This window comes from Balaenoptera physalus, assembly GCF_965194825.1.
Source record: "Balaenoptera physalus genome assembly, chromosome: Y".
NCBI lineage: Eukaryota > Metazoa > Chordata > Mammalia > Artiodactyla > Balaenopteridae > Balaenoptera > Balaenoptera physalus.
Genome location: NC_138904.1, coordinates 7,051,254 through 7,339,611, shown reverse-complemented (window position 1 = coordinate 7,339,611; position 288,358 = coordinate 7,051,254). Strand labels below are relative to the sequence as shown.

General features: G+C 47.7%; 2 protein-coding genes across 5 annotated transcripts; both read right to left on the bottom strand.

Moving 5' to 3' along the window:
* Positions 1-7,184: 7,184 nt before the first annotated feature.
* CLDN34 (claudin 34) lies at positions 7,185-8,496 on the bottom strand (the record flags this gene model as incomplete). Its single annotated transcript, XM_082448008.1, has 1 exon — positions 7,185-8,496. Exon 1 carries the CDS (start codon positions 7,821-7,823, stop codon positions 7,185-7,187), a length of 639 nt encoding a protein of 212 aa, XP_082304134.1. The 5' UTR covers positions 7,824-8,496.
* A 141,385-nt stretch (positions 8,497-149,881) lies between these two features.
* Positions 149,882-288,109, bottom strand: LOC309653426 (protein Shroom2-like). 4 transcript variants are annotated; one of them, XM_082448056.1, is made up of 10 exons: positions 287,706-288,106; positions 225,689-225,840; positions 210,967-211,098; positions 201,779-204,020; positions 200,335-200,432; positions 165,885-166,532; positions 160,613-161,131; positions 159,359-159,530; positions 152,976-153,248; positions 149,882-150,319 (listed from the first exon to the last, which is right to left on the bottom strand). In XM_082448056.1, exons 1-10 carry the CDS (start codon positions 287,868-287,870, stop codon positions 150,053-150,055), a joined length of 4,668 nt encoding a protein of 1,555 aa, XP_082304182.1. In that variant the 5' UTR covers positions 287,871-288,106; the 3' UTR covers positions 149,882-150,052. The 4 variants fall into 4 exon arrangements, with proteins under 4 accessions (XP_082304182.1, XP_082304183.1, XP_082304184.1 ...); XM_082448057.1 differs by having other exon boundaries at positions 152,976-153,245; XM_082448058.1 differs by lacking the exons at positions 149,882-150,319; positions 152,976-153,248 and adding an exon at positions 153,470-154,119 and having other exon boundaries at positions 287,706-288,109.
* Between the last annotated feature and the right edge of the window lie 249 nt (positions 288,110-288,358).

The following is a 288,358-nucleotide window of genomic DNA, read 5'->3' as shown; positions in this document are numbered from 1 at the left end:
TGAGGGTTTTCTCTAGTTGTAGTGAGCAGGAGCTACTCTTCATTGTGGTGCATGGGTTTCTCCTTGTGGTGGCTTCTCTTGTTGCAGAGCATGGGCTCTAGGTGTGTGGGCTTCAGTAGTTGTGGTGCATGGGCTCAGTAGTTGTGGCTCGTGGGCTTAGTTGCTCCATGGCATGTGGGCTCTACCCAGACCAGGGCTTGAACCCATGTCCCCTGCACTGGCAGGTGGATTCTTATCCACTGCTCCATCAGGGAAGTTGCCTTGGGTTTGTTTTTGTAGGTCTTTTTTTTTTTTCTCTTTTGTTTCATGCCTAGAGTAGTTCCTTTAGCATTTGTTGTAAAGCTGGTTTGGTGGTGGTGAATTGTCTTAGCCTTTGCTTGTCTGTAAAACTTTTGATTTCTCTGCCAAATCTGAATGAGATCCTTGCTGGGTAGAGTAATCTTGGTTGTAGGTTTTTCCCTTTCATCACTTTAAATATATCCTGTCACTCCCTTCTGGCCTGCAGAGTTTCTGCTGAAAAATCAGCTGATAACCTTATGGGGACTCCCTTGTATGTTATTTGTTGCTTTTCCCTGGCTGCTTTTAATATTTTTTTCTGTGTCTTTAATTTTTGTCAATTTGATTAGTATATGTTTGGCATAGTCCTCCCTCAGTTTATCTTGCCTGGGACTCTCTGCACTTCCTGAACCTGGGTAAATGTTTCCTTTCCCATTTTAGGCGACTTTTCAGCTATTATCTCTTCAAATATTTTCCAGGTCTTTTCTCTGTCTGTTCTCCTGGGACCCATATAATGTGAATGTTTGTGTGTTTAACGTTGTCCCAGAGGCCTCTTAGACTGTCCTCATTTCTTTTCATTATTTTTCTTTATTCTGTTCTGTGGCAGTGATTCCCACCTTGTGTCTTCCAGCTTACTTATCCATTCTTCTGCCTCAGTTATTAGCTATTGGTTCCTTCTAGTGTATTTTTCGTTTCAGTTATTGTATTGTTCATCTATGTTTGTTCTTTAGTTCTTCTAGGTCTTTGTTAAACATTTCTTGTATTTTCTCAATCTGTACCTCCAATATTTTTCTGAGATCTTGGATCATCTTTACTATCATTACTCTGAATTCTTTTTCAGGTAGATTGCCTATCTCCACCTCACTTAGTTGTTCTGGGGTTTTATCTTGTTCCTTCATCATGCACATATTCCTCTACCACCTCATTTTGTCTAATTTTCTGTGATTGTGCTTCCTATTTTGCAGGCTGCAGGGTTGTAGTTCCTCTTACTTTTGCTCTCTGCCCCCATCTCATTGTGACTTCTTCTTTGTCTTTGGATGTAGGATATCCTATTTGTTATGTTCAAGTTTTTTTTTTTGATGTTTGTTCAGCAGTTAGTTGTGATTTTGGTTTTTTGTAAGAAGCAGTGAGTTCATATCCTTCTACCCCACCATCTTGTCTCATTCTCACTAGTGCTGTAATTTTAAAGGACTACACATTTCACTGGTTTCTTAGCAGGTGTCAGATTGGGGCCCCAGGTTCAGCTCCAGAACCCCACGTTGCTGCCTGTAAGCCTCTGGCCTCTTGGATGGCCTCTGGGGCGAGGCACTGCTCCCCTGTCTATTTCTATCTATTGACTATTATAAATAATGCTGCTATAAACATTGGTGTAAAAATATTTGTTTGACAACATATTTTCAATTCTTCTGGGTACATACCTACAAGTGGAATTGATGGATCAGATAATTCTATGTTTAATTTTTGAGGAACCACTATATAGTTTCCACAACAACTGCACCAGTTTACATTCCCACCAGCAATGTACAAGGGTTTCAATTTCTCCACAACCTCTTAGAGAAGCTGTTTATTACTCATTTCCTTTTTCTCTTCCTTCCTTTCTTCTCTTTCTCGTTCTCTCAGAGTCATCCTCACAGTTGTGAAGTAGCATCTCATTGTCATTTTGATTTGCATTTCCCTAATGACTAGTGATGTCAAGCCTCTTTTCATTTACTTATTGGCCATTTGTATATCTTTTTTGAAGAAAAATTTATTCAAGTCTATGACAATTTCTTATTGAGGTGTTTAGGGTTTTGTTATCAAAATGTAGGATTTCCTTATATTCTGTTATTGCTTCTCTTTTGGACATATGTTCTTCAAGCATATTCTCATATTGTGAGTTATCTTTCACTCTGTTGATTACACTTTATGTCATTTGATTCACAAAAGCTTTAAATTTTTATGTAAGACATTTAATTTTCTTTTGTTGCCTGTGCTTACAGTATCATATCCAAGAAATCACTGTCACATCAAATGTCATGAAAAATTTCCCTTATGTTTTCTTCTAAGAGTTTTATCATTTTAGGCATCATATTTAGGCATCTGATACATTTTGTATTAATTTTTTTCATATTATGTAAAGAAAGATCTTTTTTTCCCCATTTGGATAACGAGTTTTCCCAGAACCATTTGTTTAAGAGTCTCATTTCCCCCGCTGAGTGGTCTTGGCAGTCAACATATGTGAGTGTTTATTTCTGGGCTCTTTATTCTATTTCATTGGTCTGTATATTTGCTTTTATGGCAGAAATAGCTTTGAAATCAAAACAAATTTCAAAATCAGTAAGTATGAGCCTTCCAACTTTGTAATTTTTTTTGACTGTTTTCACTATTCAGGATCTACTGAGACTTCATATGAATTTTAGGATGTTTTTCTACCTCTGCAAAAAAAAATTATTGTCATTTAGAAAGAGGGTGTGCTAAACCTTATGTTACTTTGAGTAATAGTATCATCTCTAAAACACTAATTTTCCTATTCATGAACACAAGACGTCTTTACATTTATTTATGTCTTCTTTATTTCTTTCAGAAATGTTTTGTAGTTTTCTATGTACTGGTCTTTTGCCTCCTTGGTTAAATTTATTCCCATTGGTCTATGCAGAACCATATTGTTTTGATAACTGTAGCTTTGTCATATATTTTGAAATCAGGAAGTTTGGTGCTTCCAGCTTCATTCTTCTTTTTCAAAATTGCTTTAGCTATTCTGTATCTGTGGTAGTTCCATATGAATTTTATTATTGCTTTTTCTAAAAAGCACTGAGATTTTGATAGTGATTGCTTTGAAACTTTGGGTAAAATAGACCTTTGAACAATATATCACCTTTCTTGTGCTGAGGTATGTTCTTCTATATCTAATTTGTTGAGAGATTTTGTCATGAGAGGTGTTGAATTTTGTCAAATACCTTTTTGCATCTATTGAGATGGTCATGTGGTTTTTGTCCTTAATTTTGTCAAAGTGTTTTATCACATAATTTTATTCACTTATACTGAACTATCCTTCATCCAAGGGATAAATCCCATTGGGTCATAAAGTATGATCCTTTTAATGTGCTCTTGAATTTGGGTTGCTAGTATTTCACTGAGAATTTTTGCATTTCTATTCATCAGAGATATTGGCCTATAATTTTCTTTTCTTGTAGTATTCTTCTCTGGGTTCAGTATCAGGGTAATTCTGGCCTTGTAAAATAAGTTTGAAAGTGATCCCTTCTTTTCTTTCTTTTTTAAATGTTTATTTATTTGGCTGCACCTCATCTTAGTTGCAGCATGTGGGATCTTCACTGTGGCATGCGGGATCTAGTTCTCTGAACAGGGATTGAACCTGGGCCTCCTGCATTGGGAGTGCAGAGTCTTAACCATTGGACCACAAGGGAAGTCCCCTTTCTTTTCTATTTTTTGGAAGAGTTTGAGAAGAATTGGTATTAACTTTTTAAATATTTGGTAGAAATAAACCAACGAACTGACGTGGTCCTGGGCTTTTCTTTGTTGCAGGGTTTTTATTACTAATTCAATCTCATTGTTATTAGTCTGCACAGATTTTCTGTTTCTTCCTGATTCAGTCTTGGTACACTGTATAGTTCTAAGAATTTATCTATTTCTTCTATGTTGTCCAGTTTGTTGGCATATAATTGTTCATAGTAGTCTGTTATGATTTCCTTCTTCTTGCAACCAGTGACTATACTAGCAATTCCTTCTGTTTTTAATTTATAAAACATGCTTTTTCATTCTAAAGTTATATATAAATTTGAGATACTATTGTATTTAGAAAATCTAAAGACTCTAGTTTTCCAAATTATCCACAGTATAATTTACATTATAATATAAACCACTAATCTGATGATAAATGAATTAACCAATGAAATAACAATAGTAATATAACAAAAAGAATGCTCATAATGATGAAAGTCATACACTAGACACATGCAGTAGAAACATGCTTTAATGGATAATACTTGACACATTTACAATACTATTAATTTTATAGAGTCACCTATTTTTAAAATTTTTTAATTAATTAATTTCTGGTTGTGTTGGGTCTTCATTGCTGTGTGCAGTCTTTCTCTAGTTGTGGCGAGTGGGGGCTACTCTTCATTGTGGTGCACGGACTTCTCATTGTGGTGGCTTCTCTTGTTGCAGAGCACGGGCTCTAGGCATGCGGGCTTCAGTAATTTTGGTGCACGGGCTCAGTAGTTGTGGCTCACGGGCTCTAGAGCACAGGCTCCGTAGTTGCGGCTCATGGGCTTTGTTGTTCCGTGGCTCATGGGATCTTCTGGGACCAGGGCTTGAACCCGTGTCCCCTGCATTGGCAGGCAGATTCTTAACCACTGCACCACCAGGGACGTCCCTCTTTCTTAAACTTTAAATGTAGAAACCATCAGTCATAACTGTTTAGTAAAATGATTTTAAGTAGGATATATCTGTGGAACTGCTAGGTGGCATTTCAGGGGGCTCTGAGGAAAGAGCAGAAAGGATGGTCTCAGAGCAGAAAGAATTCAATAAGAGGCAAAGTGATAGATAAGAAGTGATTTATTGGAATAGGACGCTAGTGAGGCTCACAGGCAGGTGGATGAAACGGTGCTGCCCACCGAGAACTTAGCGGGCTGCAGTTTTATAATCAAAGGAATGTGGGGAGGGAGAGAAGACCACCTTCCTCCTCGTTCTTGGGTAGATGTCACGCTTCCATCATCAGCTACTCCTGCAGGTTGTGCAGGGGAGTTTTCTTACCCCTACGTGGTCAAATTGGGGCTGTCATGGCGCAATGGAAAAATTATTTCAGGTCTCAGTACAATGAGGGTCTTTCACTTTGAAATGTCATCTTTCCATAAATTATCATTTTTTAAGTGTGCAGAGAGCATGTCCTAGGGGTTATTAACTGAGGTCACTGGGCAGGATGTGGGTCTCAAGCCACCATTGTTTCATTGTTTTGGGGCATGTCTCATGCTTCTGTTGCATGGCTTTGTTGCTAATAATAAGCCTGCTTGGCTTTGTGGTTAAGGAAACCTGCTTTCTTGAGTGATCATTGACTTAGAGGGTCTCCCATACTTTTTTCTTTACTTACAATCCCCTAGTGGCATTAACTGTTTAATCACCTTGTCCCTTTACTCTGTCCCTATCATCTGTACTTATTAATATTCTAGGTAGGTTTTTAACTAGTGAAGTTAATTTGTTTTAAAAATAAACTGAAAATTATGAGAAAGGGAAGTTTCCAGCATGTCCATGAAACAACAAACAAATCAATTTTGGAAGCTGTCTTTTATTTTGAAAATGAGATCCATGAATAGATTTCAAGAGAGTTGTGAACCTGGGAAAAACTGTGGTTGGGGGCCAGGGGGGCAGTATGTAGACATAGGGTAAATAAGCATTTAAATTTCAATATTTGTCTAACATTTGTTATGTGTAGTTGTTAAATGTATTCTTGACATGTCCTCTCCACTCATCAACTTTTGAATGCACTGAAAATTTCCATAGTAAAAACATGGGCAATCTTATGAGTTCATACTGAAAAGTTGAGTTGATATTCAGAAACAAAAAGACAAAAGGAAAAACAGAATAGCAAAAAACAATTTTTAAAAAGCACATTGGTCAACATTAAAGATACAACATTTAGGGCATTCGCCCTCCTTACTCTAGAAATTTAACAGTTAGAGGGGGGAAAAAAAGAGGCATTTACCTTAACTTTTTTGTATGAGCTGAATTTTAGAGTAACCCAGTAGGCATACTTGATGAGAGAAAGTTCTATACAAAATCATCCCAGCTAATAAATCTGGCAAGAATGTTCACATTAAAGTCACCACTTGTAATTCTTAGTGCAATAATTTATTTAAATAAGGACCATCAATGATGAGACTTTGGTGGAAGTCTGATGAAATTTACAAGAGGTTATGAGCTTTCCCCTCATGATCCACCCATCAACTTTGCATCACTAAAAAGGAAAAGTGCTGTATGCCATCTGGTATAGTGCACTCAATATGAAGTACAGGACACCACTTCTGAAATACTCTCCCACAAAGACCTGATCTAGAATCTAATTAAGCCTCAAGAAGTAACACATTTCATGATAGGACAATTGACCCACTTTATTTAGCAAAACTAAAAATTTTTTAAAGGGCAGAAGGGGTGTGGTGGTAGAGAAGATGCTTTAGTTTTTGACTTAAGAGTCATTGTGAGCACCTTGTGTAGAAAAAACAAATTTGAAGAATTTATTTTGAGGCATTTAAAAATTCTAAGTATTAAATGATAGCAAGGAATAACTGTTAATGTTCTTTAGGCAAGGAAATGGTTAATGGTTAGGCAAGGTAATGGTTAATGGTTAGGCAAGGAAACGTCTTTTTTGTTAGAATGAGGGGACATCATGTCACTTAACGTTTTGGAAAAAGAAAAAGATGAAAAGAAGGCAAGAAAGCTAATATGGAAGAATTTTGATAATTGAGTCTGGTAATGGATATGGGAGAATTCCTTATAGTATTTTCTCTACTTTTGCACATTTTGGAAAATTTTGTATGATAAATAGATGTAATTACCGTGCCATAGGAAATAAGTCTCTTGTTTTTAGCAGAAGTTTAAGAGGGAGATGTGAGAATCTCAGAAACTCTTATTTCCATACACTAGGTTTATAGTATTGATTATTTATTAGGCAATAATTAAAATAATTAAAAACTGGCAGGTAGGCAAGACTTTTTAAAATGAAATTTCCTTAATTGAATCAATGAACCAAATTCAGACTCAGAATATAACCAAAGTAAACAGTTTGCCACTTTCTGCCCAAAACTCATTTACCATGATCTTGAGTCCTTGGAAATATTTGATAGAGCATCCTGGTAATACTTCCTACAAACTCTTGGTAATCTTGGATTTGAAAAGTCAATGAACCAGGAATTTTACATTTCAGGACACACTTGATTATCCAGGGGGAATTTGTAAGAGAGGAAAAACAACCCACTTAACAACATCATGAAGCCGGCCAGACATGCCACTAGAGAAGCACTGCCAATTCGTTGAGTATCTGCCTTGAAGGGTATACTGAAAGACGGTGGGAAGGCAATATGCTCTTCATTCATCACAGAGTGGTAATTCCAGATGACGCCAATCAAGATACAGAGACCAGCAGCTATGTTGAGAATTCCTGAAGTGACAAATGGATTGCAGGTTGCATTCATCTGAAGAATTCCCATGTACACATTCCAAAGTGGAAAGAAAATGGAGACTTTCCCCCAGAGCCCTAGAATGCTGGCGACCAGCAGAAGGTTTTGCACAACACAGATATCCAGAGGTAGGTAATTATCATGGTAGCTGTAATGGTGACAGGTGGTGGCTCTGCTGATGTTGTTGGTGTGATGGAAAACGCAGACTCTCCACATTCCCATGCATGCTAGATCAGAGGGGAAGAGCGAGGTGTTGTCCATATACCACACTCGCCATTCCACCAGGCTCATGGCAGTGGTGCCAAGGATCCATCCGATGGGCGCAACTACAAAACCTACTACTTGGCGATTGGCTCTATTGATGAACAACGGCATGGTGGCCGTGTACCCAAGGGAACTGCAAACAAATACAGGGCATCATGAAAGTGGAAATTTAGGCCTGGAACAACACATTCACCTGTCCATCTCCATCCCACTCCCTGACCACCCCACTCCCCAACCTTTACAACGTGTTGATGAGCAGGGCTGTATTTGAAAGGCAAGTGTTATTATTTCAGACCAGAAACATTTGACCCTCACGCTATGCTGGTGGGAGCGCAGACCTGGCCAACTTTGTGAAGGGTCGTTTGACAATATTTAACGAAAGTTTCAAAATGCACAAACCTTCAAACAGGCAGTTCCACTGCTGGGCATTTGTCCAAAGTTGTAGCTAAGCTTGGCCATAAACATTCAGTCACAAAGATGGTCAGCACAGCCATGTCTGTAATATTGAAAAAAGGGAAACAACTTCAAGTCCAACAAGAGGGCTTTGTTAAATAATGTATGCTAGTTCCATACAAGGGAGCTATGTGCCAGCATTCAAAGTATAACTGGACTCATATGAGGTGTGATACTTTGTGTATGACTCTTTTTAAGGTACTTCCATATTGCAGCATGTATGAATACCAGGCAGCTTTGACTGCACAGTAGCATTTATTCACTGATGTACCACAGTTCGTTTATTCATTCATCTGTATTTGGACATTTGGATTGGTTCCAAGTTTTGGCTCTTATGAATAATGCTGTTATAAACATTTCTATAGAAAACTTGGTATGGGTATATGTTCTCATTTCTCTCATGTAGATACCCAGGACTGGGATTAGTGGGTCATACAGCAAATGTATGTTTAGCTTTTTAGAAAGTTCTAAACTGTTTCCCCATTTTACATTCCCACCAGCAATGTGTGAAGGTTACAGTTTCTATCTTCTCCAACATTTTGGTGTGTTTAGCCTTTTTGATTATGGCCGTTCTAGTTGCCATTCAATCAAAATGTGACCAGAGGAGGAAGATGGTCACAATATATCAAGTACTAACAGCATGTTACAAAATAGTATGTATACTATAATCAGGGATATGAATAAAACTGGAAGTCTATATGATGAGTTACTAAGAGATATTTTTAACTGGGTTAGAGGGGTTATGAGCTTTGAAAGCTGTTTGTATTGTGAACAATCAGATTCATATAGGAAAGAGTGCATAATCTAAGTGTAGCACTCAATTAATTATCCAGGGGCGCATACCCACACAGCCACTGCTCAGTTGAAGATATACATTATCACCATTTCCTTATCTGTCCTTATAGTTTTTCATGTCAGAATGCACCCCCCCAAACATTTGTTCGATTCTGCCTGTTTTTCAAAATTGGAATTATGCAGTAGGTGTTCTTTGTGACTGGCTTCTTTCACTCACTGTGTTTGTGACCTCACATTGTGATATCTTTTAATGAGGTCTGGTTATTCAATATTTTCAGATATTTCTGTCATGAGCAGGATTTTTAAAAATAAGAATAAAAACGACCTCATTGAAGTTGTGTAGCAATGGAGGATTAATTCTGGTACATAAATACACTATAATAACTAATGGGTATTAAAGTTATGCGTTCACCACAATATTTAGCACATATAAAAGTAGAAGGCAAATGTCCATGGAGGGTCGAATTTTAAATGCAGATAACAAAACTAAGTATGTGGGTACAAACTTATTTTTTGCCCATCATAATATGTGCTGGAAAGATACAAAATGAGATGCATCTGACTATTGGGATTACTAGTGATTTTTGTTATATTTTCAGGTGAAACTGTATTCCTTTAATTGGAGAAAAAAATGTTTGTGAGGCGCATACAGCCATATCAGCATAGAGGTGATAAAGGGTGAGGCAGGAGCAGAGACTGAAGCCAGTTCATGGAGGATATTGAGGGGTCCAGACTTTATTGTTGTGATGGTTCCAGGTGGGAGAGAGGAACAGGGTGAGGGATTTTGCCAGAGTGATAGAAGTGATACCCTCTCATGGCCAGAGTGTTCCTGGCAGATGCCATATTTATAAAGATCGTTCTTTTGGGCCAATAATCCTCAACATATTATTTTGAAGAAATAATTTAAATGGCACATTGACAGGAATCAAACACTTGGGTTGAATGAGTTTACCTGACTACTGGTTGCTGCAGCATGTGGGCTGAGGTAAGAATTTAAATGTTCAAGGTAATTGAACATATTAAACAGGGACATTCAAGTATGTTAAGGAGACGGCATGCTGCCTCAGCTTCTAGACTTAGAAGTTGGCTCACTTTGCTGCCCCAGGACAATTCAAGCCCACACACCATGCATGGTACATTCATGAGACTAATGCTTTGAATGACATGAACATTAATGAATGAGTTAAAGTCATAGGCTCCCTCTGAAGCAGTCCTTTGGTGCCAGCAGAGAATCTACCTTGTCCTCAGCTCAAATCAGCAGATTATTCAGAATAGCTTTGCATTCCAGCCCTAGTCCTCTTGCTGAAAAACCCAGGGGTATAAGAACTTACATGACATGTGTAGCCAGGTTTGGTGGTCTTCTCAGAGGGAAGAAGAGTAGGGGAAGGGTGAGGGCAGTTTGCAAGGGAGTGATTGTGGGAATGCACCTTAGAATGCAAGCTGGGCCAGAAGGAAGGGAAGACTGAAGAAGAGAAAGTGGTGATATTAGTTATGACACCTGCCCATATTAAAAGCAGTTTTGATAACTATTTCCAAATATTTAAACCCTGGGCATTTAAAAAATGCATTTTAAACTATCTTTTCTGGAAAGGGATCCATAGGCTTCATTAGAAGTTAAAGAGGCCCATGCACAGAAGAGATGGAGTAGTTCTGCTTTCCAGGGTTGCAGGCAGTATGGCCGAGAATCACCTGTAGTGGCAACAGTGGGACCACAGCCATGAGGCAGCTTCATGATCCAGGTTAGAATGAGGAGATATACACAGAGTGCATACACTGAATTAGAAAAATCCATCACTGGTGGTAACAAAGTGTATTTCAAAATCTTTGTGTAAATATGAAAAGGTGCTCCTATCTTTTTCCATGCCTGTGTGAATATGCATGGAAAATTCTATAAGTACAGCACCTGAAACCGTTGAAGACAGTCGCTGAGTGGAATCGGGGTATGGAATAGAAGGGCAGTGCCCTTTTCACAGTAGGTCATTCATCACTCTTTATTCAATATTCACATGTGGTTTCCATGAGAGAGAAAGGGAGAGAGAGAACTGTGTACTTATAAGGAAAGCTATTCAAAATACCTTGCAAAGTAGAAATTTAAGTTGCAGAAAAGTTTGTATAGAAATGTTCCTATTTCTGTGAAAATTAAGAAAAATATATATTCATGTTTATATATGTATAAATAGAATATATATCAATACTCAAAAATATTTGCATACGAAGAGAATTTCTGGGAGCATAGCATGATTAAAATTTCCTGCCTTTGGGAAGTACATGCTGGAGGTACAGCATTCCCATCACATACAACATCCCCTTTCCCACAGTTATAATCTTTTGCCCAAAACAACTATTACTTTTAAAAGTTAAGCAATCAGTTAATTGAAAATAGGGAGACAAACAGAACAGAAGAAAGTCACAATACCTCTGAGGGAGAAGGTGAGCAGTCAACTGGTAATTCCTGGCAGAGCATAAGGAAGCCATTAAATGAGAAGCAGGAAGGGTGAAGGGGATTTTGGATGGTGGTGATAGTTGCACAATAATAAAAAGATAGTTAATGTCACTGAGCCATACAGTTAAAAATGGTTACACGGTCAATTTTATGTTATATATATTTACCACAATAAGAAAAATAAAGATTAAATTATTGAGAACCTCAAAGAATTTTTGTTTATACAGTTTGCATCTTTCAATATTTACCATATTAGAGATTAAAAGTGAGAAATTTTAAATCATTAATTTATATAATAATGTAGTATATACTAACATAAGGATTTATATGAAAAGTAACTATTTTCCAAAACAAAATTTAGAGGTCATTGTTTATAGCATTCTGTGAATTGCTTTAGTGTCAGGCTGAAAATAAAGTGCAGCTGGAGTCACATCTGCACTCAGCTGTTTGACATCACAAGTCATGGAGCCTCTAGAAGGCTCCACAGTATAATTGTGAGAGAGTAAAAGTGAAGGAGGCACATAGAGTTTTAGTATTTACCATCAAAATTGTTTTGCCCTTGTGGACCCCAACCCCAACAGGAGGCACTCTGGAAAAGTTTCACTTTGAGAACCACTCTTTTATGGGCTTTATATTTATCTACGCCATCTAAGTCCCTAAACAACCCTACCAAGTCAGTATTCTTATCCTCATTTTATAGGTGACAGCACTCAGGACAGAGGTTGTGTAACTGGCCTGAAGTCACACAGGAAGTAGGTGGTGCAGACAGGCATCTAGCCTCAGATTCCATTGTCTTACCTCCACTTAGGGGTAACGTGGGAGAAAGCACAAACAGTCACCTAGAAAAGGAAGGGAACCCAGGAAGAGGAAGAAATTGGGGCAGCACTTCTCAACTCTGGCCACACCAAGTACCTTTCCAAGACTATGGATTGAGTCAGTTGCTCGGGGTAAGTTGACAAGGGCACAGATATTTAAAAAGCTTCAGGGTGGTTCCAGTGTGCAACTAGGGTGTGAGAACTACTGAATAAGGCAAAGTAAAGACATTCTGTGGACGAGATGGAGGATGGAAGAATGTGGTTTCAGGTGGCTGCCATTGGAGTGAGGGATGCTGTCAGAGAGTCTGCAATGGATGCAATGGGGAGACAGAGATCTTTGAAAATAAAAACCAGCATGCCCCCATCCATGGTGGCGTCAGCCAAACTAACAGTGGCCTAGGTCAGCCCTGCTGTGCCACTCTCTTTAGGACGTGTGTGCCCACAAGAAAGGCCTTGGGCATCTCCTTTCAGGTTAGGAAACAGAGTAGCAAGGCCAATTCCCCAGGTGATTGTCATATAATGTGAATGTGGCAAAGATACAGAAATGAAAGCTATCGCCTCAGACCGCAGATTCAGCTCCAAGTCCCCATCACATCCACAAGAGAGCAGCTAACTAACTGTCACCTACAATACTGAAAGATGACACCGTGAGCAGGCAGAGGGAAGGTTGAAGTCTTCATGCACCACACACAATCTACAGGACACAGATATTCCCCCTCATATTTTCCTTTCGCTTATTATAACTTCCTCATTATCTCCTCAGTCCAATAATACAGTGAGAACATGAAGTCTGCCCGTCCCCAGAAATGTTTAGAAGACACTTGCTCTTCTAGAACCAGGTGCTCAGAGGATGCAGAACAGACAGGGAATGCTCTGAAAGCCCAAGCCTGGCTTAGAGAAGCTGCTTAATCAGTATCTGTAGAATGAAAAGTCAAATAGGAGGAAAACAAAAGACTTTTTTACAGGTTTAGTTCTACTTATATTAACTATTGCATAAATCTTTTTTTCTTCAGTATGTGTCACAGTCTTCTGTTTTCTTTTCACTTGATCTGGCTAAAAAGATCTTACACCCAATGAAATATTACTTCATACTCAATAGGATGGCATTATAAAAAATACAGAAAATAGCAAGTGTTGGCCAGGATGTGGAGAAACTGGAACATTTGTGCTTTGCTGGTGGGACTATGAACTGGTACAGACGCTGTGGAAACCGGTACAGTGATTCCTCAAAACAAACACACACAGACTTACTGTGTGATCCAGAAATATCTCTTATGGAAATATATATCCCAAAGTGAAAGCAGAGATTCGAACAGATATTGGTACGCCCATGTTTATAACAGCATATTCACGATAGCCAAGACGTGGAAGCTATCAAATTCTCCATCCATGGATGAATGGATAGACGCAATGTGATCTATCTGTACAATAGGGTATTTTGCAGCTGTAGAATGGAGGGAAATTTTGTTACATGCTACAATATGGATGAACCTTGAAGACTACTTATGCTGAGTGAAATAAGCCAGTTACAGAGAGACAAATACTGTATGACTTCCCTAATAGGCAGTACCTAAAGTAGTCAAATTTGTAGACATAGAAAGTAAAAGGGTAGTTAGTAGGGGCTGACAGAGGGAGGAATGCGTAGTTAGGTTCAACGGGGACAAAAGTTTCAGTTTGGGAAGATGAAAAAGTTCTGAAGATTGACGGTGGTAATGGTTGCCCAATAGTGTGAACGTCCTTAATGTCACATAACAGTATGCCTAAAGATGGTAAAATTATGTATTTCTTGTGTATTTTACCACAACAATACATAAACAACAAAGAACACTGATCTTACTAACCAGTCTCCAAGGGAATGAGTGTCTGGGGAGGAGGATGGCTAGCTCAGCAGGCAAGCCCCGCTGACATCTTCTGCTCTCTGCGGCTGATCCTCACTATGAGCAGATGTGAACTCTCAGCCACACTGTGTGAGTCTGGCCTGCAAGTCCAGTGTCCTCTCCTCAGCCTTCCACTAACACCGTGTTCCACCACCCACTGTCCACACGCCCAGCATTCTCAGTTGCTAGGTCACGGCTGCCATGACAGTGTCTCTCCTGCTGATTGAGGCACATATTTTCTTCTTCTTGTCTCCTCTATCACGTATTTTTGTCCCCCCCGGAGGAGAGTATGTTTACTAATGGACCCTAAGGTCCACTTTTAAGATCTATGTGACTGTAGAATATGTACAGTAAACCATTTTTTTTGTTTTGTTTTTTGTTGTTGTTTTTTTTTAAACATCTTTATTGAAGTATAATTGCCTTACAATGGTATGTTAGCTTCTGCTTTATAACAAAGTGAATCAGTTATACATATACAATATGTTCCCATTTCTCTTCCCTCTTGCATCTCCCTCCCTCCCACCCTCCCCATCCCACACCTCTAGGTGGTCACAAAGCACCGAGCTGATTTCCCTGTGCTATGCGGCTGCTTCCCACTAGTTATCTATTTTACATTTGGTAGTGTATATATGTCCATGACACTCTCTTACCCTGTCACATCTCACCCCACCCCCTCCCCATATCCTCAAGTCCATTCTCTAGTAGGTCTGTGTCTTTATTCCCGTCTTGCCACTAGGTTCTTCATGGCCTTTTTTTTCCCCTTAGATTCCGTATATATGTGTTAGCATACTGTATTTGTTTTTCTCTTTCTGACTTACTTCACTCTGTATGACAGACTCTAACTCCATCCACATCATTACCAACACCTCCATTTCATTTCTTTTTTTTTTTCACAGTTTTTAATATAAATTTATTTATTTATTCATATTTTTATTTTTGGCTACGTTGGGTCTTCGTTGCTGCGCACCGGCTTACTCTTCGTTACGGTGCATGGGCTTCTCATTGCAGTGGCTTCTCTTGTTGTGGAGCATGGGCTCTAGGCACGTGGGCTTCAGTACCTGTGGCACGAGGGCTCAGTAGTTGTGACTCACAGGCTCTAGAGAGCAGGCTCAGTAGTTGTGGAGCACAGGCTTAGTTGCTCCGAGGCATGTGGGATCTTCCCAGACCAGGGCTCGAACTCGTGTCCCCTGCATTGGCAGGTGGATTCTTTTTTTTTTTTTTTTTTTAATTTTTTTCACACACACACACTGTATTTTATTTTTACAAGAGATAAATAGACTGACACCAAGCATTGTACATGGATGACCACAACAAAAGCAACAATGATTGCAATTACCAAACATGAAACACACTTATACTACGTCATAATATTGACATTCAGTCCAGTAATCCTCCACTGTAACAGCCCCTTTACTTTGCAGTGAAAATTGATTTGTATATTCTTTGCCTCTGAGTCCTTGTGGGATTTTTTTTTTTTTAATTCAGACAGAAAGTCACAAAAATTATACTCATCCTCATCAGTTCACTCAGTCCCATGTAATTAATTGTTTTTTTTTCATCTTGATCTTTTGTTAGCACTTTTATGAGTTCATCAGTTTTTCATCAGAGTTCTGAAAATGCTTATTCATTCAGTTCAGCAGTACAGTCAGTTACCAGAAACCTGTACTTGTCAGAGTCTTTTCCATGAATTTCTTGAAGATGAAACCCTTTTATAGGAACATATTTGCAAAATCATCAGAGTACACCCAGAACTGTCTGTAAATGACAAAAGACTTAAAAATGACCACGGTAAAAGATTTGATGAAAGTTCATAATAATGCAGTTGACAAGAAAATTAGTTATTTCTGAGATATACATTTTAAAGTAATAACTAGGATTATTACTTATAACATTATACCAGAACATATAAGATTTTTAGAAATTTCATGTAATGTCTGAAACATTTATATTAACATATTTCCATACATATTTCCATACAAATACAAATATAAGATTTTTAGAAATTTCATGTAATGTCTGAAACATTTATATTAACATATTTCCATACAAATAACCCAATGAAAGTTTAGTATTAGTTGTTTTATTTGTTTTTTTATACTGCAGGTTCTTATTAGGCATCAATTTTATACACATCAGTGTATACATGTCAATCCCAATCGCCCAATTCAGCACACCACTATCCCCACCTCACCACAGTTTTCCCCCCTTGGTGTCCATATGTCCATTCTCTACATCTGTGTCTCAACTTCTGCCCCGCAAACTGGCTCGTCTGTACCATTTTTCTAGGTTCCACATACATGCATTAATATATGATATTTGTTTTTCTCTTTCTGACTTACTTCACTCTGTATGACAGTCTCTAGATCCATCCATGTCTCAACAAATGACTCAATTTCGTTCCTTTTTATGGCTGAGTAATAGTCCATTGTATATATGTACCACAACTTCTTTATCCATTCGTCTGTTGATGGGCATTTAGGTTGCTTCCATGACCTGGCTATTGTAAATAGTGCTGCAATGAACATTCGGGTGCATGTGTATTTTGAATTACAGTTTTCTCTGGGTATATGCCCAGTAGTGGGATTGCTGGGTCATATGGTAATTCTATTTTTAGTTTTTTAAGGAACCTCCATATTGTTCTCCATAGTGGCTGTATCAATTTACATTCCCACCAACATTGCAAGAGGGTTCCCTTTTCTCCACACCCTCTCCAGCATTTGTTGTTTGTAGATTTTCTGATGATGCCCATTCTAACAGGAGTGAGGTGATACCTCATTGTAGTTCTGATTTGCATTTCTCTAATAATTAGTGATGTTGAGCATCTTTTCATGCGCTTCGTGGCCGTCTGTATGTCTTCTTTGGAGAAATGTCTATTTAGGTCTTCTGCCCATTTTTGGATTGGGGTGTTTGTTTCTTTGATATTGAGCTGAATGAGCTGTTTATATATTTTGGAGATTAATCCTTTGTCCGTTGATTCATTTGCAAATATTTTCTCCCATTCTGAGGGTTGTCTTTTCGTCTTGTTTATGGTTTCCTTTGCTGTGCAAAAGCTTTGAAGTTTCATTAGGTCCCACTTGTTTATTTTTGGTTTTATTTCCATTACTCTAGGAGGTGGATCAAAAAAGATCTTGCTGTGATTTATGTCAAAGAGTGTTCTTCCTATGTTTTCCTCTAAGAGTTTTATAGTGTCCAGTCTTATATTTAGGTCTCTAATCCATTTTGAATTTATTTTTGTGTATGGTGTTAGGGAGTATTCTAATTTCATTCTTTTACATGTAGCTGTCCAGTTTTCCCAGCACCACTTATTGAAGAGACTGTCTTTTCTCCATTGTATATCTTTGCCTCCTTTGTCATAGATTAGTTGACCATAGGTGCGTGGGTTAATCTCTGGGTTTTCTATCCTGTTCCATTGATCTATGTTTCTGTTTTTGTGCCAGTACCATATTGTCTTGATTACTGTAGCTTTGTAGTATAGTCTGAAGTCAGGGAGTCTGATTCCTCCAGCTCCATTTTTTTGCCTCAAGACTGCTTTGGCTATTCGGGGTCTTTTGTGTCTCCATACAAATTTTAAGATGATTTGTTGTAGCTCCGTAAAAAATGCCATTGGTAATTTGATAGGGATTGCATTGAATCTGTAGATTGCTTTGGGTAGTATACTCATTTTCACAATGTTGATTCTTCCAATCCAAGAACATGGTATATCTCTCCATCTGTTGGTATCATCTTTAATTTCTTTCATCAGTGTCTTATAGTTTTCTGTATACAGGTCTTTTGTCTCCCTAGGTAGGTTTATTCCTAGGTATTTTATTCTTTTTGTTGCAATGGTAAATGGGAGTGTTTCCATAATTTCTCTTTCAGATTTTTCATCATTAGTGTATAGGAATGCAAGAGATTTCTGTGCATTAATTTTGTATCCTGCAACTTTACCATATTCATTAATTAGCTCTAGCAGTTTTCTGGTGGCAGTTTTAGGGTTCTCTATGTATAGTATCATGTCATCCGCAAACAGTGACAGTTTTACTTCCTCTTTTCCAATTTGTATTCCTTTTATTTCTTTGTCTTCTCTGATTGCCGTGGCTAGGACTTCCAGAACTATGTTGAATAATAGTGGTGAGAGTGGACATCCTTGTCTCGTTCCTGATCTTAGAGGAAATGCTTTCAGTTTATCACCATTGAGAATGATGTTTGCTGTGGGTTTGTCATATATGGCCTTTATTATGTTGAGGTAGGTTCCCTCTATGCCCACTTTCTGGAGAGTTTTTATCAGAAATGGGTGTTGAATTTTGTCAAAAGCTTTTTCTGCATCTATTGAGATGATCATATGGTTTTTATTCTTCAGTTTGTTAATATGGTGTATCACATTGATTGATTTGCGTATATTGAAGAATCCTTGCATCTCTGGGATAAATCCCACTTGATCGTGGTGTATGATCCTTTTAATGTGTTGTTGGATTCTGTTTGCTAGTATTTTGTTGAGGATTTTTGCATCTATATTCATCAGTGATATTGGTCTGTAATTTTCTTTTTTTGTAGTGTCTTTGTCTGGTTTTGGTATCAGGGTGATGGTGGCCTCATAGAATGAGTTTGGGAGTGTTCCTTCCTCTGCAATTTTTTGGAAGAGTTTGAGAAGGATGGGTGTTAACTCTTCTCTAAATGTTTGATAGAATTCACCTGTGAAGCCATCTGGTCCTGGGCTTTTGTTTGTTGGAAGGTTTTTAATCACAGTTTCAATTTCAGTGCTTGTGATTGGTCTGTTCATATTTTCTATTTCTTCCTGGTTCAGTCTTGGCAGTTTGTGCATTTCTAAGAATCTGTCCATTTCTTCCAGGTTGTCCATTTTATTGGCATAGAGTTGCTTGTAGTAATCTCTCATTATCTTTTGTATTTCTGCAGTGTCAGTGGTTACTTCTCCTTTTTCATTTCTAATTCTATTGATTTGAGTCTTCTCCCTTTTCCTCTTGATGAGTCTGGCTAATGGTTTATCAATTTTGTTTATCTTCTCAAAGAACCAGCTTTTAGTTTCATTGATTTTTGCTATTGTTTCCTTCATTTCTTTTTCATTTATTTCTGACCTGATCTTTATAATTTCTTTCCTTCTGCTAGCTTTGGGGTTTTTTTGTTCTTCTTTCTCTAATTGCTTTAGGTGCAAGGTTAGGTTGTTTATTCGAGATGTTTCCTGTTTCTTGATGTAGGCTTGTATTGCTATAAACTTCCCTCTTAGCACTGCTTTTGCTGTGTCCCATAGGTTTTGGGTCGTCGTATCTCCATTGTCATTTGTTTCTAGGTATTTTTTGATTTCCCCTTTGATTTCTTCAGTGATCACTTCGTTATTAAGTAGTGTATTGTGTAGCCTCCATGTGTTTTTGTTTTTTACAGATCTTTTCCTGTAATTGATATCTAGTCTCATAGCGTTGTGGTCAGAAAAGATACTTGATACGATTTCAATTTTCTTAAATTTACCAAGGCTTGATTTGTGACCCAAGATATGATCTATCCTGGAGAATGTTCCATGAGCACTTGAGAAAAATGTGTATTCTGTTGCTTTTGGGTGGAATGTCCTATAAATATCAATTAAGTCCATCTTGTTTAATGTATCATTTAAAGCTTGTGTTTCCTTATTTATTTTCATTTTGGATGATCTGTCCATTGGTGAAAGTGGGGTGTTAAAGTCCCCTACTATGATTGTGTTGCTGTCGATTTCCCCTTTTATGGCTGTTAGTATTTGCCTTATGTATTGAGGTGCTCCTATGTTGGGTGCATAAATATTTACAATTGTTATACCTTCCTCTTGGATCTATCCCTTGATCATTATATAGTGTCCTTCTTTGTCTCTTGTAATAGTCTTTATTTTAAAGTCTATTTTGTCTGATATGAGAATTGCTACTCCAGCTTTCTTTTGATTTCCATTTGCATGGAATATCTTTTTCCATCCCCTCACTTTCAGTCTGTATGTGTCTCTAGGTCTGAAGTGGGTCTCTTGTAGACAGCATATATATGGGTCTTGTTTTTGTATCCATTCAGCCAGCCTGTGTCTTTTGGTGGGAGCATTTAATCCATTTACATTCAAGTTAATTATCAATATGTATGTTCCTATTCCCATTTTCTTAAATGTTTTGGGTTTGTTATTGTAGGTGTTTTCCTTCTCTTGTGTTTCTTGCCTAGAGAAGTTCCTTTAGCATTTGTTGTAAAGCTGGTTTGGTGGTGCTGAACTCTCTCAGGTTTTGCTTGTCTGTAAAGGTTTTAATTTCTCCATCACATCTGAATGAGATCCTTGCTGGGTAGAGTACTCTTGGTTGTAGGTTTTTCTCCTTCATGACTTTAAGTATATCCTGCCACTCCCTTCTGGCTTGCAGAGTTTCTGCTGAAAGATCAGATGTTAACCTTATGGGGATTCCCTTGTGTGTTATTTTTTGTTTTTCCCTTGCTGCCTTTAATATGTTTTCCTTATATTTAATTTTTGACAGTTTGATTAATATGTGTCTTGGCGTGTTTCTCCTTGGGTTTATCCTGTATGGGACTCTCTGTTCTTCCAGGACTTGATTAACTATTTCCTTTCCCATATTAGGGAAGTTTTCAACTATAATCTCTTCAAATATTTTCTCAGTCCCTTTCTTTTTCTCTTCTTCTTCTGGGACCCCTATAATTCGAATGTTGGTGCATTTAATGTTGTCCCAGAGGTCTCTGAGACTGTCCTCAGTTCTTTTCATTCTTTTTTCTTTATCCTGCTCTGCAGTAGTTATTTCCACCATTTTATCTTCCAGGTCACTTATCCTTTCTTCTGCCTCAGTTATTCTGCTATTGATCCCTTCTAGAGTATTTTTAATTTCATTTATTGTGTTTTTCATCATTGCTTGGTTCCTCTTTAGTTCTTCTACGTCCTTGTTAAATGTTTCTTGCATTTTGTCTATTCTATTTCCAAGATTTTGGATCATCCTTACTATCATTATTCTGAATTCTTTTTCAGGTAGACTACCTATTTCCTCTTCATTTGTTAAGTCTGGTGTGTTTTGACCCTGCTCCTTCATCTGCTGTGTGTTTTTCTGTCATCTCATTTTACTTATCTTACTGTGTTTGGGGTCTCCTTTTCACAGGTTGCAGGTTCGTAGTTCCTGTTGTTTTTGGTATCTGTCCCCAGTGGCTAAGGATGGTTCAGTGGGTTGTGTAGGCTTCCTGGTGGAGGGAACTAGTGCCTGAATTCTGGTGGATGAGGCTGGATCTTGTCTTTCTGGTGAGCACGTCCACGTCTGGTGGTGTATTTTGGGGTGTCTGTGGCCTTATTATGATTTTAGGCAGCCTCTCTGCTAATGGATGGGGCTGTGTTCCTGTCTTGCTAGTTGTTTGGCATAGGGTGTTCAGCACTGTAGCTTGCTGGTCATTGAGTGATGCTGGGTCTTGATGTTGAGATGGAGATCTCTGAGAGATTTTTGCCATTTGGTATTACGTGGAGCTGGGAGGTCTCTTGTGGACCAGTGTCCTGAAGTTGGCTCTCCCACCTCAGAGGTACGGCCCTGATGCCTGGCTGGAGCACCAAGAGCCTTTCGTCCACACGGCTCAGAGTAAAAGGGAGAAAAAATAGAAAGAAAGAAAGAAAGAAAGAGGCTATAATATAGTGAAGTAAAATAAAGCTATTATAAAGCAAAGCTATACAGACAAAATCTCACCCAGAAGCATATACATATACACTCACAAAAAAAAAGGAAAAGGGGAAAAATTAATATATCCTGCTCCCAAAGTCCACCTCCTGAATTTGGGATGATTCATTGTCTATTCAGGTATTCAACAGATGCAGGCACATCAAGTTGTTTGTGGAGTTTTAATCCGCTGCTTCTGAGGCTGCTGGGAGAGATTTCCCCTTCTCTTCTCTGTTCGCACAGCTCCTGGGGATCAGCTTTGGATTTGAACCCGCCTCTGCGTGTAGGTCGCCTGAGGGCGTCTGTTCCCCGCCCAGACAGGACGGGGTTAAAGGAGCAGCTGCTTCGGGGGCTCTGGCTCACCCAGGCCGCGGGGAGGGAGGGGTACAGAGGAGGTGGGGCGAGCCTGTGGCGTCAGAGGCCAGCGTGATGTTGCGCCAGCCTGAGGTGCGCAGTGCGTTCTCCCGGGGAAGTTGTCCCTGGATCACCGGACCCTGGCAGTGGCGGGCTGCACAGGCTCCCGGGAGGGGCGGTGTGGAGAGTGACCTGTGCTCGCACACAGGCTTTTTGGAAGCGGCAGCAGCAGCCCCAGCGTCTCACGCCCGTCTCTGGGGTCCGCGCTGATAGCCGCAGCTCGCGCCAGTCTCTGGAGTTCGTTTAGGCGGCGCTCTGAATCCCCTCTCCTTGCGCACCGTGAAACAAAGAGGCAAGAAAAAGTCTCTTGCCTCTTCGGCAGCTGCAGACTTTTTCCCGGTCTCCCTCCCAGCCAGCTGTGGTGCGCTAACCCCTTCAGGCTGTGTTCACGCCGCCAACCCCAGTCCTCTCCCTGCAATCCGACCAAAGCTGAGCCTCAGCTCCCAGCCCCGCCCACCCTGGCGGGGGAGCAGACAAGCCTCTCGGGCTGGTGAGTGCTGCTCAGCACCAAGCCTCTGTGCGGGAATGTCTCCGTTTTTTCCTCTGTGCCCCTGTTGCTGTGGGGTCCGCGCTGATAGCCGCGGCTCGTGCCCGTCTCTGAAGTTCGTTTAGGCGGTGCTCTGAATCCCATCTCCTCGTGCACCAGGAAACAGGGAAGGAAAAGTCTCTTGCCTCTTCGGCAGCTGCAGACTTTTTCCCGGACTCCCTCCCGGCTAGCTGTGGTGCACTAACCCCTTCAGGCTGTGTTCACGCTGCCAACCCCAGTCCTCTCCCTGCGATCCGACCGAAGCCTGAGCCTCAGCTCCCAGCCCCGCCCGCCCTGGCGGCTGAGCAGACAAGCCTCTCAGGCTGGTGAGTGCTGGTCAGCGCCGACCCTCCATGCGGGAATCTCTCCGCTCTGCCCTGTGCACCCCTGTGGCTGCGCTCTCCTCCGTGGCTCCGAAGCTTCCCCCCTCTGCCACCCGCAGTCTCTGCCCACGAAGGGGCTTCCTAGTGCGTGGAAATCTTTCCTCCTTCACAGCTCCCTCCCACTGGTGCAGGTCCCGTCCCTATTCTTTTGTCTCTGTTCTTTCTTTTTTCTTTTGCCCTACCCAAGTACGGGGGGAGTTTCTTGCCTTTTTGGAGGTCGGACGTTTTCTGCCAGCGTTCAGTGGGTGTTCTGTAGGAGCAGTTCCACGTGTAGATGTATTTCTACTGTATCTGTGGGAAGGAAGGTGATCTCCGCGTCTTACTCTTCCGCCATCTTCTCTCCTCTCCAGTAAACCATTTTATATCCTTATAATGGGACATTACACAGCAATTCCACATTATAAAGAATAACTAAGGAAAAATTTCCTAATATTGCTAAATAAAAAACTGATTTCAAAAATATGTAGTTAAAAATGCTGGAGAGGATGTGGAGAAAAGGGAACCCTCTTGCACTGTTGGTGGGAATGTAAATTGGTGCAGCCGCTATGGAGAACAGTACGGAGGTTCCTTAAAAAACTAAAAATAGAGTTACCATACGACCCTACAATCCCACTACTGGGCATATACCCAGAGAAAACCGTAATTCAAAAAGACACATGCACCCCGATGTTCGTAGCAGCACTATTCACATTAGCCAGGTCATGGAAGCAACCTAAATGTCCACTGACAGATGAATGGATAAAGAAGATGTGGTACATATATACAATGGAATACTATAAAAGAATGAAAAATTTTTAAATGAAATTAAAAAAATGAAATAATGCTATTTGCAGCAACACGGAAGGACCTAGAAATGATCATACTAAGTGAAGTAAGTCAGAAAGAAAAAGACAAATACCGTATGATATCACTTATATGTGGAACCTAAAATATGGCACAAATGAACCTATCTACAAAACAGAAACAGACTCATAGACATAGAAAACAGACTTGTGGTTACCAAGGGGGAGGAGAAGAGGGAGAGGGGTAGATTGGGAGTTTGGGGTGGATGCAAACTATTACATATAGGATGCACAAAAAACAAAGTCCTAATGTAGAGCACAGGGAACTATATCCTGTCTCCTGTGATAAACCATAAAGGAAAAGGATATAAAAAAAGAATGTCTCTATGTGTATAACTGAGTCACTTTGTTGTACAGCAGAGACTGGCATAGCACTGTAAATCAACTCTACTTCAATAAAAAAAAAAGAGAGAGACAAAGATATATAGTTAGGAATCCTGTTTCTTTAAAAAAAGGAAAATGGAGAGATGGAGGGGAGGGATGACATACGTGAACATGTTACCCAACATGCAACATATCTCTCAAGAGCTTTGGCATCCTGACGTGTACAGGAAAGGAAAGACTCTTCTAGGAATGAAATGGGAGAGTGAGTATACGTTAAGGGCCTAACAGAACCTCAGTTCACTTGAGGAATCCTGGTGATGCTGCTGGGGCAGCTGGCTTGCCAAAGGGACCGCTGTCAGGAGGGGGCAAGGGATGCGGGGAGAATGGGGCAGTCTCCGGAAAACTGTGGTCTGAAGCTGGCCAGGTCAGCATGGGTAGATGAGTCTTCATCAATATTAGACGGTGGCAAACATGCACCTTGAGGGACTTTCCAGGAGGTCCAGTGGTTAAAACTCTGCACTTCCACTGCAAGGGGCACAGGTTCAATCCCTGGTTGGGGAACCAAGATCTCCGCATGGGTGTAACTAAAAAAAGTACCTGGAGCACAAGTATTGATCTAATATAAATTGTTAGCTATGGATACACACACATGTGTATTGTATACATGTGTGTTTACCTATTTTCTCTCATGCCGAACGCTTATCTGGGTAAAAGTGTATACGAAAATCACATTTATAGACCAAGGTCTCATACGAAGATGACCTAGGACCCTCCCCTCTGACTCAAGGGACTGCAGGCCCTTAATATCCAAAACCCAGAGTCCCGCATTGCTGCCCGGAGTTGCCATCCTTGGAACTGTGCCTCTCAAGACACGTTGGTATTTTGATTGGCATTAAATGTTTAAACATGGGGTAGAGGCAAACCAAGCACAAATATATTTGGGAAACCCAGAGCAGAAAGTTAAATAGGATTCTTTGGTGAAGGCTTTCTGGGAGGCATCCTACTCTCTGAGGGGCCCTAAGAGAGGAATGTGCGGCAGGGCAGCCTGCACACCGGCTCGTGCATCAGCAAGGAGGCGTCGGCCCCTCACGGAACGGCCAGGCATGTCCCTGCTTGGAACCTTGAAAAACCGGCATCCCTCCCTGGCTGCTGCCCTCTCGTCTCTGAGGCCTACCTCCTTGCTTGCCTCAAGGTCGAGCGTAGTGACACTAGGCCTGCAGGTGCCCTCTCCCTGTGACCCCCACCCCACCTCTTCATCTCCAGGCCCTAGCGCACGAGAGGCTGAAGGGAGGAACCCAGAGGGTGAAGGGACCGAAGCGAAGCCGGCAAGGTGCAAGCAAACCTCTGTTCCTTTTACCCAGCAGGGAATTCTGGCTTCTGAGCACTGAGTGCTCAGCGTCTGTGGCCTGGCCTGCAGGGCCCCATGCGGCACCGGGGAGGGAGGCCAGGCTGCCAACTGCACCCTCGGTGCCCAGACGTGTTCCCCCACCCTGCCGCCTGGTTGCCTGCACTCACTCATCATGTCCACATCAACCACCCACGTGGACCAGTACCAAGGGGGCCATTACAGATAAGCACCCTCCCCCATACCAAGGGCTTAAAGCAAGAATCTTCTGGAAATCCAGGAACTCCAGGTGCCCTATCGTGGGGCAGAAAATGCCAGTGTGCCCCACATTACACCGGGCAAGCCAGCACAGGGCAGCCTTCTGTTGTGAAGAACTATCAGAACTCCACTTTAAAGCTCCCCTCCAGACACCACAAGTAAGCGCTAGAGGGTGAGGAGACACGGAAGGATATCCTCCTTTAAAATTGTGAAAAAAAAAGCTGACCAACTTTTTGTTCTGAAAAAATTTCCGACTTTCAAAAACAAACATTGTAAATAGCACCTCTCCACATAGTCTTCACCCAAGACTTCCCAAGTGGAAGCAACACCCATCACCACAGCATGACGCTTGGAATCAAGAAATTCACATTGACCATTGCTAATTATTAGAGCATTGCAAATCAAAACTGCAATGAGGTACCACCTCACACAGGTCAGAATGGCCATCATTAAAAAGTTTACAAATAACAAATGCTGGAGAGGATGTGGAGAAAAGGGAAGACTCCTACACTGTTGGTGGGAATGTAAGTTAGTGTAGCCACTATGGAGAACAGTAAGGAGTTTCCTCAAAAAAACAGAGTTACCATATGATCCAACAATCCCAGTCCTGGGCATATATCCAGACAAAACTATAATTTGAAAAAAATACATGCACCCTAATGTTCATAGCAGCACTATTTATAGTAGCCAACGCATGGAAGCAACCTAAATGTCCATCAACAGAGGAGTGGATAAAGAGGATGTGGTACATATATACGATGGAATAATACTCAGCCATAAAAAAGAATGAAATAATGCCATTTGCAGCAACGTGGACAGACCTAGAGATTATTACACTAAGTGAAGTAAGTCAGAGAAAGACAAATACCATATGATATAACTGATAAGTGGAATGTAAAATAAGTGGAATGTAAAATACAACACAGATCAACATATCTATGGAAGAAAAACAGACTCACAGACATAGAGATCAGACTTGTTGTCAAGGGTGTGGGGAGGGAAAGATTGGGAGGTTGCGATTAGCAGATGCAAACTATTATATATATGTTGGATAAACAACAAGGTCCTACTGTAGAGCACAGGGAACTCTATTCAATATCCTGTGACAAACCATAATGGAAAAGAATATGAAACCATATATATATATACATGTATAACTGAGTCACTTTGCTGTACAGAAAAAATTAACACAACATTGTAAATCAAGTATACTTCAATAAAATTAAAAAGAAATTCAGGTAGACAACATGGTGATCTACGGACCTTATTCAAACCTCACCCATCACTGGGGTGCCATCCTCTTCATGCTGCAGAATCAGCCTGGGCACGCGGGGCAGCCCTGTGGTCAGGTTCCTTCACTCTCTCCAGTTTTGAGCTGCCCCTCTGGTGGTCTTTCATCACCTCAGTGGCTTTTAAGAGGACTAGTGAGTTTTATTTTTTTAAAAGCACTTCCCCCACCTTAGGTTTGTGTGATGTATTTTCAGTGAGGACACCTCAGAAGGGAGGAGGTGCCCTCCTCGGAGTGCTTGATGTATGGCATCCACGTGCCTCAGTCCCTGCGCCGTCAACCATGTGGAGAACTGCTCTCCCCAGGGGCGTGGCCTGGTTGGATGTTGCTGTCTGGTATGCCTCATACTTGAATTTCATAAGCGGATGTAAACTAGAAACAGGCTTATCTGGAGCTCCTACAGCTGAAACTGAAGGGCCTCCTGCCAACGTGGCCCTTCCAAGATCAGGGGTGCGGGGTAGGGGAGAGCCTCCAGCCATGCACTCGCCAGGCCTTAGGCTTTGCTGAAATAAGAAAGAAGTGTTCATGGAAGCTGGTTAAGTCTCTTTCCTCTCTGCCTTCCCCTCCACCTCACTTCCTAGGTCTCAGGAAAGGGCATTTTAGGGATCTGGTGGAGAGGTGGTGGAGGGTGGTAACACAGGTCGGGTTTCTTGGAAAGCTTACCTGGCTCACTATGCCTAAATGAACACCCTATCCTGGGAAACACACACACACGGTTCACTGTGAATCAATGCACAGCCTATAACAGCACACACACACATACACGCATGGCTCACTGTGACTCAATGCACAGCCTATACCAGCATACAGACACACACCCACACACACAAACACATGGCTCACTGGGAATCAATGCACAGTGTATACCAGCACACACACACACACACACACGGCTCACTGTGACTCAATGCACAGCCTATACCACAACACACACACATACGCATGGCTCACTGTGACTCGATGCATGGCCTATACCAACACACACACACAAACACACACACATATGCACGTCTCATTGTGATTCAATACACAGCCTATACCAGCACACAGACATACATACATGGCTCACTGTGACTCAATGCACAGCCTTTACCAACACACACACACACAAACACACCTCACTGTGACTCAATGCAGAGCCTATTCCAGCACACACACACAATTCACTGTGACTCAGTGCCCAGCCTATACAGCATGCACACACAAACACACAAACCCCTCAGTGTGACTCAGTGCACAGCTGATACCAGCACACACACACACACGACACACTGTGACTCAGTGCACAGCCTATAACAACACACACACACACACACACGCACGGATCAATGTGACACAATGCACAGCCTATACCAGCACAGAAAGACACACACACACACACACACACGGCTCAAAGTGACTCAGAGCACAACCTATACCAGCACACACACAAACACACACACACGGCTCACTGTGATACAATGCAGAGTCTATAAAAGCACAAACACACACACGTGGCTCAATGTGACTCAATGCACAGCCCACACCAGCACACACACAAACACACAGACAGACACTTACAGATGGCTCCCTGGGACTCAATGCACAACTTATACCAGCAGACACACACACATACCTGGCTCACTGTGACTCAGTGCATAGCCTATATCAGCACACACACACGATTACACAAGGCTCAGTGAAAATCAATGCACAACCTATACCAGTACACACACACACATACATGGCATACTGTGACTGAATGCACAGCCTGTAGCAGCACACACACACACAGACACACACACAAACGCACGGCTCACAGTGCCTCAATGCACGCCCTATACCAGCACACACACACATGGCTCACTGTGATTCAAAGCACAGTCCATACCAGAACACACACACACAAACACACACGCCAGGCTCACTGTGACTCAATGCACAGTCTATAGCAGCACACACACAAACACACACACACAGATGACTGAATCAATGCAGAGCCTATACCAGCATACAGACACACACCCAAACACAGAACACCACACACGGCTCACTGGGACTCAAGGCACAGTGTATACAAGCACGTGCACACACACACACACACACACACACACACACAGATCACTGTGACTCAATGCATAGCCTATAACAGAACAAATACACACAACATGGCTCACTGAGACTCAATGCACAGCCTATACCAGCACACACAAACACACATGCACACACATACCTCACTGTGACTCAATGCACAGCCTATACCATCACACACATGCACACACTCACACCTCACTGTGACTCTATGCACAGCCTATACCAGCACACACACACACCTCACTCTGACTCATTTCTCAGGCTATACAGCACACACACACAAACACACACACACAACCCTCAATGTGACTCAGTTCACAGCCTATACCAGCACATACACACACGGCTCACTGGGACTCAGTGCAAAGCCCTTACTGGCACACACACAAAAATACACACAGCTAGCTCACTGTGACTCAATGCACAGCCTATACCATCACACACATGCACACACTCACACCTCACTGTGACTCTATGCACAGCCTATACCAGCACACACACACAAACACACACACACACCCCTCAATGTGACTCAGTTCACAGCCTATACCAGCACATACACACATGGCTCACTGGGACTCAGTTCACAGCCCTTACTGACACACACACAAAAATACACACAGCTAGCTCACTGTGACTCAATGCACAACCTATACCAGCACAGACACACACACACATGGCTCACTGTGACTCAATGCACAGCCTACACCAGAACACACAAACACACACACAGCTCACTGTACGTCAATGCACAGCCTATACCAACACAAACACACACACACACATGCACGCATCACTGTGATTAAATACACAGCCTATACCAGCACACAGACACACATACATGGCTCACTGTGACTCAATGCACAGCCTATACCAACACACACACACACAAACACACCTCAATGTGACTCAATGCTCAGCCTATAGAGCACACACACACGCGCACACACAAATCCCTCAGTGTGACTCAGTGCACAGCTGATACCAGCACACACACACACTTGACTCACTGTGACTCAGTGCACAGCCTATACCAGCATGCACACACACACACACACACACGGATCAATGAGATGCAATGCACAGACTATAACAGCACAGAAAGACACACACACACACACACACACACACGGCTCACTGTGATACAAGGCAGAGCCTATAAAAGCACACACACACACATGCGGCTCAATGTGACTCAATGCACAGCACATACCAGCACACACACAAACACAAAAAGCCACTCACTGTCTCAATGCACAGCCTATACCAGCACACACACAGACACAGACACACATGGCTCACTGTGACTCAATGCACAGCCTATACCAGTGCAAACACACACCTCACTGTGACTCAATGCTCAACCTATATAGCACACACACACACACACAAACAGAACACAGTGTGACTCAGTGCACTTCATATACCAGAACACACACACACACACACACACACACACACACGGCTCAATGTGACTCAATGCACTGCCTATACCAACACACACAGACACTGTGATTCAATGCACAGCCTATAACCAAACACACACGGCTCAATGTGACACAATGCACAGCCTATAGCAGCACACACACACACACACGCACATGGCTCACTGTGCTTGAATGCACAGCCTATAGAAGCACACACACACACACACGGCTCACTGTGAGTCAATGCAAAGCCTAAAACAGCACACTCACACACACACACGGCTCACTGTGACTCAATGCACAGCCTGTATCAACACGGACACACAGACAGACACACACACGGCTCACTGTGACTCAATGCACAGCCTATATCAGCACAGACACACAGACAGACACACACACGGCTCACTATGACTCAATGCACAGCATATACCAGTACACACACACACACACACAAGCATGGCTAACTGTGACTCAGTGCACGGCCTATACCAGCACACAGACACACACACACCCACGGCTCACTGTGTCTCAATGCACAGTCTATAACAGCACACACACATACACACATGGCTCATTGTGACTCAGTGCACAGCCCACACCAGCACACACACAAACATACACATGGCTCACTGTGACTCAATGCACAACCTATAGCAGCACACACAAACACAGATATGGCTCACAATGACTCAATGCACGGCCTATATCAGCATACACACAAACACAGACACACACATATAAACACAGTTCACTGGAAATGAAAGCACAACCTATACCAGCACACACACATATGAATGGCTCACTGTGACTCAGTGCACAGCCTACACCATCACACACACAGACACACACATACATACGGCTAACTGTAACTCAATGCACAACTTATAACAGCACAGAGACACACATACACCACGCACTGTGAATGCACAGCCTGTACGAACACACATACACACACATACACACACGTTTCACTAAGACTCAATGCACAGCCTATACCAGCACACACACAGAGAAACACACACACACACGGGTCGATTTGGTTCAATGCACATCCTATACCAGCACACAGACACAAACACAAGCAGCTCACCATGAGTCAATGCACAAACCATACCAGCACACACACACACACAAACAGACACACGGCTCATTGTGACTCAAGGCACTGCCTATAGCAGAACACCAACACACACACAAACACAAGCACCGCTCACTGTGACTTAATGCAAAACCTATACCAGCACACACACACTCACACACACATGGTGCACTGTGACTCAAAGCACAGTCTATAGCAGCACGCACACACACATACACATGCCTCACTGTGACTCAATGCACAGCCTATAGCAGCTCTCACACACACAACACGGCTCACTGTGACTCAATGCACAGCCTATACCAGCACGCACACACATACATGGCTCACTGTGACCCAATGTGCAGCCTATACCATCACACACACACACACACACACACACACACACACCTCACTGTGACTCTATGCACAACCTATACCAGCATACACACACATCTCACTCTGACTCATTTGTCAGGCTATACAACACACACACACACACACACACAGAAACACACACACACACCCCTCAATGTGACGCAATTCACAGCCTATATCAGCACATACACACCCGGCTCACTGGCACTCAATGCACAGCCGTTACTGGCACACAGACAAAAATACACACAGCTAGTTCACTGTGACTCAATGTACAACCTATACCAGCACACACACACACAAACATGGCTCACTGTGACTGAATGCACAGCCTGTATGAGCACACTCACACACACACACACACCTCAGTGTGAGTCAATGCTCAGCCTATATCAGCACACACACACACACACACAGCTCACTGTGACTCAATGCACAGCCAATACCAGCACACACACAAACACAAAAACCCACTCACTGTCTCAATGCACAGCCTATACCAGCACACACAGAGACACAGACACACATGGCTCACTGTGACTCAATGCACAGCCTATACCAGTGCAAACACACACCTCACTGTGACTCAATGCTCAGCCTATACAGCACACACACACACACACAAACAGAACACAATGTGACTCAGTGCACTTCATATACCAGAACACACACACACACACACACAAACACACACGGCTCAATGTGACTCAATGCACTGCCTATACCAACACAGACACTGTGATTCAATGCACAGCCTATAACCAAACACACACGGCTCAATGTGACACAATGCACAGCCTATAGCAGCACACACACACACGCACGCACATGGCTCACTGTGATTGAATGCACAGCCTATAGAAGCACACACACACACACACGGCTCACTGTGAGTCAATGCAAAGCCTAAAACAGCACACTCACACACACACACGGCTCACTGTGACTCAATGCACAGCCTATATCAGCACAGACACACCGACAGACACACACACGGCTCACTGTGACTCAATGAACAGCCTATATCTGCACACACACACGGCTCACTATGACTCAATGCACAGCATATACCAGTACACACACACACACAAGCATGGCTAACTGTGACTCAGTGCACGGCCTATAGCAGCACACAGACACACACACACCCACGGCTCACTGTGTCTCAATGCACAGTCTATAACAGCACACACACATACACACATGGCTCATTGTGACTCAGTGCACAGCCCACACCAGCACACACACAAACATACACATGGCTCACTGTGACTCAATGCACAACCTATACCAGCACACACAAACACACATATATGGCTCAATGGGACTCAATGTACTCTCTATAGCAGGACACACACACACACACATGCACATATACACGTGTTTCACTGTGCCTCAGTGCACAGGTTATACAAGCACAGTCACACACAAACACCTCACTGTTAGTCAATGCTCAGCCTATAGCAGCACACACACCCCCACACCCAGAGATCAATGTGACTCAATGTAAACCCTATAGCAGCACAGCAACACACACACACAAACACACACACACGGCTTGCTGTGACTCAATGCACAGCCTATACCAGCAACCACACACACACACGCATACACATGCCTCACTGTGACTCAATGCACAGACTAGAGCAGCTCACACACACACAACATGGTTCACTGTGACTCAATGCACAGCCTATACAAGCACACACACACACACGCATACACATGCCTCACTGTGACTCAATGCACAGTCTATTACAGCACACACACAAACACACACTTGGCTCACTGTGACCCAGTGCACAACATATACCAGCGCACACAAACACATACATGGCTCAATGGGACTCAATGCACAGCCTATAACAGCACACACAAACACAAACATGGCACAGTGGGACTCAGTGCACAGCCTATAACAGCACACACAAACACACGGCTCTTTGTGAATCAATGCACAGCCTATACCAGCACACACACACAGACACACACAGAAGCACACACACACGTCTCAGTGTAACTCAATGCACAGCCTACACCATCACACAGACACACAAAAACATGTCTCACTGTGACTCAATGTGCAGCTTATACCAGCACACACACACACGGTTCACTGTGACTCAATGCACAGCCTATAGCAGCATACACACACACACACACACACACATGTAAATGGCTCACTGTGATTGAATGCACAGCCTATAGCAGCTGACACACACACACACACGGCTCAATGAGACTGAATGCAGAGCCTATGCCAGTCCCCCCCCACACACACTGCTCACTGTGACTCAATGCACAGCCTATCACAGCACACAGAGACACACACTGACACACACGCATGGCTCACTGTGACTCAATGCACAGCCTATATCAGCACACACACACACCACTCAATGTGACACAATGCACGGCCTATATCAGCATACACACAAACACAAACACACACATATAAACACGGTTCACTGGAAATGAAAGCACAACCTATACCAGCACACACACATATGAATGGTTCACTGTGACTCAATGCACAGCCTACACCATCACTCACACAGACACACACATACATACAGCTAACTGTAACTCAATGCACAACTTATAACAGCACAGAGACACACATACACCACGCACTGTGAATGCACAGCCTGTACGAACACACATACACACACATACACACACGTTTCACTGAGACTCAATGCACAGCCTATACCAGCACACACACAGAGAAACACACACACACACGGGTCGATTTGGTTCAATGCACATCCTATACCAGCACACAGACACACACAGACACAAACACAAGCAGCTCACCGTGAGTCAATGCACAAACCACACCAGCACACACACACACACAGACACACGACTCATTGTGACTCAAGGCACCGCCTATAGCAGAACACCAACACACACACAAACACAAGCACCGCTCACTGTGACTTAATGCATAGCCTATACCAGCACACACACACTCACACACACACGGTGCACTGTGACTCAAAGCACAGTCCATACCAGCACACACACACACACACATACACATGCCTCACTGTGACTCAATGCACAGCCTATAGCAACTCTCACACACACAACACGGCTCACTGTGACTCAATGCAGAGCCTATATCAGCACACACACACACGGTTCAGTGTAACTCAATGCACAGTGTATTACAGAACACACACATACACACAAGGCTAACTGTGAGTCAATGCACAGCCCACACCAGCACACCAACACACACACACACAAACACACATGCATGGCTCACTCTGACTTAATGCACAGCCTATGCCAGCACACACACACACACACACACACAAGCACACACAGACACATGGCTCACTGTGACAAAATGCACCACCTATATTTGCACACACACACACACAAACATGGCTCAATGTGACTCAGTGCACAGCCCATACCAGCACACACACACTCACACATGGCTAACTGTGGCTCAATGCACAGCCTATAACTGCACACACAAACACGCGGCTCTTTGTGATTCAATGAACAGAGTACACCAACACACACACAGACACACACACGAACACACACACACGGCTCACTGTGACTCAATGCATAGCCTATACCAGCACACACACACACAGAGACATGTTTCACTGTGACTCAATCTACAGCCTATACCAGCCCACACACACACGGTTCACTGTGACTCAATACACAGCCTATAGCAGCATACACACACACACAAATGGTTCACTGTGATTGAATACACAGCCTATAGCAGCACACAGACACACACAGGGATCACAGAGACTGAATGCATAGCCTATATCAGCACACACACACACACACAAACACACTGCTCACAGTGACTCAATGCACAGGCTATAACAGCACACAGACACACACAGACACAGATGCACGGCTCACTGTGTCTCAATGCACAGCCTAGAGCAGCACACTCACTCACACACCTCACTGTCAGTCAATCCTCAGCCTATACCAGCACACACACACACACACACACACTCATGGCTCACTGTGAATCAATGCACAGTCTATAGCAAAACACACACACACACACACAGCTCACTGTCACTCAATGCACAACCTATACCAGCACACACACACACATACATGGCTCACTGTGATTCAATGCACAGCCTATACCAACATACACAAACACACACGCCTACACATGCCTCACTGTGACACAATGTACAGCCTATACTAGCACACACACAAACATACGCATCTCACTGTGACCCAATGGACTGCCTATACCAGCACACACACACACACATACACACACCTCACTGTGACTCAATGCCCATCGTATACCAGTGCACACACACACTTCACTGTGACTCATGCTCAGGCTATACAGCACACACACACAAACAAACACCCCTCAATGTGATTCAGTTCACAGCCTATACCAGCACACAAACACACACACACACACGGGTCAAGTTGACTCAATGCACAGCCTATACCAGGACACAAACACACACAGATACACACACATGGCTCAAATTGAGTCAATGCACAAACCATACCTGCACACACACACACACATAAAGAGACACATGGCTTATTGTGACTTAACGTGCAGCCTATAATAGCACACACACACACAAACACACAGCTCACTGTGACACAATGAACTGCCTATAACAGCACACACACACACACACACAAACACACACATGGCACAATGTGAGTCAATGCACAGCCCATACAAACACACACACATGGTTCATTGTGACTCAATGTACGGTCTATACCAGTACACACACACACACATGCATAAACATGTCTCACAGTGAGTCAATGCACAGCCCCTAGCAGCTCACACACACACAACATGACTCACAGTGACCCAATGCACAGTGTATATGAGCAGACACACATACACATACACACAGCTTAATGTGACTCAATGCCCAGCCTATAGCAGAACACACACACACACACACACGGCTCACTGTGACTCAATGCACAGCCCATAGCAGCAAACACATACACACAGACACAAGCATGGCTGACTGTGACTCAATGCACAGCCAAAGCAGCACACACACACACACACAGCTCAGTGAGGCTAATGCACACTGTATACGAAACACACAGACACATGCACAGCTCACAGTGACTCAATGCATAACCTATACCAGCACACAGACATACACAGGGCTCACTGTGAGTCAATGCACAAACCATACCAGCACACACACAAACAGATGCACGGCTCATTGTGACTCGAGGCACAGCCTATACTGCCACACACACACACACACAAACACAGCTCACTGTTACACAATGTACAGCCTATACCAGCACACACACACACATACACGGCTCACTGTGACCCAATGCACAGCCTATGCCAGCACATACAAACACACTCACACACACATACACACACATACATGGCTCACTGTGAATGTACAGCCTGTACAAGCACACACACACACACACATCCATGGGTCACTCTGACTCAATGCACAGCATGTAACAGCACACATACACACACAAACACACACACAAATGGCTCACAGTGACTCAATGCAGAGCCTGTACTAGAATACACACACACACATACACATGCATGGCTCACATTGACTCAATGGACAGCCTATACCAGCACTCACACACACACCCATGGCTCTCTGTGACCCAATGCACAGCCTATAACAACACACACACACACAGATATCACTGTGACACAATGCACAGTCTATACCAGCACACACACACACATACACGGCTCACTGTAACCCAATGCACAGCCTGTACCAGCACACACACACTCATACACGGCTCACTGTGACAAAATGCAGATCATATAACAGCACACACACACACACACACACACACATACACACAGGCACGGCTTACTGTGACTCAATACACAGCTAATACCAGCACACAGACAGACACACGGCTCACTGTGATTGCATGCACAGTCATTACCAGAACACACTCACCAACACATACACACAAGAAAGCTCACTGTAACTCAATGCACAGCCTATACCAGCATACAGAGCACACCCACACACACAAAAACACACACGAATCAGTGGGACCCAATGTATAGCATATACCAGCACACACAAACACACACACACAAACAAGGCTCACTCTGATCAATGCACAGCCTATACCAGCACACACACACATACATGGCTCACTGTGACAAAATGCAGATCATATAACAGCACACAAACACACACACACACGGCTCAGTGTGACTCAATGCAGAGCCATCACACACACAAACACACACACAAACTTTCACACGGCTCACTGGGATTCAATGAACAACCTATGCCAGCACACACACACACACACATACATGGTTCACTGTGACTCAATGCACAGCCTATAACAGCACACAAACAAACATTCACACGCATAAAAATGGCTCACTGTGACTGAACGCACAGCCTATACAAGCTGAAACACACACACATATGTCTCACTGTGCCTCAATTCACACCCCATTCAGGCACACAGACACAAACAGAGGTCAATGTGATTGTGTGCACAGCCTTTACTAGAATACACCCCCCCACACACACAAGAAAGCTCACTGTGACTCAATGCACAGCCTACACCAGCATACAGATCACACCCACACACACAAAAACACACACGTTTCAATGGGACCCAATGCACAGTGTATACCAGCACACACACACACAGAAACAAGGCTCAATGTGATCAATACACAGACTATACCAGCACAGGCACCCACACACATATAAATGGCCCACTGTTATTGAATGCAAGGCTCTAGCAACACACCCATGCATGCACACACACTCATCAGTGTAACTGTTTGAACAGCATATAGAAGCACAGAGACACAGATACACCCACACAAGACTCACAGTGACTCAAAGCACAGCCTATCTCAGAATGCACAAACACACCAACACACACACGGCCCAATGTGACACAATGCCAAGCCTATACCATCACGCGCACACATATACACATGGCACTGTGACCAAATGCAGATCATATAACAGCATACACACACACACACACACACACACGCAGAGGAACAGCTTACTGTGACTCAATGCACAGCCTATACCAGCACACAGGGGCACATACTCATAAATGGCTCACTGTTGTTGAATGCACAGCCTATAGCAGCACACACACACACACACACACACACACGGAAAAATGTGACTCAATGCACAGCCTATACATGCACACGTCCACACACAGGCAGAAAGATACATGGCTCCCTGTGACACAATGCACAGTCAATACCAGTGCACACACACACACGTCTCTCATTTTGACTCAATGCACAGCCAATACCAGCACACACAAACATAGACACACACACACATGGCTCACTGTGACTCAATGCACAGCCTATAGCAACATACAGACACACACCCACACACACACAAACACACACGCCTCACTGGACTCAATGAACAGTGTACACTAGCACACACACCCACACAAACATGGTTCATGCTTATTAAATGCACAGCCTATACCATCACACACACACACACAAACATGTAAAGGGCTCACTGTGATTGAATGCACAGCGTATAGCAGGAAACACACACACACACACGGAACAATGTGATTCAATGCACACTCCATGGCAAGACACAGACACACTCAGACACACACACACGGCTCACAGTGACTCAAAACACAGCGTATACCAGCACACACACACACAGAAACACACGCATGGCTCACTGTGACTCAATGCACTACGTATACCAGCACACACACACACATACACGGCTCACTGTGACAAAATACAGATTATATAAGAGCACACAGACACACACACACATAGAGGCATGGTATCCCGTGACTCAATGCACAGCCTATACCAGCACACACACACACAGACATAAATGGCTCAGTGTTGTTAAATGCACAGCCTGTAGCAGCACACACACACAGATACACACACACACACAACAATGTGAGTCAATGCACAGCCTATACACGCACATGTCCATACACACACAGAAAGACACACGGCTCCCTGTGACACAATGCACAATCTATACCAGTGCACACACACACAAATCTCTCACTTTGACTAAATGCACAGCCAATACCAGTACACACACACACACACACACACATGCACCTCACTGGGATTCAATTCACAGACCATACCAGCACACACACACATAGAAATGCACACACAGAGCTCACTGTGACACAATGCACAGCCTATAGCAATATACAGACACACACCCACACACACAAAACGCACACACCTCACTGGACTCAATGAACTGCATATACCAGCACACACACACACACAAACATGGTTCACGTTATTAAATGTACAGCCTATACCAGCACACACACACACAAACACGTAAAGGGCTCACTGTGATTGAATGCACAGTGTGTAGCAGGAAACACACACACACACACGGGACAATGTGACTCAATGCATACCTCATAGCAGCACACAGACACACTCAGACACACACACACGGCTCACAATGACTCAAAGCACAGCCTATTCCAGCACACACACACACATACACGGCTCGCTGTTACCCAATGCACAGCATATAACAGCACACACACACAAACACGCCCAGACACGGCTTACTGTGACTCAATGCACCGCATATACCAGCACACACACACGCAGTCACGGCTCACTGTGATTCAATGCACAGCCAACACCTGCACACAAACCACACATGCACAGAAAGACACACAGCTCCATGTGACACAATGCACAGTCTATAACACTGCACATACACACACATTTCACACTTTGCTTCAATGCACAGCCAATACCAGCACACACATACATAGACACACACACATACGGCTCACAGTGACTTAATGCACAGTCTATACAAGCACACAACACACACATGGACAGATTACTGAGACTCAATGTACAGCCTGTACCAACACACAAACACACACACACAAGCATACACATGGCTCACTGTGACTCAATGCACAGCCTATACCACCACACAGACACACACAGGGCTCACTGTGCATCAATGCACAAACCATACCAGCACACACACAGATGCGTGGCTCATTGTGACTCAAGGCACAGCCTTTACCAGCACACACACACACTCACGGATCACTGTGACTCAATACACAGCCTATACAAGCACACACACACAGCTCACTGTGACACAAGGTAGAGGCTATAACAGCACACACACACACACACACAATTCTCTGTGACTTAATGCCCAGCCTATACCAGCACACGCACACACACTCATGAATCAATGTGACTCAGTGCACAGCATGTACCATCACACACACACACATACACGGCTCACTGTGACAAAATGCAGATCATATAACAACACACACATACACACACACACACAGGCATGGCTCACTATCACTTAATGCACAGCCTATAGCAACAAACACATGCACACACACCTAAATGGCATACTGTTGTTGAATGCACAGCCTATAGCAGCACACACACACTCAGGGAACAATGTGACTCAATGCACAGCATATACATGCACATGTCCACACACACACAAAAAGACACACCGCTCCCTGTGACACAATGCACAGTCTATACCATCATACATATGCACACATCTCTCACTTTGACTCAATGCACAGCCAATACCAGCACACACACAAACACGCAGCTCACTGGGATTCAATCACAGCCCATATCATCACACACACACATAGACACACACACACACACTGCTCCCTGTGACTCAATGCACAACCTATAGCAATGTACAGACACACACCCACATACACAAAATCACAAACACCTCACTGGACTCAATGAACAGCATATACCAGCACACACAAACACACACACACACACACAGTTCACACTTATTAAATGCACAGCCTATACCAGCACACAGACACACACACGGCTCACTGTGATGGTATGCACAGCCCTTACTAGAATACACCCACACACACATACACACAAGAAAACTCACTGTGACTCAATGCACAGCCTATACCAGCATACAGACCGCACACACACACACAAAAACACAAACGGCTCAATGGGACTCAATGCACAGCGTATACCAGCACACACAAACACCCAAATAAGGCTCAATGTGATCAATGCACAGCCTATACCAGCACACACAGGCACACACACATAAATGGCCCACTGTTATTGAATGCAAGGCTCTAGCAGCACACACATGCACACACACACTCATCAATGTGACTATATGAACAGCCTATAGCAGCACAGAGACACACACAGACACACCCCACAAGACTCACAGTGACTCAAACACAGCCTATACCAGAATGCACAAACAGACAAACACACACATGGCTCACTGTGACTCAATGCACAGCCTATACCAGCAGACACACACACATACACGGCTCACTGTGAATAAATGCACATCATATAACAACACACACACACACAGACACGGCTTACTGTGACTCAATGCACAGCCTATACCAGCATACACACACACACACACACACACACACACACAGGCACAGCTCAATGTGACTCAATGCACAGCCTATAGCAGCACACACACACACACACACGGAACAATGTGACTCAAACACAGCCTATGCACACACATGTCCACAACCACACAGAAAGACATACCGCTCCCTGTGACAGAATGCACAGTCTATACCAGCATACACACGCACACATCTCTCACTTTGACTCAATGCACAGCCAATACCAGCACACACACACACACGCACACACGCACCTCACTGGGATTCAATTCACAGCCCATACCAGCACACACACACGTAGACACACACACACACTGCTCATTGTGACTCAATGCACAGCCTATAGCAACGTACAGACACACACCCACATACACAAAAACACAAACACCTCACTGGACTCAATGAACAGCTTATATCAGAACACACACACACACACAAACACAGTTCACGCTTATTAAATGCACAGCCTATACCAGCACACACACACACACACAAACACGTAAAGGGCTCACTGTTTTTAACTGCACAGCATATAGCAGGAAACAGACACACACGGAACAATGTGACTCAATGCACACTCCATAGCAGCACACAGACACACTCAGACACACACACACGGCTCACATTGACTCAAAGCACAGCCTAAACCAGCACACACACACACATACATGGCTCACTGTGACACATTGCACAGCATATAACAGCACACACACACACAGCCACACACACACAGACACGGTTTACTGTGACTCAGTGCACCACATATACCAGCACACACACAAGCAGTCACGGCTCACTGTAATTCAATGTGCAGCCTACACCAGCACACACGTCAACACACACACAGAAAGACACATGGCTCTGTGTGAAACAATGTACAGTCTATGCCAGAGCATGCACACACACACACACAGACAACTCTCACTGTGACTCAATCCACAGCCAATACCTGCACATACACCCACACACGCACCTCACTGGGACTCAATGCACAGCCCGTACCAGCACACACACACACATAGGAATACACACACATTCCTCACAGTGACTCAATGCACTGCCTATAACAGCACACACATGGCTCACTGTGACTCAATGCACATTCTATACGAAAACACACACACACACACACACACGGCTCATTGTGACACATTGCAGAGGCTATAACAGCACACACACACACACACACGATTCTATGTGACTCAATGTATAGCCTATTCCAGCACACAAAAACACAGTCACAGATCACTATGACTCAATGCACTGCCTGTACCAGAACACACACACACACACACACACACACACACAGATCATTGTGACTCAGCACAGAGCCTATACAGGCAAACACAGAAACACACACACATACACACTCACAGCCCACTCTGAGCTCACATGAGCTCACACAGCCTATAACAGCACACACACACACACGACATGACTCAATGTGACTCAATGCACAGCCTATATCAGCACACACAAAAACACATACACACACATATGAACATGATTCATTGTAACTGAATGCACAAACTTTATCAGCGCACATCCACACATACCCTGTTCACTGTGACTCAGTTCACACCATATACCTGCATACACACACTTGGATCAATTTGACTCAATGCACATCCTATACCAGGACACAAACACACACACATGGCTCAGAATGAGTTATTGCACAAACAGTACCAGCACACACACACTCACAAAGAGACGTATGGTTTATTGTGACTCAAGATACAGCCTATAATATCACACACAAACATACATGGCACACTGTGACACAATACACAACTTAAAACAGCACACACACGCACACACACACACTCAGCTCAAAGTGACTCTATGCACAGCCCATACCAGCACACACATAAACACACAAACTTACAAACCACTCACTATGACTCAATGCACAACCTATACCAACTTACACACACACATACACAGGGCTCACTGTGACTGAATGCACAGCCTATACAAGCATAAACACACACACAGATGGCTCACTGTGCCTCAATGCACACCCTATACCAGCACACAGACATGCAAAGGGATCAATGTGATTCAATGCACAGCCTTTACCAGAACACTCCCTCCCCACACACATACACACAAGAAAGCTCACTGTGACTCAATGCACAGCCTATACCAGCATACAGACACACACCCACACACACAAAAGCAAACACAGCTCATTGTGATCAATGCACAGCCTATACCAGCACACACATGCACACACACATAACTGGCCCACTGTTATTGAGTGCACAGCCTATAGCAGCAGACACACACACACATGCATCAATGTTACTCAATGAACAGCCTATATCAGCACACAGACACACACAGACACACACACATGACTCACATTCACTCAAAGCACAGCCTATATCAACACACACACACACACAAACACATGCATAGCTCACTGTGACTCAATGCACAGCCTATACCAGCACACACAAACACGACTCACTGTGACACAACGCAGAGGCTAAAACAGCACACACACACACATGATTTTATGTTACTCAATGCACAGCCTATACTAGCACACACACACTCACACAAACTTAAGGATCACTGTGACTCAATGAACAGCATATAACAGAACACAGACATACACACACACACACTCTTCTCACTGTGACTCAATGCCCACTCTATACAAGCGCAAACACACACCACACTGTGACTCAATGCTCAGCTTATACAACACACACACATGCACACACACCTCAGTGTGACTCAGTGAATGCCATATACCAGCACACACACAAAGACTGCTCCTTGTGACTCAATGCAGAGCCTGTAACAGCACAGACACAGAAACACAGCCACACACACGGATCAGTTTGACTCAATGCACAGCCTATACCAGCAAACAGTCACATTCAGACACGCACCACATGACTCACAGTGAGTCAATGCACAAACAATACCAGCACACACACACACACACAAACAGATGAAGGGCTCATTGTGACTCCAGGCATGGCTTATAACTGTACACACACACACACACACACATATGGCTCAATGTGACTCAATGAAGAGCCTATATCATCACACACACAAACACACACAGAAACTTACACACGGCTCACTGTGATCCAATGAACAACCTATAGCAGCACACACACACACACACATACATGGTTCACTGTGACTCAATGCACAGACTATACCAGCACACACACACACATACATGGCTCACTGTGACAAAAAGCAGATCATATAACAGCACACACACACACTCACACACACAGGCACGCCTTACTGTGACTCAATGCACAGCCTATACCAGCACAGACATACACATGGCTCACTGTGATTGCATGCACAGCCTATACCACCACATAAAAAACACATACACACACACACAGACACATCTCACTGGGATTCATTGCATAGCCTATACCGGCGCACACACACACACACAGTCGGATCAACTTGACTCAATGTACAGCCTATATCAGGAAACAAACACACACGGACACATGCACACATGGCTCAGTGTGAGTCAAGGCACAAACCATACTAACATACACACACACACAATCAGAAGCATGGCTTATTGTGACTCAAGGCACAGCTGATAATATCACACACACACAGCTCACTGTGACACAATGCACAGCCTATAACAGTACACACACACACACACACTCGGCTCAATGTGACTGAATGCCCAGCCCATACCAGCACACACACACACACACGCATACACACGGCCCACTGATACTAAATGCGCAGCCTTTACCAACACACACACACACGGCTCACTGTGTCTCAACTCACACCACATACCAGCACACAGGCACACACACAGCTCACTGTAAATCAATGCACAACCTATATCTGAACACAGTCACAAACAGACATACACACAAAAATGCTCACTGTGACTCAATACACAGCCTATAAGAGCACACATGGCTCACTGTGACTCAATGCACAGCCTATACCATCATACAATGACACACCCACACACACAAAAACACACACGCCTCACTGGACTCAATGAACAGCGTACACTAGCACACACCCCCACACAAACACGGTTCATGCTTATTAAATGCACAGCCTATACCATCACACACACACACACACACACACACACACACACACACACACAAACATGTAATGGGCTCACTGTGATTGAATGCACAGCGTAATAGTAGGAAAAACACACACACACACGGAACAATGTGACTCTATGCACACTCCATAGCAGCACACAGACACACTCCAACACACACACACATGGCTCACAGCAACTCAAAAAACAGCCTATACCAGCACGGACACACAGAAAAACACATGCATGGCTCACTGAGACTCAATGCACAACTTATATCAGCGCACACACACACATATACGTGGTTCACTGTGACTCAGTGCACAGTCTATCTCAGCATACAAACACACATACACAGCTCACTGTGACAAAATGCAGATCATATAACAGCACACACATACACACACATACCCACACACAGGAATGGCTTACTGTGACTCAATGCACAGCCTATACCAGGCACACACACACACATACATGGCTCACTGTGACAAAATGCAGATCATATAACTGTGACAAAATGCAGATCATAGAACAACACACACACACACACACACACACACACAGGCACAGCTTGTTGTGACTGAATGCATAGCCTATACCAGCACACACATGCACACACACATAAGTGGCTTACTGTTGTTGAATACACAGTCAATAGCAGCACACACACAAACACACACACACTGAACAGTGTGAGTCAATGCATAGCCTATACATGCACGCGTTCACACACACACAGAAAGACACAAGGCTCCCTTTGACACAATGCACAGTCTACACCAGCGCACACACACACATCTCTCACTTTGACTCAATGCACAGCCAATACCAGCACACACATACATGCACACACCTCACTGGGATTCAGTTCACAGCCAATACCAGCACTCACACATAGACACACACACACTGCTCACTGTGATTCAATGCACTGCGTATACCAGCACATAGGCACACATAAACGGCTCAATGTGACAAAATGCAGATCATATAACAGAACACACAGACACGGCTTACTGTGACTCAATGCAAGGCCTATACCAGCACACACATGCACACACACAAAAATGGATCACTGTTGTTGAATGCACAGCCTATAGGAGCACAAACACACATACACACGGAACAACGTGACACAATGCACAGTCTATACCAGCACACACACACACACAGCTCTCACTATGACTCACTGCACAGCCAATACCAGCACACACACCCACACACACGCACCTCACTGGGATTCAATTCACAGCCCATAGCAGCACACCCACACAGAGACACACACACAGGCACGACTTACTGTGATTCAATGCACAGTCTATACCAGCACACACACACACACACATAAATGGATCACTGTTGTTGAATACACAGCCTATACCATCACACACAAACACACACACAAATTTACACATGGCTCACTGTGATTCAATGAACAACAGACACAAGCACACACACACACATACACAGCTCACTGTGACTCAAAGCACAGCCTACGACCCACAAACAAACATACACATAAATACAAATGGCTCACTGTGACTGAATGCACAGTCTATACAAGCTCAAACACACAAACGGATGTCTAACTGTGCCTCAATGCACACCCTGTACCAGCACACAGACACACACGGCTCACTGTGATTGCATGCACAGCCTTTGCCAGTGCACACCCACACACACATACACACAAGAAACCTCACTGTGACTCAATGGACAGCCTATACCAGCATACAGACCACACCCACACACACAAAAACACACATGGCTCAATGGGACTCAATGCACAGTGTAAACCAGCACACACAGACACACACACAAACAAGGATCACTGTGATCAATGCACAGCCTATACTGGCACACACATGCACACACACATAAACCGCCGACTGTTATTGAATGCAAGGCTGTAGCAGCACACACACTCACACAAACACACTCATCAATGTGACTCAATGCACAGCCAATAGCAGCCCACAGGCACACATAGACACATCGACACAAGACACACAGTGACTCAAATCACAGCCTAAAGGAGAACAGACACACACACAAACACATGCGTGGCTCACTGTGACTCAATGCACAGCCTATTCAAGCACACACACACACATACACGGCTCAGTGTGAAAAAATGCAGATCATATAACAGCACACAAACACACACACACACACACAGACACTGCTTACTGTGCCTCAATGCACCACATATTCCAGCACACACGCACACAGTCATGGCTCACTGTGATTCAATGCACAGCCTACACCAGCACACATGCCCACACACACTCCGAAAGACACACGGCTTCCTGTGAAACAATGCACAGTGTATGCCAGCACACACACACACACACACACACACACACACACACTGACAACTCTCACTGTGACTCAATACACAGCCAATACCTGCACACACCCACACACATGCACCTCACTGGGTATCAATGCACAGCCCAAACCAGCACACACACACATAGACACAGTTCACTGTGACAAAATGAAGATCATATAACAGCACACACATACACACACACACACACAGAGGCACAGCTAACTGTGACTCAATGCACTGTCTATACCAGCACACAGGGGCACACACTCATAAATGGCTCACTGTTGTTGAATGCACATCCTATAGCAGCACACACACACACACACACGCACACACGGAAACATGTGACTCAATTCACAGCATATACATACACACGTCCACACACAGACAGAAAGATAAATGGCTCCCTGTGACACAATGCACAGTCTATACCAGTGCACACACACACACGTGCACCTCACTGGGATTCAATTCACAGCCCATGCCAGCACACACAAACATAGACATACACACACATTGCTCACTGTGACTCAATTCACAGCCTATAGCAACATACAGACACACACCCACACGCACGAAAACACACACACCTCACTGGACTCAATGAACAGCGTACACTAGCACACACACTCACACAAACACGGTTCATGCTCATTAAATGAACAGCCTATACCATCACACACACACACACACAGACAAATATCTAAAGGGCTCACTGTGACTGAATGCCCAGCATATAGCAGGAAACACACACACACAAATGGAACAATGGGACTCAATGCACACTCCATAACAGCACACAGACACACAGACATGCACACACATGGCTCCCAGTGACTCAAAAAACAGCCTATACGAGCACACACACACACACAAACACACGCATGGCTCACTGTGACTCAATGCACAGCGTATTCCAGCACACACACACACACAGAAGCAAGGATCACTGTGATCAATGCACAGCCTATACCGGCACACACATGCACACACACATAAACGGCTGACGTTTATTGAATGCAAGGATCTAGCAGCACACACATGCACACAAACAGACTCATCAATGTGACTCAATGCACAGCCAATAGCAGCCCACAGACACACATAGACACTACGACACAAGACACACAGTGACTCAAAGCACAGCCTAAAGGAGAACACATACACACACAAACACATGTAGGGCTCACTGTGACTCACTGCACAGCCTATTCGACCACACACACACACACATACATGGCTCACTTTGACAAAATGCAGATCATGTAACAGCACACACACACACAGACACAAACAGGCACAGCTTACTGTGACTCAATGCAAAGCCTATACCAGACTCACATGCACTCACACATAAATGGCTCACTGTTGTTGAATACACAGTTTATAGCAGCACACACACACACACACACTGAACAGTGTGAGTGAATGCACAGCCTATACATGCACATGTCCACACACACACAGAAAGACACAAGGCTCCCATTGACACAATGCACAGTCTATACCACCACACACACACACACATCTCTCATTTTGACTCAATGCACAGCCAATTCCAGCACACACATACATGCATGCACCTCACTGGGATTCAATTCACAGCCCATACCAGCACACCCACACATAGACACACACAAGGGCACGACTTAGTGTGATTCAATGCACAACCTATACCAGCACACACATGAACACAGACATAAATGGATCACTGTTGTTGAATACACAGCCTATACCGTCACACACACAAACACACACACAAACTTACACACGGCTCACTGGGATTCAATGAACAACCTACACCAGCACACACACACACACACACATACACGGCTCACTGTGACTCAAAGCACAGCCTATAACAGCCCACAAAACAAACATTCACATGAATACAAATGGCTCACTGTGACTGAATGCACAGCCTACACAAGCTCAAACACACAAACGGATGTCTAACTGTGCCTCAATGCACACCCTATACCAGCACACAGACACACACATGGCTCACTGTGGTTGCATGCACAGCCTTTGCCAGAGCACACCCCCACACACATACACACAAGAAACCTCACTGTGACTCAATGCACAGCCCATACCAGCATACAGACAACACCCCCACACACAAAAACACACATGGCTCAATGGGACTCAATGCACAGCGTATACCAGCACACACAAACACACACAAACAAGGATCACTGGGATTAATGCACAGCCTATACCGGCACACACACACACACACACACACACACATAAATGACCGACTGTTATTGAATGCAAGGCTCTAGCAGCACACACACGCACACAAACACACACATCAATGTCACTCAATGCATAGCCAATAGCAGCCCACAGACACATAGACACATCGACACAAGACACACAGTGACTCAAAGCACAGCCTATATGAGAACACACACACAACACAAACACATGCGTGGCTCACTGTGACTCAATGCACAGCCTATTCGAGCACACACACACACATACAAGGCTCAGTGTGAAAAAATGCAGATCATATAACAGCACACAAACACACACTCACACACAGACACTGCTTACTGTGACTCAATGCACCACATATTCCAGCACACACAGACACAGTCATGGCTCACTGTGATTCAATGCACAGCCTACACCAGCACACATCCCCGCACACACTCAGAAAGAAACACAGCTTCCTGTGAAACAATGCACAGTCTATGCCAGTGTGCACACACACACACTGACAGCTCTCACTGTGACTCAATGCACAGCCTATACCAGCATACAGACCGCACACACACACACAAAAACACAAACGGCTCAATGGGACTCAATGCACAGCGTATACCAGCACACACAAACACCCAAATAAGGCTCAATGTGATCAATGCACAGCCTATACCAGCACACACAGGCACACACACATAAATGGCCCACTGTTATTGAATGCAAGGCTCTAGCAGCACACACATGCACACACACACTCATCAATGTGACTATATGAACAGCCTATAGCAGCACAGAGACACACACAGACACACCCCACAAGACTCACAGTGACTCAAACACAGCCTATACCAGAATGCACAAACAGACAAACACACACATGGCTCACTGTGACTCAATGCACAGCCTATACCAGCAGACACACACACATACACGGCTCACTGTGAATAAATGCACATCATATAACAACACACACACACACAGACACGGCTTACTGTGACTCAATGCACAGCCTATACCAGCATACACACACACACACACACACACACACACAGGCACAGCTCAATGTGACTCAATGCACAGCCTATAGCAGCACACACACACACACACACGGAACAATGTGACTCAAACACAGCCTATGCACACACATGTCCACAACCACACAGAAAGACATACCGCTCCCTGTGACAGAATGCACAGTCTATACCAGCATACACACGCACACATCTCTCACTTTGACTCAATGCACAGCCAATACCAGCACACACACACACACGCACACACGCACCTCACTGGGATTCAATTCACAGCCCATACCAGCACACACACACGTAGACACACACACACACTGCTCATTGTGACTCAATGCACAGCCTATAGCAACGTACAGACACACACCCACATACACAAAAACACAAACACCTCACTGGACTCAATGAACAGCTTATATCAGAACACACACACACACACAAACACAGTTCACGCTTATTAAATGCACAGCCTATACCAGCACACACACACACACACAAACACGTAAAGGGCTCACTGTTTTTAACTGCACAGCATATAGCAGGAAACAGACACACACGGAACAATGTGACTCAATGCACACTCCATAGCAGCACACAGACACACTCAGACACACACACACGGCTCACATTGACTCAAAGCACAGCCTAAACCAGCACACACACACACATACATGGCTCACTGTGACACATTGCACAGCATATAACAGCACACACACACACAGCCACACACACACAGACACGGTTTACTGCGACTCAGTGCACCACATATACCAGCACACACACAAGCAGTCACGGCTCACTGTAATTCAATGTGCAGCCTACACCAGCACACACGTCAACACACACACAGAAAGACACATGGCTCTGTGTGAAACAATGTACAGTCTATGCCAGAGCATGCACACACACACACACAGACAACTCTCACTGTGACTCAATCCACAGCCAATACCTGCACATACACCCACACACGCACCTCACTGGGACTCAATGCACAGCCCATACCAGCACACACACACACATAGGAATACACACACATTCCTCACAGTGACTCAATGCACTGCCTATAACAGCACACACATGGCTCACTGTGACTCAATGCACATTCTATACGAAAACACACACACACACACACACACGGCTCATTGTGACACATTGCAGAGGCTATAACAGCACACACACACACACACACGATTCTATGTGACTCAATGTATAGCCTATTCCAGCACACAAAAACACAGTCACAGATCACTATGACTCAATGCACTGCCTGCACCAGCACACACACACACACACACACACACACACACAGATCATTGTGACTCAGCACAGAGCCTATACAGGCAAACACAGAAACACACACACATACACACTCACAGCCCACTCTGAGCTCACATGAGCTCACACAGCCTATAACAGCACACACACACACACGACATGACTCAATGTGACTCAATGCACAGCCTATATCAGCACACACAAAAACACATACACACACATATGAACATGATTCATTGTAACTGAATGCACAAACTTTATCAGCGCACATCCACACATACCCTGTTCACTGTGACTCTGTTCACACCGTATACCTGCATACACACACTTGGATCAATTTGACTCAATGCACATCCTATACCAGGACACAAACACACACACATGGCTCAGAATGAGTTATTGCACAAACAGTACCAGCACACACACACTCACAAAGAGACGTATGGTTTATTGTGACTCAAGATACAGCCTATAATATCACACACAAACATACATGGCACACTGTGACACAATACACAACTTAAAACAGCACACACACGCACACACACACACTCAGCTCAAAGTGACTCTATGCACAGCCCATACCAGCACACACATAAACACACAAACTTACAAACCACTCACTATGACTCAATGCACAACCTATACCAACTTACACACACACATACACAGGGCTCACTGTGACTGAATGCACAGCCTATACAAGCATAAACACACACACAGATGGCTCACTGTGCCTCAATGCACACCCTATACCAGCACACAGACATGCAAAGGGATCAATGTGATTCAATGCACAGCCTTTACCAGAACACTCCCTCCCCACACACATACACACAAGAAAGCTCACTGTGACTCAATGCACAGCCTATACCAGCATACAGACACACACCCACACACACAAAAGCAAACACAGCTCATTGTGATCAATGCACAGCCTATACCAGCACACACATGCACACACACATAACTGGCCCACTGTTATTGAGTGCACAGCCTATAGCAGCAGACACACACACACATGCATCAATGTTACTCAATGAACAGCCTATATCAGCACACAGACACACACAGACACACACACATGACTCACATTCACTCAAAGCACAGCCTATATCAACACACACACACACACAAACACATGCATAGCTCACTGTGACTCAATGCACAGCCTATACCAGCACACACAAACACGACTCACTGTGACACAACGCAGAGGCTAAAACCGCACACACACACACATGATTTTATGTTACTCAATGCACAGCCTATACTAGCACACACACACTCACACAAACTTAAGGATCACTGTGACTCAATGAACAGCATATAACAGAACACAGACATACACACACACACACTCTTCTCACTGTGACTCAATGCCCACTCTATACAAGCGCAAACACACACCACACTGTGACTCAATGCTCAGCTTATACAACACACACACATGCACACACACCTCAGTGTGACTCAGTGAATGCCATATACCAGCACACACACAAAGACTGCTCCTTGTGACTCAATGCAGAGCCTGTAACAGCACAGACACAGAAACACAGCCACACACACGGATCAGTTTGACTCAATGCACAGCCTATACCAGCAAACAGTCACATTCAGACACGCACCACATGACTCACAGTGAGTCAATGCACAAACAATACCAGCACACACACACACACACAAACAGATGAAGGGCTCATTGTGACTCCAGGCATGGCTTATAACAGTACACACACACACACACACATATGGCTCAATGTGACTCAATGAAGAGCCTATATCATCACACACACAAACACACACAGAAACTTACACACGGCTCACTGTGATCCAATGAACAACCTATAGCAGCACACACACACACACACACATACATGGTTCACTGTGACTCAATGCACAGACTATACCAGCACACACACACACATACATGGCTCACTGTGACAAAAAGCAGATCATATAACAGCACACACACACACTCACACACACAGGCACGCCTTACTGTGACTCAATGCACAGCCTATACCAGCACAGACATACACATGGCTCACTGTGATTGCATGCACAGCCTTTACCAGAACACACTCACCCACACATACACCCAAGAAAGCTCACTGTGACTCAATGCACAGCCTATACCACCACATAAAAAACACATACACACACACACAGACACATCTCACTGGGATTCATTGCATAGCCTATACCGGCGCACACACACACACACAGTCGGATCAACTTGACTCAATGTACAGCCTATATCAGGAAACAAACACACACGGACACATGCACACATGGCTCAGTGTGAGTCAAGGCACAAACCATACTAACATACACACACACACAATCAGAAGCATGGCTTATTGTGACTCAAGGCACAGCTGATAATATCACACACACACAGCTCACTGTGACACAATGCACAGCCTATAACAGTACACACACACACACACACTCGGCTCAATGTGACTGAATGCCCAGCCCATACCAGCACACACACACACACACGCATACACACGGCCCACTGATACTAAATGCGCAGCCTTTACCAACACACACACACACGGCTCACTGTGTCTCAACTCACACCACATACCAGCACACAGGCACACACACAGCTCACTGTAAATCAATGCACAACCTATATCTGAACACAGTCACAAACAGACATACACACAAAAATGCTCACTGTGACTCAATACACAGCCTATAAGAGCACACATGGCTCACTGTGACTCAATGCACAGCCTATACCATCATACAATGACACACCCACACACACAAAAACACACACGCCTCACTGGACTCAATGAACAGCGTACACTAGCACACACCCCCACACAAACACGGTTCATGCTTATTAAATGCACAGCCTATACCATCACACACACACACACACACACACACACAAACATGTAATGGGCTCACTGTGATTGAATGCACAGCGTAATAGTAGGAAAAACACACACACACACGGAACAATGTGACTCTATGCACACTCCATAGCAGCACACAGACACACTCCAACACACACACACATGGCTCACAGCAACTCAAAAAACAGCCTATACCAGCACGGACACACAGAAAAACACATGCATGGCTCACTGAGACTCAATGCACAACTTATATCAGCTCACACACACACATATACGTGGTTCACTGTGACTCAGTGCACAGTCTATCTCAGCATACAAACACACATACACAGCTCACTGTGACAAAATGCAGATCATATAACAGCACACACATACACACACATACCCACACACAGGAATGGCTTACTGTGACTCAATGCACAGCCTATACCAGGCACACACACACACATACATGGCTCACTGTGACAAAATGCAGATCATATAACTGTGACAAAATGCAGATCATAGAACAACACACACACACACACACACACACAGGCACAGCTTGTTGTGACTGAATGCATAGCCTATACCAGCACACACATGCACACACACATAAGTGGCTTACTGTTGTTGAATACACAGTCAATAGCAGCACACACACAAACACACACACACACACACTGAACAGTGTGAGTCAATGCATAGCCTATACATGCACGCGTTCACACACACACAGAAAGACACAAGGCTCCCTTTGACACAATGCACAGTCTACACCAGCGCACACACACACATCTCTCACTTTGACTCAATGCACAGCCAATACCAGCACACACATACATGCACACACCTCACTGGGATTCAGTTCACAGCCAATACCAGCACTCACACATAGACACACACACACTGCTCACTGTGATTCAATGCACTGCGTATACCAGCACATAGGCACACATAAACGGCTCAATGTGACAAAATGCAGATCATATAACAGAACACACACACACACAGACACGGCTTACTGTGACTCAATGCAAGGCCTATACCAGCACACACATGCACACACACAAAAATGGATCACTGTTGTTGAATGCACAGCCTATAGGAGCACAAACACACATACACACGGAACAACGTGACACAATGCACAGTCTATACCAGCACACACACACACACAGCTCTCACTATGACTCACTGCACAGCCAATACCAGCACACACACCCACACACACGCACCTCACTGGGATTCAATTCACAGACCATAGCAGCACACCCACACAGAGACACACACACAGGCACGACTTACTGTGATTCAATGCACAGTCTATACCATCACACACACACACACACATAAATGGATCACTGTTGTTGAATACACAGCCTATACCATCACACACAAACACACACACAAATTTACACATGGCTCACTGTGATTCAATGAACAACAGACACAAGCACACACACACACACACACATACACAGCTCACTGTGACTCAAAGCACAGCCTACGACCCACAAACAAACATACACATAAATACAAATGGCTCACTGTGACTGAATGCACAGTCTATACAAGCTCAAACACACAAACGGATGTCTAACTGTGCCTCAATGCACACCCTGTACCAGCACACAGACACACACGGCTCACTGTGATTGCATGCACAGCCTTTGCCAGTGCACACCCACACACACATACACACAAGAAACCTCACTGTGACTCAATGGACAGCCTATACCAGCATACAGACCACACCCACACACACAAAAACACACATGGCTCAATGGGACTCAATGCACAGTGTAAACCAGCACACACAGACACACACACAAACAAGGATCACTGTGATCAATGCACAGCCTATACTGGCACACACACGCACACACACATAAACCGCCGACTGTTATTGAATGCAAGGCTGTAGCAGCACACACACTCACACAAACACACTCATCAATGTGACTCAATGCACAGCCAATAGCAGCCCACAGGCACACATAGACACATCGACACAAGACACACAGTGACTCAAATCACAGCCTAAAGGAGAACAGACACACACACAAACACATGCGTGGCTCACTGTGACTCAATGCACAGCCTATTCAAGCACACACACACACATACACGGCTCAGTGTGAAAAAATGCAGATCATATAACAGCACACAAACACACACACACACACACAGACACTGCTTACTGTGCCTCAATGCACCACATATTCCAGCACACACGCACACAGTCATGGCTCACTGTGATTCAATGCACAGCCTACACCAGCACACATGCCCACACACACTCCGAAAGACACACGGCTTCCTGTGAAACAATGCACAGTGTATGCCAGCACACACACACACACACACACACACACACACACACACACACTGACAACTCTCACTGTGACTCAATACACAGCCAATACCTGCACACACCCACACACATGCACCTCACTGGGTATCAATGCACAGCCCAAACCAGCACACACACACATAGACACAGTTCACTGTGACAAAATGAAGATCATATAACAGCACACACATACACACACACACACACAGAGGCACAGCTAACTGTGACTCAATGCACTGTCTATACCAGCACACAGGGGCACACACTCATAAATGGCTCACTGTTGTTGAATGCACATCCTATAGCAGCACACACACACACACACACGCACACACGGAAACATGTGACTCAATTCACAGCATATACATACACACGTCCACACACAGACAGAAAGATAAATGGCTCCCTGTGACACAATGCACAGTCTATACCAGTGCACACACACACACGTGCACCTCACTGGGATTCAATTCACAGCCCATGCCAGCACACACAAACATAGACATACACACACATTGCTCACTGTGACTCAATTCACAGCCTATAGCAACATACAGACACACACCCACACGCACGAAAACACACACACCTCACTGGACTCAATGAACAGCGTACACTAGCACACACACTCACACAAACACGGTTCATGCTCATTAAATGAACAGCCTATACCATCACACACACACACACACAGACAAATATCTAAAGGGCTCACTGTGACTGAATGCCCAGCATATAGCAGGAAACACACACACACAAACGGAACAATGGGACTCAATGCACACTCCATAACAGCACACAGACACACAGACATGCACACACATGGCTCCCAGTGACTCAAAAAACAGCCTATACGAGCACACACACACACACAAACACACGCATGGCTCACTGTGACTCAATGCACAGCGTATTCCAGCACACACACACACACAGAAGCAAGGATCACTGTGATCAATGCACAGCCTATACCGGCACACACATGCACACACACATAAACGGCTGACGTTTATTGAATGCAAGGATCTAGCAGCACACACATGCACACAAACAGACTCATCAATGTGACTCAATGCACAGCCAATAGCAGCCCACAGACACACATAGACACTACGACACAAGACACACAGTGACTCAAAGCACAGCCTAAAGGAGAACACATACACACACAAACACATGTAGGGCTCACTGTGACTCACTGCACAGCCTATTCGACCACACACACACACACATACATGGCTCACTTTGACAAAATGCAGATCATGTAACAGCACACACACACACAGACACAAACAGGCACAGCTTACTGTGACTCAATGCAAAGCCTATACCAGACTCACATGCACTCACACATAAATGGCTCACTGTTGTTGAATACACAGTTTATAGCAGCACACACACACACACACACTGAACAGTGTGAGTGAATGCACAGCCTATACATGCACATGTCCACACACACACAGAAAGACACAAGGCTCCCACTGACACAATGCACAGTCTATACCACCACACACACACACACATCTCTCATTTTGACTCAATGCACAGCCAATTCCAGCACACACATACATGCATGCACCTCACTGGGATTCAATTCACAGCCCATACCAGCACACCCACACATAGACACACACAAGGGCACGACTTAGTGTGATTCAATGCACAACCTATACCAGCACACACATGAACACAGACATAAATGGATCACTGTTGTTGAATACACAGCCTATACCGTCACACACACAAACACACACACAAACTTACACACGGCTCACTGGGATTCAATGAACAACCTACACCAGCACACACACACACACACACATACACGGCTCACTGTGACTCAAAGCACAGCCTATAACAGCCCACAAAACAAACATTCACATGAATACAAATGGCTCACTGTGACTGAATGCACAGCCTACACAAGCTCAAACACACAAACGGATGTCTAACTGTGCCTCAATGCACACCCTATACCAGCACACAGACACACACATGGCTCACTGTGGTTGCATGCACAGCCTTTGCCAGAGCACACCCACACACACATACACACAAGAAACCTCACTGTGACTCAATGCACAGCCCATACCAGCATACAGACAACACCCCCACACACAAAAACACACATGGCTCAATGGGACTCAATGCACAGCGTATACCAGCACACACAAACACACACAAACAAGGATCACTGGGATTAATGCACAGCCTATACCGGCACACACACACACACACACACACACACATAAATGACCGACTGTTATTGAATGCAAGGCTCTAGCAGCACACACACGCACACAAACACACACATCAATGTCACTCAATGCATAGCCAATAGCAGCCCACAGACACATAGACACATCGACACAAGACACACAGTGACTCAAAGCACAGCCTATATGAGAACACACACACAACACAAACACATGCGTGGCTCACTGTGACTCAATGCACAGCCTATTCGAGCACACACACACACACATACAAGGCTCAGTGTGAAAAAATGCAGATCATATAACAGCACACAAACACACACTCACACACAGACACTGCTTACTGTGACTCAATGCACCACATATTCCAGCACACACAGACACAGTCATGGCTCACTGTGATTCAATGCACAGCCTACACCAGCACACATCCCCGCACACACTCAGAAAGAAACACAGCTTCCTGTGAAACAATGCACAGTCTATGCCAGTGTGCACACACACACACTGACAGCTCTCACTGTGACTCAATGCACAGCCTATACCAGCATACAGACCGCACACACACACACAAAAACACAAACGGCTCAATGGGACTCAATGCACAGCGTATACCAGCACACACAAACACCCAAATAAGGCTCAATGTGATCAATGCACAGCCTATACCAGCACACACAGGCACACACACATAAATGGCCCACTGTTATTGAATGCAAGGCTCTAGCAGCACACACATGCACACACACACTCATCAATGTGACTATATGAACAGCCTATAGCAGCACAGAGACACACACAGACACACCCCACAAGACTCACAGTGACTCAAACACAGCCTATACCAGAATGCACAAACAGACAAACACACACATGGCTCACTGTGACTCAATGCACAGCCTATACCAGCAGACACACACACATACACGGCTCACTGTGAATAAATGCACATCATATAACAACACACACACACACAGACACGGCTTACTGTGACTCAATGCACAGCCTATACCAGCATACACACACACACACACACACACAGGCACAGCTCAATGTGACTCAATGCACAGCCTATAGCAGCACACACACACACACACACGGAACAATGTGACTCAAACACAGCCTATGCACACACATGTCCACAACCACACAGAAAGACATACCGCTCCCTGTGACAGAATGCACAGTCTATACCAGCATACACACGCACACATCTCTCACTTTGACTCAATGCACAGCCAATACCAGCACACACACACACACGCACACACGCACCTCACTGGGATTCAATTCACAGCCCATACCAGCACACACACACGTAGACACACACACACACTGCTCATTGTGACTCAATGCACAGCCTATAGCAACGTACAGACACACACCCACATACACAAAAACACAAACACCTCACTGGACTCAATGAACAGCTTATATCAGAACACACACACACACACAAACACAGTTCACGCTTATTAAATGCACAGCCTATACCAGCACACACACACACACACAAACACGTAAAGGGCTCACTGTTTTTAACTGCACAGCATATAGCAGGAAACAGACACACACGGAACAATGTGACTCAATGCACACTCCATAGCAGCACACAGACACACTCAGACACACACACACGGCTCACATTGACTCAAAGCACAGCCTAAACCAGCACACACACACACATACATGGCTCACTGTGACACATTGCACAGCATATAACAGCACACACACACACAGCCACACACACACAGACACGGTTTACTGCGACTCAGTGCACCACATATACCAGCACACACACAAGCAGTCACGGCTCACTGTAATTCAATGTGCAGCCTACACCAGCACACACGTCAACACACACACAGAAAGACACATGGCTCTGTGTGAAACAATGTACAGTCTATGCCAGAGCATGCACACACACACACACAGACAACTCTCACTGTGACTCAATCCACAGCCAATACCTGCACATACACCCACACACGCACCTCACTGGGACTCAATGCACAGCCCGTACCAGCACACACACACACATAGGAATACACACACATTCCTCACAGTGACTCAATGCACTGCCTATAACAGCACACACATGGCTCACTGTGACTCAATGCACATTCTATACGAAAACACACACACACACACACACGGCTCATTGTGACACATTGCAGAGGCTATAACAGCACACACACACACACACACGATTCTATGTGACTCAATGTATAGCCTATTCCAGCACACAAAAACACAGTCACAGATCACTATGACTCAATGCACTGCCTGTACCAGCACACACACACACACACACACACACACACACAGATCATTGTGACTCAGCACAGAGCCTATACAGGCAAACACAGAAACACACACACATACACACTCACAGCCCACTCTGAGCTCACATGAGCTCACACAGCCTATAACAGCACACACACACACACGACATGACTCAATGTGACTCAATGCACAGCCTATATCAGCACACACAAAAACACATACACACACATATGAACATGATTCATTGTAACTGAATGCACAAACTTTATCAGCGCACATCCACACATACCCTGTTCACTGTGACTCAGTTCACACCATATACCTGCATACACACACTTGGATCAATTTGACTCAATGCACATCCTATACCAGGACACAAACACACACACATGGCTCAGAATGAGTTATTGCACAAACAGTACCAGCACACACACACTCACAAAGAGACGTATGGTTTATTGTGACTCAAGATACAGCCTATAATATCACACACAAACATACATGGCACACTGTGACACAATACACAACTTAAAACAGCACACACACGCACACACACACACTCAGCTCAAAGTGACTCTATGCACAGCCCATACCAGCACACACATAAACACACAAACTTACAAACCACTCACTATGACTCAATGCACAACCTATACCAACTTACACACACACATACACAGGGCTCACTGTGACTGAATGCACAGCCTATACAAGCATAAACACACACACAGATGGCTCACTGTGCCTCAATGCACACCCTATACCAGCACACAGACATGCAAAGGGATCAATGTGATTCAATGCACAGCCTTTACCAGAACACTCCCTCCCCACACACATACACACAAGAAAGCTCACTGTGACTCAATGCACAGCCTATACCAGCATACAGACACACACCCACACACACAAAAGCAAACACAGCTCATTGTGATCAATGCACAGCCTATACCAGCACACACATGCACACACACATAACTGGCCCACTGTTATTGAGTGCACAGCCTATAGCAGCAGACACACACACACATGCATCAATGTTACTCAATGAACAGCCTATATCAGCACACAGACACACACAGACACACACACATGACTCACATTCACTCAAAGCACAGCCTATATCAACACACACACACACACAAACACATGCATAGCTCACTGTGACTCAATGCACAGCCTATACCAGCACACACAAACACGACTCACTGTGACACAACGCAGAGGCTAAAACAGCACACACACACACATGATTTTATGTTACTCAATGCACAGCCTATACTAGCACACACACACTCACACAAACTTAAGGATCACTGTGACTCAATGAACAGCATATAACAGAACACAGACATACACACACACACACTCTTCTCACTGTGACTCAATGCCCACTCTATACAAGCGCAAACACACACCACACTGTGACTCAATGCTCAGCTTATACAACACACACACATGCACACACACCTCAGTGTGACTCAGTGAATGCCATATACCAGCACACACACAAAGACTGCTCCTTGTGACTCAATGCAGAGCCTGTAACAGCACAGACACAGAAACACAGCCACACACACGGATCAGTTTGACTCAATGCACAGCCTATACCAGCAAACAGTCACATTCAGACACGCACCACATGACTCACAGTGAGTCAATGCACAAACAATACCAGCACACACACACACACACAAACAGATGAAGGGCTCATTGTGACTCCAGGCATGGCTTATAACTGTACACACACACACACACACACATATGGCTCAATGTGACTCAATGAAGAGCCTATATCATCACACACACAAACACACACAGAAACTTACACACGGCTCACTGTGATCCAATGAACAACCTATAGCAGCACACACACACACACACACATACATGGTTCACTGTGACTCAATGCACAGACTATACCAGCACACACACACACATACATGGCTCACTGTGACAAAAAGCAGATCATATAACAGCACACACACACACTCACACACACAGGCACGCCTTACTGTGACTCAATGCACAGCCTATACCAGCACAGACATACACATGGCTCACTGTGATTGCATGCACAGCCTTTACCAGAACACACTCACCCACACATACACCCAAGAAAGCTCACTGTGACTCAATGCACAGCCTATACCACCACATAAAAAACACATACACACACACACAGACACATCTCACTGGGATTCATTGCATAGCCTATACCGGCGCACACACACACACACAGTCGGATCAACTTGACTCAATGTACAGCCTATATCAGGAAACAAACACACACGGACACATGCACACATGGCTCAGTGTGAGTCAAGGCACAAACCATACTAACATACACACACACACAATCAGAAGCATGGCTTATTGTGACTCAAGGCACAGCTGATAATATCACACACACACAGCTCACTGTGACACAATGCACAGCCTATAACAGTACACACACACACACACACTCGGCTCAATGTGACTGAATGCCCAGCCCATACCAGCACACACACACACACACGCATACACACGGCCCACTGATACTAAATGCGCAGCCTTTACCAACACACACACACACGGCTCACTGTGTCTCAACTCACACCACATACCAGCACACAGGCACACACACAGCTCACTGTAAATCAATGCACAACCTATATCTGAACACAGTCACAAACAGACATACACACAAAAATGCTCACTGTGACTCAATACACAGCCTATAAGAGCACACATGGCTCACTGTGACTCAATGCACAGCCTATACCATCATACAATGACACACCCACACACACAAAAACACACACGCCTCACTGGACTCAATGAACAGCGTACACTAGCACACACCCCCACACAAACACGGTTCATGCTTATTAAATGCACAGCCTATACCATCACACACACACACACACACACACACACACACAAACATGTAATGGGCTCACTGTGATTGAATGCACAGCGTAATAGTAGGAAAAACACACACACACACGGAACAATGTGACTCTATGCACACTCCATAGCAGCACACAGACACACTCCAACACACACACACATGGCTCACAGCAACTCAAAAAACAGCCTATACCAGCACGGACACACAGAAAAACACATGCATGGCTCACTGAGACTCAATGCACAACTTATATCAGCGCACACACACACATATACGTGGTTCACTGTGACTCAGTGCACAGTCTATCTCAGCATACAAACACACATACACAGCTCACTGTGACAAAATGCAGATCATATAACAGCACACACATACACACACATACCCACACACAGGAATGGCTTACTGTGACTCAATGCACAGCCTATACCAGGCACACACACACACATACATGGCTCACTGTGACAAAATGCAGATCATATAACTGTGACAAAATGCAGATCATAGAACAACACACACACACACACACACACAGGCACAGCTTGTTGTGACTGAATGCATAGCCTATACCAGCACACACATGCACACACACATAAGTGGCTTACTGTTGTTGAATACACAGTCAATAGCAGCACACACACAAACACACACACACTGAACAGTGTGAGTCAATGCATAGCCTATACATGCACGCGTTCACACACACACAGAAAGACACAAGGCTCCCTTTGACACAATGCACAGTCTACACCAGCGCACACACACACATCTCTCACTTTGACTCAATGCACAGCCAATACCAGCACACACATACATGCACACACCTCACTGGGATTCAGTTCACAGCCAATACCAGCACTCACACATAGACACACACACACTGCTCACTGTGATTCAATGCACTGCGTATACCAGCACATAGGCACACATAAACGGCTCAATGTGACAAAATGCAGATCATATAACAGAACACACAGACACGGCTTACTGTGACTCAATGCAAAGCCTATACCAGCACACACATGCACACACACAAAAATGGATCACTGTTGTTGAATGCACAGCCTATAGGAGCACAAACACACATACACACGGAACAACGTGACACAATGCACAGTCTATACCAGCACACACACACACACAGCTCTCACTATGACTCACTGCACAGCCAATACCAGCACACACACCCACACACACGCACCTCACTGGGATTCAATTCACAGCCCATAGCAGCACACCCACACAGAGACACACACACAGGCACGACTTACTGTGATTCAATGCACAGTCTATACCAGCACACACACACACACACATAAATGGATCACTGTTGTTGAATACACAGCCTATACCATCACACACAAACACACACACAAATTTACACATGGCTCACTGTGATTCAATGAACAACAGACACAAGCACACACACACACACACACATACACAGCTCACTGTGACTCAAAGCACAGCCTACGACCCACAAACAAACATACACATAAATACAAATGGCTCACTGTGACTGAATGCACAGTCTATACAAGCTCAAACACACAAACGGATGTCTAACTGTGCCTCAATGCACACCCTGTACCAGCACACAGACACACACGGCTCACTGTGATTGCATGCACAGCCTTTGCCAGTGCACACCCACACACACATACACACAAGAAACCTCACTGTGACTCAATGGACAGCCTATACCAGCATACAGACCACACCCACACACACAAAAACACACATGGCTCAATGGGACTCAATGCACAGTGTAAACCAGCACACACAGACACACACACAAACAAGGATCACTGTGATCAATGCACAGCCTATACTGGCACACACACGCACACACACATAAACCGCCGACTGTTATTGAATGCAAGGCTGTAGCAGCACACACACTCACACAAACACACTCATCAATGTGACTCAATGCACAGCCAATAGCAGCCCACAGGCACACATAGACACATCGACACAAGACACACAGTGACTCAAATCACAGCCTAAAGGAGAACAGACACACACACAAACACATGCGTGGCTCACTGTGACTCAATGCACAGCCTATTCAAGCACACACACACACATACACGGCTCAGTGTGAAAAAATGCAGATCATATAACAGCACACAAACACACACACACACACACAGACACTGCTTACTGTGCCTCAATGCACCACATATTCCAGCACACACACACACAGTCATGGCTCACTGTGATTCAATGCACAGCCTACACCAGCACACATGCCCACACACACTCCGAAAGACACACGGCTTCCTGTGAAACAATGCACAGTGTATGCCAGCACACACACACACACACACACACACACACACTGACAACTCTCACTGTGACTCAATACACAGCCAATACCTGCACACACCCACACACATGCACCTCACTGGGTATCAATGCACAGCCCAAACCAGCACACACACACATAGACACAGTTCACTGTGACAAAATGAAGATCATATAACAGCACACACATACACACACACACACACAGAGGCACAGCTAACTGTGACTCAATGCACTGTCTATACCAGCACACAGGGGCACACACTCATAAATGGCTCACTGTTGTTGAATGCACATCCTATAGCAGCACAAACACACACACACACACGCACACACGGAAACATGTGACTCAATTCACAGCATATACATACACACGTCCACACACAGACAGAAAGATAAATGGCTCCCTGTGACACAATGCACAGTCTATACCAGTGCACACACACACACGTGCACCTCACTGGGATTCAATTCACAGCCCATGCCAGCACACACAAACATAGACATACACACACATTGCTCACTGTGACTCAATTCACAGCCTATAGCAACATACAGACACACACCCACATGCACGAAAACACACACACCTCACTGGACTCAATGAACAGCGTACACTAGCACACACACTCACACAAACACGGTTCATGCTCATTAAATGAACAGCCTATACCATCACACACACACACACACAGACAAATATCTAAAGGGCTCACTGTGACTGAATGCCCAGCATATAGCAGGAAACACACACACACAAACGGAACAATGGGACTCAATGCACACTCCATAACAGCACACAGACACACAGACATGCACACACATGGCTCCCAGTGACTCAAAAAACAGCCTATACGAGCACACACACACACACAAACACACGCATGGCTCACTGTGACTCAATGCACAGCGTATTCCAGCACACACACACACACAGAAGCAAGGATCACTGTGATCAATGCACAGCCTATACCGGCACACACATGCACACACACATAAACGGCTGACGTTTATTGAATGCAAGGATCTAGCAGCACACACATGCACACAAACAGACTCATCAATGTGACTCAATGCACAGCCAATAGCAGCCCACAGACACACATAGACACTACGACACAAGACACACAGTGACTCAAAGCACAGCCTAAAGGAGAACACATACACACACAAACACATGTAGGGCTCACTGTGACTCACTGCACAGCCTATTCGACCACACACACACACACATACATGGCTCACTTTGACAAAATGCAGATCATGTAACAGCACACACACACACAGACACAAACAGGCACAGCTTACTGTGACTCAATGCAAAGCCTATACCAGACTCACATGCACTCACACATAAATGGCTCACTGTTGTTGAATACACAGTTTATAGCAGCACACACACACACACACACTGAACAGTGTGAGTGAATGCACAGCCTATACATGCACATGTCCACACACACACAGAAAGACACAAGGCTCCCATTGACACAATGCACAGTCTATACCACCACACACACACACACATCTCTCATTTTGACTCAATGCACAGCCAATTCCAGCACACACATACATGCATGCACCTCACTGGGATTCAATTCACAGCCCATACCAGCACACCCACACATAGACACACACAAGGGCACGACTTAGTGTGATTCAATGCACAACCTATACCAGCACACACATGAACACAGACATAAATGGATCACTGTTGTTGAATACACAGCCTATACCGTCACACACACAAACACACACACAAACTTACACACGGCTCACTGGGATTCAATGAACAACCTACACCAGCACACACACACACACACACATACACGGCTCACTGTGACTCAAAGCACAGCCTATAACAGCCCACAAAACAAACATTCACATGAATACAAATGGCTCACTGTGACTGAATGCACAGCCTACACAAGCTCAAACACACAAACGGATGTCTAACTGTGCCTCAATGCACACCCTATACCAGCACACAGACACACACATGGCTCACTGTGGTTGCATGCACAGCCTTTGCCAGAGCACACCCACACACACATACACACAAGAAACCTCACTGTGACTCAATGCACAGCCCATACCAGCATACAGACAACACCCCCACACACAAAAACACACATGGCTCAATGGGACTCAATGCACAGCGTATACCAGCACACACAAACACACACAAACAAGGATCACTGGGATTAATGCACAGCCTATACCGGCACACACACACACACACACACACACACACACATAAATGACCGACTGTTATTGAATGCAAGGCTCTAGCAGCACACACACGCACACAAACACACACATCAATGTCACTCAATGCATAGCCAATAGCAGCCCACAGACACATAGACACATCGACACAAGACACACAGTGACTCAAAGCACAGCCTATATGAGAACACACACACAACACAAACACATGCGTGGCTCACTGTGACTCAATGCACAGCCTATTCGAGCACACACACACACACATACAAGGCTCAGTGTGAAAAAATGCAGATCATATAACAGCACACAAACACACACTCACACACAGACACTGCTTACTGTGACTCAATGCACCACATATTCCAGCACACACAGACACAGTCATGGCTCACTGTGATTCAATGCACAGCCTACACCAGCACACATCCCTGCACACACTCAGAAAGAAACACAGCTTCCTGTGAAACAATGCACAGTCTATGCCAGTGTGCACACACACACACTGACAGCTCTCACTGTGACTCAATGCACAGCCTATACCAGCATACAGACCGCACACACACACACACAAACACAAACGGCTCAATGGGACTCAATGCACAGCGTATACCAGCACACACAAACACCCAAATAAGGCTCAATGTGATCAATGCACAGCCTATACCAGCACACACAGGCACACACACATAAATGGCCCACTGTTATTGAATGCAAGGCTCTAGCAGCACACACATGCACACACACACTCATCAATGTGACTATATGAACAGCCTATAGCAGCACAGAGACACACACAGACACACCCCACAAGACTCACAGTGACTCAAACACAGCCTATACCAGAATGCACAAACAGACAAACACACACATGGCTCACTGTGACTCAATGCACAGCCTATACCAGCAGACACACACACATACACGGCTCACTGTGAATAAATGCACATCATATAACAACACACACACACACAGACACGGCTTACTGTGACTCAATGCACAGCCTATACCAGCATACACACACACACACACACACACAGGCACAGCTCAATGTGACTCAATGCACAGCCTATAGCAGCACACACACACACACACACGGAACAATGTGACTCAAACACAGCCTATGCACACACATGTCCACAACCACACAGAAAGACATACCGCTCCCTGTGACAGAATGCACAGTCTATACCAGCATACACACGCACACATCTCTCACTTTGACTCAATGCACAGCCAATACCAGCACACACACACACACGCACACACGCACCTCACTGGGATTCAATTCACAGCCCATACCAGCACACACACACGTAGACACACACACACACTGCTCATTGTGACTCAATGCACAGCCTATAGCAACGTACAGACACACACCCACATACACAAAAACACAAACACCTCACTGGACTCAATGAACAGCTTATATCAGAACACACACACACACACAAACACAGTTCACGCTTATTAAATGCACAGCCTATACCAGCACACACACACACACACAAACACGTAAAGGGCTCACTGTTTTTAACTGCACAGCATATAGCAGGAAACAGACACACACGGAACAATGTGACTCAATGCACACTCCATAGCAGCACACAGACACACTCAGACACACACACACGGCTCACATTGACTCAAAGCACAGCCTAAACCAGCACACACACACACATACATGGCTCACTGTGACACATTGCACAGCATATAACAGCACACACACACACAGCCACACACACACAGACACGGTTTACTGCGACTCAGTGCACCACATATACCAGCACACACACAAGCAGTCACGGCTCACTGTAATTCAATGTGCAGCCTACACCAGCACACACGTCAACACACACACAGAAAGACACATGGCTCTGTGTGAAACAATGTACAGTCTATGCCAGAGCATGCACACACACACACACACAGACAACTCTCACTGTGACTCAATCCACAGCCAATACCTGCACATACACCCACACACGCACCTCACTGGGACTCAATGCACAGCCCGTACCAGCACACACACACACATAGGAATACACACACATTCCTCACAGTGACTCAATGCACTGCCTATAACAGCACACACATGGCTCACTGTGACTCAATGCACATTCTATACGAAAACACACACACACACACACACACACACACGGCTCATTGTGACACATTGCAGAGGCTATAACAGCACACACACACACACACACGATTCTATGTGACTCAATGTATAGCCTATTCCAGCACACAAAAACACAGTCACAGATCACTATGACTCAATGCACTGCCTGTACCAGCACACACACACACACACACACACACACACACACACACACAGATCATTGTGACTCAGCACAGAGCCTATACAGGCAAACACAGAAACACACACACATACACACTCACAGCCCACTCTGAGCTCACATGAGCTCACACAGCCTATAACAGCACACACACACACACGACATGACTCAATGTGACTCAATGCACAGCCTATATCAGCACACACAAAAACACATACACACACATATGAACATGATTCATTGTAACTGAATGCACAAACTTTATCAGCGCACATCCACACATACCCTGTTCACTGTGACTCAGTTCACACCATATACCTGCATACACACACTTGGATCAATTTGACTCAATGCACATCCTATACCAGGACACAAACACACACACATGGCTCAGAATGAGTTATTGCACAAACAGTACCAGCACACACACACTCACAAAGAGACGTATGGTTTATTGTGACTCAAGATACAGCCTATAATATCACACACAAACATACATGGCACACTGTGACACAATACACAACTTAAAACAGCACACACACGCACACACACACACTCAGCTCAAAGTGACTCTATGCACAGCCCATACCAGCACACACATAAACACACAAACTTACAAACCACTCACTATGACTCAATGCACAACCTATACCAACTTACACACACACATACACAGGGCTCACTGTGACTGAATGCACAGCCTATACAAGCATAAACACACACACAGATGGCTCACTGTGCCTCAATGCACACCCTATACCAGCACACAGACATGCAAAGGGATCAATGTGATTCAATGCACAGCCTTTACCAGAACACTCCCTCCCCACACACATACACACAAGAAAGCTCACTGTGACTCAATGCACAGCCTATACCAGCATACAGACACACACCCACACACACAAAAGCAAACACAGCTCATTGTGATCAATGCACAGCCTATACCAGCACACACATGCACACACACATAACTGGCCCACTGTTATTGAGTGCACAGCCTATAGCAGCAGACACACACACACATGCATCAATGTTACTCAATGAACAGCCTATATCAGCACACAGACACACACAGACACACACACATGACTCACATTCACTCAAAGCACAGCCTATATCAACACACACACACACACAAACACATGCATAGCTCACTGTGACTCAGTGCACAGCCTATACCAGCACACACAAACACGACTCACTGTGACACAACGCAGAGGCTAAAACAGCACACACACACACATGATTTTATGTTACTCAATGCACAGCCTATACTAGCACACACACACTCACACAAACTTAAGGATCACTGTGACTCAATGAACAGCATATAACAGAACACAGACATACACACACACACACTCTTCTCACTGTGACTCAATGCCCACTCTATACAAGCGCAAACACACACCACACTGTGACTCAATGCTCAGCTTATACAACACACACACATGCACACACACCTCAGTGTGACTCAGTGAATGCCATATACCAGCACACACACAAAGACTGCTCCTTGTGACTCAATGCAGAGCCTGTAACAGCACAGACACAGAAACACAGCCACACACACGGATCAGTTTGACTCAATGCACAGCCTATACCAGCAAACAGTCACATTCAGACACGCACCACATGACTCACAGTGAGTCAATGCACAAACAATACCAGCACACACACACACACACAAACAGATGAAGGGCTCATTGTGACTCCAGGCATGGCTTATAACAGTACACACACACACACACACATATGGCTCAATGTGACTCAATGAAGAGCCTATATCATCACACACACAAACACACACAGAAACTTACACACGGCTCACTGTGATCCAATGAACAACCTATAGCAGCACACACACACACACACACACATACATGGTTCACTGTGACTCAATGCACAGACTATACCAGCACACACACACACATACATGGCTCACTGTGACAAAAAGCAGATCATATAACAGCACACACACACACTCACACACACAGGCACGCCTTACTGTGACTCAATGCACAGCCTATACCAGCACAGACATACACATGGCTCACTGTGATTGCATGCACAGCCTTTACCAGAACACACTCACCCACACATACACCCAAGAAAGCTCACTGTGACTCAATGCACAGCCTATACCACCACATAAAAAACACATACACACACACACAGACACATCTCACTGGGATTCATTGCATAGCCTATACCGGCGCACACACACACACACAGTCGGATCAACTTGACTCAATGTACAGCCTATATCAGGAAACAAACACACACGGACACATGCACACATGGCTCAGTGTGAGTCAAGGCACAAACCATACTAACATACACACACACACAATCAGAAGCATGGCTTATTGTGACTCAAGGCACAGCTGATAATATCACACACACACAGCTCACTGTGACACAATGCACAGCCTATAACAGTACACACACACACACACACTCGGCTCAATGTGACTGAATGCCCAGCCCATACCAGCACACACACACACACACGCATACACACGGCCCACTGATACTAAATGCGCAGCCTTTACCAACACACACACACACGGCTCACTGTGTCTCAACTCACACCACATACCAGCACACAGGCACACACACAGCTCACTGTAAATCAATGCACAACCTATATCTGAACACAGTCACAAACAGACATACACACAAAAATGCTCACTGTGACTCAATACACAGCCTATAAGAGCACACATGGCTCACTGTGACTCAATGCACAGCCTATACCATCATACAATGACACACCCACACACACAAAAACACACACGCCTCACTGGACTCAATGAACAGCGTACACTAGCACACACCCCCACACAAACACGGTTCATGCTTATTAAATGCACAGCCTATACCATCACACACACACACACACACACACACACACACACAAACATGTAATGGGCTCACTGTGATTGAATGCACAGCGTAATAGTAGGAAAAACACACACACACACGGAACAATGTGACTCTATGCACACTCCATAGCAGCACACAGACACACTCCAACACACACACACATGGCTCACAGCAACTCAAAAAACAGCCTATACCAGCACGGACACACAGAAAAACACATGCATGGCTCACTGAGACTCAATGCACAACTTATATCAGCGCACACACACACATATACGTGGTTCACTGTGACTCAGTGCACAGTCTATCTCAGCATACAAACACACATACACAGCTCACTGTGACAAAATGCAGATCATATAACAGCACACACATACACACACATACCCACACACAGGAATGGCTTACTGTGACTCAATGCACAGCCTATACCAGGCACACACACACACATACATGGCTCACTGTGACAAAATGCAGATCATATAACTGTGACAAAATGCAGATCATAGAACAACACACACACACACACACACACAGGCACAGCTTGTTGTGACTGAATGCATAGCCTATACCAGCACACACATGCACACACACATAAGTGGCTTACTGTTGTTGAATACACAGTCAATAGCAGCACACACACAAACACACACACACTGAACAGTGTGAGTCAATGCATAGCCTATACATGCACGCGTTCACACACACACAGAAAGACACAAGGCTCCCTTTGACACAATGCACAGTCTACACCAGCGCACACACACACATCTCTCACTTTGACTCAATGCACAGCCAATACCAGCACACACATACATGCACACACCTCACTGGGATTCAGTTCACAGCCAATACCAGCACTCACACATAGACACACACACACTGCTCACTGTGATTCAATGCACTGCGTATACCAGCACATAGGCACACATAAACGGCTCAATGTGACAAAATGCAGATCATATAACAGAACACACAGACACGGCTTACTGTGACTCAATGCAAGGCCTATACCAGCACACACATGCACACACACAAAAATGGATCACTGTTGTTGAATGCACAGCCTATAGGAGCACAAACACACATACACACGGAACAACGTGACACAATGCACAGTCTATACCAGCACACACACACACACAGCTCTCACTATGACTCACTGCACAGCCAATACCAGCACACACACCCACACACACGCACCTCACTGGGATTCAATTCACAGCCCATAGCAGCACACCCACACAGAGACACACACACAGGCACGACTTACTGTGATTCAATGCACAGTCTATACCAGCACACACACACACACACATAAATGGATCACTGTTGTTGAATACACAGCCTATACCATCACACACAAACACACACACAAATTTACACATGGCTCACTGTGATTCAATGAACAACAGACACAAGCACACACACACACACACACATACACAGCTCACTGTGACTCAAAGCACAGCCTACGACCCACAAACAAACATACACATAAATACAAATGGCTCACTGTGACTGAATGCACAGTCTATACAAGCTCAAACACACAAACGGATGTCTAACTGTGCCTCAATGCACACCCTGTACCAGCACACAGACACACACGGCTCACTGTGATTGCATGCACAGCCTTTGCCAGTGCACACCCACACACACATACACACAAGAAACCTCACTGTGACTCAATGGGCAGCCTATACCAGCATACAGACCACACCCACACACACAAAAACACACATGGCTCAATGGGACTCAATGCACAGTGTAAACCAGCACACACAGACACACACACAAACAAGGATCACTGTGATCAATGCACAGCCTATACTGGCACACACACGCACACACACATAAACCGCCGACTGTTATTGAATGCAAGGCTGTAGCAGCACACACACTCACACAAACACACTCATCAATGTGACTCAATGCACAGCCAATAGCAGCCCACAGGCACACATAGACACATCGACACAAGACACACAGTGACTCAAATCACAGCCTAAAGGAGAACAGACACACACACAAACACATGCGTGGCTCACTGTGACTCAATGCACAGCCTATTCAAGCACACACACACACATACACGGCTCAGTGTGAAAAAATGCAGATCATATAACAGCACACAAACACACACACACACACACAGACACTGCTTACTGTGCCTCAATGCACCACATATTCCAGCACACACGCACACAGTCATGGCTCACTGTGATTCAATGCACAGCCTACACCAGCACACATGCCCACACACACTCCGAAAGACACACGGCTTCCTGTGAAACAATGCACAGTGTATGCCAGCACACACACACACACACACACACACACACACTGACAACTCTCACTGTGACTCAATACACAGCCAATACCTGCACACACCCACACACATGCACCTCACTGGGTATCAATGCACAGCCCAAACCAGCACACACACACATAGACACAGTTCACTGTGACAAAATGAAGATCATATAACAGCACACACATACACACACACACACACAGAGGCACAGCTAACTGTGACTCAATGCACTGTCTATACCAGCACACAGGGGCACACACTCATAAATGGCTCACTGTTGTTGAATGCACATCCTATAGCAGCACACACACACACACGCACACACGGAAACATGTGACTCAATTCACAGCATATACATACACACGTCCACACACAGACAGAAAGATAAATGGCTCCCTGTGACACAATGCACAGTCTATACCAGTGCACACACACACACGTGCACCTCACTGGGATTCAATTCACAGCCCATGCCAGCACACACAAACATAGACATACACACACATTGCTCACTGTGACTCAATTCACAGCCTATAGCAACATACAGACACACACCCACACGCACGAAAACACACACACCTCACTGGACTCAATGAACAGCGTACACTAGCACACACACTCACACAAACACGGTTCATGCTCATTAAATGAACAGCCTATACCATCACACACACACACACACAGACAAATATCTAAAGGGCTCACTGTGACTGAATGCCCAGCATATAGCAGGAAACACACACACACAAACGGAACAATGGGACTCAATGCACACTCCATAACAGCACACAGACACACAGACATGCACACACATGGCTCCCAGTGACTCAAAAAACAGCCTATACGAGCACACACACACACACAAACACACGCATGGCTCACTGTGACTCAATGCACAGCGTATTCCAGCACACACACACACACAGAAGCAAGGATCACTGTGATCAATGCACAGCCTATACCGGCACACACATGCACACACACATAAACGGCTGACGTTTATTGAATGCAAGGATCTAGCAGCACACACATGCACACAAACAGACTCATCAATGTGACTCAATGCACAGCCAATAGCAGCCCACAGACACACATAGACACTACGACACAAGACACACAGTGACTCAAAGCACAGCCTAAAGGAGAACACATACACACACAAACACATGTAGGGCTCACTGTGACTCACTGCACAGCCTATTCGACCACACACACACACACATACATGGCTCACTTTGACAAAATGCAGATCATGTAACAGCACACACACACACAGACACAAACAGGCACAGCTTACTGTGACTCAATGCAAAGCCTATACCAGACTCACATGCACTCACACATAAATGGCTCACTGTTGTTGAATACACAGTTTATAGCAGCACACACACACACACACACTGAACAGTGTGAGTGAATGCACAGCCTATACATGCACATGTCCACACACACACAGAAAGACACAAGGCTCCCATTGACACAATGCACAGTCTATACCACCACACACACACACACATCTCTCATTTTGACTCAATGCACAGCCAATTCCAGCACACACATACATGCATGCACCTCACTGGGATTCAATTCACAGCCCATACCAGCACACCCACACATAGACACACACAAGGGCACGACTTAGTGTGATTCAATGCACAACCTATACCAGCACACACATGAACACAGACATAAATGGATCACTGTTGTTGAATACACAGCCTATACCGTCACACACACAAACACACACACAAACTTACACACGGCTCACTGGGATTCAATGAACAACCTACACCAGCACACACACACACACACACATACACGGCTCACTGTGACTCAAAGCACAGCCTATAACAGCCCACAAAACAAACATTCACATGAATACAAATGGCTCACTGTGACTGAATGCACAGCCTACACAAGCTCAAACACACAAACGGATGTCTAACTGTGCCTCAATGCACACCCTATACCAGCACACAGACACACACATGGCTCACTGTGGTTGCATGCACAGCCTTTGCCAGAGCACACCCACACACACATACACACAAGAAACCTCACTGTGACTCAATGCACAGCCCATACCAGCATACAGACAACACCCCCACACACAAAAACACACATGGCTCAATGGGACTCAATGCACAGCGTATACCAGCACACACAAACACACACAAACAAGGATCACTGGGATTAATGCACAGCCTATACCGGCACACACACACACACACACACACACACACATAAATGACCGACTGTTATTGAATGCAAGGCTCTAGCAGCACACACACGCACACAAACACACACATCAATGTCACTCAATGCATAGCCAATAGCAGCCCACAGACACATAGACACATCGACACAAGACACACAGTGACTCAAAGCACAGCCTATATGAGAACACACACACAACACAAACACATGCGTGGCTCACTGTGACTCAATGCACAGCCTATTCGAGCACACACACACACACATACAAGGCTCAGTGTGAAAAAATGCAGATCATATAACAGCACACAAACACACACTCACACACAGACACTGCTTACTGTGACTCAATGCACCACATATTCCAGCACACACAGACACAGTCATGGCTCACTGTGATTCAATGCACAGCCTACACCAGCACACATCCCCGCACACACTCAGAAAGAAACACAGCTTCCTGTGAAACAATGCACAGTCTATGCCAGTGTGCACACACACACACTGACAGCTCTCACTGTGACTCAATGCACAGCCTATACCAGCATACAGACCGCACACACACACACAAAAACACAAACGGCTCAATGGGACTCAATGCACAGCGTATACCAGCACACACAAACACCCAAATAAGGCTCAATGTGATCAATGCACAGCCTATACCAGCACACACAGGCACACACACATAAATGGCCCACTGTTATTGAATGCAAGGCTCTAGCAGCACACACATGCACACACACACTCATCAATGTGACTATATGAACAGCCTATAGCAGCACAGAGACACACACAGACACACCCCACAAGACTCACAGTGACTCAAACACAGCCTATACCAGAATGCACAAACAGACAAACACACACATGGCTCACTGTGACTCAATGCACAGCCTATACCAGCAGACACACACACATACACGGCTCACTGTGAATAAATGCACATCATATAACAACACACACACACACAGACACGGCTTACTGTGACTCAATGCACAGCCTATACCAGCATACACACACACACACACACACACAGGCACAGCTCAATGTGACTCAATGCACAGCCTATAGCAGCACACACACACACACACACGGAACAATGTGACTCAAACACAGCCTATGCACACACATGTCCACAACCACACAGAAAGACATACCGCTCCCTGTGACAGAATGCACAGTCTATACCAGCATACACACGCACACATCTCTCACTTTGACTCAATGCACAGCCAATACCAGCACACACACACACACGCACACACGCACCTCACTGGGATTCAATTCACAGCCCATACCAGCACACACACACGTAGACACACACACACACTGCTCATTGTGACTCAATGCACAGCCTATAGCAACGTACAGACACACACCCACATACACAAAAACACAAACACCTCACTGGACTCAATGAACAGCTTATATCAGAACACACACACACACACAAACACAGTTCACGCTTATTAAATGCACAGCCTATACCAGCACACACACACACACACAAACACGTAAAGGGCTCACTGTTTTTAACTGCACAGCATATAGCAGGAAACAGACACACACGGAACAATGTGACTCAATGCACACTCCATAGCAGCACACAGACACACTCAGACACACACACACGGCTCACATTGACTCAAAGCACAGCCTAAACCAGCACACACACACACATACATGGCTCACTGTGACACATTGCACAGCATATAACAGCACACACACACACAGCCACACACACACAGACACGGTTTACTGCGACTCAGTGCACCACATATACCAGCACACACACAAGCAGTCACGGCTCACTGTAATTCAATGTGCAGCCTACACCAGCACACACGTCAACACACACACAGAAAGACACATGGCTCTGTGTGAAACAATGTACAGTCTATGCCAGAGCATGCACACACACACACACAGACAACTCTCACTGTGACTCAATCCACAGCCAATACCTGCACATACACCCACACACGCACCTCACTGGGACTCAATGCACAGCCCGTACCAGCACACACACACACATAGGAATACACACACATTCCTCACAGTGACTCAATGCACTGCCTATAACAGCACACACATGGCTCACTGTGACTCAATGCACATTCTATACGAAAACACACACACACACACACACGGCTCATTGTGACACATTGCAGAGGCTATAACAGCACACACACACACACACACGATTCTATGTGACTCAATGTATAGCCTATTCCAGCACACAAAAACACAGTCACAGATCACTATGACTCAATGCACTGCCTGTACCAGCACACACACACACACACACACACACACACACAGATCATTGTGACTCAGCACAGAGCCTATACAGGCAAACACAGAAACACACACACATACACACTCACAGCCCACTCTGAGCTCACATGAGCTCACACAGCCTATAACAGCACACACACACACACGACATGACTCAATGTGACTCAATGCACAGCCTATATCAGCACACACAAAAACACATACACACACATATGAACATGATTCATTGTAACTGAATGCACAAACTTTATCAGCGCACATCCACACATACCCTGTTCACTGTGACTCAGTTCACACCATATACCTGCATACACACACTTGGATCAATTTGACTCAATGCACATCCTATACCAGGACACAAACACACACACATGGCTCAGAATGAGTTATTGCACAAACAGTACCAGCACACACACACTCACAAAGAGACGTATGGTTTATTGTGACTCAAGATACAGCCTATAATATCACACACAAACATACATGGCACACTGTGACACAATACACAACTTAAAACAGCACACACACGCACACACACACACTCAGCTCAAAGTGACTCTATGCACAGCCCATACCAGCACACACATAAACACACAAACTTACAAACCACTCACTATGACTCAATGCACAACCTATACCAACTTACACACACACATACACAGGGCTCACTGTGACTGAATGCACAGCCTATACAAGCATAAACACACACACAGATGGCTCACTGTGCCTCAATGCACACCCTATACCAGCACACAGACATGCAAAGGGATCAATGTGATTCAATGCACAGCCTTTACCAGAACACTCCCTCCCCACACACATACACACAAGAAAGCTCACTGTGACTCAATGCACAGCCTATACCAGCATACAGACACACACCCACACACACAAAAGCAAACACAGCTCATTGTGATCAATGCACAGCCTATACCAGCACACACATGCACACACACATAACTGGCCCACTGTTATTGAGTGCACAGCCTATAGCAGCAGACACACACACACATGCATCAATGTTACTCAATGAACAGCCTATATCAGCACACAGACACACACAGACACACACACATGACTCACATTCACTCAAAGCACAGCCTATATCAACACACACACACACACAAACACATGCATAGCTCACTGTGACTCAATGCACAGCCTATACCAGCACACACAAACACGACTCACTGTGACACAACGCAGAGGCTAAAACAGCACACACACACACATGATTTTATGTTACTCAATGCACAGCCTATACTAGCACACACACACTCACACAAACTTAAGGATCACTGTGACTCAATGAACAGCATATAACAGAACACAGACATACACACACACACACTCTTCTCACTGTGACTCAATGCCCACTCTATACAAGCGCAAACACACACCACACTGTGACTCAATGCTCAGCTTATACAACACACACACATGCACACACACCTCAGTGTGACTCAGTGAATGCCATATACCAGCACACACACAAAGACTGCTCCTTGTGACTCAATGCAGAGCCTGTAACAGCACAGACACAGAAACACAGCCACACACACGGATCAGTTTGACTCAATGCACAGCCTATACCAGCAAACAGTCACATTCAGACACGCACCACATGACTCACAGTGAGTCAATGCACAAACAATACCAGCACACACACACACACACAAACAGATGAAGGGCTCATTGTGACTCCAGGCATGGCTTATAACTGTACACACACACACACACACACATATGGCTCAATGTGACTCAATGAAGAGCCTATATCATCACACACACAAACACACACAGAAACTTACACACGGCTCACTGTGATCCAATGAACAACCTATAGCAGCACACACACACACACACACATACATGGTTCACTGTGACTCAATGCACAGACTATACCAGCACACACACACACATACATGGCTCACTGTGACAAAAAGCAGATCATATAACAGCACACACACACACTCACACACACAGGCACGCCTTACTGTGACTCAATGCACAGCCTATACCAGCACAGACATACACATGGCTCACTGTGATTGCATGCACAGCCTTTACCAGAACACACTCACCCACACATACACCCAAGAAAGCTCACTGTGACTCAATGCACAGCCTATACCACCACATAAAAAACACATACACACACACACAGACACATCTCACTGGGATTCATTGCATAGCCTATACTGGCGCACACACACACACACAGTCGGATCAACTTGACTCAATGTACAGCCTATATCAGGAAACAAACACACACGGACACATGCACACATGGCTCAGTGTGAGTCAAGGCACAAACCATACTAACATACACACACACACAATCAGAAGCATGGCTTATTGTGACTCAAGGCACAGCTGATAATATCACACACACACAGCTCACTGTGACACAATGCACAGCCTATAACAGTACACACACACACACACACTCGGCTCAATGTGACTGAATGCCCAGCCCATACCAGCACACACACACACACACGCATACACACGGCCCACTGATACTAAATGCGCAGCCTTTACCAACACACACACACACGGCTCACTGTGTCTCAACTCACACCACATACCAGCACACAGGCACACACACAGCTCACTGTAAATCAATGCACAACCTATATCTGAACACAGTCACAAACAGACATACACACAAAAATGCTCACTGTGACTCAATACACAGCCTATAAGAGCACACATGGCTCACTGTGACTCAATGCACAGCCTATACCATCATACAATGACACACCCACACACACAAAAACACACACGCCTCACTGGACTCAATGAACAGCGTACACTAGCACACACCCCCACACAAACACGGTTCATGCTTATTAAATGCACAGCCTATACCATCACACACACACACACACACACACACACACACAAACATGTAATGGGCTCACTGTGATTGAATGCACAGCGTAATAGTAGGAAAAACACACACACACACGGAACAATGTGACTCTATGCACACTCCATAGCAGCACACAGACACACTCCAACACACACACACATGGCTCACAGCAACTCAAAAAACAGCCTATACCAGCACGGACACACAGAAAAACACATGCATGGCTCACTGAGACTCAATGCACAACTTATATCAGCGCACACACACACATATACGTGGTTCACTGTGACTCAGTGCACAGTCTATCTCAGCATACAAACACACATACACAGCTCACTGTGACAAAATGCAGATCATATAACAGCACACACATACACACACATACCCACACACAGGAATGGCTTACTGTGACTCAATGCACAGCCTATACCAGGCACACACACACACATACATGGCTCACTGTGACAAAATGCAGATCATATAACTGTGACAAAATGCAGATCATAGAACAACACACACACACACACACACACACACACAGGCACAGCTTGTTGTGACTGAATGCATAGCCTATACCAGCACACACATGCACACACACATAAGTGGCTTACTGTTGTTGAATACACAGTCAATAGCAGCACACACACAAACACACACACACTGAACAGTGTGAGTCAATGCATAGCCTATACATGCACGCGTTCACACACACACAGAAAGACACAAGGCTCCCTTTGACACAATGCACAGTCTACACCAGCGCACACACACACATCTCTCACTTTGACTCAATGCACAGCCAATACCAGCACACACATACATGCACACACCTCACTGGGATTCAGTTCACAGCCAATACCAGCACTCACACATAGACACACACACACTGCTCACTGTGATTCAATGCACTGCGTATACCAGCACATAGGCACACATAAACGGCTCAATGTGACAAAATGCAGATCATATAACAGAACACACACACACACAGACACGGCTTACTGTGACTCAATGCAAGGCCTATACCAGCACACACATGCACACACACAAAAATGGATCACTGTTGTTGAATGCACAGCCTATAGGAGCACAAACACACATACACACGGAACAACGTGACACAATGCACAGTCTATACCAGCACACACACACACACAGCTCTCACTATGACTCACTGCACAGCCAATACCAGCACACACACCCACACACACGCACCTCACTGGGATTCAATTCACAGCCCATAGCAGCACACCCACACAGAGACACACACACAGGCACGACTTACTGTGATTCAATGCACAGTCTATACCAGCACACACACACACACACATAAATGGATCACTGTTGTTGAATACACAGCCTATACCATCACACACAAACACACACACAAATTTACACATGGCTCACTGTGATTCAATGAACAACAGACACAAGCACACACACACACACACACATACACAGCTCACTGTGACTCAAAGCACAGCCTACGACCCACAAACAAACATACACATAAATACAAATGGCTCACTGTGACTGAATGCACAGTCTATACAAGCTCAAACACACAAACGGATGTCTAACTGTGCCTCAATGCACACCCTGTACCAGCACACAGACACACACGGCTCACTGTGATTGCATGCACAGCCTTTGCCAGTGCACACCCACACACACATACACACAAGAAACCTCACTGTGACTCAATGGACAGCCTATACCAGCATACAGACCACACCCACACACACAAAAACACACATGGCTCAATGGGACTCAATGCACAGTGTAAACCAGCACACACAGACACACACACAAACAAGGATCACTGTGATCAATGCACAGCCTATACTGGCACACACACGCACACACACATAAACCGCCGACTGTTATTGAATGCAAGGCTGTAGCAGCACACACACTCACACAAACACACTCATCATTGTGACTCAATGCACAGCCAATAGCAGCCCACAGGCACACATAGACACATCGACACAAGACACACAGTGACTCAAATCACAGCCTAAAGGAGAACAGACACACACACAAACACATGCGTGGCTCACTGTGACTCAATGCACAGCCTATTCAAGCACACACACACACATACACGGCTCAGTGTGAAAAAATGCAGATCATATAACAGCACACAAACACACACACACACACACAGACACTGCTTACTGTGCCTCAATGCACCACATATTCCAGCACACACGCACACAGTCATGGCTCACTGTGATTCAATGCACAGCCTACACCAGCACACATGCCCACACACACTCCGAAAGACACACGGCTTCCTGTGAAACAATGCACAGTGTATGCCAGCACACACACACACACACACACACACACACACACACTGACAACTCTCACTGTGACTCAATACACAGCCAATACCTGCACACACCCACACACATGCACCTCACTGGGTATCAATGCACAGCCCAAACCAGCACACACACACATAGACACAGTTCACTGTGACAAAATGAAGATCATATAACAGCACACACATACACACACACACACACAGAGGCACAGCTAACTGTGACTCAATGCACTGTCTATACCAGCACACAGGGGCACACACTCATAAATGGCTCACTGTTGTTGAATGCACATCCTATAGCAGCACACACACACACACACACGCACACACGGAAACATGTGACTCAATTCACAGCATATACATACACACGTCCACACACAGACAGAAAGATAAATGGCTCCCTGTGACACAATGCACAGTCTATACCAGTGCACACACACACACGTGCACCTCACTGGGATTCAATTCACAGCCCATGCCAGCACACACACACATAGACATACACACACATTGCTCACTGTGACTCAATTCACAGCCTATAGCAACATACAGACACACACCCACACGCACGAAAACACACACACCTCACTGGACTCAATGAACAGCGTACACTAGCACACACACTCACACAAACACGGTTCATGCTCATTAAATGAACAGCCTATACCATCACACACACACACACACAGACAAATATCTAAAGGGCTCACTGTGACTGAATGCCCAGCATATAGCAGGAAACACACACACACAAACGGAACAATGGGACTCAATGCACACTCCATAACAGCACACAGACACACAGACATGCACACACATGGCTCCCAGTGACTCAAAAAACAGCCTATACGAGCACACACACACACACAAACACACGCATGGCTCACTGTGACTCAATGCACAGCGTATTCCAGCACACACACACACACAGAAGCAAGGATCACTGTGATCAATGCACAGCCTATACCGGCACACACATGCACACACACATAAACGGCTGACGTTTATTGAATGCAAGGATCTAGCAGCACACACATGCACACAAACAGACTCATCAATGTGACTCAATGCACAGCCAATAGCAGCCCACAGACACACATAGACACTACGACACAAGACACACAGTGACTCAAAGCACAGCCTAAAGGAGAACACATACACACACAAACACATGTAGGGCTCACTGTGACTCACTGCACAGCCTATTCGACCACACACACACACACATACATGGCTCACTTTGACAAAATGCAGATCATGTAACAGCACACACACACACAGACACAAACAGGCACAGCTTACTGTGACTCAATGCAAAGCCTATACCAGACTCACATGCACTCACACATAAATGGCTCACTGTTGTTGAATACACAGTTTATAGCAGCACACACACACACACACACTGAACAGTGTGAGTGAATGCACAGCCTATACATGCACATGTCCACACACACACAGAAAGACACAAGGCTCCCATTGACACAATGCACAGTCTATACCACCACACACACACACACATCTCTCATTTTGACTCAATGCACAGCCAATTCCAGCACACACATACATGCATGCACCTCACTGGGATTCAATTCACAGCCCATACCAGCACACCCACACATAGACACACACAAGGGCACGACTTAGTGTGATTCAATGCACAACCTATACCAGCACACACATGAACACAGACATAAATGGATCACTGTTGTTGAATACACAGCCTATACTGTCACACACACAAACACACACACAAACTTACACACGGCTCACTGGGATTCAATGAACAACCTACACCAGCACACACACACACACACACATACACGGCTCACTGTGACTCAAAGCACAGCCTATAACAGCCCACAAAACAAACATTCACATGAATACAAATGGCTCACTGTGACTGAATGCACAGCCTACACAAGCTCAAACACACAAACGGATGTCTAACTGTGCCTCAATGCACACCCTATACCAGCACACAGACACACACATGGCTCACTGTGGTTGCATGCACAGCCTTTGCCAGAGCACACCCACACACACATACACACAAGAAACCTCACTGTGACTCAATGCACAGCCCATACCAGCATACAGACAACACCCCCACACACAAAAACACACATGGCTCAATGGGACTCAATGCACAGCGTATACCAGCACACACAAACACACACAAACAAGGATCACTGGGATTAATGCACAGCCTATACCGGCACACACACACACACACACACACACACACACATAAATGACCGACTGTTATTGAATGCAAGGCTCTAGCAGCACACACACGCACACAAACACACACATCAATGTCACTCAATGCATAGCCAATAGCAGCCCACAGACACATAGACACATCGACACAAGACACACAGTGACTCAAAGCACAGCCTATATGAGAACACACACACAACACAAACACATGCGTGGCTCACTGTGACTCAATGCACAGCCTATTCGAGCACACACACACACACATACAAGGCTCAGTGTGAAAAAATGCAGATCATATAACAGCACACAAACACACACTCACACACAGACACTGCTTACTGTGACTCAATGCACCACATATTCCAGCACACACAGACACAGTCATGGCTCACTGTGATTCAATGCACAGCCTACACCAGCACACATCCCCGCACACACTCAGAAAGAAACACAGCTTCCTGTGAAACAATGCACAGTCTATGCCAGTGTGCACACACACACACTGACAGCTCTCACTGTGACTCAATGCACAGCCTATACCAGCATACAGACCGCACACACACACACAAAAACACAAACGGCTCAATGGGACTCAATGCACAGCGTATACCAGCACACACAAACACCCAAATAAGGCTCAATGTGATCAATGCACAGCCTATACCAGCACACACAGGCACACACACATAAATGGCCCACTGTTATTGAATGCAAGGCTCTAGCAGCACACACATGCACACACACACTCATCAATGTGACTATATGAACAGCCTATAGCAGCACAGAGACACACACAGACACACCCCACAAGACTCACAGTGACTCAAACACAGCCTATACCAGAATGCACAAACAGACAAACACACACATGGCTCACTGTGACTCAATGCACAGCCTATACCAGCAGACACACACACATACACGGCTCACTGTGAATAAATGCACATCATATAACAACACACACACACACAGACACGGCTTACTGTGACTCAATGCACAGCCTATACCAGCATACACACACACACACACACACACAGGCACAGCTCAATGTGACTCAATGCACAGCCTATAGCAGCACACACACACACACACACGGAACAATGTGACTCAAACACAGCCTATGCACACACATGTCCACAACCACACAGAAAGACATACCGCTCCCTGTGACAGAATGCACAGTCTATACCAGCATACACACGCACACATCTCTCACTTTGACTCAATGCACAGCCAATACCAGCACACACACACACACGCACACACGCACCTCACTGGGATTCAATTCACAGCCCATACCAGCACACACACACGTAGACACACACACACACTGCTCATTGTGACTCAATGCACAGCCTATAGCAACGTACAGACACACACCCACATACACAAAAACACAAACACCTCACTGGACTCAATGAACAGCTTATATCAGAACACACACACACACACAAACACAGTTCACGCTTATTAAATGCACAGCCTATACCAGCACACACACACACACACAAACACGTAAAGGGCTCACTGTTTTTAACTGCACAGCATATAGCAGGAAACAGACACACACGGAACAATGTGACTCAATGCACACTCCATAGCAGCACACAGACACACTCAGACACACACACACGGCTCACATTGACTCAAAGCACAGCCTAAACCAGCACACACACACACATACATGGCTCACTGTGACACATTGCACAGCATATAACAGCACACACACACACAGCCACACACACACAGACACGGTTTACTGCGACTCAGTGCACCACATATACCAGCACACACACAAGCAGTCACGGCTCACTGTAATTCAATGTGCAGCCTACACCAGCACACACGTCAACACACACACAGAAAGACACATGGCTCTGTGTGAAACAATGTACAGTCTATGCCAGAGCATGCACACACACACACACAGACAACTCTCACTGTGACTCAATCCACAGCCAATACCTGCACATACACCCACACACGCACCTCACTGGGACTCAATGCACAGCCCGTACCAGCACACACACACACATAGGAATACACACACATTCCTCACAGTGACTCAATGCACTGCCTATAACAGCACACACATGGCTCACTGTGACTCAATGCACATTCTATACGAAAACACACACACACACACACACACACACACGGCTCATTGTGACACATTGCAGAGGCTATAACAGCACACACACACACACACACGATTCTATGTGACTCAATGTATAGCCTATTCCAGCACACAAAAACACAGTCACAGATCACTATGACTCAATGCACTGCCTGTACCAGCACACACACACACACACACACACACACACACACACAGATCATTGTGACTCAGCACAGAGCCTATACAGGCAAACACAGAAACACACACACATACACACTCACAGCCCACTCTGAGCTCACATGAGCTCACACAGCCTATAACAGCACACACACACACACGACATGACTCAATGTGACTCAATGCACAGCCTATATCAGCACACACAAAAACACATACACACACATATGAACATGATTCATTGTAACTGAATGCACAAACTTTATCAGCGCACATCCACACATACCCTGTTCACTGTGACTCAGTTCACACCATATACCTGCATACACACACTTGGATCAATTTGACTCAATGCACATCCTATACCAGGACACAAACACACACACATGGCTCAGAATGAGTTATTGCACAAACAGTACCAGCACACACACACTCACAAAGAGACGTATGGTTTATTGTGACTCAAGATACAGCCTATAATATCACACACAAACATACATGGCACACTGTGACACAATACACAACTTAAAACAGCACACACACGCACACACACACACTCAGCTCAAAGTGACTCTATGCACAGCCCATACCAGCACACACATAAACACACAAACTTACAAACCACTCACTATGACTCAATGCACAACCTATACCAACTTACACACACACATACACAGGGCTCACTGTGACTGAATGCACAGCCTATACAAGCATAAACACACACACAGATGGCTCACTGTGCCTCAATGCACACCCTATACCAGCACACAGACATGCAAAGGGATCAATGTGATTCAATGCACAGCCTTTACCAGAACACTCCCTCCCCACACACATACACACAAGAAAGCTCACTGTGACTCAATGCACAGCCTATACCAGCATACAGACACACACCCACACACACAAAAGCAAACACAGCTCATTGTGATCAATGCACAGCCTATACCAGCACACACATGCACACACACATAACTGGCCCACTGTTATTGAGTGCACAGCCTATAGCAGCAGACACACACACACATGCATCAATGTTACTCAATGAACAGCCTATATCAGCACACAGACACACACAGACACACACACATGACTCACATTCACTCAAAGCACAGCCTATATCAACACACACACACACACACAAACACATGCATAGCTCACTGTGACTCAATGCACAGCCTATACCAGCACACACAAACACGACTCACTGTGACACAACGCAGAGGCTAAAACAGCACACACACACACATGATTTTATGTTACTCAATGCACAGCCTATACTAGCACACACACACTCACACAAACTTAAGGATCACTGTGACTCAATGAACAGCATATAACAGAACACAGACATACACACACACACACTCTTCTCACTGTGACTCAATGCCCACTCTATACAAGCGCAAACACACACCACACTGTGACTCAATGCTCAGCTTATACAACACACACACATGCACACACACCTCAGTGTGACTCAGTGAATGCCATATACCAGCACACACACAAAGACTGCTCCTTGTGACTCAATGCAGAGCCTGTAACAGCACAGACACAGAAACACAGCCACACACACGGATCAGTTTGACTCAATGCACAGCCTATACCAGCAAACAGTCACATTCAGACACGCACCACATGACTCACAGTGAGTCAATGCACAAACAATACCAGCACACACACACACACACAAACAGATGAAGGGCTCATTGTGACTCCAGGCATGGCTTATAACAGTACACACACACACACACACACATATGGCTCAATGTGACTCAATGAAGAGCCTATATCATCACACACACAAACACACACAGAAACTTACACACGGCTCACTGTGATCCAATGAACAACCTATAGCAGCACACACACACACACACACACATACATGGTTCACTGTGACTCAATGCACAGACTATACCAGCACACACACACACATACATGGCTCACTGTGACAAAAAGCAGATCATATAACAGCACACACACACACTCACACACACAGGCACGCCTTACTGTGACTCAATGCACAGCCTATACCAGCACAGACATACACATGGCTCACTGTGATTGCATGCACAGCCTTTACCAGAACACACTCACCCACACATACACCCAAGAAAGCTCACTGTGACTCAATGCACAGCCTATACCACCACATAAAAAACACATACACACACACACAGACACATCTCACTGGGATTCATTGCATAGCCTATACCGGCGCACACACACACACACAGTCGGATCAACTTGACTCAATGTACAGCCTATATCAGGAAACAAACACACACGGACACATGCACACATGGCTCAGTGTGAGTCAAGGCACAAACCATACTAACATACACACACACACAATCAGAAGCATGGCTTATTGTGACTCAAGGCACAGCTGATAATATCACACACACACAGCTCACTGTGACACAATGCACAGCCTATAACAGTACACACACACACACACACTCGGCTCAATGTGACTGAATGCCCAGCCCATACCAGCACACACACACACACACGCATACACACGGCCCACTGATACTAAATGCGCAGCCTTTACCAACACACACACACACGGCTCACTGTGTCTCAACTCACACCACATACCAGCACACAGGCACACACACAGCTCACTGTAAATCAATGCACAACCTATATCTGAACACAGTCACAAACAGACATACACACAAAAATGCTCACTGTGACTCAATACACAGCCTATAAGAGCACACATGGCTCACTGTGACTCAATGCACAGCCTATACCATCATACAATGACACACCCACACACACAAAAACACACACGCCTCACTGGACTCAATGAACAGCGTACACTAGCACACACCCCCACACAAACACGGTTCATGCTTATTAAATGCACAGCCTATACCATCACACACACACACACACACACACACACACACACACAAACATGTAATGGGCTCACTGTGATTGAATGCACAGCGTAATAGTAGGAAAAACACACACACACACGGAACAATGTGACTCTATGCACACTCCATAGCAGCACACAGACACACTCCAACACACACACACATGGCTCACAGCAACTCAAAAAACAGCCTATACCAGCACGGACACACAGAAAAACACATGCATGGCTCACTGAGACTCAATGCACAACTTATATCAGCGCACACACACACATATACGTGGTTCACTGTGACTCAGTGCACAGTCTATCTCAGCATACAAACACACATACACAGCTCACTGTGACAAAATGCAGATCATATAACAGCACACACATACACACACATACCCACACACAGGAATGGCTTACTGTGACTCAATGCACAGCCTATACCAGGCACACACACACACATACATGGCTCACTGTGACAAAATGCAGATCATATAACTGTGACAAAATGCAGATCATAGAACAACACACACACACACACACACACAGGCACAGCTTGTTGTGACTGAATGCATAGCCTATACCAGCACACACATGCACACACACATAAGTGGCTTACTGTTGTTGAATACACAGTCAATAGCAGCACACACACAAACACACACACACTGAACAGTGTGAGTCAATGCATAGCCTATACATGCACGCGTTCACACACACACAGAAAGACACAAGGCTCCCTTTGACACAATGCACAGTCTACACCAGCGCACACACACACATCTCTCACTTTGACTCAATGCACAGCCAATACCAGCACACACATACATGCACACACCTCACTGGGATTCAGTTCACAGCCAATACCAGCACTCACACATAGACACACACACACTGCTCACTGTGATTCAATGCACTGCGTATACCAGCACATAGGCACACATAAACGGCTCAATGTGACAAAATGCAGATCATATAACAGAACACACAGACACGGCTTACTGTGACTCAATGCAAGGCCTATACCAGCACACACATGCACACACACAAAAATGGATCACTGTTGTTGAATGCACAGCCTATAGGAGCACAAACACACATACACACGGAACAACGTGACACAATGCACAGTCTATACCAGCACACACACACACACAGCTCTCACTATGACTCACTGCACAGCCAATACCAGCACACACACCCACACACACGCACCTCACTGGGATTCAATTCACAGCCCATAGCAGCACACCCACACAGAGACACACACACAGGCACGACTTACTGTGATTCAATGCACAGTCTATACCAGCACACACACACACACACATAAATGGATCACTGTTGTTGAATACACAGCCTATACCATCACACACAAACACACACACAAATTTACACATGGCTCACTGTGATTCAATGAACAACAGACACAAGCACACACACACACACACACATACACAGCTCACTGTGACTCAAAGCACAGCCTACGACCCACAAACAAACATACACATAAATACAAATGGCTCACTGTGACTGAATGCACAGTCTATACAAGCTCAAACACACAAACGGATGTCTAACTGTGCCTCAATGCACACCCTGTACCAGCACACAGACACACACGGCTCACTGTGATTGCATGCACAGCCTTTGCCAGTGCACACCCACACACACATACACACAAGAAACCTCACTGTGACTCAATGGGCAGCCTATACCAGCATACAGACCACACCCACACACACAAAAACACACATGGCTCAATGGGACTCAATGCACAGTGTAAACCAGCACACACAGACACACACACAAACAAGGATCACTGTGATCAATGCACAGCCTATACTGGCACACACACGCACACACACATAAACCGCCGACTGTTATTGAATGCAAGGCTGTAGCAGCACACACACTCACACAAACACACTCATCAATGTGACTCAATGCACAGCCAATAGCAGCCCACAGGCACACATAGACACATCGACACAAGACACACAGTGACTCAAATCACAGCCTAAAGGAGAACAGACACACACACAAACACATGCGTGGCTCACTGTGACTCAATGCACAGCCTATTCAAGCACACACACACACATACACGGCTCAGTGTGAAAAAATGCAGATCATATAACAGCACACAAACACACACACACACACACAGACACTGCTTACTGTGCCTCAATGCACCACATATTCCAGCACACACGCACACAGTCATGGCTCACTGTGATTCAATGCACAGCCTACACCAGCACACATGCCCACACACACTCCGAAAGACACACGGCTTCCTGTGAAACAATGCACAGTGTATGCCAGCACACACACACACACACACACACACACACACACACTGACAACTCTCACTGTGACTCAATACACAGCCAATACCTGCACACACCCACACACATGCACCTCACTGGGTATCAATGCACAGCCCAAACCAGCACACACACACATAGACACAGTTCACTGTGACAAAATGAAGATCATATAACAGCACACACATACACACACACACACACAGAGGCACAGCTAACTGTGACTCAATGCACTGTCTATACCAGCACACAGGGGCACACACTCATAAATGGCTCACTGTTGTTGAATGCACATCCTATAGCAGCACACACACACACACACACGCACACACGGAAACATGTGACTCAATTCACAGCATATACATACACACGTCCACACACAGACAGAAAGATAAATGGCTCCCTGTGACACAATGCACAGTCTATACCAGTGCACACACACACACGTGCACCTCACTGGGATTCAATTCACAGCCCATGCCAGCACACACAAACATAGACATACACACACATTGCTCACTGTGACTCAATTCACAGCCTATAGCAACATACAGACACACACCCACACGCACGAAAACACACACACCTCACTGGACTCAATGAACAGCGTACACTAGCACACACACTCACACAAACACGGTTCATGCTCATTAAATGAACAGCCTATACCATCACACACACACACACACAGACAAATATCTAAAGGGCTCACTGTGACTGAATGCCCAGCATATAGCAGGAAACACACACACACAAACGGAACAATGGGACTCAATGCACACTCCATAACAGCACACAGACACACAGACATGCACACACATGGCTCCCAGTGACTCAAAAAACAGCCTATACGAGCACACACACACACACAAACACACGCATGGCTCACTGTGACTCAATGCACAGCGTATTCCAGCACACACACACACACAGAAGCAAGGATCACTGTGATCAATGCACAGCCTATACCGGCACACACATGCACACACACATAAACGGCTGACGTTTATTGAATGCAAGGATCTAGCAGCACACACATGCACACAAACAGACTCATCAATGTGACTCAATGCACAGCCAATAGCAGCCCACAGACACACATAGACACTACGACACAAGACACACAGTGACTCAAAGCACAGCCTAAAGGAGAACACATACACACACAAACACATGTAGGGCTCACTGTGACTCACTGCACAGCCTATTCGACCACACACACACACACATACATGGCTCACTTTGACAAAATGCAGATCATGTAACAGCACACACACACACAGACACAAACAGGCACAGCTTACTGTGACTCAATGCAAAGCCTATACCAGACTCACATGCACTCACACATAAATGGCTCACTGTTGTTGAATACACAGTTTATAGCAGCACACACACACACACACACTGAACAGTGTGAGTGAATGCACAGCCTATACATGCACATGTCCACACACACACAGAAAGACACAAGGCTCCCATTGACACAATGCACAGTCTATACCACCACACACACACACACATCTCTCATTTTGACTCAATGCACAGCCAATTCCAGCACACACATACATGCATGCACCTCACTGGGATTCAATTCACAGCCCATACCAGCACACCCACACATAGACACACACAAGGGCACGACTTAGTGTGATTCAATGCACAACCTATACCAGCACACACATGAACACAGACATAAATGGATCACTGTTGTTGAATACACAGCCTATACTGTCACACACACAAACACACACACAAACTTACACACGGCTCACTGGGATTCAATGAACAACCTACACCAGCACACACACACACACACACATACACGGCTCACTGTGACTCAAAGCACAGCCTATAACAGCCCACAAAACAAACATTCACATGAATACAAATGGCTCACTGTGACTGAATGCACAGCCTACACAAGCTCAAACACACAAACGGATGTCTAACTGTGCCTCAATGCACACCCTATACCAGCACACAGACACACACATGGCTCACTGTGGTTGCATGCACAGCCTTTGCCAGAGCACACCCACACACACATACACACAAGAAACCTCACTGTGACTCAATGCACAGCCCATACCAGCATACAGACAACACCCCCACACACAAAAACACACATGGCTCAATGGGACTCAATGCACAGCGTATACCAGCACACACAAACACACACAAACAAGGATCACTGGGATTAATGCACAGCCTATACCGGCACACACACACACACACACACACACACACACATAAATGACCGACTGTTATTGAATGCAAGGCTCTAGCAGCACACACACGCACACAAACACACACATCAATGTCACTCAATGCATAGCCAATAGCAGCCCACAGACACATAGACACATCGACACAAGACACACAGTGACTCAAAGCACAGCCTATATGAGAACACACACACAACACAAACACATGCGTGGCTCACTGTGACTCAATGCACAGCCTATTCGAGCACACACACACACACATACAAGGCTCAGTGTGAAAAAATGCAGATCATATAACAGCACACAAACACACACTCACACACAGACACTGCTTACTGTGACTCAATGCACCACATATTCCAGCACACACAGACACAGTCATGGCTCACTGTGATTCAATGCACAGCCTACACCAGCACACATCCCTGCACACACTCAGAAAGAAACACAGCTTCCTGTGAAACAATGCACAGTCTATGCCAGTGTGCACACACACACACTGACAGCTCTCACTGTGACTCAATGCACAGCCTATACCAGCATACAGACCGCACACACACACACACAAACACAAACGGCTCAATGGGACTCAATGCACAGCGTATACCAGCACACACAAACACCCAAATAAGGCTCAATGTGATCAATGCACAGCCTATACCAGCACACACAGGCACACACACATAAATGGCCCACTGTTATTGAATGCAAGGCTCTAGCAGCACACACATGCACACACACACTCATCAATGTGACTATATGAACAGCCTATAGCAGCACAGAGACACACACAGACACACCCCACAAGACTCACAGTGACTCAAACACAGCCTATACCAGAATGCACAAACAGACAAACACACACATGGCTCACTGTGACTCAATGCACAGCCTATACCAGCAGACACACACACATACACGGCTCACTGTGAATAAATGCACATCATATAACAACACACACACACACAGACACGGCTTACTGTGACTCAATGCACAGCCTATACCAGCATACACACACACACACACACACACACAGGCACAGCTCAATGTGACTCAATGCACAGCCTATAGCAGCACACACACACACACACACGGAACAATGTGACTCAAACACAGCCTATGCACACACATGTCCACAACCACACAGAAAGACATACCGCTCCCTGTGACAGAATGCACAGTCTATACCAGCATACACACGCACACATCTCTCACTTTGACTCAATGCACAGCCAATACCAGCACACACACACACACGCACACACGCACCTCACTGGGATTCAATTCACAGCCCATACCAGCACACACACACGTAGACACACACACACACTGCTCATTGTGACTCAATGCACAGCCTATAGCAACGTACAGACACACACCCACATACACAAAAACACAAACACCTCACTGGACTCAATGAACAGCTTATATCAGAACACACACACACACACAAACACAGTTCACGCTTATTAAATGCACAGCCTATACCAGCACACACACACACACACAAACACGTAAAGGGCTCACTGTTTTTAACTGCACAGCATATAGCAGGAAACAGACACACACGGAACAATGTGACTCAATGCACACTCCATAGCAGCACACAGACACACTCAGACACACACACACGGCTCACATTGACTCAAAGCACAGCCTAAACCAGCACACACACACACATACATGGCTCACTGTGACACATTGCACAGCATATAACAGCACACACACACACAGCCACACACACACAGACACGGTTTACTGCGACTCAGTGCACCACATATACCAGCACACACACAAGCAGTCACGGCTCACTGTAATTCAATGTGCAGCCTACACCAGCACACACGTCAACACACACACAGAAAGACACATGGCTCTGTGTGAAACAATGTACAGTCTATGCCAGAGCATGCACACACACACACACAGACAACTCTCACTGTGACTCAATCCACAGCCAATACCTGCACATACACCCACACACGCACCTCACTGGGACTCAATGCACAGCCCGTACCAGCACACACACACACATAGGAATACACACACATTCCTCACAGTGACTCAATGCACTGCCTATAACAGCACACACATGGCTCACTGTGACTCAATGCACATTCTATACGAAAACACACACACACACACACACACACACGGCTCATTGTGACACATTGCAGAGGCTATAACAGCACACACACACACACACACGATTCTATGTGACTCAATGTATAGCCTATTCCAGCACACAAAAACACAGTCACAGATCACTATGACTCAATGCACTGCCTGTACCAGCACACACACACACACACACACACACACACACACACACAGATCATTGTGACTCAGCACAGAGCCTATACAGGCAAACACAGAAACACACACACATACACACTCACAGCCCACTCTGAGCTCACATGAGCTCACACAGCCTATAACAGCACACACACACACACGACATGACTCAATGTGACTCAATGCACAGCCTATATCAGCACACACAAAAACACATACACACACATATGAACATGATTCATTGTAACTGAATGCACAAACTTTATCAGCGCACATCCACACATACCCTGTTCACTGTGACTCAGTTCACACCATATACCTGCATACACACACTTGGATCAATTTGACTCAATGCACATCCTATACCAGGACACAAACACACACACATGGCTCAGAATGAGTTATTGCACAAACAGTACCAGCACACACACACTCACAAAGAGACGTATGGTTTATTGTGACTCAAGATACAGCCTATAATATCACACACAAACATACATGGCACACTGTGACACAATACACAACTTAAAACAGCACACACACGCACACACACACACTCAGCTCAAAGTGACTCTATGCACAGCCCATACCAGCACACACATAAACACACAAACTTACAAACCACTCACTATGACTCAATGCACAACCTATACCAACTTACACACACACATACACAGGGCTCACTGTGACTGAATGCACAGCCTATACAAGCATAAACACACACACAGATGGCTCACTGTGCCTCAATGCACACCCTATACCAGCACACAGACATGCAAAGGGATCAATGTGATTCAATGCACAGCCTTTACCAGAACACTCCCTCCCCACACACATACACACAAGAAAGCTCACTGTGACTCAATGCACAGCCTATACCAGCATACAGACACACACCCACACACACAAAAGCAAACACAGCTCATTGTGATCAATGCACAGCCTATACCAGCACACACATGCACACACACATAACTGGCCCACTGTTATTGAGTGCACAGCCTATAGCAGCAGACACACACACACATGCATCAATGTTACTCAATGAACAGCCTATATCAGCACACAGACACACACAGACACACACACATGACTCACATTCACTCAAAGCACAGCCTATATCAACACACACACACACACAAACACATGCATAGCTCACTGTGACTCAATGCACAGCCTATACCAGCACACACAAACACGACTCACTGTGACACAACGCAGAGGCTAAAACAGCACACACACACACATGATTTTATGTTACTCAATGCACAGCCTATACTAGCACACACACACTCACACAAACTTAAGGATCACTGTGACTCAATGAACAGCATATAACAGAACACAGACATACACACACACACACTCTTCTCACTGTGACTCAATGCCCACTCTATACAAGCGCAAACACACACCACACTGTGACTCAATGCTCAGCTTATACAACACACACACATGCACACACACCTCAGTGTGACTCAGTGAATGCCATATACCAGCACACACACAAAGACTGCTCCTTGTGACTCAATGCAGAGCCTGTAACAGCACAGACACAGAAACACAGCCACACACACGGATCAGTTTGACTCAATGCACAGCCTATACCAGCAAACAGTCACATTCAGACACGCACCACATGACTCACAGTGAGTCAATGCACAAACAATACCAGCACACACACACACACACAAACAGATGAAGGGCTCATTGTGACTCCAGGCATGGCTTATAACAGTACACACACACACACACACATATGGCTCAATGTGACTCAATGAAGAGCCTATATCATCACACACACAAACACACACAGAAACTTACACACGGCTCACTGTGATCCAATGAACAACCTATAGCAGCACACACACACACACACACACATACATGGTTCACTGTGACTCAATGCACAGACTATACCAGCACACACACACACATACATGGCTCACTGTGACAAAAAGCAGATCATATAACAGCACACACACACACTCACACACACAGGCACGCCTTACTGTGACTCAATGCACAGCCTATACCAGCACAGACATACACATGGCTCACTGTGATTGCATGCACAGCCTTTACCAGAACACACTCACCCACACATACACCCAAGAAAGCTCACTGTGACTCAATGCACAGCCTATACCACCACATAAAAAACACATACACACACACACAGACACATCTCACTGGGATTCATTGCATAGCCTATACCGGCGCACACACACACACACAGTCGGATCAACTTGACTCAATGTACAGCCTATATCAGGAAACAAACACACACGGACACATGCACACATGGCTCAGTGTGAGTCAAGGCACAAACCATACTAACATACACACACACACAATCAGAAGCATGGCTTATTGTGACTCAAGGCACAGCTGATAATATCACACACACACAGCTCACTGTGACACAATGCACAGCCTATAACAGTACACACACACACACACACTCGGCTCAATGTGACTGAATGCCCAGCCCATACCAGCACACACACACACACACGCATACACACGGCCCACTGATACTAAATGCGCAGCCTTTACCAACACACACACACACGGCTCACTGTGTCTCAACTCACACCACATACCAGCACACAGGCACACACACAGCTCACTGTAAATCAATGCACAACCTATATCTGAACACAGTCACAAACAGACATACACACAAAAATGCTCACTGTGACTCAATACACAGCCTATAAGAGCACACATGGCTCACTGTGACTCAATGCACAGCCTATACCATCATACAATGACACACCCACACACACAAAAACACACACGCCTCACTGGACTCAATGAACAGCGTACACTAGCACACACCCCCACACAAACACGGTTCATGCTTATTAAATGCACAGCCTATACCATCACACACACACACACACACACACACACACACACAAACATGTAATGGGCTCACTGTGATTGAATGCACAGCGTAATAGTAGGAAAAACACACACACACACGGAACAATGTGACTCTATGCACACTCCATAGCAGCACACAGACACACTCCAACACACACACACATGGCTCACAGCAACTCAAAAAACAGCCTATACCAGCACGGACACACAGAAAAACACATGCATGGCTCACTGAGACTCAATGCACAACTTATATCAGCGCACACACACACATATACGTGGTTCACTGTGACTCAGTGCACAGTCTATCTCAGCATACAAACACACATACACAGCTCACTGTGACAAAATGCAGATCATATAACAGCACACACATACACACACATACCCACACACAGGAATGGCTTACTGTGACTCAATGCACAGCCTATACCAGGCACACACACACACATACATGGCTCACTGTGACAAAATGCAGATCATATAACTGTGACAAAATGCAGATCATAGAACAACACACACACACACACACACACAGGCACAGCTTGTTGTGACTGAATGCATAGCCTATACCAGCACACACATGCACACACACATAAGTGGCTTACTGTTGTTGAATACACAGTCAATAGCAGCACACACACAAACACACACACACTGAACAGTGTGAGTCAATGCATAGCCTATACATGCACGCGTTCACACACACACAGAAAGACACAAGGCTCCCTTTGACACAATGCACAGTCTACACCAGCGCACACACACACATCTCTCACTTTGACTCAATGCACAGCCAATACCAGCACACACATACATGCACACACCTCACTGGGATTCAGTTCACAGCCAATACCAGCACTCACACATAGACACACACACACTGCTCACTGTGATTCAATGCACTGCGTATACCAGCACATAGGCACACATAAACGGCTCAATGTGACAAAATGCAGATCATATAACAGAACACACAGACACGGCTTACTGTGACTCAATGCAAGGCCTATACCAGCACACACATGCACACACACAAAAATGGATCACTGTTGTTGAATGCACAGCCTATAGGAGCACAAACACACATACACACGGAACAACGTGACACAATGCACAGTCTATACCAGCACACACACACACACAGCTCTCACTATGACTCACTGCACAGCCAATACCAGCACACACACCCACACACACGCACCTCACTGGGATTCAATTCACAGCCCATAGCAGCACACCCACACAGAGACACACACACAGGCACGACTTACTGTGATTCAATGCACAGTCTATACCAGCACACACACACACACACATAAATGGATCACTGTTGTTGAATACACAGCCTATACCATCACACACAAACACACACACAAATTTACACATGGCTCACTGTGATTCAATGAACAACAGACACAAGCACACACACACACACACACATACACAGCTCACTGTGACTCAAAGCACAGCCTACGACCCACAAACAAACATACACATAAATACAAATGGCTCACTGTGACTGAATGCACAGTCTATACAAGCTCAAACACACAAACGGATGTCTAACTGTGCCTCAATGCACACCCTGTACCAGCACACAGACACACACGGCTCACTGTGATTGCATGCACAGCCTTTGCCAGTGCACACCCACACACACATACACACAAGAAACCTCACTGTGACTCAATGGGCAGCCTATACCAGCATACAGACCACACCCACACACACAAAAACACACATGGCTCAATGGGACTCAATGCACAGTGTAAACCAGCACACACAGACACACACACAAACAAGGATCACTGTGATCAATGCACAGCCTATACTGGCACACACACGCACACACACATAAACCGCCGACTGTTATTGAATGCAAGGCTGTAGCAGCACACACACTCACACAAACACACTCATCAATGTGACTCAATGCACAGCCAATAGCAGCCCACAGGCACACATAGACACATCGACACAAGACACACAGTGACTCAAATCACAGCCTAAAGGAGAACAGACACACACACAAACACATGCGTGGCTCACTGTGACTCAATGCACAGCCTATTCAAGCACACACACACACATACACGGCTCAGTGTGAAAAAATGCAGATCATATAACAGCACACAAACACACACACACACACACAGACACTGCTTACTGTGCCTCAATGCACCACATATTCCAGCACACACGCACACAGTCATGGCTCACTGTGATTCAATGCACAGCCTACACCAGCACACATGCCCACACACACTCCGAAAGACACACGGCTTCCTGTGAAACAATGCACAGTGTATGCCAGCACACACACACACACACACACACACACACACACACTGACAACTCTCACTGTGACTCAATACACAGCCAATACCTGCACACACCCACACACATGCACCTCACTGGGTATCAATGCACAGCCCAAACCAGCACACACACACATAGACACAGTTCACTGTGACAAAATGAAGATCATATAACAGCACACACATACACACACACACACACAGAGGCACAGCTAACTGTGACTCAATGCACTGTCTATACCAGCACACAGGGGCACACACTCATAAATGGCTCACTGTTGTTGAATGCACATCCTATAGCAGCACACACACACACACACACGCACACACGGAAACATGTGACTCAATTCACAGCATATACATACACACGTCCACACACAGACAGAAAGATAAATGGCTCCCTGTGACACAATGCACAGTCTATACCAGTGCACACACACACACGTGCACCTCACTGGGATTCAATTCACAGCCCATGCCAGCACACACAAACATAGACATACACACACATTGCTCACTGTGACTCAATTCACAGCCTATAGCAACATACAGACACACACCCACACGCACGAAAACACACACACCTCACTGGACTCAATGAACAGCGTACACTAGCACACACACTCACACAAACACGGTTCATGCTCATTAAATGAACAGCCTATACCATCACACACACACACACACAGACAAATATCTAAAGGGCTCACTGTGACTGAATGCCCAGCATATAGCAGGAAACACACACACACAAACGGAACAATGGGACTCAATGCACACTCCATAACAGCACACAGACACACAGACATGCACACACATGGCTCCCAGTGACTCAAAAAACAGCCTATACGAGCACACACACACACACAAACACACGCATGGCTCACTGTGACTCAATGCACAGCGTATTCCAGCACACACACACACACAGAAGCAAGGATCACTGTGATCAATGCACAGCCTATACCGGCACACACATGCACACACACATAAACGGCTGACGTTTATTGAATGCAAGGATCTAGCAGCACACACATGCACACAAACAGACTCATCAATGTGACTCAATGCACAGCCAATAGCAGCCCACAGACACACATAGACACTACGACACAAGACACACAGTGACTCAAAGCACAGCCTAAAGGAGAACACATACACACACAAACACATGTAGGGCTCACTGTGACTCACTGCACAGCCTATTCGACCACACACACACACACATACATGGCTCACTTTGACAAAATGCAGATCATGTAACAGCACACACACACACAGACACAAACAGGCACAGCTTACTGTGACTCAATGCAAAGCCTATACCAGACTCACATGCACTCACACATAAATGGCTCACTGTTGTTGAATACACAGTTTATAGCAGCACACACACACACACACACTGAACAGTGTGAGTGAATGCACAGCCTATACATGCACATGTCCACACACACACAGAAAGACACAAGGCTCCCATTGACACAATGCACAGTCTATACCACCACACACACACACACATCTCTCATTTTGACTCAATGCACAGCCAATTCCAGCACACACATACATGCATGCACCTCACTGGGATTCAATTCACAGCCCATACCAGCACACCCACACATAGACACACACAAGGGCACGACTTAGTGTGATTCAATGCACAACCTATACCAGCACACACATGAACACAGACATAAATGGATCACTGTTGTTGAATACACAGCCTATACCGTCACACACACAAACACACACACAAACTTACACACGGCTCACTGGGATTCAATGAACAACCTACACCAGCACACACACACACACACACATACACGGCTCACTGTGACTCAAAGCACAGCCTATAACAGCCCACAAAACAAACATTCACATGAATACAAATGGCTCACTGTGACTGAATGCACAGCCTACACAAGCTCAAACACACAAACGGATGTCTAACTGTGCCTCAATGCACACCCTATACCAGCACACAGACACACACATGGCTCACTGTGGTTGCATGCACAGCCTTTGCCAGAGCACACCCACACACACATACACACAAGAAACCTCACTGTGACTCAATGCACAGCCCATACCAGCATACAGACAACACCCCCACACACAAAAACACACATGGCTCAATGGGACTCAATGCACAGCGTATACCAGCACACACAAACACACACAAACAAGGATCACTGGGATTAATGCACAGCCTATACCGGCACACACACACACACACACACACACACACATAAATGACCAACTGTTATTGAATGCAAGGCTCTAGCAGCACACACACGCACACAAACACACACATCAATGTCACTCAATGCATAGCCAATAGCAGCCCACAGACACATAGACACATCGACACAAGACACACAGTGACTCAAAGCACAGCCTATATGAGAACACACACACAACACAAACACATGCGTGGCTCACTGTGACTCAATGCACAGCCTATTCGAGCACACACACACACACATACAAGGCTCAGTGTGAAAAAATGCAGATCATATAACAGCACACAAACACACACTCACACACAGACACTGCTTACTGTGACTCAATGCACCACATATTCCAGCACACACAGACACAGTCATGGCTCACTGTGATTCAATGCACAGCCTACACCAGCACACATCCCCGCACACACTCAGAAAGAAACACAGCTTCCTGTGAAACAATGCACAGTCTATGCCAGTGTGCACACACACACACTGACAGCTCTCACTGTGACTCAATGCACAGCCTATACCAGCATACAGACCGCACACACACACACACAAACACAAACGGCTCAATGGGACTCAATGCACAGCGTATACCAGCACACACAAACACCCAAATAAGGCTCAATGTGATCAATGCACAGCCTATACCAGCACACACAGGCACACACACATAAATGGCCCACTGTTATTGAATGCAAGGCTCTAGCAGCACACACATGCACACACACACTCATCAATGTGACTATATGAACAGCCTATAGCAGCACAGAGACACACACAGACACACCCCACAAGACTCACAGTGACTCAAACACAGCCTATACCAGAATGCACAAACAGACAAACACACACATGGCTCACTGTGACTCAATGCACAGCCTATACCAGCAGACACACACACATACACGGCTCACTGTGAATAAATGCACATCATATAACAACACACACACACACAGACACGGCTTACTGTGACTCAATGCACAGCCTATACCAGCATACACACACACACACACACACACAGGCACAGCTCAATGTGACTCAATGCACAGCCTATAGCAGCACACACACACACACACACGGAACAATGTGACTCAAACACAGCCTATGCACACACATGTCCACAACCACACAGAAAGACATACCGCTCCCTGTGACAGAATGCACAGTCTATACCAGCATACACACGCACACATCTCTCACTTTGACTCAATGCACAGCCAATACCAGCACACACACACACACGCACACACGCACCTCACTGGGATTCAATTCACAGCCCATACCAGCACACACACACGTAGACACACACACACACTGCTCATTGTGACTCAATGCACAGCCTATAGCAACGTACAGACACACACCCACATACACAAAAACACAAACACCTCACTGGACTCAATGAACAGCTTATATCAGAACACACACACACACACAAACACAGTTCACGCTTATTAAATGCACAGCCTATACCAGCACACACACACACACACAAACACGTAAAGGGCTCACTGTTTTTAACTGCACAGCATATAGCAGGAAACAGACACACACGGAACAATGTGACTCAATGCACACTCCATAGCAGCACACAGACACACTCAGACACACACACACGGCTCACATTGACTCAAAGCACAGCCTAAACCAGCACACACACACACATACATGGCTCACTGTGACACATTGCACAGCATATAACAGCACACACACACACAGCCACACACACAGAGACACGGTTTACTGCGACTCAGTGCACCACATATACCAGCACACACACAAGCAGTCACGGCTCACTGTAATTCAATGTGCAGCCTACACCAGCACACACGTCAACACACACACAGAAAGACACATGGCTCTGTGTGAAACAATGTACAGTCTATGCCAGAGCATGCACACACACACACACAGACAACTCTCACTGTGACTCAATCCACAGCCAATACCTGCACATACACCCACACACGCACCTCACTGGGACTCAATGCACAGCCCGTACCAGCACACACACACACATAGGAATACACACACATTCCTCACAGTGACTCAATGCACTGCCTATAACAGCACACACATGGCTCACTGTGACTCAATGCACATTCTATACGAAAACACACACACACACACACACGGCTCATTGTGACACATTGCAGAGGCTATAACAGCACACACACACACACACACGATTCTATGTGACTCAATGTATAGCCTTTTCCAGCACACAAAAACACAGTCACAGATCACTATGACTCAATGCACTGCCTGTACCAGCACACACACACACACACACACACACACACAGATCATTGTGACTCAGCACAGAGCCTATACAGGCAAACACAGAAACACACACACATACACACTCACAGCCCACTCTGAGCTCACATGAGCTCACACAGCCTATAACAGCACACACACACACACGACATGACTCAATGTGACTCAATGCACAGCCTATATCAGCACACACAAAAACACATACACACACATATGAACATGATTCATTGTAACTGAATGCACAAACTTTATCAGCGCACATCCACACATACCCTGTTCACTGTGACTCAGTTCACACCATATACCTGCATACACACACTTGGATCAATTTGACTCAATGCACATCCTATACCAGGACACAAACACACACACATGGCTCAGAATGAGTTATTGCACAAACAGTACCAGCACACACACACTCACAAAGAGACGTATGGTTTATTGTGACTCAAGATACAGCCTATAATATCACACACAAACATACATGGCACACTGTGACACAATACACAACTTAAAACAGCACACACACGCACACACACACACTCAGCTCAAAGTGACTCTATGCACAGCCCATACCAGCACACACATAAACACACAAACTTACAAACCACTCACTATGACTCAATGCACAACCTATACCAACTTACACACACACATACACAGGGCTCACTGTGACTGAATGCACAGCCTATACAAGCATAAACACACACACAGATGGCTCACTGTGCCTCAATGCACACCCTATACCAGCACACAGACATGCAAAGGGATCAATGTGATTCAATGCACAGCCTTTACCAGAACACTCCCTCCCCACACACATACACACAAGAAAGCTCACTGTGACTCAATGCACAGCCTATACCAGCATACAGACACACACCCACACACACAAAAGCAAACACAGCTCATTGTGATCAATGCACAGCCTATACCAGCACACACATGCACACACACATAACTGGCCCACTGTTATTGAGTGCACAGCCTATAGCAGCAGACACACACACACATGCATCAATGTTACTCAATGAACAGCCTATATCAGCACACAGACACACACAGACACACACACATGACTCACATTCACTCAAAGCACAGCCTATATCAACACACACACACACACAAACACATGCATAGCTCACTGTGACTCAATGCACAGCCTATACCAGCACACACAAACACGACTCACTGTGACACAACGCAGAGGCTAAAACAGCACACACACACACATGATTTTATGTTACTCAATGCACAGCCTATACTAGCACACACACACTCACACAAACTTAAGGATCACTGTGACTCAATGAACAGCATATAACAGAACACAGACATACACACACACACACTCTTCTCACTGTGACTCAATGCCCACTCTATACAAGCGCAAACACACACCACACTGTGACTCAATGCTCAGCTTATACAACACACACACATGCACACACACCTCAGTGTGACTCAGTGAATGCCATATACCAGCACACACACAAAGACTGCTCCTTGTGACTCAATGCAGAGCCTGTAACAGCACAGACACAGAAACACAGCCACACACACGGATCAGTTTGACTCAATGCACAGCCTATACCAGCAAACAGTCACATTCAGACACGCACCACATGACTCACAGTGAGTCAATGCACAAACAATACCAGCACACACACACACACACAAACAGATGAAGGGCTCATTGTGACTCCAGGCATGGCTTATAACAGTACACACACACACACACACACATATGGCTCAATGTGACTCAATGAAGAGCCTATATCATCACACACACAAACACACACAGAAACTTACACACGGCTCACTGTGATCCAATGAACAACCTATAGCAGCACACACACACACACACACATACATGGTTCACTGTGACTCAATGCACAGACTATACCAGCACACACACACACATACATGGCTCACTGTGACAAAAAGCAGATCATATAACAGCACACACACACACTCACACACACAGGCACGCCTTACTGTGACTCAATGCACAGCCTATACCAGCACAGACATACACATGGCTCACTGTGATTGCATGCACAGCCTTTACCAGAACACACTCACCCACACATACACCCAAGAAAGCTCACTGTGACTCAATGCACAGCCTATACCACCACATAAAAAACACATACACACACACACAGACACATCTCACTGGGATTCATTGCATAGCCTATACCGGCGCACACACACACACACAGTCGGATCAACTTGACTCAATGTACAGCCTATATCAGGAAACAAACACACACGGACACATGCACACATGGCTCAGTGTGAGTCAAGGCACAAACCATACTAACATACACACACACACAATCAGAAGCATGGCTTATTGTGACTCAAGGCACAGCTGATAATATCACACACACACAGCTCACTGTGACACAATGCACAGCCTATAACAGTACACACACACACACACACTCGGCTCAATGTGACTGAATGCCCAGCCCATACCAGCACACACACACACACACGCATACACACGGCCCACTGATACTAAATGCGCAGCCTTTACCAACACACACACACACGGCTCACTGTGTCTCAACTCACACCACATACCAGCACACAGGCACACACACAGCTCACTGTAAATCAATGCACAACCTATATCTGAACACAGTCACAAACAGACATACACACAAAAATGCTCACTGTGACTCAATACACAGCCTATAAGAGCACACATGGCTCACTGTGACTCAATGCACAGCCTATACCATCATACAATGACACACCCACACACACAAAAACACACACGCCTCACTGGACTCAATGAACAGCGTACACTAGCACACACCCCCACACAAACACGGTTCATGCTTATTAAATGCACAGCCTATACCATCACACACACACACACACACACACACACACACACACAAACATGTAATGGGCTCACTGTGATTGAATGCACAGCGTAATAGTAGGAAAAACACACACACACACGGAACAATGTGACTCTATGCACACTCCATAGCAGCACACAGACACACTCCAACACACACACACATGGCTCACAGCAACTCAAAAAACAGCCTATACCAGCACGGACACACAGAAAAACACATGCATGGCTCACTGAGACTCAATGCACAACTTATATCAGCGCACACACACACATATACGTGGTTCACTGTGACTCAGTGCACAGTCTATCTCAGCATACAAACACACATACACAGCTCACTGTGACAAAATGCAGATCATATAACAGCACACACATACACACACATACCCACACACAGGAATGGCTTACTGTGACTCAATGCACAGCCTATACCAGGCACACACACACACATACATGGCTCACTGTGACAAAATGCAGATCATATAACTGTGACAAAATGCAGATCATAGAACAACACACACACACACACACACACAGGCACAGCTTGTTGTGACTGAATGCATAGCCTATACCAGCACACACATGCACACACACATAAGTGGCTTACTGTTGTTGAATACACAGTCAATAGCAGCACACACACAAACACACACACACTGAACAGTGTGAGTCAATGCATAGCCTATACATGCACGCGTTCACACACACACAGAAAGACACAAGGCTCCCTTTGACACAATGCACAGTCTACACCAGCGCACACACACACATCTCTCACTTTGACTCAATGCACAGCCAATACCAGCACACACATACATGCACACACCTCACTGGGATTCAGTTCACAGCCAATACCAGCACTCACACATAGACACACACACACTGCTCACTGTGATTCAATGCACTGCGTATACCAGCACATAGGCACACATAAACGGCTCAATGTGACAAAATGCAGATCATATAACAGAACACACACACACACAGACACGGCTTACTGTGACTCAATGCAAGGCCTATACCAGCACACACATGCACACACACAAAAATGGATCACTGTTGTTGAATGCACAGCCTATAGGAGCACAAACACACATACACACGGAACAACGTGACACAATGCACAGTCTATACCAGCACACACACACACACAGCTCTCACTATGACTCACTGCACAGCCAATACCAGCACACACACCCACACACACGCACCTCACTGGGATTCAATTCACAGCCCATAGCAGCACACCCACACAGAGACACACACACAGGCACGACTTACTGTGATTCAATGCACAGTCTATACCAGCACACACACACACACACATAAATGGATCACTGTTGTTGAATACACAGCCTATACCATCACACACAAACACACACACAAATTTACACATGGCTCACTGTGATTCAATGAACAACAGACACAAGCACACACACACACACACACATACACAGCTCACTGTGACTCAAAGCACAGCCTACGACCCACAAACAAACATACACATAAATACAAATGGCTCACTGTGACTGAATGCACAGTCTATACAAGCTCAAACACACAAACGGATGTCTAACTGTGCCTCAATGCACACCCTGTACCAGCACACAGACACACACGGCTCACTGTGATTGCATGCACAGCCTTTGCCAGTGCACACCCACACACACATACACACAAGAAACCTCACTGTGACTCAATGGACAGCCTATACCAGCATACAGACCACACCCACACACACAAAAACACACATGGCTCAATGGGACTCAATGCACAGTGTAAACCAGCACACACAGACACACACACAAACAAGGATCACTGTGATCAATGCACAGCCTATACTGGCACACACACGCACACACACATAAACCGCCGACTGTTATTGAATGCAAGGCTGTAGCAGCACACACACTCACACAAACACACTCATCAATGTGACTCAATGCACAGCCAATAGCAGCCCACAGGCACACATAGACACATCGACACAAGACACACAGTGACTCAAATCACAGCCTAAAGGAGAACAGACACACACACAAACACATGCGTGGCTCACTGTGACTCAATGCACAGCCTATTCAAGCACACACACACACATACACGGCTCAGTGTGAAAAAATGCAGATCATATAACAGCACACAAACACACACACACACACACAGACACTGCTTACTGTGACTCAATGCACCACATATTCCAGCACACACACAGTCAGGGCTCACTGTGATTAAATGCACAGCCTACACCAGCACACATGCCCACAAACACTCAGAAAGACACACGGCTTCCTGTGAAACAATGCACAGTCTATGCCAGTGCACACACACACACAGAGACACACACACACTGACAACTCTCACTGTGACTCAATGCATAGCCAATACCTGCACACACACCCATGCACGCACCTCACTGGATATCAATGCACAGCCCATACCAGCACACACACACATAGACACGCACACACACGCCTCTCTGTGACTCAATGCACAGCCTATAACAGCACACACACACACAAAAACACACACGTCTCAATGTGACACAATGCAGAGTCTATACCATCACACACACACACACACAAACTTACACACGGCTTCCTGTGATTCAGTGAAAAATCTATACCAGCACACAAACAAAAACACATATACATGGTTCACTGTGACTCAATGCACACACTATACCAGCACACACACACACATACATGGCTCACTGTGACAAAAAGCAGATCATATAACAGCACACACACATACACACACACACACACACACAGGCATGCCTTACTGTGACTCAATGCACAGCCTATACCAGCACAGACATAAACATGGCTCACTGTGATTGCATGCACAGCCATTACCAGAACACACTCACAGACACATCTCACTGGGTTCATTGCAAAGCCTATACCGGTGCACACACACACACACACAGTCGGATCAATTTGACTCAATGTACAGCCTATATCAGGACACAAACACACACAGACACATGCACACATGGCTCAGTGTGAGTCAATGCACCAACCATACTAACATACACACACACACAATCAGACGCATGGCTTATTGTGACTCAAGGCACAGCCTATAATATCACACACACACACGGCTCACTGTGACACAATGAACAGCCTATAACAGCACACACACACACACACACACTCGGCTCAAAGTGACTCAATGCCCAGCCCATACCAGCACACACACACACACACACACACGCATACACATGGCCCACTGATACTCAATGTGCAGCCTTTACCAACACACACACACACGGCTCACTGTGCCTCAACTCAGACCACATACCAGCACACAGGCACACACACAGCTCACTGTAAATCAATGCACAACCTATATCTGAACACACTCACAAACAGACATACACACAAAAATGCTCACTGTGACTCAATACACAGCCTATAAGAGCACACATGGCTCACTGTGACTCAATGCACAGCCTATACCAGCATACAGAGAGAAACACACACACACAAAACACACTTGGCTCACTGGGATTCAATGCACAGCATACACAAGCACGCACACACACACAAATACGGCTCACTGTGATCAATGCACAGCCTATACAAGCAAACACACACACACACACAAATGGCTCAATGTGATTGAATGCACAGCCTATAGCAGCACACACACACACATGCACACACACAGCTCACTGTAACTCAATACCCAGCCTATACCAGCGCAAACACACACATCACAGTGACTCAATGCTTAGCCTATACAGCATACACACACACACACACACCACAATGTGACTCACTTCACAGCATATACCAGCACACACACACACTCCTTGTGACTCAATGAACAACTGATATCAGCACACACACACACACACACACAAACCTCTCACTGTGACACAATGCACAGCCCATACCAGCACACACACACACACACACGAACCTCACTGGTACTCCATGCACAGCTCATACCAGTACAAACACACACATAAATGGCTCATGTGATTGAATGCACAGTGTATAGCAGCACACACAGACACAGATACCGCTTACTCTGACTCAATTCACAGCCTCTAACAGCACACAATACACACAGACGGCTCAATGTGACTCAATGCACAGCCCATACATCCCAAACACAAAAACAGACACACACATATAAACATCGTTCCTTATCATTCAAAGCACAACCTATACTAGCATACACACACATAGACGGCTCACTGTGAATCAGTGCACAGCCTACACCAGCACACACACACACACACACAAACACACACACACGGATCAACTTGACTCAATGCACATCCTATACCAGGACACAGACACACACATAGACACAGACACACGGCTCCCAGTGAGTCAATGCACAAACCAAAGCAGCACATAAACACACACATCAGACGCATGGCGTATTGTGACTCAAGGCACAGCCTGTACCAGGACACACGCACACACACACATGGATCACTGTGACAATGCACAGCCTATCACAGCACACACACAAACACACACACACACGGCTCAATGTGACAATGCAAAGCCTATACCATCACACACACAAACCCAGACACGTCTCATTGTGACTCAGTGTGCAGCCTATAGCAGCACACACACACAAGGCTAACTGTGACTCAATGCACAGCCTTTTACAGCACACACACACACACGGCTCACTGTGACACAACGCACAGCCTATAACAGCACACAGACACACACGACTGAATGTGACTCAATGCACAGCCCATTGCAGTATACACAAAAACACACACACAAACTTACACATGGCTCACTGAGACTCAATGCACAGCCTATCCCAGCACACAGACACACATACATGGCTCACTGTGACAAAATGCAGATCAAATAAGAGGACACACACACACACACACACACACACACAGGCATGGCTCCCTGTGACTCAATGCACGGCCTGTAACAACACAGACATAGAAAGACACCCACACACACGGATCAATTTGACTCAATGCACAGCCTATACCACCACACAGTCACACTCACACACACACACACAAAACTCACAATGAGTCAATGCACAAACCATACCAGCACACACACACACACACACACACAAACGGACTCATGGCTCATTTTGACTCCAAGCACAGCCTATAACAGCACACACACACAAAAACACACACGTTTCAATGGGACTCAATGCCCAGCATATACCAGCACACACACACACACAAACAAGACTCAATGTGATCAATGCACAGCCTATACCAGCACATGCACACACACACACAATACTGGCCCACTGTTATTGAATGCTAGGTTCTAGCAGCCCACACACACACACACACACACACACACACACACTCATCAATGTGACTCACTGAACAGCCTAGAGCAGCACAGAGACACACACAGACATACCCACATAAGACTCACAGTGACTCAAACACAGCCTATACCAGATAGCACACATTCACAAACACAGGCATCTCTCACTGTGACTCAATGCACAGCCTATACCTGCACACACACACACATAACAGACCACTATGACAAAATGCAGATCATATAACAGCACACACACACAAACACACACAGAGGCACGGCTTACTGTGACTCAATGCACAGCCTATACCAGCACACACACACACACACACACACACACACACAAATACGTAAAGGGCGCACTGTGAATGAATGCACAGCGTATAGCAGGAAACCCACACACACACTCGGAACAATGTGACTCAATGCACACTCCATAGCAGCACACAGACACACTCATACACACACACACGGCTCACATTGACTCAAAGCACAGCTTATACCAGCATGCACACACACATACACGGCTCACTATGACAATATGCAGATCATATAACAGCACCCACACACAAACACACACACAGCCATGGCTTACTGTGACTCAGTGTACAGCCTATACCAGCACACACACGCACACACACATAAAAGGCTCACTGCAGTTGAATGCACAGCCTATAGCAGCACACACACACACACAGAACAACGTGACTCAATGCACAGTCTATACAAGAACACACACATACACACACACGATGCAATGTGACACAATGCACACCCTTTTCAAGCACACACATGAAAACACACACACATACCTCATTGTGACTCAATGCACAGCCTATACCCACACACAGACACACAATCACACTCGTTTCATTGTGACTCATTGCACAGTCTACAAAAGCACAAACACGCACCACACTGTGACTCAATGCTCTGCTTATACAACACACACACACACACCTCAAATTGACTCAGTGCCCGCCATATACCAGCACATACACACAAACACAGCTCCCTGTGACTCAATGCACAGCCTGTTACAGCAGAGACACAGAAACACACCCACACACATGGATCAATTTGACTCGATGCACAGCCTATACCAGCACACAGTCACACTCACACACACACACACCTCACTGTGAGTCAATGCACAAACCATACCAGCACACACACACACAAACACAAAAGGACTCATGGCTGGTTGTGACTCCAAGCACAGCCTATAACAACACACACACATACACACACAAGGATCAACTCGACTGAATGCAGAGCTTATACCAGCACACTCACAAACACATACACAAATTTATACATGGCTCACTGTGATTCAATGAACAACCTATACCAGCACACAAACACACACAAACATGGTTCACTGTGACTCAATGCGCAGCCTATAACTGTACAAAAACATTCACATGCATACAAACGGTTCACTGTGACTCAGTGCACAGCTTATGCAAGTCCAAACAGACACACGGATGTCTCACTTTGCCGCAATGCACAACCTATACCAGCACACAGACACACACACAACTCACTGTGCTTGCATACACCACCTTTACCAAAACACACCCACACACACAACATACAGAAATCTGACTGTGACTAGATGCACAGCCTATACCAGCATAGGGACCACAAACACACACCCCAAAACACACATAGCTCAATGGAACTCAATGCAGTATGTATACCAGCACACACACACACACAAAAAGGCCCACTCTGCTCAATGCACATCCTATACCACAAACACATGCACACACACACTCTCATCAATGGGACGCAAAGAAGAGCCTATACCAGTGCACAGACACACACACACACACACACTCTTCTCACTGTGTTTCAATACACAGTCTATACAAGAGCAAACACACATCACAGTTGTCTCAATGCTCAGCTAATACCACACACACACAAGCTCACACTCCTCAGTGTGATTCAGAGCCCACCACATACTAGCACACACACACAAACACATCTCCCTGTGACTCAATGTGCAGCCTGTAACAACAGACACAGAAACACACCCACACACACGGATCAATTTGACTCAATGCACAGCCTATACCAGCACATAGTCACACTCAGAAACACACACACACGACTCACAGTGAGTCAACGCACAAACCATACCAGCACACACACACACACAAACAGACGCACGGCTCATTGTGACTCCAGGCACAGCCTAAAACAACACACACACACACAAGCACATGGCTCAATGTGACACAATGCAGAGCCTATACCATCACAGACACAAACACACACACAAACTTACACACGGCTTCCTGTGATTCAGTGAACAATCTATACCAGCACACAGACAAAAACACACATACATGGTTCACTGTGACTCAATGCACAGACTATACCAGCACACACACACACATACATGGCTCACTGTGACAAAAAGCAGATCATATAACAGCACACACACACACACACACACACACAGAGGCATGCCTTACTGTGACTCAATGCACAGCCTATACCAGTACAGACATACACATGGCTCAAGGTGATTGCATGCATAGCCATTACCAGAACACACTCACCCACACATACACCCAAGAAAGCTCACTGTGACTCAATGCACAGCCTTTACCAGCACATAAAAAACACATACACACACACACAGACACATCTCACTGGGATTCAGTACATAGCCTATACTGGCACACACACACACACACACACACAGTTGGATCAATTTGACGCAATGTACAGCCTATATCAGAACACAAACACACACAGATACATGCACACACGGCTCAGCGTGAGTCAATGCACAAACCATACTAACATACACACACACACAATCAGACGCATGGCTTATTGTGACTCAAGGCACAGCCTATACCAGCATACACACACACACACGGCTTACTGTGACACAATGCACAACCTATAACAGCACACACAAACACACACACTCGGCTCAATGTGACTCAATGTCCAGCTCATACCAGCACACACACACACACACGCATACACACGCCCCACTGATACTTAATGCGCACCCTTTACCAACACACACGGCTCACTGTGCCTCAACTCAGACCACATACCAGCACACAGGCACACACACAGCTCACTGTAAATCAATGCACAACCTATATCTGAACACACTCACAAAAAGACATACACACAAAAATGCTCACTGTGACTCAATACACAGCCTATAAGAGCACACATGGCTCACTGTGACTCAATGCACAACCTATACCAGCATACAGAGACAAACCCAAACACACAAAACGCACTTGGCTCACTGGGATTCAATGCCCAGCGTATACAAGCATGCACACACACACACACACAAATGGCTCAATGTGATTGAATGCACAGCCTATAGCAGCGCAAACACACACATCACAGTGACTCAATGCTTAGCCTATACAGCATACACACACACAGACAAACCACAATGTGACTCAGTTCACAGCATATACCAGCACACACACACACTCCTTGTGACTCAATGCACAACTGATATCAGCACACACACACACACACACACACACACACAAACCTCTCATTGTGACACAATGCATAGCCCATACCAGCACACACACACACACACACGAACCTCACTGGTTCTCCATGCACAGCTCATACCAGCACAAACACACACGGCTCACTGTGACTTAATTCACAGTCTCTAACAACACACACACACACACACAAACCTCTCACTGTGACTCAATGCCCAGCCCATACCTGCACACACACACAAACACACAAACAGACCACACAGTGACTCAATGCACAGCCCATACAAACACACACAAACACATACACACAAGGTTCACTGTGACTTAATGCACAGCCTCTAAAGGCACACGCACACACACACACAGCTCACTGTGACTCAATGCACACCCTATATGAGCACACAGACACACACACACGGCTCACTGTGATTCAATTCACAGCCTTTAACAGAACACACCCACACACACATACACACAAGAGAGCTCACAGTGACTCAATGCACAGACTATAGCAGCATACAGATACACACCACAAACACAAAAACACACACAGCTCAATGGAACTCAATGCACAGCGTATACCAGCACACACACACAGACAAACACGGCTCACTGTGATCAATGCACAGGCTATGCCAACACACACACACACACAAATGGCTCACTGTGATTGAATGCACAGCCTATAGCAGCACACACACACACACACGAATCAATGTGACACAATGCACAGCCTACAGCAGCAGACAGACACACATGGACACATACACACATGGCTTACAGTGGATCAGAGCACATCCTATATGAGCACACACAGGCACACACAAACACACGCATGGAGCACTGTGACCCGATGCACAGCCTATAACAGCACACATACAAACACACACACAAACTTACACACAGCACACTGTGACACAATGCACAACCTATGCCAGCACACACGCTCACATACGTGGCTCACTGTGATTCAGTGAAAAGCCTATACAGCACACACACACACACACACACACACCTATTCACCTGGCTCACTGTGACTCAGTGCACAACCTATACTAGCACACTCACACACAAACACCTCATTGTGAATCAATGCTCAGCCTATACCAGCAAACATACCCCCACACCCAAGGATCAATATGACTCAATGCACAGCCTGTACCAGGACACCAAGACACACACATACAAACACATACGCATGGCTCACTGTGACTCAATGCACAGCCTATACCAGCAAATACACACACACACACACAAACACACACCTCACTGTGACTCAATACCCTGCCTATAACAGCACACACACACAAACATGGTTCAATGTGACTCATTGTACAGCCCATACTAGCACACACACACACACTCACACACACACACACTTGCACACATGGCTAAATGGAATGCAATGCAATGCCTATAACAGCACACACACACACACGCACACACGGCTCTCTGTGAATCAATGCACAGCCTATACCAGCAAACACACAGACACACACACACCTCTCTGTGACTCAATGCACAAACTATAGCAGCACACACACAAACAGCCACATGTCTCACTGTTACTCAATGCACAGCCTATACCAGCACACACACACACACAGCTCACTGTGACTCAGTGCACAGCCTATACCAGCATACACACAGACACACACATAAATTGCTCACTGTGATTGAATGCACAGCCTATAGCAGCACACAGACACACACACACAGCTCACTGTGACTGAATGCATAGCCTATACCACCATATAAACACACACACACGGCTCACTGTTACTGAATACACAGCCTATACCAGTACACACATACACTCACACATACACACATGCACGGCTCACTGTGACTGAATGCACAACCTATACCACCATACACACACACACACGCATAAATGGCTCATGTGATTGAATGCACAGTGTATAGCAGCACACACAGACACAGATACCGCTTACTGTGACTCAATTCACAGCCTCTAACAGCACACAACACACACACACACACACACACACACACGGCTCAATGTGACTCAATGCACAGCCCATACATCCCAAACACAAAAACAGACACACACATATAAACATCGTTCCTTGTAATTCAAAGCACAACCTATACCAGCATACACACACATACACGGCTCACTGTGACTCAATGCACAGCCTACACCAGCACACAGAAACACACACACAAACACACACACACAGATCAACCTGACTCAATGCACATCCTATACCAGGACACAGACACACACATAGACACAGACACACGGCTCTCAGTGAGTCAATGCACAGACCACACCAGCACACACACACACACATCAGACGCATGGCATATTGTGACTCAAGGCACAGCCTGTACCAGGACACACGCACACACACATATGGCTCACTGTGACAATGCACAGCCTATCACAGCACACACACACATACACACACACTGCTCAATGTAACTCCATGCATAGCCTATACGATCACACACACAAACCCAGACACCTCTCATTGTGACTCATTGTGCAGCCTATAGCAGCACACACAGACAAGGCTAACTGTGACTCAATGCACAGCCTTTTACAGCATACACACACACACGGCTAACTGTGACACAATGCACAGCCTATAACAGCACACACACACACACATGACTCAATGTGACTCAAAGCACAGTCCATCCCAGCATACATAAAAACACACACACAAACTTACAAATGGCTCACTGTGACTCAATGCACAGCCTATCCCAGCACACAGACACACACACATGGCTCACTGTGACAAAATGCAGATCAAATAAGAGCACACACACACACACACACACACACACAGAGGCATGGTTCCGTGTGACTCAATGCACTGTCTGTAACAACACAGACATAGAAAGACACCCACACACACGGATCAATTTGACTCAATGCACAGCCTATACCACCACACAGTCACACTCACACACACACACATAAAACTCACAGTGAGTCAATGCACAGACCATACCAGCACACACAAACACACACACAAATGGACTCACGGCTCATTGGGACTCCAAGCACAGCCTATAACAGCACACACACACAAAAATACACACGTTTCAATGGGACTCAATGCCCAGCATATACCAGCACACACACACACACACAAACAAGGCTCAATGTGATCAGTGCACAGCCTATACCAGCATATGCACACACACACACAATACTGGCCCACTGTTATTGAATGCAAGGCTCTAGCAGCCCACACACACACAAACACACACTCATCAATGTGACTCAATGAACAGCCTATAGCAGCACAGAGACACACACAGACATACCCACATAAGACTCACAGTGACTCAAACACAGCCTATACCAGATAGCACACATTCACAAACACATGCATCTCTCACTGTGACTCAATGCACAGCCTATAGCTGCACACACACACACACATACACGGATCACTCTGACAAAATGCAGAGCATATAACAGCACACACACACAAACACACACACAGGTACGGCTTACTGTGACTCAATGTACAGCCTATACCAGCACACACACACACACACAAATACGTAAAGGGCGCACTGTGAATGAATGCACAGCGTATAGCAGGAAACCCACACATACACACGGAACAATGTGACTCAATGCACACTCCGTAGCAGCACACAGACACACTCATACACAAACACACATGGCTCACAGTGACTCAAAGCACAGCTTATACCAGCATGCACACACACATACATGGCTCACTGTGACAAAAAGCAGATCATATAACAGCACACACACACACACACACACACACAGGCATGCCTTACTGTGACTCAATGCACAGCCTATACCAGCACAGACATACACATGTCTCACTGTGATTGCATGCACAGCCATTACCAGAACACACTCACCCACACATACACCCAAGTAGGCTCACTGTGACTCAATGCACAGCCTTTACCAGCACATAGAAAACACATACACACACACACACAGACACATCTCACTGGGATTCAGTGCATAGCTTATACCAGCACACACACACACACACACAGTCGGATCAATTTGACTCAATGTACAGCCTATATCAGGACACAAACACACACAGACACATTCACACACGGCTCAGTGTGAGTCAATGCACAAACCATATTAACATACACACACACACAATCAGATGCATGGCTTATTGTGACTCAAGGCAGAGCCTATAATATCACACACACACACACACACACACACGGCTCACCGTGACACAATGCACAGCCTATAACAGCACACACACACACACTCGGCTCAATGTGACTCAGTGCCCAGCCCATACCAGCACACACACACACACATGCGTACACATGGTCCACTGATACTCAATGCACAGTCTTTACCAACACACACACACACGGCTCACTGTGCCTCAACTCACACCACATACCAGCACACAGGCACACACACACATCACTGTAAATAAATGCACAACCTATATCTGAACACACTCACAAACAGACATATACACAAAAATGCTCACTGTGACTCAATACACAGCCTATAAGAGCACACATGGCTCACTGTGACTCAATGCACAGCCTATACCAGCATACAGAGACAAACCCACACACACAACACGCACTTGGCTCACTGGGATTCAATGCACAGCATATACAACCACACACACACACACACACAAATATGGCTCACTGTGATCAATGCACAGCCTATACAAGCAAACACAGACACACACAAATGGCTCAATGTGATTGAATGCACAGCCTATAGCAGCACACACACACACACACACACACACACACACGCACACACACGGCTCACTGTAACTCAATGCCCAGCCTATACCAGCACAAACACACACATCACAGTGATTCAATGCTTAGCCTATACAGCATACACACACACACACACACACCACAATGTGACTCAGTTCACAGCATAGAGCAGCACACATACACACTCCTTGTGACTCAATGCACAACTGATATCAGAACACACACACACACACACACAAACCTCTCCCTTTGACCAAATGCACAGCTCATACAAGCACACACACACGGCTCACTGTGACTAAATTCACAGTCTCTAACAACACACACACACAAACACACCTCTCACTGTGACTCAATGCCCAGCCCATACCTGCACACACACACACACACACATACACACACAACCAGACCACACAGTGACTCAATGCACAGCCCAAACAAGCACACACAAACACACACACATGGTTCACTGTGACTTCATGCACAGCCTCTAAAGGCACATGCACACACACACACGGCTCGCTGTGACTCAATGCACACCCTATACGAGCACACAGACACACACACACGGCTCACTGTGATTCAATTCACAGCCTTTAACAGAACACACCCACACACACATACACACAAGAGAGCTCACAGTGACTCAATGCACAGACTATAGCAGCATACAGATACACACCACAAACACAAACACACACACAGCTCAATGGAACTCAATGCACAGCGTATACCAGCACACACACACAGACAAACACGGCTCACTGTGATCAATGCACAGCCTATACCAACACACAAACACACACATAAATGATTCACTGTGACTGAATGCATAGCCTGGAGCAGCACACACACACACACACGAATCAATGTGACACAATGCACAGCCTACAGCAGCACACAGACACACACGGACACACACACACACGGCTCAGAGTGGATCAAAGCACATCCTATACCAGCACACACAGTTACACACAAACACACGCATGGAGCACTGTGACCCAATGCACAGCCTATAACAGCACACACACAAACACACACACAAACTTACACACAGCACACTGCGACACAATGCACAACCTATGCCAGCACACATGCTCACATACGTGGCTCACTGTGATTCAGTGAAAAGCCTATACAGCACACACACACACACATCTCTTCACCTGGCTCACTGTGACTCAGTGCACAACCTATACTAGCACACTCACACACAAACACCTCACTGTGAATCAATGCTCAGCCTATACCAGCAAACACACCCCCACACCCAAGGATCAATATGACTCAATGCACCACCTGTACCAGGACACCAACACACACACATACAAACACACACTCATCACTCACTGTGACTCAATGCACAGCCTATACCAGCACACACACACACACACAAACACACACCTCACTGTGACTCAATACCCTGCCTATAACAGTACACACACACACACAAACATGGATCAATGTGACTCATTGCACAGCCCGTACTAGCACACACACACACTCACACACACACTCACACACATGGCTAAATGTAATGCAATGCACTGCCTATAACAGCACACACACACATGCACACATGGCTCTCTGTGAATCAATGCACAGCGTATACCAGCACACACTCACACACAACTCACTGTGACTCAGTGCACAGCCTATACCAGCATACACACAGACACACACATAAATTGCTCACTGTGATTGAATGCACAGCCTATAGCAGCACACAGACACACACACACAGGTCACTGTGACTGAATGCATAACCTATACCACCATATACACACACACACACGGCTCACTGTTACTGAATACACAGCCTATACCAGTACACACATACACTCACACATACACACATGCACAGCTCACTGTGACTGAATGCACAACCTATACCACCATACACACACACACACACATAAATGGCTCATGTGATTGAATGCACAGTGTATAGCAGCACACACAGACACAGATACCGCTTACTGTGACTCAATTCACAGCCTCTAACAGCACACAACACACACACACACGGCTCAATGTGATTCAATGCACATCCTATACCAGGACACAGACACACACATAGACACAGACACACGGCTCTCAGTGAGTCAATGCACAAACCAAAGCAGCACACACATACATACATCAGATGCATGGCATATTGTGACTCAAGGCACAGCCTGTACCAGGACACATGCATACACACACATGGCTCACTGTGACAATGCACAGCCTATCACAGCACACACACACACACAAAACACACATGGCTCAATGTGACTCAATGCACAGCCTATACGATCACACACACAAGCCCAGACACCTCTCATTGTGACTCAGTGTGCAGCCTATAACAGCACACACAGACAAGGCTAACTGTGACTCAATGCACAGCCTTTTACAGCACACACACACACATGGCTCACTGTGACAGAATGCACAGCCTATAACTGCACACACACACACACACACACACGACTGAATGTGACTCAATGCACAGCCCATCCCAGCATACACAAAAACACACACACAAACTTACACATGGCTCACTGTGACTCAATGCACAGCCTATCCCAGCACACAGACACACATACACAGCTCACTGTGGCAACATGCAGATCAAATAAGAGCACACACACACACTCAAACAGGCATGGCTCCATGTGACTCAATGCACAGCCTGTAACAACACAGACATAGAAACACACCCACACACACGGATCAATTTGACTCAATGCACAGCCTATACCACCACACAGTCACACTCACACACACAAAACTCACAGTGAGTCAATGCACAAACCATACCAGCACACACACACACACACACACACACACACACACAAACGGACTCATGGCTCATTGTGACTCCAAGCACAGCCTATAACAGTACACACACACAAAAACACACACGTTTCAATGGGACTCAATGCCCAGCATATAACAGCACACACACACACACAAACAAGGCTCAATGTGATCAGTGCACAGCCTATACCAGCACATGCACACACACACACAATACTGGCCCACTGTTATTGAATGCAAGGCTTTAGCAGCCCACACATGCACACACACACACTCATCAATGTGACTCAATGAACAGCCTATAGCAGCACAGACACACACACAGACATACCCACATAAGACTCACAGTGACTCAAACACAGCCTATACCAGATAGCACACATTCACAAACACAGGCATCTCTCACTGTGACTCAATGCACAGCCTATAGCTGCACACACACACACATACACGGATAACTATGACAAAATGCAGAGCATATAACAGCACACACACACAAACACACACACAGGCATGGCTTACTGTGACTCAATGCACAGCCTATACCAGCACACACACACACACACACAAATACGTAAATGGCTCACTGTGAATGAATGCACAGCATAGAGCAGGAACCCCCCCCCCCACACGGAACAATGTGACTCAATGCACACTCCATAGCAGCACACAGACACACTCATACACACACACATGGCTCACAGTGACTCAAAGCACAGCTTATACCAGCATGCACACACACATACACGGCTCACTATGACAATATGCAGATCATATAACAGCACACACACACAAACACACACACAGGCATGGCTTCCTGTGACTCAATGTACAGCCTATACCAGCACACACATGCACACACACATAAAAGGTTTACTGTTGTTGAATGCACAGTCTATAGCAGCACACACACACACAGAACAATGTGACTCAATGCACAGTCTATACAAGAACACACACATACACACACATGATGCAATGTGACACAATGCACACCCTTTTCAAGCACACACATGCAAACACACACACATACCTCATTGTGACTCAATGCACAGCCTATACCCACACACAGACACACACACACACTCGTTTCACTGTGACTCATTGCACAGTCTATAAAAGCACAAACACGCACCACACTGAACTCAATCCTCTGCTTATACAACACACACACACACACCTCAAACTGACTCAGTGCCCACCATATACCAGCACAAACACAGCTCCCTGTGACTCAATCCACAGCCTGTTACAGCAGAGACACAGAAACACACCCACACACATGGATTATTTTGACTCGATGCACAGCCTATACCAGCACACAGTCACACTCACACACACACACACACACACCTCACTGTGAGTCAATGCACAAACCATACCAGCACACACACACACAAATGGACTCACGGCTGGTTGTGACTCCAAGCACAGCCTATAACAACACACACACACACACATACACACACACGGCTCAACTTGACTGAATGCAGAGCCTATACCATCACACTCACAAACACATACACAAATTTATACACGGCTCACTGTGATTCAATGAACAACCTATACCAGCACACAAACACACACACATACATGATTCACTGTGACTCAATGCACAGCCTATAACTGTACAGAAACATTCACACGCATACAAACGGCTCACTGTGACTCAATGCACAGCTTATGCAAGTTCAGACACACGGATGTCTCACTGTGCCACAATGCACACCCTATACCAGCACACACACACACAACTCACTGTGCTTGCATACACTGCCTTTACCAAAACAAACCCACACACACAACACACAGAAATCTGACTGTGACTAAATGCACAGCCTATACCAGCATAGGGACCACACCCCCACACACAAAAACACACAGAGCTCAATGGAACTCAATGCAGCATGTATACCAGCACACACACACACACAAACAAGGCCCACTCTGCTCAATGTACAGCCTATACCACAAACACATGCACACATACATAAATGGCCCACAGTTATTAAATTCAAGGCTCTATACCACAAACACATGCACACACACACTCATCAATGTGACGCAAAGAAGAGCCTATACCAGTGCACAGACACACACACACACACACTCGTCTCACTGTGTGTCAACACACAGTCTATACAAGAGCAAACACACACCACACTTGACTCAATGCTCAGCTAATACCACACACACACAAGTTCACACACCTCAGTGTGATTCAGAGCCCACCACATACCAGCACACACACACACACAAACAGACGCACGGCTCATTGTGACTCCAGGCACAGCCTAAAAGAGCACACACACACACACACACGGCTCAATGTGACACAATGCACAGCCTATACCATCACACACACCAACACACACACAAACTTACACACAGCTCCCTGTGATTCAGTGAACAATCTATACCAGCACACAGACAAAAACACACATACATGGTTCACTGTGACTCAATGCACAGACTATACCAGCACACACACACATATACATGGCTAACTGTGACAAAAAGCAGATCATATGACAGCACACACACACACACACAAACAGATGCATGGCTCATTGTGACTCCAGGCACAGCCTAAAACAGCACACACACACACACGGCTCAATGTGACACAATGCAGAGCCTATACCATCACACACACAAACACACACACAAACTTACACACGGCTCCCTGTGATTCAGTGAACAATCTATACCAGCACACAGACAAAAACACACATACATGATTCACTATGACTCAATGCACAGACTATACCAGCACACACACACACATACATGGCTCACTGTGACAAAAAGCAGATAACATAACAGCACACACACACACACTCACAGGCATGCCTTACCGTGACTCAATGCACAGCCTATACCAGCACAGACATACACATGGCTCACTGTGATTGCATGCACAGCCATTACCAGAACACACTCACCCACACATACACCCAAGAAAGCTCACTGTGACTCAATGCACAGCCTTTACCAGCACATAAAAAACACATACACATACACACAGACACATCTCACTGGGAATCATTGCATAGCCTATACCGGCACAAACACACACACACACACACACAGTCGGATCAATTTGACTCAATGTACAGCCTATATCAGGACACAAACACACACAGACACATGCACACACGGCTCAGTGTGAGTCAATGCACCAACCATACTAACATACACACACACACAATCAGACGCATGGCTTATTGTGACTCAAGGCACAGCTAATAATATCACACACACACACGGCTCACTGTGACACAATGAACAGCCTATAACAGCACACACACACACACACACAAACACACTCGGCTCAATGTGACTCAGTGCCCAACCCATACCAGCACACACACACACACACGCGTACACACGGCCCACTGATACTCAATGCGCAGCCTTTACCAACACACACACACACGGCTCACTGTGCCTCAACTCACACCACATACCAACACACAGGCACACACACAGCTCACTGTAAATCAATGCACAACCTATATCTGAACACACTCACAAACAGACATACACACAAAAATGCTCACTGTGACTCAATACACAGCCTATAAGAGCACACATGGCTCACTGTGACTCAATGCACAGCCTATATACCAGCATACAGAGACAAACCAACACACAAAAAACACACTTGGCTCACTGGGATTCAATGCACAGTGTATACAAGCACACACACACACAAATATGGCTCACTGTGATCAATGCACAACCTACACAAGCAAACACACACACACAAACACAAATTGCTCAATGTGATTGAATGCACAGCCTATAGCAGCACACACACACACACACACGCATGCACACACACGGCTCACTGTAACTCAATGCCCAGCATATACCAGCGCAAACACACACATCACAGTGACTCAATGCTTAGCCTATACAGCATACACACACCGCCCCCCACAATGTGACTCAGTTCATAGCATATACCAGCACACACACTCACTCCTTGTGACTCAATGCACAGCTGATATCAGCACACACACACACACACACACACAAACCTCTCACTGTGACCCAATGCGCAGCCCATACCAGCACACACACACACACAGGAACCTCACTGGTACTCAATGCACAGCTCATACCAGCACACACACACACGGCTCACTGTGACTTAATTCACAGTCTCTAACAACACATACACAAACCTCTCACTGTGACTCAATTCCCAGCCCATACCTGCACACACACACACACAGCACACAACCAGACCACACAGTGACTCAATGCACAGCCCATACAAGCACACACAAAAACACACACACATGGTTCACTGTGACTTCATGCACAGCCTCTAAAGGCACACGCACGCACACACCCGGCACACTGTGACTCAATGCACACCCTATACGAGCACACAGACACACACACACGGCTCACTGTGATTCAATTCACAGCGTTTAACAGAACACACCCCCACACACATACACACAAGAGAACTCGCAGTGACTCAATGCACAGACTATAGTAGCATACAGATACACACCACAAACACAAAAACACACACAGCTCAATGGAACTCAATGCACAGCGTACACTAGCACACACACACAAACACGGCTCACTGTGATCAATGCACAGCCTATACCAACACACACACACACATAAATGGCTCACTGTGATTGAATGCACAGCCTATAGCAGCACACACACACACACACACGAATCAATGTGACACAATGCACAGCCTATAGCAGCACACAGACACACACGGACACACACACACACGGCTCAGAGTGGATCAAAGCACATCCTATACCAGCACACACAGTTACACACAAACACACGCATGGAGCACTGTGACCCAATGCACAGCCTATAACAGCACACATACAAACACACACACAAACTTACACACAGCACACTGCGACACAACGCACAACCTATGCCAGCACACACGCTCACATACGGGGCTCACTGTGATTCAGTGAAAAGCCTATACAGCACACACACACACACACACACACACACACACCTCTTCACCTGTCTCATTGTGACTCAGTGCACAACCTATACTAGCACACTCACACACAAACACCTCACTGTGAATCAATGCTCAGCCTATACCAGCAAACACACCCCCAAACCCAAGGATCAATATGACTCAATGCACAGCCTGTACCAGGACACCAACACACACACATACAAACACACACGCACGGCTCACTGTGACTCAATGCACAGCCTATACCAGCACACACACACACACACACAAACACACACCTCACTGTGACTCAATACCATGCCTATAACAGCACACACACACACACAAACATGGCTCAATGTGACTCATTGCACAGCCCATACTAGCACACACACACACACACACACACTTGCACACATGGCTAAATGGAACGCAATGCACTGCCTATAAAAGCACACACACACACGCACACACGGCTCTCTGTCAATCAATGCACAGCCTATACCAGCAAACACACAGACACACACACACCTCTCTGTGACTCAATGCACAAACTATAGCAGCACACACACAAACAGCCACATGTCTCACTGTTACTCAATGCACAGCCTATACCAGCACACACACACACACAGCTCACTGTGACTCAGTGCACAGCCTATACCAGCATACACACAGACACACACATAAATTGCTCACTGTGATTGAATGCACAGCCTATAGCATCACACAGACACACACACACAGCTCACTGTGACTGAATGCATAGCCTATACCAGCATATACACACACACACACGGCTCAGTGTTACTGAATACACAGCCAATACCATTACACGCACACACTCACACATACACACATTCACAGCTCACTGTGACTGAATGCACAACCTATACCACCATACACACACACACACGCATAAATGGCTCATGTGATTGAATGCACAGTGTATAGCAGCACACACAGACACAGATACTACTTACTGTGACTCAATTCACAGCCTCTAAGAGCACAGAACACACACAGACACACACACACACACGGCTCAATGTGACTCAATGCACAGCCCATACATCCCAAACACAAAAACAGACACACACATATAAACATCGTTCCTTGTAATTCAAAGCACAACCTATACCAGCAAACACACACATACGTGGCTCACTGTGACTCAATGCACAGCCTACACCAGCACACACACACACAAACACACACACATGGATCAACTTGACTCAATGCACATCCTATACCAGGACACAGACACACACATAGACACAGACACACGGCTCTCAGTGAGTCAATGCACAAACCAAAGCAGCACACACACACACACATCAGACGCATGGCATATTGTGACTCAAGGCACAGCCTGTACCAGGACACACGCACACACACATATGGCTCACTGTGACAATGCACAGCCTATCACAGCACACACACACACAAACACACATGGCTCAATGTGACTCAATGCACAGCCTATACGATCACACACACAAACCCAGACACCTCTCATTGTGACTCAGTGTGCAGCCTATAGCAGCACACACAGACAAGGCTAACTGTGACTCAATGCACAGCCTTTTACAGCACACACACACACACGGCTCACTGTGACAGAATGCACAGCCTATAACTGCACACACACACACACACACACACACACACACACACGACTGAATGTGACTCAATGCACAGCCCATCCCAGCATACACAAAAACACACACACAAACTTACACATGGCTCACTGTGACTCAATGCACAGCCTATCCCAGCACACAGACACACATACACGGCTCACTGTGACTCAGTGCACAGCCTGTACCAACATACATACACACAGATACCTCACTGTGACTCAATGCTCAGCCTATATCATCAAACACACTCACACACACAGCTCACTGTGACTCAATGTGAAGCCTATAGAAGCACACACACACACACACGGCTGACTCTGACCCAATGTGCAGCCTGTATCACCAAACACACACACACACACACAAACATGTCTCAATGTGACTCAGTGTACAGCCTGTACCAACACACACACACACAGATGAACAGCTCACTGAGGCTCAATGCACAGCCTATACCAGAGCACACATACACACACGGCTTACTCTGACTCAATGCATAGTCTATACCAGCAAACACACGGACACACACACACACACACAGCTACCTGTGATTCAATGCAAAGCCTATACCAGCATGCGCACACACACACACACACCTCAGTGTGACTCAATAGTCAGCCTACACCAGCACACACACACACACACACACACCTCTCACTGTTACTCAATGCAGAGCCTATACTAGCACATACACCACACTCACGCACAGCTCAGTGGGACTGAATGTATCCTCCACACCAGCACATACTCACACACACACACACCTCATTGTGATTCAATGCTCACACTATACCAGCACACACACACGGCTCACTGTGACTCAGTCCACAGCCTATGCCAGCACACACACACACACACACACACACACACATACAGCTAACTGTGACTCAATGCACAGCCCATACCAGCACGCACACACACACACACACACACACACACACACACGGCTCCCTGTGACTCAATGCACCTTCCATACCTCAAACACAAACACACACACACAGATGGCTCAATGACTCAGTCCATAGCCTATATCAACACACACACACACACACCTGTGACTCAATACTCAGCCTGTAGCAGCACATATACTCACACACGCACAGTTGACTGTGACTCAATGCACAGTCTATACCTGTACACACAAACGCGGTTCACTGTCACTCAATGCACATCTTATACCAGCACACTCGCATGAACTCAAACACATATGGCTCTCTCTGACTCAATGCACAGGCTCTAACAGCAGACACACACACACACACACACACAAACAGCTCACTGTGAGTCAATGCACAGTCTATTCCATCACACACACACACACACACACAGACAGATCAGTGACTCAGTGCACAGTCTATACCAGCACACACACACACACACACGCATGGCTCACTGTGACTCAATGAACAGCCTATACCAGCACACACACACACCTCACTGTGACTCCATGCTCAGCCTATAGTAGCACACACAAACAAACACAGCTCACTGTGACTCAGTGCACAGCCTATACCAGCACATACACACACAGACACACCTGACTGTGACTCAGTGCACAGTCTATATGCAGCACATACACACACACACATGCAACTCAGTGTGACTCAATGCTCAGGCTATACCTGCACACCCCCACACAGCTCACTATGACTCAATGCACATCTTATGCCAGCACACACACATGGCTCACTGTTACTCAATGCACAGTCTATACTAGCACACACACATGCACACACACACACCACTGTGACTCAATGCACAGTCTATACCTGCGTGCACACACACACACACACACACACACACACACGGCTGACTGTGACTCAATGCAGTCTATACCAGCACACAGAACCACAAAACACAACTGACTGTGAATCAATGCACAGTCTATAAGCAGCACATACACACAAGCACCACACTGTGACTCAATGCTCAGACTATAGCAGCACACACAAACACGGCTCACTGTGCCTCAATGCACAGCTTATGGCAGCACACACACACGGCTCACTGTGACTCAATGCAGGGTCTATACCAGCACACACACACACATGCATGGCTGACTGTGACTCCATGCACCATCCATACCTGCGCACACACACACACACACACACACACACACACACGGCTCAATGTGACTCAGTCCACAGCCTATACCAGCACTCACACACACACATACACCTCACTGTAACTCAATGCACAGTCTATACCATCGTGCACACACACACACACGGCTCACTGTGACTCAACGCACAGTCTATACCAGCACACAGACACACACAAACACACCTGACTGTGACTTAATTCAAGGTCTATACCAGCACACACACACTCACACGCATGGCTGTGACTCAATGCACAGTCTATACCAGCACAAACACTCACGGGTCACTGTGACTCAATGCACAGCCTATACCAGCTCACACACATGCACACACACAGACATGAATCACTGTGACTCAATGCACAGACTCTAACGGCACACACTCACACACACACACCTCACTGTGGCTCAATGCTCAGCCTATACAAGCACACACATACACAGATACTTCACTGTGACTCAATGCTCAGCCTATATCAGCACACACACTCACACACACAGCTCACTGTGACTCAATGTGCAGCCTATAGAAGCACACACACACACACACACACACGGCTGACTCTGACCCAATGTGCAGCCTGTATCACCACAGACACACACACACACACACAAACATGTCTCAATGTGACTCAGTGTACAGCCTGTACCAACACACACACACACAGATGAACAGCTCACTGAGACTCAATGCACACCCTATACCAGAACACACATACACACACAGCTTACTCTGACTCAATGCACAGTCTATACCAGCAAACACACGGACACACACACACACAGCTACCTGTGATTCAATGCAAAGCCTATACCAGCATGTGCACACACACACACCTCAGTGTGACTCAATGGTCAGCCTACACCAGCACACACAGACAAACACACCCCTCACTGTTACTCAATGCACAGCCTATGCTAGCACATAAACACACACACGCACAGCTCAGTGGGACTGAATGCATTCTCCACACCAGCACATACTCACACACACACACACACCTCATTGTGATTCAATGCTCACACTATACCAGCACACACACACGGCTCCCTGTGACTAAGTACAAAGTCTATACCAACACACACACACACACACACACAAACTCATTGTGACGCAATGCAAAGCTTATACCAGCACATGCACACACACACACACACCTCACTCTGACTCAAAGTCAGCCTATACCAGTGCACACACACACACGGCTGACTGTGACTCAATGTACAGTCCATACCAGCATGCACACACACGCACACAAACACACCTGCGACTCAATGCACAGTCTATACCAGCACACACACACACACACGGCTCACTGTGACTCCATGCACTTTCCATACCAGCACATACACACACACAGACACACACACACACACACACACGTCTCACTGTGGCTCAAAGCCCAGCCTATACCTGCACACACACACACACACCTGTGACTCAATTCACAGCCTATACCAGCACACACACAGACCTCACTGTGACTCAATGCTCAGCCTATACCAGCACACACACACACACACACACACACACTCACAGCTCACGGTGACTCAATGCAGAGCGTATACCACAAGACATACACACACACACATACGCAGACACACACCTCACTGTGACTCAATGCTCAGCCTATACCAGCACACACACAGACACGCACAGATACAGGACTCACTGTGACTCAATGCACAGCCTATACCAGAACACACACACACACAAACACGCAGTCACACATGGCTCACTGTGACTCAATGAATCACCTATACCAGCACACACACACGTGGCCTATTGTGACTCAATGCACAGCCTATACCAGCACACACATACACACACCTCACTGTGACTCAATGCACTGTCCTTACCTGTGTGTGCACACACACACACACACTTCTCAGTGTGACTCAGTGCACAGCTTTTACCAGCACACACACACACACACGAACAACTCAGTGTTATTCAATGCACATTCTATACAAGCACACATACACACACACAGTTCCCTGTAAGTCAGTGCAAAGTCTGTACCAGCACACACACACACATTGCTCACTCTGACTCAATGCAAAGCCTTGACCAGCATGCACACACACACACACACCTCACTGTGAGTCAATACACAGCTTATACCAGCACACACACACGGCTCAGTATGACTCAATTCCCAGCCTATACCTGCACACACACACACACACACTTCACTGTGACTCAGTGCACAGCCTGTACCAACACACATACACACAGATACCTCACTGTGACTCAATGCTCAGCCTATATCAGGAAACACTTACACACACAGCTCACTGTGACTCAACGTGCAGCCTATAGAAGCACACACACACACACACGGCTGACTCTGACCCAATGTGCAGCCTGTATCACCACAGACACACACACACACACACACAAACATGTCTCAATGTGACTCAGTGTACAGCCTGTACCAACACACACACACACAGATGAACAGCTCACTGAGACTCAATGCACAGCCTTTGCCAGAGCAGACATACACACATGGCTTACTCTGACTCAATGCACAGTCTATACCAGCACACACACGGACACACCCACCCACAGCTACCTGTGATTCAATGCAAAGCCTATACCAGCATGCACACACACACACACACCTCAGTGTGACTCAATGGTAAGCCTACACCAGCACACACAGACACACACACCCCTCACTGTTACTCAATGCACAGCCTATACTAGCACATACACACACACACGCACGGCTCAGTGGGACTGAATGCATTCTCCACACCAGCACATACTCACACACACGCACACCTCATTGTGATTCAATGCTCACACTATACCAGCACACACACACGGCTCCCTGTGACTAAGTACAAAGTATATACCAACACACACACACACACACACAGCTCATTGTGATGCAATGCAAAGCTTATACCAGCACATGCACACACACACACACACCTCACTCTGACTCAAAGTCAGCCTATACCAGTGCACACACACACACGGCTGACTGTGACTCAATGTACAGTCCATACCAGCACACACACACACGCACACAAACACACCTGTGACTCAATGCACAGTCTATACCAGCACACACACACACACACACGGCTCACTGTGACTCCATGCACTTTCCATACCAGCACACACACACACACACACGTCTCACTGTGGCTCAATGCCCCGCCTATACCTGCACACACACACACACATCTGTGACTCAATTCACAGCCTATACCAGCACACACACAGACCTCACTGTGACTCAATGCTCAGCCTATACCAGCGCGCACACACACACACACACACACACACACACTCACAGCTCACGGTGACTCAATGCAGAGCGTATACCACAAGACATACACACACACACATACGCAGACACACACCTCACTGTGACTCAATGTTCAGCCTATACCAGTGCACACAAACACACAGCTCACTCTGACTCAATGCATAGCCTATACCAGCACAGATACACAGTGCTACTGTGACTCAATGCACAGCCTACACCAGGACAAACACACACACACGGCTCAATGTGACTCAGTGCACAGTCTATACCAGCACAAACACACACACATGGCTCACTGTGACTCAATGCACAGCCTAAATTAGCACCCGTGCACACACACACACACTCACACTGCTCACTGTGATTCAATGCACCATCCATACCTGCACACACAAACACACACAGACAGCTCACTGTGATTCAATGCAAAGCCTATACCAGCACAGACACACACACTCACACACACACGACTGTGACTCAATGCAGTCTATACAGCACACATACACACACACCTGACTGTGACTCAATACACAGTCTATACCAGCACATACACACACACACATACACGGCTCAGTGTAACTCAATGCACCGTCCATACCAGCACATACACACACACACACACGTCACTGTGACTCAATGTGCAGCCTGCACCAGCACACACACACACACCTGTGACTCAATGCACAGCCTGTACCAGCACACACACACCCACACATACCTGTGACTCAATGCACAGCCTATACCAGCACACACACACACACACACAGCTCACTGTAACTCAACACACAGCCTATACCAGCACACACAGACACACACACCCCTCACTGTGACTCAATACACAGCATATACCAGCGTGCAGACACACACACACACGGCACTGTGACTCAATGCACTATCTATACTAGCACACACACACACACACATCAGTGTGACTCAATGCACAGCCTGTACCAGCACACATACACACACGCACACATACACGGCTCACTGTTACTCAATGCACCGTCCATACCTGCACACACACACACACACACACACAAACACACACAGATGGCTCACTGTGATTCAGTGCAAAGCCTATAACAGCACACACACACACACACACACACACAGCTGTGACTCAATGTAGTCTATACCAGCACACACACACAGACTGTGACTTAATACAGTCTATACCAGAACATACACACAGACACACGGCTCAGTGTAACTCAATGCACCATCCATACCAGCACACACACACACACACACACACACACACCTCAGTGTGACTCAATGTTCAGACTATACCAGCACACAGACACACGGCTCACTGTGACTCATTGCACAACTTATGCCATCACACACACATGGCTCATTGTGACTTAATGAAGAGTCTATAGCAGCACACACACACACACACCTGTGACTCAATGCACAGCCTATACCACCACACACACACACACACCTGTGACTCAATGCGCAGCCTATACCACCACACACACACACACACACCTCACTGTGACTCAATGGTCAGCATATAGCAGCACACACAGACACACACACCCCTCACTGTGACTCAATGCACAGCCTATACCAGCATACAGACACACACGGCACTGTGACTCAATGCACTATCTATAACAGCACACCCGCACACACACCTCAGTGTGACTCAATGCACAACCTGTACCAGCACACACACCTTAATATAACTCAGTGCACAGCCTATAGCAGCACACACACACACACACACACACACACACACACACACACGGCTCACTGTGGCTCAATGCACAGCCTATACCAGCACACTCACACACACGCACAGATACAGGGCTCACTGTGACTCAATGCACAGCCTATATCAGAACACACACAAACACAAACACGCACTCACACATGGCTCACTGTGACTCAGTGAATCGGCTATAACAGCACCCACACACACACACGGCTCATTGTGACTCAATGCACCGTCCATACCTGTGCACACACACACGGCTCAGTGTGGCTCAGTGCACAGCCTATACCAGCGTGCAGAGACACACACATAGCTGTGACTCAATGCACAGTCTGTACCAGCACATAGACACATACACACACACACGCACGGCTCAGTGTGACTCAATGCACCGTCCATACCAGCACATACAGACACACACACGCACCTCACTGTGACTTAATGCACAGCCTATGCCAGCACACACACACACGGCTCACTGTGAATGCACGGTCCATACCTACACACACACACACACACACACACAGACCTCTCCGGGGTTCTGTTCTTTTAATGGGAAATGCAGAAAACACACACTCAGGATGCCTGGGCTTTCAGGGTATGGCCACAGGGCAGTACAGCCGACAGGTTTAACGATGGAGTCAACGTCTTCTGCGTCCCCATGCCTGAGACTGGCTCAGTGTGCGCAGTGCAGCTGGCCCTGAAGAAGCAAAACGTTGAGCATCTCCTTCCATGGATCGTGGAGTGTGGCACAAGGTTCACTGGCTCCCAGAAGCACCATCCCAGCAGCAGCCTAAGGTGCGTTTCCATTGTCCCCTGTGTGATGAATTCCTCGACCATTTCACAACTCACATAAGACAAGCAGAGTATCCTGGTAGAAGCCAAACATAAAATGTATGTGGCATTTGTGCACTAAATTTTAAAAATCTGTGATTTGGGTCAATTTTTTTCTTGTTCTAAATAAAAAGTCACTCTCCTAATTTTGTGTAATGCTTATGAAGAAAAATCCCCCCCCCAAAAAAAAGAAAAAAAAAAAGAAAAAAGAAAAATCTCTCCCTCTTGGGGCTTCCCTGGTGGTGCAGTGGTTGAGAATTCGCCTGCCAATGCAGGGGACACAGGTTCGAGCCCTGGTCCAGGAAGATCCCACATGCCGCGGAGCAAGTAAGACCGTGCGCCACAATACTGACCCTACGCTCTAGAGTCTGAGCCACGACTACTGAAGCCCGCCCACCTAGAGCCTGTGCTCCGCAATGAGAAGCCCACGCACCGCAAAGAAGAGTAGTCCCCACTCGCCACAACTAGAGAAAGCCTGTGCGCAGCAACAAAGATCCAACACAGCCAAAAATAAATGAATGAATGAATTAAAATTAAAAAAAAGAATCCACCTGCCAAAGCAGGGGACACGGGTTCAAGCCCTGGTCTGGGAAGATCCCACATGCCACGGTGCAACTAAGCCCGTGCACCACAACTACTGAGTCTGCATTCTAGAGCCCGCGACCCACAACTACTGAGCCCGCATGCCACAAGTACTGAAACCCACGTGCCTAGAGCCTGCAACAAAAGTAGCCACTGCAATGAGAAGCCCACACACTGCAACGAAGAGTAGCCCCCACTCACCACAACTAGAGAAAGCCCACGCACAGCAACGAAGACCCAATGCAGCCAAAAATAAATAAATTTGTTAAAAAAAAAAAAAAAAGAATCCCTTCTCTCAATTGGTTAATCTTCCGGTCCCACCAACCTGCTGCACAACAGAAACGTTTCTAATCCGCCAATCAGGAGCAACTACCGTGTGCTGGGTGGTTCCGACAGATGTGTTTGGATGCAGGGAAGGCATTTCCTCCAGATCCAGAATACAGTGATGGCAGCAGAAGTGTGGACGCTTCCATTGGCACCCCTCTGACCCAGGCACGGGTTCTGAGCACATTAACACATCAGTTCAATTGCTCTTACAACAGCTCTTCTCCAACTACAAAGAAGGAAGCTGAGGCTGGAGAGGCTGGCACTTGCTCACAGCCATACGCCTGAAGTGACAGAGCTGGCTTTGCTCCAGGAACTTGGCTTCGGGTTCTGGATGATTTAGTACTATTCCGTATTGGACCCTGGTGTGGGAGGTGTGGTCCATCAATGGCCCCAATTCTTCACACATCGCTGCAGCCACACTCTGCCACGTGACTTATGGTTCCTTCCACTAACGGGGTAGAGCACATGCCACACCCTCTGACTGTGGGTTTGGCTGTGGGACTTGCGGTGGAAGGTTAGCAGCTTCACTCTGACCAGAGACAGGGAAAGCACGGCTGGGGCTGGGCTTGTCCTCTTACGCATCTGCCACTGACCTGCCCAGGCCAAACTCCTGGTCCCGGGAGGAAGATGACTGACAGGCACGTGGAGCAGAGCCTGATCTACAAACTCATGAGCTAACGGAATACGTCTCACTGGACCCTGCTGAGATTTTATAGTGGCTGTTATGCAGCATTGCTGTGGCAGGTGCTGACTTATATGGCCTGTGTCTGTGATATTTTCCTGACTGCAAATTGATTGGCCTTTACTAGACTGGCAGAAATAGTCACATACATACATACATAGAATTAATCCCACAATTTATCAATGGTTGAAGAATCTGATATATGGTAAGGCTATTCCAATTCTTAAAAAAAAAAAAAGATGTAAATCAAAGACATGCTCGGTTCACTGAAAGACACTATTTATTTTGTGAATGTCAAGCAGAATGATCTGTTGAGACATAAGTGAAAGTATTGAGCGTGAAATCTGTACGCATTTTCCAGAGTGGACTGCAGGAGAGAAGCCACAGGCAACGCCCCTGACTGAAATGTTGCTATACAGAGCATTCCACAGCTGAGTTATGACCGAGGGTGAGCTATCAGCCACCACCGAAGAATGCCAAGGGCAAAACATTAGCACCGGATTGGTTTTATATGCAATAACATAACTATATACGAAGTTATGTACATTGACTTACTGCAATCTTTGGGTCCCCACTAACCAGACATTTAAGAGGCAAACGGGAATGTTGTGATTCCATGTGCTTCGTTAAAAGGACAGTAGAGCACTATATATTGCTATGTAGAAGAGAAAGTTCTCAAAAGACACCAAAAAGCTGGATACAGACACAAATTCTATTTTCACATTTTACAGACATATCATCAAAATGATCACAATACTTTATTTGAAGGGAAAGAATCACAGGTAAAAGCTTTGTGAAAATTAAGAACACACTGAAATCACCGTGGTTGTCTCCCCGAGGGAGGAAGCAGGGGCGGCGGGCGGGGGGTGGTCCATGGGCAGCCAGCTGTACCTTTCCTGACGTGATCCGTTTTCACAGCAAGTGACCCACACCACGTGGCAAGGACACTTCGTTGGCAGAAGAGGGAGTTTTCAAGTCAGGAATAGCTTAATTGAATAAGAGTAAAAACTGTTGAAAAGGCATTTCTCCTTTGCGTGGGTGGGCTGCCAAAGGAGTGTTTATTGCCAGCATCACTGACGCCTGCCAGGTCGGCGCCCTCTACGGGTGCGCGGAGATCACTGCAGCAGCCCGGGAGTCCAGTCTCCCCTCTGGCTGGCGGAGCGTGGACCCGTTAGCGTCCTTTAAGACATTTGTGTGCGTCTGTGTTTGGTAAGGTGGCGGCCACTGCTGACAAAGGGACATCTCCCCGCCCCCACCCCCCCGCTGGAAAACTTCTTCTATAGCAGTAAGAGGAAATGAGGAGTAAAATGATCTCACAGATCAGACCAAAGTCCGCATATCACCTCAACGTGAAGTTATCCTAGGGCTTCTCCCGCCATTAACCACACATTTCATCAGATGAGCATTGTGACGAAACACACCACTCCACAGTGATCAGATTAAAAATAAGTATGTGAGAACCATGCCATTGGTGGCTGAACATCGACTCATGTGCTTACTTGCCATGCATATATCCTCTTCAGTGAAGTGTCTATTTATTTAAGACTTTTGCCCCCGTTTTAACTGGACTGTTTGTTTTCTTACTGTTAAGTTTGAGAGTTTTTATACATTCTGGATACAAACGGTTTGTCACATAGATGATTTGCAAGTATTTTCTCCTAGCCTGTGATCTGTCCACTGGAAAATGACAGCTTGACAGTGTTTTCTTTAGTGAATAGACTCTTTACAATCTCACAATTTCAACCAATAAAAAAGGGTACAGGAGCTGTATACTCTGTGGCAGAAAAAGATCGGGTCTAGGAGTTCTGTGGTCCACTGGGACCGCTGAGAAACCAGAGCAACGGTTCTTAAACGGCACGTGGCCCTTACGGCATGGTAACAAATTGAGAGAGGCAAAAAGAGAGAAGTTGCCAATTATAATTAAGGATCATACACACGCAAAATAAATGTTCTGGGGAAAAAGTAAGTTAAGAAATATCTCATCGGCCTTAAGAAAAAAACGCTTAGCAAGCACGTTACTACCGGACACAGTTTTAGCCAAGTAATTTCTCTTTGCAGGAAAATATCATTTGAACCGTGATGTCAGCCGAGAAGTCCTAAAACCATCTGTCCGCTTTGTGTATGTTTTAAAGTGCGAACGCTATTTAAGTGGCAATTTCAGAATGAGTGAACCCAACATGTAAGCTCTTCTTTTCACAGTTGGTTTTTAACCACATGGAAAACCATTCACCTTTGTAGAGTGTTATTAAAGTATCATCATCATCATGATTTTTGCTGGGTTGGAGATCATCCTTAAGTGACAGACACGATGAATGGTCAACACTTCTGGACCAACAGGGGAAGCCGGCAGCCGCCACCTCCAGTGACCCACCGGAGAGGTCGTGTGCCAGGCTTTGCCCGACACGTGCGCTCATTCCCTCCCGAGCGGAGGAAGGGGTGCAGCGTGGGAAGACGGAAGGGCAGACCCGAGCCGGCAAGGACCACGTGCGCGCCCCTCGGGACCAGAGCCCAGTCTGTACTCGGGAACTCACTGGAACCGGGCGCCATGTGGGGTTGCTTCCAGGCAAGGGCTGACGGGAAGCCACTCTGCTCAGCATTCAAGAGGGAAACTAAGACATTAAATAAGTCATCCCAAACCCACCCATGGAGATTATTGCTTTTCTAACGGCCATTCAGTTCTGGGAGGGATTCTCTCTCCAGGACGTAAATACAGGCTGGGGTTTTCATTTGCCTCCTCGGGACCGGAGCTGAAGGGCTGGCTGCTGTCCCCCGCCAGGGAGGCATCGGGGGGGCACGCCCCTCACTTGCCTCTCTCGGGCGGAAGGCTGTCCAGCAAGCACTTGAGCTGCTCCTCGCCCAGGTGGATCTTGTCCTCCAGCTCGCGCTGCTCGATGATGAGGGCTGACTTCATCCTCACGAAGTGCGCGTAGTCTGCCAGGCTGTCCCGGCTGAGGTAGCTGGCCAGGATGTCGGACACGATGCCCTCCCGGCGGTCCAGGTTCTCCTTCAACTCCTTGGCGTCCTCATGCTGCTGGATTAGGACCCGCTGCTTCTCGAGCAGGGATTGCTGGAGAGACAAGAGACACGAGCCTGGTGGGGACCAGGCTATGGGGGGTGGGGTGTCCGGCCGACGCCTCCAAAACGCCCGGCAGCTCCGGGGACTGGTCCAGTGGAGACCCTGACGCCACCTGAGTTAGGGAGCCGAGATCTGGAGGGACCCGCACAGAAGCACCTGGGGCGTGGGCAGGAGGCACCTCGCAGAGCGGAGGCCCCAGCGCCAGCTCCCCCGTTAGCGCTCCTGGGCCGCTGCCACCTCCACTTCCTCCTGTCACCGTGAAAGGCCGTGAGGAGCACGGGAGCCATCCAGGCACGAAAAGCTCCAGAACTGTGAGACGCTCAGAAAGAGCAAAGGGCTTAGGCAGCCGGTGTGTGTCCGAGGCCTTTCCGTGACAGTACTGCGGCCCAGGGGACACAAGGAGCAGATTCTACGGAGATTCCAGGGCAGGACTGCTAAACCCTCCCGGCAGAAGTCGCAGCAGCCCGGGAGCAAAGCCGTAGCAGAGGCCGTGTGCGGGGGCGGGGCGGGAGGAGAGACGGCGCCTGTTGGGGAGGTGCCCTCGCTCCTTCCGAGGGTCCTGCTCTGGGTCACACAGACACCCCCATTTCCAGAACGCAGCACTCACAATCGCTGTCTGCCCACAGGGCGCGCACCCACTTCCCCTGCCCTCTCCAACTTGAATGAAAACTGAGAGAGGGAGAGGTGAATGCGGTCAATGTCTTTAAGTGTCGGCTGGCAGATGCCACGGATGCCCTGTCCTCGGTGCGAGTTTCTGACACCGGCAGGGCCCCCTTATTCCGCCACTTGGCAACTTGGACATTTACCCATGGCCGCGCGTGAGCGTCCAGGATGCGGGAGTGCTCTGCAGAACGCTGGTCCGCAGAAAGAGCTCAGAAAAGATGAGTTGTTATTAAACGGCGGCTGAAAGCAGAAACTGCTCCTGGGGGGAGGCTTCCGGGAAGTGCCCCCGACTGCACAACCTTTTGGGGTCACCTATTCCGGGGGACACCTTGACCTTCAGGTGCTTGTGAAACAAAGACAGAATGTATTTTCGTGGAAAGAGGCAAGGTAAAGCCAGTTAATTCCAACCAAGAGGGAAACAGACCTCAACTGATTCTAGAACCATGGTTCGGGCTACTAAGATCAGTTGGGCTCCCTGGCAACTAGAAACTGCTGATGGGAGGGAGGGATTCACGTGTCTGTGTCTGCCTACGTGCTCATTTTCTACCTGGAAAGAAAGCGGAAGCCTCCTACAGCCTGAGGCCACATCTTTTCACTCGTTAGCATGCCTGTCTCTGCAAACTGCAGCTTTCCCAAGCCCTGGCTGCCTGACACGGAGATTTTCATCCAGCACCGGCCACACTGGAGGCTAGCCCACTGTGCTGCACCTGGACGTGGCGACTGAACACTCCTTTTGGGTCCAGGAAGGTGAAGCTGCATCAACCACACACAGCCAAGGGGGAAAGAGCCTGTCTGCTCCTCCTCTGTAACACGGACCCCCTAGGGATGCAGTAAGAGCTATGCAGCCAGGTCCCCAGGAGGACCACGGGCATGGTCCCCAGTGTATGATTGCTTCTACTTCCTCCAATTCTACATAAGCCTTTGTCAGTTCCAAGCAAAGGGAGATAAAGATGAGTTGAGCTGCAAAGACAATACTATTATTTTTCCTTTATATCGATACTTGAGAGTTTAATATTTCAATTACATGCAAGTAAGTCTCTCCCATTCATGTTATTTTCCTAAGTCCTTTCAGATAAATTTGGCAAAGATGGCAAGAACAGCAAAATGGAATGCAAACGTAGCCCTAGGGGATCGAGGTCCAAAGCCCCAGTTACTTTTTCAACCCTTATGCTTTTTCAACCCTTATGCAATACGTTCTTCCATGATAGTCACTAATGACTTGGCTAAGCACAAAAGATCATGGTCTCAAAGCCACGCGCTTTGCAGGATCTTCCCGTGTAACCTGAAACCACTCTCACCTGGAGTCCAGGGGGAGGGGTGCCTTTTCTGCTCCCCTTGTAGAGAAGTTAAGGTGCCTTATTAATGATGAAGATGATCATTTTGAAGACCTATTACGTGCAAAGAAGCAAACTAGATGTACTACTGCTACGTGACCTATGAAGTAGTAAAGCCAGTAAGGTAGATGGTGTCTTGCATGCACAAAGAGCGGAAATGCAGACCCACTAAGAAATGTCCCGAGTTGCACTGCTGTGAAGGGAGCAGGAAAGCAGAGCAGCTCTTAGACTCGTTCTAGACACTGCCGGCCCTCTTGTGAAGTCACAGCAACAAAGTCATCATCAAACGCCACTGTCACTGAGTGCCGATGATTCGTCAGGCAGTGGGTGAGCTCCACTTACCCACTTACCGGCGGTGGGGAGAGGTTACAAACAGAGACTACGTTCTAGGAAGAGACCAACACTAGCAGCGATCGTGGGACTATAGGAGAAGATGTCCAATCTCCCGGACGCTCGCTGCGGCCCCCCCACCCCCACCCCGCTACAAGGAGGGAGCGAGCGAGCGAGCCCTGGGCATTTGACAGCATCTTGTGCTACGAGGCAGACAGGCGGCCACAGTGGCCGAACGAGGCTTCCAGGCGGTTTGCTCCACACCCCACGGGAAAGCCACACCCCGCCCCGCCTTCCAGGTCAGCCTTGGCCATAGTTACCCGATCGCCGGGAGGAGTGCCGTCGTCCAGATTGTTGAGGGCGTTTTCCACGCGGGCCAGGCGGCCGGACAGCGACAGCAGGAGGTTCACCACCTTGTCCAGGTCCCCGATGAACATGCGGAACTTGTCGAACTCGTTGGGCTTGCAGACGGCCTTGGCCAGGGCCTCCACCTCGTCCCCCAGCGCGCTGTTGGCCTGCATGTCCTCCCGCAGGCTCTGCCGCGCCTGCCGCAGCACCTGCAGCTTGCGACCGATGCTCTTGATGAGCTCCTGCTGTGGGCACAGGGCAGGGGATGCGGTCAGGGCCGCCTGGCGGCACCCCCTCACACATCCCGGATCTGCGGGCGACTCAGCTCAGCCGGACGGCAGCTTGTTTTGCAACAGTAAATAACGGGGGACTGCCCTGGTGGCGCAGTGGTTGGGAATCCGCCTACCAATGCAGGGGACACGGGTTCGAGCCCTGGTCCGGGAAGAGCCCGCATGTTGCGGAGCAACTAAGCCCGTGCGCCACAACTACTGAGCCCACGTGCCACAACTACTGAAGCCCGCGCGCCTAGAGCCCGTGCTCAACAAGAGAAGCCACCGCAATGAGAAGCCCACGCACCGCGACGAAGAGCAGCCCCCACTCGCCGCAACTAGAGAAAGCCCGCGCGCAGCAACAAAGACCCAACGCAGCCAAAAATAAATATAACTAACTAACTGGGGATGTTTAAGACTAGGGGAAGGATAAGGCCTCCCCGTTAAATCATTGCCGTTTGATTTAGAAATGAAAACACAACAAACCTAGTCTCATCCTGTGACTGTCGTATCAGACTATGCAGGAGTGGGACCCTTGGGGCTACTCACGGTAAACCTTGTTTCAGCCTGTATCTTTGCAAGGATTCTTCTGGCCTCTGTGCTTCCTTGGTTTTTTTTTTGGGTTTTTTTTTCTGGCCGCGCTGTGCAGCTTGTGGGATCTTAGTTCCCCGACCAGGGATCGAACCCAGGCCCTCAGCAGTGAGAGTGCACAGTCCTCACCACTGGACCGCCGGGGAATTCCCTGTGCTTCCTTCTTTGGAAGTTCCCAGTTTGAAGACTTACACGCACAGAAGTTATTGAGTCTGGTACTGAACGTCTGGTACTGAACTCCATGATTAAAAAGTGTCTTCCATGTAGAATTAGCAATAAAAATTAAGACAAATGAAGGATGTCAACGAACGTAGGAAAGCCTTTCAGAATAGTAAAGTACTGATCTCCATTTGACCAAAATGTAAATAAATGACTTCTTTAAACGTGGTGAAATATACATGCTGCAACACTTACCGTCCCGCCTCTTTTCTCCTGTGCTGTTGTGGCATTAAGCACACGCACGGCGCTGTGCAGCTAGCACAACCACCCATCTCCACATCCTCTCCATCCTCTGAGACGGAAACTCTGACCATTCAATACGAGCTCCCCGTTCGCCCCTCCTGCCAGCTCTTTAAATGATGGATTTTTAGAGAGCAAAAATGACATGTACAAGACCTTTTAATCGGTCACCATCCTGAAGTGAAGCGGCACCATATGGTCCGAGTTGAGGGGCAGACAAAGCAGATTATCTGTCTCCTTGGTCATCACATTTGAGAAAAATTAAAACGACAGCTCAAAAGGAGTCCAGCAGGTAAGCCTTCCCCAGAAAAACCCTTTTCCCATGACTACGGATGTCCTGCTGCTGTTAAACCCACCCATGGCGGATGCAACAGGTGGCCTGCCCTGACACAGTGAACGGTGAAGGGCCAACGGTGAGGAGCAAAGTCACCCGTTGTCCTTTTCGGAACCCTGCTGCCACCCGCCCTGCACGACTCCGCCAACCTTGTGTCGACGGACACGGCAGGTTACGTGGGGTTTAAGAGGCCAACGCATCCCTGTGCTGGCCCGAGGCTGGAGTGATGAAAACGGAAGCAGTGCTCCGCTGCCCGCACCAAAATGAGGATTAAACAATTAGTTGGAATGTTAAGTCTGATTAGGATTTTGAAGCTCGGTCTGTTGCTCAATAGTCAGCAACACTATTTTGTGTACAACGGACCCGTGAAAATGGTCCGTGCCGTCCACCCCTCACTCCTGGGGCAGTTTCCAAACTCTGACCCCAGACGGAGTCCGCCGGGCTCAGCAGAGAGAAGCCTCAGTCTCGTGAAACCCTCCAGGATGGTGTCCAGAGCTGAGCAGGGAGCAGTTGCCCCGACCTCCAGGGCTGACGTGAAGATGGGTGAAATCCCCGGATGCTCAGCCCGCTGCTTGGCATGCGGTCAGCGCCTGTCCACAGCCGCTACCAGCAAGACTGCAAGTGTGCACGAGAAGCTGCTCCGAGTTCACCACTGCTGTTGGCTAGACACTGCCCCAACCCAGGGACTATTTGGGCAGGAGAAAAAAAAAAAATCAAACCACCTCGGGAGACCCACCGAAGCACTGAAGGCACCCTACACTTCGTATGCCTCATACGGGTTATCTGTGTCTCAGCACGATGCTTCGAAAGAGGGTCTCCATCCGGCGTTTATGTACCAAAACAAGGCCACAAATTAGAAAGGCATGAGCTGTAGTCAGGGCACTGCCTCTGCTTGGTTCAACCTGCCTTGGGCTTATCACTATGTCTGGAGATCCGGCAGATTACAATGGTAAGCAGTTTTAAAGGACCGCCACCCTCCTGATTAATCATGGTTTTTCTCCTAAGAAAGACCACATGGAATTTATAAATTGCTTTTGGCTTTTCCAGCTCAGGATGTCAAGACATTTTCTTCCCTTGGTAATTGAAAACCCTGTCTAGATTTCTTTGATGTTTTCTCTCAGACTGTGAGTCTGTGTGTGTGTTCACACTTCTGTCTCTGTGTGTCTATTTACCTACCCATCTGAGAGATGGTTTAAGTCAAGTTCGAATCCCACATCCCACAGCTGAGAAGGTGGCCCTGTTTTATTTGTATTTATTTATTTTTTTGGCCGCACACACGGCACATGGGATCCTAGTTCCCCAAACCCCCTGCAGTGGAAGCACAGAGTCCCAACCGCTGGACCTCCAGGGAAGTCCCAAGGTGGCCGTATTTTAGATATTCATTACTTGAGGGAAAAGCACACAATACACTGCGGGAATGGAGGACTTTCCCAGTTCTTGCCTGGCGCCACTCCTAACGTGAATGAACGATTCAAGTGATTTTGACGACTGTGGATGGATGAGGAGCCCTAGCCAGTGCTACTGGTAACTTTCCAGTTTCATCCTTCTTCAGCAGTTACCGTAATGAAGATTTCATGCTGATGCATGAAGAGGTGCCTTCAACACCTACAGTATCAGCTGGGCTAACCTGACACTGGGCACTCCGGAAGGAGTCCAAATTCCTTTCTATGTCTTGCATAGATGTTTATTAGAAACACTTTCCCGTCTTCCTTAAAGGGCCATTATATGAAGTAGAGACATAGGCTTTGAGAGAGTTGGAATGAGGCCTGGCCCAGGGTAGCACACAAATCAGTGGCTATCGGCAGTACTGAGGGCACCGGCGGCAAGCCTGTCTGCCTGTGGACGGCACGTGGAGTTCCGGGAGGCCTCGGGTTAGAGTCTGTCACGGCTGAAGCTGGCCCCCAGTCTCAGCAGGTGCACTGCTGCCTCTCCCCTCTGTTGGGATGGGCCCCCGTTTCAGCCCCAGACGCCCTGCTTTTGTCCCGTACCATGGGGGAAACAAGGTCTTTTCTCTCTGGGCCTCGCACCCACCTCTTGGTTCCAGGGAAAAGCCCTAACCCTCAGAGGTTCCAGACTCAACCCATCAGCTGTCTTTGGTTCTCCTGAAGCATCTCCATCACTCGACCAGGGCCGTTTCTGAGCAGAGTCTGCCTGAGCTGCCCCAGGGATCACCACGTACGTAGCCCTCCTAGGTTAATAATTCCACTGGCCCCGGGACTCCCTTACCACCTCCCTGCGCAGGGGCTTCTGTTCTCTTGCCTCTGTCCTGCCTTCTCCTAAAATAGAGGATCACCTGCTGTGGCACTTGGGCTCTGTGACCACCAGTGACTCTGATCACGACAGCCGAGGTCCCCCTGGGAATGTCTGGTGCATGGGGCTTCAGGGGTCTTGCTGTCTTCCTATCATCAAGTGAGCCATCAAGTCCTCCCAAGCGCACCTGCACGGCCCTCCCTTCTCCTCGTCCCCTGCACACTTTGTAAGCGCGTGACACCGGAGATATGAGGGCACTGGAAAGGGAGCAGAGGCAGCGCAGCCGGTAGGCCAAATCAAGCAGAAAAGCAGGACTACTGGGTCAGTAACACCACAGAGAACTGCCATTTAAAGCACTTCCTGCTTGGGGTGAAATTGCCTGACATGCGCTTATTGAACTAAAAACGTCAGTTGGCTTACGAATTTAATCCTGGTGGGGTGGTGGGCAGGGGGCAAGCTCACAGTGACTCATCTCAATCCCAAAGCCACCATCTACGGGGAGGCAGTGCCCGGCATCTCGTGCCCCCAAAGAAATCGGAAGAGGCACCAGGCAGATGAAGGGAGCGGTACCAAGGCTGCTGCTGCTTCCCAAATTCAGTACATCACGAGAAACAAAGGCATACTGTAAAGAACATAAGTTCTTTGCATCTAGGGTGGGAACGGAATTAAAACTGTCCAAACTGGATATTTTTTCTAGGTTTATGAGAATAACACTTTCTTTTTTAATTCATTATTTTTAAGAACGTGGAAAACACAACCAGAAGAAAGCAAATGGTACCCTGTGCCAGACACAGGGCCTCTAAAATCCCAGGACCAAAACTCTTTTATTTTTCATTTCCTTTTTGAATTAAAAAAAGGCTATCACTTCCTAAATTGAAAGTCATTTTCTTTTACACAAGGGTCAGGGTATTTCTTCTGGAATGGGTTTGTCTATCATATTTGAGACCAATCAATGGCATTTTTTAACAACTAACAATACGAGGAGGTATTAAACATTATCCTTTGCAAGGGTCTTGTCAAAAAAAATAATAAATCAGTATTTTTTATGAAAGCCCCTTCCAAGATGCTAAGTGTATGGAAAAATTTACCAAATGCTGGTTCCCTCCTTTTCTTCTCCTGGTGCTGACTATGCATGCTCAAAGCCCCTGGAATAAACAGCACATGCTATCCTCTGAAACTAACTGCCTTGGGCAATTCCTTTCTCCCTTTATGCTAAGTCCTTCCTATAAAAAACAGGTAATCACACCTAGATGTCACAAGTCTGGCCCGCTGACATGCCATGAAGATTTGAAGCTCCTACAGGAGTGAAGACATTGGCGCTGATAGCAATAATTTTGTCCCTACCATGACCTCATGGTTACACGCTATTTCACCTCTGACCTCCTCTCTAATCCTCCCCCTTCCTTGTCCACACAGCTCCAGCCATTGGCCTCTGCTGCTTCCCCAACGTGTCACAAAACTCCCACCCCAGGGCCTTTGCACTTGCTGCCCAAACCCCACTCCCCCCGCCCCTCCCCAGATCAACCAGACATTCCCTCACATCACTCCAGGCCTCTGTTCATCGTCAGCTCACCAGAGCCTTCTCTACAATCCTACTCCTTTACCTCTCTCTATTCCTTCACGCTGTTTTAGTTTTCTGACCACCCGACCTATTACATTAAGGGCTGGCAAACTTTTTCTATGAACGGCCAAACAGTAAATATTTTAGACTTAAGGGGCCACACAGCCACTGTTGCAACTACTCAACACTGCTGGTGTAGCGTGAAAGCTACCAGAGACCATACGTAAATGAATGAATGTGGCCGTGTTGCAATAAAACTTTATTTACAAAAGCAGGTGGGGGGCAGGGTTTGGCCCACGGGGCCCTGTTTGTTTTTTTATATTTGTTTTTTATGTTGGCTGTCCATCTCTTCTGTGAGCACACAAGTGCCTTCAGGGAAATAAGGACTCTAGTCTGTTTTGTCTACTGCTGTACCCCCAAGTGCCTGGGTGAGTTTTTGGAGTTGAACAAATGATGCTTTTTGGTTAACAACGCACTTCACAATACACTGTTGAATTTAACATCATCGGATTACAGATATTTGAAACTGATAGTCAAAGAGGACATGTCCCTTGCGGAAAGTCATACAGTTAAGTCCTCTGGATTTAACTGCGGTAGAAGAGACATATCAGTTGACCTTAAAATGAGAGAGACTGGTGGCCACCTAGCTAATTTGACACTGGATCTCATTACAAAGACATGGCAAAGAGACCCTGGCAGAGAGGCCCAAGTTTAGAACAGAAGACTCCCCCACAAAGGGCTTAATACACAGGCCCAAATGTCAGCGTCCCACATCGAAGCCCAACACAAATGGCCCTCGGCGCGGGGCCCAGGGTCGGGGTGGAGCCGCGCGCCGCCCCCCTGCCTGCCCGCCAGCCAGCGCGTGCTCATTTGGAATTCCAGCTTCCCTACCTTCTTCACCGACAGGTCGTGGTCCGGGTCACTCCCTGCATCCTCTTCGGGCTCCTGCTGCCCCCGCAGGTCCTTCATCTTAATCAGCAGCTCCGCCTTGGGGGCCGACGTGCTGTAGTAGGTGGAGGTGGTGGCCAGGGACACGGCCGCCGGCACACTCGGCTCCTCCTTCCTGGGTAACAAAACGCCAGAACACCCGTTAGCTCTGATCGTACACACAGACGTGCCCGTGAGTCCCACCGCCTGGGCCGGGACCGGCAAACGGTGGTGCTAACGAAAAGGCACCAGCTAGAGGGATGAGACGGCAAAAGTGGGGAAAGAGTAGGTTGTGAGGTCAGAACTAAAACACCCTGCCAAATGGTACTCAAAGCCCCTCCCCGGAGGTAGGAGAGTGCAGATGGTATCCGCCGGGAGCCTGAGGTCTGTGGGGAGATGTCTGCCGCTACCTGTAGGCGTGGCCACAGGCCCCAAGTTCACCGGGCACCTTTCTACCAGCAGCCACATTTGCTGCCTCTTGCCTGACTTCCTGTCTGCCCAGCACTGGTACTCCCGCCTACTGTCAATCAACGATGCTTACAGAGACCATGTACAGCAACAGGAGAGATGTAAGCAGATTCACCTTTGTGGGCAGGTGACAAAAGAACAGGGGCTGGAAAGCGCTCTTTACAAAACCTACTACAGCCAATTCACTCCCTCAGTTAAATAAGTCACAACAGAAAGCCTCTTTCATAAACACATATCCTAAGTAGTCTCAACTTTCACTCCTCTTGTGACAAGTTTCTCAACTTCAGTACTAGTGACATTTGGGGCCGGGCCATTCTTGATGGGGGCCGTCCCGTGCACTGTAGAACAGCGAGCAGCGTCCCTGGTCTCCACCCACTAGATGCCGGGGGCACCTCTCCCAGTGGTGACAACCGAAAGTGTATGCCGACATTGCCAACCGTCCCGTGGCGGGAGACAACAGCCTCCGGCTGAGAACCACTGCCTTAGGAGAAAAAGCCCCGTGGGCATCACCGGCAACGTGTATTTTCACATCTTTGCCAGGACCTGACGTCATCACCCCCAGAATGGGCTTTTAACTTCGGGAGGGTGACAAAAAAGCCCCAAAGCGCTAAGCACTTATGGAAATCTGTCCCCAAAGAGCAGTCATGAAAACAGACAAACAGATACACTCCCTCACCCTTGTAAGCCTAAGAGGCACTGGGCAGAACCACACACAGCCAGGGGGCAGAACCCAGGGCAGCGTCTACTCACTTCTCCTCCATGGTTCTGGGAGAGGGGATTTTGGGGAGCAGCTTCCTCCGCTGCTGAGCTTCTTCCAAGAGGTGCTCGTCTTTGGGGAAGATGCCCTCCATAAGGTCCATGGTGGTTCTGATCTTCACACTGGGGTCCAGGATATCCGCCAGGGACTTATCCTTGCCCGCGATCTCGCGGGCCAGCTCCTCCGACTTGAGGTCTTCGGCAGTCCTCTCTTTGGCCTTCACGTAACTGAGCGTGGGCGGGGAGGCCCGGCTGTCCTTGGCCGTGGGCCCTGGGGCGCCAGGGGGCTGAGGCTCGGCGCCCTGGCGGCTGTACAGGCAGAAGCGGGAGTAGGACTGCTCGGACCTGCTAAGCGTCTTGATTTGGTCCCGCTCGAGCCCGCTGGGCAGCACAGGTGGCTCCGGGACGCAGGCCAGGCCCTGGCGGCTCTCCTTCTCGGGCTGGCTCTCCGAGTGCACGATCTTGATGGGCACCATCTTCACCGTGGTGTTGTTGTCTATCACCCGCTCGATTCTGCAAAGAGAAGGGCCGTCTGCTAAAGACACACTGTACGCCCAGGCACAGACCAGAATTAGAAATTGGATGAGAAATCGGCTGGTTTCCGCATCCCCTTACAGCTGGGGAAGCCTGACTCAAAGGCCTGCAGCGGCCCCAGGGGAGAAGCCTTCATGGTCACACGTCCCAGGATGGGGAGACCAGGTTGAGGAGTGCCTGCCACCCCTAACTTGATCTCCTAAGCCTCCTGGGCGTCTAGGTGTCTTTCCATTTTCCAGCAGTCACCTGCACGCCTGAAGGCACATCCGTGGGCTTACTGACAGATAGAAGGGCAGTGCTATGTTCATTTGTTTCTAGGTCAATGGCAGAGCAAACGGTAACAAGCCTGCTCAGTGAGATTTTCTTTTGTAAGGGAGCCCTGCAACAGACAGGCGTATTTCACAGAAGCAGCATCAGTGCCTCAGCCAGCGTCTCTCAAAGCTGGGCGCCTGCGTGGCCCTCGGGGTGGCCGGAGGACTCCTTTGGAAAGCAGCTGTGTTCTGAGCGCATGCTGAGCGCCGCCCGGTCCCGGTCCCGGTCGGAAGCGTCCTTGGACCCCGTGCGCCCTGGGTCTCACCCCACCTGCCTGCCACTGCCCCACACTTCTAGCTGCCCTCCACACGGCATTTCACACCAGAGAGGTAAGAATCCAGCAGCAAACACGGGACACGCTGCTCCTGTGTTACCTTAAATGACTCATGCAGGCGTCCTTTTTAAAAAAAAAAAAAAAAAAGTTTGTCGGTGAAAGGAGCGGGAGAGGCACCTGGAGCGCCCCCAGGGAAGCGAAAACGGAAAGGAACGGCCTGGTCGAGGCAACGGGGCTTCGCCAGGGACCACCCGAGAGCCGGCTGGCGCCGGGGGGTCCCTCGGACCAGGGCCACTGGGGCACAAATCCATTTCAAACACCCTTAAAGGACAAACTGGAGAAAGAGAGCCATCTGCTGGGAGCCGGGAGGGAAGGCAAAAAACAAGCCAAAATCATACAACCAAAACCCCGACTTGTTCCCAACTCAGCCTAAAACCACTTCTATGATCCGAACGGACGTAATTTTATGGTGCACAAGGGGCATAACGCAACACATTACGGTTCTTTCCTTGTTCCCAAGGGCGGGGCATGCAGGCTACAATGAAATACTCTTATTTTCTTCTCTCCTCCAGCAGAAACCATTGAGAGCAGAGGTGTTTATTAATCCAGGTGGTCATATATAGTCCGTCATGCCTTCTTAGTGAATAAATTTCAAAAGGCTGTCACTCTGTGGATAATACTGCTCAGACATGCTAAACTTCAGAAGGAAAATTCTGGCATCTTATCGAAGCAAGAACACACAAACAAGAACCCCTCTCTTCATTCCATTCCTTGCATTCCATGCTTAGAAACCCTCAATACCTGTTAGGGACTAAAAGTCAGCGTGTATTTGCATCTCCCCCCCCCCCCCCCGATTCGTGGGGAAACTTGATTTCCAGCGAAGGGAGACATGAGGTAAAAACAAAAACAAATCCTCCGCAGGTTGTCCTATACTTTCCAACAAAGCATCTCTTCCTGGTCATTTCTAAGCACAACTGATCTCTCCTCTTGAAACCTCGGCAGACTTTCACATTTAGGAAGTCTGATGAACTTCTACCTCAAAATGAAGACAAAACACAGTGGACAAGACCTTACCGCAGCCAGACCGCACCCGTTCCTCATGAGAAGCAGGACCAGGAGGGACGGAGGATGCGGGGTGTGCCGGGCCTGGCCCCCTCTCCGTGGGGCGGCTCCTCCCCGAGTGCGGGCTCCGTGCAGCTGGGCCGCCCGCTGCCCACAGGGGCCCAGCCTCCAACAGCAAACACTCCAACCCGCTCTGCTCACACACCCAGGCCCGAGGGAGCCCTCAGCCCACATGCCGCCCTGGGTCTGATAAACCACAACACCCACAAGGAGATTCTCAAACCACGAGATGCCCGAGGTGATCGCGAGACTGTCCGAACGACCCCGAAGCAGCCCCCCAGCTCCATGCTCACACACACTCCCAAACCCAGAAACCGGCTCCAGGAGATCTCCTGGGAACACTTCTGGGAGCAATCAAATCTCTAACTTTCACTGGCCCGTGCTGCTGGGCATTGTCTCCATTTTGTTGTAAACCAACAAAACCCTCAAAATTTTCAAAGATTTTAAAAGTAAGCTTCCTGGCTTTAGGACAGGAGTTGATGCATTTTTATTCGGAGTGAATGAGTACTCTGAAATTCCCCACAGGGTGGGAAGGCTGCACTTCCTTCCTCTCTGCATCCCTGCCGCGGCCTGGCACACGGGAGGGCTCTGGACCCGCCTGCTGAATTCGGGAAGGTGTGTCTCAGGGACACAGGAGCTGCTCTGCACCCTGGCTGGTTCCCCAGCAGAGGTAACTGGAAGGGGGGAGAGAGGAACGCAGAGGGAGATGAGGTGGGCGGGTAGTGCTCAAGAAATCAGTCAGCAGACGTGCGGACAAGAAGAGAGTCTCTGAGCTGTGCCCGAACACCAGGCAGCTTGGGAGGCCCCGGCCGGTGTGCTGCACTCGCTGCCCGTTGGTGGCTGGCGGTGGGTATGGAGGCGGCCAGCACTCGTGTGGAGCGCCGGCGGGATTCTACTCTCTCAGGCCCACGCTAACCGGGAACACCCGCTCTGGGGCTGGGGACATCGAACTCAGTACATCATGAGCCACCTCCTTGGTAGGAACTTCGTGGGTGACATGCTACCATCTGCTGCACTGTGCTCCCTGAGAGGACACACACCGAGTTAGCTCTGCACACTGACCGGAATCGGGCGCTCTATGGGGGCTTGCACAGCAAGGGACGAGACAACCTTTGTTGTCTCAATTGACACATTGGATGGGAACAGAGCAGATGCCTGAAGACACCCGCACTCAGTATCGTCAACAAGTACTGCCACTGCTTCTTGAAACCCCTCTCACAGAAAAGACAGGGTGAGAAAACCCACACTCGCTTGGGGCAAGAAAAAATGAAAACCGCTACCCACCTCCTAAAGTCTACAGACGTCATGCGCACTGCACAAGCACGTGGCCCTGTTTCTCCGCAAAGCCGTGGAGCCCACTGTGCCCAAACCAGCTCCCGAGAACCGAGGGGCCCGGTCGCCTTACCTACAACGGTACCAACACGCTCCACCAACCACACACACCACTTCATCGCTTCTCCTCCCTTTCAGAGCCGAACAACGTTGCCAACAGAAAGGATCTCTAAGTGACACCTGCATTCTGAACGACGCAGAGCAGTGCCGGCCTGCAGGTGCAGCTGCATTTGCCATGCCACGCATGGAGACCCAGGACGCTATCAGTACTATTTCCTCTCTGCCAAGTTATCTTAAGGGTAAAAAAAATAAATAAAAAAAAAAAAAGTTCAAGACTTTACAGCGGGGAGATCCAACAGAACTTTCCATGATGATGAAAACAGCCATAATCTGGGCTGTCCAGGGTGGCAGCCACTAGCCCCAGAGGGTGCAGCTGAGCAACGGGTTTTATTTCATGCTCATTAACTTACATCGCTATGGCCACGTGGGACTGGTAGCTACTGTATCAGACGGTACTGACGTGCAGGGCCAGCGAATTCTTTGCTAGGGGGCCGTGCTGGGCACTGCAGGGTACTGAGCGGCACCCCTGGCCTCCACCCACTAGATGCCAGGAGCCGAGGAGCGAGCCCCACGCCCAGCAGCTGAGACGCCCAGAACGTCTGCAGACACTGCCCAGTGTCCCCCTGGGGGCCGAAATGCCCCCCCCCTCCGCCACCCCGCCGACCCCGGCTGAGAACCAATGCTCTAGAGAAGGAGAAGAAAATCCCCCCCCTTCTATTTCTCAGTTCTTGACTGGTCTCTGCCTGACAGCATTCACCAATGCCTCAATGCGCACAACAGACAATTCCATGCCGATAATTCTGAGAACAGCACCACGGAACGTGATCAAGTTTTCCTCTGCTTTAATAATAGATATATTACCACCTCAGCCTTTTCATATAAAAAGAACTAGAGGGCTTCCCTGGTGGCGCAGTGGTTGAGAATCTGCCTGCCAATGCAGGGGACACGGGTTCGAGCCCTGGTCTGGGAAGATCCCACATGCCGCGGAGTAACTGGGCCCGTGAGCCACAACTACTGAGCCTGCGCGTCTGGAGCCTGTGCTCCGCAACAAGAGAGGCCGCGACAGTGAGAGGCCCGTGCACCGCGATGAAGAGTGGCCCCCACTTGCCACAACTGGAGAAAGCCCTTGCACAGAAACGAAGACCCAACACAGCCAAAAATAAAAATAAATAAATAAAGAACTAGAAAAAATGGAATGTGGAAACACTGGACATTATGAAAAACACCAATTTTGCTTGAAGGTCTCATGCTTAGGTTAAACTTGATTCTGATTACAAACAGAACTCAGCTGGGAAAACCAGCCCCGGTGTGCAGAAGCCTGTAGGTAATGCAGGTATCAACCTGCTGGGCTTGGAAGAACAGGACAGGGGACGGTCTACTCCCTCCTTTACCACCCCCCCACCCCCTGTGGGGCAGGAAAGCCCCCAGCAAGTTAAAAATCCAGCTGACCACTGGAGTGGTGGGTTCTCCCCCATGTCAGTCCCCAGGACCAACTTAAAATCCAGGATGGGGGGCGGGAGCAAGGCGGCAGTGGTTCACCACCCAGGAAAGGAGCACTGAAAGCCTCCCACGGTGGAAGGGAGCCGGGAAAGGGGAAGAAGGCCTCAGGCCGCCGCCGTCCAGAGACAGTACCTGGTGGAATTATCATCCTGGATGAGCAGCGGGGGTTTGTCCGTCAGCTTCTGGGGCGCGAACTGAGGCGACGGGGAGCGCGAGGTCTCCATGGCGGAGGTCTGCAGGGGCCGGAACTTGCAAGGGAGCGGCGCCTCCCGCCGGGGCCAGGCTGCGCGCTCGTCTACATGCTGCCCGGCCGGCTCCCCCGCGGCCCGTGGGCCATCTGCCGCGGGCCAGGCGGCGCTCAGCTTCTCCGCCGACGCGCCGGGGCTGCTGCGGGCGAGGGCCGGGCGGTCCGAGCACACCTCCGGGGCCAGGGGGCGGGGCCTGCCGGGCGCGCCCAGGTGAGCAGCCGCAGGTGCGCCCCCCAAGGGCCTGGGCTCACGCCTGGGCGGCGGCGGCCTCTGCGGGGCAGGCCTCCGGGAGAGCGGGGCGGCGCTCAGGGGCCAGGGGTCTTGCCCCCGGGCGTGCGGGGCGGCAGGCCGGTCCGCGGGCGCGCGCTCCTCCGGGTATCTGTAATCGCAAGGAAGGGTCCCCGCCCGGCCACGGCCCTCCGCGGGCACCTCGGGAGCTTCCTGGGCGCCAGGTGGTTCAGAGACCTGGGATGGCTGCTGGGGGTCCCGCGGCGCTCCTGGACTGTCTTCTGCACACTGGGCATCTGCCTGTCTAGGGGAGGAAGGAAGAAAAATGAGCCAACGGTTCCAATTCACATCTTCTCCCCAAACAGGACTACACCCACGTCTCCATAACCTCCTTCAGTCATGTTAAGGAATTAAATCCACATGTGTTTGCCTGCGCCTGTCCGCGCCGCAATTCCTAACACAAGGCATCAACGCCACACACACACTGGACATTAGCCGGTACACTGGCATGTCATACCACAGGACAGGAGGTACACACATTACAGACACACACATACATATACACAGAGACTGCAATTTGGGGGCAAAGTATAATTCACACAAACGTTTAAAAAAACAATGTGTGTAGAAATCCTCCAACTGTGATATTCAGAAGTATTTCCTTCATGTTGCAACAATATTTTCATGTGGCTTATTTCGGGAAATTGCCATATACAAAGGAACAGAACTTTCTAAGACGGGCAGCAAATAAATTGACAAAAACTTTAAAATCAGTAGTCTATTATTAAATATAAGAAAAACAAAGACTGTTTCTTTTGGAAGCTGCAGTGAGACACTGATCTTTCCATACTCATCCATTTCCACATCCGTATCCATTTCTATCTTTCCCTGAAATGTACTTATATGCGCGCATGCCCGTGCGCGCGCGCAAACACACACACACACACCCCTGAAAAACACATGCAGGCATGCTTCACATGCACGTATAGCTAGCTGTGCCGAAGCTGGAGCTCGTGGGCGTTATAGTAACCATCAAACTCTCAACAAATCAGCCGGCCGTGCCTTTGCTGCTTTCGCTGACACACTTCCTTCCGACCTGACTGAATAATAAAATGAGCCTCTGATTGACCCTTCCATTCATAGGCAGAGCTGTTCTCCGTTAAGACACACTCAGAGCTGTTAAAGGAGACCCTAAGGAGGGCAGCAATCAGAGACCCGGCAGATAGAGCACAAGTGCCAGTAAGAGATGTAACCTACTGCCTAACAAATGGGATAGAAGACCTCCTCCCCACACACCCCGGCAACCCCTTGGGGCCCTGGAGGTGTGTCCTCCCGGGACATGATACCAGGCCTGGGCATTACAGATGTCCCAACCCCATCCAGGCAGCTGCACTCAGACTCAACTGCTCGTTGCACGTCTCTCTTGCTATGTCCTCAGGAGAAAGGTCCCTTCCAGGTTCAATGGCTGGTCGAGAGTAGACCATGGACCACCCCCAACTCCCCTCCCTTCCCCCATCAGCCAGCTGGGGCCACACTCCCCACTGGCACTACCTCAAGCCCAGAGACAGCAGCTGGAAGGGCTCAGCATCTGGAAGAGGACAGAAGAGAGCCAGACATGCTGGGACCCCAAAAGGGGGCAGGTTTGTTCTCTGCTTCCAAATTAAGACAATATTAACCCAGCTCGGGGAAGTTAGGTGTTGTTTATTTTTATTTTTTTAATCTGTATTAGGCACACATTGATAAAAGAAATGCTAACTTATTGAGGTCTGGGGAAGTCATTCCGGCTTATACATGAGTTAACTTGAATTCTATGCTAACTTAAACAGCCTGTTTGTGGCCTAGCAAACATACACTGTACATTTGCATTAGTTATTAAAGAAAAGGGCTCACTGACCACAAGTAAAGAATGTCCATGTTAAAAATAAAGATTAAATGCCTCCGTTCCTGGAACGCCAATGCTGGCGCTCCTTCAGTGCTAAGACTCCCTTCCCAGGTGCCAAGGCCACGCTGACTCGCTGGGTACGTGCTGGTCTGTTTTGAAACTCTGAAGCAATGTATTCCTGACTTGTTTAACGTTCTTTGTTTTGACAAGACATAAAGCTGTGCCGAACACCATGCTTCTTGGCAGCAGTTCCTCAGAGTAATCTGGGAAGCAGGCTTCTCTGGGCTGTAGTCCTCAGTTTGGCTCAGATAAACCTCTTTTCTATTCCTGTTATAGATTGTTGATTGATTATTTTCGTGGACAACATTAAACTAGAAGTTATCAAAATAACCCAAACAATGCAATGGAAGGTTTAGAGAACAATACACAGCAGCTGTCAGGTTACAACAGACAGAATGGCATTTAGATGTCATCAAGTGGACAACAGCGGGAGAAGTATGACTCACAGCTCAGAGGCCCTGTCGCCCACGACTTCACCTGGCCTGCCGTGGAAACGCAAACCTCGCGCCTCCCTTCCATTGAAGCCACACTGCCTCTAAAGACAGTAAAACCTAATTCATGACAATTCATGAACGCCTCCCCAGTCTTTCACTTCAAAGAGTTGAGGAACACTTGAACGTTTTTTTCTTACTATAAAACTCTTGAACTCTAGCATCCACAGACGCACACAAAAGCACCTGGTACCTATTATTTAATAAATAGCCACCACCTCATTAAAACGGAGAATTGAATCAGCTACAATTTATTGCTAAAATCTAAGCGACTTTGGCCATCTGGGTTCATATTTAATATGTTAATTTAAAAAGAGCTCTAGGGACTTCCCTGGTGGCGCAGTGGTTAAGAATCCGCCTGCCAGATGACATGATACTATACATAGAGAATCCTAAAGATGCTACCAGAAAACTCCTAGAGCTAATCAATGAATTTGGTAAAGTAGCAGGATACAAAATTAATGCACAGAAATCTCTTGCATTTCTATACACTAATGACGAAAAATCTGAAAGTGAAATTAAGAAAACACTCCCGTTTACCATTGCAACAAAAAGAATAAAATATCTAGGAATAAACCTACCTAAGGAGACAAAAGACCTGTATGCAGAAAATTATAAGACACTGATGAAAGAAATTAAAGATGATACAAAGAGATGGAGAGATATACCATGTTCCTGGATTGGAAGAATCAACATTGTGAAAATGACTCTATTACCCAAAGCAATCTACAGATTCAATGCAATCCCTATCAAACTACCACTGGCATTTTTCACAGAACTAGAACAAAAAATTTCACAATTTGTATGGAGACACAAAAGACCCCGAATAGCCAAAGCAATCTTGAGAACAAAAAATGGAGCTGGGGGAATCAGGCTCCCTGACTTCAGACTATATTACAAAGCTTCAGTAATCAAGACAGTTTGGTACTGGCACAAAAACAGAAATATAGATCAATGGAACAGGATAGAAAGCCCAGAGATAAACCCACACACATATGGTCACCTTATCTTTGATAAAGGAGGCAAGCATATACAGTGGAGAAAAGACAGCCTCTTCAATAAGTGGTGCTGGGAAAATTGGACAGGTACATGTAAAAGTATGAAATTAGAACACTCCCTGACACCATGCACAAAAATAAACTCAAAATGGATTAAAGACCTAAGTGTAAGGGCAGACACTATCAAACTCTTAGAGGAAAACATAGGCAGAACACTCTATGACATACATCACAGCAAGATTCTTTTTGACCCAGCTCCCAGAGAAATGGAAATAAGAACACAAATAAACAAATGGGACCTAATGAAACTTAAAAGCTTTTGCACAGCAAAGGAAACCATGAACAAGACCAAAAGACAACCATCAGAATGGGAGAAAATATTTGCAAATGAAGCAACTGACAAAGGATTAATCTCCAAGATTTACAAGCAGCCCATGCAGCTCAATAACAAAAAAACGAACAACCCAATCCAAAAATGGGCAGAAGACCTAAATAGACATTTCTCCAAAGAAGATATACAGATGGCCTACAGACACATGAAAGAATGCTCAACATCATTAATCATTAGAGAAATGCAAATCAAAACTACAATGAGATATCATCTCACGCCGGTCAGAATGGCCATCATCAAAAATTCTAGAAACAAAAAATGCTGGAGAGGGTGTGGAGGAAAGGGAACCCTCTTGCACTGTTGGTGGGAATGTAAATTGATACGGCCACTATGGAGAACAGTATGGAGGGTCCTTAAAAAACTACAAATAGAACTACCATACGACCCAGCAATCCCACTACTGGGCATATACCCTGAGAAAACCATAGGTCAAAAAGAGTCATGTACCAAAATGTTCATTGCAGCTCTATTTACAATAGCCAGGACATGGAAGCAACCTAAATGTCCATTGACAGATGAATGGATAAAGAAGATGTGGCACATATATACAATGGAATATTAGCCATAAAAAGAAATGAAATGGAGGTATTTGTAATGAGGTGGATGGAGTTAGAGTCTGTCATACAGAGTGAAGTAAGTCAGAAAGAGAAAAACAAATACAGTATGCTAACACATATATACGGAATCTAAGGAAAAAAAAAAAAAAAAGGCCATGAAGAAACTAGTGGCAAGATGGGAATAAAGACACAGACCTACTAGAGAATGAACTTGAGGATATGGGGAGGGGGTGGGGTGAGATGTGACAGGGTAAGAGAGTGTCATGGACATATATACACTACCAAATGTAAAATAGATAGCTAGTGGGAAGCAGCCGCATAGCACAGGGAGATCAGCTCGGTGCTTTGTGACCACCTAGAGGGGTGGGATGGGGAGGGTGGGAGATGCAAGAGGGAAGAGAAATGGGAACATATTGTATATGTATAACTGATTCACTTTGTTATAAAGCAGAAGCTAACACACCATTGTAAGGCAATTATACTTCAATAAAGATGTTTAAAAAAAAAAAAAAAAAAGAATCCGCCTGCCAATGCAGGGGACACGGGTTGGAGCTCTGGTCTGGGAAGATCCCACATGCCCCGGAGCAGCTAAGCCCCTGTGCCACAACTACTGAAGCCCACGTGGCTAGAGCCCGTGCTCCACAACAAGAGAAGCCACGGCAATGAGAAGCCCGCGCACCGCAACGAAGAGTAGCCCCCCCCCACCTCGCCACAACTAGAGACAGGCTGCGTGCAGCAACAAAGACACGATGCAGCCAAAAGTAAATTAAAAAAATAAAAATAAAAGGAGACCTATTTGCAAAGTGCCTCAGACAGGACACGCTAAGATCTACCCAGAGAAGGTAGAGGTCACACGTGTAGGTCGACAGTGACTCAGAGCAAAAGACCTTCTGTCATCAGCAGGTGCCCCGGGCTCCTTCCTCTTACTAGCGCGGCAGCCTTCGCAGGACCCGAGGGCACTCTCTAAGTGAGTGCTGCCTGGTCACTTCTCATTCGAGAAGCACAGTTAGTTAGTCCCCTGAGGTCCACCCCACATTTAACTTCAGAGCTACATCAGCATGGCAATTTCTGGGCCAAGTTTGTCCTCCACCCCTGATCTTTTCTTGACTTCCTCCCGAACTTGCAAAGTGAAAGCCATAAAAGCACTAACTGGTTCTTACTGTCCCAGCTGGTAAGAATTCAGGAAATCCAGCTCACAAAGAAAAAAGGACTAAAGATGGGAACTTGGGGTTCTACTGGGGTCATATTCCAATCTGTGTTTCTAATAGGTTCCAAGTGACTAGTTTGTACTTAATATGGATAATGTGTGTTTACGTATCACGTGTTTACGTATCATGTGTGTCGCATGTGTGTCTGTGTGGTACCTGTGTATCTGTGTCTATGTATGTATATCCCCTTCTATTGTATTTTCACGGATAGTCAATGGTGATAGCAAGATCCAGAGGTAAACAGCCAGAAAGTACAATGAGTTAAGGACTTCGCGCGGGCGAGTAAGCAGCTAATATCTCCCTGCACACAGTCCTGGGTGGACCCAGGAACAGGGAGTCAGCTGCGCAAAGAACTGCAAAGGCAGGCGCGACGTACGGGTTGGGTTGCTCGTTCTCCTGTGGAACACGCTCAGGACCTGTTACCAAGGAGAGAGCAACTCCCAGGGCAGGGAGGACAAGCCGGCAGGTTCTCAGCAGCGGAGGATGCCAGGGACCCGCAGCCCCCTCCGGGGCTGGAGCCCAGCAGGCCGACCGGACGCTGCGAAGGACACAGGGAGGTGAAAGGTCTGCGACAGGACCGCAGAGGGAAACAGAGCTAATCGGAAGGGGGAAAAGCGGAGGAAAGGCCATGTTCAGCACTGCCCGGGAGTGCAAACACCCTGCGAGAGGGCACAAACCACTGTTGACAGCCCCAAAAAATCTAATCAAAAAAAAAATTATACGTTATGTGTCAAATGATCTTGAAATCCCGTCAACACTGCTCTGATTCACATCTCCATTTCTGATCGTGGTGTGGAGACAGCCAGCCCTGTGTCTAAGCACAGGCTGCATCCCTGAGAGGTGGCGGCTCTATTCCCAGATGCCATCTGTTCCTGACGAGCCCGTGACGTCACTGGGCCCCTCGTGTCCTCGGGTCCCGGTGTCCTGCTCCCTGCCGCCCCGTCTTCTGCACAGCTGCCTTGCTGTCACACAGGCCCGCGGCTCCGCCAGCCCTGCGGTCTCCCGGCCTCCGGGCAGCCCCTAGCACAGGGCTGGGCACTCTCTCTGATGACTGTACCGTTCACCAGTCTCCACTCTCAGCCTGGGGCTGTGAGCACCTCGACGGAGACAGGGAGCCACGTTTTCTTCTTCAGGGCCTCGCGGGCCATCGTTAGCGACGTGCACTAGGTCACACCACGACCTGGACGTCTGTTACACGCACAAATGCATTCGTAGCTTCCGGTCCCCGGGCAGAAAGGTAAGGAGGGAAGCTGCATTTTTTCGGAGATGCAGGCAGTAGGGTTCACATGAGCTTGCATATGAACATTCCCAACATAAGCAAATGTTTTTGGATCTCTCTGGGATCACTAATTTAGCACACCTCTGTAAACAGGGTGAGCAATTATCTTCACCAAAGAAGAGAGGAAAATTCCAACTCTTTGGACAACTTAGCTCACACAGGCTGCTCCCTTCCCAAGTGCTTCTGGAATCAATGATCAGAAGAAGACACACGGCCAAGTGTGACTTGTGCCCACAGCTGTGGCTGGAGGCTGTTACCCCCAACGTGCTCTGGGGCCCGAGGCGGCTGGAGAGAACTAGGCCACGCCCGACTGGGGCTCCCTCGGGCACCCACTTGCAGGCGCAGAATCACTTACTAGCTATGTGCCGTCGGGCAAGTGTCTGTGCCCCACGGAGGTTCATTCCCTCACCTCCCCGGGCGAACCACAGGCCACGTGGGGTCGCTGGGGGCGGGGGCAGAGGCAGACAAAGCCCCCGGCGTGGAAGGATCGGAGTGGGACTTCCTACCAGCCGGATGCTGCACCTGGCGCCCACCAGGAAGGGGCCGGCGTGCGGCCGCGCAGACCCCAAAGCAGATCCCCGCGATACCGACACCCTGTGTACCTTCTCCCCACATCACGGCACAGCACGGGCCCCCGAGCGGGGAAGGGCATCCCAGCGGCAGCCCCCCACCCACCCCGGGGCATCTGTGGGTACGAAGGGCACCACCAGAACTCCGTGCAGTGGAACCGCCTCATTGCAACAACAGAGAGAGGGGGAGACAGAGCGAGCTTCCAGCGGATACCACCACTTAGGCCGTACACACAGCCGGCACACCGCCGAGGTCAGCCAGGGACTGGGCAGCCGGGTGCTCCGAGAAGCGTACTTGAGAACGTCCTGCAGAGCCAGGGTCCGGGGCCTGCGCTGTCCGCGGAGTGAAACTGCCTGACAGCTGGTGAGACCCGAGGGGCTGCCTTCCAACAGAGACACGCTTCCACCAACGACTTCACTCACAGTCCGAGGTTCCTAGAAACCGCGCGTCTGTTGGTTGCGGGTGTGAATCACGGTGATTTTGTGAAGTGTCGAACTGTTTGTTAACGATCAGGGACACTGGCGTGTTGGGATGTGTCGGACATCGCCACTCAGGTTTGTCTGAAGCCGGAGGACCACCAGGCCTTAGCACAGGGCCAGGGGGCTGGGGGGACACGGGACACCCAAACCATTGCATGTGCAGGTCTCCTGAAGGAGCCGCTGGTGTCGCCAGGGATCTTCCTGTCCCCCAAGGAATCCCCAGCAGCCACCCATCGCCCTGGGGAACTGCAGGCTCTTCTGTCTACACAGCACCCCATACAAGCCAAATGAGGTGGGCAAAGGAGATGGGGGCAAGACGTGGGAACCCAAGAGAGGCCATCAACCAGCTGACCAACCAATCCATCCATCAATGGACAGAAACACATGAGAGTCACTTCAAACAGCATGGATGCCCTGGAACGACGGCATTACCACTCTCTCCCGGGAAACACCAGTTTTCCTTGGGATTTCCCACATGGGGAGCCCCCAAAGGGCACGGGCTGTCCGACTGTCCTTCTCTCTCAGTTTCCAGGCACACAAACAACACTGACCAAATGAACGCACAGATATGCTAGTGAGGATGGAGGAGAGGGCCGTGCCCACTAGTTCACCTCCCAGTGTGTATCCTGTAGGACCACCTTCCGGGAGGACAGTAGCCTGAATCATCCTTCACGTACTCATTTTTTTTTCTTTTTTTTTGGCTGCACCGCGCAGCTTGCAGGATCTTAGTTCCCCGACCAGGGACTGAACGCCGGCCCTCGGCAGTGAGAGCACGGAGTCCTAACCACTGGACCCCCGGGGAATTCCCCAGTCATTTCTTTACTGCAACCTCTCCGGGGACGCTTCCTCTGCACCAGCCCCCAAACAGGCTCTCCCGTCCGTGATTCTAATGCCATGCGGGGAAAGCAATTACTTTACAAAATCAGATGAAATGTTATTCCTTCCGTGTCTTAACAGATGGATTAAAAAGGTTTGCTGCTTCCTTTGGGTTTTATTTTTGCTTGCAGGAACTTGGATGGTAAGAGGAATGAACTCGAATTAGAGAGACTGATGTCATTTGTGGTTAAGTGGGGAAGAACAGATGAAAAGACGCCACTCACAGATGATCCAAAACCAAATATGTAAAGGCACTGATTTCCTGAGGGGCTGGTGTCCAGTAACAGAGAACACCTGGATTCAGAGATTATCATCTGGGACAGCCCCTCAAGTATCCAACGCTACGTTTTCAGAACATGTTTCAAGAATCCATTCCAAGCCTTTCTTACTTCTGTCGCTAGAGACCTTCATTCTTGGTCCCAAGATGTGACCCTTGGAAGTTTTGTTTTTGTTTTGACAGAAATCAGGCAAATCCCCTCTGCCTATCAAAGCTCCAGACCAGTTTCTGTTGCAAAATTATTTTTCAGAAGAACAGAATCATAGCACCATAGACTAACGGAATAAAAATGCTATTTTCATGTGCTTTTTAAGCCAAGTTTTCTTCTGGCTTTCTCTTACTTGCTTTGCTAAAAACATACATTACACACAGTCTTTTGGGCAAGCCTGACACCGATCTGAAATTTTCTTACAACTGGCCAAACTGACTGGATTAAGATTTCTGGAGAGGCGGGGCTGGCCATCAACAACGCTGGGCCACCTGTCATAGGTGACAATTTGCGTGTGTGCTGTAAGTTGACTAGGCGATCAGGCAGGACATGATCTGCCTTGTGAAGCTGGAGGACAGAAGAGGGTCCTCAGGGATCCACAGTGACCTCACATTCCCAGTGCGGATCTGCTACCTCTTCAGATGGGCGCTCAGATCCCTCGGCTCAGCTGCACACAAAGGCAGCCAAGCCGGTCCCACACACTCAGCACGGGTCAACCAGCAGCTGACCAGAAGACACCTGAAGCACGGAACAAAACGCAAACCACAGGCAGAAGAGACACTCAAAAGAAGCTCCATCTGCCTTTGACCCTACAGCCCCTGCTGCGTCCCTAGGAAACTACTGTATCCTGTTTGATAGTAGACCAGGCTGTCTAGAGAGCTAAGTGGATACATTAAAAAGTATCCCAAACCCACAGAAAAGAACAGAGGCAACTGTAACAAACATCAGAGGCTTTACTACCCTCCCAGGAATAAAGTTACCCTTTCCCTACTTGTTTCCAAAGTTTCCAAAAAGAAAAAAAATAGAATGCTGCAGATACACAACCCCTTGCCCTTCCCTCCCACCCAGAACCACCCCTGCCCTTACTGCGGAGAGCCAGGCAACATTTTTACTTTTATTTTTTGGTTTTAAAGCAAGCTATCTATCTATCTATCTATCTGTCTATCTGTCTGTCTGTCTGTCTGTCTATTCATGGCTGCATTGGGTCTTCGTTGCCGCATGTGGGCTTTCTTGAGTTGCAGTGAGCGGCGGCTACTCTTCGTTGCGGTGCACGGACTTCTCATTGCAGTGGCTTCTCTTGTGGCGTAGCACGGGCTCTAGGCACACGGGCTTCAGTAGTTGTGGCACGTGGGCTCAACAGTTGTGGCTCTTGGGCTCTAGAGCACAGGCTCAGTAGTTGTGGCCCACGGGCTTCATGTCTCCGCGGCATGTGGGATCTTCCCGGACCAGGGATCGAACCCATGTCCCCTGCATTGGCAGGCAGATTCTAAACCACTGTGCCACCAGGGAAGTCCTAAAGCTTTTTAAGTACGAAAATTTCCACTGAATATGTGAGAGAGGATATGCAGTCAATTCCCAAGTATCCGACAATTGTTTTATATTCATAGCCAATCTTATTTCTTCAAACACCACCCCCCCTCCAATTCTTGTCGAGACTATTCTGAAGAATGTAGACACACGAATCTAAGCTCTCCTCAAACTTACTCCATCAGAAAGCCAGGCCTGGGCAGATGGAGGTAGGGACCGGGGAGGAAATGCTTGCCTGCAAATCTGTGTCTGAGAGAACACCTCCCGGGCAATCTGGATGTCACAACCAGTGTTAGGAAGCTCTACTTTATGGGACCTCCCTTCCCAAATTCCTTCTCTCTCACTTTTCTATCCACTTTGGGTATTAAAAGCTACTCCTGAAGTTTTCATCCTTGGCGTGGCATGTCTCTCCCCAACTAGATCATCATCATCTGAAAAAAAAAAACAAAAACGATGAGATACCCCTTGGTACCAAGCCTGCAGGGACCAACCCACAGTTGTCCACCAGGACAGGCTTCCCGAACCCTGGCCCAGGGGATTGGGCGCTTGGGCTGTAGTTTGCTGAGCCCTGGTCTAGAAATCAAGGAAGACAGTAATTTTTGCAAAATGCAAACTTATGTAAGTGCTCATTTTGATAAGCACTCTGCAGGCTATGACAAGAATGCTAGGGAAGGGATTTCATTTACATGGGGGAGGATCTGGGGAGTTTTTTTAAAACAACGATTTTAATTACTTTTCTGTGCCCCCCCCCCTTTTTGAGCTGCTAGTAGGAGCAATGGTCCCTCGTGACCGTCCACCTGTGAACCAAGGGCACCTCCACAAACTGTCATTCAAAGTCGTGACAGTCCACAAAAAAGGGTGGGGGGAGGATTCTGTGGTGGTCCAGGGGTTAGGAATCTGCACGTTCACTGCCACGGCCCCAGGTTCAATTCCTAGTCGGGGAACTAAGATCCTGCAAGCTGCACAGAGCAGCCAAAAAAAACCCAAAAAAACAAAGTCATAAGAGTTAGAAGAAAAATCAGGTCTGGTCAGGTCTGGACAGTCACCGTGATAAATATTATTTTATTATGGCAGACATTTACCTTAGTAACAGTTTTAGGAACATCTAAGTTGTGTCATTTTTATTTAGCTTGTGTCATTTTTATTAAGTGTGATCTACAGTTGACGAAAACGTAAAAGCTAGAAATGTTAGGGCATAGGTAAACAAGCAACGTATGAATTTGGGTTCACCTTAATTCTTGTCCCTTACAGGTACACGCTCTTCTGAGCCACTTCACTGTTTTAAAAATGCACGTTTGAATTCCTAGACAGGTAGCTATGGATGTAGGCGGTTTTCACATTCCATAACATTTCCACTTCCATTTTTCTCCACAGCCCATCCCAATTTTATCAAGGTATCAATTACATACCATAAAATTCACTGATTCAAGGTGCACCGTTGGACGAGTTTGGGTAAATGTTCAGGGCTGTGCGTTCACCACCACAACCAAGCCTAAATACAATTCCACTGCCTAAGAAAGTTTCCTTTCGCTCTATGGCGGTCATTGCCTGAAATCCTTGTAAATTACTCAGCACTCTTGTCTGCAAAGATGGCCGACTGTCTGCAGCAGATGTGAAGGATTCAAACTGCAAGTGAAACCCTATTGCAGTTATAATGGGGAAACGCCCCATTTCAACACATTAGAGGGTGAATCCATGTACAACATGCACAAGTTACATTTTCTGAAAGCAAAGCCATCTCACGGGAACTTTTCCGGAACGTTCAAGTGTCCTGTGTGATAGATGACCGGTGACGGGCATGTCCCATCCTCCTCTCTCCTCTACTTCTTCAATTTTACAGACACGCACACATCTTAATTATAGTTAGCATGGAAGGCAGATATGCTTAATTCTCTCCCCCTAAAATTTCCCGCCCTCCCACCCAAATCAAGGCCAGCCTGCATGCTTTGATCTTCCAGGTTCCCTCCCGTCCACCCCAAACCACCTGCCACTCCCCAGTCACCCCCGTTCCTGCACATACACTTAGGACAAAGGCCCTTCCCTGCCCCACACAGTCGGGGCTCCCTTTTCTCCGCTTTGATTCACAGAGGCTGCCCCATGGACACCGTTCCTATTCTTTAAGGTCCAAATGAAGGGCAACCTTTTTTCGATCGAGCGTTTCCCCGGCCTATTGCCAAAGATAAGCCTTTCTTCTCGTGAACCCCCATAAGGATTTAATCTCTATGGGTTTGTCCCTAAACTGGACTTGACGTATCTGTATTATTTTAATTTAATATCACTTCTCTTGGCTAGACTGACAGCACCCCCTTCTGTCTCGTCTACCCTGTGTGTCCCGGGTCCTAACAGTGCCTGGCACAAAGCAGGTTTCAGCAAGGGCCCAGTGAGGTAACAGGAAGGGGGGGGGAGAAGAAGGGGGAGGAAAGCAGGGAGGGGGGAGGGAGAGAGAGAGGGAGGAGGGAGGAAGGGGGAGGGAGGGAGGAGGGAGGAAGGGGGTAGGGGGGGGAGGGAGGGAAGGAGGGAGGGAAGGTACAGGACTGGAAAGCAAAGCAGGCCGACTGATTCTCTTGGGCCTTCTGACTACCCTACATCACAGCCATTTACACTTATGTTATGGACTGAATGTTTGTGTCCCCTGAAAATTCATGTTAAATCTTAACCCCCAACATGATGGTATTACATGGCTGGGAAATGATTAGGTTGTAAGGGTGGAGCCCTCATGAGTGGCATTAGTGCCCGTATAAGAAGAGACACAAGAGACCTTGCTCCCCACCACGCCCCTGCTCTCCACCATGTGAGGACACAGCAAGACGACGGCTGTCTGCCCACCAGGAAAGGGGTCTCACCAGGAACTGAATTGGCCAGCACCTTGATCTTGGACTGTGAGAGATAAATGACCACTGCTGAAGTCACCTGGTCTGTGGTAATTTGTAATATATTATTTTCCATTACAGTAGAGGGTAAGCTCCTTCAAGGGAGGTTCTCTGTCTACCTGATACGACTCTGCAGGCTCCAGGGCACCTAACCACACGAATACGATCGTTAACCTGTAAGATAATGTACGATGTCACCCAAAGACCTGTCCACTGAGAATACAGTGCTTCTTCTGATCTGGAAACCAACCCACACCCTTAGGAGTCCAGCGTGTTGGAGCTGACAGGCCTGGGAGAGGACTCACGTTGCCCCCTCATCTTCCCTGAGAGGCGGGCAGCCCCGGCTCCATCTCCGCTTGTGACCATCACGCTGCCCCAGCTGCTACAGAAACGGGTCCAACGGGCAGATTCAATTATGGTGACTTGCTCATTAAGGGCAATTTGAACTAACTCGATTTTTCCATAAAACAATGACCATTACAAAAATATTAACTGATTATTGAGAAGCCCTTGGCTCTTTTGAATCTGTTTATAGTTCTACGACATCTATTTATCTTATTTCAACATACTTACACCCTCAATGATCAATTTTGAGGTGGCTTACCAGACAAAAACACAACAGGAGCATTAAAATGAACATAGAAACATCCCAACAAGAAATAATATCTTTTAAAAAAGTGGAAAGGCATAAGGGTAGAAAAGCACCACAAAGAGGCATGTCATTAGGGTATATGTGCCTCAAATGTGACCCTGAGGTTCCTGTCAACGAGAGCAAAAAGGGAGGGAGGGTGAGTGGGGGTTATTGGGAAAGAGGGCATGTCTCTATTCTCTGGGGGAGACAAATCTAGTACCAACCTCCACCTAGAGAGCTCCACACACCCGAGAAAGCACAGCATGCCCGCCTCACTGATGCCACGAGCCTAAGTGACCCGCCCGACCCCCTGAGCGAGAATTGCAATGCCCATCTTTCGACTCCTGCTTCCACGCTGCACCACCACATTAGACGCTCATCAAACCCGCAGGTTCTGCTCCCAAGCAGTTTTATCTTCTCTGCAAAGCACTGCAGAGTATTTCAGATGGCGGTCTACGCCTCACAGGGAATTCAGCCCACAGAGCCCCGGGTGGACACCCTTTCTGCAAACACTGAGCGGAGTGCACAGCCACCAGGAGCCAGCAGCCACCAGAATACAAACAGACTGCACAAAGCCGCCTGGCAAGGGTGATGATGTGACAGCTAAAAACACTCGTATGGTTTAAAAAAAATCTAACCACACCAGTCAGAATGGCCATCACGGCTCCCTGACTTCAGCCTATACTACAAAGCTACAGTAATCAAGACAGTATGGTACTGGCACAAAAAACAGAAACACAGATCAATGGAACAGGATAGAAAGCCCAGAGATAAACACACGCACCTATGGTCACCTAATCTATGACACAGGAGGCAAGAATATACAATGGAGAAAAGACAGCCTCTTCAGTAAGTGGTGCTGGGAAACTGGACAGCTACATGTAAAAGAATGAAATTAGAACACTCCCTAACACCATACACAAAAATAAACTCAAAATGGATTAAAGACTTAAATGTAAGGCCAGAGACTATAAAACTCTTAGAGGAAAACATAGGAAGAATACTCTTTGACAGAAATCACAGCAAGATCTTTTTTGACCCACCTCCTAGAGTAATGAAAATAAAAACAAAAGTAAACAAGTGGGACCTAATGAAACGTTAAAGCTTTTGCACAGCAAAGGAAACCAGAAACAAAACGAAAAGACAACCCACGGAATGGGTTTGCAAACAAAGTGACCAACAACCCACAGAAAATATCTGCAACCCACATAAAATCTTTGCAAACGAAGTGACCAACAAGGGAGGTATCACTACAATGAGGTATCACCTCACACCGGTCAGAATGGCCATCATCAAAAAATCTACAAACAATAAATGCTGGAGAGGTGTGGAGAAAAGGGAACCCTCTTGCACTGTTGGTGGGAATGCAAATTGATACAGCCGCTATGGAGAACAGTATGGAGGTTCCTTAAAAAACTAAAAACAGAGCTACCATACGATCCAGCAATCCCACTCCTGGGCATATATCTAGAGAAAACCATAATTCGAAAAGATACACGCACCCCAATGTTCACTGCCGCACTCTTTACAATAGCCAGGTCATGGAAGCAACCTAAATGCCCACTGACAGATGAATGGATAAAGAAGATGTGGTACATGTATACAATGGAATATTATTCAGCCATAAAAAGGAATGAAATTGGGTCATTTGTAGAGATGTGGATGGACCTAGAGACTGTCATACAGAGTGAAGTAAGTCAGAAAGAGAAAAACAAATATCATATATTAACGCATATATTTGGAACCTATAAAAATGGTATAGATGAACCCATTTGCAAAGCAGAAATCGGGACACAGAAGCAGAGAACAAATGTATGGACACCAAGGTGGGGAAGGGGAGGTGGGATCAATTGGGAGATTGGGATTGACATATATACAGTACTATGTATAAAATAGATAACTAATGAGAACCTGCTGTATAGCACAGGGAACTCTACTCAGTGCTCTGTGGTGACCTAAATGGGAAGGAAATACAAAAAAGAGGGGATATATGTACACATATAGCTGATTTACTTTGCTGTACAGCAGAAACTAACACAACATTGTAAAGCAACTATGCCCCAATTAAGGCGGAAAAAACCCCCAAACACTTGTACGGTTTGAAAAAAAAAAAAAATTAACCACATCAGTCAGAATGGCCGTCATCAAAAAGTCTACAAATAATAAATGCTGCAGAGGGTGTGGAGAAAAGGGAATCCTCCTACACTGTTGGTGGGAATGTAAGTTGGTGCAGCCACTACGGAGAACAGTGTGGAGGTTCCTTAAAAAATTAAAAATACAGCTACTGGGAATTCCCTGGTGGTCCAGTGGTTAGGATTCTGCGCTTCCACTGCAGGTGGCCCAGGTTCAATCCCTGGTCGGGGAACTAAGATCCTGCAAGCCATGCAGCATGGCCGAAACAAACAAACAAAAAACGAGCTACCATATGATCCAGCAATCCCACTCCTGGGCATATGTCCAGAAAAGAGGAAAACTCTAATTCGAAAAGACACATGCACCCCAGCGTTCACAGCAGCATTATTTACAATAGCCAAGGCATGGAAGCAACCTAAATGTCCATCGACAAATAAATGGATAAAGAAGATGTGGGGTATACATAAACACTGGAATATTATTCAGCCATAAATAAGAATGAAATATTGCCATTTGCAGCAACATGGATGGACCTAGAGATTATCATACTGAGTAAGTCAGACAGAGAAAGACAAATACCATATGATATCTCTTATATGTGGAATCTAAAAAATGATACAAATGAACTTACTTACAAAACAGAAACAGACTCACAGCCATAGAAAACAAACTGATGGTTGCCAAAGGGGAAAGGAGGGGAGGAATAAATTAGGAGTTTGGGATTAACATAAACACACTACTATAAATAAAACAGACAAACAACAAGGACCTACTGTATGTATAGCACAGGGAACTATATTCAATATCTTGTAATAACCTATAATGGAAAAGAATCTGAAAAAGAATACATATACATGTATAACTGAATCACTTTGCTGTACACCTAAAACAATGTAAATCAACTATACTTCAATAAAAAAAAAAAAAATTCTAACCGTAACCAACCATAAGTGTTTGAAAAGCACACAACACACCTCGGGCATCTATTTGCAACGTAAAGAACAATGATCAAGGAAGGCCCCACTGTCAGCAGGAAGACACAGAAGATGTGAACAGTAATGCACACAAGAAAAAATACAAACGGCTAGATAACAACACACAAAGAAGTTCAAGTTTACTGGTCACCGAGGAAATGCTGGTTAAAAATGAAATAGTTTTGCCTACCAAGTCACAGAATTTTAAAAATTTCTAACATGGACAAGTTCGGGAGAAGCAGGGCTGGCCTAGGCTGTTGGTGGTGGGCTATGAGAGGGACCCACCTTACGGAGGGCAACTTGGGGGTATTTTCCAAAAGACTGCCTGGCAATTCCATGTCTAGAATGTTCTCCTAAGGAAATGAGCGTGTAAGGGCACAAATATTTCACCACATATGTTCGCTGTGGTATCACTTCCCACTGTGAAAGACTAGGAACATCCCTACAAGCCCACGGTGTTCCTACTGGGCCGCCGTATCTTAGAAGGCCAGGCACCACATACGTACAAGGGGAGAACAAGCTGTTCATATACAGTACGTATCATGTGATCACATGAGTATCAATGAACATTTGTGCTGAAAAAGGACACAAAGTGGATACAGTGGTCTCTCTGGATGGTGAGGTTGAGGGCAATTTTTAATGTCTTCATTCTGCTTTCCGGAATTTCCATATGTTTTTAATAAAACTGTTCTACTTAGTAAAACAGATTTTTTAAAGAAGGAAATGTTATTAAAGACTATATACCACAGCCTAGAAGGCTGTAACCACAGATAAGTATAAATCCTAGCTCTCAAAAACATACATCAAGCTTATGAAATAAGGAGCCACTTTTTAATTCTGGGAAACTCTGTGGCAAAAGAGATTAAAACATACTTAGAATAGCATAGGATCTCCGTAAATTAAGAGAAAACCATCTGCTTTAAGCGTGTCCTTTTAGCACAATGCATGTGACCCAAAATTTCGAAAATACCATCTCAGAATATTGTATGATTGTTACTCAGCTGAACCATATTTAGAAATGATTATTTAGTCAATAGGCTTCAGATATTTATTGTACATGAAAATTTACTTTATTCCTATATAAAATGTCTGTAATACATATTTATGCGCGCATGTGTATATATACACATACTTGCATGTTCATGTGTATACATATACATGCAGGGGTATATACATATATCTGCAGGTGTTTGTGTATGTATACATGTTTAATACCTTCCTAGAATTTCTAGTTATTCTATTTTTAATGGCCTCCAAATATGTGTAAGCGCCCACTGGCTGGACTTCTTAACAAAGTCATTAAATAACACATGGTATGTAAGCCGTACCTGGGAGAACTTCGTCTGTTAGCAGCTGACTTCACCACAGAACACCTAAGTGGGTGTACTGTCAATGACACTGCCATTGCATCAGGAAACCCCTGCAGGCAGAAAAATCAAGTCTGCTGCAGAGCTCATTCTATTTATTTACATATGGATCTCAAAGATACTACACACGTGTGTGTATCTCATATATGTCTTCACTCACATGAATGTTGGTAGCAAATGAATACAACAATACAACCCACTGGCCTGGATGTGTCATTTAAGGGGAATCTGAGTCCCTGGCTTCTCTCCCCGAGAATCAAAAATGATGATGGCTGAAAGGGTCCTTAGAAATCATTTCATCCAAACTCCCTATTTCGTGGATGAAGAAACAGAAGGTCACGTCCACGCAGGCTTGGAACCTGGGTCCGCAGTTTCTCAGCCTGGTTAAGAGGTCTTTGTATTACACCACCGCCCCGGAAACCCACACTGGAACCCCTTCTCACTGCACTGTTGGTACACTGGCCCTGGGACGTGACAGCTAATAACAGAAGAGGTTTGGCATCTTATACAGGTCTATATGCAGGCTGTGCCGATCTGTAGAACCTTCCAACATCCGAGGTGGTAGGACTTAGCAGGAACCCACCAGATTAAAGACCAGCCATACTGCATGCAAGGGCTCTCCATTAAGAAGCTGTGTGGGGCTTCCCTGGTGGCGCAGTGGTTGAGAGTCTGCCTGCCAATGCAGGGGACACGGGTTCGAGCCCTGGTCTGGGAAGATCCCACATGCCGCGGAGCAACTAGGCCCGTGAGCCACAGCTGCTGAGCCTGCGCGTCTGGAGCCCGTGCTCCGCAACAAGAGAGGCCGCGGCAGTGAAAGGCCCGCGCACCGCAATGAAGAGTGGCCCCCACTTGCCACAACTGGAGAGAGCCCTTGCACAGAAACGAAGACCCAACACAGCTACAAATAAATAAATAAATAAATAAAACCTTGTGATATAGAATAACCTGTTTAAAAAAAAAAAAAAAAAAAAAGAAGCTGCGTGAATCCAGTTACTTAAGCCCCAGTTTGCTTATCGTAAAATGAACATGGTACCCATGTTGTGAGGTCCAAGTTATACAGGCAAGAAGCCCTTCTGAACCTTAAGTAATGAACACAAAGGATTCTGCAAGTCTTTTTTCAAAGGTGAAAAACTAAATAACTTTAGGATCTCTTCAGACATCCAGGGATGTCTACAAGCCTCAGAGAAATGACTCATCTAACCTCTTGGAGGGAAAGACAGCTAGAAAACACGAGTGTCCGCTGACCGGGGAGAGATGGGCCGATCCGGTGGACACAAAACACCACCTCTTGTTTCTACTGCTTCCCCACCCAGACCTTCCTAAATTTTAATGCACACAAGAGGCAAAGAATTCAAGGTAGTGAGAGTAAAGCAAATGCATTCGAAAGGCCACATGAAGTATCAGCTTCCGTAACCTCCAAAACCCACAAATGCATTGGAAAGGCCACGTGAAGCATCAGCTTCCGTAACCTCCAAAACCCACAGGCGGCTGGGGGAGCAACCAGTTCATGCCAAACACGCAGCCCTCAGCATACATGTACAGGGTTGTCTGTCACCCCAGCTGGGCAGGAGAAGCCTTACCTGGCCTGCATGGTCAACACCAATATGTATGGTGATTTCTAATACTCCTTTTATAAATGGCTTTTCTGTGTTTTGTTCGTTCATGCATTCGTGAATGAAAATACCCCTGCAAATATTTTTCCCTAAGGGGTATATGTTTGTGGCTATGTGTGTGAGAGAGACAGAGAGAGAAAGTGTGAAATGTTTTTTCCACTATGCTTGACAAAAAGCTGCATAAAGATGTCCCGTTTCCTACCAGCCATCAAATACTTTTCTGCAACATAATCATCAAAAGTATTTATAACAGACGCCCTCTAAGATTCTGCTTTGCAAGGAAAAGAAATATGTCAACCATTCGTCAAACCTGTACCTAATCTTCAGTTATTTTACGACGTGTTAAAATATCATTTTCCATTCCTTCACTGTGTAAGTCTTCAGACAATGTATATACGACAGCAGGTTCTTTCATTATAAATGCTGTCAGGTAGATTTCTGAAAACCTTTCTTCAAATCCCTTTGCCTCTTTACGTTTCACCTAAGCATGACCACTAAGTCATTTCAAGACGACTCCTACCCATGTGAGTCTGTCAATGCGGACCCAAACTGTGTGTGTGCGTCTGTGTACCACAGACATGCAGCAGTTTCCCTGTGAAAACGGCACACTCCCGCCACACACACAAAAGCCTGCTTTAGTGAAGCAAAACAATTTCAATCGTTTAGAAATATGGCCAAAATTAATAACTTATTTTATTTATCACAATATAAAAGGCAAAAAAAAAAAAAAAGACCAAAAACCCCACAGCACATATACAGTAAAACCCGTAAGAAATGCATGCCTTTAAATCCTCACGACTGCAGAGCAAGAATTGCAAAATGCTCAGAACCACCCCGATGCCATTTTCCCCATTTACACTTTTTCATTGCCCTCAGCAGGCTAGGAGTGAATTTACCCACCAAGCATTGTGTTCATGACCCAACACGCACACCTGATTTCCCTGCTTTTTTCATTCGGATGTGGCTCACTCACCATTTCCTTTCCACATCCACATTCAAAGCCTCCGTCGTGAGAACGCTCGTTGCTTACTGCTTCAGAAAAAGAAAAGGCAAAGCAAGGAAGGGCCTTCGTGAAATGCTAGCGCCCTCCCGCCAGTCTCCTCGGGGGCCCCTTCGGCAGGGAAGGCAGGTCTGCAGACCTCACGTGGAGCGCCTCCCGCATACCAAGGGCTCCCAGTCACATCAGCTCACCGCCCAGGGCACAGTCCCGAGAGGCACTGCCTTCTAGCTCCAGCGCGCTTTCAGCCAACGGCACAAACCCAGGCGACCAAAACCGCGCGTGTGTACAAGCACACACACACACACGGCACGGGCTCGCGTGCCCACACACACACGCGCACACGGGCAGAGCTCAGCTGGACTCTGCACGCCGATCTGCATTATCGCTCACTTTCAGGCAGAACAACACACGAGGGGCGCGTCTGCAGACCTCCCCCGATGGCCTCACACCGCCCTGTGAGCTGACAACCTGCTCTTCAAGACAGCACGACAAAAGGGGCACGAGTCGCTGCAATGCCCGGCACACGGCCACGGCGGCAGGAAAGCACCCCTGTCCTGCAGGAGATGCCCCGAGAGGGGACCCAGGCTCTCTTACCGGCTCTCCGCCCGCCGTGAGCACAGCGCCCCACAGACCCGCTCTGCGGCAGCCCCGGCGTCTGCCTGCCTGTCTGTGCCCGCTGCCTCGTGACGGTCAAGTTCACGCAGCCTCCCCCCGCCCACCCACTCTAACCCCGGGACTCAAGGCTCCCTTGTGACCTCACTGACGACTCCTGACCTCAGGGGGAAATGTTCCCTAGGCTCCTGTGCCTAAACCCCCAAAGCCTTGCCCTTTCAAACCCCTAAAGGCGCGGGTGTCTTCCTCTTTATAATTTAAAAGAAGGAAATACAGAAAAGCCTACTGCATAAATTATACGCAGCTTTGCCTGTTTAACTGTGCTAGACCATCGTATAACGTGTGCAATCCAAGGTTCAATCCCACAACCATAAAGTCAGATGAAACAATGAAGTTTAAAACAGAACAGAACAAAAACAAACATTCAATAGCCTATTTTACGTCTTTCTGTATTTTGGGGTTTATTACACACTCAGGAGGAATGTAATCCAAACAACTAACAAAGTGTTTCCGGAGGTTTTACTGCGTACAAGGCATTCGCTGCAGACCACAAAGGGGTCACAGGCTGACCCTGACTTAGCCAATCCGTCACTTCACAATGATCTGCATTGAAAGTCCCCGCTCCCCACCTCCCCTCCTAAGGCAGCTCCCACCCCCTGACGCAGGCAGTGCCCCTCTCACCAGGGTCTCTAACAGCCACACGGAGAGCCCCGACCCTCCCCAGTCCTGCACTTACCCTCCAGGACGAATCTTCTCTTTTTACCACCTGCTTCAATCAACGTCTTCAAAATTCACTGCTGTTACTTCCGACTCTTGCTCATTTAAACAAGTAACACGTGCTACTTTGCAGTATCTCCCACGTTACCGCTATTTCACCAAGAGTGACTTTTTCATTTTTTCACACCTGCTTGATTTTAAGCACCGCGCTGCTGCGTTAGTGTGACACCCATTTAGCATTTAAATAAGTCTGCAAGGAACGCTGGTGTGGCTATCCCCTCATCCAGGGAAGGGAAGTTATTGGGAAGTTATTAGCAAGCTTAGGTGGCCTGATGCAACCACACGGAGAAGGAGAGTAAGAATTTGAACCTGTGTCTGCTCCCCCCCCAAATGCCCCATTCTTTGCACTAGTTTTCATCTCCACGTATTATTTTACCAAGTACAGGATCCCATCACTACGAGAGGGTGCCATCCACCCCAGGCCAGCTCCATACCTGTCTATACCTCAGAGCACAGTGTGAGGCCATCCACGTGACAGGCATCCAGTAAGAGCCTGGTGGCTGATTAGGGATTTCACCCACTTACTGCCCAAAAGGTATGTTCCTGATGTTTACAAACTGAGTAACTCAAAACACCTTGTAAGAATACAGCTTCAACACTTTATTTTAGAATGGCTTTAGACTTACAGAAAAATTGCACCGAGAGTGTCCCCGTGTACCCTACACCCCAGTTTCCCCTACTGTCTACACATTACATGAGTACCTTTGCCGTAACTAGTGACCCCAATCTTGGTACATTAATATTAACTAGAGTCTACACTTTATTCAGGCTTTCTTCACTCTCACCTAATAGTCTTTTTCTGTCCCAGGATCCCAGCCAGGACACCACATTGCATTTAGTTGTCACATGTCCTTAGGCTCCTCCCACCTAAGCGACAGCTTCCCAGACTGTCCTTGTTTTCCATGCCCTCGACGGTTCTGAGGAGTACCGTGCAGGCATTTTGCAGAATGTCTCTCAACTGGGATGTGTCTGACGTTTTTGTCGTGATTACCCTGGAGTTACGGATGTGGAGGGGAGACCACAAGAGGTGAATGCCCTGCTTACCATACAATACCAAGGATCATGCTATCAACACAACAGTCTGCCGATCAGCCGGTAGGGTCAGGTACAGCGTGCACCAGCTTCTCCTCGGTCACATGACTTGCACCCCACCTTTTCACCCTGCCCTCTGTGGAAGGAGCTTACCATATGGAGCCCATATTACAGGAGTGAAGGGCTCTGCTCCACCCCCTTGAGGGCAGAGGACCTACAGAGATCTGGAATTTTTCTGCACAGATTTGTCTCTTCTCCCCCACTTATTAATATACCCACTCATTTACGTGTTATCAGTATGGATTCAGGGATACTTTATATATGCTGGGTTATAATCCTGCACGACTTTATTTCATTGCAGCTCTGGTGATACGTAACTCTAAGTGGACCCCTGTGTCCCCCTGGCATAGCCTCATTGTTGCAGGGTTTTTGGTTTTTTGTGTTTGCTTGAATACTTCCTTACTTTCAGGGCACAAGACACTCCATACTCGTTTTGCACACACCCTGCCCCAGCCCTAGCGTCAGCCGTTCCTCCAAGGAGCCCTGTGTCCTTCTCATGGAGAAGCGTATTAGAAATCAGGATCTGGGTGCTGCTTTTGTTCTAGGAATCCATTTTTAAAGGAGACCCTCTATGAAAAATTACATTGTAAAGGGGAAGCACTTTTATAATATTAAGGTTTATCACTTGGTTTTCACATATCCATGTTTCCTAGAACAAGGCGTAATTATCAGGGCGTATAAGATGCTCAAAGCCTACGCTGTGTTAATGCCATTAAGACTCCACGTCGTAAATACCTGTAAAAAGTTGAATACAAATGTGCCTTTACTTGATACAGTACATTCATGTCCTTGAGAAAGTACACAAAAAAGAAGGGAACAGAACATGATAAGCACCCTGGCACACTGAAATGCCAAAAGAACTCCTCCTCATAGCCGCTGGGGCAAGCCTGGTGAAGCCTCAACCCTTCCCCAAGTCACTTCACCTGCACTGAGCTCTTATAGTCCAAGGACGCCAACACTCCAAGTCAGAGTATCACCAAGGAGCCCGTGCTTACAGCATCCTTCGCTCCCCCACATGCTCGTGCTGTGAACGGGCCACAGCGAAGTTAACCAAGCCAGAGAGACCAGTAAAATGAAGATGGCGACAGAAATGGACATCATGTTGCAGAGAATCACGCACGAAGCCTCTCTGGAAACATCCAGATGGTTGACCACGCAGGCCTCACCTCCCCGTCCAGGAAGCACACTCACTGAAGACCAATCTCTTACGTCCCTTGGCGAAATCCCAGGGCTGGCAAACCTTCTCTGTCTGGTTTTATGGGAGTACGGCCACACCCATCTCTTTATGGACTGTCCCCCGCTGCCCCCGGGCTACAAGGGCAGAGATGTCAGCACAGCAGGAACACTGAGTTCCTTAAAGCCAAAAGTACTTACCATCCGATCCTTTGCGAAGTCTGAGCTAGAGCCGCAACTCTCAGGCTTGAGTAACGCGCGGCCTCGTTTTAAATTTTAAAAACTTTTCTTCTTGGGGATTCTCAGCACCGACCAGATTTTAAAAATTGAGATGAGGTTCGCATACCCTAAAGTTCACCCTTTGGAAGCGTATGATTTAGCAGCTTTCAGTAAATTCACAGAGTTGTGCGTCCGTCACCACTATCTAATTCCAAAGCGTTTCCCTCACCCGCAAAGAACTTCACACCCGCTGGCAGTGACTGCCATTCGCGCGGGCCTTCATTCCTGTCAGCCACCCGTCCCCCTTCTGTCTCTACGGATCTACCTGTTCTGGGCAGCATACACGCACAGAATCACGCAACGCGTGGCTTTTTATTATATTGTTAAATGTGTCGAAATATATTTTCCTTATTTTTATAGCTCAGACTATAAAACACACAACAGATTTGCAAGTGACGTGGGAAAAGAACTATGAAGCCAACGTGACTTTAATGGCTTTGCTGGGAATGAACCCTTCCTCTCGTGGCTCCGGACACCCCATTTCTCGTGGGTTCAGCTACCCTGGGTCCCCAGATGCCACGAAAGGACTCATCACTCGTCTCCGGACAGACAGGACCCCGAGCTCTGATGGCACGGCACCCTGATGACTTGTCCCTCGTCTCGGCGGGAGAGCTGGGTTCACGTGTGAGCCCGGACTCATTCTCTCCTCCCTGCACGGGACAGCAACCTCATTACCTCTGACAGTGGGGCTCCCCCCACACACAAGGCACGACCGTGCACACCGTCCAGAATATCCTGGTGAGAATGTTAAGATTCACACGGAAATAAAGACACAAAAGATTCAACTCGAAAGGAGAACAGGCACGTGTTCCAGGAACCCATGTGCTCCAAGTGCTACCTCTGAGAAAACCTCAAATCCGTGCACTTTGCCGGCTAGCGCCCTCTCACTGCCCGTGCCGCTGTCTTCCTCCTTCACCTCCCATCCTGACTCCAGCTGCTGGTGGAGGTGGCGCGATGTCCGCAGTGCCAGGGGCAAGCAGGTGGCTGCCTGGGGGGCCGAGGGGATCCACCCACTCCTCGGTTTCGCGCACGTTCCATGTCCACTCGGAAATATTTTAATGCATCTTACGCTGCTTAAGAGGCAAATCGCAGAACCATTCTTTTTTATTTTCAATGTGTGGACCTTCAGAAAGTTTATGAGAAAACTGATTTCTGGGACTAGCTGCAGGCGTCTCACCACCACTTAACACACCGAGTACGAGGAAATCAACTCTGACAGCCAAGGGTCCAACTCACCTCTGACTGATGGCAGCCGCGTATAAGATGCGCTCTAACTCTAGAGAGGGTGTGACTTCAAACTGAACCTTAAAAATAAACCCACTTCACTGGGACTTCCCTGGTGGCACAGTGGTTGAGAATCTGCCTGCCAATGCAGGGGACACGGGTTCGAGCCCTGGTCCGGGAAGATCCCACATGCCGCGGAGCAACTAAGCCCGTGCGCCACAACTACGGAGCCTGCGCTCTAGAGCCCGCGAGCCACAACTACTGAGCCTGCATGCCACAACTACTGAAGCCCACATACCTAGAGCCCGTGCTCCACAACAAAGAGTAGCCCCCACTCTCTACAACTAGAGAAAGCCTGCACGCAGCAACGAAGACCCACGCAGCCAAAAATAAAATTATAAAATTTTTAAAAAAGGAAAATGCAAAGTGGAAAGGGGGGTAGGGGGGGAAGAAAAAAAATAAACCCACTTTAGGAGTGACCACTCAAGGGGTACAAGGTCTCCTTTTGGGGTGATGAAAATCTTCTGGAACTAGACGGTGGTGATGGATGCCTAATGCTCTGAATGTACTAAGTGTTACTAAATCATATACACTCAAATGGTTAACTTTACATTATGTGGATCCCACCACAATTATAAAATAAATAAAATCTTTTCAGCCCCATTTCAAAAAAAGCGTAAGTTACTTATTTTTTATTTTATATTTTTAAACTTTTATTTTATGTTGGAGTCTAGTTGATTAACAATGTTGCATTAGTTTCAGGTGTACAGCCAAGTGATTGAGTTATACACAGACACATATCTACTCCTTTTCCAAATTGTTTTCCCATTTAGGTTGTTACATAATATTGAGCAGAGTTCCCTGTTTTACACAGTAGGCCCTTGCTGGTTATCCATTTTAAATACAGCAGCATAAATTCCTTCGAGTAACTTAAAAATTAAAGCAAGTCATTTACAGGAACCTCGCAAACAGCAGCCAACGTGACCCAACATACAGACACCTACAAAGCCTGTGAGTCCCAAGGTACGGGAGGTGAAACTGGACAGATGTCCGGTCCTCGAAGCCATCTCATCAGGGAGCCTGACCTCGGTGGGCCCGAGACTCATTGCCCACAGGTCTTCTCCAGACAATGATTTCAGAGTTCTAATATAAAATGCCAACACAGACAGGAAGGAACACAGGAGAAACCTGCTGCAGTTAAGCTGCCTCGTCCTTGCCCAAGAGAGAAAAGCCTGCGTCTGGTGCCTGGTCTCCAAAGTTCCCGAACATTGCTCAAGAAGGCCTGGGGAGAGGCAGGTGTGAGAAGGATACGTGGACTCAACCACGACCCTCCCAGTCATCAGGGATGCCCTCGATCATCTCTGTGAAGCAAGTTTTCATCCTAACGTGGCTTTGCCACGTCCACTTCTGCAACGAAGCTCGATCTCGTTACCAGCCTGCAAGAATGCTACGGTGCCTCTCACAGGCCGTACCTTCCGCAGGGGAGGAACCACAAGTCGGTGTTCACAGTTCACGGATGAGACGTGCTCATGTTCCCAACACGGATTCACCACACAGCCTGGATTAAGACGTGTGACTGGGGCTTCCCTGGTGGCACAGTGGTTGAGAATCTGCCTGCCAATGCAGGGGACACGGGTTCGAGCCCTGGTCTGGGAAGATCCCACATGCCACGGAGCAACTGGGCCCGTGAGCCACAATTACTGAGCCTGCGCGTCTGGAGCCTGTGCTCCACAACAAGAGAGGCCGCGATAGTGAGAGGCCCGCACACCGCGATGAAGAGTGGTCCCCACTTGCCGCACTAGAGAAAGCCCTCGCACAGAAACGAAGACCCAACACAGCCATAAATAAATAAATAAATAAAATAATTAAAAAAAAAAAAAAGACGTGTGACTTCACCCATTAACGGTATGGAAAGTCGACTACATGAGGATTAAGTAGGGTGCCACACTCGGTCCCATTAGAAGAAACAGGAATCAGAGACCTGGTCCTTGACAATTCGGTTCTTTTGCTCAGGCTTAGTTGCCCCGCGGCACGTGGGATCTTAGTTCCCCGACCAGGGATCAAACCTGCGTCCCCTGCGTTGGGAGGTGGATTCTTAACCGCTGGACCACCAGGGAAGTCCCGACAATTCGGTTCTTGAGCCAAGAGGAAAGCACTTTAATGAGACAATGAACCAGAAGAGTCTAGAAGAACTGAAAGGCAGCAAAGATCGTCTCAAAAGCAGTCAGAGGAGACGTTGCCGACACCTCTGCCACCGTGAAGAGCATTAACTACGTAAGGCGTGTTTAAACCCACATGGCCGCCTCCCAGGCCATCCCAGCCCTGACATGGTACGCTGACTTAAAACACAGTGTCGAGCAAGGAAGCACGGGTGGAAGGATCAAAAGCAGATGATGAGTGTCGGTGTGTTCTTGTGGGTTTCTGGAGAAAGGCAAAAACACCAAAGCGTACCTGTACGTGCAAGTTCGACCAAGGGCAACTAACAAGGTTTTGAGCTTTTATTTTTTTTTTTGGCTGCATTGGGTCTTCGTTGCTACGCACGGGCTTTCTCTAGTTTTGGTGAGCAGGGTCTACTCTACGTTGCGGTGCGCGGGCTTCTCAATGCAGTGGCTTCTCTTGTTGCGGAGCATAACTCTAGGTGCGCGGGCTTCAGCAGTTGCGGCATGCAGGCTCAGTAGTTGTGACTCGAGGGCTCTAGAGCAAGGGCTCGGTAGTTGCGGCGTGTGGGCTCTAGAGCGCAGGGCTTCAGTAGTTGTGGCGCACGGGCTCAGTAGTTGTGGCGCACGGGCTCAGTAGTTGTGGCTCGCGAGCTTAGTAGCTCTGCGGCATGTGGGATCTTCCCAGACCAGGGATCAAACTCGTGTCCCCTGCCTTGGCAGGTAGATTCTTAACCACTGCACCACCAGGGAAGTCCCAAGGGTTTGAGCTTTGAAGACAGGAGTCAACTGAGAAGAGAGGAGACCAGAGGATAGAAGAGCAGAGGGTCCTGTCAAACAGCTGTGGAAGTCTCTCCATCCAAGAAGAGGGGCCGTGGACTCTTGGCTTTTCCCTCCCCCACCCCCGCCCCCAACAAAGGACTCGCGTGCAGCCACCGGGGCAACCAGCCACCGGGGCAACCAGCCACCGGGGCAACCAGCCGACGTGTGTCAGAACCCTCTCAGAGGGCAGAAGCTGCCTTCACAAGTGGGGTCTGGGGAGGACCGCTTCCCCGCCGCGTCCAGAACTCGGATGCCTGGGTCCCGTCTCCACTGCTGTCCCTCAGCGCCGCAGGGGTTAACATTTCGGCACGGTCTCTGCCCACACCCCACTGCTCCGTGGACCTGGCTCCCTGGCCTCACTTTCTGCTCCGGGGCCCCAAGCCCTGGAACCCTCAAACCACTGCCTAACAACGCGTCCTTCAGAATAACGTCAAGTCACGAGACCAAACCAGCACGTAAACAAATCTGTGCCTTGTCCTGACTCTGCTTTTCCTGAAGCCACACGGGTATAAACACAAGGGGAAACTGTAGTTACAAACCGAGACGTAAAAACATACCACTGGAGCCCGGGCCCAGGGTCTTCCGACAGCCGCTGCTCTTCATCTCTGGGAGGACGGAGGTTTGTGTCTGAGCAAGGGCCCTGGGCAAGGGAGACAGTGCACTGCCCGAAAGGAAGCTGTGCCGATGCCAGGCTCCACCCCAGAAAACTTCCGAGCTTGAGTTTCACCTTGTGATCATGCCAGCGTGGGCTTCCTAATTACCCAGCACAGCAGTTCGGAATGGAAAGCTTCAACTGCCCCTTAGCTAACTGAAGGCCCAGGAGAAGTAAACGTCTTCCCCAAAGCAACAAATGAGGGGTGCAGCTCGGACGGGCAACGCTCTCTCTCACTCTGAAACCTACTCGCAAGCAGCCTGTGGAGTAAACGGAAATCAGTCTTGGCGTCAAGCTCTGTACCGCAAATCACCTCTCGGGGCAAACGTACAGGAAGGTGACCCTCAGGTGGGCTTAGCTGGTTGATGAATTTCACATGAAATTAAAGACCTTGGTTTCATACAGATTCCACCTTCCGGCTCTTAGTGGGATTTAGGATTTATTCTTATTCTGCCCCCGCCCCTCCTCTCCCATCTGTCCCAACAAAATACAAGCGTGCAGGTCAGAGCCAGCCCGCTGGCAGCAGCTCCTATGGGGGCAGAAATGGCCGGGAGGAGGCCGGGGAACGGGACCCTGCCAGCGGCCACAGCTGCCCGGGCTCTTCTCCTACAAGACCTGTCTGCAGAACCCCCAGACGCAGTCCTCTAGAAGACTCTCACGTGTGAGGAGCACGAACCCAATGTGGTAAAACTTAGCTTTCTTTCAAGACTTAAAACATGACACTGGCCAGCAAGTCCGCGTACCAAATTTGAGATGTGGATGACTTCCCTCTGACGGGCAAGGAAAGCCCGCTTCACGTACTGTCATGTACACTAAAATCATCAATGCAATTTCAGCAAGCAGGTCGTGCCAACATGGAAGCACTATTCCCCACGATCCAGAAGGAGCACAGAGCCCCACCTCCACTCTGCCCAGGGTCTGCCAGGGGTGCTACCGGCCGTCCAGGCAGGGAGAGAGCAGCCAGCGAGGGGGCAGCTCCATGAGAAGCGGCAGAGGGGGCACCGGAACCCCTGGTCCCCACACGCCGTTTACAGTGCGCTGGGCATCCGCTCAGAAGGTCACTCTTAGAAAGGGAATTAGCCACCAGAAGGTATGTGCAACTCCACGCCGGCAACAGCCCTCCAGAGAGGCTTCCCTGTTTCCCCTCTTCACCAGCTGCTCGTTAGGATGGCAGCTCCTTTATTGTAAATGCTAGGACATCAGGTGTGACCTTGTCTGTACAACGATGAAACAACACTTCCTGAGAGAGCGGACGCAGCAGACGGAACTGGTTAAAGGCATTAGAGAGAAGCAGAGACATTCCTCCTAGTATTATGAGCTAACTCTGCTCCCCCCTTCATACCTTGAAGTCCTAACCCCCCAGGACTTCAGAAGGTGATGGAATGAAGCTCCTTCAAGAGGTGATTAAGGCAAAATGAGGGCATGGGGGTGGACCCTAATCCAATCTGGCTGGTGTCCTTCTAAGAAGAGATCAGGACAGAGACACACACGGAGGGAAGCCCAGGCGAGGACACAGGGAGAAGGCGGCCGCCTGCAGGACACCGAGAGAGGCCCTGGGAGAAACCAACCCTGCCAACACCTGGAGCTTAGACTCGGGCCTCCAGAGCTGTGAGAAAATAAATGTCTGTTGCTGATGCCGCCCAGACCCTGGCAGTTTGTTAGGGCAGCCCAAGCAAACTGCTACACCGAGCTTCCAAGGTCCCCGCGACACTGGGGCAGGGAGCAGGCTGCCGTTAGTCAGGACACCTGAGCTTGGAGATCTGGTGCAAAACCTCCAAAAACAGTGGGCGCTGGCTCTGGAAACATGATGGGTGAGAAGGCCGCTCACATGAGAACACAGTTGGAGGCAAGCAAACACTGCGAGATCTTCTCCCGAGGGCCTGGGTCCTGCTCAAACACCACCTGTCCTGCCCATAACCCCCAGGCAGAAGTCGCCTCACCCTCGTCCCTCCGAGATTGGGAACCATCCCGTAACTTTCCACAGAGGTGATAATTACGCGTCACCGCTTCAGTGCCGAGTGTTGGTGTCTCTCCTTCCCTCCTCCACTGGGAGGCCCTTTGGGGCAGAACCTTTGTCCTACTTTATCTAGAACACAGAATCCTGAACCTCACAAAAATGTTCTCAATTCAATTGTTCTCTTGATGCTCTTCTGGCATCCCAACAAACACAACAAAAGCCAGTGTTCATTATCACGTTCCAGTTAACAGATCAGCAAATTCGATTTCTTTACACAGATATGTTACATTAATTTATGTAAAACACTGGGCATCTTTAAATCTTTGCATTATAGATTTGGTTTTGGTGAGCAAAGGACAGTCCCTTGTCTGCATTTTCATTTCTTTTGTTCTCCAATTTAATGTTTCAAGGGCACTCTTTCTCGCTGATACTTCAGAAGATAAACATTTTCTCAAAAAAACGCCTCTTCGACATCCCTAATCTAGGATTTCACTGAGTCTCACCACTCTTTAAAAGCACACATAATGACTCTGAAAATTGCTGGGTTTGTAGCTCAAAACCAGAAAGCTTCTGGAACTCGTTCCTTCAGAGTGGTTACGCAGCCTGCCAGAAGACACAGCTGTGAAGTGGGCAGCATGTGGTCCCTCCCGTTCCTCTTGACCCTTTCGCTGCTGACAATACCGTTACAACACACACACACACACACACACACACACACACCCGTATGTACGTTACAAGCCATTTGTTATGACTCTCCACAGCAGGAGAGCTGAACTCCAGCCAGCACATGCATGTCTCTCTGCAGGGTAAATGCCCGAGGCCTCCGTGCAGGAGCGAAGCCCGAGCCCGAGCCCAAACCTCGCCGCACTGCGCCGCACTGCACGGCACTGCAGCACGGCACTGCATGGCACTGCACGGCACTGCAGGGCACTGCAGCACGGCACTGCATGGCACTGCAGCACGGCACGCACTCTCATGACTGCAGCAGGGCCCGGAAGTGGCTTTGATAAAGATGACAGCTGGCACTTGGCACGTGACCTGCTCGCAATCCAAAGCCATAAAGCTCTAACTGTGCCGCTCAGACACAGCTCAACTCTGTATGTGTATCATTCACGGACCTTCCTCTCTCAGCCAGGGGTTTCTGGTCTTGGCCGTGCAGGCTGGTAAGCAACTGCCACCACATCCTACATACGCACACACAGACCAGCATGCCTGTGCTCCCTCAGAGCCACCGACACTCTTGTTCAGGGCTAGCAGCACTCAGCTTGCAGCCAAATGAAATAAAACCCCCTTATGTAAGGCTCTCAAAAGCAAGCATTTAAATTGGTCATCTCTGGGACAGAATCTTCAATTTTGAGGTTGGTGTTTAATTTGAGCAGCACGCCAACTCCCAGAGATCCTCAAGGAACAGAAAAACATGCACTCAGCGACCCTACTGTGTACAAATTTGCTTCCATTCTTCCATCAGCCCTTTTATAATAAGGTCACACCCCAGTTCCTGCAGTGACCTACACTTCCCCCTCCTGCCCTCCTCACGGATGAGGGTCCAGAGGACAGTATGTATTTCACCTAAATTCCACCCTCACTGCAGTGACACTGGACACACTTGAGAATCAGGGCACATGACAGTGTAATACTGCTGCCATTCCGTTCTTTCAGATGCTCTGATCCCCTCTTGGGGAGCCAACCGACTTGATTTCTATTTTAAAGCTCAAAATTAAGTGATTAAATAAGGCCAATTGAGAAAGGCTTGCCCTAGTCCTTTGACTAACAATCCTTCCAGACAATGTGGATTTCCAGACCCAGCAACCCAGCTGCACCCTTGACGTTAAAGCATCCCTTCAGTTGGCCGTTCTGGATAAAGCACGTCATTCAAGCCCACTACCCTGGGTTTCTCGTTCTGTGAACATAAAGAACTTTACTGTACGGAAAACACAGCAGCTGTTTTAAGAACCAAAAATGCCACGATGGCGTTCAGAGGGCCCCCGCCCTGGGGATGCTTCTCCCGCCGGCAGTGGTGTAGGGCTGAGGGCTTGGTCCTGGGTACGCTGGAAATTGAACCCGCTTAGTGGTCACTTCAGGTCTGGCGGAAACCAGACACCCAAGCACTTTTAACCTAGCACTCACCCACCATAATGCAGCCCACCCCAAGACGCCTTCTTAGTAACCCCAAGTCCAGGAGTCTCCTACCTTGGGGTGGGGCATCCCTCCTCGGCCTGGACTGAGGAAGAGAGTTCTCTGCGCTCACCGGGGTCCTCTGTTTGCCGTCGCGCTTCCACAGACGCTTCCTGCCAAGGGTGGCACAACGAGACACCCGGTCATCAAGCTGCCGCCTCCGAGACCTCTGTGATCACGAACCCTTCATTGTGGGTTCGCCCTGTGAGCCCGCACCACGAAGGCAGTGACACCGCCTGCCGTCAGCCAGCCACGGGACTCACGAGCCCGGCTCTCCAGAGCGTCTCATCGAAATGACTCAACAAGACCGTGCGTCCCCTTTGGCTCTGGGCAGGAAGCAGAACTCCTACGTGAGGGTCATAAACCTGTGTGACACACTGGCCCCAAAACCCTAATCAAATCAAACCCAGCTGGTCACGGCTCCCTGCAGCGAATCCTCAAGCCCCGGGACCTGGAGTCTGGGAGCCTCGTTTCTTGACCGAGCAAGCATGGAATTCTCAGAGGTCACACTGCACGGGGCATGGGCACACAGTCGCGGTGTTTGCAGGCCTTTCTGCACCAGGGGGCCACACAGAAACCTGCACCTCTCTTCACATGCGGACGTTCATTATTGTGTAACAAACCGATGACTGGTTCTTCTTAAAAGAACCTCCATCTGATGCTGCAGGAAATCTTTTCTTTGAAACGTACAAATGCAGATGGAAGGGGGAGAAAAAGCAGAGAGAGTGGGAGAGGAAGACTGACTATGGACTTTGAAGTATGGATACATATATGTAGCTTTTTAGAAAGCTTCCCATCACTTTTCACCATCAAAACTCCTACTTTAAAAAAAAGTGAAATAGTCTAACGCTCTGCATTTTCAATTACATTTGCCCCAGAACAATCTTTAAAAATATTTGACCAAAAAAAAGGACTAAGAAGAATACTAATAGCATCAAGTGACATCAATGTTTGAAAACTATCTATCATGTGTTGTCTTAAGCCTTGCTATAAAGCACCCCTTGTAATTTCAGAGGAGAGCTTGCCATTTTCTATCATTTCCCCCAATTTCTTCCCTTTGTATTAAGGGCAAGCTAATCAAAGGGAAAGACCGCTTCAGCGAGAGCTGACGATGAGGCTGGGAACTCGAGATGTGCGTGAAAACAGGGCACTCGCAACCGTCATGAGTGTATCGACTGTGTCCCCAGGTGCCGACACTAGAAAAGCTGGTGCACGTAAACGCTCAGAAAGCTGGACACAAGTCACAGGAGCTGATACTAGAGAAGCTGGTGCACGTAAACGCTCAGACAGCTGGACACAAGTCACAGGAGCTGATACTAGAAAAGCTGGTGCACGGAAACGTTCAGACAGCTGGACACAAGTCACAACGGCAATGCGCCATGATATTCCGGGGCTGTCCTATACGTGCCTTAAGATGGGACTGGGATGGCTCCGTCCTGGCTCCCCGCAGGACACTTACCTGCTTGTAGAGGTCGGTCGAGGGCGACGACCGGGACCTTCCGTGGATGTACCGCGGCCTCTCGTGTTGGTCCAGACCCACATCCAGGATGTCGTCTGCCGAGTGGTACCTCCCAGAACTCCTGGCTTCCGGGGCTTTCCTCTGTTCCCTCCACGAGGCTTGATACTCCGCAAAGGTTCCCAGCCTCTGAGGCGGGTCTGATCTCCCCACCTTTCCCTCCTTTCCGGGGCCCGCTGTCCAAGGCCTCTCTGGCTTCTCCTTGGGGAACCCACAGGGTGCGGGCCTCAGCCCCGGCCGCTGGCCTACGGGCTTGCTGGTTTCCTCAAAAAACTTCCACCTGTCGGCAAAGGTGCGCGCGGCCTCGTCGGGAGGTGCGGGGCGCTGGCGCGGGCGGTCATCCCCCGCGAGCCCCACCGCGTTCATCTTCTCGGGCTCGGAGTAGGACTTCAGTTTCTGCTCGGCCGTGAAGCGCCTCCGGCCTGCGATGCGCGGGGCGTGCAGCGCGCCGCCGGCGCTCGAGGGCAGCCTGGCCGGGGCCGCCTCCCAGACGCGAGGGAGGGTGTCGGGGTCCAACGGGCAGGGCTCCAGGTCGCGGCGCCTAAACGACGTGGCCCTCAGGACGCGGGCCTGCGCCTCCTTCAGGTGGTCCTTGTAGGTGCTGGAGAAGGCGGCTTCCGGGGCGCCCCCTGCCGGCTGCACCCCCCAGCCGTGCGCCTCTGCCTCGGCCTCCTCCTCCTCCGCAGCGCCGGCCAGGGTTGCCGTGCTCCGGCTCTTCTGCAGCCTGGCCCGCCGCAGCTGGATCTCGTTCCTCAGGGTGGTGGCGAAGCGGTCGCTCCTCCGCAAGGGTTTGCCCGCCGGGGCCTCGGGCGGCGGCCTCTCCGGGGCGCCCTCGTGGCCGGCCTCGGGCCGGCGCGCCCCTTCCTGGGTCAGCGAGTGCAGCATGGGCGTCTGCAGGGGGCAGATCTCGCCGCCCCCGTGGGCCCACGCGAAGCCGCCCGCGCCCCTCTTCACACTGGCTGTTTCCACGAGGCCGGCCCCGGGCGGTTCCTCGGCGCCCTCGCAGTGGCCCCCGGCCTCCCTGTCCGCCGGCGCCACCCTCCCCCTTGGCCGGGCGCCCGGGGGCCCCTCGAGCCGGGGCGGGTGGCAGCGGGGCTGCGCGGCCGGGGCGCCCCCCTGCGGGCCGCGTCTGGAGGTCACGCAGTAGTAGCGGCTCTGGGCGCCGCAGTCCCCCTTCCGGTCGCCAGCGCTGGGCCGCCCCGCCGGAGCGGGGCTGTCACCCGGGAAGCGCTCGGCAGGCGGCTGCTCCCTGAGCCACGTGGCGGCACCGGGCCCCTCGAGAAAGAAGGGGCTCTCGTCGCTGGAATGGCGCGGGTGCTGGCACGCGGGCGGAGGCTGCGGGCAGCGCACGTCCGTGCTGGACAGGGAGGCCTGGAGCCGGCCGGGGGCCCCCGGGAGGGCCCTGGCCCCGCCGTCGCAGGGCGGCCCCCCGCAGTCCAGCGGCACAGCCGGCGCACAGCCCGAGCTCCCGGCCCTCCTCCCGTCGCCCAGGCGCGCTGGTCTCTGCGGCTGATCGGCCACTTCCGGTCTCCAGTCACTGTGGGACTGAGCGCGGGTCAGGCCCGGAGGGCACTGCGTGGTGGCCGCCTCGGAGAACGGAGGGCCCTGGGTCTTCTCGTGGCTCTTGGTGGCAGCAAAGCTGTCGCTGCGGAGAGGAGGAGGGGGCGGAGGAGGGGACGAAGAGGCCTTTTTCTTATCGGGAACATACCAGACTGGCCCAAAACTGGACCTCCCGGAAGCAGCTAGCTTGGGCTCAGGACTGTCCTCGGGCCTGGGGCTCCTGCTGCTGTCACAGGGGACCCTGGGGGGGACGCACCCGAGCCTCTCGTCCACACACTGAGGGTCGCCGGCAGCCAGGCCCTGCCGGTCGCTGCCTCCGGCCGAGGCCTCCCAAAGGCCCACTTTGTAGAGAATGTTCTCGGCAGAGGACGCATCCGCCTTGGGCAGGGTGTGGTCGGGCGTGCTGGAGCTGGTGGAGAAGGAGCCGTAAGCGGAGTCGCGCGTGTTCGGGCCGCCTAGGTGGTCGATGCTGCTGTTGGACCTGGCGGCCGAGAGGCGCCCGGAGGGGGAGGACCGGGCAGGCTGGCCCAGGCTGTCCACGCTCCCCAGGGAGCTGAAGTGCTCAGAGGTGCGCTGCAGATTTGTCTGCTCCCACACGCCGCTCGACAGGTCCTGGGAGGAGGAGCTAGGAAACGAGAACCACAGGCAACAGGGTGCTTTAGAGTCAAGTTGCAGCAAAGGGCAAGACGAGACAATGCAGGTAGGAGCGGCTGGCCCTGGGCAGAGAGCAGCCACTCTTCCTGGAGCGAGATCCCTGGGTGCGGCGCATCTAAGTTCTCCCGTTTCAAAGAGCAGCTTTCCGAGGGCAGGCTGAAAGGACCGAGTCCTACCCACAGGATGCCTGCCCCCAAACAGAAAACCTTCCACGCTGCAGTACATCTCTCAGCTCTACACCCACAGGCTGGACCACGTCCAGAGCAGGCAGCAGCAGGCAAAGCCCCTGTGAACACCTTTATCCTCAACCACTGGTTAAGTATCGCAGATAGCAAACCGCAGCCCATGAGCTGAGAATGGCTTTTAGACTTTTTTAATGGGGGCGGGGCGGGGCACGGAATCAAAAGAGTACTTCCTGATGCGTGAAAAGGATATGAAATTCAGATTTCAGTGCTCATAACTAGAGTTTGACGGGAACTCGGTAACGGCTGTGTGCTTTGCTCCCAAGGGCAGAGCTGAGCAGCTGCCACGGACACTGGCCCCCCAGCCTGAGATATCAATCCTATCTGGCCCCTTGCAAGATGATTTTGTGGACCCCTGGTTGAGTGCAGGAAATGATTCATACTATGGACTGCTAACACAAAGAAAGCCATCAAAAGACAATGATCTTCAACTTAGAAAGGCAAGTTCAGAGATAACATGACTTTTCCAAACCCAGATATTAAATCACAGGCATACCTCATTTTGAAATGAGGTATGCCTGTGATTTAATGAAAGCTCAGATGATGATTAGCATTTTTTAGCAATAAAGTATCTTAAGACTAAGGTATGTACTTTTTTTTAGACATAGTGCTACTGCACACTTAAAGCTCTCAATAATGAAACTATTTATCCAGGCATGTTAAGTGCTCTCATTAAAGCTCAACAAAGCTGGAACATTCACGCTTCAGGAAAAAAACTGGCTGCTTGAGGTTCGAGGAGAACCAGGATGAGAAAGAGAAACTGTGACCCGGGCAAGGACACAAAAGTGTGAGCTAGCTAAGGCATATGAGGGAGGCAATGACCATTCCACGCCACGTCTTCAGAGGACAGACCAGGTACCCTTCGCAGAAACGGGGCATGCTCTTCTCTGTCCTCCCATCAGTATTCCTGAGTGGGTTTTCCCAGGAGATCCCAAGTCCAAGCAGATACAAACAAAGCTAAGCACTTCTTCCACAGGGCGTATGTGTTTCTTTAATCAAGAAACTGCCAAATGCACTTAATGAAATATAAGGCCCACTTTTTACTTAAGTTTTACCACACGGATGGAGAATCTGGTTTTTCAAAAATACCCTGGACTTCAACTATTGTAATCTCTTACGGCTTGAAACAGGTAATACTGTATTTAAGACCTATTTCCTTCACAGCAGACCAGTATTTACTAACAGCCAAAACCTGATTTTGAAATGGTTATGTTAGCTCCAAACACACACACATACAGACGCACACAGTCATGCATACCACAAATAGGTGCACACGCAGAGATACACACACATACCCAGATACACACACAGAGGTACACACACACACTCACACATGCACCTGTGTACCCACCCCACAGCCACACTACTGCTGTTACCATCCTCCTTCTAACAGACCAGTGAGGACACTGGCCACTAACCTCAGGCGACTGGTCAGCTCCATGTGACCAGGAGGAGCAACTCCAAGCCAAATACCCCCATGGTGTGGTCCCATGTTTGCCTTGCATTAGCCCTTCTGACCCCAAAATGTGGGCTCCAGAGAAGCCAGGTTGAGCAGCGCCCCCCCTTCCACCAGCTCACCATTCTAACGTCCTCTGTCTCACAGTCACCAAGAAACCACTGGGCCTGGCACACGGGCTGTGAAGCCCCCTGGTTTCCCCTGTACCTCCACACAGCAACCTGGGGGCTGGGGAGAGAGTGCTGGTGTTTAACAGAATTTCCTGGGGAGCTTTGGCCAAAAAGCCTGCCCGGCAATAAGTAATGTGGTGGCTGTGGACACACGGGTGACGTGGACAGCCATCCCACTCGGCTGGCCCAAAGGGGTTCAGCCAGAAAGGGAAGGCTCCAGGCTCCTGATTCATCAGCTGGAGAACATAAGTGAGGAAGCACACTTGCTTGTCCTTTCTCGTGGTGTTTTATTTTTTGCTTTCAAGCATTATACACCTGCCTACTCAGTGAAAAAATTTATAGTCCTACCAGTAATGGTGTGTCCACGGCCTTTTCTCATCAGAAAAAGAACATCATTCTGAGGTCAAGAAAGACGCTATTTAAAACACAACAATCCAAAATCTATGGGACACAGCAAAAGCAGTTCTAAGAGGGATGTTTAGAGCAATACAAGCTTACCTCAGGAAACAAACAAACAAACAACTCAAACAACCTAACCTTATATCTAAAGGAACTAGAAAAAGAACAAACAAAGCCCAAAGTTAGTAGCAGAAAAGAAATCATGAAGATTGGAGCAGAAATAAATGAAATACAGACTAAAAAACCATTAACAAAGATCAATAAAACTAAAAGCTGATTCTTCGAAAAGGTAAACAAAATTGATAAATCTTTAGCCAGACGCATCAAGAAAAAAAGAGGGCCCCAAATCAATAAAATCAGAAATGAAAAAAGTTATAACTGATACCACAAAAACACAACCTAGAAGAAATGGACAAATTTCTAGGAAAGTACAATCTCCCAAGAACGAACCAGAAAGTAGAAAATACGAACAAACCAATTACCAGTAATGAAACTCAATCTAAAATAAATAAATAAATAACTCTCAACAAACAAAAGTCCAGGACCAGATGGCTTCATCTGGTGAACTAATGCCTTTCCTTCTCAAACTATTCTAAAAATTGCGAAGGAAGGAATGCTCTGAACTCATTCTACAGGGCCAGCATCACCTTGATACAAAAACCAGACAGAGATATCACAGAAAAATAAAATTACAGGTTAGTACCACTGATGCACATAGATGAAAAGTCCTCAACAAAATATTAGCAAACTGAATCCAAAAAATATATTAAAAGGATCATACACCATGATCAAGTGGAATTTATCCCAGGGATGCAAGGATGGTTCCATATCTACAAATCAACCAATGTGATACACCACATTAACAAATTGAAGGATGAAAACCATAAGATCATCTCAAGAGATGCAGAAAAAGGTTTTGACAAAACTCAGCATCCATTATGATAACAACTCTCAACAAAGTGGGTATAGAGGGGACGCACCTCAACATAATAAAGTCCATCTATGCCAAACCCACAGCTAACATCATACGCAACAGTGAAAAGCTGAAAGCATTTCCTCTAAGATCAGGAACAAGACAAGCATGTCCACTCTCACCACTCTTATTCAACATACTTTTTGCAAGTCTTAGCCACAGCAATCAAAGAAAAAGCAATAAAAGGAATCCAAACTGGAAAGGAAGAAGTCAAACTGTCACTGCTTGCAGATGACGTGATACTATACAGTAAGTCCCCTACATGCGAACCTTCAAGTTGAGAACTTTCAGATGGGAACATGCATGTGCCTGTCCAATCACATAAGTTAGTTCACGTGTCTGGTACGTTGTCACGTGCGTGCATCCTCTACAAGTGGCTGTGCTTCTGTGTACTGTACAGTACTGTACAGAGTACAGTAGTACAGTATCTTTATCTCAAGCTAGATCTGCAAGAGGATGATTTCATTGAACTCCTTGCTGTGTAACACGAGGAGCTTACTAATGAAGACCTGATAGAACTGGAGGCCCAGAGAAAGGACAAAGAGGAACAAGAGGAAGAAGAAGTAGCTGAAGAACCAAGGAGATTCACGATGCAGGAAATGGCAAGGGGATTTTCTTTATTTGAGGAGGCACTGTTAGTTTTTGAGGCACAGGAACCGGACACAGAACGGTACACAAAGGCTGCAGCAGCTGTTCAGAATGCAATCCAGTGCTACCGTGTCATCTATGACGAGAAAAAAAGTGTTACTACCCAGACATCACTGGATTGTTTTTTCAAGAGGGTAGATAGAATTGAATCCAGCAAGGAACCAGAACCTGTGCCATCAACGTCAGGCATGAGTGAAATTGCAGCTTGCCCTCCGTCTCCTACTGCTGACAATCCTTCAGCTCTACCATCTCCCACCTCCTCACCTTCCTGCAGTCAGTAACTCTTCTGGCCTGTTCACTTGATGCCAGCCCCTGTATGCCAGCTACTGTACTGGACTACTGTACTTTTCAAGGTACTGTATTATGAGATTAAAAATGTTTTATTTTTTGTGTTTGTTTTTTATGCATTATTTGTGTGAAAAGTATTATAAAACTCTTACTGTACAGTACTATATAGCCGACTGTGTTAGTTGGGTACCTAGGCTAACTTTGTTGGACTTAACGAACAAACTGGACTTACAAACATGCTCTCAGAACAGAACTCGTTCGGATGTAGGGGACTTCCTGTACATAGAAAATCCTAAGACGCCACCAAAAAACTATTAGAGCTCATCAAAGAATTTGGTCAAGTTGTAGGATACAAAATCAATACAAAAAAACGTGTTGCATACTAACAATGAACTATCTGACAGAGAAACTAAGGAAACAATCCCATTTACCATTGCATCAAAAAGAACTAAATACCTAGGAATAAATCTAACCAAGGAGGTAAAAGACCTATACTCAGAAAACTGTAAGACACAGATGAAGGAAACTGAAGATGACATACACAGATGGAAATATATACCATGTTCATGGACTGGAATAATACTGTTAAAATGACCATACTACCCAAGGCAATCTACAGATTCAATGCAATCCCTATCAAAATACCAAGGGCATTTTTCACAGAACAAGAATAAATAATTTTAATATTTGCATGGAAACATGAAAGACCCTGAATAGCCAAAACAATCTTGAGAAAGAAGAACAGAGCTGGACGTATCACAATCCCTGACTTCAGACTACACCACGAAGCTACAGTCATCAAACAATATGGTACTGGCACAACAACAGACACATACAACAATGAAACAGAATAGAGAGCCCAGAAGTAAACCCACACACTTGCAGTCAATTAATCCACGACAAAGGAGGCAAGAATATACAGTGGAGAAAAGACAGCCTCTTCAATAAGTGGTGCTGGGAAAACCAGACAGCTACACGTAAAAGAATGAAATTAGAACACTCCCTAACACCATACACAAAAATAAACTCAAAATGGATTAAAGACCTAAATTTAAGACCAGAAACCATAAAACTCCTAGAGGAAAACATAGGCAGAACACTCTTTGATATAAACTGTAGCAATATTTTTTTGGCTCTGTCTCCTAAGACAAAGGAAAGAAAAGCAAAAATACACAAATGGGACCTAATTAAAAGTAAAGGCTTTTTAAATTAATTAATTAATTAATTAATTATGGCTGCGTTGGTTCTTCGTTGCTGCGCACAGGCTTTCTCTAGTTGCGGTGAGCGGGGGCTACTCTTCGTTGCAGTACACGGGCTTCTTATTGTGGTGGCTTCTCCTGTTGTGGAGCACGGGCTCTAGGCACGTGGGCTTCAGCAGTTGTGGCTCGCGGGCTCTAGAGCACAGGCTCAGTAGTTGTGGCACACAGGCTTAGTTGCTCCACAGCATGTGGGATCTTCCCAGACCAGGGCTTGAACCCGTGTCCCCTGCATTGGCAGGCGGATTCTTAACCACTGTGCCACTAGGGAAGTCCCGAAAATTAAAGGCCTTTTTTTCCAGAGGAAAGGAAACCATCGACAAAATGGAAAGACAACCTACTGAATGGCAGAAAATATTTGCAAATGATATGACCAATAAGAGGTTAATATGCAAACTATATAAACAGCCCATCCAACTCAGTATCTAAAAAAACAAACCTGATTTTAAAATGTGCAGAAGACCTGAACAGACGTTTTTCCAAAGGAGACATATAGATGGCACACGGAAAGTGCTCAACATCGCTAATCAAAGAAATGCAAATCAAAACCACAATGAGGTATCACCTCACACCTGCCAGAATGGCCATCATCAAAAAGACAACAAATAACAACTGCTGGTGAGGACGTGGAGAAAAGGGAACACTTGTTCACTATTGGTGGGAATGTAAACTGGTGCAGCCACTGTGGAAAACAGTATGGAGGTTCCTCAAAAACTAAAAATAGGACTACCATATGATCTAGCAATTCCACTCCTGGGTATATACCCAAAGAAAATGAGAACACTGATTTGAAAAGATACATGCACCCAAATGTTCATAGCAGCATAATTTACAAGGAGTCAAGATATGGAAGCAACCTAAATGTCCATCAACAGATCAACAGATGAACAGATTAAGAAGATTGGTATATATTATATATATATATATATACACACACACACACTCACAATGGAATACTGCTCAGCCATAAAAAAGAATGAAATTTTGCCATTTGCATCAACATGGATGGGCCTAGAGGGGTATTATGCTTAATGAACTAAGTCAGACAGAGAAAGACAAATACTGTATGATATCAGTTATATGTGGAATCTAAAAAAATAAACAAATGAATATAACAGAACAGAAGCAGACTCATAGACATAGAGAACAAATTAGTGGTCCCCAGTGTGGAGAGGGAAGGGCGAAGGGGCAAGATAGGGGTAGGGGAGGAAGAGGTATAAACTATAAAATAAATAATCTACAAGGATATATTGTACAGCACAGAGAACGGAGCCAATACTTTATGATACCTTTAAATGGAGTATAAGCTATAGAAATTTTGCATCACTATGTTGTACACCGGAAATGAACAATATCGTAAATTAACTGTACCTCAACAAAAATTAAAATAAAGTGAGAAATGCACAATTAGGACAAGGCAGGGAAGTCATGAGCGTGGTAGAAAGTGAAACCAGCTTCCCATCCCAGCGGGAAAGGCGTGCCTACCTGGCGTGGTGCTGGCCTGGCCACGAGGGGCAGGAGCTGGTAGAGGGGAATGGAGATGCCGATGTCTCGGGGTGGCTGTCGGAGAACTTGGTGACGTGCCAGGAGTGCGGCCTCCAGCTCAGCTCATTCCTCCTGAAAAAGGATGCAGATGACTCAGGGACTTCACACCAAGGACAACTTCAGGCCAAGAAAGGAGCGAGAGGCAGAGATGATTCCTGTGTGATTCACTGCATGGCTGTCCAGTGCTTCCCATTGCATCTGGGCACCAGCGCTCTTTGTACAGGTTCGTTACCGGAGAACATCCCCGGGTGAGAATCACAGGCTCCAGAATGTGAACCAGCCCTTAGGCTTCCAAATTTATTCTAAGTAAGTACGTGAATCTTGCCCACGACCCCCGCTGCCCCATCCCCAAGACACAGCAGGATCTTCTGTCTGCCCGGTGTCAGTGCAACTTTGCAAAGGCCCTTAGCCTGTTTGAGGAGAAGGCACTGGGCTGCAGAAAAGCTTGAGCTGGGTCCCGCAGAGTTTTGACTGCATTTATTTATTCACTCACTTAACTAAGTGAACACAGCTATCCTGTAGTTAACGGGCACTGGTGGACACGTATTCCTCTGAGCCTCCCAGAGCGTCCGAAGTCATCTAAGGGCTCCTGTCATGGGAATCACCACGCCCTAAGACCAGCAGGCTCCAGTCCATTCCTGCCAGGGCTTCTGAACGTGGCAGGAGCCTTCCCTGCCCCCCTCCACCGTCCCCACCATCCGTGGGTGGCTTATTAGGTTTCTGACCACACCTGCCCAGGTGTGAAAAAGCATGTCCAGTTGGAAATCCCTGAAGCCGCCGTAGGAACATCACAGGGCCTCCAGGGGAAAGCTGCTGCATGAGCAGACCGCCCATGCTCGCCCCTCCTCCTCCTGCAATTTAAGACGGATCTAGCCTCACCAGGGACACTTTGCAGCCCAATCGAGATCGGAGAAAGGGTTCAGTTGAGCCTCTAAGTACCCGATGGGGATCAAACATTCTTCCAACAGGCAAAAACATTATAGAATATTATGCAACAACGAATATTAAAGAAAACCCAGAAAGCATTTATAACATAAACCTTCTGATGACTCAGAAACAAGGAAAAATACACGGGTGGCAAAATGTGGAATGTGTTGACCTTTTGATAGTTTCCCACGAGCTAAAGCATAAAACAGACGAATTCATCACACCACACAAGTAAAGGGATTGTAAAACCAAAACTGTACCTCATAAAGTTTCTCAAAATCCTCGTAAGGAAGGTTCTGGCCACATGAATTTCATTTTCAGATGGCTTTTTCTGTGCTATAATATCTGTAACGTCTTTCATCTTCCTTTACAGGTAATTAATGAAGGAAACAAACTAGACAAACTGCAGGCAAAGGAAAAAGAGGCTTGGAAAAGAAAACGCCTTACACTTTGTGGTAACATATTTCAACTCTGTAATTGGAATGAGTGGGGAACCAGCTGGTTTACTGGGGCAGTCGTCCTCTTTGAGAAGAGTAAATGTTTCTCCTCTTATTTTAAAGGATAATACAGGCAGACCTTGGAGATATTTCGGGTTGGGTTCCAGACCACCACAATAAAGTGAATACTGTAATAAAGCTAGTCACGTGAACTTTTTGGTTTCCCAGTGCATATAAAAGTTATGTTTACTCTATACTATAGTCTACCAAGTGTGCAATAGCATTATGCCTAAAAAAACACAATGTACATACCTTAATTTTAAAATACTTTATTGCTGAGAAACACTATTATCTGAGCCCTAGTAATAATATTAGTAACATCAAAGATCACTGATCACAGATCACAATAACAAATATGATAGTGGAAAAGTCTGAAATAGTGTGAGGATTACCAAAATGCGACACAAAGTGAGCCAGTGCCGTTGGAAAAATGGTGCCAACAAACTTGCTTGACACAGGGTTGCTACAACCTTCTATTTGTAAAAAACAAAAAAAAAAAACAACAAAAAAAAACGCAGTATCTGTGAAGCACAATTAAGTGAGGCACAACACAGCAAGGTATGTCTGTACACAGATATATGCCTCCACTTTGAGAAGACATAGTCAACAGTTAGGGTACTAACTGGAGCTTTAAAAACAAAAAAACAAAGAGAAAACACAGTGAAAAGGGTGGTACCTAGAAGCTCTAAGTGAGGAATCATGGCTCCTGGGGAGAGTGAAATTTTCCTACGTATGTGGCTCTTGTCAGGTCCTCGGACTTTCCTAGAGCACAGTGAACATATCTGGGGATCGAGGAAGGTTCAGGCGGTTTCTGTTTGTCAGCCCCTCTGATGGCTAAAACTGGATTCTGCTGATGAGAGGAGGAGGACATGTGGCTGAGGGCTGGTCCCTCCATCACAAGCCCGTGACCACGCTGGGCAGGAAAGCTCTGGGGACCGGACGCTCTGGCGCCACCTAGCGTTCCCAGATGGAACAGAAATGGCAGGGGCCGATTTAAGGCGCTCGTTTCAACAGACGATGGTGTTTCTTCCCACACAAGATAAACGCACTCCAGGTGGCTTTAAACCACCCGGGTCCCTGGAAGTCTGGGGCCGTGAGGGGTGCACAGGCCACAGGCTGTGCCGGGCAAGATGCCCCGATGTGAGGGCCTCGGAGAACTCGGACCACGTGGTACCTGGCGGTACCTGGTTAGGGGTTAAGCGCCCTGCCCCCTCAGGGGGCCACGCGTGTCGGAAGGAAACGCACACACAGCACGTATACAGCGAACCACACCCGAACCTTCCTCTCCTGGCGGGCGGGACGTCTGCTACGTCTGCTACAGCTGGACCAGTCCCCCCGCCAGACATCAAACAGGAACAGAAGGGCGAGGTGTGAAAGGAACGCCCCCTCCGCAGGCCACGCAGTCAGACGCAAGCCAGCTCGGCTGGGGAGACCAGCAAGGACGCCCCTTCCGGGAGGAAGAAGGACGGCACGGCTCAGCCCAGAGACGTCCAAGGCCACGCCTCTGTGCAAGGCAGTGTGGTCAGCGATGCCAGGGAGGAAACAGCCTGACCTGGCCGGGGTGCAGGTGCTGACCCCTCCTGTGCGTGGAGCTGCACAATCCTGCCAGCTCCGGAAACGCGACGGGGCTGATCCAGGTCACGCCCACGGGAGCCTAACAGTCGCTACCACGGGCACCCCAGTGTACAGGGAAGAAATCCTTTCCATCCAAATGGCTACTGCTGCTCGGAAATCTTACAGAACAGGCATACTGTAGAAAACATGGAGCATTTAAAAATTACAATGCGAAGAAGACAATAAAGGAGGACAACCTGTAACCTGAAGATGAACGTGGGTAACATCTCTGCATTTCTTTCCCCGCTTCAGACGGCTGAGAGCATCGTGCAGGCTTGGCGGGGCCCTTTCTCTCTGCAGCCCGCCTGGCTGGGTGAGCGTTCCTCCAGGCCACGGTCACTCTTCCAAAATGTCATTTGTAATATGGCATAATACTCCTTCCACATAAATACTGAAAAGCAATGCTGCTATTAACACCGGGTTTTCTGGCTTCCAAATCAAATTATTCGTCCTAATGAGGGTTCTCTGAAACCTTTCCCACAAGTTGCACACCAAAATTAATCTAAATTTACTTCAATTTTTAAAAATAATTTTATATGCTAGGTAGTCTTTTTTTTTTTTTTTGAAAGGAAGGGGTTTAGATCACAAATATAAAAAAATGCTGGATACCAATGAAAATTAAGGATGGATCTAGATACAGAAAATTCATTTTTAAAAAGGCATTATTAAAATCAGGGCTTCAATGAAATGTTTCTCATTCAGAGAAAGAGAATTCCCTCAAAAAAAAAAAAAAAAACAAACCACGTGAACGCCGGGTTATTTTCCTAACCTTTCCAAGTGCAGCCAACAGGCGCTGCCTCAGAAAATAAACGCAGTCCGCATGTGGTCCCCACGAGCGCGGGGGGCCTGACAGTACCAGGCCTGCAGGCTGGGAGGCCAACGGGAAGGGCCTGGCGGGACACTGTGGCGGGGGCACCACAGGGTGTGTTGGCTGCAGGCGACACTGGCAATGGGAAGAGTCCTCGGGGAAAATAAAACCAACAGAGATGCTTGGGGCATCTTAGAAGCAAGCGTCACGGTCGGGGGGGGGGGGGGGGGGCGGCAGTGGGGAGGGGCCTTCCAGATAAAGGGCAGGCTGGAAAGTTCCTCAAATGCTCCCCAGTGAGTCCTGCGGGTGAGGGGGGTGAGTTCCGGGCAAGGAGCCCCCAGAGCTTAGGGAGGGAGGCTGTGCAGAGGCCCCGAGGGACAGGCCCACAGCGGGGACAGGCCCTCCTGATACTGAGGGTGTGCCTGGGCTGGAGGAGGGCGACAACTGCAAACACCCTTTTTATTCTTTGAAAGTCAAACAAACACATAAAAAGCACAGCCCTACAGACACAAAATGTAGCCTGCCCTGAGCTGCTGCTTCCTTCCTGTTCCGGTCAAGCCTCTAGAGGATAGATGCTGACCGGCCTCTCCCTCTCCCGAGCTGCCTCTACCTCCTACCACACCAGTCTCCCTGCAACTCAGCTCTGGCAGCTCCTGCCCTCACCCCACCACCCTCAGCTGCTCCCAGCTGCCACGGAGTGAAGCCCACGCCCCCCCACCGCGGTACTGTGATCTGCTCCCCGGGCCGGGCGGCACTGGCATCGCAGGGGCACAGGCTGGGGCGGGACGCCTGTTTGCACAAGCCCTCAAGGTCATTCAGAGGCGAGCTCAGGTCTGAGACTCGCTGCTCTAGCCCCGAGCTACCCTTCCTCCCTTCCCCCATCCGCTCTGCCAGCCTCTTTAGGAGGTCCCGGCACCCCTGACTTAGGTCCACGTCTGTGTCTCAAACCTGGCTCAGCCTTCAAAGGACAGCCTGACTGCTGAGCTCTGCTCCAGCCCTCCTTCCTTCCGCCAGAGCCACCACTTATTAGAGCTTTTCCTGTCCGTGCCCATCAGCCCCCTCAGCTGCCAGCTCCCCGAGGGCAGGACCTATGGGTATGACTTCAGCCGCCTGGCTGGAGCGCTTCCAACACACATTACGAATAAAAACAGCGGTCAGACCACTCTGTGAATAGCGGAGTTCTTTTCTCCGGCACTGATCTGACAACACGATGCTGTGGGTGGTGACATCACCCTTGATAAAATGGGATAAGAGTCCAGGAGTTCCTGCCTTTATTCACGAGGAGAAAGAGGTAAAGATGAAAATTCCCAAATGACCTAAACAGCTGAAACTGATACAAGACATCAAAGCTGCATTTTAAACCAATGCCAGGGCCGAGTAGCAGCATTCACACGGGATAAAAGCATCAGGGTTCCGCCCCACGAGGCCGGGGCACCCCTTATCTGTCTCCCAGCAAGGGCAAGTGCACGCCTGTCTCGGCCTCTGGCGTTCCCCGGGTGCATTAGCAGGAAAGACCGCGTAGAAATGTCACACAATGAACGCAGGCAGAATTGGAGCAGACCCAAATGGCTTGGCTATTTTCCCGTTAACTTTTGCAAAGGGGGGTGAGGGGACTATCTCACCCAGCACTACCAGTACTAAAAACGCTTTGTCCAAACCACCCGAGGTCACGGTGCATGCCCCCAGTTTTCAGAAAGGCACCGATGCAGCCTCTTGGCTACATGTAAACAGAATGGATTTTTTGGTAAAGACACCCCAGACACTCAAATGTGCAACCATTAACATAACTAAGTACGAGTAGCCCTAAGGATTAGCAACAGAGCTGGTGAGTCTTATACGTAAGAGTATAGAAACAAAATTACGTGAAACATTCTCTGCATGCCTTAATATATTAGAAACCATCAGCGTTTCCAAACTAAATTATATCAACATCACTTGCATGCCTTCTAATGAAAAACAAAATCATAACTGTTTACCACTCTCTACTTGGCTTAGAATATGAAACATCTCACCTAGAGATTCAACTGATTAAGTTGGTTAAGCCATACACTAAATCTACATCTGAATAGAAGCAACTTTTCCCCAAATAAAACAATTCTGCTCTATGTGGCTTTTTTTCCCTCCTGATTTTATTTCATAAAAACAAGAATGGCAAAGAGCCCAAACGAGTCGGCGTCTGTCCAGGATAAACCTCTGGGTCTACTGTTTTAAGCAGAAAGTAAGCACAGTAGCAAACAGCCACAATCCCGCAAATGCTCAAAGCAGACACTTTTCCCCTGAAATTTGAACGATCAATCTCAGACCACCCTCCAAAAGCAGCACCCACCAGCATCCCCAGTAAGACAGACACCCTCTGTGGGAACACACAGTTTCTGCCCCAGGAAGAGCTCTTGGGGGGGGGCGGGGGGAGAGGGGGGAGAAAGGAGAGGAAGTGGGGAGGAGGGACAAGCAGGAGGGACACAACCTGCTGACGTCCTACCCATCCCTCTCCTCTAGCTGCTTCAGGAACACCTGCGCTCATCCACGTTGGGGCCACGCACAGAGCCGCCTGCCCTAGGACAGCTCCAAGGAGCCAGCAGCAGAGGGGAGCCCCGCACGACACTGGCTTGGGGCAGAACTCACTGCACCTCAGTGACGTCCAGAAGCCCACGCACGTGGCAAGAAACCTGCTCCTAGCAGGCATGCGTGCCGTCACTAGACCAGACACCTCCTTTCTTCAGATGTGTCGCCACGCCACCCCATGTGGCCACCCCTTACGGCCTCCTGCAGCGAACCTCCATCCTCGGGTGTTAATCTCCTCCTGAAGGCAAGCTTAGCGGACGTAAGCAGAGTCACGGAAGGGCTTAAGGCCTCCGGCAAAGAGGCAGGAAACATGCGTCAACCCTACGCATAATGTGGCTCTGGCATAAAAACTGCTCGCAGCAGTGGACGGCTCAGGAGTGATGCGAACGATGAAGTGGCAGGCCGAGTTCACTGTAAACGAGACTAATATTACCATATACGTTTGGAAGAAACACCAAAAGAGTCATTACAAGCTATACAATATAATTCATGGCCTGACAGTTAAGAGAAATTTTCCCTACGGTGCTTGAAATTCCATGTATGTTTCAGGAGCTGAACGTATGGTAACTTCCCTGTGAACGGAGGACAGTGGATGGTATCCCGGTGCTGTGCACACGGAGCTTTTAGTGAGCACTTTACAGCATCGGACAGCAACGGCCTTAACCCAGCACCGGGCGAGAAGCGTCCCCTACTTCGGCACGTCTCCCACAGCGAGGGGCTTACCGACGCCTGCGTTAATCAGGAAAAGGCCTCGAGTGACCCAGTTTCGGGTCTTAACCTTTTCCAAGCACATTTGCTTAAGCCAGCGGCATGAGCACTGCGGCCGCCCAGCAAAATAGCCCGTGGCCCTCAGGGAAATACCAGCGCCCAGAGCCATCCCACACCTGCCCATCAGGATCTCCAGGGAGGGGCCCGACCCCGGGGAAGAAAGTGCAGGCGACAAGTACACAGAGAGACAGACACAGAAGAAGAGGCTACCACATCCTCCCACACTTTCCTGCGAGCAGCACGTCCTCGGCCAAGCAGAGAGGGAAGGACAAGGTGCCGGGGAGGCACGGCCGGGCTGCGTCTGCTGGCCCCCACCCCGTTCCTCTGACTCCTGGGCAGATGCCAGGATACCACCTGGACATCTTAAAGGAGAACATGTGTGCACCAGTGCGGCTTCCTGTTACCCTTCTTTGTTTCCAGCCGACACAGCTCTGGGAGGAAGGCAGCGCTGGCTCTCACCTGTCTGGGAAAGAAACGTGGCTGGGGAGAGACAGTGATCTGGGTCCTCGTCTCCTAAGGCACCGCGCTCTCCCAGTCCCGGCTTCTAAACGGTGACAAGAGACGCGGTGCCCGTGCCCCGTGAAACCAGACGCCCCCGCCTTGTGAAGCCAGCCCGCCGCCACCCTCGCCTGGCCGCTGGGTGCCCTGCTCGCCGCACAGGCTGAAGCAAGACAAGCACACCCAGCAGCTGTCACCGGCGGGAGGGAGTCAGGATGCGACCCACGATGCCCACTTTGTTCATAAAACCACGGGTATGTGTTTTACACCGAGGCGCGTACACGCCTCTTCCCAGAACCTCCGAGAAAAACCAAGCCTGCACTGGCCACTCTGGCCCTCAGGACCCTAAGCTGTTTTCAATCTTCGTCAGAAAAGCCACCCCTTCTTAAGGTGCCTGGGCTGGGCAGGTAGTTGAGGGTTCAGGCAGCTCATTTATCATTTGGTGATCCTCAGGTAGGGCAACATTTGATATTGATGTGTTGGTGGCTCAGTCTGTGAATTAACTACAGAGTGCCTTCATAAACTAAACACCTTTTTTTTAAGAGTACATGATCCAGGGCTTCCCTGGTGGCGCAGTGGTTAAGAATCCGCCTGCCAATGCAGGGGACACGGGTTCGAGACCTCGTCCGGGAAGATCCCACATGCCGCGGAGCAACTAAGCCAGTGCGCCACAACTACTGAGCCTGCGCTCTAGAGCCCGCGAGCCACAACTATCGGGCCCGTGCGCCTAGAGCCCGTGCTCCGCAACAAGAGAAGCCACCGCAATGAGAAGCCCGCGCACCGCAACAAAGAGTAGCCCCAGCTCGCCGTAACCAGAGAAAACCCGCGCGCAGCAACAAAGACCCAACGCAGCCAAAAATAAATAAATAAATAAACTTACATATATATTAAAAAAAAAGAGGACATGATCCATTTTGGAGTTCTACATACAACACTAGTTAGAAAATGCTAACTAATCTCTGAGATACAAGTCAGATTAGTGGTTGCCTAGGGATAAAGAAAGATGAGAATGGTGAGATTTAGATTTAGATAGAGAAGAAAACATGTCACCGATTTAAGAGAAATCATGTTAAAAGCACTCACTGGTGCCGTTGTAATAAGGAAAATGGTAAGTTAGTATGGAGTTTAAATTTATTTATTTACTTTATTTTTTTGCTGTGTTGGGTCTTCGTTTCTGTGCTAGGGATTTCTCCAGTTGCGGCGAGCGGGGGCCACTCTTCATCGCGGTGCGCGGCCCTCTCACTGTCGCGGTCTCTCCCGTTGCGGAGCACAGGCTCCAGACGCGCAGGCTCAGTAGTTGTGGTGCACGGGCTTAGTTGCTCCGCGGCATGTGGGATCTTCCCAGACCAGGGCTTGAACCCGTGTCCCCTGCACTGGCAGGCAGACTCTCAACCACTGTGCCACCAGGGAAGCCCCAGTATGGAGTTTTAAAAGTCCTTATTATGTGCGTCTTCAGTACTTAAAACAGTAATTCACCATGTGCCAGATGACAGCAACAGATCCTAGTATTAACTAATTAACCGTTTTGTAGAATTTTATTCATATTTCTAGGCAAAACCACCGTTTCAGACTTTTCTAATAGGCAAAAATAATACCCACACACAGTATTAAAATTTAATCCAAAATTATCTTTAAAATATTGAAAAACGCCTACGTTTGTTTTTAAAAGTGTGCTTGAAAAAAAAAACATTTGGACAAACTGCTTGGTTTGGTTTTATATTGGGTTATATGTGTTACTTAGAATACTTGTCTCCCCACAAGTCTGTTGGATACGCAGTCAGCTCCACAGTGAGCGGGCCGGGCCCCCAGGCCTTCTCTCTCCTTCTACCCCCAGTTCTCACGGTGTGTACTCCGAACAGAACTCACATCATCCGGTTTTTAGATCCTTAACTATGTTCCTCGAATTCAAAAAAAAAGCTTCTGAACACACGGAATGATGCCCAACCTCGGTCATAATGACAGAAATGCCCATTTAAACAATAAAAGCATCTGTCACCTATCACATCCACAAAGCCAACAAAAACAAGCTTCACAATGCACGTACTTTCTGCCTCAAAACCTCCCACGCTAGGAATGGATCAGGACGACCTATACGCACGTGTATGTGGACTCGGGTACAAAAGCGTCACACTGCAGCACTGTCTGCCGTACGCCGGAAGCACCGTAAATGTCCACACACAGAGGATCTGCTAGACACACAGCAGAGCATCCAGACCATGGAGCCGCACGGGGTCAGGAGAAACCTTGAGTCAGAGCACTCAACCTGGACCGACCCCCATTTTCATGTGTAACACACGACTAGGTACCTGTTTCTAAAAGGGAACCTTAAGAGGTTAGTACTGACACAGCCGCTCTCCGGAGGGGCAAAATGGGAGGATGAGGGGTTGGGAGAAAGGCTGCTGTATCCCACCCAATTCCCGTTCCAAAGTGAATGTTCTCCCACGGCCACGTGTTACTCCAAGTACTCATAAACGCGGAATAAAAAGTCACTCTTGGAGTAATTGTAGCCGGCGTTCCAACACGCGCCCCTTTGGGTGATCCTGTCTGTTTTGATCACAGAGCAATAAACAGAGCCTTCTGGGGGCGCCGCCCAGAACAGAGCACAGCTGCCTGCCTCCTGGGGACCAAACCTCCTGCTGAGTCCTGTGAACACATCACACGGAACCCCAAAGGCCTCTCCTCTTTAAAAGTGCAACGAGCTCGACATTTTTATTATCAGAGAAGTAATACACTTAGACTGTGCACTTAATGGATAAGATGGTAAGTTTTCTGTTACGTGTCTTTTACCACAATGAAAAATCAAAACTTTATTTCATGGGGCCTGTACAGTTCTATAACTGCTTGTATGTGTTCCACTCAACTGGGCTTTGAGGGGCATCTTTCCATGTCAGGAAATACCGACACCATTTTTTTTTTTAATAAATTTATTTTATGTATTTATTTTTGGCTGTGTTGGGTCTTCGTCACTGCGCGCGGCCTTTCTCAGTCCCCTCTGCGGTGCGCGGGCCTCTCATTGCGGTGGTCTCACGGGCTCCAGGCGTGCAGGCTTCAGTAGTTGTGGCGCACGGGCTTAGCTGCTCCGCAGCATGTGGGATCTTCCCGGACCAGGGCTCGAACCCGTGTCCCTTGCATTGGCAGGAGGATTCTTAACCACTGTGCCACCAGGGAAGCCCACTGACACCATTTTTTTATTTTGTAATAGCACTTGTATTCTTTTTAAAAACTTTTATTGACGTATAGATTTATAATGTGTTAATTTCTGCCGTACAGCAGAGACTCAGTTATACACATATATATATATTTTTTTCATATTCTATTCCATTACGGTCTGTCACAGGATGTTGACTAGAGTTCCCTGTGCTCTACAGTAGGACCTTGCTGTTTACCCATTCTATATATACTAGTTTGCATCTGCTAATCCCAACTCCCAATCCATCCCTCCCCCACCCCCCACCCCGCTTTGGCAACCACCAGTCTGTGCTCTGTGTCTGTGAGTCTGTTTCTGTTTCGTAAATAAGTTCATTTGGCTGACACCATTTATAATGGCAGCACTCTGCAGTATGCATGGTCCCTAATTCACTTCAGTCATTTCCTTTTGCTGAATATCTAGGATCCAAGAAATAAATTCTGAGTCCAAAATAGGCCTTTTGACACATGTTGCCAAACCGCTCACCAGAAAGTCTCATCAGCATTACATCAAATAAGCACTTGTTTCCCCACATCTCAGCACCAATGGGCATTGCTATTCCATCAGATCTCGGCCAGCTGGAGAATCAAAACCTAGTTTGTAAGTAAACTTGTCGATCCCTAGTTAAATATCTTTTTTTTTTTTCCCACACACACACACTGTATTTTATTTTTACAAGAGATAAATAGACTGACACCGAGCATTGTAAATGGATGACCACAACAAAAGCAACAATGATTGCAATTACCGAACACGAAACGCACTCATCCTATGTCATAATATTGACATTCAGTCCAGTAATCCTCCACTGTAACAGCTCCTTTACTTTGCAGTGAAGATTGATTTCTATATTCTTTGCCTCTGAGTCCTTGTGGGATTTTTTTTTTTAATTCAAACAGAAAGTCACAAAAATTATAATCATCCTCATCAGTTCACTCAGTCCCATGTAATTAATTTTTTTTTCATCTTGATCTTTTGTTAGCACTTTTATGAGTTCAGGAGTTTTTCATTAGAGTTCTGAAAATGCTTATTCATTCAGTTCAGCAGTACAGTTACCAGAAACCTGTACTTGTCAGAGTCTTTTCTATGAATTCCTTGAAAAACGTCTTTTTAAACACTTGTTTCCTATGTGCATTTCTCATATTAGGAACTGCCTATGAGCGTCTTTCATCCAACTTTCTACTGGGGTGCAAATTCCCTTCTTTATAGCTGTTGTTACTAAACCAACTTTATTACACACCTGCTTTTTTTTTTGCACCCTAGAATAAGATCTGACATTGACCAACATTTCATTTTTACCTTGTGAGATGCAACCGGTGAAAATATTCATGCATCCTGAATTCTGTCCCCCAGGATGTGTCACTGGCTCGGTTTTATTTGCTGCTGCCTCCCCTGGGCTGGCCAATGTCACACTGACAGGTTTTACTGAATGAGCACCTCAGGGTCAGCAGCCCCATCAGGCCCTCCAATGACGCCCATCCCGGTGCAGCTCAAATCAATTCGATTCAATAAGTCCAAGCCCTTCATCTGCCCTTGTGCATCGGGCACTGCGTGCGGTAAGCAGCCGCAAACTGGCGAGACAGTTTGCTCACAGCGTCAACTAAGCCAGTGCTCTCCCCGTGGGGGAGACGGACAGTAAGGCAACGAGCCGGCTGTGTGTTCTGGGGGCTCGGGCAGCCCCGCAACGGAGACATTTCAGGTGGTGGTTTATAACCACTGTCTCCCCTGTGTGGGTCAAGCGTCCCTCACCATCACCAGCGCTCCACTAAGTCTAATGGAATCCTGCGAGAACTTCACACGTCCTGCCTTAGGAGGCTTAATAAGGTGACCTCAAAGAAATTATACGCCATGATGGCACCCATCATGTCCCTTGCTCCCCCACAAGGCTCCAAAATGGCCATGCTGAGACTTCAGTTCTCTGATTTACAAGGAGGACAGCCTATTCCACTGAGAAATGAGGCTGCTGCATTAATGTGGCAAAGAATGAAATGTTTTCCTTCTTCGTTTCTGACTCCTCCTCGGATGCTATTTTGGTCCCCCAAAAATAAATACATAAAAAGTCCACAGGGATATGTCTTCAAGTCTGTACTAAAAACTGAAGGCCTTGAGTCAATTTACTTTTTAAAATTTACAGCCAGGCTTCCCTGGTGGCGCAGTGGTTAAGAATCCGCCTGCCAATGCAGGGGACACGGGTTCAAGCCCTGGTCCGGGAAGATCCCACATGCCGCGGAGCAACTAAGCCCGTGCGCCACAACTACTGAGCCTGTGCTCTAGAGCCTGCGAGCCACAACTACTGAAGCCTGTGTGCCACAACTACCGAAGCCCGCGCGCCTAGAGTCCGTGCTCCGCAGCAAGAGAAGCCACCACAGTGAGAAGCCCACGCACCGCAACGAAGAGGAGCCCCCGCTCGCCGCAACTAGAGAAAAGCCCGCGCGCAGCAACGAAGATCCAATGCAGCCAAAAATAAACAATAAATAAATAAATAAATTTTTAAAAAATAAAATAAAATTTACAGCCTACCTTGGAAAGACTGCACTAATTCTGCTAAAAGGGGCACGTCAACCCTTTACTATGAATTAGCCAACTGTAAAACACAAGGTCGAGAATTATTTCTATATGAAACCAATCACCGGAGTTCCCTGGCGGTCCAGTGGTTAAGACTCAGCACTTCCACTTCAGGGGGCACAGGTTCGATTCCTGGTCCCTGGTTGGGGAACTAAGATCCCACAAGCTGTGCGGCGTGGACAAAAAATAAAAATAAAAAGTTACAAAACACCTCCATGCTGCCCAGTAGTGCCGTTCTAGTCCCTGTGTGTAAAAGCATCACATGCCCAACTTCACTTTCTGACCCCTTCAAATCATCCCAACTCCTATCCACAATCTCCTTTCTTGGAATATGCACTTGGTCCCCTCAGACCTCAGCACAGCACTGGAAACACCTGCTAGCTGACCTGTTAAGTCTATGTGCATCACATTATTTTAGCATAAAACCCCAAAACCTGGTAGCCTGCCACCTTGTGTACAACACAGGCAATGACATTTCATCATTTGGAGCATAAACAGTTTCCTCACTGCCAGAAAATCACCTACATATGCCAAGAATAAGATTTAAGTATTCAAAATCACTTAAATCAAAAGTAACAGTCAACAGTAATAAAAGAAGAAATCTTTTAAGAACCTACTGTACAGCACAGGGAACTCTACTCAGTACTTTGTAGGGACTTCCCTGGTGGTCCAGTGGGCAAGACTGCACACTCCCAATGCGGGGGGCCTGGGTTCGATCTCTGGTTGGGGAACTAGATCCTGAACGCACGCCGCAACTAAAAGTCCACATGCCGCAACTAAAGATGCCACGTGCTGCAATGAAGACCCTGAGTGCCACAACTAAGACCCAGCGCAGCCAAAATAAATAACTATTGGAAAAAAAAAAAAAAAAAAAAAAACCTTTGTAATGACCTACATGGTAATAGAATCTAAAAAAGAGTGGACATCTGTATATGTATAGCTGATTCATTTTGCTGTACAGCAGAAACTAACACAACATTGTAAATCAACTATACTCCAATAAAAATTAATTTTAAAAAAAGAAGGCATCTTTAAAATTTTTGATGTTGGATTCATCCTTGGCCAAGAGATAGATTCCTAAGTGTACATGCATGTACATGTACACACACACGCGCGCACGCGCGCGACTTAAGTCCAAATCAGGATTGCCACAGTGACACGGCGCAGCCAACAGACTCCAGGTTTCACGTCCCGCTCATCTCTGTTTGTAAACAAGGCATGAGGCCCAGGTCTTACCTTTTTACCACCAGCTTCAGGGTCTTATGCGAGCCCTTCACCAGGCAAATCGCTTCCTGTCTAAACCCCGACAGACCGATGTCATTGATGCCAATGATCTCATCTCCGGCCAGCAACTTGTCCACTGCCGCGGCTTTGCTTCCTTCTTCGATCTGCAACACAGAAGTGTGTCCCGTGAGCCTCTTGAACAAGCAAACAAGCCCCCAGGACTCGGCCAGGAATACAACATGCCCGTGACACATGCCACCCACAGGTTTTCTCAGACTGGCTTCAGGACAACCCAGGGGTGAAGGGACCCACCTGGGCCCTGATTCCCAGCGGGAGACCAGGGATGCATCCCTCCCCTGGTCTGCCTCCGCAAGGTCTACCGTTCACGGAGGGGCGGGAAAGCGCATGAGCTCTCAGAAACACACCAGAAATAGCAGAGCCAGAACTACCGATTCACTTTCTGGATCTCCTTCCTCCAAAAAATAATGATGGATCTTTTTTTTAATTATTTACTAGTTATTTCTCATAGATTAATCCTGCACCTAGTTATTTCCGTAACAGCTGTATTTAGATATAATTCAGGCATCACACAATTCACCCGTATAAACATAAACGAATGGCTTGTTAGTATATTCACAGAGTTGTCCAACCATCACCACCACCCATTTTAGAACAGTGTCCTAACCCCAGAAGAACCCTCGTTCGTGCCTGTCAGTGGTCACTTCCCGATCCTTCCACCCCCTGGCGACCATGCATCTGCTCTCTGCGTCTAGGGTTTGCCTACTCTGGATATTTCATATAAACAAAATGATACGATAGGTGGCCTTTTGTGTCTGGCTTCTTTCACTCAGCTTTTCAAGGTGCATCCATGTCGTAGCCTGTGTCAGAGCTTCATTCGTTTTTACGGCCGAAGGATACTCCATTGTATGGACCGACCACATTTTATTTATCCGTTCATCGGTGATGGGTATTGAAGTTGTTTTTTACTTTTTGGCTATTAATGCTGCTGTGAGCACTGGTGTACAAGTTTGTGCATGCACATGCATCTTCATTTCCTTTGGGTGTACACGTAGGAGTAGAATGGCAGGGTCGTACGACAGCTACGGCGAACATTGTGAGGACCTGCCAGACTGCCTTCTAAAGCAGCTGCACCATTTTACATCGGAGGGCTCCAATTTCTCCACATCCTTGCTGACACTGAGTATCTGATTCCTTTCATTACAGCCCTAGATTATTACACCATGCTGGGTATGTAAAATACTCCTTACTCAGTGTTAAACACGTATGTATGAATGTGTGTTGACTGACTCCTTAAAAGCACTTTACGATTTTTATCCTGAGAAATCTTAATCTTTAAATACTCACCCTCGTCTTCCCTATACAGTAATAATCCAACTCAGCATCAAGTCACCCATCAATTAACCAACCTGTTTGCGGTACTAGTGCTTGGCAGACTGTGGCCCATGAGTGAAATCCAGCCAGCTGCCTTTTGTTTGTTTGTTTTTGTAAATAAAATTTTACTGGAATACAACCAGAGCTATTTGTTTATATACACTGCTACAGGAGAGAATAGCATAGTCTGACCCACAAAGCCAAAAATATTTACTGCTTGGCTTGTTATTAAAAACAAGTTGCCAACCCCTGTTTCACACCAAAAAGCCATTATTTTTACAAACTGCTAGGAAAACTAGTGAAAAAGATGAATGCTTATGGGCACAGAGGTGTACAGGTTTGGAAGTTCGCTGCTCTGACTGTTTGCCAGGGCTAACCTAAAAATCCGTTCCAAACCTCACAAAGCACTAAAGCCGTAAACGTTTCTCCTCTGGTCGTTACAAAGCTGGAAACGAAGCAACTTACAGGCTCAGCTCTCAAACCATGTGGTACTTTCCTCAAGTCTCCGCCCGAACCCAAGGACAGCTGAACTTTTCCTAGGTTAATAAAGCAATTATTCACTGCAAGTCAACAGCATAAACAAAATGAGCACTCCTAACTAAAACGTGAAGCAAATCATTCGGTTCACAACCAGTTTCCAAGTCTAGACAATTTTTATCCCAACATAGTAACAGATCGTAAATAAGTTTCCACCGCACCAAGATTACACACTCAGCCGCACATAGCCGAGGTGAAGGTTACGTGGCAGAGAGTTTACATTTTGGCACGCCCCGGGTGGGAGGCCAAGGGGCCGTCCAGGCGGAGGGTCGGTGGGCAGGGCAGCTGGCTGGGGTGAGGCGAGGGTACCCGGGGAAAGGTGGCCTGCTCATGGGCTGACCAGCCGCGGAAGGAATTTAAAAACGGGAGGAATGGGGATGCAGGCCTCCTACACAGAAAACAGACCCACCAACAGCTGAGGACAGAACCCTGGGGCCCCAACACAGAGAAATCTGGAAGAAGATGGGTGGGGGAAGGAGCAGGAGGTGGAGGAGAAAGGGGGGGTGAGCGTCACAAAAGCCGAGACCAGCAGACACGCGCAGGGCTGGTCAGGGCGAGAGTAGCGTGAGTACGTGCGTCCCTCTCCCTACCATGATTCCTCTCTGAATTTCAGTTCCACAAGAAAAATCTTCGGGCAAGACAACTATGACCAAGGAACTTGCAGGGCCTTAGGACAGGGTTTGAAGGCAGGCCGTCCTGGAGGCGACCTGTGTCACTCAGCCACGACCTGGTGGGTTTTTCGGTCTCGTTCCCACAAACCCTTGGATGCACAAGTTCTGCGAGACTGGCTCCAAGCGCTGTCCTCGAAGTCTGATGACATCATGTTGCTTCCCCTCATCTGCAAAGACTTCCCAAGCCCCTCCTCCACCAGTGAAGACCGCCGTCCACCTGCCCCGTCCTAACCACACTCTATCTACATTCCCAGCAAAAACGGCTCTGGGTTTGGGAGACAAAGAAGCTGGGGAATTCTCCCCCGCCTTGGCTTCCTCACCAAGACAAACTATCTGTTTGACGTTTATTGTGCTCATGGAGAAAACAGTTGTAAAAGAAGATGCTTTGAAAACCTCCAGTCTGTACTCTTGACCCCATCAAACTTCTCCCATTAGGAAGAATTAATTAGGCTTGAACTTGGTAAAGAGCAAACCTGAAGTTGGCTCTAGTCTCACAGGATACTTACTGACTCTGCCTGCCAGCACTGTACAGTGTATCACACATTACAGACGCTCAGGATCGTTTTGCCACCGTCCCCTGCCTTATAGTCAAGAGAGCGCTTGGCATTGCCACTAACAGAGGGAACTGCCTGACATCCGCAGCACTCGGGAGCCACAAACAGGGCAGTCCTGTCCGAGAGCCACCAGGCAAAGTTCTCAGTGTCGCTTGCTGGAGCTCAGAAAAAAGTCCCTTTACAAAAAGACAGGCACACAAGAACAAATGACTCCACACCCAAGATGCCTGTCCGTGCGCCACTGGCAGAAGGAAAGCCCCAAGTTCACATGCCAGGACAAATATTCTGGTCTGAGCATTCACTGGCATTGGAAAACTCCTGTTTAGGGCCTCAGTTAAGACTTAAGTGTCCCCAAATGTGCGCATTTCCTTGCTGTTCTTATGGAAACATTTTTTCTGGAAACAGCAGCGGGGGAAAAAAACCGTCAATGGAAGTCTCGTTGGAACAAAGTTTTTGTATTTCATCCAACGGATGTTACAGATGATCAAGGATGACACCCACGGAGGCCGGAGAACCTTGATTCTCCTGGGAGCCGGGACTCCCGTGGGAAGGAACCACGTCAGGGCAGCAGGGGCGCGAGGGGCCAGGCTCGCTTGGCCTCGGGGCTGGAGATGAAAGACGTCACGAAGAGAGAGGCCCAGAAGAGCAACTTGAAAGGGGTGGCATAGATGGGGGCGGACATTCCACAGGGGGGTCTGGATGTGAAGATGGGGCAGAGGCAGGAAGCCGGGCCGGTCTGAGGAATGTCAGCCTGGCCGAGCGCAGAGCTCTGGCTGGGGAGCGTTTGAAGATAAGGGCAGAAAGAGGAAGATGAGGAACTTGACCTTGAGTCAGAATCTGGCATGATATCCTGGAGGCAGTGGGGGCCCCAGAAGGCCAGCACGGAAGCAGGGGAGCGACCTTCTTATTCCAGCAAATGCGTCTGGCAGCTTCATCCTGGAGGTTGACACGAAAAGAATTTCTTCTGCCCGAGAACAGAAGGCAGCAGGCTCTGTCTTTGTACTGGACAGAAACAAGGGCTCAAACCAACACAGGGCAGACAACACTAATGTAAGCAAGCGCTCTAGACGCTGGGAAGGAAGGTCTAAGGACAGAATCGATGCTGGACATCAAGGGCCACAGGAAAGGGGTCGGCCGGTGGAGCTCAGATGTTGAGCTGGACTGATGTGGAAAATCGAGACACCCAGAGACCAAAACGAAAGGAGGAAGAACGTGTTAAGTCCAGTATCATATTTCAAAGGCCACGAATCACACCCATGATTTATCAGTTATGACTACCTCAAAGAAAGCTTTGCTGTCTGGAGAAAAAGCCATGAGAAAGCACTGCCTTTTGTGAGCCAGGACAATCACTGATGTCACCTCCTTAGTCTGCTTAATTTAACTCATTCTCCTTGAGCTCCCTTGTTTCAGAAAAGAGAGCTGACTCACTCAGGAAAAGTATCAAATTGTGAAATAATCGGAGGGTGCATCTCTGGTAACGGAGAAGCCCATCAAAAACCAAAAACCTCCCAAGTGTTAAGACTTGAACATACCATCAGTCACTGGTCCCTGTCTCCCTTCTTGTACATCCCAAGGAGTGTTTTTATCAACTATTTGGGGAATGCAAGCTTCGCAGTAGCTCTGGAAACATGCTTAAGAAGGAAATCCCACCTCACCCCATTTCTGGAGTATAAACGCTTTTTGAAGAGGTGAAACTGTTCGTTGGTTATTTTTTGGTACAACCAGGGAAGGGTGGGATAATGAATTTGAGGACGCTCTGGCTATCCCGAGTGTCAGCTTAACATTCCATGGGGGGCAGTTTTTTTTAACCTGACAACACAAAACATACTCAATGGCAATTTGGGGACGCAGTCACGCACCTAATAGGTCTTGAAGAGGATACCCGGAGAAAAACGTGGTCCAAAAGGATATGTGCACCCCAATGTTCACTGCAGCACTGTTTACAATAGCCAAGACATGGAAGCAACCTAAATGTCCATCGACAGAGGAATGGATAAAGAAGATGTGGTGTGTGTGTGTGTATATATATATATATATATATATGTATGTATATACACACACACAAACACACACAAACACACACACACACAATGGAATATTACTCAGCCATTAAAAAGAATGAAATAATGCCATTTGCAGCAACACGGATGGACCTAGAGATTGTCATACTGAGTGACGGAAGTCAGACAGAGAAATATCGTATAATATCGCTTATATGCGGAATCTAAAAAAAAAATGCTACAAAAGGCAGAAACAGACTCATAGACTTAGAGAACGAACTTATGGTTACCAAGGGGGGGTGGGGGGAGGGATGGTTAGGGAATTTGGGACTGACACGTACACGTTGCTATATTTAAAATGGATAACCAACAAGCACCTACTGTGTAGCACAGGGAACTCTGCTCAATATCCTGTAACAACCGAATGGAGAAAAGAATTTGAAAAAGAAGAGATACATGTATATGTATAACTGAATCACTCTGTTGTACATCTGAAACTAATGCAACACTGTTAATCAACTATACTCCAATATAAAATAAGAAGTTAAAAAAATAAAAAATAAAAATAAAATTACCTGTACTCCCATGTTTTTTAGTAGAATTACTTCCTAAAGAAAACCACTTCTTGGGCGTTTCCCTGGTGGCGCAGTGGCTGAGAATCTGCCTGCCAATGCAGGGGACACGGGTTCGAGCCCTGGTCTGGGAGGATCCCACCTGCCGCGGAGCAGCTGGGCCCGTGAGCCACAATTACTGAGCCTGCATGTCTGGAGCCTGTGCTCCGCAACAAGAGAGGCTGCTACAGTGAGAGGCCCGCGCACCGCGACGAAGAGTGGCCCCCGCTTGCCGCAACTAGAGAAAGCCCTCGCACAGAAACGAAGATCCAACACAGCCAAAAATAAATAAATAAATTAATTAATTAATTTAAAAAAAAAAAAGGGTTTTATTTGAATCAAACTGAGGACTATAGCCCGGAAGACAGCCTCTCAGATAACTCTGGGGAACTGCTCCAGAGAAGGAAGATTTTCAGCAGTTTTATATCTTGTCAGAACAAAGAACATCAAACAAGTCAGGGATACATTCCTTCAAAGTTTCAAAAAAACAGGTCAGCACGTACACAGTGAGTCAGTACGGCCTTGACATCTGGGAAGGGAGTCCTATCATCGAAGGAGTACCAGCATTGCATCCCAGGAAGGGAGGAACTTAGTCTTTATTTTAATTTTATTTTCTTATTTTTTATGTTTTTAATTGAAATATAGTTGATTTACAATGTTGTGTTAGTTTCATGTGTACAGCAAAGTGATTCAGTTTTATATATATACATACACATACATATTCTTTTTCCAGATTCTTTTCCCTTATAGGTTATTACAAAACATTGAGTATAGCTCCCTGTGCTATACAGTAGGTCCTTGCTACTGTATAAAATAGGTTATCTATTTTATACGTAGCAGTGTGTGTATGTTAGTCCCAAGCTCCTAATTTATCCCTCCCCCTCCTTCCCCACTGGTAACCGCAAGTTTGTTTTCTTTTTTTTTTTTTTTTAAACATCTTTATTGAAGTATAATTGCCTTACAATGGTGTGTTAGCTTCTGCTTTATAACAAAGTGAATCAGTTATACATATACAATATGTTCCCATTTCTCTTCCCTCTTGCATCCCCCTCCCTCCCACCCTCCCCATCCCACCCCTCTAGGTGGTCACAAAGCACCGAGCTGATCTCCCTGTGCTATGCGGCTGCTTCCCACTAGTTATCTGTTTTACATTTGGTAGTGTATATATGTCCATGACACTCTCTAACCCTGTCACATCTCACCCCACCCCCTCCCCATATCCTCAAGTCCATTCTCTAGTAGGTCTGTGTCTTTATTCCCGTCTTGCCACTAGGTTCTTCATGGCCTTTTTTTTTTGGCCCTTTCTATCCCCGGTCATGACACTTCAGTTTCCCTAATAATGTGCCATGAACGTGCCATGAAAAAACATGGAAATTTGAGCATGTGATGCTTATGATATTAAACGGTGAAATGGGACCTGTGATGTTACAGCCTATCAACATTTGAAGGTATTCATACTTGATATCCTCTTAAGGAAAAGTTGCTTCCACATTTTAAGCTAGAAAGTCACTGGAACACCTGTTTAGAAAAGAATCAAAACTACGTGGTTTCTTAGTTCTTCAGTACATACATTAAGAAGGATGTACAAATTGAACTGTGTGTGTACCAATCCTCAAAACAACCAATAAAATATCAATTAGGAAAGAAAATTGCTTTCCTCATGGTTGACAAAAAAACGTTATCAAAAAGCAAGAAAAATAACTACCCCCACATGCAAAAAAATCCTAAGAAACCAAAACCCACCTCATACATTTGGATTCAGATGAGCAAGTCAGTATTCAGTCCCACGCATAAGAACATGAGGGTCTGCTCTGACGCTTCTAACACACTCCTGCCACTCATGGCTAAAGCAAAGGCTGGATCACATGCCACCCCAAGAGAAAGAAGGGCAGGTGTGGCCCCGACAAGGCGACAGAGCCAGGCTGATGGATTGAGCAGGTCAATGAGATGTGTGAAGATCCAGAGGCAGTGGAGGCTGCAGTTAGCAACCACAAGTCCAAACAGACACAGAAAAGACGCTGACTGCTCAGGGAGAGGTTGTAAGAAACAGAGAGGGAAGGGAATTTGCATCAGGGGCTCAGCAGTGGCAGCTCAGACCCCAGGCTGGCTGCAACAGAGAACCCCCGGAGGAGCGTTCTTTCGGAGCCAAGGGGCCGCGGCCACCCCCGGGGAGGATAAAGCCCAAGGTATGTGCCTCTTCTCCAGGTGGGGCAAAGGTCTAGGGGCCTCAGGACCCTGCAGAGTCCATATCCTGACCACAGCACAGCACAGCCCTCCAGAGAGCACAGGCCAACCCGTGCAAGGGACAGTTTCTGGAGAGCAGCATTCAGGGGGCATCGTCTGAACACCCCTGCCTGGGAAGTTACAACCCAGAAGGAGCAAGGTGTGCAAACGACCCATTCCAACACCAGGCCACTTTGCCTCTTAACTGCACACCACCCGTCTCCGGCCGAGCGGTGATACTGGGGCAGGACCTGTGGAGAGCTCTCCTTCGCGGGCTGGCACCTCTGGAAGTGTCCTCAGTAGAGGGCGCTGGGGGGACTGCTGTCCCCTCTGCCTGCTCCTGCGGACAAGGCAGTGGCTGCATCCACCGCGGCTCCACGGCCAAGTTCCACGAGCGCTCCAGTGGGCAGCTTGCCGGCCAGTTTCAGAAGCGTGCCCTCGGATGGCTTCCCAGGGGTTCCACTGGCATGCCAGCCAGCTCCCTGGCCACCTGCCAGGTCCGCACCCGGGCAGCTTCCTGTCTGTCAGCTAGCCCGAGGGGCTCAGTGACTTCCTCTGCTGTCACACCACTCCATGCAGATCTGAGTCTCAGCCTGGGGGGAGGGAGGGGAGCAAGAGGGGGGTAGTCCCACCCCTCCTTCCTCAGGTAATCGGCCTCAACCCTAGAGGCAGTGGCTGCTCGTGCAGCTGCTACTCCTGCATTCTTTAAAGCTCTCTTTACCCCGGGGGAGTTCCCAGTTCATCATGACTCAGTAAGTTGACAATAAGTAATAATCTGCTAATAGTTAGTAATTCTTTACACCAGGGGCTGGCAAACTTTTCCTTCAAGGGCCATGTGGTAAATATTTTAGGCTTCGCGGGGTCTTCCGGTCCGTATGGTAACTACTCAACCTTGCCGGACAGACAGACAAGACATAAGGGGTGTTTTGGTATGTGGCCAGTTTGCGGAATCCTGTTTCCTATTAAGCAGGCCCTGTTCCAATTACTATGTGCTTTCTGCCTCCCAATTGGACCCTGACAGATATAAATTCCATGTGACAAGCACAGCAAGGGAGGCACTCGTGGGCCCCGGTGGCACAGAGGAGGCAAGAGTCAAATCACAGGGTACGGGGAGGGGTGACTATCAGGGAAGTTTTCACAGAGACGAGGGGTGATGGATCCAGGACTTAAGACTCACCTCTACCACTTCACTACACAACTTGGAGAAAGTCACTTAATTTTTCTTTGTCTCAATTTTGTCGCCCAAAACAATGGTGGTAACAGTCGGCTGTCTTACAACCCGGGACCAACAGGAGAATAAAAGTGAGACAATTATGAAAATATTTTGTAAATTCATAAGTATTATACAAGTATGTTTACAAATCATTTTACTTGTAATTTGTTGGTGTTCCAATCAGGACTACAGCACAGGCTAGGTTCCTGGACTCTCAAGTTCAGTGACAAGTGATCCCCATTCTTGATCATTGACACAGGGAAACCAGACATTGAAATGGTAAAGGGAGACTGCTTCATTTACAGTACTCCAAGCTATTTAGGTACAGTGGTTCCTAAGTCCTTTCAAATAACATTGTTTGGGGGAAAAGTAAATGCCGAAGCTCAGTTATCCTAGATGTTCGTACTGTTTATTCTCAACCTAATTTAAAGTTTCTTTTTCCCTTGATTAGCTACTATAGCCTTACAGAAAACTTCTAAAATACAGCAAGTTGCCATTTACACATGGGGTGTTTTACAAAAGTTTCACCTAAGTGGATTATGTTCATGGAAACCCAGACCGCATTTCTCACATTTAAAAAAAACAAAACAAAAACAAAAAACGATGATTTAAGTCGTAGTTAAGTTGTCAGGCTAAGACACAAATAACTCTTTAAAAGATGTCATGGTTTATATACCGTGGCTTTGCAATCAAGCAAAGGGAAAAAAAGGACACATGCCCATATTTCCAGACGGCCCTTTGGAATGTATGCTGCATGCACAGGTCAGGTGTTTATAACAGGCACAGCTCTGGGTCCTCCTGGTTAAAACAGGAACTACGTGTTCTAGAATCTCTGTCCCTGTATGGTTGGTTAGACTGGGTCCAAAGGAGAATCCGTCCAAGGACAGAAGGCGGAAGTGACGCAGAAGAGCCCGGCGGCCTCCAGCTTCTCTTACACCCCACGGCTCTGCATCCCCTGTCTTCCTACAAGGAGACGCCTGGCGCAGGCCCACGTACAGGTGGCTGCGTGGAGGCGCCCTCCCGGCCAGCTCCCCAGGCCGGCTGGCCGTGGCTTCTCAGAGGCACTCCTTCCGTGCAGGATCCCCCAGATCTCCCTTACGGACCCGCTGCCACATGTACATGAGCTCTGATTCCTGTCCTCCCGTAACACCCACCGCGCCTCTGCTCCCCCGAGCGAGCGTGCCTCAGAGAAGAGGCAGGGTGGGTCCCACGAGCTGCAAAGGCGTGCAGTGCAACCACAAAGACACAAGGACACCCGAAGGGAAAGCAGCTGGGAGAGGACCGGAGCGCCTGTAACCCTTGTGTTTCAAAAGGGTGGTTTACAAACCCCACAGAAAATTTACCACCAACCGTTTTGAAATGTACAGTTCAGCAGCGTTCTCTATCATTACACTGTGTGTAACCGATCCCTAGAACTTCATCTTGCACAACTCCATATCCATCAGGCATCTCCCCGGCCCCTGGCAACAACCATTCTGCTTTCTGTTTCCATGAACTTGACTCCTGCGGATACCCTGTGTAAGTGGAAGCATACCGGACTGTCCTTCTGTGTCTGGTTACAGCGCTCGAGGTTCGTTCACGTGAGCACACTTCTCCAACGCTAATGTTCCATCGTATGTATATGCCACATTTTCTTTATCCTTTCACCTGTCGACGCACACTTGGGCTGCTTCTAACCCCTGCAACTCTTGTGTACGGGGCGGATGCACAGATCAATACAACCACTTGCAGAAACAGAGAGAATAACCTTCAAGTCAACCCTGTGTATGTACGTTCACCAAGAGGGCCGTACAAGAATGATCATACTGGCACCAACCACACCAGCTAAAACACAGAAACCACCCAAATGTCCAGCAGACGAAACACGGGCTAGCCCAACGATGGGGTGCCACACCGCCTTTCCCCGCCACGGCGCTAGACATCCAGCGCTGGGTAGTTCTGTGCGCTGGGTGGCGGCCGTCGGACACTTAGGAGCGGCATTCCCGGTCCCCAGCCACTAGGTGTCAGCAGCGTCCCCGACCCCAAGTCAGAACAACCCAAGCGTCTCCGGATACTACTCAGCAGGCCCCGGTGGAGCGCTGGGGACAAAAGCCATCACCCCCAGTTGAGAACCACTGTTCTAGGGAAAGGACGAAGTACCTGCAACAGTCATCATAACTCTTGGGGAACACAGGAAACAGGACAGCTCTAACGCCCCCTTCCAACCTGCCACGAAGCCTCTTCCACCAGCAACGCGAGAGGCCGGCCAGTCAGGCCAGGTAGAGCCACCGGGTTCAATCAAATCCCACCATTACCAGGCAGAACAGGCCTTCTTCTGGACACCACGAGCTCTGCCCAAACATCACGGGCCTGCAACTAAGAAGCCTTTGTCCTTTCTCCCCGAAGAAATGGTCCTTCTTGCCTCCGGGCTTTGTTGGCTGGGTCCCCTCTAGTCACACCGCCACCCCTGACAGGCACACACTCACTCCGCCTGGCTCACCCCACTCATCCTCTTGGGTCCCACACCAGGACCCCCCAACACCGCTTCCACCGTGGGACTCAATGGTCACCTCCTGGCCTCCTGAATACCCTGGGTGCATCACCACTCAGGGCTCCAAACCCTCTGGTTTTGGGTTTTTATATATTCCTTTCTTCCTTCCTTTCTTTCTTTTCTTCCTTCCTTTCTTTCTTTCTTTCTGGCCGCACCACGTGGCACACGGGATCTTAGTTCCCTGACCAAGGATGGAACCCATGCCCCCTGCAACGGAAGCTCAAAGTTCTAACCACTGGACCACCGGGGAAGTCCCCCAAACCCTCTGTTTTCAGTTCCCTGCTTCTGCTGCCAGCCCCACAGCAAGACGAGCATCTCCTGGAGGATAAAACCCCAATCGTATCTTTATTTCTTCCCCTCCGATAGCAGTGTCTTCACGACACAACAGGCAACGTCTCCGGGAAGGGTGAACAGAGAGGGGAAAAAAGTCAGCCTGGATAGTGAAGTTCTCGTCTAGAGCTAGCTTTCACCTTATACCGCGGGAGGAACACGACACAGACGTGCCCTTTGCAGTTGGTCTTGCAAGTATCAAGCACCGACTGGGCAGAAGCAAGCAGGCTCCGCAGCAGTCTGGGAACAGAGACCTGCCCCGATTCTAACCTTTTCTCATACATCTTTTGCAAATGAGTAGTGGGAACATTTAAGCACCGGCTCAACAGGGATGACTGGAATGACTTAATTCTGCAGTTTTCAAAGAAGAAAAGCAATCTGCAGGAGCTGATAGGCAATCAAGAAACAGGAAGAGGAACTGCTGGACACGAGAACAAAGTGTCCCCGCTTGTCAGACACATGGCTGTTTATTTGTAATGGACGTTCCCAGCCTTCTGCTGTTTCAAAGAAAAGGCGCCTGTTCTTTTAGATAAGGCTGCCGCTGGGCAACGCAGGAGAGGGGCTGCTCCAGGGGGACCCACCCAAGGCCACCTCACCTCCCCTTTAGGTGAGTCAGAGCTCCCCGCAAGGCTTCGTCTCTCTATCGGGTAAAAGAGAGAAGATCTCACCCATCACGAGGGCTGTCTCTTTGAAAAACTCTTCTCAGGGACGCTGTCACAGACAGAATGCTTGTGTCCCCGCGCAAATTCACATGTTGAAACCCAACCCCCAATGTGACGGTATAAGGAGGTGGGGTCTCGCGGAGGTGACTGGGTTATGAAGGTGGAACCTTCAGGAATGAGATCAGTGCTGTTACACGAGAGGCCCCCCCCGACAGCTGCCTCACCCCTTCTACCGTGTAAAGATATAAGAAAATGCCACCTATGAACCAGGAAGCAGGTCCTCGCCAGACACTGAATCTGCCAGCACCTGGATGGATCTTGGACTTCCAGCCTCCAGACTATGAAAAATCAATGTTTCTTGTCTATAGGTTTCTTTTTTTTTTTTTTTTTTTACGGCAGCTCAAATGGACAAAGGTACGTGTCAAAGGCCAAGCCCGCGGAGCCTAATTAAGCCCGGCAATCTCGGGGCTGCACACACGAGCACCCGAGGGTAGGGAAGGGGACCGGGGTACAAAGACAGCCCTCGAAAGGGGCCCCGGGGCAGTGGCAGGGCGCCCCCCCCCCCGAAGGCTCAGCAGCTACCACCCGGTCCTGACTGCTGGGGGCCCCAGGGAAATTAACAGCCAGTGTGGGCGGATCTTCCAGTTTTTTGGTTGGTTTGTTTTTTTTTAAAGAAGCTGGAGATCTGGATTTTTACGGGTACTATCCCTATGTCCTCAAATTGTTGGCACTCTTTTGCTTTTAAAACTTGGCGAGACCACCAAGGTGGTCTCCACTACGCCCACCGCCAGGTCCTCTTCCTGCCTCCCCACAGCCGGCCGGTGTTTCAGGGCTTCGCTGCCGGCCGGATCCTCCAGGATCCCGGACCCCATCTTTCGGAGGTGCCGCCCTCCACCGTTACTAGGATCCGACCGTCCGCGGCGGCCGGCAGCACTGTGGAGCCAGTGCACGCAGACACGGGAGGGGCCACGTACGTCCCCCGTCACATGGAGGGTAGCCGTGACGGTCCTGACAGGAGACGGAGCGGATGTCAGCTGCAGGCTTCTGAGGAAAGCCTTTGTCTCTGCCATCAAAGGAGCAGAAACATCTGGTACCACCCTTTCCCTCTGCTTCTGGCCGTGAACAAAGACACCGACTGTGGATGCGGCAGCTGCCACGCAGCTGCGAGGCAGAGACCCGAAGGGTCCCAGGGCCCTAGGTGTGCACCGGGCTGGGCGGTGAGGCGGCAGCACACACACACCCCACCCCACCCTCCCCTGGGGCTCCTGGAAGGGCCTGGGGCGAGGTCCTTAGAGAACCAGACGGGTTCATCCAGAAGACGTCCATACTTTAGAATGAGTCCTAATTCTTTATAAATACAAATCGTTTTTTCCTTTTAATGTTTACAATGTTAAGAAAAATCAACACCAAACAAAACAGTTTGAAACACTAAAACCTTGTTAGCTTTTCTAACTAAAAAACCTTTGAGGGACTTCCCTGACGGTCCAGGGGTTACGACTCTGCACTTCCACGGCCAAGGGCGCAGGTTCAATCCCTGGTCGAGGAACTAAGATTCCGCAGGCCACGCACGGTGGCCAAAAAGAAAAAAAACAAAAACAAAAAACTGCTGAGGGGCAACATTTATTATCACGTCTGGGAAACAGGCTACGAAAACCTATAACATCTTGCCGTACTCATGTTTTTATTTAAGACACACTGCATACGCCCTAGAAATCTACCAGCTCCAAGTCACCACATTTCTCCTCATCTAACACCTGTACTCCTGGCTGCCAGAGGAGTATCATGCATTTAAAAAACATATCATGGGGCTTCCCTGGTGGCGCAGTGGTTGAGAGTCTGCCTGCCAATGCAGGGGACACGGGTTCGAGCCCTGGTCTGGGAAGATCCCACATGCTGCGGAGCAACTGGGCCCGTGAGCCACAATTACTGAGCCTTGCACGTCTGGAGCCTGTGCTCCGCAAGAAGAGAGGTCGCGATAGTGAGAGGCCCGCGCACTGTGATGAAGAGTGGCCCCCGCTCGCCGCCACTAGAGAAAGCCCTCGCACAGAAACGAAAGACCCAACACAGCCATAAATTAATTAATTAATTAATTAATTAATTAATTAATTAATTAAAAAATCCCAGAGAAGGAAGAAGAAGAAAAAAAAAAAACATATCATGGAGGAGGAGAGTGAGGGTTGGACACATAAAATCTAGAGAGTTTAAACCAGTGGGACTACATGAACGCAGGGTTTTCACTTAACACGTTCCTCATCTCCGCAGTAATGTTATTTCCCCCCCAGTGAACTGAAGTTGAGAATCAAACCAAAACTGCCAAAATATTATGTTTCTAACTTGTAACCTTCCTCTGTCACCTAAAAATAGGAAAAAAAAAAAAAAAAGCACTTAAGATCTAAGCTACTCCATGCGCCCCCTATATCCATAGCAGCACTGTTCACAATAGCCAAGACATGGAAACCTAAATGTGCATCGACGGATGAATGGATAAAGATGTGGTACATCTATACAATGGAATACTACTCAGCCACAGAAAAGAACAAAACAGTACCATCTGCAGCAACATGGATGGACCTAGAGATTACCACATTGAGTGAAGTAAGTCAGACAAACATCACAGGATATCACTTGCATGTGGAATCTAAAATATGACACAAATGAACCTATCTATGAAACACAAACAGACTCACAGGCATAGAGAACAGACTTGTGGTTGCCAAGGGGGAGGAGGGGTGGGGGAGGGATGGATTGGGAGCTTGGGGTTAGCAGATGCAAACTAGTATACATAGAATGGGTAAACAACAAGGTCCTACCATAGAGCACAGGGCACTACAGTCAATATCCTATGATAAACCATAATGGGAAAAAATATGAAAAGGAATGTAAATATGTATAACGGAATCACTGTGGTGTACAGCAGAAATTAATACAACACTGTAAATCAACTATACTTCAATAAAAAGAAAAAAAAGGTATAAGTTACTCCAATCCTGATGCGTCTGCACCGAAAAAACCAGAAACCTTTTGCTGACTTTTCAGCAGCCAGCTCTCACAGGCGAAATCCTCATTCCTTAACGTTACGTTTATGTCTCCCAAGTTCATTCACAGCTTTGGGGAAAAAATGGACACATTCTTAAGTTTAAAAAACAAAGACTCGTATTAAAATGACTTAACTCTTCTGACACAGTAGTGCCTCATCGTCTGCCGAGGCAGAGCACATCAAGAGCTTCTGGGCGGTGCTTCGCGGGAAGGGAGGTGTGCAACCTTTTATCAGGATGTCAGAATTTGCTTAGTAGCCCACTTCTCCTTCTTCCCCAGGTTGAAGATTGTATTATTCACCAGTCAAGGGAAAACAGTTAACCATGTGCCAGTTTACGACAGGCAGAAGTGTGCAGAGGCAGGCATGGACCACGAGAGCCCGACACACCCTGAGACTGTGTGCACGGAGAAGGGATGGAGCCATTATTTCTTCCCCGGTTGGGGCACTTTAACACTCAGCATGGCAAAGCTGCAGCACCAAGGCCATTTTTTTTTTTCCTTATTGGAGTATAGCTGCTTTACACTGCTGTGCAAGGGCAGTTTTTTTCTTTTCCAAATGACCTAATTTTTATTTATTTATTTATTTATTTATTTTTGGCTGTGTTGGGTCTTCGTTTCTGTGCGAGGGCTTTCTCCAGATGCGGCAAGCGGGGGCCACTCTTCATCACGATGCGCGGGCCTCTCACTGTCTGTGCAAGGGCATTTTTGAAGCTGGCCACAGCCTGCCTTTGTTCCATCTCCTGTGCTTTATTCCGTCTTACAGGAGACAAATTAATGCAAAATATACATTCATCTGCTAGGAGTGATATGGGACTATTTGGGACTTTTATCACTGTGTTCCAAAAAGGGGGGAGGCAGCTATCTCCCATGACAGGCTATTAAAAAATACTCTGTCCAAAATACCAAATGATATCACTTGTACGTGGAATCTAAAATATGACACAAATGAACTTATCCACGAAACAGAAACAGGATCACAGACACAGAGAGCAGAACTGTGGTTGCCAAGGTGGGGCGGGGGTGGGGGGAGGGATGGATTGGGAGTTTGGGGTTAACAGATGCAAACCACTATATATAAAATGGATAAACAACAAGGACCTACTGTAGAGCACAAGAAACTCTACTCAATATTCTGTAATAACTGTATGGAAAAAGAATCTGAAAAAGAATGAATATATGTATATGTATGACTGTACCTCTTTGCTGTACACCTGAACTAACGCAACATTGTAAACCACCTATATTCCAATAAAATTTTTTTAAAAAAGATTACATTTCTTACGTTCTTATGTTCTATAGTATTCTAAAATACCATTTTCCCCCAAGGCACTAATGATTATTGCATGATTTTTTCTATAACCTAGAAAATTAGTATCTCATTTTAAAAATATAACTTTATCTATGAGGAGTATCCTTATAAAATTCTCTAAGTTGTAATGTGTTTTAGAGAATTTTCCATTTCCTGACTAAAGTTACTAGCAAATGTTATGTATCTACAACTAATTTTAGCCTCAATTATTAGCATAATTAAATTTTTCTGCAACTGCAATTCTACAGTCATTTTTATTGTGGGTCTAATTCAACACTCCTGAAAAACTGCAATTCATGCAGATCTGTGCCCTAATAAGGTATGATGCGTGTCCCAAGGGAGACTGGTTGTAACAGAAAGAAAGCCTTCGGCAGACCCAGTTCAAATAGAAATTCAAGATGGTAGCATTAAGAATTAAGCCTCAGGGACTTCCCTGGTGGTGCAGTCATTAAGAATCTGCCTGCCAATGCAGGGACAAAGGTTCAAGCCCTGATCCGGGAAGATCCCACATGCCGCGGAGCAACAAAGCCCGCGAGCCACAACTACTGAGCCTGCGCTCTAGAGCCCACGAGCCACAACTACTGAAGCCCGCGGGCCTAGAGCCCGTGCTCCACAACAAGAAGCCACGGCAATGAAAAGCCCGCGCACCGCAACGAAGAGTAGCCCCCGCTCGCTGCAACTAGAGAAAGCCCGTGCACAGCAATGAAGATCCAACACAGCCAAAAATAAAATAAATTAAAAAGAATTTAGCCTCAGATGCTACCAAAAAAAAAAAAAAAAAACACCCAAAAGAAACAAACAAAAAAACCCCAGCAAGGAGCTAGACAAGTCTCAGCAGGAAAACTCGTACAGACGGTTTGGGCATCAGGAGGCGATGTGTTTGCTGCTCTCCACCACAGCAGACAGGGGCCTGGAAGGTCCTCAAGAGCAGAGCGTGGAAAATCAATCTAGCTAACTGAATATTCCAAGTAATCAAAGCGTTAGCTGAATATGTTGCTGGGAGCTGTTGTCAGGGGGTTTTTTTGTTTTTGTTTTGTTTTGTTTTTTACAGACTACCACTCAGCCTTTTCATGGGCACTAACCTCCCCCAAAGGATGTGGATGGCTCAGCCAGCTGGTGGTCACGCCCTGCCCTGCATTCCTGTACCTCTCCACCAGCTTCACGAGACACTGCCTTTCACGGGCAGCCCCTTCCTGCTGGACCCTAACTTGAAAGGAACGGAATGAGGCAGAGACAGGCCTCCTGTCCGACACAGTGAACTCCTATTAATACACGACTAGAAACTGATGGGACAAAACAGACACGCGTCACCTAGGGAACATCCCTGGCTCTAAGTCAAATTCCAGGCTAAATGGTCAATGACTGATTAACAGAGTTTTACCACAGAATAAGGTTCTGAACTTTTTATCCTTATAAAAGCAGTACAGAGGAGGCAACCCAAAGCAGAAGCTGAAAGAGTACAGTGTCACCAGAAAGGGGAAGCAGCAGTGTTTTGGCAGAGTAGAAGAAAAACAATTCTGTACCTTTCCACATTTCTATTCATGCGCCTGGGATAACAGCAGTGTCTGCCCACACAAACTGCAGAGGGAAATACTGGACGAGCCGGCGAGAAACTCAAACATCTGAGTGGCAGCGCTGCACTGCGTTCTCTGAACTCCAGCCTCCCGGATGGCCAGTTAGCTCGAGGTGGGGCACGTATGACCAAGTAATCACCGGGTTCTGGATCATTTAAGGCTCTGACCGAGAGATAAGCAAAGTGGAATTTATTACAGAGAGATGGGGAAACAGGCAAACCACAGGACTGGGAACTGCCCAAGCAGGTTCCAGAGAGCAGAGAGGACGAGGAAAGTCAGCAATGGCCCCAGGGCAGAAACTGGCCGGTTGAGATGCCAAGGACCTGGAGATGCCTTCGTGAAGTGCTCCAACCCCTCCTTCTTTCCTTACTTCCTCGTGTAAGGACAAAAGTCCTAGGAGTCTGAGACAAGAGACTGGCCCAAGGTCGTTCAGTGAGTGAACAGTGTGCAATATGACTCAGCAATAAAATCAACTACTGATATACATACACGTGGACACATCTGCAGAGAATTATGCTACGTGAAAACAGCCAATCCCCAAAGGTGACATACTGTCTGATTCTATTTACGTCTTATTCTTGAAATGAAACAGTTACAAAAACAGCAGCCAGGGGTTAAGGTGGGGTTGAGGGCGGGAGGGGAGCGGGTATGGCTATACAGGGGCCACAGGCGGGATCGAATGGGTTGTATCTTGACCGTATCCACGTCAACGTGCTGGTTGTGATACTGTTACTAGAGCTTTGCAAGGTGTTACCATTGGGAGACACCAGGTAAAGGGTATGTGGCATCTCTCTATATTCTTACAACTGCAAGTCAATCTACAGTTCTCTCAAAATACAAGCTTAATTAAAAAGACTGGCCAAGAGAGGATCACACGGCCACCCAGGTTGTTCCGGGGGCAGAAGCGAAGGGATGTGGCTGGCTGACCCTTGGAAGGCCGTGGGGACAGGCAGGGCTCCCCACCCAAGCCAAGACTTAACAACGGGGAAGCGATTTTCATAAAGAAATCGGGGTGCTCCAAGGAAGGGCCAGGGGAGCGAGGAAGCCAAGCACCAACCAACGTCCACTACTCGTTTCTGAGGCCGTGAACTCTCACCCAGCAGCCGGTCAGCAAGCCACTCGCTCACTTCACCATCTGAAGCCACTTCAAAAAGTCTTAGGAAAACGACTACCCAAGTTCTACTGATGCAGCCTGTTTGCTGCCACTAACACTCAGCAGACTATCAACAGCCCAGCCCATGGAAAACAATCGACAGTTACAGTGATCCAAAGGAGCAGGGAGGGGGAATTTAAGCAGGCGGAACGCGGTGCCCTTCCCTCCACCACCATTCTAGGCAGACACAGAACTTGGCTTTACATCCACACCATTCAAGGCACCCCGCTTTTGTAAAAAGCGAGTACGTCTTCCATCTCGATTGACGGCTAGACAGTAACAAAAATAATGCTGCACTGATGTGAATTTATCTAATTCACTTGAACAAAACCCTGGGAATTAGATGTGATGTCCCTCCGCACTTAACGGAATTACAGGATGTCTGTATGGCATGAGATTTTTTTTTTAATTTATTTTTTATTTTATTTATTTATGGCTGTGTTGGGTCTTCGTTTCTGTGCGAGGGCTTTCTCTAGTTGCGGCGAGCGGGGGGCCACTCTTCATCGTGGTGCGCGGGCCTCTCACTGTCGCGGCCTCTCTTGTCGCGGAGCACAGGCTCCAGACGCGCAGGCTCAGTAGTTGTGGCTCACGGGCCCAGTTGCTCCGCGGCATGTGGGATCTTCCCGGACCAGGGCTCGAACCCATGTCCCCTGCATTGGCAGGCAGATTCTCAACCACTGCGCCACCAGGGAAGCCCCTGGCATGAGATTTTTAACCATATTCTCACTTGAGTACAAAATTTAATGGACAATTTTTAAATGAACAATCCCTTGGGGTCAGTAAAAGTAAAGTCTGTCCTGCCTTACTGTGGCTAGACTCCTAAGATAAACTTACTGACTGTCAACTCTGAAACACTAGCCTACTGCTGAGTTCAGGACACAAATTACAAAGTGAGGTGATGAGCTTTGTGATGAGATATCCACCTCATAACCAAGTCCTCTTCCTGGAAGTCTCCCCAAACCTCCCAGCACAGAACCCGGCTTACGGGAAGGGCTCCACTATTTTCTGAACAAATACACCAAACCGTGTATGACTGTATGTACCCTGTCATCTGACTCCCAGTATGCTTAGAACCAATGAGCACGTCGTGTGCGAAGCATTTTGACAAACATCTTGAAAATCCTTTTAAATTCAAGAACCATAACAAACGTATTTCAACAGTCAGGGTGGGAGACAAAGGCAGGATCCCCCAAAGCTACCTTGAATTGAGCTCACAAAATGTGGATTGGTACGTCTATAACCCTCACGACACACACTCCAAGGCCTGGGTGGTATTAACCCCCTTAGAACGTAAGCCTTTCAAATCCGTAATATACTCCTCCTTCCACCCCTTACCTGCATTGTGCGTGAGGAGAAATGCAGCTACAGATGCCAGAGATTAAAGAGAAAAACTGTTTTGGGACTTCCCTGGTGGTCCAGTGCGTAAGACTCCACGCTCCCAATGCAGGGGGCCTGGGTTCGATCCCTGGTCGGGGAGCTAGATCCTGCACGCGTGCCGCAACTAAGAAGTCCGCATGCTGCACCTAAGAAGTCCACGTGCCACAACTAAGGCCTGGTGCAGCCAAATAAATAAATATTTAAAAAAGAGAGAAAACCTATTTTTAAAATGACAAAGTGACTGGGACAGGAGTAAGCTGAACGGAAGAAATCTTTAGAAAGGACGAGGCAACACCGGAAACGCGGAAAAGTCGACGGTGTTATGGCAGTCGACCCACGAGAGTCGGCACAAGCAGGTCCCCCAGTCGCTAGTGAGGATGTGAACAGCGATTAAAATAAACCCCAGAGAGCGCTCGCGTCAGGACTGGCCACGCCTTGCCCTGGGGACTTCTTAGGGACAACACATCTTATACAACTGGACATTTGAGCAGTCTTCCTCCCGGTACAACTTTTACCTAATGATTCTTCGAGCCCCCCTCCTCTCCCTTTCACCGGGCCTCTACTTATGCAGACGCCCCCAGGACACTGTGTCTCCTGTGTTCCTCTGTGCTGAAAACCTCAGCAGTATGCTGGTATGTTCCGGCCACGTCCGGGCTCACACAGCTATTGTGACGCCCTCCCCTGCAAAATCCTACCATCCTTTGGTACACACTGCATTTCAGCACGCCATGGTCACTCGCTGCAGAAGACGGCTTATGAAACAGCATTCTCGCCCAGCAGACCACGATGCACCCCAAAAGCCCCCAACACGACCATTACTCCTCGAGCACCATCTCGTAGTCACACCAAAGCCCCGACCGACGACGGACCCAGAGACGGATGTACAATTTCAAGGTCCCATCCCTTGCCCTTGGGTTTGAATGCTATCACTCTGGGATGCCAGCCTTATTCTACGAGATTTGTCTGGCTTCGTGGATACTCAGCTGAAGCCGAGACAAGCACAGAACCATAAACACGGTGAACAGTCTTAAGAAACCCAAATGAGGAAAACCCACAGGTCCAAAGCCATCTTCTGGCAGCTGGAGGACCCTTATTAACCGTGGGAAGTCGACCTGTCCTGGAGTGCAGACTCCACCTCTAAGAGCCCACCACCTCCAAGCCTCTACAACCTTCAGGTGTGCCGGACAGGAAATGAAACCCAGAGAAGCAGCTCACATGATCCCCAAGGCTCTACTGAATAGTTACCCACTGGCTGTAGGAAAACAATGAATTTTCTGGAAGGCAGACACCAACCGCAGAGCAGCCAGACACAGGCTCTGAGGCAACACAGACGCCAAATCTGTGTTCAAGATGGCTCGTCTCTGGGGAAGGATGAAAAGGGATTCCAACTAGCTCAAAACCACTAAGAATTTTCAGAAGTGCCCTTAGAAAAAGAAACACTGAGGTTCAGCAAAGACAACGGGCTACGACTGCCACCAGCAATAACAGGAGTGAATGTCACATGTGTAAGATTGAGTGAAAAAACGCTAGACATAAATAGATTATTCCATTTATAGAAAAGTCAAATAGGGGCTAACCTGAGGTGTGAAAGTTCAAGAGAGCAGTGTCTTGGCGGGGAGACTCAAGGGCACCTCTGGGAGACCAGAACATTCCCAGAACATAAATAGGAACGTTCTATTTCTTGATCTGGGTAGTGGGTTACACAGCTGGGTTCATCCCATGAAAATTCATCCATCTGTTTATCATTGTGGGGTCACTTTTCTGAATGCAAGTTAACATTACCAAAAATACATACATATTAAAAAAAATAGGGCTTCCCTGGCAGTCCAGTGGTTAAGATTCTGTGCTTCCACTGCAGGGGGCTCGGGTTCGATCCCTGGTCAGGGAAGTTCCGCATGCCGCGAGGTGCGGCCAAAAAAAAAAAAAAAAAATATATATATATATATATATATATATATATAAAGGTTGCCTACTATTTCCAGGAAATAAAAAAGCAGCAAAACTCAGAAAACACATAGCAGCACAGCCCCCAAAGCATCTGTTCTAGAACAGAATCAGCCCCTCGCTGGGGTGTCCCTCGGTACTGCCCACAGCAGGGTTATGCCACTCTTACATCAGTACCGCCATGACACTGGCGACTGGCATCTGCACTTCGACAACCATATCCAATGACAGGCCAGCTCACTGCCCGGTAAGAGGTCTAGGGCCCCTGGGGTCAAGGTCATGCTGGTTGATAAAGCGCATCTCAGCAAAGGCAGCAGGAAGCCAAGATGCCACCCCAAAGTGTTTTAGCAGTTGGGGGACCCAGGGCACGATGCCCAGGGAAGCTGTTGGGTGAAGCCCACAAGTGAGAACCTCCAGAGCGGGCTGTAGGGACACAGGGACAGAACAGCAAGTAAGCAGACAAGCAGCCCTACTTCACTGCCTTCAGACGCCTGGAGAAACAGAGCTCAGCACGGCAGAGCTCTCCATTTAAACACGGCAATATCCAGCTCAAGGAATCATGGAGGCAAGGCAGAAGTCAACTTGCATTATTTCCCCAAGAGTAACTTGAAAACGTAGCCTTTAAGAAATGGATATCCATATCATCCTCTATTTTAAGATACACGTCACTAAATAAAATGTCTTAGAAAAGTCCTATAAGCCACAGAAGAGCTGGAAGGATTCAACAACAAGCCTGACTGCGACAGGGTTTGCAGACCTCCTGGATCAGCCCACTGGACCACGAGCCCCTGCCAGGCGGCACCCCAGCCATCTGATGGGCGGGACAATGTCAGAGAAGGGCACACTGGAAGCACTGGAGACAAATTCCAGCTTTCTTTACTTCCCTCCCAAGACAGACCCCACCCCACCTCCAGGAAAGGCGGGAGGGAGGGGAAACGTGAGAGAGGGACAGACCGGGCCTCCTGCCCTCCCCGACGTGGCGCTGGTGTGGAACGCAAGACGGCATCTCTGAGGAAACCAAAGGACCAGACCGAATCCTGCCTGGCTCCCCAGCCTTGCACATGTGCGAGAGCAAGTAGGGGGAGATCCCCTTGAAAGCTCTGAACGAAACAAAGGCCTGTGTGCCATCAGATTACGTGCTGCCTGCAGACTCAGGGACGGGAGGCAGGGGGGGCCTCCACTCCCCCTTAAGAGCCCACCGTGCTTACAGGTTAGGACTAAAAGTCATCCAGCCCCTCCACGCCCGGCAGCTGAATTCTCTCCCGAGGACCCCAGGACAGGCGTATGGCTGCCGTGGTTCAACGGAAAAGTATGAGTGTATTTCAGAAATCGCTCAGCATCCCACATGGACCTTCAGGAGTTCCTTTAAATAAAAGATATATCAATCATTAAGTAGAACACTAACTCAGTTAAGGGGAAAAGGTCCAAACTCCTTAAATTTATGTTGCTTTAACAAGAACTGATAGAATCTCAGGAAGTCATAAATAAGAGAAATTTATAACACAGAATGCTTATTAAAGACGTTACCGGGACTTCCCTGGCGGTCCAGCGGACCCTGCACTTCTAATGCAGGGGGACACAGGTTCGATCCCTGGTTGGGGAACTAAGATCCCGCGCAGTACAGCAAAAAAAAAAAAAAGAAGTTGCCAAGTTACGATACCACGCAGAAACACACACACCGCACAACATCGCGGTATCAGATTCAATTCTGTGGCCCGTTACTGAAAAGTCTCTGGTCGTTTTTGCATGTAACTCATGGTGAGGAGTGTCCAGCAATGCCTCAAAGACAGGCTGGGACGTCGCGGCCTAAACTGTCAGCGCCCTTGCTGAGCTATGTGACCTCAGGCAAGGCGGGGGAGTACTAACCGCGGGGCAAGGGACCATGCAGGGGGCACCCTGAGTCTGACACACAGCGGACCACGGAAAGAAAAAGCTACTGTCACACCGCCATCTCTCCCAGCTTCGTCTCTCCTGTCCGCTCCTCCTTCCCTGCCTAGGAATTCTCGGCGGCCCCAGCTGCAAACTCTACAGGGTTTCCATCATTTATTATATAAGCCAAAGGGAGAAGGCAGCAAACACATCAAACGCGTGCACGGTACTTTATACTGTAGTATCTTCTCCATTACAAAAGTCCTTGCGTACGTATGTTACCACATTCACTTTTAAAGAGAGAACGTCTTTCAGTCTGCAAGTAACCCTAGTCGGGAAAGCCCAGTTTTGCAAAGCAGGTTGTGTGCAACACTCATTTTCCTTCTTAAAAATAAGTACTCACTACAGAAAAGTTTTAAATTACTTGAAAGCATTAAAGAAATGGGGGTGGGGGGGACCTCATCGACATTCAACACCCAAAACACAAACATGTAACATCTTTCTGTACTCTCAATTTTTTTTCCTCTTTCTACGTTGCATACTCAATTTTACATTAAGTTATAAGCATCTGCCCTCCTATAAACTCCTCATAAACAGCAGCTTGAATTGCTGCAGAATATTCCATGGGCTGAATACCTGCCTAGAATTCTGAATCTGTTTTCACTTAGCAACCGTCAGAACAGCACATTTTAACCCAGAGGTTCAAATTTTTGTTTTCTAACATACAGTCACAAGAATTTAAGATAGGAATCAACTATACAGGGGAGTTCAATTTACAGTTTCTCCTGTATGAAAGACTGCCTTTAAGTACATCTACAGACATTCTTTTAATTTTAAAAAAAAAGATACTAGTATAGCAGAAGGGCTGGGAATGGCACACTGAAGCAAGTGTGCAAGGCCTTGTGAAGAACCCCATTTTCCTCCCAAATGGACATCACACCCCTTAATAATCCCCTAAAAAACCTTCCACTGTTCTGCTGGTGATAAAATGAAGGTGCCCAATGACCTCCAACATGGTAGGAAATAACCTTCCCAGTTTAGAGAAGACCTAAGTCAAGGTTGAAGTTAGAGCTCGTGGCATTGGGACTAAACTCAGGAATCGGAAGTGGCAGACACATGCTTCTCTCCATCCGTCCAGAGCGGCAGCCTTCACAGACAAGGCAAGTTGGCTCTGTTCGCCTCGTTAGCTCTCCTTTCAACTATTTCTAGAAAGTAGCCTCTAATATTAAAAAATACAGATTCCCACTAGCATGTAACGCACAACCTGCCGGTGCAGTACTGAAAAAAAGGAATGAACTATTGGTATATTCGTCCACACAGGTGATCTCAAAACAATTACTGAGTGAGAGCAGCCCGAAAGGAATGAGTACTGACCACAGAGTCCGTTTATATAAAATTCCAGAAAACGTACACTGACCCACAGTGGGTCAGAAAGCAGGCTGGTGTCAGGGCTGGGGGACGAGGCTGGAAGGAGAGATCGCAAGGGTGCAGCATGAGGACACTTTCAGGGTGACGGCCGTTGTTCACCCTTCGATGCTGCTGACGGTTTCGCATGTACAGTGTATACATATACATAGTGTGTGTGTGTGTATACAAGTACACATATATAAAATGTCAAAACCAAAAAAAAAAAAAAAAAGTTAAAACTTCATTGAATCATTCAACTGAATTCTATTCCTAAAAGCCTTTTATTTTTATTTTTGGCCGCACTGTGTAGCTTGCGGGACCCTCAGTTCCCCACCCAGGGACTGCACCCGGGCCATGGCAGTGACAGCCCGGAATCCTAACCACTAGGCCATCAGGGAACTCCCCTTCAAGCCTTTTTAAAAGAACTCCTCTGGAAGCGCGTTTGCAAGGCCTCGAGGTGGGGTTGTAATGAGCAGTTAGGAAGCACAGAAGGCACTAGGAGCTCCAGCTGTGGTTTTCAAAGACTCACCCTCAGTCACTTGTTTTCTGGAGGGTCAGGGGGTGGGGAAGCTCTTGAGCCTTAGAAGAACACACAAGGTTTCCTTCCTGGCCAGATTCCAGGCCGCAGCAAGGAAACGCGGGTGAGGAGAGCACGACACCCATCCCTTGAATACACGGCACCCAAACCACAGGAGGTGACCAGCAGAAACCCTCCCCTTCCCCAGAGCCCCCTCCTGGCTATGGAAACCCAATACCCATCGGCTCACCGGGCAGGCTGCCGGCCTCAAGCACACCAAGGGAAATGACAAAAATCATGAATATTCGGTGTGACCTGGTACTGCTCAACGTCGTCTATCTCAACACCGAGAGCCACCTGCTGAAACTTCAGTCTAGATAATGATGCTGCCAATTCCATGCATCCAGCCCTCTGTTCGGTTTCCCGTTTCCTTCCACGGAAGACTCGTGTTGCATCTCAGCAGATAACTGCTCTCCCATGCAGGTCACAGAGCTGAGGCCGCTTCTGGAGAAAGTGCCGGCCCTCTCCCTCTCTGACCTTCATACGCAGATGTTTTCCAAACTAAACTGAGGCAGGGCAGGGAGGTCGTCTTAATATTCTCTAAGGTTTTGTTTCCTTTTGGCTTAACTCTGGAGGGCTTAAGTTTGCACCGGACTTGCTGTGAAAGTTTTGAAAAGAAACAAAGGATGTTCTGTGATGAGTTGCTTGCTCTTCTAGAAACTTGGAAACAGGCAAATGACTCTAGCCCCTTCCTCAGTGGTCAAGACCAGATCCGTGCTGCGGGATTCAGACAGCCCCAGGCTCCCTTGAGCCACGCAGACCATAATAAAACACACTAATAGCGGTTTCCAGCGAGGCCAACGCCAGCCAACCCCCATACTTCAACCCCGACCCACCTCAGCACCCCTGCTCCGCGAGCCAAGCGTCCGGGACCACCCAGTTCCCGCGCTTCTGCTGATAAACTGCGCCCCTCCATCGCCCAGTGGCCTGATCCACAACACGGAGACCAGTGTCACCCACTGTCCCGGGCTGGGCACTGACTGCGGAGCCAGGCCCGCGAGGGACGCGCCGACCCCGTGAAGGAGGCCTGGACACAGGACAAGGTGTCTGTGACCACCTGACGCTCGCTCCACTCCATGAGAGGGCAGAGCAATGCAAGACAAGGCATTCAGTCTCGGGGTGCAGCCCGCCGCCCCCAGACATCCTGATACTCTACAGACGTACCCATCCCACACTTGCAGGAGGCAAGACCAGGCATGAGCACGCTACAGACTTTATCTTAAGAAAAGCGACGTGGAAGAGATGCCTCCCGAAGCTTCTCTCCATTTAGCTGTCAGTTTGATGCAGCTGGGCATTTTTCTCCACGTTACAGGAATTCAGAGTTACTTCCTGAGGTCAGACAGAGACGACATGAAACACATTTTTCAAATATTTGGTTTATTAGATTTTCCTAACGAGCTTATGACATATTTTAGGAACCGTACTTACAAGTGATGGAATTGATTGATAGTCCAAGGACTTAAGTGACCTGTCTCCCCCTGGCCACAGAGCTTGATCACCTCCCCCGGGTGCCCACCGGAGGTGGGGATGCACCCACACGGACAGTTAGACAGGGCACGCACGGGAAACCGCGAACATATCCACCGGCTGATGAACAAATGAACAAATGCAGTCTGTCCACACGACGGACTAGTATTCAGCAAGAAACAGGAATGAATTAGTGACACAGGCTACAGCACGGATTAGCCCGAACAACGTGATGCTGAGGGAACAAAGCCATGCACAAAAGGCCACAGAGCACATGATTCCATTTACATGAATGTCCAGAACAGGCAAATCCAGAAAGACAGAGAGGAGATTCGTGGTTGCCTGGGGCCGGGGTGGGACCAGGGAGTACAAAGGATCTTTTTCACGTGATGGAAATGCTCTGAAACACTGGGTTCTGGGAATGGATGCCCAACTCTGACTTTACTAAAAGTCACTGGACTGGACACTTAAAACGGGCGAATTGTATAGTATGAAAATGACATACCTACATAAAGCTGCAGAAAAAGAAAGGAGGGGGGAGGAGGATGGAAGGGCGAGGAAGACAGGGAGGGAGACAAAACAGGCAGGCAAACAAAGGAGGAGACGAACTGGCACAGGCCAGTGCAGAGGGAAGACAGACATTCCAGACACACAAATGAGGGTCACAGACGTTCCTCGTAATTTGAGGCTCCGAGCTGCTGAGCACTGCCCAAGTGTCAGGCAACACATCAGGCCCTGCAGGTCCTGGAAACAAGGCCACAGGGAGGGTTTTCCACCCATTTTACAGATGAGGAAACTGAGGCCAGTGATGAGATATTCTACCTGAGCTCACCAGTCAAGGGAAAAAACAAAGAGTGGGATGAAGGAACTGGGACCCAGGAGGAGGAGAGGGGTGGAACGGGGGAGACAGACAGACTGATTCCCAGAAGTTATCTGCCACCTATACATCCACACGTGCAGTACATGTACACAACCCACCCCTCCTTCCTACAGAGCTCTGGTCCTCCAAGCAACCACAAAGGGTAAGTCAGATGTTTTACCCGAGGTCACCTGTCAGGAAGAAAAAGAGGAGCCACGCTTTAAGTTTCCCGACTCCCAGTTCTGAAATGCAGGTATTAGGTCACCACAGGTACAGTAACTATTGGTACTGCGTTGTCTCCATCAGCGAGCTGCTTTCAGGGTTAGCAGGGTAAAACCTGCTTTCCGTAAGCACGAAAGGCTCTCTGCGAGACCAGGCGTCGGCATCCGTCGGGATGAACGGGGACGACCTCGAGTGGCCAAGGAGGACACGCCAGCCCGCGCCTTCCAAGGGAACCAGCCTCCCGGTGCTCGGCGCTGCAGGGGCTGCTGAGGTTTCAGGGCCAATCCAGGGCGAAGCCGACATTCCCCGTGAGCTGGAGGCCAGCGGGCAGGCAGAGAGAGTGTGCTCGCCGACACCTCCGCCCTCCCGCACCGGCCAGGCCCCGGGGACGGCTCTGCACAGGAACCCGGAGAGCGGCTCGGCGGCCACCGGCAGCGTGCTCCCGCGTGTGCCCCGGCGGGGTACGTGTGGGGCCGTTTCTGCTCAGCTCCGATGTGACGGTCGTCCCCACCACACAGCCCCTCTGTCCTGGGGCTCCCTTCCCCTCCCGGACGACGCTCGCCCTGACTCCTTCCCAAGAGGCTCCAAGGCCTCTTTTAGGGGAAGCCGCCCACACGGCTTGGGAACCTGCAGGGTGAATGAGAAGGCGGGCGGGTAGGAAGCGTCCCGCCAGCGCAGAGACGAGGTTCCCTGGGGACGCCTTCTCACGCCGGCGCTGGACCGCTGTTATCCCGTCATTTCTACTTTCTTCACTCCGTTGGTGTTCACACCTGTTCCTCTCCATCCAGCTGCCCCCTTCTTCCCTCACCTGCTCCCTTCCCCTCTCCGCTGTCCCGGGGGATCGTCTCTCATCCGGCGCCTTTGAGCAGCAACTTGCCCACCAAATCGGACCTCTAGCCCCTGACCTCCTCCCGGCCAGCTCCGAGAGTGGGCATTTCCAGCTCTCCCTTGCTTGTCAAAGGGGAAGACAAACTGATCTTACAGCTGCACAGTCCACTGCACATGAGGCAAAGCATCGAACGATATCTAAGTCCATTACCCCCCCGCCCCACGCCCGCCCGGGGCAGCGGGAGGGTAGAGACCACGACAAACTGCGGGCAGTGGAGCGGGGGCGGGAGGACCCGGCAGGCACGCAGAGCCCAACTGGGCCGACCACACAGGAAGGGAAGGTTCCCGAGGGGCTGAACATTCAGATAGGTAAGAGACAAACACCCGCTAGTGGGGACAGGAGAGGACAAAGCCACAGAGGAGTTGGAGGAAGAAGTGCCCAAGAAAGGGCACAGTCGTCCTGTTTTCAGACAAGAGCTAATTTCACCAAGCAACACTCAAACAAAACACGACATATGACTAAAAGGACAGGAACAAACTTTGTATCTCAGCTAGAAATACAAATTCCTTACAGCAGGTTTGGTTTTGTTTTTTTAACATCTTCATTGGAGTATAGTTGCTTTACAATGGTGTGTTAGTTTCTGCTGTATAACAAAGTGAATCAGCTATACATATACATATATCCCCATAGCCCCTCCCTCTTGCGTCTCCCTCCCACCCTCCCTATCCCACCCTCCCTATCCCACCCCTCTAGGTGGTCACAAAGCACCGAGCTGACCTCCCTGTGCTATGCGGCTGCTTCCCACTAGCTATCTATTTTACATTTGGTAGTGTATATATGTCCATGACACTCTCTCACTTTGTCCCAGCTTACCCTTCCCCCTCCCCGTGTCCTCAAGTCCATTCTCTACATCTGCGTCTTTATTCCTGTCCTGCCCCTAGGTTCTTCAGAACCCTTTTTGTTTGTTTGTTTAGATTCCATATATATGTGTTAGCATACGGTATTTGTTCTTCTCTCTCTGACTTACTTCACTCCTTACAGCAGGCTTTAACCAAATAGAAGAGTATTTTCTGCAGTGACTCCTGTTCAATCCCAACAGCAATGATCAACAGTGTTCTGGAGACCACGTGGTGTCCTCAGGGAATCCTCAGCCCTGCCCTACTGGAGAACACCCACGTTACCATACTGACGCACATACTCCGGTCAGAGACGGTGCAGGTGCAAAGCACACAGGATCCAGAATGCGAGAGCCCTGATTTGCATCCACTAAGTACTGGCTCACAGTCTTGGATTAACTAAGGTGTGCACACTCCAGTTTCCTCATTTATCAGTAGGAATAACAGTACATAGCTAAGCGCTGTCGCTGTCGAGGAATCAAATGGATAATTTATGTCCTACACGTAGCAAAGAATTTGCTACGTAATAAATGCTCACTGAGTGATATTATTTCCAAAGACGTTGTACAGGACCAACTGGACCCAGAAGAGAAGCTGCTCAGCGATCCAGGGAGAAGAAGGACAAATGAGGGGCGGGGAATTTTTATTTTTAATCGAAATTTCATTCCATAAGAAGTAACATAATTTTGTGCTCCACAGCACTAAAAAGAAATGAGCTATCAAGCCATGAAAACACATGGAGGAACCTTAATGCATACTACTACATAACAGAAGCCAATCTGAAAATGCTACATTCTGTAGGATCCCAACTATACGACATTCTGGAAAAGGCTCAACGATGCGGACAGTCTAAAGATCAGTCTAAAGATGCATCAGGAGATGAATGGGTGGACCAAAGAGGACTTTAGGGCAGTGAAAGTATTCTGTATATTATAATGATGGATATATGTCATTATGTATTTGTCCAAACCTGAGACTGTCCCACACCAAGAGGGAACCCCAATGTAAACTACGGACTTGCTGACGATGGTGTGTCAACATAGGTTCAGCCCTGGTAACAGATGCGTAGGACGCTGATAACGGCGGAGGCTGTGTGTGTTGGGGGGGTGGGTACACTGGAAATCTTTGTATTGCATTGTCAATTTAAAACTGCTCTAAAAAATAAAGTCTTAAAAAAAACCCAGATGTCACCTTATAATGTCACACTGCCAGTTCACAAATTCATAACTGGAAAAAATGCCATGTAATAAAGACACTCAAAGGAGGTAAGTCTAGGGACTTCCCTGGTGGCCCAGTGGTTAAGACTCCACGTTCCCAATGACAATGACAGGGGCCCCTGTTCGACCCCTGGTCAGGGAACTAGATCCCACATGCATGCCGCGACTAAGGAGCCCACGAGCCGCAACTAAAACCCGGCGCAACCAAATTAATTAATTATTTATTTAATTAATTTTTTTTAAAAAGAAGGAGGGAAGCCTGCACAAGTCTCTGAAACCCCAGGCTGGAATAATTATTGCTTTTTAAAATCCATATCCACTACCATTGTTTTTATGCCTCTTTAGAAGCAACTATATAGGGTCTTCCCTGGTGGCGCAGTGGTTAGGAATCCACCCGCCAATGCAGGAGACAGGGGTTCGAGACCTGGTCCGGGAAGATCCCACACGCCGCAGAGCAACTAAGCCCATGCGCCAAAACTACTGAGCCTGCACGCCACAAGTACTGAAGTCTGCACGCCTAGAGTCCGTGCTCTGCAACAAGAGAAGCCACTGCAAAGAGAAGCCTGCGCACCGCAACAAAGAGTAGCCCCCGCTCGCCGCAACTAGAGAAAGCCCACGCGCAGCAACGAAGACCCAACGCAGCCAAAAATAAATAAATAAATAAATTTATTTTTTTAAAGTAACTATATAATTTTGTGTCATTCATGTTAATTTTTTTTTTTTTTTTTTAAGAAACAGCCCCAAACAAACCTCCTTTTAGCATTATCCTGCCAAAAACCAGCTGTGTGACCTTGGGGAGTGTCCTTTACTTCCCTGGACTTCGGTGTTTTCTCCATCACACGAGGGTGTGTAACTCCCAGTCCCTTCTTGCCCTAAGACATCATCAGGGTCTGCAGATAACACGTGAGGAAACGGAGGGGGGTTTAACTAAGAAATGGTGCCTACCGGGCAGGGAAAAAGAGTGGGTGTAAAAAGAGCTGACAAAGCGGCAAGGTTTGTACAAACAAAAGCAAGGCAGAGAAAGGGGACTGGGGAGGGCACTGAGGGGCAGTATCAGGTGACTTTTCGGAGCTCATCAACTACCCTTGCTTGATCTGCAGTATGTTCCCAGAACTCCTAACACCTGACCACAGCAGTAAATGCTGAGCTATGCAATCCTGCCTAAAGAGCTCCAGATGCATCCGCAACGTCCACGCAATTTAGCAAGCGTCTACGGAGTATCCGCTGTGTACTCACTACTCCGGAGAACGCACAGGAAGGGCCCCGCGGGGGCCCACACCTAGCGGCTAACGCCAGAGATTCCTTTTTGTCTGTCAACATTCCCTCCTCTTGAGGAAACCATCTGTCCCCCACAGGTGTCCCCACCACCGTCCTGTTTGCCCTGCCCCATTCCCAACGACGAAGGCACACCGCTGAACCCACGCAAGGGACCAGTCGCTGGGGCTGGCGTTGTGGTTCTCAACCCAGCGCTGCTGACACGCCGGGATGGACCGCTCTCTATGGTGGGGCGCCCTGCGCACTGCAGCACGGAGAGCACCATCCCTGGCCTCTCTCCACCAGAGGCCAGGAGCCACCTTCTCCCTCAGTTGACAAAAGTGCCTCCAGACATCACCAGATGTGTGTGGGACAAAGTCACCCCCGGCTGCGGTCTAGGTGAGCACCTCTGTGAGGCCTGACAGGGAGGAACGGACTCCCTTTGAGAAGACAGGCCTGTAGAGCGCATGCCCAGGGCCACGTGCGGCCACCTTTCCCATCCCGTGGGGAAGTCTGCCCGAGAAGCCAGCCAGCGGGAGGGACACCATCAGACCTAAGGGGGTGGTGGAGGGAGACACGGGCCTCCAGCGTTGGCACAAGCCACTCTCCCATCAGGCCTGATGCATCTTGGAGAGGCCCCAGCTGGGTGAGTGCGCGTATTCCCTTTTCTACTCAGGGTATTAAAGTACGCTTTGGCTCCCTGCAACCGAAATGGTCCAGCTCTCTCAAGGGCTCTGTTCCCATCATCAGCCACATGTATGAATGTGCTCGCGGGTCACCATTCGGTGGTCAATGTCTTAGTAACTAAGTGCTTAGAGTTATGAGGTCCCTGCGGGTAAGGGCAGGCTAAAAATGTAGAGAGATTCACGACAAGGTTACAAGCAAAAATAATCTGCAGCTCAAACGTCACACCCAGGATTCTGCACTTTTTTCATAATCATGACCTAGGAGAGGGGAATTTCAGAAATACTGGAAAAACTCAGAATGGAATCCTCACTCTTGGAGAGGAGACACTAGTCACAGGACTCGTGTGACTGGTCTTAACAGGAAAGCCAGAGGGAAACCTTGGCAAGCTCTCACTTCCCCAAACAGGCAATGGGAAACGGCTGGTAAGAGAATGCCCACTCCCCACTGAGGGCCATCTGCTCCCGCAGAGAGCCACCCTGCTGGCCCACGCACACACTTAAGGGTGCTTGGTGAGCTCTGCACGAGGCTGCACTTTTCAGGTGTGTCAACTCCTAGCAGACAGAGTCGAAGGATTGCCTGCACCTGGTAGAAGCTGAAGGAAAACACTCCCAGTGGTCCTGGCGACTCCTTCCTCTCCCCTTCAAGTGCACAGCTGGTCACAGCAAAACCCTCGCGTCCGGCCACCTGCTGCTGCGGAAACTAGGAGGAATAAGTCCTTGCCCTCCCTTTGAGCCATTTATTAGGTGGGTTTCTCCTATGACCTAGACACCAACAAGAGTCAGCAAATGCGTGACACCTTAACCTTGGCCGGGGGAGCACGTGGTGAGTCAGCCAGCCGGGTGGGGGGGGGACATCAGGACGACGCCGGCTGGGAGCCAGTGACAGGGCCCCAGGGCACTGTGCACGCTTCGATGCTGGACCAGCAGGGGCGCCCGGTGATTCACGGCCCCGCCGCACACTCACCGGTCACAGCCACACATCTGCTCCACACTCGGGCTCGGCTGCTTTTCCAGCTTGTGGCGACTTCCCGAACGGGCTCTGCCCGCTCCCTACCCCGTCGGCCTGCTTCTGAACAAACGGCTTCCTAACTACCAAGCCTGCCGACGTCACCAGCTGGCCCGGCGACCTGCACGTACACTCTAGCCACAGGAAACCAGCGCAGAGCCCCACAAGACTCATCAGAGAGAGCAGCCCCGGCCCGCGTGCGCCTGGCCCAGGATGTGAGTTTTCCTTTCCATCTCCTGCCAACCTGATCACACGCTCACTGACAAAGTGCAAAAAGCGAGCCCCCTACCTCTTCCAAGTCCAAACCCTCAGAAGCACCTGAACATGCCACCGGCAATCTGAAATAATCTCACCATCTTCTGAAGCTAGTAGCTCTCCATCCTCAAGAGCACTGGCTGGAAATGCTCTCCAGCCTGTGCTCTTGAATCTGACGCCTGAATCACACTGTGTGAGATCCCAGTCCTGGGTTTTCTCACCCTGAAAACACTCAGCATCACTAACCTTGGTACCTACCCCAACTAGGATGTCACAATAAGCATTCAGGTAACTGTGCCCCGACAAACAGGTATATGCGCTTTTCCCAGTCGGAATCAATACTTTCTACCTGACTTAGACGCTAACTTCAGAAAATACCCTCATCTGTGATTCATTTTCAGCCAAAAGCAATTTCTCAACCCTGAAGTTCTCTGTTCCAGTTTTCATATTAAAAAAAAAAAATCTCTGTACTAGGATGCACTCCCAGCCTGTGAGCCCTAGAACCCTCGGTGGGCCCTTGTCACCCTAAGGACTGAAAGGGAAGAAAGTGTGTAACCACCTACTGTTTGCACAGACGGTGGCCCTGTTACCACCTCTCCCAGCATGGTGACTGGGCATCCCCGGGATGGCACAGACGGCGGCCCTGTTACCACCTCTCCCAGCATGGTGACTGGGCATCCCCGGGATTCCATGGCCACAGGACAGCTCTGTTCACTGCCACCTCGGACCAGGCGTCCGCTTGGCCGAACACACCCATCACAGCTACTGCAAGGACGCTGAAAAGCGGGGAATCCGACTGGTGTTGCTGTAACATTTCTAACACGCCCCGGCCCACTGCTCAAACCACCCCGTGCACCCCAAGTTTAGATAGAGGCAGAAGAGAACTGTGTCCAGAGATATTTTTTAAATTATTTTTAAAATTTATTTTATTTTTGGCTGCGTTGGGTCTTCGTTGCTGCGCGCAGGCTTTCTCTAGTTGCGGCGAGCGGGGACTACTCTTGGTTGTGGTGCGCAGGCTTCTCATCGCAGTGGCTTCTCTTGTTGTGGAGCTCGGGCTCTAGGCGCGCGGGCTTCAGTAGTTGTGGCTCCCGGGCTCTAGAGTGCAGGCTCAGTAGTTGTGGCGCATGGGCTTAGTGGCTCCGTGGCATGTGGGATCTTCCCGGACCAGGACTCGAACCTGTGTCCCCTGCCTTGGCAGGCGGATTCTTAACCACTGCGCCACCAGGGAAGCCCATGTGTGCAGAGATTTTAAGTGCCTGTCTAAGCTCAATTCACAAGCGTTGTTTCCTAACTCATGCATAATTCTAAGGTCTTTACGCTACCCCTGCTGAGTCTCCTATTTGCCTGTTCAAATGGAAATAACCATTGCTTTACCATCTGTACACAGACTTGTGTATATGTATACACAGGCCACGATGTTGTTAAAAAACTGCAAGTGCTACAGTAGGGCATAAAGTAGAAAGTAACCCCCCACAAGGGCCGCATAAGTGTTTGTTAAAAGCTAACCATCTGGGCTTCCCTGGTGGTGCAGTGGTTGAGAATCCGCCTGCCAATGCAGGGGACACGGGTCCAGGGAGATCCCACATGCCGCGGAGCAACTAAGCCCATGCGCCACAACTAGTGAGCCTGCACTCTAGAGCCCACGACCCACAACTACTGAGCCCACGTGCCGCAACTACTGAAGCCCGCGCACCTGGAGCCCATGCTCCGCAACAAGAGAAGCCACCGCAAGGTGAAGCCCGCGCACCCCAAGAAAGAGTGGCCCCCGCTCGCTGCAGCTAGAGAAAGCCCGCACGCAGCAACGAAGACCCAACGCAGCCAAAAATAAATAAAATAAATAAATTTAAAAAAAAAGAATATCAAATAAATGGAACCACACAGTATGTAACCTTTAAAAAGATTAAAAAATGAAAACAGCTAACCATCTATTAACACCAACCGCTGGTCCCACGTTTACATACCTCACATTTCATTTAATCCTGTCAGCCCTGGAAGGAGATGTCATAAAGGTGATGGACTTGGGGTGCAGGGGCTTTCCAAGTGGCCCCAAGTCCTGCGCCCACGCCCAGAGCCCCGGGGCAACAGGCTGCCCTCGGCTCGCAGCTCCCCCGTCCACCAACTTGGCTACCCTGAACTGATATATCCCCGAGCCTCAATTTCCAGCAGCTGGAAAACGTAAAAGCATGATCTCCTCAGCTGTAACGTGTTACAAAATAACAAGCGCTTCCACAGAGCAGACATGAGCAGTAAACGAGAGAAAGGATATACAGCTGAGGTTCCCAAACCTGGGCTACGAACAGGAGCCCCCCCAAGGGGCCTTTACCGCCCCTGCGAAGCCCCCCCGCCGAGTTTCTAGTGCAGTTTTTGATGCAGCAGGTCGGGGGCAGGGCCTGATACTCTGCATTTCCGACAAGCTCCCTGAGGAGACCGCTGCTGACTCAGAGGCCCCACCTAGAGAAGGCCCGCTTCAAGCGTCTACCCCGGCACCTGGCGGGCCTGCAACTGGCAGCCAGGACCCCATGAGCACAGCTCACGACCCCAGCTCTCCTGCTGTGTTAACACCCCTCGGCTCCAGCCGCAGCCTGCCCCCCCCTCCGCCCCTGCTTCCCGTGACCCCCTCGGCCACCAGAACGCAGCCAGAGCTTGACCCTGCTTCCCTGCCCTGGCTGAAAGCACGCCTCCTCGGGCTCAGAAAACACACCTGTAAGGGTACCCGGGGGACCTCTGGCCAGATGGACTGAATTTTCTTTTTGAGTGTTGCAGGGAGCTCTTGGTGCCTGTCTGTAAACCTACCAACACGAGTAAAAACTAAAATGTAAGACCGTGATTCGCCACCTGGTTGCACATTCAAATCTCCTGGCCAGCTTCAGAGTCACTGACACTGGGCCACCCCCGAGACCCCGACTTAACAGTCCTAGGGTGTGGCCAGGCATCGATAGCTTTCAAAGCCCCTCCCTCCCCCAGGTGATTCCAATGTGCAGCCAGGGTTTCAATCCACTGCCCCCCAACCCAGAAGAACTGTGAAGTCGTGCCCTTTCCCGTACATACCCAAAACCTACAGTGACACTTCCAGGAGTCAGGGTCACTCGGGTTTTAAAGCTGACCGGAGCCTTTAAGGCCGGGCATCCTTTGCCACGGTCCCTCTTACAAATGCATTTGCGCCTTTGGACGAGATTTCCCAATGCTTGCTCATCTTGTGAAAAGTGAGAATCTATGCAGTGATTTTGTTATTGTTGTTGTCACTGTGTTTAAATGAAAGTAGTTATTCTTAGAAATCGAGATCTGAAACAAGTAAAATGAGAGCTATCAAAGAAAAGTCATTTGGTGTAAACCTTAGATGTTATGGTTACCTTATATCAAGCTATTCTGTCTGGGTCACCCGAGCCCAGCGGTGACACACACAGCTAGGTTATCCACAAAGAGCTCAGTCTGGATGATCACAAACCTGCTTTCAAAACCCAGTATGCAAAAAGAAAGTAAAAGGAAGAAAGGTGCCCTTGACTTTGACAAAGGCCGTTGCATAACACATTCACTGAGCAGCTAAAACGTGTCAGGCGCTGGGCAGTGAAGTGGGGATGCAGATCCCAGGGGAATGCTGGGCCCACGCTGCCAGGCCCTGGAGTTGCTACCTGGGGAAGCTCATGCTAAGGGGGCCACGCAGCTGCAGGAGGCCACAGGTCGAGGTGGAGTCGCCCGGAGAGCTTCAAACTCACCCACAGGTTCTTCTTCCCGAAGGCAATCAGCTCCTCCCTTTGCTCTCACGCAATACAGCCGGTCCCATGAACGTAGCCTGAGCACCCAGTGTCAAGGGCCGTGCAGACTGTCCTTAACACCCAAGTTCCTGAACAATGAGCTAGCCAGGGTGCATTTTCATCAGTGTGGATAGAAACACAGGAAGAGAAGTAACCACGCGTGTAAGTTTCCCTAAAATGCCAGCCCATTCATTTTCTCACTGCCAAGTGGATGATGGGAATAGAACCCCAGAGTCTCACCATTTAGTGAGAACCCAAAAAGCCTTAAAAGCTAAAATGTCATGCTAGCAGGAGGGTATCTGTGCAAATACTGTTTTCTTGAAGCAAAAACTAATTACACAATGAATGTGGTCTCTACTCAGAAGACAGAATCATGGGTAATTACCCCAGGCAATGAAGCAGGCTTAAAATACATTCCTTGCAATTCCTTTCATTTTGTTCAAGAGCAGTCGGGTTTTTTTCTTTAATACTGAGCTGCACAGATAAATTTTTGAAACTTGAAGTTTCTAGATCGAGCCCTTTACAGCTACTCCAAGCACATATTATTCCATAACCTTTGTATTTTGATATTGAAGGGTTATTTTTCCAAAGCTCCTGATGTAAGAATAGTGATCTTTCATTCAGGAGAAATCTTTCCTGCTTTTTTTTTTTTTTTTTAAATAAATGTATTTGTTTTCATTTTTGGCTGCGTTGGGTCTTCATTGCTGCGTGCGGGCTTTCTCTAGTTGCGGCGAGCGGAGGCTACTCTTCATTGCAGTGTGCGTACTTCTCATTGGGTGGCCTCTCCCGTTGCATAGCACGGGCTCCAGGCGCGCAGGCTTCAGCAGTTGCGGCACGTGGGCTCAGCAGTTGTGGCTCACAGGCTCCAGAGCGCACGCAGGGTCAGCAGCTGTGGGGCACGGGCCCGGCTGCTCTGCGGCATGTGGGATCCTCCCAGACCAGGGCTCGAACCTGTGTCCCCTGCATTGGCAGGTGGATTCTTAACCACTGCGCCACCAGGGAAGTCCAAAATCTTTCCTGCTTTTACTCCACCACCTCTGAAAATGAGCTACTCCATTGCAAGAAATGAAACTGCTCCACTCCTTTCAGCAGACCATCGCGAGCAGTGGAGATGCTGCCAGTCCCAGTGGGTGGCGGTCCCTTGCATCCCACCTGGGATTTCTGGGAGTGTTTGGCTTCGAGAGGCTCTCCCTACCCTGCCCAGGTTCTGAACCCTAATGCTGCGTCTGAATGGGGGAAAACAGCTACATTAACTGGCCTGGCCCAATCAAGACCCTGCACGGTTCAAAAGGGCAGAATTCTTGTGTGCTGGGATCACAGAAGCACAGCGGGGCTATTGATCGGCTCGCAGGCATTCCAATCCCCAGAATGCTTCTCCCACTTTCCATCATTGTTCCCTGGACTCGGAGGCTCTAAATTCTGGAACTAAGAAAGGTTCCATACAATTACTTCTGTCCAAACGCATCATTCCTGGGAGGCGGGGAGAATCAATGGAAGACTTCTAGGTTTTATGTATCTGAACTTAACGTGTTTCCCTTTTCTCACTAGAAATCAATGATTTTTTTAAACGCTTGAACAGTTAAACTAGAACGATTTGAGGGAAAACCCAGAACGTACTAACCTCGTTCGCCTAAAACCTAAATGTTGTTTCTGTATTTAAATCTGAAACATGACTTCCTGATTACCACCAAAAACAAAACATAGCCAAAAACCAAAAATGACTTTCTCAGATCCTCCCTCTTTCTGAGAAAAGTAATACCTGATTATGTTTTCACAGCATATAATTTTACATGAATTGAAGGCACAACTATAAAAATACAATCTAGTGACAATTTAAATACACTCTACAAGGGACTCCCCTGGTGGCACAGTGGTTAAGACTCCACGCTCCCAATGCAGGGGGCCCGGGTTCGACCCCTGGTCAGGAAACTAGATCCCACATGCATGCCGCAACTAAGAGTTCGCATGCCACAACTAAGGAGCCAGTGAGCCACAACTAAGGAGCCCGCCTGACGCAACTAAGACCCAGAGCAACCAAATAAATAAATATAAAAATTTTTTTAAAAATACAATCTACAATTAAGAATTACAAGAAAAAAAAAAAGAATTACAAGAAAAGTAAGAGAACAAAGCATGGAAAAGATTTATTCAATTACATAGCCATTGATTTTTATTCTAGAGTGCAATCAATTTGGCAGAAGTCACATAACCAGAATGATTATTGATCTGTGCAAAATTAGGTGGTTCATTTGACGAGTTACAGTTTTGTGGGGATTCATATTATTTATATTGGGCTACGGCTTGGGGCTAAATTACAAGGGAAGTCTAGCTTTCAATGCTTCTACTGGAACTGGGTCCCCAAAGTGCAGGCTGTCAGCCCAGGGCTGTTTGATAGTTACTGAACTTTTAAATTACTGTTTTTTCTATTATGCACAGAGGTCGTTTCTACACGTGGTCTGTAATCCCTTCAACAGTGAACACACGTCCACGTAGAGACGCTCTTCCTAACTCTTTTTAACGAAAGGGACATCTGAACCTTCAGCTATCTCCTCACTTCTAGAGCTCCTGAAATCATCATTATGACATTTAATCCTCACCAGGATATCGCTGGCTGCATGCTATTTAAAACAAGAAAAGCAAAACTACTCTCATCTTCCCTTCCAGAGAAGCCCCGCCAAGACCTAGCCTTTGTTTTGTTTGTGACATCCTTATTTTGACTGATGTTTCATAAAAAGGCGGGGAAAAAAAAAAAGACAAAAATTGAGTCAAAGTGACTCAAATGGTTGAACTAGACACCTACTTTCCAATAATTATTACACTCAAAGGGAGTCTTTTTTCCAACTGATTCCTTTCCTGTCGAAGCAGCTAGGACCAAGCATGGAAAACACAGCAGCAAAGCAAGTCAAGTGTCTGTCGGGAACCCTCCGGAAGGGACAGAGGCCCAGGGGAGGCGCCCCTAGCACACCTGCTCCACGTGGCCCTGGGCGAGTGTGTTGAGACCACACCTGCCCATCACCCCAACTCCACCTGGGCAAAGGGGAGGGGCCAGGGCTGCCCTGGAACACACCTGCTCCCTCCCCGGGGCTTTCTAGAGGTGCCACCTGCACGTAGGAGCTGGGACTCCCATCGCCGTGCAGCCCCGGGCCTCCACCAAATGGGATGGGAGAGGTGACCAGCACCTGCAGCCACCCAGCACATTCAGGGCCATCTCCAGCACCCTCCAGCCAAGTGCTAGGTGGACCCTGCTGTGCCCCGGGGTACCACTCAGATCCCTTGCCTTCCCTCTATCAGCACCAGGAGCCCGCAGCGTTCCGACTCCTGCCCACACCCCCGCACCCATCTGCCCTCTGCTGCAGAGATCCCCGCCATCACCTCCTGCTTAAAAACCTTCCCTGGGGGGCTTCCCTGGTGGCGCAGCGGTTGAGAGTCTGCCTGCCGACGCGGGGGACACGGGTTCGAGCCCTGGTCCGGGAAGATCCCACATGCCGTGGAGCAACTGGGCCCGTGAGCCACAACTACTGAGCCTGCGCGTCTGGAGCCTGTGCTCCGCAACAAGAGAGGCCGCGATAGTGAGAGGTTCGCGCACCACGATGAAGAGTGGCCCCCACTCGCCACAACTGGAGAAAGCCCTCGCACAGAAACGAAGACCCAGCACAGCCAAAAATAAATAAATAAACAATGATTTGAAAACAAAAAACAAAAAACCCTTCCCTGGCTCTCAGCGCCCACCTCACCCACTGCGGCCCCCTCCCCTGCCACTAACCTGCAGGAACAGCGTGGGCCCCTCCCCCAGCCCAGGGGCTGACTCCCTCCGCAGGCGGTCTGCCTGTGGGTCCACCCAGCACCAGCAGAGGAATCCCTGTGACGTGCATGGTGAGGGGTGTGGAGGGTCTGCCCACAGGACAAGCCCTAGGAGGGGCCTCCCATCAGCCTCCTCTCCACCAGGTCTGGGCAACTCAAGCATAAGGCTGAACACCTTGACCCATTTCCTTATGGTAAGTAACAACTTTATTGGGCTATAAGTCACATACCATAAAATTCACCCCTTCAAAGAGTACATCCATATACAAAATAGATAACTAACAAGGACCTACGGTACAGCACAGGGAACTCTACTCAATACTCTGTCATGGCCTCTATGGGAAAAGAATCTAAAAGAGAGTGGATATAGGTATACGTATAAGTGATTCACTGTGCTGTACACCTGAAACTAACACAACACTGTAAACCAACTCTATTCCAATAAAAATTAATTTAATAAAAGAGAAAATCCAATGGGGTTTAGTATGCTCAGGGCGGTGCAGCCATCACCACTCTCTAATTCCAGCATATTTTCATCACCCCATTTCTCCCCCTGACGACTGCCCGTCAGTTCTGTCTCTGTGCATCTGCCTGCGCTGGACATTTATATCAAAGGAAACATACAGTGTGCTCTTGACCTGTTTTCATATTAAATACCAAACACACGCATTAAGAAATGTGGTGTTGGGGCTTCCCTGGTGGCGCAGTGGTTGAGAATCTGCCTGCCAATGCAGGGACACGGGTTCGAGCCCTGGTCTGGGAAGATCCCACATGCCGCGGAGCAACTACGCCCGTGAGCCACAACTGCTGAGCCTGCGCGTCTGGAGCCTGTGCTCCGCAAAAAGAGAGGCCGCGATAGTGAGAGGGCCGCACACCGCGATGAGGAGTGGCCCCCGCTTGCCACAACTAGAGAAAGCCCTCGCACAGAAACGAAGACCCAACACAGCCAAAAATAAATAAATTAATTAAAAATAAAATAAAATAAAATAACAAATGTTCAAGTACAATTGGTGTCTAAAAAAAAAAAAAAAAAAGAATTCCCCCACCCTTGGTATCAATCAAATTCCTTTCTAAAAAAAAAAAAAAAGAAATGTGGTGTCCAATAGCTATTAACAGAAGGGCTGAATTTCAGTTCCAGAAGCTCCCGGCTTTGGGACACACATGAGGGGTTGGGAGAAAGAAATTCACCTTCTGGGACCAGGGACTCCAGGCACAGTTCATAATAAGGTGACACAAGGCCACCCCCGCCCCAATCTTCCACATCACCCTCTTCTCACTACCTCCCCACCCCAAGCAAGTCCCAGCTGAGGTTTCAAAAGTTCCCTGACACCTCCCCCATCTCCTCTACTGGTCCAAACTAATCCTGCTTTAGAAATTGGTTCTTATTCCATGGGCATAAGACCATCTTGGGGCCATTGTTAAAATTCCGATTCCTGGGCACCACCAACCCTGATTCAGTAGGATAGCACTTGTTAATTCCAATATAAATGGCAGGTGAGTCACACCTTTCTAGAGCACCAGTTCTCAAATTGGAGCCAGCGTCAGAATCCCCAGGAGGATTCCCGACCGAGCCCCAGTTTGGGGTTCAGTAGGTCTGCAGCGGGGCCAGGACCCTGCGTTTCTAACAAGGCCCCAGGTGAGACTGATGCGGCTGGTCTGGGGGCCGCACTGTGAAAACCACCGCTTGCCGGGGTGCAATCCCCCTGCCTTTCCACGTTGTCTATGGCTGTTTTCATGCCACAACAGCAGAAAGGAGTAGTTCAGTCCACAAAGCCAAAAACACTGACCCTGGCCGTTTGCAGAAGAAAGTCTGCTGACCTCTAGTTTACAGAGGATCATCCAAATATTAGAAACATCATGAGTATGTCTATGGCCAAGGTGAGACTTCTGGTACTTCATATGGATTTCAGAGAAGTGGGGGAGATGGCATGTAATTTTATAAAATCCTCAGGATTTTTACACTTTAAACAATGACCTTAAGAAAGACTTTTGGGGACTTCCCTGGTGGTCCAGTGGTTAAGAGTCCATGCTCCCAATGCAGGGGGCCCGGGTTCAATCCTTGGTTGGGGAACTAAGATCCCACATGCACGCCACAACTACAAAAAAAAAAAAATCCCGCGTGCCGCAACTGAGACCCAGCGCAGCCAAATAAGTAAATATTAAAAAAAAAGAAAGAAAGAAAGATTTTTTTTAAGTCACATAGAAAAAAGAGCTTTAGTGCACTTCTGTACTCAAAGGCCCCGGCTAGAGCCCTGGTCCTGACCACCTAATAAGATCTGCAAGCAGGCCGCTCGGGGCTTGGTTTCCCACCTATAAACATAAACAACCCTGGTCAAGCCTCCCAGCAGGCTCATTACAGAACAAGGGTGAAAAGAAAGACTCAACAGAAAACTTGATAAACTGTACAACGTGATATGAAGATAATGTCAAGGCACCCCCAACCCTCGAAAGGTTAAGTCCATTCAGGGATTCCCCTGTAGTCTGGGTTCATCAAAGAACCAGAAGGGTTCGAGATGCGGAGCCTCGTTTTCATTTGAAGCTGTGTTACGGGAAAGAGAGCAGAAAGGAAAAGAGAGAAGCTCATTTCCCAAGGTGGAGGCGGGGCGATGCCTGGCTGAGTTGTTACTGCCCTTGGCCACAGAGTGTGACCCTCCTCAGAGTCTGCACCCCAGAACCCACCCCTGCAGACAGGAAATGGCATCCTCCACAGAAGAACGGGGGTCAGCAGGGTGCCAGGAGCAAAGGACGGTGTCCTCCTTCCATCTTCCACGCACTCAACAGACAGGCTGCAGCTTCCCTCCTCCTGAGGATAGCCCTGATGGGCGGCCAGGGCAGTGGGTGCAGTCCCCCCTTTTGGCAAATCGCTACCCTCATCTGCGATACAGGAGAAATACGGGTGTCCGCTTTCTAGGGCTGTTTGGAGATGCTCTACGCTCATGCGCAAAAGCAAGAAGCAGCAGCCAAAAGCAAGGCTTCAGAAAGTTAGTTGCCATCCTACGGACAAAGATGATGTGGGGAACCAACAACACACACTGTGGGGTGTTCCAGGGGCCGAGGCGAGAGGCTGACGGCGTGTGTCAGAGCAGGGGTCCACATCCCCTCTGTGGTCGTTAAGTCCCATGAGTTTTGAAAAGTGTTCTTTTTAAGATTTTAAGGTTTCCAAATGGTCAGTTTCAATTGTGCTTAAACAGCCTCGAAGCCAGAAAGACCAATTCTATTCTTTTGGTTCATGAGAGGTATGACCCCCCCACCCTCGCCGACCGTGCTCAGGGAATCACAGGTACCACGCCTGGGCGTGCGGATGGCAAGCGCAAAGTGCAAGGAAAATACCCAAGAGAAGTGAAACATACATCCACACACAGACAACTCTGTGAATGTGCGACTCTCCACAGGAGCATTATTCATAAAAGCAAAAAGGTGGAAACAACCAGATGTCGATCAACTGACAAATGATAAACAAAATGTGCTCTACCCATAAAGTGCAATATCATTCAGCCATAAAAAGGAATGAAGTCCTGACACACGCTAACGTGGATGAGCCTCGAAAACGTGATGCGGAGTGAAAGAAGCCAACACAAAAGGCCACGCATTGTGTGGTTCTGTTTAGATGAAACGCCCAGAAGAGGCAAAGCCACGGAGACAGACAGGAGACCGGTGGTTGCCAGGGGCTGGGGGCAGAGGACCGGGGAGGGACTGCTGATGGGCACAGGGTTTCTTTCGTGGGTGATGAAAATTTCTGGAATTAGAGCGATGGCTGCACAGCTAAGTGAGTATACTAAACCCCACCAAACTGTACACTTTTTTAAAAGGATGAATCTTATGCTACGTGAGTTGTATCTCAATTAAAAAAAAATTTTTTTAACTCAAGGGGAAAACCATGCTGGCAGGCCTGCCCTGCACACTCTCCAGCCACCCCAGGGAATGGAACGGGCCTCCTCTACACTGTGCATGCATCCTTAGTCCAAGAGGCTGCAGAGCTGGGAGACATGTGCAAAGATCCGGAGGTCAGAAGGCTCTCGGGGCTGCAAGGATGGCAAGGAAGCCAGGCCGTGGTCTCTATGTGGATCCACAGGACGAGCGTCCCGTGGCGCCAGGCCTGGGCTGGCTCTGGCCGACAGCGCGGGGCCACAGGTGCTCGGGAGGGGCCTGCCCCCCAGGCTGGTCACAGGTCAGGTTCTCTGCGTCCTCCACACTCCCTGGGCCACCCCCTCCTCAACCTGCCCATGACACTGAAGTCTGGTTAACAAGGGACCTCGGAGGCAGTAAAGACAGCAGAAATGCAGCCCGGGACAGCAGGCGAGGGAGACTCAGGACAGCCCATGGACCCTCTCCCCTTCTCCCCCCTGTGGGGGATTCTGGCAGGGCTTCCTTCACACGTGTGCGCATGCCTGCCTTTCCAGGACAAAGCAGGACCAGGCGACAGCAATGTGCAAAACAAGTCGCTGTGGTGAGGCCGGGGGCACCTCCTTTAGAGGGCAGACTCATGCAGTCCCGCACTCTGCTTTTCCTTCCGCTGCCCGTTACGCACCGCAAGTCATCCGCTGTTGCTGGGAGGCCTGGGAAGCGTCATTCTGTAATGGCTTCACAACACACGTGGCCTCGTTCTTTAGAAACACCTAAGGTTCCTTCCTCAGTCAAGGCAGGAGGGAGGACTGCAGAAGACAAGGCTGGAAATGGGCAGGAGCTGAAAGGTAAAGAAACTTCTGGACCAGCTAAGGTGCAACATGAGGAGTTACCTTTCCAGCAAGAGCCTGAGAAGCCCAGCCGGGCTCTGGCACGTGCACTGCTGGAGGTCCAGAGGAGGCTGGCACACGGAGAGTCCAGAGGCGGTGACAGTACAAGACCAGTCCCGTGACGGCCCCGAGAGGCGATAACGGAGGCCGGGACACCAGGGGTGAAAGAGAAGGTACAAATACGAGACACTGAGGCTCCAGGGACTGGGTGATCGGTTGGCCACGGAAGGTCAAGGAGAGACAGGCATCAAGGATGTCTCCTGCATGTGGGGATAAACCTGTCGGCAGGCCCGGAAGTGCAGGAGAATTAAGGTAAAGGAAGGTGCAAGATCTGCATCTGCAACACGCTGAGTTGGAGCGGCCTGGGCGGTACCCAGGGGGCTCTCCCAGAATCTGGGCCTGCAGTGGAGACCTGAGAGCTGTCTGCCTGCCTCAAGGAAGCGCACCAGACCACCTAGACAAGAGAGGAGAGAGAAAGGAGGGGCCTCCAGCAGAAACCAACACTGCCGCGGATGGCCAAGGGGAAGAGCCACTTTCACAGGGGTCAAAAGAAAGAGAACGCGTTTCTGCGTGGATGAGACACCTCTTTCAGATCGGCAATAACACCACAGGTAACCTGAGAATTACACTCTGTAAACGCAAACCTAGCCCCTGCCAGGGACAGAAGGCGCGTCCTCAATCAGCAGCAGACAATGTAAATTTACCTTTGGGGGTAAAACTGCACAACTACATGCAGTGGTGTGAGGTTCTAATAATTTTTCTCCAGAATGCCAGCCCCTGAAAATGGGGAGGAAGAGGGGAAAAAGTAGCCCCACCCCAGCTCGTAACGCATAGAGGCATCCACTCTGGACAACTTCATCCACTCTGTGGTGAAATCAACACAAAATAAATACGACTCAAGCAGCAGCAGGCCTGTCTTTTCAAGTCCAGATGTTTCCTTTCCAAACTTTCATTCAAGATTCAGGGCATCTAAACACTAATGAAAATTGAAAGAAAAGCTGCACCTACCAAAAAAAGCACACAGTTGTTTTAAAGACCAACATATTTTGATCAATACAAAGTACTCAGTTTTCCAGAAGTTAAGATTTTCTTCTTTATATGCTTGTCTACAAAAAGCTAAATGATAAAACTCAATATATACCATAGTAACGAAACATATCATTTTTAAAATTCCAAGTGGCATACACAAAACTAAGCTTCCTTTAAGCTAGCATGTGATTCCAAAGATTGTCGACAACGTAATTCTTAAGAGAATTACGTTCAAGCAACTCATAATTAGATCTGCACGGTACCAATCAAAGAATTCCACAGACGGGGAAAAAGAATTCAACATACCTCTACTACCAAAAATAAGATTATTAAATGTTTTGGGTTGCTGATTATCTTTTCCCTTAGTCTCAATGTTTTCAAGATGGTTTGAATCTTTCTGCAACAAGAAAAAAACAGTATTGCTATGCTTACAAATTGACAAGCACATGTACAATTAGCACAGATAAGTATCACTGTGTTTACAAATTTACAAACATGGCACAATTCACATAGACAGAAGCAGAATTTCAGCAGCAGCAGTATTTCATCAGCTTCAGCATTTCCAAGCCACAAGCAAAGAATCCCTTCACCTCCTTTGAAAGTCACGGAGGGCCACCGGTCCTGGGGCTCCAGGTCCCTGGGGTTCCCCCCACCCACCTTCCCAGGCTTTCCGTAAGCATTTCAACACCTGGAACAGAAGAGGCTCTCCTTCCCCACCCCTCTCAGCAACCCCTGCCCTGTAACCCTCAGATCCCCACACCAATGCCACCTTCCTCCAGGGACCAGCTTTACTTTGCACTTGCCTTTATCTCCCTTTCCTTGATGGTCTACCTCGTGTTTCTCTGTTTTCTATTCCCTAGGGAAAAGAAGAGCCTGCCATACAAGATCATAATCGATGAATCTGATAGAGGCATGCCGGTTAATGAGGATTTACTGTAACCCGCCCAGGCAATACCCTCTGCACTTGAACCAAAGTGGTAAGTAAAGCACAATTCAACCAGGAGAAAGGTGCACGCCCTGACATCGTACCGGCAGCAGCCGGCAGCCACCCTCCTCTCCTCTGGTCAGCCCTCCCGGAGGGCTAAGCAGCTGGACTGGGGAGCCTCCCTGCCTCCGCCCCACCTCTCCATAGCTCCCAGGCAACCGTCTGCAGGGAGGGGAAGGCAAAGAAACACAGGGTGAAAATTAAATTACCAACTGAGAGAAAAGCTACGGTGGAAAGAAGCTGAACTTCTGAGCATGCAGGTCTCATTTTCTGTAATAAGTGTGCAAGGAATAAGCTAGATGCTAATTAATTGGACACCCACAGTGATTCCTTCTACAAAGTAAATAATCATTCCCTCTGTATGGGTGTAAATTAAACATTATATATTCAGTCTCTTAAAGCTAGCGGTATTCATTAAAAGGAAAACTTTTGAAAACAAACTTATGGTTACCAAGGGGGTAACGGGGGGGAAGGGATAAATTGGGAGACTGGGATTGACGTATACACATCACCACACGTAAAATAGGTAACTAATAAGGATCTACTGTACAGCACAGGGAACTCTTCTCAATACTCTGTAATGACCTATATGGGAAAAGAATCTAAAAAAGAGTAGATATATGTGTATTATAACTGACTCACTTTGCTATACACCTGAAACTATACTATAAACTATTCACAACATTGTAAATCGACTATACTCCAATAAAAATTTAAAACAAACAAACAAAACAGAAAAGAAAATTCCTGATTTCTCTCCAGATTTCGTTTGTTAGAATGCTCTAACTCTTGTAGTAAGTAATCAAAGAAACGTGTAATGGCCCAAATACAACAGAAGCCTCTTTCTTGCTCATATACTGGTACTACTGGGAGGGTAAGCAGGCTATGGTCAGCCAGCTTCCTCCTCAGGCATTCAGGGACCCGTGCTGATGAGGCTCTGCCCTAGGACCATCTTCACTCCAGACAACCAGAAGAGGCAAGCAGGACAGGCGGTAAACGGCCTGCATCACTTCTACTTGCTTCTGATTGGGCAGAACTATGGCCTCACAGCTGCAAGGGAAGCTGGGAAGTGTAGTCCAGCAGCACGTCCAGAAGGAAAAGGAGAGGCAGGCTCCAGTGAGCAGAGAGCAAGCATCTCTACCAAGCCTGCGGGTCTGACTCCACGCCCTCAAAGAGTTTCTACTGCCAGAAAGCAAAGCAGTGAAGAAATGGAGTTTGTTGTCATGGGACACTTAACCTTCATCTTTCCTACTATTTTCACTTCCCAAACCACTTTTCAAAATCTTACTCTTCTGAACATCACATTGATCTGAAACAGCTACCTTTCATTAATATTACAAAAAGGAAAAGTCAGTATTATTCAAAAACACTTTAGGGACTTCCCTGGTGGTCCGGTGGGTAAGACTCCGCGCTCCCAATGCGGGGGCCCGGGTTCGATCCCTGGTTGGGGAACTAGATCCCACATGCACGCCGCAACTAAAAGTCCGCATGCCGCAACTGGGAGTACGCATGCCGCAACTAAAGAGCCTGCATGCTGCAACTAAAGATCCCGCATGCCACAACTAAGACCCGGTGCAGCCTAAATAAATAAATAAATAAATATATTTTTTAAAAACCAGTTTTTGGTGGAAAGGAGGAAATAATCACTTCCAGTGGGCTGTAAATAGCACAACTAATGTACTGGTGCTGAGCATAAGATGTGTATTTGAATTAAATGCTTTTCTACAAATCCAATGCTAAACAGTCAGAATAAGTACCAAAATCTCTAGGAGACACATTAAAATGTTGCCATACAAAATTCCAGCTTAAAGTCTTTCAATGATAAATTGGCAATTTCAAACACTAACATTACTTTTTTAAGAAATTTGTTCACATTACTTTTTATAGTTTTCCAAATTCTTAGTGAAGCAGGATGAAGTAGGGTAAAGGGGGGAAGGGGGAGGAGAGATGGAATTTAAATCTACTAGAGCTAGGGCTTCCCTGGTGGCGCAGTGGTTGAGAATCCGTCTGCTAATTCAGGGGACACGGCTTCGAGTCCTGGTCCGGGAAGATCCCACATGCCGCAGAGCAACAAAGCCCGTGCGCCACAACTACTGAGCCCACGAGCCACAACTACTGAAGCCCGCGTGCCTAGAGCCTGTGCTCTGCAACAAGAGAAGCCCCCATGATGAGAAGCCCGCGCACCGCAACAAAGAGTAGCCCCCGCTCTCCGCAACTAGAGAAAGCCGGCGCACAGCAACAAAGATCCAATGCAGCCAAAAATAAATAAATAAAATTTTAAAAATGTAAAAAAAAAAAAAAAAAAATCTACTAGAGCTAGCTTTCCATACTGACTCATTTCACCCCTGTGTCAATATACTGAAGTGGGAATGATTCTAGTTTGACAGTCTGAAGGATTAAGGGTGAGAAAAGGTTAAGGACAGAATGCACGATTCAGCTACATATGCAAGACGTTCTCTCCAGACTGGAACCACTGTGGTCAGAGCAGGAGGCAGAGATGACCACTGTCACGTCGCCGAGCAAAGCAGGGCTCCTCTAAACTGGCAAACCTCGCACCAACGTTCAAATCTGCCCTACACCAGAAACTTATGTTCAGTAGAGGAAAACATTACTATCTGAAGGGATGTGACCAGCCCAAAAGAAACAAGCGAAGCTATGGCCTTAAAGGAGTCCCCAGGGAAGCAGCCTGGCTAGATCACTCACCCACGTGCACCAGCCTCCAAAAAGCATTGTGGTCACCCACTCTTACATACCTGCAGACGGCAAGGACGAACTGAGCCTCCAACAGAAGCCAAACAAACACACAAAAAGCAGTGGAGCTCAGAAACGGAATCTACACAGCAAGAAGACATTTTTTAAAACCAGTTTAATATTCTCAAAGATATGAAAGAAGAACCATGAAACAGATCAGTATGGTATCAAAAAGGAACATTCGAGAACAACACTAACAAAACAAACAAACAAACAACTTTGGAAATTAAAAAAACCCAAAAGCACACATTTAAAACTCAATGGAAGGATTGGAAGATAAGGCTGTACAAAATCTCCCTAGAAGAACAAAAATAGAGAGAAAAGAAAAATAAGACAGAAAAAATAATAGTCCAAAGGACTAAGAAACAGAAAGTTTTGGGACCTCCCTGGTGGTGCAGTGGTCAAGAATCCGTCTGCCAATGCAGGGGACACGGGTTCGAGCCCTGGTCCGGGAAGATTCCACATCCCGCGGAGCGACTAAGTCCGTGCGCCACAACTACTGAGCCTGCGCTCTAGACCCCGCGAGCCACAACTACTGAGCCCACGTGCCACAGCTACTGAAGGCCACATGCCTAGGCCCCATGCTCCACAACAAGAGAAGCCACTGCAATGAGAAGCCCGCGCACCGCAACAAAGAGTAGCCCCTGCTCGCCGCAACTAGAGAAAAGCCCGCATGCAGCAACGAAGACCCAACGCAGCCAAAAATAAAAATAAATTAATTAAATTAAAAAAAAAAAAGAAACAGAAAGCTCTGTTGTCTCCCCAGCAATACTGTACACCGGCGGAGATCAGAACACCACCTGCAAAGAAAGTGCCGAGGGAAAACCGTCTCCAACTCAGACTTCCACACCCAACAATCCATTTACTGTCAAGGTAAAATAATGACATTCTCAGACAGAGAAGGTCTCAAAAGACGACCCCCTGTGTGTCTGAATATAGTAAAAGATTTTTTGCACCTGGGGAAGATGCAGCGGATGAATCAACGATATGCACATAGAAAATTAGGCAAAGAAACAAAGCCTATTCTTACCCTTGGTGATTATGAAAACTTGTGCAGGAGAAATAATCATAGTTTGTACCACCAGGCTCAGCAGTGTTGGCAATGGCATTCAAAATAACATACACACCGAAAACTGCTAACCAAGTGGTTCTCAAAGGGGGCAATTTATTTTTTTATTTTTTTGCAAATGCTATAACATTTTATTCTGTCAATTATGAGATGAAAAACAAATTTTAAAAATAAATTTTGTCTTTAAATAACTTTTTCTACATATTTGCAGGAGGCTTTACCATTTATTTTTATTTTTTTATATTCATGTTAATTTTTTTTTCTAACATCCTCATTGGAGTACAATTGCTCCACAATGGTGTGTCAGCCCCTGCTGTACAACAAAGCGAATCAGCCACCGGCATACACACATCCCCACATCTCCTCCCTCTTGCGTCTCCCTCCCACCCTCCCTATCCCACCCCTCCAGGTGGTCACAAAGCACCGAGCTGATCTCCCCGCGCCACGCGGCCGCCCCCCACCAGCCATCTTCCCCATCCATTCATCTGTCGATGGACACCCAGGATGCCCCCAGGTCCTGGTCACCGCAAAGAGCGCCGCAATGAACACCGTGGCACATGACTCTCCCCCGAACCATGGTCGTCTCAGCGCACAGGGGTATTTTTTGTTTTAATTTTATTTTTTTTATTGAAGTAGAGTTGATTTACAACGTGTGCCAATCTCTGCTGTACAGCAAACTGACCCAGTTCTACGCATAGAGACGTTCTTTTTTTTAATATTCTTTTCCATTATTGCTTACCACAAGATACTGAATACAGTTCCCTGTGCTCTACAGCAGGACCTTGTTGTGTGTCCATCCTACATATAATAGTTTTCATCTGCTCACCCCAAACTCCCAGTTCAAAGGGGGCGACCTTTGTCCCCCAGTGGACATCTGGCAACGTCTGGAGACGTTTCTGACCATCTCAGCTACAGGAGATGGAGGAGTCTGTACTGGCTTCTAGCGGGTGGAGGTCAGGGATTATGCTCGCCATCCCACAGGGCACAGGACGGCCCCCCGCGGCAAAGAACTATTCGGCCCCAAACGTCAGCGGTGCTAAGGTTGAAAAAACCCTCTTCTAACCAAAATTATTATGTAGTTACATTGGGAGTATGGGGGCTCAAGGTATGTGTCTGGGTAGTTGGTGTGGAAAAAAAGACTACATCCCAAGCTTCCACAGTGGGAAGTCCACAGTCATCCCGAAACGGAACAATGAAAGTAGCAGCCACATAGAATACAGGCAAATGCCCAAAGAAATCAGCTAAAAAGTTTCAATAGCTTCTCTAGGGACGAGGAAATGACATGGGGAGCTGCTGGTATGATAACAAGCCCTGCAGAACTATTTGCTTATTTCAACAGCGCAAGAGCCACTTTGATAAAAATAAAAACAAAACTCAAAAAGATACACTAACATTTTGTGTCTTTCCTCCCTTGAATAAGTACAAGGTTGCCTTTAGAGCCCACACAATCTACCCTGCCTGGGTTCTTGTTGGCCTTCACAATTTGCCTTTGATCTGAAAGTCTTGGTCACCTTTGGCCAAAAGGAAGACAATCGCAACCCTTCCCAGGCCGTGTAGAGCACTGTTCTTCCAGATCCATCCAACAGAGGCTGCAGACATTGCCTCCAACTTCATACCCAGGAGATTTTAGAAAAACAGCCCAGGTTAAAAAAAAAAAAAAAAAAAAGTTACTTCTGCTTTGCAATTCAGAACATCCTGGCTTTTCAGAACAACCTTATTTGTTCGAACCTAAAATAAAGTTAGTCCAATTATTTTTTAACCATAGCCTACCGTCGTCCTTCTACTAAGATAAGTTCCCCCGAAGACAGGCCTTAACATTCACACTGGTGAAGGAAGCAGGCTCCACCTACCACAGGGCCATGCAAATATCCACTCCAGCAAGGTAACAGGAGAACAGTTCTTCCAGAATACACCCTCCCTCTGTTGAACACTGGCAAGGTTTTAAAAAGACCAAAAGAGCAATATGCAACCCTGAGGGCTTTCAAAACCCTTCGTGTGGGTGGAAATTGCAGCTTGGAAGAGTGCGGCTTGCATAATTTCTCATCAAAGGATGGCCCCCATGCCTGACTGCAGTGCATGAAAAGTAAAAGAGGTAAGACTGAATAAAAAGTCTGTTCAGCCTTTAAGTCCCTAAATTATCTCATTGACTGTTTACACTGCGCCCAGTGTACAAGAAGAAAAGCTCCCCAGAGCCCCGAAGAAATCCTCAAATCCAGGTTTATCTGCATGCTGACACAAAACAACTTTGGCAAGAGGACAGCTCCAAAATGCCTTCCAAATAGAAAAGCCAGCCCTTTCCAAGCTGGGAGCCCAGTTTCTTTGGCCGAGAAATAGAAAGGTGAATTAAGAAATCCCAGCTCGTTAGGACAAGGTGAAAACGACTATTTTTATGAGCCTTTCATTCTCATTCTCTTCTACATTTAGCTCTCGGGCAAACTTGTTTTCTTCTTTTCAAAAGATGAATGTTAGGACATGTTATGAAGCACTCATAACTGAACCCAGGAAAGGCAAAATCCACCACGATGCAGAAGTGTGATGCACAGCTTAAGTTTATAGCTTTTCACACTGTGGAAGCCTCTGGATTTATAGATGTGAGTCCTGCTGAATTAATTTCTAGGAGAGGAAAGAACCCCCCACCCAGTGCACCTCAAAGCTCCAGCACCAGAGCTCGGGATGGGACTTGGGTCTCTCTACCAGACTTCCCACCCCTGCACCCAAAACACCTCCGCAGGACCAGGGCTAAGAACTAACAGGACCCAGCTAGGCACAGGCTGGGACAAGGGAATAAAGATATATCTGAATGCCAGCTGGCAAGGCAGGTCTTGCCTTTCCACCAACTGGAAAGGTGTTTCAGCACAGGAAAGAAAACTCACCCTTCTTTTTTTTTTTTTTTAAACCGTACTATTAATTTTTAAATACAAATGAGTCTCTGGCATTACACTCCTCCCAACAATCATTCAACTGCAGCTGGCCTCAAAGACGCTGGGATCTCACAGTGCCCAGGAGTTGCCTCGGCCATAACAGTACCCACAGCACCTGGGTCTGCCGAGGAGGGGTGCCCAGCCCTCACCCACCCACCATTTATTTCTCGCCCTGGGAAGTGGCAGTGGTCCCTAGATGGGTGCTGACGTGGGATTGTGCTTCAACACCGACATCGAGCAAAACCCGGAGAGGCTGAGATCCGTCGGTTCCCGATCCACAGCTGAATTCAACAGACCCCCCCCCCTTTTTCACAGCCTTCAGTGGTAACTGATAAAGAACTTGGCTCTTGGGGGCAAATATAAGGACGTGCAGACAACAACTTGTCCTGACCAGGGTTGCCAGGTCACCAACGACCGTGACTCAGCACAGCCCATGAAACGGAGCCCCTTTCAGACCACCGCAGAAGGTACCTCCCACCCCCAACCAACAGCTAGTCTCTGCCCCAAGCCTCCGCCATCAGGAGCTCTAACGGCTGACACAGGACATTTGCCACCTGGGTGTGTGGGCCAACCCCCCAAAAATGTGCCCTTGCTTCCCCTCCACCCCGCCTTCAGCATGCAAACCAAGAAGGACATTTAAGGGCACGGTCTGGCATACAGTGAAACGCCGAACGGTCCGAAGGCTCCTGAGAGGGTGCGTCAGGCTGGGCACCCCAAGCCCCGGCTCTCCCGCACCACCCCCCAGGACGGCCCTGGTCCCCAAAGGCAACCTGAAAATCAACAGGTTCCCAAAGGAGCCACCCGTGGGACCAGGCCAGGCCCAAATTACTGTCTTCTTTGGAGCTCCTGGCTAAGGCTCTGGCATTCTTGGCGGGAAGGGGTGAGGAGGACGTAAGAAATGGTGAAAAGGAGGGGCAGGGGCTTCATTCCTTCCCCGGTTAACAAACATTCCTGAGGCCGAAGGGGGCTCTGCTGACACCCAGCTGGCCCACTTAAGGCTTCCTAACGAATCCCCAAGGGCCCTTCTGGAATTCTAGGCCCTCCAGTGACACGTTAGAAATCAGGCCCTACCCACCCCCATGGAACTTTTACACTTGCTGAGCTGATGGGGAAAGAAAGTGCCACGCAGACAGCAGGGCCACGTACAACATCGCACCTACTTACACAGCTCCTGAGAGGTCCCGCATCGAAGCACAGTCTCGGAAACACTAACAAGTCAAAGTCTTTGGAGTTTCCTAAGGCAGGGACATTATTTCTGCTCCCTCTCCGACAGCAGTGTGAAAAACTGGGGTTTTGTGTATCTTCCAGCCCTGGTAATACGTCAAGCTACAAGTCAGTGTCAATGTAACGAATGGTTACAAATCTGGTTGCCACCTTGCTGGGGGACTTTATGTGTGCACTTTGAATTCCAAGAATGCCACTCCCGGGAAGTCAGTATCCCTTTAACTTCAAACCCGACCCAGAGAAAAGGCAGCCCTCACCGAGCAGCCCCGCCGAATGCCCATGAAACACAGCACTCGGGAGTTCCTGCTTCCATTTCCTTTTTCCAGATACAAAAATGCAGATGAAGCAAGTATTTGTTTGAGTTTTACTGTGTAAATAAAGCCTATTATCAGGGCCAGCGCTTAGGAAGAAAACAGCCTTCCCCGCCAAAGCTAGCCATGCCAGGGGCCTCCGAGTATCTTCAAAAAGAAGAATTAAGCACAAGCGTTCAAAGCTAAAATCCTTTCAAAGCAAAAGTGATATACAGTTACTCTAGCGAGGGTGATTTGTGCCCAGGAGACATCTGGCAATGTCTGCAGACTTTTCTGGTTGTTACACCTGGGGGGTGGTGCCAGTGGGCAAAGTCCAGGGCTGCTGCTAGACACCCTACAATGCATAGGACAGCGCCACCGCCCCCAGCAAAGAAACATCCAGCCCAGAACATCGGTAGTGCCAAGGTTGAAAAAGCCTCACAGGATGTGACAAAGTTACTGACTGTGGCATCGCAAGTGATGCCAGACAAGAGCGGATGGCACCAAGTGGAGAGAAAGCAGAGACATGCAGGGTCAGGATGTGGTCCTGAGGACCCTTCTCAGGGCTCGCCAGCTTTGTGACCTCGGGCACACCACTGAGCCCTCCTTGGCCTTAGCTGTTTCACCTACAAAATGGGCTAATGAAACGCCATCAAGGGGCTTCCCTGGTGGCGCAGTGCTTAAGAATCCGCCTGCCAAGGCAGGGCTCACGGGTTCGAGCCCTGGTCCAGGAAGATCCCGCATGCCGCGGGGCAACCGGGCCTGTGCACCGCAACTACTGAGCCTGCGCTCTAGAGCCCGCGAGCCACAACTGCTGAGCCCGCGAGCCACAACTACTGAGCCCACGCGCCACAACTGCTGAACCCACGAGCCACAACTGCTGAGCCCACGAGCCACAACTGCTGAGCCCACGAGCCACAACTGCTGAGCCCACGAGCCACAACTGCTGAGCCCACGAGCCACAACTACTGAAGCCCAGGCGCCTAGAGCCCGTGCTCCGCAACAAGAGAAGCCACTGCGATGAGAGGCCCGCGCACCGCAATGAAGAGTAACCCCCGCGCGCCGCAACTAGAGAAAGCCCGTGGGCAGCAACGAACACCCAACGCAGCCATCAATCAATCAATCAATCACTCAATCAATTAAAATAAAATAAAAAACTCCATCAGGAGATCAGGGAGTGAACCAGCCTTGTTCTTGGCACCACTTCCAGTTCTAAGACGTACACTCCTATGAGGCTTTCAACTGAGACACTCAACATCATAAACAGAGTGTGTCCTCTTACACTGGATCAAGCTTCTTCCAAATCAGATTCTGTTAGAAATGAGCTGTATAATATCCCAGGGCTCTAATATGTAACTATTTAATTACAAGGTTTCTTAAATGCAAAAAAAAAACTATTAGAAGGCCTATTATTTAATGAGCCCTAGACAGTTTTCAGTAGCTACTGGGAAAAGAAGATTCAAAGCTTGGATTAATCTAAATTCTGGAGGTGGGACAAATTTCCCCAGTCTCCATCACAACAGTCTATTTCCATTTTTTAAGTGATTATAATGGACACGCTTTCCTTTATCCTTCTGTAATAATGTGACAGTAAATTACCAGCTGTTGGATTGTAAGCAAGCATCAGTGATGACTTAATCCAGGAGAAAAGACAAGTAGGTGAAATACTGCCACCACCATGCAATACAATGTGTGGTTAAGGAATATATACATGCATGTGTGAGCACACGTGTGTGCATGTGTACACAAGTGTGCGTGGAAATTTGTCACAGATGTCCCAAACTGTCCTGAATCCTCTCCATCCTAAGCAAAGAAACCACAAATCTCCAGTCACAGTAAAGCACCTATAAAAACCAAGCAGCAGTTTAAGGGAGGGACATATTAGCATCTCAGATGAGACTCATAAGCAGTTTTATTTCTGCAAAATCCTGAAGCACGATCTGGAAAGGCAGGGCGTGTACACCGCTACCAGCCTAGCCCCCTCCCCCCCACCCACACACCTTAGCAACTACCGTGACAGCCAACCCAGGGGCCATATCAATCAGGAGCAGACTGCCTGCCTCCTGTGCCCTGAATAGGCCCTGGTGTGTGTCCATGGGTTTTACTGCCCACCTCCTTCAGTTTCTACAACAGGGTCCTCTTGCACAGGGAGAAGAGAAACCACTATGAATGCACGGGGTTTTTTAGAACTTGAGGTACAGAGAAAGGAGGAGGTCCCCTTCTCCAGCTTCCGGTAAAACAACTGAATTTTAGAGTTTAAGTCCAGCTTTCTTACACTGCATAAGCCCAAAAAGCAACATGTCATCTTAAATAATGTTTTACGGCTTACTCCACCTGCTGTAAAGACACGTCCGAGGAAGACAGGTTGAATCGCGCGCGCGCGCGTATTCTTTTTTAAAAGAATCCCTATAAATGATAAAAGTCTGAGTAATTTACCTGATACCTTTTTAACTTTTACCATCAGAAATGCCCGGTAAAACTTTTATTATTGAAAAGGCACAGGCTACTATGCCTTAATGCATGTATATGCAGGAAATGCCTGTCCTGCACAACGTGTACACTCTATGCCTGCTCCGCCACATACATTTTTCCAAAGAATCCAATTCATTAATGGGTTGCACATGGGTGAAACTTATAACAACAATGACAGCCTCTTTCCCCGGTTCCACATAAATTCAGTGCACGTCTCCCCTCAAAGTTTCTAGTTTTATAAATATAAAAATGAGCGAAAATAAAGATCAGAGAAGTTTAGTGTCTCATTTACTATCCAGACAACAAAGCCACACCGCCTCCCAAATTCAATCCGGTGGGGTGGGTTAGGAGTCACTTTAGTTCTTCCTGCTGTGGTGAAGCAGCAAAGCAGAGAAAACCAGTAAGTCACCTTCAAACGCTACTAGGAGCCAAGAATTTTTGCATTTTAAAGGGAACTTTGTCCCCAGGAATGGCGCGGCCCAGACCTTCCCAGAGAAACTGACCAATAGACACTTTTAACCAGAAGAAAACAGGACGACTGGTTTGCTGTTTGTGTGCTTTTACAGCTTTATACAGGTTCGGCTGGTAAGTTTCAAGATGGGTTTTCTGTTTTGAGACAAGAGAATTCAAAGTTCTAAAGTAACCCCTACACACACACACACACACACACACACACACACACACACACACACATTAGAAACTTATTTTGGGGGCTCAAATCCCACTTTTATAAAGGACGCTGAAAAGTTTCAATTTGTTTTTGCAGGTATCCAGAGCGTCGTGGGTCTAGGGCTGGAAGCGAAAGTCAATAAATATTGATGGGCTTTTGGGAATCGAGAAGCTAGGCTGGCGGCAGCTGCTAGTCTGGGCTTCCTAGCGATAACGGGTGCAGGTCCAAGGGGTGCAGAAACAAGGACCCAGACAGGCAAACACAGGTGGGGACGTCTCTGTGCACCCCCGGCACGTGGGAATGTCCCTCCCCGACCTCTGGGTAGGCCCACAGGTGCAGGCCGGCGCAGGCGAGGCCGGGAGTGACAGGGGACCCTGCCAGGCCCTTTCCCGGAGGGGGAGGGGAGGGGACCCGGAACAGGAGCCATTGAAACTGCGCGGCGCTGGGAGCCAGCAGGACCGGGAAACAACGCAGAGGGGTCAAGGTGGCGCCCGGACCACACACCTATGCGAGTCCTACTACCCACGTCCTCGCAGGTGACCCAGGCGGACGCGCGTCCCGGTCCCGGGGGCGCGAACCGGACACCCCCTCCAGCGCTCCTACCCCCCGACGAGTCCCTCGGCCCCAGGCCACCTCCCGCCTGTCACCGTGCGTGTCCCGCGCCCTCCGTACCTTCGTGATTACCAGCGGCTCGCCGTGCTCGCGGCCGCCCTTCAGGGTGAAGCCCCAAGGGGCGCCGCCGCTCAGCTGCACCTCCACTAGGCGCCCGCCATCGGCCGCCCGCGCCTCGGCCTCTGCCAGGCGCTCTGGCCGCGCGCGGGGCTCTGCGCCCTCCATGGCGCGGGGCGCGGAGGCGGCGCGGCCGCTCAGGCCCCCAGGGCCGCCCGACCTGCGCCCATGCACTCCGGGGAGCCCCGGCCGGCCGAGGGCGAGGGAGGCTCGCGGCGCCCCCGCCGCCGCCGGCCACTGGCAAACTTGCGCTGCAACTTGGGAGGAAAGTACCGGCCCCGGACAGGGAGGGAGCCGGGAGGACGCGCGGCGCGGCGCGGCGCGGCGCGCGGGGGAGGGCGGGCCCCGGAGGGGGCGGGCCCGCGGGGAGGGGGCGGGGAGCGGCGGGGTCCGGCGCGCGCTCGGGCTCCCGTCAGTTGCCCGGAGGGTGGGGGGAAGAGGTGCGCCGTCCGGGACCCCCGCGGCCGCCGGCGGTGGGGGGGCGGGGAGAGGCGCGGGGATCGGTGGCGCGCGTGCCCGGGGCTCCCCAAGTCGCCCCGAGGCTGGGAGCGCGCTCAGGACCTCGCTCCGCCAGCCGAGTGCTGTGGGCCGGGGCC

Coding starts and splice junctions, on each gene's coding strand:
- LOC309653426 (XM_082448056.1), bottom strand. CDS start 287,870: ATGGAGGGCGCAGAGCCCCGCGCGCGGCCAGAGCGCCTGGCAGAGGCC. Junction 200,433..201,778: donor CGACCGACCTCTACAAGCAG/GTAAGTGTCCTG, acceptor CACCCTTGGCAG/GAAGCGTCTGTGGAAGCGCG. Junction 161,132..165,884: donor CAGGATGATAATTCCACCAG/GTACTGTCTCTG, acceptor TTCTCTTTGCAG/AATCGAGCGGGTGATAGACA.